At 47.4% G+C, this 258,040-nt stretch overlaps 9 protein-coding genes, 1 long non-coding RNA gene and 1 pseudogene across 16 annotated transcripts in view; 8 read left to right on the top strand and 3 right to left on the bottom strand.

The window, feature by feature from the left end:
• The first annotated feature begins 21,692 nt into the window (after positions 1 to 21,692).
• On the top strand, positions 21,693 to 22,430 carry LOC127212882 (STAM-binding protein-like; annotated as a pseudogene).
• A 7,134-nt stretch (positions 22,431 to 29,564) lies between these two features.
• Fkbp4 (FKBP prolyl isomerase 4) lies at positions 29,565 to 37,891 on the top strand. Its single transcript, XM_051207917.1, has 10 exons — positions 29,565 to 29,828; positions 31,464 to 31,608; positions 32,237 to 32,379; positions 33,060 to 33,180; positions 33,442 to 33,598; positions 34,160 to 34,250; positions 34,345 to 34,428; positions 34,648 to 34,833; positions 35,327 to 35,566; positions 37,126 to 37,891. The coding sequence occupies exons 1-10, from the start codon at positions 29,724 to 29,726 to the stop codon at positions 37,228 to 37,230; spliced, it is 1,377 nt and encodes a 458-aa protein (XP_051063874.1). The 5' UTR covers positions 29,565 to 29,723; the 3' UTR covers positions 37,231 to 37,891.
• A 4,819-nt stretch (positions 37,892 to 42,710) lies between these two features.
• Positions 42,711 to 58,419, top strand: Itfg2 (integrin alpha FG-GAP repeat containing 2). Of its 2 annotated transcripts, none has more exons than XR_007833602.1 (12): positions 42,711 to 42,955; positions 49,229 to 49,324; positions 50,706 to 50,747; positions 50,897 to 51,065; positions 52,153 to 52,292; positions 52,600 to 52,748; positions 53,119 to 53,216; positions 53,309 to 53,362; positions 53,850 to 53,941; positions 55,124 to 55,210; positions 56,311 to 56,484; positions 56,564 to 58,419. XR_007833602.1 is itself a non-coding variant. In XM_051173117.1 (12 exons), the coding sequence occupies exons 1-12, from the start codon at positions 42,860 to 42,862 to the stop codon at positions 56,665 to 56,667; spliced, it is 1,332 nt and encodes a 443-aa protein (XP_051029074.1). In that variant the 5' UTR covers positions 42,714 to 42,859; the 3' UTR covers positions 56,668 to 58,419. The 2 variants fall into 2 exon arrangements, 1 of the variants encoding a protein (XP_051029074.1); XM_051173117.1 differs by having other exon boundaries at positions 42,714 to 42,955; positions 55,124 to 55,241.
• Positions 58,420 to 59,336: 917 nt separating this feature from the next.
• On the bottom strand, positions 59,337 to 66,936 carry Nrip2 (nuclear receptor interacting protein 2). The gene is made up of 6 exons (XM_051173225.1): positions 66,727 to 66,936; positions 62,513 to 62,662; positions 60,873 to 60,955; positions 59,997 to 60,118; positions 59,747 to 59,799; positions 59,337 to 59,507 (listed from the first exon to the last, which is right to left on the bottom strand). The coding sequence occupies exons 1-6, from the start codon at positions 66,913 to 66,915 to the stop codon at positions 59,415 to 59,417; spliced, it is 690 nt and encodes a 229-aa protein (XP_051029182.1). The 5' UTR covers positions 66,916 to 66,936; the 3' UTR covers positions 59,337 to 59,414.
• A 14,929-nt stretch (positions 66,937 to 81,865) lies between these two features.
• On the bottom strand, positions 81,866 to 84,464 carry Tex52 (testis expressed 52). The gene is made up of 2 exons (XM_051173085.1): positions 84,387 to 84,464; positions 81,866 to 82,440 (listed from the first exon to the last, which is right to left on the bottom strand). The coding sequence occupies exons 1-2, from the start codon at positions 84,462 to 84,464 to the stop codon at positions 81,886 to 81,888; spliced, it is 633 nt and encodes a 210-aa protein (XP_051029042.1). The 3' UTR covers positions 81,866 to 81,885.
• A 1,460-nt stretch (positions 84,465 to 85,924) lies between these two features.
• Foxm1 (forkhead box M1) lies at positions 85,925 to 96,626 on the bottom strand. Of its 5 annotated transcripts, none has more exons than XM_051173049.1 (8): positions 96,544 to 96,626; positions 93,717 to 94,265; positions 92,436 to 92,587; positions 90,415 to 90,606; positions 88,797 to 88,925; positions 87,874 to 87,918; positions 87,299 to 87,371; positions 85,925 to 87,136 (listed from the first exon to the last, which is right to left on the bottom strand). In XM_051173049.1, the coding sequence occupies exons 2-8, from the start codon at positions 94,219 to 94,221 to the stop codon at positions 85,935 to 85,937; spliced, it is 2,298 nt and encodes a 765-aa protein (XP_051029006.1). In that variant the 5' UTR covers positions 94,222 to 94,265; positions 96,544 to 96,626; the 3' UTR covers positions 85,925 to 85,934. The 5 variants fall into 5 exon arrangements, with proteins under 5 accessions (XP_051029006.1, XP_051029007.1, XP_051029008.1 ...); XM_051173050.1 differs by having other exon boundaries at positions 87,299 to 87,368; XM_051173051.1 differs by having other exon boundaries at positions 92,442 to 92,587.
• Positions 96,627 to 97,011: 385 nt separating this feature from the next.
• Positions 97,012 to 101,340, top strand: Rhno1 (RAD9-HUS1-RAD1 interacting nuclear orphan 1). Of its 2 annotated transcripts, none has more exons than XM_051173056.1 (3): positions 97,012 to 97,158; positions 99,254 to 99,505; positions 100,440 to 101,340. In XM_051173056.1, the coding sequence occupies exons 2-3, from the start codon at positions 99,317 to 99,319 to the stop codon at positions 100,986 to 100,988; spliced, it is 738 nt and encodes a 245-aa protein (XP_051029013.1). In that variant the 5' UTR covers positions 97,012 to 97,158; positions 99,254 to 99,316; the 3' UTR covers positions 100,989 to 101,340. The 2 variants fall into 2 exon arrangements, with proteins under 2 accessions (XP_051029013.1, XP_051029012.1); XM_051173055.1 differs by lacking the exon at positions 97,012 to 97,158 and adding an exon at positions 97,523 to 97,617.
• A 1,373-nt stretch (positions 101,341 to 102,713) lies between these two features.
• Tulp3 (TUB like protein 3) lies at positions 102,714 to 135,614 on the top strand. The gene is made up of 11 exons (XM_051173134.1): positions 102,714 to 102,831; positions 121,317 to 121,368; positions 125,526 to 125,685; positions 126,170 to 126,346; positions 128,586 to 128,710; positions 129,020 to 129,217; positions 129,850 to 129,962; positions 130,984 to 131,098; positions 131,908 to 132,006; positions 132,625 to 132,796; positions 133,635 to 135,614. The coding sequence occupies exons 1-11, from the start codon at positions 102,791 to 102,793 to the stop codon at positions 133,766 to 133,768; spliced, it is 1,386 nt and encodes a 461-aa protein (XP_051029091.1). The 5' UTR covers positions 102,714 to 102,790; the 3' UTR covers positions 133,769 to 135,614.
• Positions 135,615 to 146,451: 10,837 nt separating this feature from the next.
• On the top strand, positions 146,452 to 219,889 carry Tead4 (TEA domain transcription factor 4). Its single transcript, XM_051173076.1, has 13 exons — positions 146,452 to 146,546; positions 146,786 to 147,348; positions 176,710 to 176,964; positions 192,138 to 192,202; positions 192,410 to 192,472; positions 196,524 to 196,652; positions 197,711 to 197,754; positions 198,198 to 198,253; positions 204,548 to 204,690; positions 205,304 to 205,477; positions 217,529 to 217,669; positions 219,356 to 219,508; positions 219,614 to 219,889. Exons 1-13 carry the CDS (start codon positions 146,452 to 146,454, stop codon positions 219,725 to 219,727), a joined length of 1,995 nt encoding a protein of 664 aa, XP_051029033.1. The 3' UTR covers positions 219,728 to 219,889.
• A 16,413-nt stretch (positions 219,890 to 236,302) lies between these two features.
• On the top strand, positions 236,303 to 238,421 carry LOC127212851 (sentrin-specific protease 2). The gene has a single exon (XM_051173039.1). It carries the CDS (start codon positions 236,658 to 236,660, stop codon positions 238,167 to 238,169), a length of 1,512 nt encoding a protein of 503 aa, XP_051028996.1. The 5' UTR covers positions 236,303 to 236,657; the 3' UTR covers positions 238,170 to 238,421.
• A 17,349-nt stretch (positions 238,422 to 255,770) lies between these two features.
• Positions 255,771 to 258,040, top strand: part of LOC127213056 (uncharacterized) — a 5,451-nt gene continuing 3,181 nt past the window's right edge. Inside the window, exon 1 of the long non-coding RNA XR_007833609.1 lies at positions 255,771 to 255,974. This is a non-coding gene — a long non-coding RNA (uncharacterized LOC127213056). The remainder of the gene's footprint in view (positions 255,975 to 258,040) is intronic.

The following is a 258,040-nucleotide window of genomic DNA, read 5'->3' as shown; positions in this document are numbered from 1 at the left end:
CCATGGCACAAACCCTCCTAAGAGACAGCTTGCACCAACGAGCCTCTTCTACCTACCCACATACTCAGTTGGGCAACACGGGTCAGAGATCAATGGACAAAAGGAAAAGCCTGAGAATCAAAGCAGAGGCCTTGGGCAGGCCCAGGGGCCAAGAGGAAAAAAGAGAGATGCCGAAAGAGGAAGCAGAAATGGGGAAGGGAAGCAGAGGAATTCTAAAATGTCATGAATTTTTTTTTTTTTGGTATGTCCAGCTATCTCAGAAGCTGAATGAAGGCCATCTTCAAGAATTTCTGAGGAGGGGATACACCTGGCTCTTTTATACTCCACAATCTGCATTTCTAGGGATGCCCTGGAGCACAGAACCACGGGCCAGACTCTTCTGGAGTGACCATTCTGCTTGCCATTTAAGGAAGCATGCTTAATTAGTAAACCCTAGATTCAGTTTGAGACCTCACCTCAAAGCAAGAGAATAGTGCCATCTAGTTTTAGAATGGATCCTTCCATTGCAATAAACACGATAACCCCTCACAGGCAGAGCCAAAGGCTTGTTTCCCAGACAACATGGATTCAGTCAGATCAATGATTAACACTCTCACAATGTGATGTGATCTCTGTGTGTGTGTATGTGAACATACATAAGCACATCTGTGTACATGTGTTACAGGCCATAGGTCCAGTTGAGTGTCTTTATTGCTTTCCACCTTACTTTTTGAGATAAGATCTCACTGAGCCTGGAGATCACTGATTGGGCATGACTGGCTGGCAGATGAGCTCCAGGGAGCTCCACATCCCCAGCATGAGGATTACAGATGCTGCCACATCTTGGTTTTAGGTGGGTACTGAAGATCTGAACTCAGGTACTTGTGATTGCACAACAAGTGCTTTACTGAGCCATCTTGCCAGGTCTATGAATGTTATTAGAGGAGAGGTGTTTTCATTTGATTACTTAAGCTACTCCCACACCTTGGCTGTGCCTCGGTCATCACTCACCGACACGTGATAATCAGCCCTCTGGCTTGCACTGCATTGGCAGCCAAGGTGTGGAAAGACCCAATGATTATTTTCTGAGATACATCAAGCAGAGCCTTGTTACCCTCTTTTCTTTTAATTTTCCAATTTTTAACAAATGTTCAATCAGTGAAGTTTTGTTCCTTATATATGCTCACTTTCTGCAGTAATGACTGCAAACTTAGGGCCTGCTTTATGACTTTAATACTCTGATTATTAGGGTTATACAAGAAATTTGTTTAACTGTGGTGGTGAATGTCATAAAATTATATGGTGACTTTTGTTTGCTTGTTGTTTGCTTTCATTAGTACTTGTGTGTGTGTGTGTGTGTGTGTGTGTGTGTGTGTGTAATTTTAGATTTACTTAGTTCATATGCTGCTTAGTGGCCCCTGTGCCAAGGCACTGTTTGAAAAGGGACCCTCTGTAGTAGCATTCTCAGCCCAGGCTCTCTGCTTTCAGGTGAATTTGCATTGGTGGATGCCTTCTGTTTGTCAGGGCATCTGTCCCACCTTCCCAACACAGATAAAGAGGGTTTCCATTAATGGTACTAATCTCTTTCCCAATCATAACTGCTTCTTCAACCTCCTTGTCTACAACTCTGCACTCATTCATTTCCTCACCAAGGGGACCATTTTCATCTCTTCCTAATGCAGTTGATGCTCCATTCACTATGGATCTAGGTGGTGGTGAGCATAACCATGCCACTGCCTGAATAGAGTCCTCTCTTGGAAATTGCTGTGAGACAAAGCAATCCATTACTTTTGGAAACAGCCTCACTTGCATTCTCAGGACATGGACAAAATACATCAGGTTCTCTAACAAGAGAGCCCTTGTTTCCCTCTGAAAGCTCATGAGCCACGCTTCCATTGTCTGCATCTCCCTCAACATTCTGGGTTTCCAAACTCACCGCAGAATGCACCATTAAAGCTGTGTTTGTAACAATCAAGGGCATTTCCAAATTCTTCCACATTCATTCCACAAACTTGCTCTTATAACTTAAATTAACCCATTTATATCATCTATATTCTATCATGTAGCACTACCTCTCTTCCATCTTGCACCTTCTGTTTCCTCTCAGGGTCTCCTGGCATCTCTCACATGCCTAGATTCCTCCTCCTCCCCTCCCTCCCCAGAAATCCTACCTACACCTCCTGCCTAGCTATGGCCGGTCAGCCTTTTATTACACCAGTCACAGCAATACACCATCACACAGTATACAGATATCCCACAACCATTTCTCTTGTTTAATTAGTACAGAATTGTGCTGCCCACATTTAGGCAGCCCCTATTAGTTAACTTAATCCAGAACTCCCTCGGAGACATGTCCAGTGGTTTGTCCCCTAGATAGTTCTAGATCCTGCCAAGTAGACAGCATTAACCACCACAGACACAATCACTCCCATGCATTTTTACTTTTATTTAACAACCCTGGGGATGGAACCCAGGGACTTGTATGTGCTAAGCAAGAGCTCAATCACCAAGCTTCACCTTCAACCCAGCACATGGCTTTTGAGTCCCAAGGAAATGGTAGTTTTCCCAGGGAAGGCAACCAGTATGCAGGACTGATGCAGCTGCATCTCAAGGCTTCAGCCGAGTGCAGAGACTTGGCTCTGGCCTCTGGTAAGAAGTGGGGAGCCCTTGAGGAGCAGCCTCAGGTTGGGTTAGGAATTCCCTTCCCTTACTGAGTCATGCTGTGAGTGTTGGCTCCACATAACTGTGGCTCTCTCTGCCTTTCTGTCTCATATTTCAATATCCCTCTCTTGTTGAATAGTTGGTTCCAAACAACTGAATAGATGAGTTGGTTGCAAAGTACCTAGAACTCTTATTTTCCTACACACAACCACAGCTTTCCTTCTGAAGTTTCCCATCTGTCTAAAGTGTTCTTTCCCACCCTGACTCCCTAAATATCCATCCCTAAATATCATTTGATTGCTTAGCATCTTGATGTATTTCTCCATGATTTTCACTGCTTTAAAAAAATTATTATCTGTAGAACTATTCCCCACTCCCATATTAATTGCTTTTTGTTGCTGTAGTAAAATACCATGACCAAAAGCAACTAATAGAAAAAAAAAGTTTATTTTGGCTTTTAGTTCCAGATGGAGAATGACAATAATGGTAAGGGAAACACAGCAATATGCAGCCAGAGCAGGAAGCTGAGCAATCACACACAGGAAGTGGACAGCAAACAGGAAGTGGGGTGAGGCTATAAACTCTCAAAGCCAACCCCCAGTGACATGCTTCTCACAGAAAAGTTCTTTTCCTAAAAGTTCCATAACCTTCCCAAGCAGCACACCAACTAGTGAGCAAGTATTTAAATACCTGAACCTATGGGGTACATTCCTTATCCTAACTATCACAACCTCCTAGACCATACCCTCCTTATGAATCAGTTCCCTCTCAATACCAGAATGAACCAAACCCAAAGCCTTGAGCACAATAAGTGTTCAAACCTTGTGTTCAATAAATAGATAAGGTAACCCTTGGGATCCAGAAGACCGAGGACAAGGAGCAGTGTCTCTTCTTCAAAATGGCATGGTAAAAGCAGGGACTGTGGCTAAGTGGTATAATGCTTTGCCTAGCATGTACAAAGCCCCGTGTTTGGCCCCCAAATGGTAAGAAATGATTAACAAACTTTAAATGACATGGTAATATATTTGGATAAGTTGTGTGTGTTCATATATATATATATATGTATATATGTATGTATGTATATATGTATATGCATTATGTATGTAGATGCATATATAATGAACTTTCATAAGTATATTGTTGAAGATAAAATGTCTTAAAATTTAGATTTCTAGGGGAAAAGTTGCTGTGATTGCACTTAGATGTGTGTATTTTAAGAGCTGGCCTCTTAAGAGCTGGCAGTGTTCTGGAGAGTTGGGAGAGATGGCTGGGGCAGGTGAACCGCTGGGAGTCACTCCGACGGTCATAGCCCTGCCTTGTTTCTGGTGCTTCTCTCTCTGCTTCAATCAGCCCCATGTGAAAAGTCACTGCCACAGGCTACCAATGCTATGAGTGGCCCACTCCAGATGTGATGTCTTCCCCCACCAGGTGACTGTGTCAGCTGAAAACAAACCAAATTAAAGCTCTTCTCCTCCAGCTGCTTCTCTTAGGTATCTGAGCACATCAAAGTGGAAAGTAACTAGTACAGGAGTCGTTTCTAGGCTCCTTCTTAGTTGTGGCACACGTTTTAAAAAATAATTCTACAGCAATTGATAGAACATGAGGATACTGATGAGAACTTTCCATGCCAAAGACTATGTATAGGAATAGCAAAGCCTTTCGCTTTTCTGTCCAGGGCACTAGCTTATCTATCCCCCACTGCCCTTATCTATCTGTGTGATATTTGGAGTATCGTTTTGAGTGGAAAGATTCACTTCAGTTCTGTCCTTAGGGTCCCCACCTGGATGGGGGGGGTGGCAAAAAAGGAGGGAGATATTGTGGAAGAGACAGAAACAGCTTCTGCCCAGAAGATCCGCTTGATTCTGCGTAACTGCAAGTCATTTTTTTTGTAGGGAGTAGGTAGGGGTATTTTACTCTCTATTATAAGAGCACATTTGTACATCTTGTAGAAAGAAACTAGCATAGGCATAATAGAAACAGCCAGGTATATATGTATCTCCAGCAGCTTGCTTGTTCTGAGGTAACCTTTAACCTAGATGCAACCCAGATGCCTCAGGAGAAATGTAATACTCGGTGGCCTTGGGAGTGTGCAAACCCCCACTACACAGAAAGATAGTGATGGGGGGAAGTGCAGGGCAAAGCGTTAAGAGTATGAATCTCAGTGACAAGGCTGGTCACCTGACCAGAGGGACAAGACTAAACTTCAGGATGATTCACTGCCTTTGTTCTGACTCTCTATAAATATGAAAGACAAGGCTGACCATAAGACCCAAGGGGCGAGATTAAATTTTGGGACTGCCTTTGTTCTGACTCTGCCAGCTGGAGCCAGGAGGGAGAAGGCAGGATTTAGGATGTTAGTCCTCTGGCTTTTCAGACTGATGGCTCAGTAAATAAAGCACACCCTGAAGGTTCAAGCCCTGTCTCGTCTCTGCCCACTGGCATTTGTGGTGCAATGCAGAAAAAAACATAAGCACTTTAATTAGAGTTCCTTCCATTCCATTCAGTGCCTCTGACCGGAATACCAGCTTAACCATGTCCCACCCTTCTGCCACCACACAGACACCATCTGCTGGGTCATGCTGCTCTTGTGGGTCTGTTAGGAGACTTAAAATGAACCAGATTACCATCCTCAGAGAAATAAAGCTGACAAGCCTATTGTTTCTTGGATCTGCATTCATGTTAGTGAGGCGGCCCCAGACAACGCCTGTATTTTAATTCATGTTTTAAGGATCTGTGTGACCTGACTCTTTGACTGTGAGATGGGCATAGTAACGGAATTCATACCACAGGAAGTTATAAGGATAGACCAACCACTCATGTGAAGCATTTGACCCAGGCAGCATAAACAAGACATGTGTTGTTACCATTCCTGATTTCCAGAAGTGATGAGGCTCACAGACTATGTTATCTGCTTGTCCCATTGCTGTGACAAAAGTACCTGACAGGAAGCAATTTACAGAAGGAAATGTGTGTTTTGTTTTTGTTTTGAGTCAAAATTCCAGGTCAGGAAAAGTCGGGAGCACCACAGCTGCAGAGGCCAAGCAGCTGCTCGCATTAGCATCTGCAGCCAGGAAGCAGAGAGTGATGGGTGCTGGTGCTCACATCACTTTAACCGTTTATTCACCAGGACTCCAGGCCATGGGACGGTGGGCCAGGCACAGCAGACCTTTAATCCCATCACTTGGGAGATGGGAGACAGGAGGGCAGATCTCTCTGTGAGTTTGAGGTCAGCCTGGTCTACATAGTTTCAGGCCAACCAAGGATATATAGTGAAATCTTGTCTCAAAAAAAGAAAAATCTTTCCACTTCAATTGGCCTAGTTTAGATAACCTTCCATAGGCATACCCAGAGGCTGTCCTATAATGGTTAATCTTGGTTGTCAACTTGACTGCATCTGGAATCAACTAAAAGGAATGTCTATGAGCAGGCTTCCAGCAGCCAACCCAGACATAAGGAGAACCAAGGGGAGGCTCTTGCTTTCCTCTTTTGCCTTCTCATCTCTCTGGCAAGTTCACCTACCCTGGTGTAGACTTTGCTCACCGCTGCCACCGTCACCGACATCAGGACTCAGACCCTGCCACCCTTACATCTGCTGCAACACCACACTGTCATTTGAGATTTGGGCTGCACGAAGCCTTCCCTGGAGAAGCTTCTCGTTGCAGTAGTCAGCAGTTAATGGAAACTCGTAACCAAAGTGCTGAGAACGAGAGCTGGAGGAGCGCCCCTCGCGTGGGTGGGGATAATTAATTCACTTCCGCCCAGGCTCAGGGAGCTTCCTGGAAGTCAGGGTGGAAAAGGATGAGAACAAAAGATGCTGCAGAAAGCCATCTGGGCATAATGCTGCCCTTGCACTCACAAATTCACTACAGCTATAGTTATCTGCACAAGACTGTGCCCAGGAACATTCCCTTATGGGTGAGGGAGGGGCCTACAAGGGGATAGTTAATGGTCGTTGAGGGACAGGTGTCACTTTCTTCAGAGCGCAGCCACTGGTAAGCTGCCGGAAAGCCAGTGCATAACCTCCCACCCTGCTCTAAATTTAGTGGGTAACACACAAAGAGAAGGCACCCAGAGGCATCAAGGCAGGAGGGGGCTTATTGGGAAGAGGCTGCAGTGAGAGAAGGGGACGAGACGGGGGATGGAGGTTCGCTGTAGAAATGAAAAAAATTCATCGTAGGGCTGGAGAGATGGCTCAGAGGCTTAGAATATTGGCTGCTCTTCCAGAGGACTCGGGTTCAATTCCCAGCACCCACATGGCAGCTCACAACTGTCTGTAATTCTGGTTTCAGGGGAATCTGACACCTTCATTCCAATGCAATTAAAACAAAATTAAATAAATTATTTTTAAAATAATAAATTCATTGTATAAATGAATAAAATGCATTATATAAATGTAAAATTCACTATTTAAACATGTAAGCCTAAAATTCATTATGTAAGTGTATGGAACTATCTACATAAATAAGTAAATAAAAGGGTTCGGCTTCTTCCACTCTAACATGAACTGGAACAAGGAGCTGCGTGTCTCAGCACCCATTTTCTGCAAGACTTGCTTTTAGTGTCGTGAGAGTCCCAGACAAAGCCACCTGCAGGAAGAAGGGTTTTTATCAGCTCAGTTTGAGGGTGCAATCCATCTTGGTAGGAACATCATGGGGGTAGGAGCTTGAGGTGGCTGACTGCCACACTATACACAGTACAGTCAGAGAGGGATGAATGGTAGTGTTCTTCGCTTTCTCTTTTTTACTCATCCCAGGACTTCACCCATGGAGTGATACCACACTCAGTGGGTCCTTTCACTTCAACTAAATCTAACTAATGCCTTCACAGATTTTCTGAGTAATTCTTGGAGCAGTGGTGGCACATGCCTTTAATCCCAGCCCTCAGGAAGCAGAGGCAGGTGGACATTTGTGAGTTCGAGGCCAGCCTGGTCTTCACAGAGAAACCTTGTCTTGAAAAACAAAAAATGAAACTATCATACATTGAATGGTTCACAAACAACAGAATGTGAAGTTTCACAGGTCTCAAGTCTAAAATCAAAGTAATTTGGTGTCCATTCATGAGTGCTCTGCTTTGAAAGTAATCACCAGGGACAGGCTCCAGATCTTAATCCGTTACCCTGGAACTTGTTTTTTAAAGATTGTGTTTATGGAACTGGAGAGATGGCTCAGAGGTTAAGAGCAGTGGCTGCTCTTCCAGAGGTCCTGAGTTCAATAATCAGCAACTACATTGTGGCTCACAACCATCTGTAATGAGGTCTGTTGCCCTCTTATGACCTGCAGGCATACAGCATACATGTGGGCAGAACACTGAATACATAGTAAATAAATAAATCCTTTTTAAAAATTTATGTATATGTACATTTGTGTTTTGCCTGCATGTGTGCCTATTTGAGGGTGTCAGAACCCCCTGGAGTTAACAGCTATGAGCTGCCATGTGGTTACTGAAAATTGAACCCAGGGTCCTCTGGAAGAGCAGCCAGTGCTCTTAACCACTGAGCCATCTCTCCAGCCCCAATCCCATTACCGTGAACATTAAGAATTCTACTCATAATTTGTAATAGACATTGAGGTTATCATACCACATGCATTAGTCCAGCTTCTCCAGGGAAACAGAAACAGTAGAGTGAGTGTGTGTGTGTGTGTGTGTGTGTGTGTGTGTGTGTGTGTGTGTGTGTAGAAAGATTTATTTTAGGAGACCAGCCCACGGGATTATGTAATCTAACTTCTGCAGGTGAGGCTACCAGCCTGGAGACCACAGAGGGGCTGACTTGTAGTACATGAATGCTGCTGGCATTAACTTCTCTATCAGAATCTTGGTCCTATTCAATGTCCACCTTCCTTTGCTTCACTTAAGATCTGACTATTTTAATGTTAAGGTCATCCAAAAACACCTTCCCAGAAACCACCAGGGAAAAATAACTGACAAAATATCTGGGCATCATGGCTCCGCTGAGTTGGCTGATGCACAACATCACACCAATAACAGCTTCACCCCAGCATTAACCACACCCTCCCAGCACACAGCACCAGTTTAATCTTGTAAACCCTATGAAGTAATTAAATGTTCTCACTTTTAACTATGCAGAACCTAAGCTCTGGGATGATTTAATCTGAAACTGCATATAACTTAGCATCTTGGCCCAGACATGAGGATGCGTGGCTTTAATTCCAGGACGGGAGGCAGAGGCAGGCGCACTTCTGTAAGTTTGATGACAGCCTGGTCTACAGAATGAGTTCCAGGTCACCCAGGGATACATAGTAAGACCTGTTACGATCAGTTTTCCTGACAGCCTTGTCAGCCCCAAATAAGATGCTGTATTAGATATAAAGCTGTTTGCCAGTTACTAGTGTTTCTTATTGGCTAGCTCTGTCTTAAATATTAACCCATTTCTATTAATCTAAGTGTTTCCACGTGGTCTTATCTTACTGGAGAGAGGGTCCGGACCTCTTGTCTCTCAAGTCTCTACATCTTGAATCCTCCTACATCTCCCAGAATCCTCCTTGTTTCCTAGTCTCGCCTACCTTGCCTTCCTATTTGCCAACAATGCTTTATTCACTAACCAATAAGAGAAACATATTTACAGAATGACATCTCCCTTCAAAGACCTTGTCTGGGGAAAAAAAATAAAGCTGATCACTGCCAATTATTTCATTATTTCAATGAAATAATGCAGTCAGTTCTAACCAAGTGGAGACCAATTCTCCCATCTTCCTACCTTTTTCAAGGTGCTCACAATCAAGCCAGTTATGTGGCACACTCCTGTAAACCCAGAGGCCAGGGTAATCCTGTGAGCTCTTGAATTCAAGATCATCCTGGAGAAACAGTCAAATACCAGCTTTAAAAATAAGATAGTAAGATTCCATTCTGGAAACAATAGTCCAGGAGCCAGGTGTGGTGGGACACCCTGGACTTGCTGAAGCTGAGGCAAGAAGGAAGCCATCTTCTGCTGCAGAAGACTTCTCAGAACACAAAGCAAATAATCACTGGGGAGGGGGTGGTTCTCATGACCAATTCCAATGCCTTAAATGTTTCATTACTTTTTGAAGAATGATCATTGTTCTCTTCACACTCAGCACTTCTTGTCACTTATCTCTACTTTCCACAGGCCTGTGCCTGTGAAGTCCACATAAACCCCTCGCCCCTCCATCTGAAGGCAAGCCAGTAGGCAGCGCTGCTGTTATAAGTTTCTCTAGCATTTTATTTCTGTCATCTTTAATTCACCACTGCTGTTCCATGACCTAAGACGCTGTTGCTCCTGCAGCCATTGCTTTGCACTCTAGTTATGGAGATGATGTTTGGGAGAAAGATGTAGCTTTGTAGACCAGGCTGACCTTGAACTCACAGAGATCCACCTGCTTCTGCCTCCCAAGTCCTGGGATTAAAGGTGTGCCCCGCCTTTAACAATACTTCCTGCACACACATCTTGCCTTACTTCTGCTAGGCCAGAGCTTCTATTACCTGGCCATACCTAACTGTGAAGATGCCTGGGAAACATGAGAGTCTAGGCAGACACATGGTTTTCAAATTCTTTGTTTTATTTTGTGTGTATGTGTGTACCGTGCCGATGCGGATGTTCATGGAAACCGGAAGGGAATGTCAGATCCCTGGAACTGGTATTGCAGTAAGTTATGGGGTGTAGGATGAGGGTGCTGAGAATCAAACTCAATCCTTTGTAAGAGCAGTGAGCTCTTAACCACTGAGCCATCACTCCAATCTCACATATGTGTATGCGGCTTTTAAAGGAGATAGTAGAGATTACTGAAGATGAGAAAAGTGACAGGAAGTTGGGGATGGGTCTTTGAAACAGAACTATTCATGGTGTTAGGTGAGTGATGGGAGTGTGAAGGGAGAGGGCTTCCAAACAGCACCTGCTGCTCCTCTTCCTCCAGCTCTCTTCCACAGCAGGGTCTTCAGACACCCACCCACTCCTTCTGGGAACATGCTGGGAGGGAATTCTGAGGAATAAGGTTTAGCCACACCACACTGACACACCCAAAAGCCAAGACACACTCCAGACTCCTGACCCACAGAAACACTAATGAAATTTTAATCCTTGGTTTAAAAGAAACGTCATTACTAACTGGTTTGTTTTTTGTCTTTTTTTTTTTCTGCCAAATCTGAGACTGGAGTCTGCCTCCAAAGCAGTATCAGAGATGCTTCTGATAAGGAATTCTTCAAACCATTCCAAGATTGGGCTGGCTGGGCTACAAAGGAAAGACGTGATAAATACCAGGGTGAGGGAAACACACACTTGCTAAGGAAGGTCATTCTGTCTAAGTGTAACCACAGCAAGGGAGTAGGGTTCATAGCAAGGTTTATGCAATTGAGCTCAGGGTTAGGGCTCTTTCAGGGTTTTGAGCAACAACCTAAGTTCCTTTTTCAGGGCCGCTCACGGCCCCATGTGGAGTGAAGTGACAGTCTGATGCACTGTATTCTCTTGAGTGATAGGAAGGACATATGTCAGGCCTATCCAGCATAGGTGGAAGGGCCAAAAAAAAAAAAAAAAGTGACTAAATTCCATGATTGCCTCTGCTATTCCTTTCTGCCACAGGAAACTCTTCCTGAATGTTCCAGAATTTATCCTGTCAGGCAGCTAAGCCCCAAACTCCAAGAAGTGGGATGGAAGCAAGCTGGCGTTAGGATGAAATATTTTACTGACAAATGTATGGTGCTGATTGTTCACAATCCTATGGGGGAGACAAGAATGTAAATCCCTAAGATGCAAACTGACTCCTGAGTATGACCATAGCAGTCAAACGGGCAAAAAGTGGGAGCAACTGTGGATGGAGCCACTAACTTGTGACCAAACAGTAGAGAAGCCATTGACTAGTGCCCAGAGGTCCCCAAAGCCACTTAGTGTCCAAAGGTCCCCAAGCAGCTGTATTTCCTTATTGCAATCATCTTCATTTTTCATAAGCTTTTTTTAACTGTATGACTGCTTTGTCTGCATGTTTATGTGTGCGTGTGTGTGCGCATGTGTGTGTGCATGCATACCTGTGTGCGTATGTGTTGCATATGTGCGTTGTGTGCTGCATTCATTCAGGACCCACATAGGTCAAAAGAGGGCATCAGATTCTCCCTAGAAATGGAGTTCAGACAATTGTGAACCACCTTGTAGATTCTGGGAACTAAACCCAGGTGCTCTTAATGGCTTGTCTCTCCAGCCCATTATCTTTCCTTTTTAAAGTTAAAAAAAAATGTTATTGTCACATACTGATTACACATACTCTGGCTTTATTATACACACAGAAGGACATTTCCCTGCAAGTATATAATGTACAAGATCCCCTGGCCCCTTCTACCCTCTCCTCTCCTTCTCTCTCACCTGCTCTCTTGGTTCAGCTTTTCTTCACTTTCACATTATATATGTACATTATTTTATGTATCTATAGGAAATTTAGAATCCATCAGTGAGAGCATGAGCTTTCTGTCTTGAGTCTGACTTTTATGCACTTAATATGGTTATTTTCACAGCATTCATTTACCAGGAAGCAACATAATTTCACTCTTCCTTTTGACTGAGTAATATTCCACTGTGGGGGCTGGGGAGATGGCTCAGTGGTTAAGAGCACTGGCTCCTCTTCCAGAGGACTTAGGTTCAATTCCAGCACCCACATGGTGGTTCATAACTGTAACTCCTCTTTCAGGGTATCCAACATCCTCATGTGGACATATATTCAGGCAAAAACACCAATGTACATGAAATAAAAATAAAGAAAATCTACTTTACTATTCCACTGTGTACATATGCCACATTTTTTTTAATTGTCCTCTGTCCGTGGGTATCTGGGTTGGTTCTATAATGTAACTGTTGTGAAAGATGCTACAATAAACACTTGTGCAAATATCTGTGATGTCTTGACTAAGGGTCTATTTTGTTGTCGTTGTTTGGGACACTTAAAGCTGATTTCCCTTCGGCAGTGCACACTGGTTCCCCTTTCTTCAAATCCTCATCATCATATGTGTTTTGTTTTGAGATGGCTCTATGTAGTCACTATGTAGACTCTGGCTGATTGGCCTGCCCCTGCCTCCTTAGTGCAGGGATTAGAGGTACTCTCACCACTAACGGAGTTCTTAGTCCCCTCTAAAGCAGCATGATCCAGGGTTCCATATTTCTCCTGGTAATCTGGTCTTCTAAAGCCTCGCCAGAATAACCCGTTAACTCTATTTGCAGCATTCTAGAGTTTTTTCTAGCCATAGCTCCAAAATCCTCCACATTCTTCCTGAAAACCAGTTCCAATCGCCTAAGAACCAAATGATCAGTTTACTGCATTGACGATTCCACCCTCAACACCAATTTTCCACGTCGTTACTCTTTTCATTGCTGTGACCAAACACCTAACAGAAGTACAGAAGCATTTGTTGTTGTTGTAACCTGTCTCCTTGCTGATTCGAAATTATAGCAAGTCAACAGTCAAGACCAACTATCAAAACTGGTCTCAGGTCCCATCTCATCTTTCTTTTGTCTACTTCATGATGGTGATCCTCTGCTCCTTGAATTGGTCAAGTGTTCTTCCCTGAGGTAACCTGGTGTTCATGACCTCACTTCTCACAAAGTCTGTTTTGGAGAGGCCTCCTCTGATCACTAGCACAGTACAGTAACAGTGCAGTAAAGTATAGTACAGTAACTGTATTGTACAGTAATAGCACAGTATAGTACAGTAGAATGCAGTATAGTAACAGTATAGTACAGTACAGTAACAGTATAGCACAGTACAGTAACAGTATAGTGCAGTAATAGCACAGTACAGTAACAGTATAGTGCAGTAATAGCACAGTACAGTAACAGTATAGTGCAGTAATAGCACAGCATAGTAACCGTATAGTACAGAACAGTAACAGTATAGAACAGTATAGTACAGTACAGTGATGGTATAGTATAGTAGCAGTATTGTATAGTATAGTACAGTAATACTTCCTAGGCCGTCACTTTTCTCTCTGCGGTGACTCTAAGATGCATGTGCTCACTCAGGGCATGTCCCTCCTTTCCCATCAGAGTGTAAACCACACAAGCACAGGGGTACTGGCTTTATTCTCTGCAGTGTTCCAAGAGTCAGAAAGTACCCAGCACACAGTTTGCTTTCAATAATTAAGAAACAAATTTGGTGGAGCGGGGAGATGCTCAGCAGTTAGGAGCACAGATTGCTCTTGCAGAGGACACACAGGACCCTAAAGACTACACCAGAAATTTCCTACAGCTGATACACACTCAGAAAGGTAGAAGGACACAAAATTAACACACAAATGTCAGTGGTCTTCCTACATGCAAACAATTAACACACTGCGAGAGAAACCAGGGAACCAACATGTGTCACAGTAGCCTCAAAAATAAAATATCTTAGGGTAACTCTAACCAAAGACGTGAGAGACTTGTACAGTGAAAACTTTAAGAAACTGAAGATGATACCAGAAGATGGAAAGACCTCCCACGCTTTTGGACTAGCAAAAATAATATTGTGAAAATGATTGTCCTACCAAGAGCCATCTAGACTCACTGCAGTCATCATCAAAATTCCAACAGAATTCACAGCAATTGAAAAAGATATTCTTAAATTTCACGTGGAAACACAAAACACCCAGAATAGCCAACACACTCCTGCACAATTAAAATTTTAAGAACCACCAGTGTTATCACCATCTAAGATTTCAAGTTACACCACAAAGATATAGTAATAAACACAGCATGGTACAAAGGTATAAAAGTAACATGCTGATCAATAGGGTAGAACTGAACATCCATTAATAAGCACATACTCCTATAGCCACCTACATTTTTGACAAAGAGACCAACAATACATATTGGGAAAAAGACAGCACCTTCAACTAACAGTGCTGATAAGACTAGATAGCTACCTGTTGAAAAATGGAATTAGCCTTGTGGTGGTGGTGCTGGCCAATCTCTGAGTTCAAGGCCAGCCTGGTCTACAAAGGGAGTTCCAGGACAAACAGGACAGTTATACAGAGAAACCTTGTGGTGGCACACACCTTTAATCCCAGGAGTCAGGAGACAGAGGCAGATGGATCTCTCTGACTTCAAGGCCACCCTGACCTATACCAGAGTGAAGAGTAACAGAGCTCACACCTTTGATTCCAGTCCTTGGGATCACATGCCTTAATTCTAGCACTAGGGAGGTGGAGACAGGAGGATCTGCCTGGATGGAGAAAGAAATAAAAGGCAGAGGAGACAGGAGCAGAGAGCTTTTGCCTCTGAGGATTTGTGGAGACAGGATGGCCATTTCAGCTGGGTAGAGATAAGATCTACTGGCTTGGTTGCTTTGCTTCTTCGATCTTCAGCTTGAAGCTTGAACCCCAGTATCTGTCTCTGGGTCTTTTATTTTTCATGTTACACCTTGGGAAGCCAGCTAGTGTGAATTCCCTGGTCCTCTGGCTCTTCCCATAGGACACTAGAGAAAGGGAAGATGGTGAGGTCAGCGCATACAGGGTTCTCTTGGTCCTCACTGCGGGTTGGTTCGTGATGGGACAAACAGCCTCGAGGCCACTGAGTCATCTCCGTTCCAGTCCCTTCACAGAAGACCCCTTTGGGGCCAAGACTGACACAGACCCACCCAAACGCAAACCCCTCATGCCTGTGAGTGACTAGCTCCAGATATTGCACTCTTGTGGATTTCTGAATGTCACCCACACCTTTCATAGTTTATTTATGCATTATAGACAGGATGGGAGCCATGCCAATCCTGGTAGGTCTCTGAGAACCGGTTAAATCTAAGCACTCGGTGCTGTTCAATCACAACTAGTCTGAGGGATGGGAAACTGTGATGAACCTGAAACAAAAGACATTACACCACTAAGATGAACCAGGTAGGCTGGCGTCCAAACAGCACAAACCTGACAATCTGAGTTCAGTCCCTGGATCTGGCAGTAAAAAGAGAGAAAACCATCCCAACAGTTGTCCCGATTTCTACATATCTGCCACAGCACATATCCACCTACACTCACGCACATACCCCGCACACAGTTTTGTTTTGTTTTTCTAGCAAGGTGATGCTGCACTGAAATTTAGTTTGGTCCCGTGTTGCCCAAAAGGCAGACTGTTGAGCTTTAAACTTTATTACAAAAATACAGGGTTCCGAATCAATGTCCACAATCTGTACCTGCAGGGCTTCAGTTGCAAAACCGTACTTCTACCTTAACTGACAGTACTTCAATTTAAAACAGCCTACACTGAGCTCGCCTTCTCTCCTCTCCATCCGCTATCTCCAGGTGATCCTCAAGTCTCCAGCCGTCTTTGATTCCTTTTCTCCCTCAGCACCCAGCTTCAGTCCCCAGGATAGAGGCTCCTACTTGGGAATGTCCCTCAACTCCTCCTCTTTCCAGCCCTCGAATGCTCTAGCTCATTTCTCACACTCTGCCACATCTAGCATTCCCTGATTCTGGAAATCTGGCTGGAGCAACACAGGAATAAAGAAACAACAGACACGTATACAGAAAAGAGAAACAACAGGCACATATATGCAGAAAAGAGAAACAACAGACACATATGCAGAAAAGAGAAACAACAGACACGTATGCAGAAAAGCTGGGACCAGGTGGGCACCAACTACACTACACCCCCAAAACCTGTAAACCCTCATACTTGAACCAGAGAAAGGCTTTGCCATTTCCATGTGTCTGAGGCACTGGGGTCCTTGCCATGGCTGTGTTCATGTCAATAACAAACATTCACTCGGGACTTTATCCACTCCTCACAATGTTCTGGCTCGTGTAGACTCTAGGCCTGAATCCTCCACCCTTGCTTTCCTTCAGTCACACCATATGAGCATACCACAGGAAATGCCTCCAGGAACACTACATATTACTCGCCATAGCCTAGCAACAAAGGCTGTAAGGCCCAACCTGGACCTAACTGGTAGCTGGTAGTTGAACATAAGGACTTCAAATCATCATTACTCTATAAAGTTCCTCTTTTAATTGCCACATAGAATTTACCAAAAACTATCTGATGGGGCTGGAGAGATAGCTCAGAGGTTAAGACCATTGGCTGCTCTTCCAGAGGTTCTGAGTTCAATTCCCAGCAACCACATGGTGGTTCACAACCATCTGTAATGAGATCTGGTGCCCTCTTCTGGCCTGCAGGGATACATGCAGTCAGATCACTCAGAACACTATACATAATAAATAAATAAATCTTAAAAAACAAACAAACAAAAAAAAAAGCTATTTGATGGGCTAGACATGGCTTGTAGGTTAAGTAAGCACACTTAATGTTCTTGCACAGGACCTCAGTTCCCAGAATCTACATGGCAGTTGATAATTGTCTTATTGTTCTATTACTGTGAGGAGACACCATGGCTAACACAACTTATAAAAGAAAGCATTTAATTAGGGGTCTACTTACAGTTTCAGGAAGTTAGTTCATGACCATCATAGGGAGGATGGTGGCACATGTGTGGTACACATACACAGGAGAAACACCAACATACATAACATTTTAAAGTAGTACAACAGTTTACGTTTTTGGGGAAAGAACTTTTAAAAGTATTTATATTTAACCAGAAATGAACACAGCACTTACATGCATCAGTGCTTACTGAGGAATTTGTATATAGGAAAAGCTTAAAGTACTTTTTAACAATACATAAATGCTTAACGATATGTTCAGATATGTAAGAAGACACTGTGTCGCCAATAAAAACATTTTAATTAATATTTAATAACATGAAAGAATACTGATGCTACACCATGGTTTTAAAGGGTGAAGGGGGCAGGAGGCGCAGGTCAGTTGGTAGAAATCTGGCATGGCACGCACCCCACATAACCTGGGAATGTTAGTTCATCCTCTAATGCCAGCACTTGACAGATGGAAACAGGACAATCAGAAATGTAGACATCCTTGGCTACATAGCAAGTTAAAGTCCGTCCTGGGCCATCACAAAACAAGTAAGTTGGCTCAGCAAGTAAAGGCACTGGTTTCCAAGCCTATATTGACCTGAGTTCAATCCCTGGAACCCACATGGTAAAGAAAAGAACTGTCTCCTATGAATTATTCTCTGACCTCCACATGCGTGCTATGGCATGTGAATATACATGTGAACAGACACAAAAGAATGTGGGAAGAGGGAGTCTTCCGAAGCCTACAAACAGGCTGCAGCCATGTAAGTCTGCCCACTTTACTGAATTATCATAAGACAGAGCTTTTCTTTTTCTTCCACCTCTTTTCTAAGCATCTTTTCCTAACACTGTGAGCTTACTTCCCCTACAGCCTCCCTTCCATCACGTGACTGCTTCTCTGCTACATGTCTGACCTCCAGGCTGGCTTACACAGCATGGATTTTCCCTCCTCTCCTCCTCCTCCACCCTCTTAGCAGCAGCTAAGGCTCCCAGCTTGCCTGCCCTGGGAGGGTTCTCTTTTAAATGCTAATAAAATTGTCCTCAAGTTTCCATTTGAGTCTGCACTTAAATTCTTTTATTAATGAGACTAAGAACCCTAAAGGGGACCCTGATTTTCCTGTTATTGTCTGGTGACCATTAAAGGACAGCAAAACCTCAGTAACATTTGGAGGCAATAGACCAGTTAATACTGAAATGTCTCTGTGGAAAGACAGTAACAGAAGCTCAATAAATTTATGATAATATGAGCTGGAGGGAGGGTTCAGTGGTTAAGAGCACACGTGATCTCTTACAGAGGACCTGTTTCAATTCCCAGTACCCACATGGCAGTTCACAACCCCCTGTAACTAGTCCCAAGAGAATACAATGCCTTCCTCACCACTACACAAAAAATGGCACATTTATATACAGACATGTAAAACAGCACACACATTAAATAAAAACAAATTTCAAAAACTTTTGATAATATAAAACCATAGTGCTCATTTGCAGGCCATAGGAATCCACATTTACAATTCTGCTATCTTAATTCTGAATACCTCACCAAACTTCAAATAAAGATCATAAAAACACGAGCACACCATCACCAAAGATAAACAAGTGTACAAACTCATTATCACATTGTCCTGGTTACTTTCTACTGCTGTGATAAACACCACAATCAAGACAACTTATGGAAGGAAGTCTATTTGGGCTTACAGTTCCAAAGGGCTAAAGTCCATCACGGTTGAGCCAAGGCACAGTGACAAGAGCAGGGAGCTGAAGGCTCACATCTTGAATCACAAGCACAAAGCAGAAAGCAAACTGGATGCAGCGCCAGGCCTTAAACTCTGAAAGCCTACTCTCAGTGACACACTTCCTCCTGTAAGCCCACCCTCCTACAGAGTCCCAAGCAGTGTCACCAGCTGGCGACCAGGCATCAAATGACAGAACTACAGCAGACATCTCATTAAACCTACCACACACACAAGTAACTAAGAGAGGCGAGATGAAGGCAAGCACCAGCGTTCTGAGAAAGCGGAGAGCCCTGCTCCTGGGCTGCCTGCTGCTGCTGCTAAAATTCTCTCTTAACAGTTTAGGACTCCACAGGTGTTTCATTCAAAAAGAACCCTTGACCCCCAAGCTCAGGCCACAGCACTTTGTTCTGAGTCTGGAGTGATACCCACCAGAGCTGGTTGTGCTATCACTGTTCCTTTGGATTTCAGACTTGTGATGTAATTCTTGTTTTTCATTTTGGAAAAGTACTGACTTGGTTAATTAACTTACTTATTTAAAATTAATCTCATAAGTGTATGTTAATAAAGAAACATAAAGGGCAGAGATGATGGCTTGGTGGTTAAGTGCACCCTCTGCTCTTAAAGAGGACTAGAATCCATTCCCAGCACCCTCACGTGGCTCACAACCATTTCCAACTTCAGTACCAGGGTCTGCAATGCCCTCTTCTGGCCTCTGCGGGCACTGCATACATGGGGTTCAGAGACACTCATTCAGGCAAAATCCCATAAAGTAAAAATAAGCTAGGTGGTGGTGGCACATGCCTTTAATGCCAGCACTTAGGAGGCACAGGTAGGCAGATCTCTGAGTTCCAGGACAGCCTGGTCTACAGAGTGAGTTCTAGGACAGCCAGGGCTACATAGAGAAACCCTGTCTCAAAAAACAGACAATAAAAGTAAAAAAAGTTAAAAACAAAAAAACATACACTTGAAAAAATTGAAAAGAAAAGCCCTGACCTCAGGGCTTTGTCCATGCTAGATAAACATTCTCTCACTGAGCTACATCCCTGGCCAACATGTACTATTTTAACAGACTCCTCCAATGTCGAAAGGGTTAAGCCCATATGGGCATCCTCTCAATAGGCCAAGTTGTTTTACTTGGTTGCTATTTTAGTTTCATTTTTATTAACATATATCAATATGCTAATAACAAACAGAGTTTCACTTGGGTATTTCCATTCATGTATAAAATATACTTTGACCACATTCACCCCCATGAACCCTCTCACTCCTGCTGATTCTCTTTTCAACCAGTCTCCCCGCTACTTTCCTCTTGGTGAATCAATGAGCTCAATTAGGGTCATTACAGGAACAGGACAACTTACCAGTAGCTACACCACTAGAGCAAGTGTCTCTAACTGCCCCTAAGTCCCACTAATTGTCCATAGATCCTCAGGGAAAGTTGGCGTCTTTTGAAACCCTCTCCCCTAGCAACCCTTAAACTGCCTGTAAGTCCTCAGGGACTAGCAGGGCCCCATCAGATGCTCCCTGCTCTGTGACAGTGTCTGTGGGCTAAATCTTATGCAGGTTCTGTATTGGTAATCAGAGCTGCTGGGAGTCAGAGAGGGCCACAGCCACATCATGCCTGGAAGGCAGAACTCCACATCACTGCGCCGCTTCCTCGGGCTCTTACATTCTTTCCGCCCCCTCTTCCCCAATGTCCCCTGAGCCTTGGAGGGGGTGATACAGTTGTCCCATTTAGGGCTGAGCATCCCAAAGAGTCTCAGATTCTTGACCAGTTATGTGTGAGCCTCTTCACTAACTGCTGCCCAGAGCAAAGGGAAGCTTCTCCAACAAAAGCAAATAGCAGCACTGATCTATGGACATGAACACAGACACATGAAAAGCATTTCATGAACACATGGTATTCAAACATCAGAAGTAACTCCCCCAACTATATCTATGACCTCCTCTGCCTTGAGCTTTTCATCAGGTTTATAGTATGGATGAGAACTCCCTTGTGTGGAGTAGGTCTAGAATCCAAGCAGAAAGTGGAAAGAAGCCTGTAGCATCCTTTCCAAGTTTCAGACTTCAAAGGATAAAAGACTTTGATGCTTAAAATACAGTTCACTTCAAAGGAAAGAACTCTGAAGTGGGATAAAGTGAAGAACTTTGGCACAGGATAAATTTCCTATTTCTTTAAATACCCAAGCATATTGTAGTGTTGTGCTCTGGCCCACCTCCACCTTGGATGCCCTTCCTAGCTTTGTGCACTGAGAAACACCTATCCTATTCCAAAACTCAGTTCAAGTAACTCCTTCCCCATCTCTCCTCATCATCAGTCCCCTGAAGGGCCTCCTGCCTTAGCACCTCATCCCACACTCGGCACTTTGTTCCCAGGGCTGTGTTGCTCCTTAAGACCATGAGCTACCCCATGTGGGAGCAAATAAAAGTATTTCCTGCCAGTAACTCTGATAAGGAAATACATGTAAGAAACACTGAAATGATCTCCCTAACCTGAAAAGGGAGGAAAGAGGAACTGCCATACCTGCTGTGCAGGCTTTCCCTGCCTACACTCAGCCATTCATTCAAGGGTAGCTGTAGCTCTCCTGCCATTCTCTCTACCCGATGCCATTCTCTGGCCAGGAACCTGACCTTTCTACTGCATACACACTACCTGCTTTATGACCTCATTCTCCCTCTAACCCTATCAGCATTTGTTAGAACTTTGGAGCTTCTATGTAGTTGTCCATAAACAAATATGGATTATCCCAAGTGACCAGGGACCAGTCTCTCATATTGGACACACATGCTATTTAGCTTCAGCAACACAGACAAACCATATTACTGTATGGTTTTTAATCTGTGACTGACACTACCGGTGTCAGGAGATACCTAGCTTCAAACACGATGGAGGAGTCCGAAACAACAGACTCTTCCCATGTGGCTGTATTCTGAAGGCAGAAATCTGACTCCAAGTTGTTGGTCCTGATGCCTGACCATGGAAATATCACCCTTCCACCCAAAGACACGGTAAAGAGCCTCCCCCCTCCCTTCCCCAGCTTGAGAATGCAGTGGAATTCAATACTCCACACTGTCAGTACTTGCACTCTGGAGTTCAAGCCATCTACAAGGCATCCGTTTACTCTGAAGAAAGCAACATTGAATATGCCTTTATCCTCTATAACAAGTACACCAAGTCCTTCATAGAGCAAAGTCCCAGATATCGGGATTACAAATCAGCTGTCAGTCCTGAGAAGACACAGTCAAGAAATTAAAGAACCCACTTTTCCCCAAGTAGAAGAACCAGAAGCAGTTTGGATACATACACCCAAGAATGGGAAAAATATAAAGAGAAGGGCTGAATTTTCCCAGAACATGGCCACCCAGCGAGAACTGGAGCAAGAACAAACGCCGCACCAGTTAGAACAGAAACAGTTCCATGCCTTTGAGGAGATGATCCAGAACCAGGAGCTGGAAAAAGAGTGACTAAAAATTGTGCAAGAGCTTAGCAAGATAGATCCAGACGCAGGGGGCCACTCGGGGCCTGATTTTTCAAAGCCTCGGATGAGCATTCACAACCTGGGTGCTATCCACAGGCCTCAGACTGTAACACAGCCCCAAGGCTGGCTGAGTCACCAGTGGCAAGACAGGCCTTTCAGACCTGGAGGGCTGAGCGACACAGCAATGTGCCCATCACCAGAGGATCACACCGTATGTATACCTTGAAGCTCTGCCAAGTTTCCCCAGTTCACCAACGCTAACACTGCCCGTGACATAGAAACATGTGGAGTGCTCTGTGGGAAACTGATGAGGGATGAGTTTACCATTATACATGTTATCATCCCAGACAGCTGCTGGGTCTGATTATTGCAACACAGAGAATGAAGAAGACATTTTCTTCCTCCAAGATGAACTAACTAGGTGTGCCCGTCCTTGGGTGGATTCATACTCCCCTCGAACAGTCTTTCCAGTGCAAACCTACACATTCACTGCTCTTACCAGAGAGTGTTGCCAGGGTCACCAGCTACTGTCTGCTTGCTCCCCCAGGTTCAAGGAAAGAAGCTATCCAAACTAACTGACCATAGACTACAGGAGACTTCTTTTCTGTTCTCATTCAACAAAAGCATACTGTTGTCATGTAACTGTCACAGATTAGGCTCAACCGACTAAGAGCTACAAACCCAAATCAGTTGACTATTGCTCTTGGATTTAAGCCTTCCAGAAAGATTTGGAAACTTTTTCAGAGAAGAAAGGGGCAATGGGAGTGAAAGACTGATTTTTTATTTGTTTGGAAACAAATCACTGAACGCATTTTTAAGACAAATGTAAAAGAAGAAACCTATCACACTAAGCAACTAACTCAAAAATTAGGTGGAGTAGAGAACATCTCTCTGCCCTTCTCCAATCATCTCTCACCCATCCTCCTCCACCCACCAGCTTGCACATTATCCACCTCTGGACTACGTAGCGGCATCTGTGTAGCAACCTGAAAGCCAGTTAGAAATGCTTGCGTTCTCCCTTGGCTTGTGACAGTTACTGGGGCAACTGCTGGAGACAAGTTGGGGTGAGTGGGTTGGTGGCCCAGCTTCGTCACTTCACTATCCCTGGGTTTAGGGTGTCAGAAGTTGGCTCTGTCATTGAAAAAGGACCCTGCCCCACTAAACAGCAAACTATAGATTACCCTTCGCCCCTCCCTATACCCTGTCATCACTGTTACATGTCTTGCTTTAAGAAAGCTGTCACTGTTCACTGTGATTTGTGCTTGTATGTTAAGACCCTGAACTTAACCACTAGTTCATTTCTATTTAAACTCAGCCCCTCTGGTAGGATAGTGTGTCTTTGCTGTTCTGGTTTTTTGAGCTTTTGGCAGAAATCCAGATACCAATTAGGACCTCCCCAGTTTCAACAAGTCATGTGATCTCACATTCCTCCTTCTGATGAAGAGAAGCAGATCTACTTGTCTTGAAATTTGCTCAATACCTAACAAGACAATGAACTAAGAAGCAGCTTGGGATTGGAGGCATTATCTGTGAACTGAATGAAAACAAGAAATAAAAGGAGGGCATGACTGACTGCTCCTAAGGGGTTGAGGCTTTTTAATACAGACAGAAGGGAGAAAGCAGGTAGAGATGGAGACATCTGGGAGAGTCCAGAGTGAAGATGGCCAGACGGAGCCAGGCCATGTGAGGAGACAGGAAGGAGAGCAAGACAGGAGCCACTGACCAAAAACAGTGGCCTGGGTCAAGAGACTGGCCAAGAGACACATGCTCCTTAAAGTGGCAAGTTATATAGGGGCCAGAGGAGCTAGGAGGGAGGGAAGCCCAGACCAGTAGTTAGACTGGAGAGTTCAGGGTAGTGGGCAGGGTATGGCAGCCAGGAGGACTCCCTGACAGATAGGGACTGAGGGATGCTGAAGAACTGGGCTGCCTGTGTCTGCTTTGATATGTTAATAGACATCTCAATTAGCCCTTTGTCCCAGGTTGGAGACCTAAAAGAAACCAAGTGCACAGAGGTAGTGAATATGCCTGTGCAATTGAGGTGACTAAGACAAATACAGAGAGACCGCCAATAACCCATCTTTGAATGCTTCACCTCTCACACAAGGAATTCATAAAGGGGATGTTTGTTTAGTAAATGAATGAATGAAAGGGAGTATGCAAGAGAAGCAAAAGAACCAGAACCGGCCTGCAGATGGGATGGGTGGCCTTACCCGCAGAAATCCACCCTAGAGACAGAAAACATGTTCCAGATAATAGCTACTTCTGGGCATCCAAAGCCCCAGCCATCTCTTGCTTGAGCCCGGGAAGTTGGTAATCTTATTTGAAAGCAAGACATGCACCCCACCCATAACTCTGTGACAACTGAAGAACATGTGGGACCCTCGAGGCCCCATGACAATCTGAACTGTAATGACAGTCACTGAACACCGGACACACGAAGCAGAGGAAAGAGCTCGTGGTTAGGTGGAGCCATCAGGGAGGTCTTCCTGGAAGACACTGATTTTGAGTTTCTCAACAGAAGATAGAAGAAAACAGAAAAGTCACTACCTATTGGTCTGGAGGCATCCTGGAGTCCCAGACCTGCAGCCTCCCTCAGTCAGAAACCCTGAAGCAAAGGGACATAGGCAGCTACCCAGCCCGCGATCCCGCTACAGAAGGAGGAGTGGTACAGAGGACAACTGTAAACTTACTGTTCCGGGTTCCACACAACAGTGTGTTCTGGAATCTTGTGCTACAGTTCTGCCCCCAACCTCACTTCAACTAGGCCTCCACCTTTTCAGGACATACAATAACCAGGTAAAATATTGATAAGGCTAAGTAACAAGCTTACTCACACCTTCTTCCTACAAATCAGTGAGGCGGCACCAGGTGGCAGAAGGAATGGGACATGCTAAGCACTCAAATGAGCCAGAGTCCAAGGAGAAGGCGGCCTCAGCCTCCCAGATCCCCAGTAAGCTTGGCTCATGGAACTAGGTGGGCCCACTCTCCCATAACAAAAGGCGCAGCACGTTTGCCTGAGGGGCTGGAGAGAGCTGCCTTCCTCAGGGTTCCTTGCCTCTCCATCCAGCCACGTGATACAACGTATGTGCCTCAGAGACCAGTTTCTGGACTCCCAGCATCTATCATACTCCGCCTCATAATCATCACCTTCGACTCTCAAACAGCACTGTGTTCACCTAAGCCTCACCCACTGATGTGCACAGATGCTCAGGTGCATCCTGGGGTAGCTTTCTCCTGTTGTCATCAGCACTTGTAACACGCCTGCTGCCTTCCACTGCAAACAATATGATAGAACTAAAACAACATGGGCTGAGAGCCACAACTCAGTCCACGTCCTTTGCTAACCCCTGAATGCACAAATCACCACAAACTTGTTGCTTAAATGATTTTGAGACCAACAAGACCCTATGGCAAAACAGTAAGAAGCAGGTATGGTGGTACACACCTGTAATCCCACAAGTTGGGAGGTAGAAGCAGGGGAATCAGAAGTTCAAGGTCACCCTTGGCCACAGAGCAATTCCAAGGCAAGCCTGGGGGTTTATAAGAGACCCTTTAAAAAAAAAAAAAAAACAAAGGTGTGGTTGCACAACATTGTATTTTAGCACAGATCTTTAAGACAAGTATTTGGAAGGCAGAGACACCAGGATTTCAAGTGGAGGCCACTCTGTAATACATGGTGAGCACTCATGTAATAGTAATAATGGTTACACAGTAAGTTTTGTTTGAAAATTTTGTATAAATGCATTTTGACATTTTGGCTGTGAGCCTAGCCTTGTAACAGCTCTCCAACATCTCTCCAACACATAAAATGCATTTTCTCTACCAGCAGCAAACAAAAAAAGCTTTGAAGAAGGTTAGAACAGCAGCAGCAAAACGAAAGACCTGGTGCTGAACCTAACCAAGAGGCTCGAGGTTTCCGCGCTCAGCCACTGTGCTTGCCACAACCCCAGTGGTGGAACAGCCAAGGGGTCCAGCAATAGGTACGCTTAAAACCCTGATACATATGCACAGTGAATTGCTATTCAGGCATACAGGAAGGGGGACAGAACCAAAGATTATGCTAAGCAAAATAAGCCAGACTTGAACAAACTACATTTTATGTGTGGAATCTAAATATGTATGTGTGCAAACAGGAGATGAGAGCAGAAATGGAAACCACTTGGGAAAAAGAAGAGGACAAGAAGAATGGAGGAGACAAGAGAGCAGGAGGGAATAAGAGCGGAGGAGAGTGACATCTGTATATGGAAGGCCATAATGAAACCCATTACTTTGTATGTTGACTGAAAAACCAAAAGGCGTGCAAGGCTTCCAACCTGGAAAACACACAAAGCCGTCAGTGTTACAACACCAGGGGGCAGAGTAGGCCAGTGTCTCCCACCTGGCTCCTGTTTGCATCTCACTTCATCTTCTTTGAAAGTTTTTCGTCATCTTTAGCACCTCGCATTTTTGTTTTCATGCGGGAAAATTCACTCCATGTTTACTAGCTTCCGTTACTGTTTCTTTGAAGAATCCTTTTCTTTTGTTCTTAATGGTGTCTCTCTCTTCTGTCTGTCATTCTTCAAAAATACAAGATTACAATTTCAATGGAAGACATTTAAAAAGCTTCATTCTCTATGTGAGATATCTAGAAGACAAAATCCTATAGAGAAAACAGGGTTGGGCAAGAAAAACACAGAGACCTATTGTTTAAATGGGTAGAGACTTCCTGTTTGAGAAGAAACTGGATGATCCCAGAGCTCTTGGCCTGCCATTCCCTGAGTTCTGGGTTCAGTGAGCAACTGCCCACAAAGGTGGATGGAGAGAGAACCAGGTGCCCCAACTTTAACCTCTGTGAGTTCAAGGCCAACCTGGTCTACCTAGTAAGCTCCAGGGCAACCAGGACTATGTAGAGAAACACTATCTTGAAGAAAAAAGAAAAAAAGGGGGGGGGGGGAGTGGATACACTGATGAGAGGGCTCATCCACTAAAAACTCAATCCCTGGAATCCATGTCAAGGTGGAAGGTGAGAATTAACTCCACAAAGTTGGCCTCTGACCTCCACTCATGTGCTGTGGGACCTACGTACTGAAACACACACCACACCACACCACACCTACTAGTAAATACAAAATTTTAAGGTGGAAAGGGATGCATACTCATACAATGGGGATACTACTTAAATGAGTGGGGGGGAGAAGGGGACAAAGAGGAGGAGGAGTCATGCCTCCTATGAAGACTACACATGGAGCTGAGCCTGGCTACTCTTCCAGAGGACCTGGGTTCAATTCCCAGCACTTACATGATGATAGCTTACAACCACAGCACTCCAGCCTGGGGGAGTAGGGCCCCCATTTGAACTCCACAGGCACTGCACACACACACACGGTACACAGACATCCATACACACAAAACACCCATACATGTAAAATAAAAAGGTTTAAAAAAGAAAGTGACATACACAACCAGGAAAACCTGCAGAAGCGCATGGCCCTGCCCTGGGATTCAAGACCTCACTGAAGACCTGTCCTCAGTCCCTCTCACCACAGTACTCTGTGCTGGCCTCCGTCCCCACACACATCACATGGCCACCGTGAGGACCATCTCCCTTTTCCACACAGATGCACGGCAATAATACATTCCCTATTTTGAAACCACCAAGTCTCGCTATTTACAGCAGGGCTCACAGACAGGAAATGGAGGCTAACAAAACAGGCACCCTGCCTCAATTTGCACAGCTGTAACTGGGCAACCCAACTCTGTGTTTATTGCAAACCACATGTTCTATCCACTGTATTAAGTTACCCACTCAAGCAGAGTGCAGGCAAATGTTGATGCTGCATGAACCCAAAGGCATCAGGGTCTTTGATGCTGTTCTCAAGGACAAAACACAAACTCACTACTGTAAAACTCACCTTCTCTATCACAACTTGAGGTGCCAGATAAGGCCTACCTGAGTCTCTCACCAGAGAGATAACTGCCATGTGCAAACCAGTGCTATACAAGAGCCTTCACTACCAGAGAAGCAGCTTAGATCTTGGTTAAAGTCACAGAAATGTAAATTTCTGGAAAGAACCGGTTAGGTTCCATCAGAAGGAACTACAACAAAGTGTCCAACAGTGATACTTAAACCAGTATAATAAGGTTTTTTTTTTTTTTTAAATTACACTAATTTGGGAGGGATGATAGGGTACACGTGTGGATGTCAGAAGACAACTTTGTAGGAATCTGTTGTCCCGACTCTGTGGGACAAATTCAGGTCCACAGTCATGAAGCAAACACTTTCACCCACTGGACTGAGACATCTCGAAGGCCCGGTATTATAGCCTATCCCCTATTTAAATGGCATCACCGAACAGCACCATGCCGAGCACACAGAGACAAAGAGTTCACGAAAACTCACAAAGCCAATAGCTACCTGGTAGTTCTCACGAGGCGCTCTGTATACTGCTATGCTGGGCAGACACAGGACATCTTGTTTCGTAACTAGAACTTCACGGTTTTAGCCACAGTCTCGGAACTCCACAGGTATCACTTAGGAGAAGCGGTGAGAAGATTCCTTCCTGTCCACCTTTAGTAAAAAGGGAAAGAAGATTTTTTTTTTTTTTCCGTGAGCTGAAACTATTTTGTGCTCCAGTACTAACAAGTAAGGCTGGTTACATGGTGGGAGAAAAGTGTTTTAACGCAACACATACCCCACTTACAAGTCTTTGGCTCTGGGGGTCATGTCTCACAAGATCTCCTGCTCACAGGGTTTTGGAAAGCAACTCATCCGGTGGGCATGCCGGGCTGCAGGGAGGACAAAGTTGTGTCCCCTAATTTGTGCACCCGGGTTGAAACGGTTCCTTCCTGGGCCTAGGCTTTCAACTCCCTTGGCCTCTATTCCCCACATTGCTTAGGTGCCCACGTCCGGGACCCAAAGGCGGGAGGCGGACCCTTGCCACTTCACATCTGGCTACCACAGCTACTGCGCTGTGGGCCGGGGTGAACCGGGCGGGCCGCCAGGCAGGCTCAGACTTGGGAACCCTGAGGATGGAGAAGGATCTGGAAAACTCGGCTAGACTCTGACGGTGGGGGTGGGGAGAGAGGACGTGGGGGAGGGTGCGATCATGGAAATCTGAGAAGTCGTGGAGTGGGAGAGGAGGCCTCCCCTAAGAGCCATCAACCAGAAAAACAAATCTTACCCAAAAAACCCCCTCGGCGGCCCTCAGCCCAAGAGCCCCAACCCGTTTAACCGCTTCTCTAGAAAGTTCTCCGCCCCGCCCCTTCGCAGCCCGCTCGTGCGGCTCCTCCTGACCCCGCCCCCGTGGCGAGCGGGACCAATCACGGGCCGGGCCGCGCTGCGCCCGCCCCCTCGGCGTCGCCGGACTCGGCCGCCGGCGGCGAGCGCGCGGAGAGCCTGGTGCGCGAGCGTGGAGCGCGGTTCGTGCTGGGCTGCGCCGCCTTCTGCCGCACGCCACCGGCACCGCTCACCCCTGTCGGCGGCCAGAGCGCCCGGCTCGCGCTCGTTCCACTCCCGTAGCCAACGGTGCGCCTAGCGGCCATGACCGCCGAGGAGATGAAGGCGGCCGAAAACGGGGCGCAGCCGGCGCCCCTGCCTATCGAAGGCGTGGACATCAGCCCCAAGCAGGACGAGGGCGTGCTCAAGGTGAGGGGGCCGCGGAGCCCCGGACTGCAGGCTCGGGGGCCCCCGGGGGACGCCGCGGCCGGGGGAGGGGGAATTTGCCTTCTCCTGGGCGGACTGCGGCGCGGAAGGTGGCACGGCGGCTGCACGCACCGCAGGGTGCGGCCCCCGGTCCGGGAAGGAGCCCCCACTGCAACGCCAACTTGATCCGGCTGCACTATGCGGCCGAGAGGGGCGGAGCGGAGCGCGAGAGCCGCAGCCGGGGCCCTGGGCGGGACGCACGAGGCCGGGGCGCGCCTAGGGGTTCGGGCCTCGCCTCCCGGGGACCCCTCGGCCGGAGCGCGCGCCGGCCACCTGGGCGAAGGTGCGGCAGGGCTCGCCCACTTGAAAGTTAAACATTAGCTAGGCTCTGAAATGGCTCCCTGGAACCGTTTCCTGGCCCAGAGCCCTTTGTGCCTCCCTGTGCCCCTTTGCTATTGCCCAGACCCAGCGAGGTCACGGGCTCGGCCATGCTGTGCCCCCTTTCTCGGCCCTGGGAGAGCGGGAGCGGTGCATGCCGGGACCTGTAGTTCCTCTCCCGCCCCTCCTGAGCCTGAGTTGGGGGTTCGGGGTGCTTGCTGGCCGTGGGGGAGGCGGTTTTGCCCCGGAGCCAGCGGCTCACTAATCGCCTGACTGCAAATAGCCCGAGGAGCGAGGGGGAGGGCGCCCTGACCCGGGACGGGACAATGGGCGCCGGTTCAGAGCAGGTTCTGCCAGCAGTCCAGGACGGTGAAATCCTAACCCGCATTGCATGCGCTCCCTGCATCCATTGTTTCTCCTCTAGGCGTCCCATTGCTCAGCTCTTACAGTGTGTGTAGGCCGTGCTAAGCAGAGACCTCAGTGAGCCTTGTTGGTCCAGAAATGCTCCTGGGTTTTACCCCAGCTCTAGCTGCTCTCCTGCGAACATGTGGTCCTTCTTTCTGCTCTGATTCCCAGGGGATCAATTCCTTTTATCCTCCACTCCTTGGAGGCCCCTGTGCATTCTTATCAGGGAAGTCTTCTTCCCTTGGAGCATGGTTTCTAGTCCACCTAGTGGCCCACCCCGGGGGGGGGGTCACCAATATACAAATGTTCAACAGAAGCGGCATGCCTATACATTCATGGGCGGTACTCTTAGTCTTGAAATAAAGGGCCCCTTAGCTTGCCGGTCTGGTAATTTTGTGTCTCAACTCTCATTTCCCAGGCCCTGATGCAGAGCCTTTGTGTTCATCTGTATTCTGGCCCTTCCTTTTCCCAGTTTTGAACAGATCTTCATTACTTCCATTCCATTCAAACCAGACCCTGAACTGGTGATCTGCTAATTTTCTGTCCGTGCTTTATCAGTTCTTCAAGCACCTCCAGGGACTAGGAATTGTCCTCGGTGCTTGACAATTTAGATAGTTTAGCAACTTGTCTAAAACCATAGACAAGAGTTAAACTCAGGTCGTTTTAGTTACAGTTTTCCAGAACCGGTCTGGACAGAGGAGGTTCCTTGAGTCTTAAGTTAAACCACTGACATCAGAATCATTTGAAGATTGGGCTTCTGGACCGGCTGATAAAGAGGTCCCTGGGGGGTCTTATGGGCAGTTGGGCCCTTCTGCCCACATCCCTGGGTACTCATGTTCTCTCCTTTCCTTCCAGGTCATCAAGAGAGAGGGTACAGGCACAGAGACACCCATGATTGGAGACCGGGTCTTTGTCCACTACACTGGCTGGCTGTTAGATGGCACAAAGTTTGACTCCAGTCTGGATCGCAAGGACAAATTCTCCTTTGACCTGGGAAAAGGTAGGCATGGTTAGTGGACTGGCAAGATAGGCTCTGGAGTTGATCAAAGCTGTCACAAGCAAAATTTATGTTCTGAGGCAAACAAGTCACGTGAGCCCAGGAGTTGGAGATAGCCTTAGCAATAGCATAAACTAGTCATCGGAACAGGGAAAAAAACAAAACACCAGAACCAAGGTCAAGGAGAAATGATTGAAAATATATTGCCCAGCTGTTGTGGCACACATCCTTAGTCCCAGCACCCAGGAGGTGGGGGGCAGGGCAGGTGGATCTCTGAGTTGAAGGCCAGTGTGGTCTACAGAGTGTGTTCCAAGACAGCCATGGCTACACAGAAAAACCCTGTCTTGCAAAACGAAATGACAAAAAATGATCTGTCCATTATCCATCCTGTATCTTCCACTGTTCTGGGACTGGCCGATTTCTTCCCCAGCTCATGAGTTCCGCTCCTCCCTCCCTCTAAGGGTGGACAGTCTTGCTTCTTGGACTCTGTTGCAAGGTTGAGCAATCTTTTTAATGTGTTAAGAATGACAACTCTGCCACTGTTCGTCTCTGATCCCCCTCGCTGTTTTGGGGGACACTGAGCCTAGAATTAGACCCCTGCTAAGCAGGTTGTGTTTGCCTCTACCTACAGGGGAGGTCATCAAAGCTTGGGATATTGCTGTGGCAACCATGAAATTGGGAGAAGTATGCCATATCACCTGCAAGCCTGAATATGCCTACGGTTCAGCGGGCAGCCCTCCAAAGATCCCCCCCAACGCCACACTTGTGTTTGAGGTGAGTGCTGGCCATAGAGCGCCAGGCACAGAGCCAGGCCTTATCTCACCCTGCTGCCTGGCTGCCCTCCAGCCCTTCCTGCCTCTTAAAGACAATGTAGCCAAGCCTGAGGGCCTGGCTTTAGGAGGAGGAGAGATGGAGAGGATAGCTGGCTGGTTCTGCGCCGTGATAGAAGCTTTGGTTTGGAAGAAAGGGCGCCAAAGCCTTTCTAGAAAAGAAGTGACTGAGGCTTTCTTAACTGCAAGGAGTCGGATCAGGAATTATTGGGGTTATAGAGGGTAGTGTGGAATATTAGCAACCTGGAGCACAGGAGGGAGAGACCCCTTCCTGCAGGTCAGAGGTTGAAGTATGACTTCCACTGAGGGGGAGAACTAAGGCTGTTTAGTCTGAGAGTGGAAAACCAGTCAATGAGCATGAGAGAATGTTCACAAGGCCACTGAGATGCCTACCAGAGTGAGTTTCTCGAGTCCTTGTTAAATGAAGCGGGATGTTTTATTGAGGTCAATCGGAGTCTGTGTGTCTCTACCAAAGTGTGGGCCAGAGCATCCCCCAATGGCTCGTCAGACGTACCACTGTCCAGTTCCTACTGGGACGGTGCCCCTCTGGCCGTTGGTTGTTACTCGTGGGTGGGAAAGAGCTGCACCAGTGACTTGGTCACCACCTTATGTCTCATCCCACAGGTGGAGCTGTTTGAGTTCAAAGGAGAAGATCTTACAGAAGATGAAGATGGTGGGGTCATCCGCAGAATACGGACTCGTGGGGAAGGCTATGCCAGGCCCAATGATGGTGCGATGGTGGAAGGTAAGAAAGTACAGTCTGGTGTCTGGTGTGGGAAGAAGAATCTAGAGCTGCATATGATTGCTGACTTGGAGAGGGAAGGCCATAAATCTTTTGTCATCCATAAAGTGAGGAGTTAGACCACGCTGTCTTAGCATCCCTCTAGATCTGAGACACAATGGTTATCTTGGGTATTAGCAATAATTTGGAGATGGGGGGGCTGGTGGCAACTTCCTCGGTGCTCTGCTCTCTCACACCCGGAGCACTGCCTCTCTTTGATGCCAGTGGCACTGGAAGGTTACTATAAGGACCAGCTCTTTGACCAGCGGGAGCTCCGCTTTGAAGTCGGCGAAGGGGAAAGCCTAGATCTGCCCTGTGGGCTGGAGACGGCCATTCAGCGAATGGAGAAAGGAGAGCGTTCCATTGTATACCTCAAACCTAGGTGAGACACAGGCACTTGGCAGAGCCGAGGGACTTAACTGAATGTTTACATTCAGTCTACAGGGAGCTGTGTGACAGGCATTTACAAGCACTGTGCTCACTGCTACTCTTAAGGATACCTGTCACCATCATGGACCCTTCCTCCATTGGATCTGAAAGTGTGGCTCTCCATTGTCCACACTTCCTTGCATTCAGGCCTCATCCGAATCCCTTCCCTGCCAAATCATGATTTTCATCTGCTATTAATTTATTCAATTGCTAACATTTGTTGAAACACATACTGAAATTCTTATGGCTTCAAGATGGTTCTTGCTTCCTTATCTCTTGGAGTTAGTCATCTCAACAGTGTATAGTTGAAAGAGTTAGGAGCAGCTGGTAGTGAGTGCTGTGGGACCACCTGAATGCGTAATGAAGAAGTTAGAGAAATGTTTGCCAGACAAAGAATTTGAAGCAGGTCTCAAGATGGAAAGGTATTTTTCCAGGGAACAAGCAGCCTTTGGGCCCTGAAAGCCTTGAGCAGACGAAGGGCTGTGAGGTGACCCTGGTATTTTCACCCTCACAGCTATGCTTTTGGCAATGTTGGGAAGGAAAAGTTCCAGATCCCACCACATGCTGAACTGAGGTATGAGGTCCATCTGAAGAGTTTTGAGAAGGTGAGTCTCCCTGAGGCCTTCCCTCTCCTGGAGTCTGGTCTGTGGGAGACTCTGAGGAAGCTGACCATTGTGTCTATCTTCTGGGGTATGGCAGGCCAAGGAGTCTTGGGAGATGAACTCCGAGGAGAAGCTGGAGCAGAGCAACATAGTGAAAGAGAGGGGCACTGTGTACTTCAAGGTGAGCCAAGGACGAGATGCCCAGGGAGGGCTGTCCAGATGATTCTCTCCGTGGTTATGAGTGCCCCTCGTGGTTGTCACCTGTTAATATCTTACTTAGTCCGTTGGTCTGGGATGGGAAGGAGTGGGAATCGTGTCCAGGAGTCACTTGTGGCTACCAGGTAAGGCATCCTGGGCTGCTGAACCTGCACTGGGTGTCTGAGCTTCCCTCCCGTTCTAGGAAGGCAAGTACAAGCAAGCTGTGCTGCAGTACAAGAAGATTGTGTCTTGGCTAGAATATGAGTCTAGTTTTTCTGGTGAGGAAATGCAAAAGGTCAATGCGCTTCGACTGGCCTCACACCTCAACCTGGCCATGTGTCACCTGAAACTGCAGGCCTTCTCAGCTGCCATCGAAAGCTGTAACAAGGTGAGAGAGGGCCCTTCACAGGATGTGGAAATAGCATTTATAGGCAGGGCTGCTGCCCTGCCAGCAAGTTTGAAAATTGCCTGCAGTCACTGGGTGGAGTTAGTGGGATATGTGGTTGGGAATTCTGCCTTACAGGCTGGTGGCAGGTACTTTGATGGTGGAGACAATAGATACATACAGTAAGCAAGCGCTAGATTTCGGGAAACTAAAGGGAGTCTGGTTGTATTGTCATGTTCTATATCTGGAAAGGTGGGATCCTGTTCTTCCTGAAACTGAAGACCTGCATTTCCTATCTTCCTCTTGGATTAAATTGATTTCTTCCTGAGCCATGACCCTTCCCATTTAATGCCTCTGTCCCCTGTATTTTTTTTCTCCCTAACTCAGCGCCAGTCATTTCCACTAAGCCTCATCCTGCTGAGGGGAGGGGTTCCCTTGGGACTCCCGGCCAGTGCTGCAGAGCCTGATGTCTGCTGCTCCCTCTCTGTGCTTTCAGGCCCTGGAGCTGGACAGCAACAATGAGAAGGGCCTGTTCCGCCGGGGAGAGGCGCACCTGGCCGTGAATGACTTTGACCTGGCACGAGCTGACTTCCAAAAGGTCCTGCAGCTCTATCCTAACAACAAGGCCGCCAAAGCCCAGCTGGCTGTGTGCCAGCAGCGGACCCGAAGGCAGCTCGCCCGGGAGAAGAAGCTCTATGCCAACATGTTTGAGAGGCTGGCTGAGGAGGAGCAGAAGGTGAGGGTTGGGATGTCTTAGCTGCTACTTCATTGCTGTGAAGAGACACCCATGACAAAGGCAACTCATAGAATTTTTAGAGGACCTAGAGTTCCAAACAACCAGAGTCCATGACCGTCCTGGCAGGCAACAAATGCAAGCGTGAGGTAGAGAGTTATCCTAGAATGGTATGGGCTTTAGAAACCTGAAAGCCTCCCAGCAAACACCTCCTTCGACAAGGCCACATCTTCTAAAATTCCAGTGAGTTACACAAATTGGGTACCAAGCATTCGGATGTGTGAACCTATGGGGGCTGTTCTCACTCAAGCCACCCCACAGTAATGGCTATAGTAGATGTAGAGGGTTTTCTCCGCCTCTTCAGCGCATTAAGGTGCAGGCTCTGTGCCTGAGGTTGTCTGTGGCAGTTATAGAAGCCAGATGTTACTCTGTTCCCAGGAAAGAAATTTAAGTCCTCAGTGTTGACCCCACCGGTGGGGCCAGGCAAACAGCATGGGACCTAGTTCTCACAGCTTTGTTGTTTTTTTTTTTTTTTTTTTTGAGACAGCTGGCCTGGAATTCACGAAGTAGACCAGGCTGGTCTAGAACTCATAGCTGTCTGCCTGCCTCTGCCTGTGAGTCCTGGGTTTGAAGAGTGTACCCCCACACTTGGAGCCTGGGAGGTTATGTAGTTAGTGTTCTGTCTTGACTGTTTCCTGCTGGTTCACGCTCACCTTGCCGTGTGTTCCCTGTACATTAACTAATGACTGGAAGCTTAGCTTACATTGCTACGTAAGAGTCCTTCTCATTATCTCTCCCTATGGAGTGTTCTGGGGCTCGCACGTAGCACTTCTTGCTTGTTTGTTCGTTGCTTCAGTGTCCCTAACACCATCCAGAAGACACAGATTACAAAACCTTACTAGTAGCTACATTTGAAAGGTGAAAAGTTTAATGTGTTGCTCTATATTTTATAACTTTGGGGGGGGTCAGCATATAAAGAAATGGCTTTAATATATGGAAAACTTATCTGGGTGGTGGGTGGTGCACACCTTTAATCCCAGCACTTGAGAGGCAGAAACAGGCAGATCTCTGAGTTTGAAGTCAGCCTGGTCTACAGATGGAGTTCCAGAACAGGCTCCAAAGCTACGGAGGAAAGAAACCCTGTCTCAACACCCCCCCCCCCAAAAAAAAGATGTATATGTAGGAAAGCTTTCATATACACACAGAAAACTTCAAAAATGGTATGATATCCTTGCTCAGGGACTATACTAATCCCTATAGTTGCAACTTAAGTAGACATGCCACTGACGCAGACATGGGGGGTCACATTTAGAAATGTCTTTTTGGTGGGTCTGGGATATTGGGATACACTGTTGGAGTGCTTGTTGGGCATGCTCAAGGCCCCCAGTCTAATCCCAGCACCACAAAAAAAAAGTTTGAAGCGTCCGAAATCAGTGACATTCAACAGTAGTACACAAGAGTGTACTTTGAGGGCAGTTCCAAGATTGCTGTCTGTGCCCTGCTGTTAGGAATGACCTGTTTTTTACTCAGGAATTTAGTCTTTTCCTTTTCTGGTCTTACAGGCCAAGGCAGAGGTGGCTGCAGGAGACCATCCCACTGACACTGAGATGAAGGGTGAGCCGAACAATGTGGCAGGGAACCAGTCTCAGGTGGAGGCAGAGGCATAGCCTGCCTCTCTGCGCCTGCCCACCCCTGCAGCTGCCTGCCTCCCTGCTCCCTTCCCTATTCCACCCTGTTAGTTTTGTAAAAACTGAAGAATTTTGAGTGAATTAGACCTTTATTTTTCTATCTGTTTGGATGATGGTTTGGGGGAAGGGGAGGAGAGCAGGCTGGGGGTGAAATGGGGGGTAGTTGGAGATGGTGTCAATCCTCTCTCCCCGTTACACACGAGTGTATATACCCTTCCACGCATCTGCATCAGAATGTTAATTTATTTCTCCCTCTGTTAGCTCCATGTTTTAAGTGGTACAAGTGGGTATGATAGGGATGGGGTCTGTGAAGCCAGGAAGCTGTCTCCTGGGCAGACATTTTCCTCGTATCTTCCCTCTCTGGTTGTTTTCCAAACCTGCAGTCTCCATGCAGGTGCTAGGGGCATGGGGAAAACCACTGTGTCCATTACCTCTCTTGCCTTGCTTTCCTGAGATGGTGTCCCTGATAATCCTCCGGTATTACGATGATCACCTCTAGATAGCGCCTTCCAGTATCTCCCCTCCTATTGGTTCCCCTCATCCAGGTTGTCCTTGTCCCCATCCCTCAGCCTCTTCAATGCACGCTGATGGTCCAGGCACACCTCAAGTCCTGTGCTTGAGCAATAAAGTGGAAACAAAATGTGGGTGTCAGGCAACCCTTTATGTTGAGCACTGGGGTAGGGCGTGGTGGGTCCATGTGGGCAGGGGCAAAATGAAGAGGGTCACAATCCAGTCCACAAGGAAGGAAGCAGCTTCTGCACACACCCTCAGCTCCAGTGCAGACCACAGCTCCCATCTGTGGGTCCCCATACACCCTCCCTACAGCAGCCCAGCATTAGAATGTTGGGTTTCCCCCCACTAGCAGGGAGAGGAAAATAGAAACATCCAGAAAACTAGGACTGGGCCCAGTGGTTCTGAAGCTGGGTTTGTCTGCTGCCTCTGTTCTGGCAGATGTCGTGGTTGTTTGGTTGAGGGTTCACCTGCATGTATGTCTGCACCATGTGCATGCTTGATGTCTGCAGGCCAGAACAGAGCATCTGGTCCCCTGGGACTCAAACCTGGCTCTTGTGCAAAAGCAGCAAGTGCACTTAATCTCTTGAGCCAGACCTCAGCCCCTTAAGGTACTAAAAAACCTTCAGTGTGCTCCTATGGTTAGACAGCTTTTACTGGAATTAAGGTCCTGGTGAAGTATTTGGGAAACCCACATTCTATCTTAGGAACACACTGTACCTCCTTCATACCTCTTGTAACTGGTTGCCCTTATCAGCCACCTTCAGGTCAGAGCTCATTTTGCCCATACTTTTCAGTGTGAGCTCTCTGGCAGTCTGCCTACCCATATATCTGTAGCTCTCGACACTGTAGAAGATATATATCCACGGGAAAGTTTCAGGTCTTCAGCTTGTATCTGCTAGTTCCCTTAGTGGCTGTAAGTCCAGGTATGGGCTGAGTTTTAAGTCTGGTTCCTTTAGGTATTTCTAACTTTGACTCTAGTCCACTTAGTGATTCCATGAGCACATAGTGAGATGGTCTTTAAAAACAAAATGAGTTGCATGATCTATGTGTGTACAGTACCCTTGGATGGCAAAAGTGGGTGTTAAATCCCTTGGAGCTACAGGTAGAACTGCTTGTGAGCCACCTACCTGGGTGACAGGAACTGAACCCAGGTCCTCTCCAAGAGCAGCAAGTGCTCCCAGCCTCCTCTCCAGGGCATCCAGTGCCCTCTGACTTACACTGTCACTGGAGTTTACATGGCATACTGGGCTAGAGCTCCAGCACCACATGAACCTTCCAGAGGATCAGGACTTCAAGGTTATCTTCAGCTGCCTGAGCTATGTAACACCGTCTCAAAAAAAAAAAAAGGCCAATTGGTGGTGGCACTCACCTTTAATCCCAGCACTTGGAAGGCAGAAACAGGCAGATCTCTTGTGAGTTTGAGACCAGCCTGGTCTACAAGAGCTAGTTTCAGGACAGCCTCCAAAGCCACAGAAAAACCAAAAAAAAAAAAAAAATTTAGAAAAGACAAACATGTCTGCTTGAGGTCAAGTTCTTTGAACTAGCCCAAACTAGGTCACGGGATTCAGCACAAGTCTTGAGCTTTGTTGTCCACAGTGCATGAATAAAAAGCTCCTAAATTATGTTCATGTCTGAAAACTTGAAATTCCAAGAACTTAAAATTTGACTCCACTTTGATAGAGCAAGGGAGATGGAAAAGACCTAGTTTATTGATACCATTAAACTGTCTCGTGAAACTATTTTGATGTGATTTTTATGTCTAAAAATAATCCTGCTACATCTTAAACTGCTGGGTTGCTGCTCATGTTTTCTGCACACCTGGACCCTGCTCACTCACACTACAGCATTTATGCAGGGAATGTGCCCAGAAAGCCCAGCAGCAACTGGTGTCCTGGGCTGTTAATGCGGCTTTCTAGGCAGTCCCTCACTGTGCTGCTTAAGTATTTCCAGTCTCTTCCACCTATGATTGGACACTCGTCCTTACATATCTTCTCTGTCTGCCCCTACATCATTGTTTAGAGAGCTAACCCGCTCTCTAAAATGGCATGTGCCTTGAGAGGCTCCCCATCGCATCCAGGCTGGAGATGAGAGTCCCAGCCTTGGTATCCCACAAAGTCTATAAGGCCTGATGCCATTTGCTGGGTGCACCTGTGCCATCCCCTGAGAGCACCTCAAGTAAGTTGTGTGTTCCATGTGGACTGGAAAAAAGAATGACAACACTAAGAACTAGAAAAATATTCTTAACAAGAAAATAATTGCTAGGAAAAGGGATCCAGTCTTTTAGCCATGTAATGCTCAGCCATTTGTTCCACTGTAATGAACAATGTGCTCAAAGGACGTCAGTGAGTAAATGCTTGCACAAGCATGAGGACATACTATCAGATCCCTAGCACCCAGGTGAAAACTGGGAATCAATGTATGCCTGTAACTCTGGAGCAAGGTGGTGGCACAGTTCACTAGCCAGACAGACTACCAGGTTAAGTGAGAAACTGGCTCAATAAGATGGAAGAAGCAATTGGGGAAGATGTTTCAAAATCAACCTCTGGCTTTCACATATGTCCACATGGTCAAGCACACCCACACATGCAAGTGCAGAGACATACACAATAGTTTATAATCTTCCTTTAGGGACTGTCTAACTTTATTTGGCTCTCTTGGTTGGCAAAAGACCTGGCATCCAAGATGTGAATGACATGGCATGACCTTGGTGGTGATAACTACAAACAACCAGACACTGCCAACAAGAAGTTCAATGATGGAGATGACCAGTGGAGTACTGGTCAGAAGGGGAGTCAAGAATTTGGGTCAGACCAGGGCATATAGTGGGAGGAGTAGGCTGATGCTTTTTCATCCTGTCCTAAGTATTAATATGTGTGTATTATAATTTTATTCAGAAAAAAATAATAAAGCACAACAAAACACAAATTGCTTATATTCAGACACAAACACTTCAAAGTTGGTTTTGTTTTCCCACTACTTAAAACCTAATAGGAAGTTTAGGGCTTGAATAAGGCTGACGAGTAGAGAGCAGGTGGGTGGACATAAGTTACTAAGAGTTTGTTGGCCCAGGCACACCTGTGTGACCCAGACCTTCCAATGAATCTGGTTGCCCTCACAGTTCACCCTCACAGACAGAAGCTGGTAACCATTTATCCTGGAGTGGATCTGCAGTCCCCAGTACTGATCCAGACTGTCTCCTGCTTGCTCTTTTTCCCTGTGTTTTCAGCTGTCAGATCCACTGAGACCAAATCCATCATTTTCCCAGCCCTAGGGTAGAAAGGGCTCACCCTCAGCCTTCTTTGACTACCTTAAACATAAAAAGTAGGACCATCTCTGGTCCAACATACTTGTGTGTTTGTTTCCATTGAGAAACCATGTGGAAATTAGCCTAAGCTTGCACATTTAAAACTTAAGGAAAGAGAGAGAGCACGGCGAGAGAGAGCCTCACATGTTTCAGGCTGGCCTCAGACTATGAGATTGAAGATAACCCCAACAGCCAGGCAGTGGTGGTGCATGCCTTTGATCCCGTCACTCAAGAGGCAGAGGCAGAGGCAGAGGCAGGCAAATCTGAGTTTGAGGCCAGCCTACTCTACAGAGCAAGTTCGGGGACAGGCTCCAAAGATACACAGAGAGGCCCTGTCTGGGGGGGGGGGGGGTTTAATAACCTGGAACTTCTGAACTACTGTCTCTACCTCCTGAGTGCCAGGAAGGTAGGCTGTTTGTTTGCTTGCTTGCTTGGTTTTGTTTTGTTTTTGAAACAGTCTCCTGTAACCAAAGCTGGCATAGAACTAGCTCAAGGCTGACTTTGAAATCTTGATCCTCCCACCTACTCCCACGTGTTGGAATTACAGGCAAGAGCTACCACATCTAACTTAGTATCCCTGTTGTCTTAACGAGACACCTTAAAAGAATGGCAGAACGGCAGAACCTGACTCGACAGGGAAAAGGATCCCAAAGCAGCCAGCGTGAGACCCACCTGAAAGAGGCAGCTTTGTGCTGGTTGAGGGGGTCCCACACCATGCAGCCAATCCAGAAACCCAGCAGCCCTCACTTAGCCACGAACTGCAACAGTGACCAAAAAGCTCCTTGGATCAAACATCTTGGTTTGAGTCTCACGTCTACCACTTTCGGCCAAGTTACTCAATCTTGCCGAACGAGTTTTCCTCATCTGAAGAAAATAGTTAAAGCTTACATAGTTGTGTTGATTTTATTAAATATGTGAAGTGTGCTTGGCAATAGGTGTTTTTCACTACAAAGGACACAGCATTAAATTTTTTTCACTATAATCCAAGTTGTATACGTAAATGTAAACAAGAAACAACACTTTCACAAAATAGTACTTTTTTTTTTTTTTTTAATTTTTCGAGACAGGGTTTTCCTATGCAGCTTTGAAAGCTGTCTTGGAACTAGGTCTTTGTAGACCAGACTGTTCTTAAACCCACAGAGATCCGCCTGCCTCTGCCTCCCGAGTGCTGGGAGAAAAGGCGGTGTGCACCACCACTGCCCAGCTTACTAGGGTCTTTTTGCATTCATATTTTTAAATATTTTGTGACGACTGTCTCGGTGCATGTGATCTGCGCATCACAAGGGAGGGTGTCTGGGAAGCCAGAAGAGTGAGTGTGTCTGGCTTTGGATCCCCTGGAACTGACGTTACCGATGGGTGTGAGCATCACGTCGGGTCTGTTTTGAGTTGACTCTGGGTCCTCTGCAAGAGCAGCAAGTGCTCTTAATTACTGAGCTATCTTTCTGACCTCTTAATTTTTTTATTGTGGGTTGCAATCCATTACGTTGTGTTGACAACTCCGATTGGGTAATTTCATAAAAGAACTGTTGGGAAACATACAATGTTAATTATGACAGCTATTAGTACGACCTGCTGACGGTTTGCCCTAAGAGGAAAGAGTCAGGCCCCAGGTCTCAGGTCGGCTGCAGCACGGAAGGCCCGCCTCCTCCCCCAAGGTTAGGAGAAGAAAGCCGGAACTGGAGGCTCGGTCGGTGACGCAGACTTCCGGTCTGGTGGCCTTAACGCGCGCGGCTGTCGCGAGGACTCGGGGGTCGCTTGACGCGGTGGCCCGCCTCAGCCCTCCGCAGTGCCATGAGGTCGGTTAGCTACGTGCAGCGCGTGGCGCTGGACTTCAGCGGGAGCCTCTTCCCGCACGCCATCTGCCTCGGAGACGTCGACAACGACTCGGTGAGTGCATGCGCACTGCAAATGACTGCACTTGGGCGGGGCGAGAGGTGGGGAGGGGCCTGTGGTGCGCGTGCGCACTGGAGGCAACATGGCGTACGGGTTGATTGACAGTCTCAGATCCTGAACTACACTGCGGGTGGCTTAGTTGGGCTGGAACCTCTTGAACAGTTTTTTATTTGGTTGGTTGATTTTTTGTTTTTGGGGTTTTGTAGTTTTAAATTTTACGTTTGGAATGTGTTGCCTTCATGTAGATCTGTTTATCGTGTGTGCAGTGCACGTGGTGTTACAGATAACTGTGAGCTGCCCCTTGGGTGCTGGGAATTGAACCCTGTTGTCATTGAGTCATCTCCCCACCCCATTATTATTAGTAACTTTAATAGATAGAAAGTGGTCCTCGCGCAGTTCAGTGACTTGTCACAGTAGGCACCTTGTAAAGCAGTGGTCAGGTTTCCTGCATTATTGCCTACCCTAATCAAAATACCCTTTCAAAACACTTTACCAGCCAGGAGGTGAAGGCGCAAGCCTTCGAGCCTAGAATTCGAGAGGCAGAGGCAGGAGGATCTCTGGGAGTCCCAGCCCAGCCTGGTCTAGAGAGTGAGTTCCAGGACAGGATCCAAAGCTACAGAGAAATCGTGTCTGAGGGTGGGGAAGCAGGGAGCATTCTTTGCCTTTCAACGCCCCAATTTTTTGTTTGTTTGTTTGTTTGTTTTAGGAGACAGCATTTCTCTGTAACAGCCCTAGTTGTACTGGAACTGCTTTGTAAACCAGGCCTCAAACTCAGAGATCCGCCTCCCAAGTGCTGAGCTTAAAGGTGTGCTCCACCACTGTCTGGCACCGCAATTTTTTTAACCTATAAATTTTATTTAATAGTATCTCTCTACCTATGGCTTTGACCCTCCCACCCTCTATGCAGCCATGCTTGCACACTTGCTGCTGGTACCCCACAATGAGTCTTGATCATATCGGGCTTCTACTGTGCCTACCTAGAATAGACTTAGGTGTCTGGCGACTTTGTAGTGCTACCTTTTTGTTGAATTACAAAAGCAATTTCCACCAGCTTTTTTCTTTACTAGATGGTTGTTCTTTTTCTTTTCTCATCATTTAAATAAATAAATACAGATTAAGTAGATGAAAATGTATCATTTCACATCCTGGCACATAGTTAAAGCTCTGGAACTGTTAGTGTTATCTGTATTGGCAGCCCTCCCAATCCCAATGCTATATGTTCAGGATTCACCTGACCTACATAGGAAATACTTCAAGAGGAAAAAAAAATGGGTCTGTACTAAACATGTCCAGTTTTCATTTATTGACACCATTACTTAAACAGCAGGGCATAGCAACTACAGCCCTAATGAAAGAGATACTTTTGAGGAATGCATTGTTGGGTTACTTTATAGTCCTAACATCATACTGTGTGCTAACACACACCAGAATGGCTTTTATCCTAACATATAGATCCCTCCATTGATCAAACTATGCAGCATGGGTCTGTATTCATATGGCCATCAGGATGATTTAAAGGATATGGTAGCAGCCTAAGGATATAGCTACCAAACACTTGCCTAACCACGAATAAAGCCCTAGGTTGAATTCTAGGTACCACAAAAATAAATAAAATTATAAGAATTAAGCTGGGCATGGTGGCACACGCCTTTAGTCCCAGAATTTTGGAGGAAGAAGCAGGCAGATCTTTGAGTTCAAGGCGAGCCTGCTTGACACAGCAAGTTCCAGGACTACACAAAGAAACCTTGCCTCAACAAAAAGAGGGAGGGAGAAAAAGGGAGGAAGGAAGGAAAGAAGAAAAAGGTAATTAAAATGTCTAGGAGGTTATATGCAAACACTATGATTACATGCCCTACAGACACAGAGGTTTAACTGTAATTTATGCTGTCCTTATTTTTCTTACCGACATTGTGAATGCCATTACTTACATTCCATAAGGATAGGGTGTGTGTGTGTGTGTTTTGTGTGTGCGTGCATGCACGTGCACGTGCGTGTGTGCAGGTACCCTCAAAAGCACACACCTGGAACTGAAGTTACAAATGGTTGTGAGCTGATGTGTGGATCCTGGGAACCAAAACTGGTTTAATCTTCGAGAGCAGCACTGAGCCAATCTCTTTATCTCCACACTAATTTTAAAATACTTACTTATTTGCATGTGTGAGTGACAGGGCGGATGCGCACACAAGCCATAGTGCAGGTATAGAGGTCAAAGGACAACGTGAAGGCTTTCTCTCATCTACCATATAGACACTGCACAGGGATCAAACTCGGATTTTTAATTTAAAATTGTTATTAAAGGAAAATGTAAAAAAACAAAATGTTGTATGGTGGAGGTGTTGGTCCCAGTGCTAATTTTTAAAGGGGCGGGTTGCTTGAGAGATGGCTCAGCAGCTAAGAGCACTGATTTCTCCCAGAGGATCCTGGTTCAATTCCCAGCACCCACGTGGCAGCTAACAATTATCTGTAACTCCAAGATCTGACTCCCTCACACAAACATACATACATGCAGGCAAAACACTAATGCAAAAAAAAAAAAAAAAAAAAAAAAAAAAAAGAAAGAAAAGAAAAAGGCAAAGCAAATGAGATTCATAGCTACCTGAAGAGCTTTGTGCATTATTAGGGAGAAAGGTGGAAGAAATTGAAAAAAATTAACTAGTTAGTAAATGATCATCTGTAGCACACATGACTGTACCCAGTGGTAGGGCACGTGTCCAGAATGTATGAGACTGTATTCTTTCCCTATGACGATTCCATAAAGGGAAAAGAATTGCTGCTTAGTGTGGTACACATCTGTGTTTTCCGCACTCAGGAGGCAGAAGCAGGAGGATCACTGCAAGTCTGTGGTCACCCTGATCTGCGTAGCAAATTCCAGGCCACCCCAGACTGCATAGTGAAAGGCTGTCTACATGGTTTGTGTGCTGGGCAGTGGTGGTGGATCCATCTCTGTGTGTTTAAGGCCAGCCTGGTCTACAGAGTGAGTTCCAGGACAGCGAGGGCTCCACAGAGAAACCCTGTCTCAGGGGAAAAACAAAGCAAACATGATTTGTAGTTCCCAAACATTTGGAGCTTTGGGAGTGGGAACAAAGGCTGATTTCAGCCTGATAAACCCTTAGCCTACAGTTCTTTGAGGCTGATTTATTTCCTGCTGAGATGGAGGGAGAAGCCAGGAATGAAACATGCTTTTGGACTGCGCACAGGAGCCTGGCTGGATGTGGCATAGCAAGCCTTTGGGGAGGCTAAAGCAGATCACAGAAAGATCACACCTGTCTGCTTAGCACTCCTGAACATGACAGATCTTCCCTCCGGGGTTCTTTGATGTGGCTGTGACCTGGTGGGACCAGAGCTAAGCTCTGTCAGAGCAGCAGGTCTGATGAGAGACATTCAAGTGTTAGAAAGCAGGCAGCCGCCCTGGAAATGGCTTCTCCCACATGTTGCCTCAAGCTGCCCGCCTGAGTCACATCTGCTTGCTGTTTTATGATTCTGTTTTATGATTTCCAGAGTCTGTGGCTCTGAAAAGCCGAGAGGTCCTCAGCCAGAAGGCCGCCTAGAACCTGGGGGGCTGGTGGCCATTCTAGGAACGGGAGGGCTGGTTGGTCATTTTCTCTCATTTCTACTTTTTCTTGCTTTGATAAAGCCTCACAATGTACTACCCAGGCTGGCCTGGAATTTACAATCCTCCCCACTTTTCTCAACCTCTGGGTGCAGGCATTATAGGTACTCACACCATCGTAGGCTCCTCAGCATTTTATACAAGAAAAGATGTAAGCAGGGACAGCAGATAAAGACACTTACCACCAAGTTAGGTGATATGAGTTTGGTCTGTAGGACCCACGTGGTAGGAGAGAGTCGATTGCTGCAAATTGTCCCGTACACATACCACGTGGTGCACTAGTGCGTGCATGCATGCGTATGTGTGTATGTGTGCATGGACACATACATATACAAGTAAATACCTGTAATTTTAAAAATCTTTGTCTTGGGAACACAAGGATAATTTTATTAGAAGTTAAAGGGGAAACCTCCTGGCAGGTAAGCTGTCAACCATCACCAGCTGCCTGAGATGGAGAATGGAAGAGAGAAGGGAAAGGCCATGCCATTTTATCTGGAAACAAGGTCAGACTCATGTCCCACAAGCAGCTGCATGGTGGGGAGAGGCGCTTTAGAAAAAAGGAAGGAAGCCTGAAATGCCCTTTAAAAGCTTAGTGTTAGGGCAAGCATGCTTAGAGAAGACAGAAAGGGAAGGAAAGCTGTACTTCCCTGAATAACCCAGAAATGCAAGCCAACCTTCAGCTCTACACGGGTGTGGCCCATAAGTCTGCCTTAAAATTTTTAAAAAGTGTAATCAGGGTTGGAGAGGCAGCTTAGTGGCTAAGAGTACTGGCTACTCTTCCAGAGGACCCCAGTTTGCGTCCAGGGCTCATGGGCTTACAACTATCTGTAACTCCAGTTCCAAGGACTCTGACACCCTCTTCTGACCTCTGAGGACACCAGGCATGAACATGGTGCACATTCAGACATGCAGACAATCACCCATATACATGACACAAAAATAAATCAATCTTTTAGAGAGAGAAGCCAGGTGTGGTGGGATACACCTTTAATCCCAACACTCAGGAGGCAAAGGCTGGCCCATCTCTACAGAGTGTTCCGTAACATCGAGGGCTATTACACAGAGAAACCCTGTCTCAAAAGACCAAGGAGAGTGAGAGAGAAAGGAGTAAAAATGGCATCAGAAAGGTATGTGTTAAAATCCAGCAGTTGCGCTCTGAACCCTTACACTGAATCCTCTACAGCATCTGCAAAGGTTCAGGTGGCTGTAATTGAGACCTCAGCTGTGGGAGGCTGTAAATAAGCAGACTATGACCTCATACTCCTTTTTGTTTGTTTTTCCTTTTTGTATAACCTTGCACAAAACTCCTAAACTATTAAAGAGACTCTTTAACAGCCAAATCATGTCAGTCCCAGTTTGCCTCAGACATCTTCCGTTGGGGGTGGTCTCATATAGCTGGCTCTAGCATACCCTTGTCACCACATGAGGCGCCCTTACTGTTGTTGGTGTCTTAAGAATCTACTGTTAGCGTCCTCTCTGTGGGGGAGACATTGTCTTCTTCCCAAGAGAAGATTAGGAAACTGTAGAAATGGGGTTTGGAGCCATGTGGTTATCATGATGAGCTCCCCAAATGGATCACAGTGGTGGGGGAGAGGCCCCATGAAGGGACCCTCCTTCCCCCAGAGGCAGGATGCTGACACCAGCATCACCTTCAGACCAGCCCCTCAGACAGGTCCTTTCCTCTGTGTTCCCATAAAAAATCATTAAAATTCAGGGGTCTTGTGAGAAGAGATGGGGGCCCTGGGAACTGGCTTCGTATCTTTGACCTCTGACAAAATAGGAAGTGTGAAGGAATATTTTTCCAAAGTTCACTGTTGGACCGTTTTCAAAACATGTCCCATTTGAAATGGACAAGGGAGAGTAGCCAAGGCCAGGGTTTTGGGCGGAGAGCTGTACGGAGAGCTGACTACCTGAATTACTGCTCTTGTGTAGAACCTTGCAATTGCTCGCACACGGAAGTAAGTTCTGGGAAACTGACTTTTGGTTCTTAAGGATTTGTTTGTTGTGGGTTCCCTTTGCTTCACCTGTGCCAGGGCAACTGCTCGGCTACTGAGCCACCCCTCATCCCCAGGCAACCAAGTCTCAGAAGATTTTTTTTCTCCTGAAACTCATTCTTGCTATGTAACCCAGCCTGGCCTTGAACTCGCTATCCTCTGGCTTCAGTCTCCTGAGTGCTGGGATCACAGGCCGATCTACCATACCTCTCAATACCTTTTTTTTTAAATAAAAGTCAGTATTCCAGGCTGGCCTCCTATTTGCTATGTGACTTGAGAATGACATCAAACTTCTGACACCATGCCAGTGGTGTGTGCCACGGCGCCTGTTTCTCTTGTTGTTGTTCTGAGACACTATGTGTCCCTGACTGTCCTGAAACAGTCTGTATGCCAGACTGGTTTTTAACTCACAGAGATCCTCCAGCCTCTGCCTCTGGAGGACAGAGATCAAAGGGCATGCCACCACACCCACCGACCATGCCTAGTTTTATATAGTGCTGGGGATAGGAACCTCAGGCATTTTAGACAAAGCAGGTACCAACCGAGCTACCCCTGCAGCCCATCAAAGGCTTTTAAATGATGTTCTGGTTTTTCCAGAAACAAGCTAATCTGATAAGGGGTTCAGTAGGATCCCTTCCTAACATCTTTCTCTCTCGTTTGCAGTTAAATGAACTGGTAGTGGGAGACACCAGTGGAAAACTGTCCGTGTATAAGAATGATGACAGCCGGCCCTGGCTCACCTGCTCCTGCCAGGGAATGGTCAGTATTCATCTCTGCCGCTCTTGGGAAGGAGCTGGGGTGCCTTTGTGTTAGGCTGCCAAGGAGTCCCACTGGGAATTCCCCAGCAGCTCAGCAGAGTCACAACCTCACAGTGTGTTTGACTCGGGGAGGGTAATACCAAGAACTGCTCTCTCTCCTCTGTCGTCGCCCTTTCTACTCTCCCACAAATCTTAGTTTGCTTTCTGTTGCTGCGATAAAGGTCAATGACCAAAAATAATCTGGGGAGGAAGGACCTTCTTTCAGCTTACAGTTTATACTCTCGTGAAGTCAGAAGTCAGAGCAGGAGCTATAGGCAGGGACCTGGGAGCATGAACTAGAGAACGGGCCCGCTTTCTTACACAACCCATGATCACCCGCCTGGGGCTGGGCCCTCCCACATCTAACGAATTAAGAAATAGCCTACAAGCAATCTGATGGAGCCATGTTCTCAATGAGGTTTCTCTTCCCATGTGGCTGTGGCTTGTGTCAGTTTGACAGGAAAAAGAAGACGGCTGTATTGTCCTTTGTGTTGTGTTGTGTTGTGCTTTACGGAGGCCACCTAAGATTGTCTGATGGTATGCAGTGCAATCGTGCATTGGTTACCAGCAAGGAAGTGTTCTGAGAAATGCATTGTTGGGTACTGTCATTATGAAGTGACCACCACAGCATTTGTATAAGCTAAGAGAGCCACTGTGTTCCCTTAGTCTTATGAGGTGGGGTCTTGCTTTGTAGTTCAAGCTGGCTTCAAACTTCCAGTCCTGCCTCGGCCTCTTTTTTTTTTTTTTCTGTATTTGAAGAAAGAATTTCTCTGTGTAGCCCTGCCTCTCCTGGAACTCCCTCTGAAGACTAGGCTGACCTCGAACTCACAGAGATCCACCTAGCTCTGCCTCCCGAGTGCTGGGACTAAAGACATACACCACCACTGCCCAGCTATGTGATGGAGTCTTATAGGTCAATAATAATATATGTGATGTGCTGTTGACTAAAATGTCCTCATATAATCTGTGTCTGTATAATAAAAAATGGGGATGATAATTGTAATAATCTAGAAATATCATAATCAAGCTAATTTCCTGTTTGGTGGGGCTTTTGGGGAGATGCTTATGTAGCTCTAGATGGGCTGGAATTCATGACCGTTCTGCCTCAGCCTCCTGAGTGCCGGAAGAGTACAGGTGTGCACCACACAACTAGGTTTGTTCATTTTTACCTGTCTGAATTTTCATTTACTTGGGTCTCCACATTGCTGTATGGATAAACCAAACTATAACTCAATGTGTCTATTAATAAAGACTACTCATATAGATCACATGACACAAGCTTTAGATGATTAGGGAGAAACAGTCTCTTGATGCCACCATCAGCCTCCCTTTCTCTCTTGCAGCTGACTTGCATTGGGGTTGGAGATGTGTGTAATAAAGGAAAGGTAAGGACTGGGGGCATCTTGGGCTAGGGTAGAACTCCAATCCTTCCTCCATTGTGACTCCCTGGGAAAGTCAGCCCTGGCCCTTGAGATCTGCTTATCAGCCTCATTCTCCAACCCGTACACCTCTCCTGTACCTCTCTCTCCCCCAGAACCTGGTGGTGGCAGTCAGTGCAGAGGGCTGGCTTCATTTATTTGACCTGACATCCACCAAGGCTCTGGATGCTTCTGGACACCATGAAACTCTTGGAGAGGAGCAGCGTCACGTCTTCAAGCAGCACATCCCAGCCAACACCAAGGTCATGCTGATCAGCGACATCGGTGGGTGTTTACATTTTCTTTTTTGATTTTGTTTTACTTTATTTCCATTTGTTTGATGCATGGTTACTGAGCTCTTGTTATAAACTAGGAACAGTTCTAGGTTCTAGAATTACAAAAGTGAATAAAGCAAACAAACAAAAGAAAATCATTCTCAGATCTTACTAGGAAGTGACAAAATACATTTTATAAGAAAATTAAATAGCCGGGCGGTGGTGGTACATGCCTTTTATTCCAGCACTCAGGAGGCACAGGCAGGCAGTTCAAGACCAGCCTGGTCTACAAGAGCTAGTTCTAGGACAGCTGAAGAAACCCCATCTTGAAAAACCAAAAAGAAAAAAAAAAAAAAAGAAAGAAAGAAAGGAAGGAAGGAAGAAAGAAAATTAAATAATGAGGCTGGGAATTTGGCACAGGATTAGAAAGAACACTTATCCAGCGTGTAACAAGCCTGAGTTCAATCCCAGCCAAAAATCAGGTAGTAAGTGCTGTGAACAAAATAAATCACAGGCTGAAGCTATCAAGGTAGAGGCAGCAATTTTAAAGATTTATTTGTTTAGTTATGTGTGTTGGGGTGGAGTGTGCACATGAGTGAAGATCAAATCCCCTGTAGTTGGAGTTACAGGAAATTGTGAGCCACTTGACATGGGTGTTGGGAACCTAAGGCAGTTTCCTCTGGAAGAGCAACAAGGACTCTTAACTGCTGAGCCAGACCCAAAGGAAGTTAAATGGAGTTCTCAGGGACACTTGCTAGAAAGTGGCATTTGGTAAAGAGCTGAAAGTGGTAGGAGAGTGAGCTGTAGAGACATGAGGTTGCTGATTGGCCAGAAGCTGTCTAGGTAGTAGGTGTGTGGGATGGGTCATGGTGCTGTGCCATGGATACAGGAAGCAGAGAGCAGAGACGATGGATGCTGCATAGCACTGCAGTGAGAAACTGCAGGAACACAAGGCCAGGCAGGGATGGACAGTAACCACAGGGTGTGGCAAATGGCTCAGAAGACTGGACGTGAAGGCACACACAACTGGAAAGGTAGCCACAGCCCAAGCTAACCAGTCAGGTTTGGCTCCAAATCCATTGCTTCTGTGCCTACAGATGGAGACGGCTGTTACGAGCTGGTAGTAGGATATACAGACCGTGTAGTACGGGCCTTCCGCTGGGAAGAGATGGCCGAGGCGCCTGAACACCTGACAGGGCAGCTGGTGTCCCTCAAGAAGTGGATGCTGGAGGGTCAGGTGAGAAGAGAAGCCGAGTCTGGGGTCCTAAGAGCCCAGTGAGTAGAAAGGGCTCCCAGAGAAGGAGCCAGGTCACTTCCAGGCAAGGCCCCGGTGGAGTTCTAGTCACAGGTAGAGTGCAGAGAATGGTGAGTAAGAATCCAGTGTGTGGCATGAGCCGTGGCTGGATCTGGTGGGGCACAGCAGAAGGCAGATGGTCTGTGGGGGGGATGGTGCCGGACAAGACTCTGAACCTTAGAACTCCCCCTGTCCCCATCAAACTGGAGGGTGATTCTTAGAGGCCCTGCCCCTGTGTCCCCTGGTGCAGGTAGACAGTCTCTCTATGACCCCGGGGCCTCTGGGTGTGCCTGAGCTGATTGTGTCGCAGCCAGGGTGCGCTTATGCAGTTCTACTATGTACCTGGAACAAGGACACTGGCTCCCCTCCTGCGTCTGAGGAGGCCGCAGGAGACAGTAGGTAAGGGGGCGAGGTGGTGGGTACACCAAAGTTAGGACAGGGCGACATGGTGGTAAGACAGGTCTGCAGGTGCCAGGGCTCCATCACTTGACCCCGTCAGAAAAGACTGTCTGGGGACCGGAAGTCCTGGGCTTTAACCTTACAGCATGGGAGCAGGGTGAGCCGGTCTTTGCAGAGATCCCACCTCAAATTCGGGTCTCGGGACTCCCGCCTGGCAGCCCCATCACGTCTCTTCCCTTTGCTGCATGAGTCAGAGGGGGCAGGGGGGAGGGGCTTCTGAAACCCAAGCTCCTGCAATGATGCCGGATAACAGGCCTAGAGAACTCAGCTCCCTTGTCTCCTGTTGTCCCGGTCTCCCTTTTACCCACAGGGAGACCCCAGCTGCCCGAGACATAGTGCTGCACCAGACATCTGGCCGGATCCACAACAAGAACGTTTCCACTCACCTAATTGGCAACATCAAGCAAGGTAAGGAGGGGAAGGAGCTGGAGAGCAAGGCAGTTCTGGGAGAAAGGAGACCCAGGCCCTTGCCCTTATTCCTGCCTCCGTCCCCCACACAGGCCTTAACCCTGAAACTGGTAACTCCGGCCTCTTTGCCCTGTGCACCCTAGATGGTGAGTTGTCCTGGGCTGGATGAGATGGGCATCTGCCTGAGGGGTGTGCTCAGAAGCCCAGCACACACATACTAACAAACATAGCCCACACACACACATGCCTCCCACATACATGCTCACACACCAGCACATGCATACATACACTAACATAGTCCCCCCCCCACACACACACATGCCTCTCACACACATGCTCACACACCAGCACATGCACACACACACACACACACTAACAAACATAGCCCACACACACGTATAGCCTCCTACACACACGCTCACACACCAGCACATGCGCACACACACACTAACAGAGCCCCACACATGCCACACACATGTACAGCCTCCTACACACATGCTCACACACCAGCACATGCACACACACACACACTAACAGAGCCACACACATGCACACACACACTAACAAACATAAACATAGCCCACACACATGTACAGCTCACACACACGCTCACACACACCTCTCTTCCTGCAGGGACGCTGAAGCTGATGCAGGAAGCAGACAAGCTCCTGTGGTCTGTACAGGTGGATCACCAGCTCTTTGCCCTGGAGAAGCTGGATGTCACGGTGAGTGGACTCTTGTCCTTTCCGAGAGTCATTCATTTATTTACTTTTATGTGTGTGTGTTTTGCCTGCATATATGTCTATGTGCCACATGTGTGCCTGGTGCCCACAGAGGCCAGAAAAGGGCATCAGATCCCCTAGAACTGCCGTTGCAGATGCTTGTTAGCCGCTTTGTGGGTGCTGGGAATCAAACCCAGGTACTCCAGAAGAGAAACCAGTGTTCTTATTGCTTAGTTCCAGCCCCATGAGAAGACATTTAAATGCAGTCATTCTCACATCCATCAACAGTGAGCCTTTACCTTAGACCTGAAACGAGTGTGTCCCTCAATCTACACTCAAGTGTGCCCTTAAAACACAGAATTTAGTACTTCTCTTTGAGGTTGCTAGAAAATTATTTGCATGCCTTTCAACCAAAAATAATAGGCCTAAAGAAAGCAGGCTATAGGTCTAAAAGCGGGTTGTCTTGTATTTTTGTTTTTGTGGTTTTTTTGTTTGTTTTGTTTTGTTTTTGTATCCATGAGTCTGTTTGCTATGGCTATAGTCCTCAATTGACAGATGGGCCTACATTGGTTACACTGCTGTGGTACGTGCTAGATGGCTTTGAGTGGTACAACAGACCTGTGCTTGGGACTTGCCCCTGCCTGTGACCTTAGGCAAGTGACTTTATCCCTCTAAGAAATTTCCCAATGTAAAACTGAGAATAGCTGGGCAGTGATGGTGCATTTAATGCCTTTAATCCCTGTACTCTGGAGACAGAGGCAGGCGGATCTCTGTGAATCCAAGCCAGCCTGGTCTACAAATCGAGTTCCAGGACAGGCTCTAAAGCTACACAGAGAAGCCCTGTCTTGGGGAGAAAAGAAGAAAAAAACCCGAGAATACTGTCTGTATCTTAGTGTTGCTTGCATTACCTATTGCCCTGTCGGGCACTTGGCACGTGGAAGAAATACCCCAGTTTATAGCTATGGTCCAGTCAAGCTCATGGCCCTGTATAGCTCACTGCCCCCACCCTCCCATCAGATCTTGTGTTCTTTTCGGGTACAGGATCTTGCTGTGTGCCCTGTAGCCCAGGCCGCCCCCACCTCTGCCTCGCAAACCTGAGACCACAGGTGTATGCCACTACATCTGACTAGGTGTCTTTCTAAAATGGCCCCTAACCCTTCTGGTATCATCTTTGACCGTTTTCAGGGCAATGGGCTTGAGGAGGTGGTAGCATGTGCCTGGGATGGGCAGACATACATCATCGATCACAACCGCACCGTCGTCCGCTTCCAGGTGGATGAAAACATCCGTGCCTTCTGTGCAGGTGGGACAGCGGCCTTTAAGCTCAGCTATTCAAGCTTAGTGAATGTGCTGGAAAGTGACTGACTTGTTTCCATTCCCTGTGGCTGCTGATAGGCGTCTTCATACATGAATGGGTTCCTTAGCTTTCACTGTGGGTGATGGATGATACCACACTGCCATCTTGACAGTTTGTTTTTTAATTGGGGTGGGAGGGGGTGATGAGCGTTATTTATTTTTATGCCTCTGAGTGTTTGCCTGAATGTCTGTGTACCATGTCTGTGCAGTGCCCACAGAAGCCAGAAGAGGGCATCACATCCACAGAACTGGAGTTTACATTTGCCTGTTAGTAATTGAACCTGGTTTCCTGAAAGAGGAACCAGTGCACTGAGCCATCCCTCCAGCCCCGTTAGGGCAGTTTGGAATCAGACGTAAGGCACAGTGAGGGCTCCATCTCTAATAATGGGATGACTGTGGGAAGGTGTTTCCAGCTGAGCATGCCAGGTTTAAGAAAATGCTTCCAGAGTATTCTCTGTAACCCTAAACTGGGGACTTTGGAAAGCTGCAGTACCTATTTGAGTGACAAGGATATATATGGCTACTGAAATGACATTGGGGTGACAGTATAGCTTGGTGTAGAGCCTTGGCTGGCATGCACAAAGCTGTGGGCCCAGTCTCCAGAACCCCAAAATTAGTGGAAGAAGCTGGGAACCCCAGCTACCTGAAAGGTTGGTGTGTGCTCTGGAAGAAAGAAACACGCCAAGAGAAGCCTTTCTCTCTGGTTGTTTTGTTAACCTGCCCCTTGGATTAGCAGGGCTATCTCTCTTTGCTCCAGAATATCACTAAGATAAGAAGACTTAAAATACATCTTTTGGGGTGCTAACTGTATCTTTTCCATGTCTAGAATGTGCTACATGTTTTACCATTTTATGTTTTATACTGAGTTCTTCCAGAAGAAATAGGAAAGGGGCCTTGGTTGAGTGCTATCTATGGAGGGCTAATATTGCTGCCTCTGATGTTCTCTCGTCCTTGCCTGCCCTCCTCCTGCCCCAGGGCTAAGTCTTGACCCTTGTCTTCTTGCCCCCATCTCCCAGGCCAGTACGCCTGCAAAGAGGGCCGCAATAGCCCCTGCCTGGTGTATGTCACCTTCAACCAGAAGATCTATGTGTACTGGGATGTGCAGCTGGAGCGGATGGAGTCCACTAACCTGCTGAAGCTGCTGGAGGCTGAGCCTGAGTACCACCGCCTCCTGCAGGAGCTGCGTGTGGGTGAGTGCCAGCAAAGCCAGTGGCCCTGCTCCCGGAGCCCGGCCCAGCGGCCTCTCACCAGCCTCTTCTTGGCCTGCAGATCCTGATGATCTCCCCGCAGTCCGTGCCCTGCTTCACCAGACGCTCTACCATCCGGACCAGACTCCACAGTGTACCCCCTCAAGCTCCCAGGACCCCACCTAGCCGGGTTTGGCCACTTAGCTGCTGAAGGAGCCTTCTGAATAACCCCCATCCTCCCCCCCAGAGTGATCCATGATCTTGGCAGGATGGGGGATGTCTATTACTGAGGAGCCCCACCTGATTCTCAGCATGGAGAGACAAGGCAACCCTGAGAGCCTTTGATAATGCCCCGTGGTCGCTGCCTGGATCCTAGGGTCCCAGGCTTGTCAATCATCCAGGTCCCGTGCTTCTTTCCTCTTGTTCCTATTCTCATTGCAGAAAACAGATGTGTTTGTGAGAAAAGGCGGCAAACGCTTTCCATGGTGCCAGCACCTGAAAGGACAGCAGGCTTCAGGCCTGAGGGCTAAGGGAGCAGCGGAGGTGAGCCCCACGCCACTCCTGCTGAGTGCTGACTTGAGAAGCAGCTCCAGCCAGCTGACACCAGTAATTACTGCAGGGGTGGCAGAGTACTTGCTTAAGGCCATCTTTCAGGACATCTTCTGTCTCATCTTCCTGTTTTCTTCCAGTTACTGAAGCAGCTAGGTCAGGGCTTTCTCGTTCTGTCATTCTCTCTCCTCTCTCTCTCTCTCTCTCTCTCTCTGGCTTGGTGGTGGTGGTTGGGGTTGGTTTTTGTTTATTTGTTGTTTCGTTTGTGCATGTGTGCTGCACATGCTAGCCAAGCACTCTGCTATTCAGCTGCACCTTGGCCCTGTCATGTTCTAAAAATTTGTTTGGTTTGGTTTTTTGAGACAGGGTTTCTCTGTGGTTTTGGAGGCTGTCCTGGAACTAGCTCTTGTAGACCAGGCTGGTCTTGAACTCACAGAGATCTGCCTGCCTCTGCCTCCTGAGCACTGGGATTAGAGGCGTACGCCACCACTGCCCAGTTGTTTTGTTTGATTGGTTGCTTGTTTGAGATAGGGTTTCTCTGTGTAGCCTTAGCTGTCCTAGAACTCTCTCGGTAGACCAGGCTGGCCTCAAACTCACAGAGATTCACCTGCCTCTGGCTGCCAGGTGCTGGGATTAAAGGTGTGCGCCACCGCTGTCTGGCTGTTCTAACTATAGTGCTGCTTTCGAGCTCCCCAAGTGTGTGTGTGTGTGTGTGTGTGTGTGTATGAATGACACCTGACACTTGTCTCCCATGATGGTGCACCAGTGTAATACCAGTACATGGCAGGAAGATCCTAAACCAAGGCCAGCCAAGTTTCCATAGCAAGTCTGAGAACAGCATGGGTCACGTTTGGAGATCTTACCTTAAAAACTCAAGCAACATAGGTGAGCAGCCTTTGATGGATTGTGGCTGTACATTTCCCATGCACACATGTATGGAGGCCAAAAGAGGATATGCAGCCTCCTGCCTTCTTCCCCTCCACTTTATTCCCTTGAGACAGGGTCTCTCACTGAGCCCGAGCTTGCTGCTTCGTATAACCGCTGCTCAGTGAGACCAGTGATCTGTCTGTGTCTGCACTGCAGAGTGCTGGGGTTACAAGCATCTGAGCAGCATTTTTATATGTATAACTAAGTTTATGTTCATTGGTGTTTTGCCTGCATGTATGTTAGTATGAGGGTGTCCGAAGCCTTGGAACTGGAGTTACAGACAGGTGTGAGCTGCCATGTGGTTGCTGGGAATTGAACCCTCTAACATGGTGCTAGGGCTTGAATTCGGGTTCTCATGCTTGCGTGGCAAGTGATCTTCCCCACTAAGCCATCTCCTCAGCCCTCAGGGAAGTAAAATAAAATGGAGATGTCAGAGTCCATTGCTCACAATGGAAGTAAATACTGGTTTGTTACATTGCATGTGTTTTGTGCAGCACACACAGTGTAAAATGTACTACACAAGCCTGTGGTCCAGCTTGGGAGAGGGACTCATTCACACTTTCCCTGTGGGTCTGAGGGCAGCGGTACTGTGGGCTCCTGGAGGTAAGAAGGAAGACACCAGAGAAAAACTTAGAGAAACGGTGTTTATTCAAATGCAGAAGCAGGCTAAGGGCCTGCTGTGGGCCAGGACTGCCATTACAGGAGCAGTAGGAGGCAGACAGGGGGAGGAGCATAGGTCTTAAAGCAAGGTGATGAGGGAATCGGGATTGAGACCAGGTACCGTGGCTGTTATGCTGTTCCTGGTTCCTCTTTGGTGTACCCTTGGCTTAGCATTGACTTCCCATGTGAGGGACCCAGTTTCCTAGCTTGGGTTAGATAGACCATTGTCTCTTCCCCTAACCAGGATTTGAGAGTCAGCCCAGCCACAAAGACGCTCAGACATCTGCAGCCCAGAAAGGGTAATAACTAAAAGACTAAGAGTCCCACTTACTTGTCACCCCCACCCAACTGTAAGCAGATCAAAGGGGCAGGGCCCAGGCTGGGAATCTGGCTGTGATAGAAGAGCCCTAGAGGTGGGAGATCCAGGTAGGGGTAAGGACAACAGCGGAGTGCGTGGGGTGGGACCTCAGGCAGATGGAGGCAGCATGTGACCTTGACCCCCAGGGCCAGGACCAAGTGTAGAGCCCATTTTCTGTGGCTCCTTTTGTGTGACTGACTTGGCTGTGCTCTCGGGGAGGGATAAGAGACTGGGGAACCAGACCTCGGACTCAGGGACTCTCAGTAGACCCTCCTGGGGCAGAGGGCAGCTATGGAGAAGCAGAGACGGGGTGGCAACTGCAGGGTGGTGAGAAAAGAGACTAATGCAGTGGTCTCCAGGTGCCCTGTCAGGAAAGGTCCCACTCCACACCACTCTTCCCCTAAGGCAGTGTCGCCCTGGGGACTGGCTGAGACAGTGGTCACTGGCCAGGCTCTTGGTACAGAGGCAGGAAGGGCAGCTCCGAGAAGGGGGCTTTCAGCCGAAGCACTCCACGGTCCAGGTCAATGCAGCACTGCCGGGGGACCCCGGATGTGTGGTCACCTCCCTGCCACCTCACACCTGCTCCCCTGCTCGGGTGCCCCTGCCCCTTCAGGGAGGGAACCCGTTCTCCTGGCTTTACTTTGGGGGCTAATTAAGCAACTTCCAAGTTTTGCACCTCTCCGTCTTTCTCACCAGCCTGCTCTAGGCTTGTGCCCCGAGCCTCCCACCTCTCCTAGAATTTTGGGTCAGGCTCAAGCATGGGTGCCTTACCTTGAGGGAAAGCAGAGTCTGCAGTCCCAGGCAAAATTCAGGGCTGTCCACATCTGCAAGAACCATTAGAAAATGAGACTGCATCTGTGACCACTGACGCCCACCTCCCAACATGTCCCTTTCCTTCCCAGTCCACCCCCCGAAGTGGAGAACAGTGGAGTGGCTAATGTGAGCATCTCGGGATGATGCACTGATGGGCTGAAATCCTCTCTCCGTGTCCCACGCGGAAGTGGGGGGCTGGAGGACTTACCCACCACTTGGGCTGAGCACGCCACAGTCCCCTGCCCCAGCTCCAGCTCTAGCTCTTCCACCTGACTTGGTGGCCCAGGGGCCAGGTCCCCACTTGGGGCCTTTGGGGGCCTCTTCCCTAACCTGTGGGTAGAAAACAAGAGTTATAGCCACCACAGCCCACAATTCCAGATTCCCACAATTAAAAAAACCAATACTACCTATGTTCTCTTCCCGTCCCTGACTCAGGGGAGGCTTGATCCTTTCCTGCCAGGGCAACAGTATGTGCTGAAATATAGTTTGTGTACCATCAAGTTCACTCTTGGTTGCGAGTTTTGGTGGGGGAAGGCTGTGCTTTATTTATATATTTGTGTATTTTTTAACAGTCTGGTGGAGCTTAGGCTATCTCAGAAGTCTTATGTAGCCAAAGCTGGCCTTGGGTTCCTAGTTCTTCTTTACCTCCAGATGTTAGGGTTGGAGGCTTGAGCCGCTGGACTCAGCAAAATTCACTCTGTAAAAGTATGCAGTTCAGAGCTAGGCATAGTGGCACACACCTTTTGTCCCAGCTCTTGGGAGGCAGAAGCACATGGATCTCTTGAGTTTTGAGACCTGATCTCAAAAAACAAAAAGTGTGCAACTCAATGGTATTCAGTACTATGTCAGAGTGCAACCATTTTCATAGATACTTTGACGATATTTCATCATTCCAAAAGAAACCCCATCCTGAATGCAAATGTGGTCTGTTGTCTCAACACAAACCCTCACCCAGGAGGCGGAGGCAGAAGGTTGTTGAATCTGAGGCCAGGCTGGGCTACATAGTAAGACCCTGTATCAAAAAACAAGCAAAGGAGGGAAGGAAACCACATCCCCTGTCCACTGGTTTAGGCTGCACTCTTACCCCAGGCGCCTGAGGCATCCAGTAGATATCTGATTGTGCTGCGTCCCTGTGTCCACCGCCACTCGAAGCATCTGGTCCTGGCACTAAAAATCAAGAGTGTGATGAGTCCCCAAGGAGGGGACTGGGTTTGAGCCCTGGACCCTCTGGGCTGTTCGATCCTTCCCTTTTAGAGATGGGTAAAGGGAGTGAACAAGTTTTCAAAAGTGAAACTGGCCCTCCCTAGAGAGAATCAAAGGAGTTGTATTCCACATGGCAAGTCCAGTAAGGTGAGCAAGATCTGGGCCGGAACGACAATCTTAATTGCTTAGAGGAATCCATGGGAGTTTGAGGGCCTCCTCCCCCTGGTCAAAGAGCTGCAGGTCAGGAGGAGACAGGCATAGCTCTTCTGCACACATTCAGATTTGAGTGGCCAGGAGTGCCCTGGGATACTGACAAGCATCAGAGGGAACATGTGGATGCATACACATGAGGAAATAGTTTTTTTCTTTTTTTAATTAATAAATTTGTTTTAGTGCATGTGTGCAAAGGCATCAGGTCCCCTGGAACTGGAGTTACAGTTGTGAGGTGCCATGGGTGATGGGATTTGAACCCGGATCTTGTGGAAGAGCAGCTAGTGCTCTTAACTGCTGAGCCACCTGTATTTTTCTCAAAAGAAGAGTATTTGTGTGTGTGTGTGTGTGCGTGTGTGTGCTGTCTGCATATATCCCTGCAGGCCAGAAGAGGGCGCCAGGTCTCAATACAGATGGTTGTATGCCACCCTGTGGTTGCTTGGAATTGAATTCAAGACCTCTGGAACGCCAGCTAGTGCTGAGCCATCTCTCCAGCCCCCAGAAATAGTTTCCTTGTTCCAGACATTGAGCATCTTTATAAGAATTATGGCTAACGGCTACTTTAGTGAGTCCCATCCCTCGGCAGTGTAATAGAAATAAAATATGATTCCACCCTGTAAGGTCTATAGAAGGACTGGGGACTGAGTGCCTCAGAGCTTGGAGAGAACAGAGAACTGTTCCCTGCTGGACAGAGACAAGCTTTCAAGGAGGAGGCAGCATCTGAGCTGAGCCTTAAGAAGTAAGACTTGAGCAAGGGAAGGTTGGAGATTAGGAAATAAGACCGGGCAGAGAGGCAGTGGGCATTTATTGGAATGTTCCACTAGCAAGCAAGTGTTTCAGAGATGAGTCTGGGGCTGCAGAGATGATGGCTCAGTGGTTAAGAGTGTTTGCCAGTCTTTCAGAAGACCTGAGTTCAGTCCTAGGTTGGGCAGCTCACAACGGCCTGCAACTCTAGCTCCGGGGAAGCCAACAGCCTCTCTGGTCACTGCACACACACACACACACGGCATCACAAACACATACACATAAAATTTAAACATCTAAGTTTTCACCTTGGAACATGAATCTTGTATTCGTGCATCCCTTCCCCTGTATGTGAGTAAGGAATACTCGCATTTAAATATACTTCGATGAAAGCATGGGAGCACAGTATTGCTGACGGATGACATTACACAGAGAAGGCAGGAGCAGGGCTAGAAAAGGAGAGAAATCACTTCTTCCCTGCTTTTGACGGCCGAGGCAGAAAGGAGAGCTGGTGGAGTGAGGAGCAGGCTCAGCAGGTGAGTGAAAGGGCCCTGGCAGACCTCTTACCTTGCAGTTGACGAGAAGAGCTGGAACCTGTACCCCACTGGTCCTGTTGCTGTCATGGCCGTGGATCAGTGCCTGCACCAGGGGAGACTCCCCCTGAAGCCGCCTCTGGTTTCCCTCCACCAGGCGTCTTTGGATCACGCTGTGTGGCTGCTGGCTCCAGCACAAAAGAGTGAAAGCAGATCTAAGCCCAGGATTGGCTACTTGCTTCCCCACCTTATGCCTTACAAACCAGAGGATGTTTGCTCCTGCTCCACCCCAAGCCAGAGGAGCAGTAAGAAAGTAGCTGAGGGATGGCTCAGCAGGTAGGAGCACTGGCTGCTATGCTGAAGGACCTGGGCTCCATTCTTAATACCTAATTCCAGTATGGTACAAGCCTTGCAGTGCTAGAATGGGTCTGTCAACCCATCACTTGGGAAATGGAGGGAAGAAAATCAGGGCTTCTTTGAGGCCAGCAGAGCTTGAGGGAAAGTTTTTGTTTGTTTTGTTTTGTTTTTTGTTTTTTTTTTTTTTAAAGATATAAGCAGAGTGTTCAGGGTAGAACAATGAGCCATCATTCTTGAGCTCTCATCCACAGCCAGCCTTACCCATCCAATCACAGCCTCTATTCTGCCAGCTCCCCTTCCTTTCTTTGTAGGGACATCTGATGATGCATCCAGACCCAAACAATTCTCTTGGCCCACTGGACACCTTTGTCCACTCACAGAAAAGCCTGCCTCCAAGATCTGTCTACACTGACTTAGCTAAAGCCCTGCTGCCACAGTGTGGGCCTCAAGTCAACATATATAAAATTTTAAGACACACACACACACACACACACACACACATGTAGACAGACAGAGCAGGAGGGAGGGAGGAATGGATATAGGTAGATAGATATAGATATAATTTCATGTGCATGATTGTTTCTTCTATATGAATGTCTGTGCACCGTATACATATCTGCGTCCATGACGTCCAGAAGAGGACATCAGATGCCCAGAACTGGACTTACACCGTCATGTGTGTGCTCTGGAAGAGTGCTCTTAACAGAGCCTTCTCTCCTGCCCTAAACCAACAGCTTTATTGACATTTGAAGCCTGTCCAAATGCAGAGCCTCAGATCTCCTGAATCAAGAATTTTGTTCATGTTTTGTTGATTTCTGATGCGAATTTTTTGTTTGTTTGGTTTTGGTTTTTTGAGGTGAGGTTTCTCTGTATTGCTTTGGAGCCTCTCCTGGCACTCACTCTGTAGGCCAGGCTGGCCTCGAACTCACAGAGATTCACCTGCCTCTGCCTCCCAAGATCTAGGATTAATGGTGTGTGCCATCAAGCCCAGCTCAGACTCTAATTTTGTTTCAATAAGACTCCCGCACATTCAGGTGTGAGAAATGCTTAAGTAAAATGTAGAACTACTTACTGTACAAGCCAAATGTGGCATGTACCCCCATATTTCCCATGTTCAGAAGACAGAGGTGGGAGAACAGCCATGATTGTAAGGTCACTCTAGGCCACGTTTAAAAAGGAAGGAAGGAAAGAAAGTAACTGGTGTTGAGGGTACACGGCTTTGATCTCAGGAGGCAGAGAGGTGAATCTCTGTGAGTTCAAGGACAGCCTGGGCTATAGAGTAAGACCCTATCTTGAAAATAAAATTTAAGTGTTACTCTCCTGTATAAAAAGCATCACACATACACACATATACTCACTGGTATAGTGACAGCCTGTTTTTGTTTGTTGTTTGCTTGCTTGTTTTGGTGTGTATGTTTGTTTTGAGACAGGGTCTCTCTATGTAGCTAGCCTGGACTGTCTGGGAATTTGATGTATGAACCAGGCAGATTTTGAACTCACAGAGATCTACTTTATTTTTCCTCTCAAGTGTTGGTATTAAACTCACTATGCCAGTTCTGTTTTTTCTAAACTGATCCCTAGATGACCTGGCTGCTGTGTGGCTGCATAGCTCACCGCACACTCTCCTGCTCCAATGACAGTCCTGTGCCTGGCCAGCCTGTTCCACCCCAGGCTCACCTTTCTGCTGGAAGGCACCCCTCCCAATTCTCACTAGGCCAGTCTGAATGCACAGCTGCTCACACTACCAAATAGCCGGGCCTTGCTTCTGACCCTGACTCCACCTGAAGGACTGGCCTCTGGGTGATTCTGTCCTCCCTCTTCCTCTCATAGCTCATTTGGTCAGGATTCTCACAGATGTTATTTTTGGATTCCACTCCGCCGCAGCCTGGAAAGGCCTTCAGATCTGTCTTGTTCATCTTTCTGTCCCAGGGCCTGTTTCCGAATATAGGTGCCTCCCTGGCTTGGGGACTTGGGGTGGTTCAGTCATAGGAAACTTGCCTAGTATGTACAAGAACCCATCCCCGGTACTACAAATACAGGAAAAGGAAAAAGACACAAAGGAAGATGGTTGGTTTTAGTCTAGTAGGGCACCACACTTCTATAATCACAGCACTCAGGAGGCAGAGGCAGGAGGATCGCCACAAAGATGAGGTCAGCCTGGTCCACTTGGTTCATGCCAGCCTGGGTTAGATAGTGAGACCTATTTCCAAAATAAAATAAAATCGTGTTGTCTATAAACTCAAACTGCTGTAAACCCATCTGGACTACGTAGCAAAGTTGAGCCAACAAGACTACAGAGTGAGAGTCGGAGAAAATTTAAAAGGTTTCCTGGAGAATGGCTGTAGCCTCCCAGGCTCCACACACTCCTCCACCTGACCCTGGGAGCCTGGGATTGTTTTTCCATCCTCGGCCTCATGAGACCCTGGCAGCAAGTTCTAGCTCTAGGAAAGTGCAGCCAGCTCAGGGCCCAAGCAGTTCCCATGCCTTCTCTCCACGTTGACTCTGCTCCTCTCTGTTGGGAAGCGTGTCCCAGAGCTGTGCCAAGCAAGGAGACAGGGATCCCAGACTGTTGCTTCTTCATCCCCAAAGTCATGGGGCCTACGTACTGTAGATCAGTGCCAATGGCAAGGCAAGGGAAAGATGAGCAGTCCTGACATCAAAAGGCTCGGCCAGCTACCCTCAGGTGGCATACCCCACAGGGTGACTTCTGGGCAAGACTGCTGTGGGATTACACAGAGACGCACAAGGCCAGACCCCTGGGTGCCAGGGAACCTGCTTTCCTGACCCCTGCCTACTCCTCAGCTGTCTCCTGTGTTCTTTGGGGCTGCTGGGATGGGGTTAGGAGATTCCTAGCGGGAAGATGCAGGCGAGGAGTAGAACAGGAAGGTAAATCCAGGTCAGTCAAAGCAACAGAGAGAAGTGTTTGCCCCCAGGGACAAACAGAATGGAATTCTGTATTCTCTGGACCCTCCAGAATACACGCCAACTCAAAAGCTAAATGGAATCATAGCTAGAAGATTCCCGATGTCATTTCCCTCTGTTGCTATTAGCCAGGCACTGTCCCAGTGCAAGGGATGAAGAAGCCCAAGTAACCCTGTCCTTACCAGACTGCTGCTCACAGCTTTATCCCTTCCTAAGAGATGGAGAAACACAGTCATAACTTTCCGAAGCATAGCCAGAATTAGGTTCCAAACGGGGTGGCTCCAAAACCCATGTATGTCCTTAACCATTATGTCTCTGGGGGCCAAGAGCCCCTCAGCTCCTCACGGTAACCCCAGACTCCTTTCCCTCTGGGGCCAGAATTGCTGCAGTGGTTTAGAAGGGAAGGACAGAAGGACACAGACATGGAGACTGATGGTCCAGGTCAGAGCCATGTGAACCTTGATTGCCCAGAAGGATCCTCAATACATTGATGCTGGGAAAGGGTTTTTTAAAAAGGGGGGGTTTGGGGGAGTAGGGAGTGGAGAGGCAGGTGTGAGGAGTGAGATAAATTCATAGGCAGTTTGGAAGGAATCTAAAAGCAGGGAGTCATAACCCTAAGCTGACGGAGGAATCCTCCAGGCCTTGCTGTCCTCATATGCCCATTCCACAGAATTCCCAGGACTTCTAGGCGTCTACTGAACAGCATAACTCTCCATTGTCCCCAGGGTAAGCCTTAGGGGAAAACGGTGGAAACCAAGTTATGAGCCCAGGGAACCTCAGTGCCACCAGACCAAGAAACATCCCCAATGGAGGATCTGGGGAGGGTTGGGGGCTGTAAGTTGGCTGAAACATCTCTCTCTTCTCAACAGGAGAGAGGAATCTGAAGGTTGAGGCTCTACCTACCCTCTATACCACCCTCCCCACACCCCAGAAGGATATGGAGAAGAGAGAAAGGGCCAGGGGCCTCACCAGGTCCTTGGAGGTGCCGAGCCTCTTGAGGCTGTCCAGGGGTAGCAGGTCAGCCGAGTCCTTGTGCAAGAACTGGGTAGCCTGTTTGAGCCGACGCTGCTGGCTCAGGTGGGCTCGGTCCCGAAGCGAGGCTTCCTGGCCCCTCCTGGTGTCTCCCTCGTCTCTCCTGGCCTCCTGCCCAGTGCTCATGGTCCTATAGGGTAAGCAGACACGGGTGTCTGGGAATCCCTCTCTACCTGCTCTTCTCCTCCTCTACCTCCCTTGCAGCTTCTGCCTTTCTCTGTCTCCGGACTGCAGCTCTCCTTCTGACAGGAGGGTCTCAGCGGGAAGAAAAGGAAAAATAAATAAATAATAGGCAGGAGCAGCCGCGTCAGACACCAATTTTCAGAGATTGCAGTAGAGGGAGCGAGGTTCCGGCTGGAAAAACCCAGCCCGGGAGGAGAGGGAGGGCTGGAAGGGCCTGCAGCTGGTAGGCTGCAAAGCATCCAGCTCCGGGGTCCTGTTCAGAGTGGGCGGTGGATGGTGAGTGCGTGTGTTGTAAACTGTCAGGAGGCTGTGCCAAGTCATCGGAGAGGGAGTGAGTGCCATCGTGTGGGGGTGCGTGTTTGGTATGCACTGGGAGGCAGGCAAGCGTGTCCCTGTCCCTTGTGTATTTGTGGACTTGGCTCTGTGACCCCTCCCAGTCTCTGGACGGTTAGCCACCCAGCTCTTTCTTCCTCCTGCTGCCTTCTGCTGCCAGGGTTTGAGACGATGGTCAGAGAGGGACAGTGTGAAGGTGTCCTCCCTTCTCCTCCTCCCTCTGCCATCAGAAGACCTTCCATGCTTTACTTCTCCCAGTCAGACGGTCCCAGCATCTCTCTCAAATGGCAAGAATACCAGGAATGTCCTAGTAACACAAACCTCTGAGATCTTCCTTGTTAGAGGCTAAAATCCGAGTCATACAGTGAAGAAAGCTGGGGAATGTTCTGGGCCTTATGTGCCTCCTCCCCTGGGTTAGTCTGTGTCTTTGCCAGTGTCTCACCTTGGTCACTTCCCAGCCTTGCTGTGTGATGTTATAGTTACAGAATCCAATCCAGGCCTGGTGATACAGTCCTGGAATCCCAACTACTTGGGAAAGTGAGACAGGAGGATCAGGAGTTCAAAGCCTGCCTGGACTACAGTGTGAGTTTAAGCCCAGGCTTTCAGTCTAGTGGTATCTCAATAAAAGCAAGGGCCTAGAGAGATGGTCCAGAGCTTCCGAGTGCTTACCACCCTGATTTCCGGTGTCTCACAGACATGTGTGTCTAGCACGTACATGGCATACTCACACACACACACAGGAATAAAAAATGAAGTGTCGATATTAAAGTGATGATACATTGGAGTTGGGTGGGACTCTTGCAGTATGGCTCCCAGCACCCCAGTCAGGCAGCTCAAAACACTCTGCAACTCCAGATCCAGATCTGACGCCCTCTTCTGGACTCCAAAGCACCTGTATGCACACATGCCCATTTCCACACATAAAAACAAACACACATTTACATGTAATTAAAATTTTTTCAGAGAACTCTTTTTCTCTTTTTAAGTAAGATAGTAGAAGGCTTTCCTAACAAGTACAGGCCCTGTTCAGTCCCGACTGTACAACAGCAACACAAAAACAGTTACAAAATCCGCAAATATCCGCAGGGGTATAAGACAGAGGATTGCTCAAGCCCAAGATTTCAGGGTCAGCTTGGGCAATAAGTTGACCAACAAATAATAGGAAATCATTTCTAGGGCTGGAGAGATGACTCAGCAGCCCAGAGCACTGGTTGCTTTTGTAGGGGACCCAGCTCAAATGCCAGCACCAGCACATGGCAGTTCATGATTTAATTCCAGTTCCATGCACGGGTCTAACACTCTCTTCTGGCTTCTTCAGATACCAGGAATGCACGTGTTTCACAAATATACATGCAGACAAAACATCCATACTCATAAAACAAACTAATAAAACTTTAATAATCACTTCTAAGGAGTAATTACTTTAATCTCTAATGAAGAAAAAGAAAGAAGTTTCCAGCATCCCCCTGTAAGAGTCTTGTCTCTCTGGCATGGTCTTAGCCTTTAATGTCTGTGCCACATCTCTCCAGTCAACTCTGTAACTTTTCTTTTTTCTTTTTTGAGACAGGACCTTTCTATGCAGCTCTCACTATGTAGAACAGGATGGCCTTGAACTCTCAGAGCTCCTCCTGCTGCTGACTCTCTGAGTACTGGGATTAAAGGTGTGTGCTACCATTCCATGCTTTCTTATTCTTTTCCTCCTCCTCTTCCTCCTCCTTCTCCCTCTTTTTCTTTAGATTCATTTCACATGTATGAGTGTTTGCTCGCATGTATATGTAGATGTGTGAGCCTGGTATCTCAGAGTTCAGAAGAGAACATTGAATCCCTTGGATCAGATGATTGGGAGCCATTATGTGGATGCTGGGAATGGAAGCCAGGTCCCCTGCAAGAGCAACAAATGCTCTTAACCACTGAGCCAACTCTGGCTCCCCTATAGCACCCAGAAGGGATGGGGTGGACGGAGGGTCCCTTCCCAAGACACTTGAGGGATATGTTCTGTCTCTCACTTGTTTCACCTTACGGTTCTTGTCAATATCAAAGTGGGTGTTTCTAAATTCAGAAGGTGCCGGGTTCTCCTCTGAGTGATGCTCCCTAACACGTAGGAACTCGTTTTTACTGAGTATCTGTAAGGCTCTATAGTCACTAAACTAGTCCTGAGCACACAGGGGTATGGTGGTTACTTTGATGTCAACCTGCCACAAATTAAAATTACCTGAGTAGGAAGTCTCAACAGAAGTGTCCTGACTGCCTTGATCGATGTGGGAAGATCCACCCTAATTATGAGCAGCACCTCAGGCCAGCAGCTCAGATGAAACAGGTCTAGGCGGAAGGAAGAGTCTCCCTTTCGCTTGCTGGGCCTCCCTCTTGTGTCTGGTTGGTCTGCCCTAGTGCAGCTGCTAGCGTCACTGACAGCAGAGCGAGCATTCCCAAGCTTTAGTTGTAGAATAGGGACCAGTACCGGCTCCAGGAAACCTCCCAGCTTCTGGTGCCAGATTGGGACCACTGAGGCACTAACCCCAAGCACCAAGTCATTTCTTGGTTCTCAACTCTCAGGCGTGGTTTTGCTGTTGTTGCCATTTTAAAGCTGACTCAATGCAGTCAGGTGTGTGTGTGTGTGTGTGTGTGTGTGATCATTCCTTTGGTTGTGTCCTCTAGAGGACCCTGATTAGATGCAGAAACCAGGCAACAAGCAACTAAATGTATAACGTCAGGTAGGTTGTTCTAAGTAATGAGGAAAATAAAGAGCTTAAGAAAATAGACACAGCCGGGCAGCAGTGGCGCCTGCCTTTAATCCCAGCACTCGGGAGGCAGAGGCAGGCGGATCTCTGTGAGTTTGAGGCCAGCCTGCTCTACAGAGAGTTCTAGGACAGACAGAGCTACACAGAGAAAACCTGTCTGGAAAAACCTAAACCAAAGAGGAGAGAGAGAGAATAGTCACAGAGATGGGCGCTCTAATAGACCTGAGGGACACCGCCTATCCCGTGTCACAGAGAACAGAACCCTGGCTCCCACAGGCCTTCTAAGCTCACTGTAGAGCTGTGGGCTTTGTGTTTGAGGCAATGGTAATTGCCAAGCAAAGGTAAGATTTTCTTGCCTGCCCAACCTCATGGCCCTCAGGTTGAAGATCTTCTAGAAAGTTTTGGGCCTTTGTCTAAAACAAAATTCCACTTTGGCTTGTCATTTGGTGTCAAATAATTATTACAGATTACGTATGCATATACACATCTTGGTTACTTTTCTTCCTCATCATAAAATACTTGACAGAACTTCTTATGAAGGAAGGATTCATTTTGCTCATGGTTGAGGATACGGGTCACCCTGTCCTGGAGCACATCATAACAGGAGTGGAAGACAGACGGTCAGGCTGCTCCTTCAGTCAGGAAGCGGAGAGATGAAAAATGCGGGACCCAACACCATGGAATGGTTCCACCCATATTCAGGGTGGTCCTTCTTTCCCCAATTAACCTTTCTGGAAACTCCCTCACACACTGTCTGAGTCACTGTTCGATTGCTGTGAACAGACACCATGGTCACAACAACTATTTTAAGAGAAAGCGGTTAATTGTGGGCTTGCTTGCACTTCCAGAGGTTTAGTCCATTTTCATCGCGGTGGAGAGCATGGCAGCATGCAGGCAGGCAGTGGAGTGGTAGCTGAGAGCTACCTTCTCATCCACAGAGAGAAAGACTGGGCCTGGCATGGGCTTTTGAAACCTTAAAGCCCACCCCCTGCGACATACCTCCTCCAACAAGTCCTATTCACTCATCCTTCTGATCCTTCTAATCCTTTCAAATAGTCCCACTCCCTAGTGACTACTCATTCAAATATATGAGCCTATGGGTGTCATTTCTATTAAAACCAGCACACACATGCCCAGAGTTGTGTCCCTTAGCTGACTCCATATGTATTAAGTTAACAAATAAGATCTCTGTCTCTCTCTCTCTCTCTCTCTCTCTCTCTCTCTCTCTCTCTCTCTCTCTCTGTGTGTGTGTGTGTGTGTGTGTGTGTGTGTGAGTGTGTGGTGTGTGTGTTTATATAAGACAGTGTCTAACTAACCTAGGATGACAGATGACCTCAGACCTCAGACCCACCATGTAACCAAGGATGATCTTGAACTCGTGACCCTCCTGCCTCTAACTCACTGCAGCTATATTCTAAGTCACTGCCCTCTTGTTCAAACCACAGAAGAGATTTTTTGTTTTGTTTTGTTTGGTTTGGTTTTTGAAGTCAGAGTTTCTCTGTATAGCCCTGGATGTCCTGGAACTCACTCTGTAAACCAGGCTGGCACCGAACTCACAGAGATTCCCTGGCCTCCGTCTCTCAAGTGATGGGATTAAAGGCATGTGCCACCATAGCCACCCAGCTTCAGAAGAGATGTAAAGACATTTTTTTTTTTGCCTTTAAATATCTTTACACCCTTTCTATATGTGTTTCTTAATGCTGAATGGTGTTATTCTTGACTCTGCTCATAGGATAAGTTGAGCCTGTGGGCTCAGTGAACCACACCCCACCCACCCACCCCCAGGCAAGTACTCTGCCACATAAGGAAATTCCCAGAATATTCTAGGTAGAATGGGTTATTCAGAGCTGGACAGACAGCTCCCTTGAGCCACTGGAGGGTTGAGGGCAGCTAACTCTATTTCAGGCTTTCTCCTTGGGGCCTGTCAGATCTGCCGAAGGCATGAATGATGTGGTTTGTGAAAATTCTCCTGCCTAGCAAGGGTCCCAGGAACCCACTGCCAACTTTCAGATCTTGAGAAGGAGAAGAAACTGCCCTGATTCCACACTAGAAGGAAGATCTTCCAAAGACAACTATGCCAAGCTCACATCTGGTACTAGTGACCCTGGCCTGATCCTTCCACTTTGTGGATGGCAAAGCCAGGGTACAAAAAGGATGGTGGCTTGTCTGTGAGTGCAAACAAGCTGAGCAAGGGATGTGGAAGTCTGAAGTTAAGTTTTTTTTTTTTTTTTTTTTTTTTACAGCTTGCACTCAGCAGGTAAAAGGGCTTGCCACACAAGTATGACCACCTGAGTTCAATGCCCAGAACCCAACCACTGTGGAAGGTGAGAACTGACTCCCCAAAGTTGTCTTCTGAGTCACACACACACACACACACACACACACACACACACACACACACACACACACCTCTCCCTCCAAATAAATAAATACCCTAAAGAAGAAAACACTATTATAAAACAGTCAAGAAGTTACAACGTTTAACCAAGATGGCAGCTGTGCCTTGAATCCCAGCTCTCAGGAGGCGGAAGAATCATAATTCAGAGGCCAGCGTGGACAGCATAGGGATGCCATGTCTCAAAAGCAAAAACAAAACAACAACAATGGCAACAAATGAGACCCTGAAGCCAAGTGCCTCATGCCTATTAAGCCAGAACTTTGGTGGTGGAGGCAGTAGGATCAGGAGTTCAAATCCACATAGAAAGTTTGAGCCATCCTGGGCTGCATAGTAAAGTCTTGTCAAAAAAAAATATATATATACATATATATATACATATATATACATCTATACATATATATACATATATACATATATACACATATACACATATACACATATACATATATACATATATACATATATACATACACATACTGACAGGTGACTTTACTCCTAGAACTCTTTATCGGTTTACCTATCTCTAAAATGGGATACATCACGGAATTGAGCAGATTGGTTCTATAGGTCCCTCAGCACGATGTCTGACCAGCAAAAGCTGAGGAAGTCTATGTCAGGGTACCAGAGTACGAGCACTCACTCTGACTTGCCACTCCTCCTTGCTCTCAAATCCAGCGGGAAAAGGTCAAGCTGTATATCACAAGGTAGCTTTAAACTTACAAGGTTGCCCAAGTTGACTTCAAATTCATGGCAATCCTACTGCCTCAGCCTCCTGAGCAGCCGGGTCTGTAGACCCTGTAGTGCTCTAGAGTAATTTCCCAATCGTAATCTTGTGAATTCTCTGAAAGTGTGTCAAAATTGCGTCATTCCTTCCAAATTTTCTGGACCTCCAGGCTTCAGCAAAGACTCCTCCTGCCTTACTTCTCTCCATCTTCAGTGGTCTCTCATACCCTCCCAACCTCTTTAATTTACTTTTATGCCTCCTTAAATAAGTTTTGGGCCTGCTTCCCCATTCATGGACATGACCTTTCTTTTTTGTTGCATGCAAGTTAAAAAAAAGTCACTGTTATGTAGCAACCAAGTCATGATGCCTAGCGTCAGTGTTCAGTGAACACCAGAGAACACGCTGATGACCTAAGGGAAGTCACACAGACAAATTCAGGCTGGCATATAGACCTTTGCAAGGCTCAGTCCCTGGGCCTGCAGAGGGGGTGTTGGCTCAGGACAGACATATGAGGGGTAACCTCTTTCCTGAATAGTCAAAGAAGCCAGTAAGTACTCAGTGATCTCTGTGCACCTCTTTCCTGAATAGTCAAAGTAGCTAGTAAGTACTCAGTGATCTCTGTGCAGTTCCTGTAAGGTTATCCAAGCCCAGAACAGCAGCTTCACCCAGGGAACTTGGCAGAAACAGGACTCTTAGCCCCACTGGACCTATCCATCCAGATTGTCTGGGTAGAATCCAGCAGTTTGTGCATTAATGAGTTCTCTAGGGGATTTGAACACCCAATATAGCTTAAGAACCAAGTCCTTTAGGACTCTGTCTCCAGGAGAAGCCGACAGAGATTTTTTTTCGTTTTGTTTTTGTTTTTATGTTGTGATTTATTTTTAAGACTCTTGCTGTTCCAATGGCAGGTCTGGGGTTCACTTTGTTGCCCGGTCTAGCCTGGAACTCATAATTCTGCTTCTGCCTCCTGGCTGCAGTGTGGTCCTTCTACCCTCCCCACCAGCTCCCAGGAGCTCTCCATTCCTGTAGCTTTCAGTACCTACCAGATCTGATCCTCCCTCGGGCCTGCAGCAGCTCAGAAATCTGAGCTTGCATGCAGCCTGGGGTGTGGGACAGAGGCCGGAGGCTTAGAAGGGACTGCTGGCCCTGAAGGTCCCGAGTGTCTTCACACTGTTGGCATTCAGCAGGGCAGTAGGTTTCGGGTGTGGCATGATAGGTGTGTGCAGGGAGACAGGCTCCTTCCTTCCAATCCTTCCATCCCCTGCTTCCTCTCAGATCTCCAGGCAGACCCAGTTTCTGGGGCCCTCGCCCCTAAAATCCCCTCCCCACCACCTTTCCAAAGGCTTTCAAGAACTCCATATTTATCAGTATGTGGGGGCAGAAGTTGGGGTGTCTGTGGCTAACTGCTGGCTATATGGCAAGCTGAACTAGGCATTGTCTTGTTCAAGGTCTCAGACCCTGGGGAGGAAAGGGTTCCTCCCCCCCCCAAGTGATGGGGAATGTCTTTCTGTATGCTGAATATATTTGATGAATAAACGCTGACTGCCCAGGAGCCCGGCAGGAAGTACAGGTGGGACCACCAGACCAGGAGAATTCTGGGAAAAGGAAGGAGAGAGGAGCCAACAGGCTGACACCATGTTGCTACCAGAAGATAGGACTCCGGGCACCCTCCTGAAAGACAAAACCACATGGAGATACACAGACTAATAGGTATGGGTTAATAATTAAGAGAGAGCTAGCCAATAAGAAGCCTAAGTCATCAGCCTAACGGTTTATAATTTATAGACGGCTCTCTGTGTTTATTTGGGACTAAGGGGTGTGGGGCCAGGCTGGAAAGGAAGTCTATCTACACCCACCCAGGTCTCTCCAAAGTCCACTGGGCAGGAGCTTCAGGAAGCCTGCTTCCACACCCTTGGCTGCCCAGTGCACAAGAGGATCCAGACCATGCAGTAAGCACTTGTCCAGCATCGGAGAAGCTGGCCCAGAGAGAACAACGCGAGGGCGGGGAGGAGAGGCTGATGTCCTCACTGAGGCTAGGAGTCTGTAGTTGGGGGGAGGTGAGAGGAGGGTCTGAGTCTGCCAAGGTAGGGATCTAAAGCCCTTTCCACCCTCCCATACTCTAAGGACAGAGAGAAAGAAAATCTCCAAAGCCCCAGCAGTATGCTTAGAATCCCAGGCCAGACATGGGAGCCTGAAGACCAAGCATCACCAGTTTGAGGCCAGCTAGAACCACATAGTGAGCTGCGGTTGAAAGAGGAGAGTAGGGGAGAGGGGAAGGAAGGAGCAGGGTCAGGGGAGATGGGTTGAGAGGCGGTATAGTTCTTGGTTATTCAAACACATGGTACTGCGCCAGCAAGATGGCTCAGTGATAAAGCCTCTTGCTGCCAACTCTAATGACCTGAGTTCAATCTCCCACATGGTGGGATGAGAGAACGGGCTCCACAAGTTGTCCTCTGATCTCACACACACACACACACACACACACACACACACACACACACACACACACAGTTTAAAATGAGAATGGGCTCCACAAGTTGTCCTGTGATCTCACACACACACACACACACACACACACACACACACACACACACACACACGGTTTAAAATAAAAACATGGAGCTAACAGCTGTCTCCCTCTGGTGAGGACCTTGCCTGTCTTGTGGCTGACATGCTCTGTTGGAGGCATGTGCATGAGAAGAAAATACTGACTGTACAAATGCCAGAGGGCAGTATGGGCTGGCCTTGCACCTTTGTAACAGCTTGCTTTCTAGAGACTGAACTCATTCACTTTGTGAGACCAGCATTCATTTATTCTGTGGGGAGGGGCTGTGTGCACAACCTAACAGCCCCCCTTTATGCCCCACGTCTCACAATGCCACACTGGGGACCAAGCTTCCAACACACAAACTCTTGAGAGACTCACTCAGACCAAATCTAAATCCTAGCAAGCCATATATGACCTTTTGTGTCTGGCTGCCTTCACTTAGCATAATGTTATTTATTTTGCAAAAAATGTTGGGAGGAGCTGGATGGCTGTGGGGTTCACTGGGTCTGGAGGTCTTTCCAAGACTAAACCAGGCTGCATCAAACAGATCCACCTGTGCCTGCCTCCTGGGAGCTGGGATTAAAGGCGTGCACCACCACGCTTAGCTCTTATTCACGATTTTAAACTTCCCAACCAAAGCTCCTGCTTCCTTACCCTTTTCCTAAGGCTGCTCGTTGCCATGTGGATGTCTTCCATCTCCCAACGGTTTGGAGATTTACAGCTTGCCCGCTCTGGGGTTTCCTTTCAAACTCTAATAAATTGCCCTTCCTTGAGCTTCAAAACAAACAAACAAACAAAACAAAACAAAACAAACCCCACTTTTATTGTGTTAAAGCACACTCACCAAGTTTACCATTTTCATCAGTTTAAGTATGTGAGTAGTCAGGAGCATTAACCACACTCACCATGTTATATTGCCATGACCACTGTCCCATTCCAGATTTTTTTCATCGTCCCAACAAGAATTCTGTACTCATTAAACAAATAATTCCAGCCTCCTCCCACAGGCTTTGATGCCTCTTCTATTTTTTTCTGTAGACCTGCCTAACCTTATACGTTGTGTAGTCTTTGGTGCCAGGCTTCTTTTGCTTGGCGGTAAGAGTCTTGGGGAGGATCTGCTGTGCTGTCAGTACACAGGCAGCAAAGGTCACGAGGCTAGTCACCAACCTTCTGGGCAGAAAACAGGTTATACGGTTCTTCCTTTGAAGAGACAAGCTGGTGTGTTTAACACTCCTGGTTCCCCTGGTGCTTATCTGCGAGCACAAGGACCCCAGTGCCTTTCACCTTTCACCTAGAATCTCTACTTGCTCCGCTCTTGCCCTACTGAGGAATGGCTGCCTCCCTCAGGCCCCACACTCCAGCACGATCTGCGACCAAATTCTGCAGGGAGGCATCCAAGCATTTCAACAACTGCACTACAACAGGTGTGTCTGGCGCTCATCCACATATCAAATAGTCCACAGAGGAGATGGCATTGAGGTTATTTATTATTTTTATTTTTATTTTTTTACCTAAGAGGCTTTCTGTGCCCTAACCAATCCCAGTGTTATTGTGAATTGGTTCTGAAAGTAGAGACTTCACTCTTGCTAGGCAAGTGTTCTGCCACTGAGCTATATTCCCAGCCTGCAATTCCTTACCCACATTTCTTTCCATACTTCTTCCTCACCCCAACACACAGGCACGCACGCACACACACACCACACCTCAACACTCTTTATTCTAATCTTTTTTTGTTTTTGTTTTTTTGAGACAGGGTTTCTCTGTGTAACAGTCCTGGCTGTCCTGGAACTCACTGAGATCTGACTGCTTCTGGCCTCCCTGAGGGCTGGGATTAAAGGCCCGAGCCATCACTGCCCAACTACCCTTGTCCAATCTTAAGAGTTGGAACCACAGACATTCTAGCAACCCTCTTCTCTCTGCCCAGTTCACATTTCTATGATTCTGCCAAGGAAAACACAGAACGATTCAGAGCTTTAGTAATGTCTCCAGGAGCCTGATACAGAGGTGGTATGAGGCTGGGGAATGGTCAGAAAGTTACTCCCTAGAACTAGAGTCCTCAGGCTTCTTGCTGCCTATTGGGTGGTCCACTCTGGCCTCCTCTCATCTGGAGGCTCCCTTAGTGATATCCAGGCCATCTTTTCCTCTTTCCCTCTGATGTTTTGGCAGGTTTTGCCTTGGACAGGTAGTAGAGGGGCTTGGCCACGCGGTTCACTATCAGGGCTTGGTAGTCCTTCACAAGGTCTTTGCTCAGGGGTACACTGGGCAGCTGAGCCAGTCTCAGGACCTTTTCCTGGTAGTGAGGCTGGGGGTTTGGGCAGGGCCAGCTCCTGGTGAAATCATTGGGAAGTGGGTTGGGGAGGATTTGGAGGCTCCAAGACTCCAGCCTTCCACCAGCAGATACATACTGGAACCTGTTGGAAAAGAGGTTCAGAGACAGCAGAGTCAAGGGACAGTTCCAGGCATGGTAGGGAGAGGTAGGAAGGGCAGGTGACAATTGCCATCAGCTATTTGGCAATCAAGCTATATACCAAATGGCCTGCACTTAACTGTGTGCTGTGGCATTAGGTGAGCCATACTGTTTAGCTGCACAACTTCATCCTTTGGACAACTGTATAGAATATCACCTAGTTTTTTGAGACAGGGTTTCTCTGTGCAGCTTTGTAGACCAGGCTGGCCACAAACTCACAGAGATCCTCCTGCTTCTGCCTCCTGAGTGCTGGGATTAAAGACATGCTCCACCACTACCCGGCTTCACCTAGATCTTTTTTTTAATAAGCCTTTTATCACATGTTTTATCACATATTTTGTTATTTTTTGTCTATGAGTGTCTGGCCTGCATGTTAGCATGTATACCACTTGTTAGCCTGGTGATGGTGGAAATTAGAAGAGTGTAAGATTCCCTAAGATGAGGGTTACAGTTGTGAGCTGTCATATGAGTGCAGGGAATTGAACTCTGGTCCTCTGGAAGAGCAGCCAGTGCTCTTAACTGCTGAGCCATCTCCCCAGCCCCTCACCTAGATTCTTCTCATATATGTGTGGTGCTATGGACTAAACCCAGGGCTTTACACAGGCTTGGCAAGCACTCCATCAACGAGGTTCACTCCAATCCAGTTATCCACTCTGCTTCCTTCTTTCTGCTTCTGCATCTCAGTATGTAGTCCATGTTGGTCTCCATCTTGAGATCCTCTTGCCTCCTCCTCCAGAGTGATAGGGTCACAGGTTTCTACCACCATGCCTGATTCTATGACAGGGTTTTATCTAAATCCCAGCCATTCTCCTCCTCTTCTCTTTTCTACTAATGCAGTGCACATGGGAAGATCTTTTGTGTTGGCCTGTAGTATTAAATTTAACAGGGCCACATTAACTTAAAAACAACACAACAGCACCGTTGAATGTAGCAGATTTCCTGTGTTTCAAAGGGCTTCGTGCCTGGCTCAGCAGATACTCCTGTTTGCTGCTTTTGGTTCATTTGAGGCTCTCAGCTGCAACTACACAAGCGAATGGCCCCAGACACTTTTTTGTTTTTGCTGTTTGTTATTACTATTACTATTATTAGTGCAGAGATGGAACCTTGAGCCTCTTGCATGGTAAATAAGAAGCTATATTCTGCCAGGAGTTGCTGGAGCACTCCTTTAATCCCAGCTCTCGGGAGGCAGAGGCAGGTGGATCTTTGTGAGTTCAAGGGCCAGCCTGGTCTACAGAGAAAGTTCCAGGACTGCCGGGACTACACAGAGGAATGCTGTCTTGAAAAAACAAAAAGCCTCAAGCTAGGTATGGTGGCATATACCTTTAATTCTAGCACTGTGAGTTCTAGGCCAGCCAAAACTATATAGAGAGCCCCTGTCTCAAAAAAAAAAAAAAAAAAATCTTTTAGGGAAAGGCTGGAGAGATGGTTCAGTCAAGAGAGCTTAGTGCTTTATCACCAGAGTAGAATTCAAATCTCAGCATCCATGTCAGGTGGCTCACAAAAGCCTGTAACTCCAGCTCCAAGGAATCTGATTCCCCCTTCTGGCCTCCATGAGCGTCTGTGTGTGTGTGTGTGTGTGTGTGTGTGTGTGTGTGTGTGTGTGTGTGTGACACACACCAAGCAGTTCCCTCTAATGTCTGTTTCTGCTGGGGCCACTCCAGCAGGACCTAACTGACTCTAGCCCCTCCTCAGTAACCTTCTGAAGACCTTCTAACCCTCTAGACTTAGCCCTGATTTCTCTGTTAAGCTTCTAGGGGTAGAGGGGGATACTCTAGCCCACAGTAGTCCTGCCTGCCCACAGATTTTTGAAATATCAACTTTCTGTTTTTATTATTATATATTATACATAACACATTTCATTGTACTTTTTTTCCCCTTCCAAGACAGGGTTTCTCAGTCATTGTATTCCTATTTCTGTATATATAACATATTTTAATCATGCTCAATTTCATTACCCTTACTTGTCCTCCTTTCCTAGGGACCCCCTTCCTCTTCCCAACTAGTGTGTATGACTCAGTTAGATTACTTACAGGAACACAGGCACCTTGGCTGTGACTCCGCCCTGGAAGGAAACGTCTCCACTCCAAGAACTGTGAATTTGCCCAGTAGCTCATTCACCCCTCTCTCCCTCCCCTCCTCCCAGACAAGATAACAACTAACCTTGGTTCAGTTTTCTACCAACTTCCTTTTCTGGTCCTTTTCTTTTCATTTCTGTGTGGAGGACAGAATCCAAGGCCCTGAGAATGCAAGCAAGTACTCCACTGATGAACTGTGCTCTAAGCTGGTTCAGGTTCTTTTATGCACTGACAACTCATTTCTTACTTATCCAGTAAGGTGTCTAAGACCCTTCTTTACCAATTGAGCCTGGAGAGACCAAACCACTTGTCAAGAAGATATTCTCTGGCCTTAAATCTGACCCCAGGTTTCATTTCTGCTCCCTCTGTTAATAATGAACTTTATTGGGGCTGGAAAGATGGCTAAGAGCACTGGCTGTTCTTCCAGAGGACCCAGGTTCAATTCCCAGCACCCACATGGCAGTTCACAACTGTAACTCCAGCTCTAGGGGCTCTAGAATCCTCACACAAACATGCAGGCAAAACACCAATGCACATAATATTTTTTAAAAAAATGGCCTTAACTGGTCAGATGTGGTGGCACACGTCTCTAATCCTGGAACTTCAGAGGTAAAGCCTGGAGAATCAAGTTCAAGGCCAGTCTTGGCTACAATGAGATTCCAGTTTAAAAGGTGGTGGATTTACTGGGGGCTTAATATTCTTGTGCTTCAGGCATGTAATAATTCCTCATTACCCTTGTTTTTTTTAAAAAAAAAAAAAAAGGAAGGAAAAGAAAAAGAGAGGGATGGGAAGAGAAAGAAGAAAGGAAGGAAGGAAGAAATTAAGAAAAAGGAAAGAGAAAAGAAACAGGGAAGGCCTGGAGATGTCTCAGCAGTTAAGAAGACTGGCTGCTTTCCTAGACGATGCAGGTTCAATTCCCAGCACTCGTATGGACACTCTCAACTGTCTGCAACTCCAGTTCCAGGAAACCAGCAGCCTTTTCTGGCTTCCTCAGGCACCAGGCATGCTTGTGGTGTACAGACAGACATAAAGGCAAAACACTCATACACATAATTTTTTTTTAAACGTAAAAAAGAAAAAAAAAAAATGCCAGCCAGGCACGATGGTATGCATATGGAATTCTAGCACTCAAATGAGGCAGCAGAGTTGTCAGTGAAGGCCTGTCTGGACTGAATAGTGTGATCCTGCCTCAACAGAACAAAAGAGATACAACAATGACACCCACACAAATACAGGTGGGTGCTTTGCAGGTGCAGTGTGGTTTTGGTAGTTGTCTCTTCTATCTTTGAAACCAGGGACTAAATTACTTTTCTCAGTGTCCCTAGGCCAAGCAGATACTAAATTCATAGTGCCCTCTCTCCATTTTTAGTTATATGATGAAGTGTCTTCCACTGGCTACCTGTCCCCGCCTCATCTGCACCCTCCAGCCAGCTACTTTCAGAAAGCAGCCGGGAGTGTGGCTCCTTGGCAAGACACTTGTTTACGTGTTTGCGAGATCACGGGTTCCAGCTGCACAAAAGAAAAGTCTCAGATGACCATGAGTGGGAAAGTTGGGGACACAAATTAGATACCAGAAACAGGGACAGGGAGAGGCGCGTGAACATGGGTCACTGCCTGGGAAGGGGTGTGCTTACTTCTTGAAGTTTGGTGGGGGCAGAATATTGCCATGGGTATCGAGCGGAGGGGCCCTTAGTTCACTCCTCAGCTTGAGTTTCTCCACCTCCTTCAGCTCTCTCACTGTTCTCACGATCACTTGGTTCTTCCTGTTCATGTCCACAAAGATGGGGGTGGTACTGATGAAGGTCAGGAAGCTGTATGGGCCCATCCAGGAGGGTGGAGGGATGGCAGGCTGCGCAGCCGGCAGCTGGTGGGCATTGAAGTGAGTCAACCAGCGCCAGACATTGCTGTCATAGGGTATGTCTGGCCGAGTGGGGAAGGTGGCAGGCAGCCGTCCCACATCGAGCCATGTGTGAAAGCCCCAGGTGTGCTGGGTTGCACCCTTCCAAGGGTGGAATTCCTGGTGATGAACCTTGGACTTGATTTCTGTGTATGGTGGCCGCTTCAGAGCCAGCTTGTGGTAGGCTTGCTGGGTGAAGCCTGGCAACTCCGTGACCTTTTTGGGGAGGAGGAACTCACGCTGAGTCCAAGTCTGGTGGGTGGGGAAGGATTCTCTGGCATGGACCATCTAGGGAGACACAAAAGTGAGCCTAGAATGACTGTGCCAGCAGAGGAGCAGGATGCTGAAGACATGCTCTGCTCTCCTTCCCAAGTACAAGCAGCCAGCCTCCAACCCAGGACTCATCAGGATATCATGACCTCCTTTAAGAGGCATCTCTCCATTCTCACTGTCATCAGGGTATGTGTGCATGCACACGTGTGTACATTCATGTCCAAGTACTCATGTGGGTGCATGTGCACATACATATGTGTGTGAAGTCAGGAGACCACCTTGGATATTGTTTATCTTGTTTTTTGAGATGGTATTTCTCACTGGTCTAGGAATTATTGGTCTGGCTGTACTACACTGACTGGTTGTCAGCCATCAAGCCTCGAGAATCCACTTCTCCCCACCCGAGATTTTAAGTGTGTGTTACCATTTAAAACTTTATTACCTGAAAAATATTTTTATGAGTGTTTTGCCTGCAAGTATGTATATGTACCACACATGTGCTTGTTAGTCTCTGAGGGCAAAATCCAGGGGACCCAATGGAATTAAAGATGGGTGTGAGCTACTATGTAGGTGGGAATCTAACCCAGGTCCTCTGCAAGAGAAGCAAATGCTTTAAACTACTGCATCATTTCTCGAGGCCCCTGCAAAAAAGGTTTTGTTGTGAGTTCTCGGGATTGAACTCTGGTTGTCATGCTTGTACAGCAATCACTTTACAAACTGAGCTAGCTCTCTTAACATTGTCAGCTTGACAGGATCTAGAACCATATAGGCTGTAAGCCTCTGGCATGCTCAAAAGGGGTTCTCTAGGTAGCTTAATTAAGGTGGGAAGAGGCACACTAACTCTGATGCCACCATCCAGCAGAAAGCTAGGTAAGCACTAGTGTTCATCTTCCTGACTGCCGACAAACTCCTACCCCAATAAACCCTTCTTCCCTTAACTTTGCTTGTCAGGCATTTTATTTCAATGAGACTAGTAACTGCCCCAACCCAAAACTTACTTCCTTCCCCTCCATATAATTTCCACAGATGTATCAAATCTCATTCTTTTTCCACTTACTACATTTTGGCTTTGATTTTCCACTCTGTCAACTTCTGCTCTTTAAAAATTGGCAACAAAGTCCCTGTTTCAGATGTAGAAAGATCCTGCTACAGTAAGGAATTCACATGTGGTTTCAACTGAGTGGGACCATATTCAACCTCAGTATACTTAGTTGTGTGAAACATGGCTAAGAGCTTGTTCACACTCTGACCAGGACAGAAATGTCTCTTCTAAAATGCCCCAACCACCCGAGTCATCCTGTTGTCTGTCCCAGGCAGATCCCCACAGGTTTAACAATAACCTGGCCTAGGTGTGAATTTCAACCAGGACAATATAGGGAATTTCTGCCTAAAAAATAAATGAAGTCAAACAAATCCAAACCTGGGCATAATGGCACACATCTATAATACCAGCCCTTGGAAAGCTGAGACAGGGCTTCTGCAGGCTGATAATATCAGGCTAACAAGGACTACACAGAAAACAAACACCCCGAAATCTGAAAATGAAAGATGCCCAATGCTGAAAAATCTTATTTCTTCCTGGGCAAGGGCATGGTGTCACAAGCAGAAAATTCCACACTCGATCTTTGCAATCAGTCTCAAATATCAGATGTCCTAGAACTATTGCACAAATCAAGTCACCTTTAGGCTGTGCAGAAGGAATTTCACGGTTAACTTTTGGGTCCCTTCCCAAGACAGTTTATGACATACATACAAACACTCTAATAAAATCCAATCCCAAAGCTAACAATATTTCTGGTCCCAAGCTCTTTAGATAAGGCCTCTTCAAACCGCATTGGCCAGGCTGCTGCTCCTCCTAAGCTCCACACTCAGAATATTCTAGGATGAAGGCAGTTTGTGTACCAGAGAGACTGCTGTTCAGGACCCCTGAAAGGTTGGAGCAGAGTTGAGTCCCACTCTACCTGCAGGAAAGGCTCCCTGACATGAGATACATTGCTCATGCCTGGCCTCCCAAGCGATCTTTTCCAGCTGCTGTCCATTCTTCCTCTGAGCCTCAGAGCCAGGAGGGGAGGCTTTAGGGGAAAGCCCTGTCTGGTACCATTGTTTGCTGCTAGGGTTGCTATGGTGATGTTTCCTGACTAGTGCTGCTGGGAGGAGGCTCTTGCCTACCCTGGGAGGATCTTCAGTCCCTAATGCTCTCCTGGTGAGGTAGGGAGGGCAGTGTTCTGTCAGATCTGGTTACAAAATGTGGTAACAGGAGGACCTGGAAGGCTTGCGGAGGAGGAAGCAGGCAGCCCTCAGACTGGGGAGAGAAGTGGCAGAGACGCCTGCGATGTGCCCCGCTTTCTGGCTGGATGTGGGAGTGGGAGGGAATGGAGGGCTACAAGTGCTGTAGCCTTCAGCGGGGCCTAAGTCAATTTCTGGTCCCATGGAAAGAGGTCTGGGGCTGCAGGGAAGAGGTGGGCAGTGCTGGGAACAAGAAAAGGATTTTGTGGGAGACAGGATCTCATGTAGTCTAGATTGGCGGATCTTCCTGCCTCTGCCTCAAAGGCTGAGATTATAGTTATGAACCACAACACCAGACAAAGCTGGCAATTTCCGAGTCAGAAAAGGGTGTGGGAGGGACATCTGTGAAAGGCCTCGTCCATCGTCTCCACCATCACCCCCCATTCAATTCCTCGACACCAGCAGTGCCACCCTGGGTTTTATTCAGTAGGTAGTTACAGTAGTGTCCTTGTGTTAGCTTGTGTATGGGAGCCTAGGGTGGCTCCTTGCGAAGCTCAGGTGCAAGCTAAGCCAGGCAGGTCAGGGTCGCTTCCTCCAGCTCAGGCCTCAGCCTGGGCTCTCAAGGCTAGACTCTCTGGCATGACTGGGAACAATATCAGAGAAACACCTAGAGGGACTCATGTCAGAGCCCAACCCCCTACACCCAAAGCCAACACTTCTACAGCACATTTCTTCTTGCAGGACCACTGGCTTGGAAGCATGGGGGTGTCAGGAAAGGGCAGTAAGCGGGACCCTGGAAGACCAACCTGTATGTCTAGGTGCCTACAGCAGAACCCACAAGTGTGGAAGAAACTGCACCGCAGGTCCCTCCCCCACAGGACACAAGCAAAGTGCACCCCTGTCCCCCTACCCACCCCTGGCCGTCTCTAGATAATGACCTAAGGAAATAAGCTTACTTTATAATTAGAGGACAATTTGGGGCTTACAGCATTTACAAGGGCTACCCTGCCAGGAGCAGCAGGTGACTACTGGGCCCTTCCTGGCCGCCACTGCTTTTGCCACACCCACCCTTCAGTTACCAGCAGACTCTCTGGGAGACCCTACCGCATGCATAGGTCCCAGCAGTGGCTTAGATGTGACTATGGTCTTGGCATAATTAGGTAAGGGCATAGCTCAGCCCTTGCCCGCTAGCTTCCCCCAGGACTTGGGGTACACTGAGCCTTGCACTAACCAGCCACGCAAGTGCCAGGATAGTGGACAGCTTGAGTGACAAGGCCTTGCTTCTATCTCAGCTCAGGGATGAACTGAGACCAGTTGATGCTGTCTGGGCCCAGAGGGTCCTCCTCCAGGCCAGGGAAGCTGATGTCCAGAAGGATCTTACTGAGGCTGTCATTCATTGTGTCCAGGACCAGGCCTTCTGTGAGAGAACGGTTGGCTGAAAGGCTGGGGACCTGAGGCTCGGGGGAGCCTGACTTGGGGACCTCCAGATGCGGGGGCGGAGAGCTACTAAAGGGGTCAGAGGCAAGGTCAAAGGGTTCTGAGTTGAGGAGCTCCCGGGGTGAGTCAAAAAGGGGAACACTTTTCAGAGGTGTGCTATTCAGCTCCATCAGCCCCAGGGAGTCAGGCAAGGGGCCAAAGGCGCCCTGGGGGGTTCGTACTGGGCTGAAATCTAACCCCCCAACTCTGGCTGGGGGTGTCAGCCTCCAGGCCTCAGGGGTTCTGGGAATTACAGATTTGCTAGGAGTGGAAGAGATGGGCAGTGTCTCCTTGATGGGGGTCTTGAAGGGTCCTCCCTCCTCCTGAGGGCAGCTGAGCTGGGATGCAGGCTCTGAAGACTCTGCCAGGAGTAGGGGCTCCATGGCTGGTTGCAATGTGCTGGGGTCCTCTGAGAAGAGCAGTTCAGGCTCATCTAGACAGGGAGACCGAAGGTGCTGTTTCCTCCGAGACCGGCTCACCTCCCTCTTCTCTCTTCGCTTAGTCACCAGCATTTCTGAGACGCACCGGGTTGGGGACTTGAGCCCACAATAGGACTTCTTAGGCTTTGGGGTGGGAGAGCAGGAAGAATCTTCCCAGGAATTGGATAGTTCCTCTTTCAGTGATGCACACGGAGAAGGCCACTCTTCCAAGGGAGGGCTCTCCGCTTTGATAGGCCTCTCTAAGTGTGCCAAGTCCTCCCCAGGCTGGATTTCTTCCTCCTTAATGGACTGAATAGGGAGCAAAGGCAATAGTCCTTCTTCAAGCAGGGGTTTCTCCTCCTTCACTGGTCCTGCAGCAGGAAGTGAGGTTACCCCTTCATTGGCTAGCAGTACTTTGGGTGCAATTCGGACTCGCTTGCTATGACGGGCGAGCTCTGAACTCATAAGTGAAGCTGCCAGAGGCAGTGGCACCTTCACCGAGGGCTGTAACACCAGAGATTGGTTCACTGGGAACTGGATGGGCACCAGGTACGAGCTGACCCGTGGGAGCAGGGGCTTCATCTTTCGCCCTAGGAGGAAGCAGGGGATCAGAGGTGGCAAAGCTGAGGGCCCACTCCTTCCCACTCCAGGGGCTCTGCTCAGCTACGGGCTCAGATCCTTTGAGTTGGAGACACCTGAAGACAGGCCCCAGAATAGGATTGGGCAGGTCTGAGGCCCACTCGCATACTCACGTGCGCCCAGGGGAAGTTCAGCTTTGATGGTCACATTTCTACGGAGCTCAGGATTGGGTCGTTTCTGCTGCTGCTTATGGGGAGAGAAAGAAACCGGGGCTAATAAGGTAAGGGAAGACAGCACAACCCCACCAACTTGAGCTGATGCCATTGGCCTAACAAACAACCCAGAAAGAAAACACTAGTTTGAATCATGGATGCAGGTAGGTACAATCTGTCAAGCCATGCTAGGGTAAAGTGGACAGCCACAGACATTATGAGGACAGGACAATGCGACACCTGACCCATGGTCCTCACCACCCCCAGGGAATGCAATGGCTATCAGAGAGACAAAGAAAAGGCAGGCTGAGAGAAGAGGCTTCTGCTGCCACCTGCAAGGCCCATGTCATGCGCTTGTCCCTGCAGTGCCCACATTGCTCTGCTCAGCACACCTTTGTGGTGCTGTGTTTAGGGCTAGCAGCCATGGGGCCAAACATAGTGCCCTCCCCACATCACAGCTTCTCTGCCCACTAAAGCCATGCTGAGCAGTGAAGGGAAATAAGGCCAAGCCCCGAGCCAGAGGAAAAGAATCTTACTGATTCCAAGTGCTCGGGCGATTGTGGAGACCCTGGTTCCAGTGGCTGGTGGCGGCCAGGCATCGAGGGAGAGAAATGAGATGAAGTTACCACCAGTGTGGTCAATCTACCCAGACTAGGAAGAAACCTATTAGATGGGTGCCAAGGGACACCATGAGTAATGGTCCCTTCCAGAAGAACAGTCCAGCAACAGCCTTCTTATGGGCACTGAGTCCCCCAAACAATTTTTTTTCTGAAAACATGTTATGGTTCCACTCCTGGTCTCTGGACTTAAAGAAGGGTTTCTTTGGAGCAAAACTGGAAATACAAATTACATGTCTGGAGAGATAGCTCAGTGGGTAAGACAGATTGCTGTATAAACATAAGGATCTGAGTTCAGATCCCAATACCTACATTAAGAAATAAAATAGGCCAGGGCTGGCCATGAATGTGCTTATAACCCCAGCTCTGCAAGAGGCGGGTGTGGAGACGGGCGGATTGATGGGGTTTGCTGACATCAGCTTAGCTCCAGTTTCAATGAGAGACCCCATTCCAAGTGATGAAACAGGACACCTAGTGTCCTCCTCTGGCTCTGCACATGCACTGGCACACAGATGCCCCCCCCCCCAATTACTAAGCCCATCCCAGATTCACTGATCACAACTCCAAGTAAGAGACCTGGAAGCTGTATTTCAACAAGCGTGCGCTAACTGGGGAGTCGAGAAAGACCTCTCTATTCGGGAACAGAACAGTTCTCTATGTGATCTGATTCAGGGCAAAGCAGTGTCACCTGGTATCTGTCACCGGAGCTCAGGGCATTATGCAAGTCATTAACTGGCCGACTGACTTCTAGCTCTCAGAGAACATCAGGAGGAACACCGCTCCTTTCCAGAAGGCTCTATAACTAACAACTCTGCCTCTCTAGATGCAACAGGGACACTCACCTTAAACACTTGGTCCAATGTCAAGTAGCGATTGGCACTTGGGTGAATGGTCCAGAAAGAGACCTTGCCATTGGCAGATGTCTCCCGAACGAACATGTCGTGGAGAGAGAGGTTGTGACGAATGGAGTTCTGAAAGAGAAACATAAGCCGCTTGGTTAGCTTGGGAAACATCACCCTGGGAGTGCGCTGGGAAAGGCAGGGAGTCTTCCACTATGCTCAACAGAGACTATGCTCAGGGTCCTTGCAATCTCACCTGTTGGCACCTCCCTTCCTGGCATGCCACACTGCTGAGCTAACCCCAGCCACACACCCCAGGAGATAAAACACATCTAGCCCAGGTCCAGGCTCTTAAGGTCTTATAGGCTGGAGCGTCCCTCTCTATCCCAGGGCAGGAATAGGTGAAAAGTTACACCTGCAACTTCTGCCTCATCACCTGAGCAGAAAAATGAAGACAGACTAAGCCTGGCAGCCAAGAACCCTGTTTTCCAGAAGTGTTTCATGCTCTTTGGCATCAGGAGAAACGAGAAGACTGCTGTCTACTGCACAGTCCTCTGAGAAACACTGAGGTGCAGGAGCAGAGCAGGAAAAAAATATATCTCTATGCCTGGACCCGGTGGTGCACACCCATGTTCCCAGTGCTGAGAAGACAAGGCAGGAAGATGCGGAGGTCAAAGCTCGGCTGGGTTACCCAGCAAGATCCTATCTCAGGGACTGGAAATTTTGATTTTTTTTAAATACAACTGAAGCGTTGCTACCCATGGCCAGATAGACAAAACTCGGGACAGGCTATAGAGAGGATGTGAGGTCAGAGCGGGTTCAAGCAGGGGTCAGATGTCATTCTTCCTGGCAAATCCCACTTCAAATCCAGATCCAGGCTTCTGTGCATGGTGGGTGAATACTCTACCATTGAGCTATAGCTCCAGCATGGCAAATCCCATTTCTACCCAAGCTTTTCAATGTAAGGGACTAAAAAGTGGGTAAAGGTACCTGCTGCCAACTCTGAGCCCAATCCCAGAACTCACATTGAGAAACAACTCTAACAAACTGTCCTCTAACCTTTACATGTAACCCCCACAACACACACACACACACTTTCTGATTCTGACACAGATTCCCCGGCATCTGTCTCAGAGTCCCAATGCTTGAGATGAAAACCAAGACAAAGGCTGGAGAGATGGCTCAGAGGTTAAGAGCACTCACTGGCTGCTCTTCCATAGGTCCTAAGTTCAATTCCCAGCAACCACTTGATGGCTCACAACCACCTGTAATGAGATATGGTGCCCTCTTCTGGCCTGCAGGGGTACATGCAGGCAAAGCACTGCACACACAATAAATAATAGCTGGACAGAAAAACAAGACAAAACCTGCTCAGGTGGGCAAGGTGGCACACGCCTGCAATTCATCCTCTCTCAAGGTTGAAACTGAAAGACTAAGTCTGAGGCCTGCCTAGCCCTTGCAGTGAGACTGTATCAAAACGAGAGAAAAAGGAAAGGCCCTGCCCACTTGACAGATGTTTCAGGAAATTAATGGTTTGTTGTTATTTTTCATTAAGACACAATCTGATGCAAAGAGAAACAGTTATTACAATGATCTTGACATTGGCTAAGGGACACAGTACCTTCCAGCCTGGCTTGGCAATGTGCTTAAAATAGGGGAAGTGGTCCTCGATCCAAGTGTAGATATCCTTCAAGGTCATGCGCTTTCTCTCAGTGCTGTTGATTGCAAACTGTATCATGGCCATGTAAGAGTAGGGCGGCCTCTCAGACACAGAGTCCTGCCAAGACGTGGACGCTCCTGAGGGCTCCTCAACCTGTGCGGTTCAAGAAACCGAGGGAGAGAACAGACAATGACAGAGGGGTTTGTGAAAACCATTCCCACCCCCAGCCCTTTTCAACCTTCCTAATGCTATGACCTTTTAGTACAGTTCCTCATGCTGTGGTGATCCCCAACCATAAAATTATTTTGTTGCTACTTCATAACAGTAATTTTGCTAGTTATGAATTATAATGTAAATATTTGATATGTAACCCAAAAGGGGTCATGACCCACAGGTTGAGAACCACTGCTCTAAACTATAATAAAAGCAAGCTTTTTTTCCCCCGAGACAGGGTTTTTCTGTGGGGCTACACAGAGTTCTAGAACTTACTCTGTAGACCAGGCTGCCCTTGAACTCACAGATATCTGCTAGCCTCTACCTCCAAGTGCTGGAACTAAATGTGTGTGCCACCACCGACCAGGAAAACAAACTTATTTGAGACCATATTTCATAATGGAATTAAAGTTTATAATCAATGATCAGGTGGATGTTAGTCTAGGCCCCAACCAATTAGGAACTGATTCAATTCCATCTTTTCCTGGAGATAAACTGCCTTAGAAGAAGCCTCATAGCTGGGGACATAGCTCAGATGGTACAATACTTGCCCAACATGCATGAAGGCCTGGGTTTGACCTCCAGCACCACATAAAAAAGTGGGTTGTGGTGGCACATGTCTAATCTTAGCACTAGGGGGATGGCAGCTCAAGGTCATCCTCAGCTACATAACCTTTCCTACGCCAGCATAGGCTACATAATAAGACCCTGTCTCAAAAACAAAACAAGGGGGGCTCTTCCAGCCAATTTCCACGATGGCTTGAATGAGTCCATGCTCATTTTCAGACTTGCAGGTTGAAGGACTTAGAATTCCATTTGTGGTCTTGATGAGATGTAAGCCTACCCTGCTTCAGTGTTTGGATAGAAGCAACAGTCAAAAGTGTGGGACAAATGCTTTCCAGTAACACATTTGGGCTGGAGAGATGGCTCAGTGGTTAAGAGCACTGACTACTATTCCAGAGGACTCAGGTTCAATTCCCAGCACCCACATGGCAGCTCACAACTGTCTCTAACTCCAAGATCTGACTCTCTCACACAGACAAATATTACAGTGTATCTCCTAATGAGGCCACACTCAATTCATACTGACAAAAGTCCAAATGGCTTCCTTAACTGAGACTCTTAATCATTTACTGAATATCTACTAAGGGGTATTAAACCCAGGATAGTAAACCCAGTGCTAGAGAAATACAAAGTAAGCCAGGAATATGCCATCCATGAGCCACAGAGGGGGACAGTTAAGAGATCCCAGACAGTCAAATAACTCACATGTCACAGAGCTGGGTGTGAGGGCGCACAGTTACAATCCTAGCTACTCAAAGGCTGAGGCAGGAGGACCCAAGCAAGGTCAGCTTTGCCAGCCCCTGATTCAAAGTAAAAATTAAACAGGGTTAGAAATATAGCTCAGTGGCACAGTCTTTTCTGTTGTTTTTGGAGACAGGGTTTCTCTGTGTAGCCCTGGCCGTCCTGAGCTCTGTAAACCAGGCCTGGCACTGCCGCCCATTAAAGGCATGTGTACCACTTCCCAGCTAGCATTTTGTCTTACTAGTGGCATAATTTTAGGTACTATATTCAAGAACTAGGGGTCACTTTCTAATACCTTTTCAAAAAAATGTTTTTAAAGAAAAATTACACACAAAAGCACTAAGTAGTGCCAATGTGAGAACTTGGATGTTTTTTCAAGCAGCTCTCCTTGACCCATTTCCCGTCTTAGAAATCCCCTGTACTCGCTCGTTCTGACTTCCCTAATGAGTGGCAGGACAGTTCACCTTAACCTGATTCTGCTCCAGGTGACAATTCTCCTTCTCTTCCATCTCCTGCTTAATGTTGCAGGGGCCCAGCCCATCAGAACTCATCTTCCCGAGCCACTGGATGTTGGTTAAGCTATTGTCCAGTGTGCAGCCTGTCACTTCACCGCCAGCTGTAAGGAAAACAACCCAAGACTCCATTAGCAGCCTCTTCAGGTGCCCCGAATCTCCATCAAAATCAATGGCTGGAGACAACCCCTCCAAGTCCCACTCTCTTAGGGGCAGGGAACACATGGCAAGTTACTCTGCTCTGTGACAGACGGAAGGAGAAATTCAGGAGTACTGAACTACATTTCAACGAGCCAGATGGAACCCTAGGCATCTGTCAAGGCAATTTTTGGAAAGCGACACAAGCAAGTCACTTTTCTTCCCCCCAGGCTCCAGTCTATCACTTTCAGATGAAGATTTGCTTCCTTCCAGGTGGCAGTGGTCTGAGTAAGAATGGCCCTTTTACACTCATATGCTTGGATGCGTTGTCACCAGTGAGTGGCACCATTTCAAAGGATTGGGAAGGAGGATTAGAAAGGCCCTGTGGGAGGAAATGTGACACTGGAGGTGGGCTTTGAGGTTTCAAAAACCCATGCCAGGCCCAGGTTCTCTCTGCCTGCCTGTGTCGGCCCCCAGATCAGGCAGGGTAGAGCTCTCAGCTACTGCCCCAGGGCCTGCCTGCATGCTGCCATGCCCCCACTGTGACGAACACCGACTAACCCTCTGACACTGCAAGCAAGGCCCCGATTAAATGCTTTCTGTCACAAGAGTTGCCTTGGTCACGGTGTCTCTTCAGAGCAATAGAACGGTGACTAAGACACAGTCAACCCAAAGAAAAAAACCAAACCAACCGACCAGCCAGCTAATCCACAAATCTTTTTCCAGTAGAACATGAGTGATGGGAGTCAGGCGTTGGTGGTGCACGCCTTTAGTCCCAGCACTGGGGAGGCAGGCGATCTCTGTGAGTTCTAGACCAGCCTGGTCTACAAGAGCTAGTTCCAGGACAGCCTCCAAAGCCACAGAGAAACCCTGTCTCAAAAAACGGGGAAAAAAAAGAGGGATGGGAAGGCTACATTACTGCAACCCTTTCAACAGTGTCCAGATGGTCTGCTTTCAGGATAAAGAATAGCAAGCCTTTGCCTTGATCCCTCCTACATTCCTGTCTACCACAGACATCAGCATGACTGACTGCAGGCAGGTCTTACCAGTGAGAAGGACCAGCCTCCACACCCCTTTGCCTTACAAACCACATACCACAGCTTTCCTGTCTTTGCCTTGGAAGGGCTCCAGGTGGCTTGGGAACAGGCACACCCTTCACTGCTGGCTTTGGTCCTAAGGTCTCGGTGATCACCTCTGTCCTCTTGCAATCACTGCTGGTTTGGGCCTGAGGTTGGGGACCGGGATGGTGAGATGAGGTCCCCCCAGAGCTGATGAGGATGAACTTGTTGGGTCCACTGCTGCCACTCTCTTTCCCTTTGGCGGTTAGTGCTGTGATGATGCTCTGGATGTCAGCATTGTTGGGGATGGCCACCACTTGTGTGTTGGGCATGGTGGGGTGGTTGATAATCTTGATTCCATCTGGAAACTTGCAAGAACTGGACTCTGCCACCTCCTGGGAGGCCTGTGCTTGAGTCGGCTCCTGCTGGGCAGGGGGTCTCTTTGTTTCCTCCTCTGATGTTTCACCCGGGGCATTTTGAATAGGAAGGGGCAGCCTCCGTCTTTTGAGAATCAGTGGCCGACGGGGGCTGGTTCTCATCATGAAGCTCTGCTCTCACTCTCCATTGAGAATCACAAGCATTGACCCTGCAGAGGACGAGAAGCTCAGTGTCACAGATCTGCTGAGCTGAGACAAACTGGAAGTAATCCTTTGCATGACTGGCCAAAAGCAGAAGCTGAAAAGGCCCAGGGAATGCTGCTTGGACCTGCCAAGCCCTCACACGATAAGGACAGAAGCTGGGTTTGTTGTCCACTTGTAATCCCAGAACCTACAAGGTTCAAGGCCACCCTCAGCCAGACAGTGAGTTCAAAGTCAGCATGGGCCACATGAGATGCTGTCTCAAAACAAAGCAAAGAAAACCCTACTTCTGACCAAGGAAAGCTAAAAATCACAGCCAACAAATAATCCAGGAGGGGAATGTGGGATTGAATTGGAGTCCATCTCTTGGAAACTTAAGAAAGTTTGGGCAGGCCAGAGATATAACATAGCTTAGTGACAGAATGCTTGCTTAGCTTGTGTAAGGCCCTAGGTTCAGTTCCCAATACTACAAAAAAAGCAAACAAATCAAAAAACAGATTGTTTGGCGTTGACAAGATGGCTCAGCGAGTTAAGTTGCCTACTGCTAAGCCTGACACCCGAACTCAATCCCTGGGACTGGTAAAAGGAACCAACCCCTGACTGTTGTCCTCCCATCTCCACATACATGCTGTGGCATGAGGGCACCCCCACCCCCACACCATAAGTATGTAAAAACTCTTTTTGATGTTTGTTCAACAGACTAAGTGAGAAGGCATCTGTATCAATGTGAAGATGCTGACACATCCCCCAGAAGATCACTTGCAATGACTGTAGAGAGGGATGAACAACGAGAAATGGATGGACATAGGAGTCCTGACCAAAGCCTGACTCTGCAACCCGTTCTATGACAAAGCCTTGATAAAGTTTCTATCTGCAGGTCACAGGTTCAGGGCGCACCGCCAGAGGCACCTGTGAATAGTGTGCAAGACCTCCAATGGGGGAAGCTTTCCTATGTAAGGTCCTTCTGCAAAGTTGTGCAGATCATGCAGTCATTTATTTCACATTTCCAGTACTGGTGATTGAACTCAGGGCTCCATACACAGTAGGCAAAGACTCTACCCACAGTGCCCTTTTCCTGGAGGAGACATACTCTCTTCTAGCTATGTTGGTCTCAAACAAAGCAGCTGACCTTACATTTCTAATTCTGCTGCCTCTACCTGCTAGAATGACAGGTTTTTAGTGGTGCTGGAAATTGAACTGGGGTGTTTTGTGTATGCTTGGTAAGCACTCTACAATAAAATTCCCAGTCCTCTCGAATTAAACAAACAAAAAAACCTCTTCTAGAATGGTACCAAGAGCTAGTAAACACTGAGCCATCTCTCTAGCCCATTACATTAATTTTCTAAAGAGTATTTTCCTTCAAAATCTGCAAACTAGCTGAGTGTGTGTGTGTGTGTGTGTGTGTGTGTGTGTGTGTGTGTATGTGTGTGTGTGAGATGGCGGTGATGTTTTTTGTCCCAGCACTCGGGAGGCAGAGGCAGGTGGATCTCTGTGAGTTCGAGACCAGCCTGGTCTACAAGAGCTAGTTCCAGGATAGCCTCCAAAGCCATAGAGAACCTTGTCTCAAAAAACCAGGGGAGTAAAAAAAAAAAAAAAAAAAAAAAAATCTGCAAACCATCTTTACAGTGCTACCTCCATACTTGTAAGTATTTATGGCATTTTAGCTGTTGATATGTTACTTTATACACCTTAATTTTCTGCTTCAAAGTAAGATTGTAATACAATGCCCACCTCCTGCCTAAGATGTTCTACCAATATGCTTAAGGTACCTTTTATTTTTGAGACACAGTCTCATGTAGCACAGGCTGGCTTTGAACTGTTGAGCCTTTGGCCTCCACTTTAGTCAGTGCTGAGATTACAGGCCTTGCTACGCTAAAGTGGCTTTGAAATGTTAAGGACCTAGTCTTTTCTTTAGAAGAAGCAGTTCATAGATTTTTATAGATATATGTAAAATAGCTTATCATTAAGTTAAATCCTGTCATTCTATTTTGAGGTCCCTTGAGAAATAGAGAAACCAGCTGTCTTTTTTTTTTTTTAAAGGACACCTGCCAAAAAGGATTACCCATTTTTGACATCCGCCAGCTGCTTAAGAGTCCTCAGGTCCCTACCGCCCCGTGGCTGCCTTTCCTTTACATTTCGTCTTCTCTACCTTCAAAATCTCAGTTTCCAAATTGCTGCACATTGCACCCCATCCCAACCAAGTAGCAGACACCCCACCCCCACCACCCTCACCCCCCACAGGGTATGTCTTCTCTTTGACCAGCGCCTTCCGAATACTCCCAATACCTTCCAACCGGAGGCGACTTGCAGAGTCACCCCACGGACCCGATTCTCCTCCACCCTGAGCCGGGAACCTTGCAGCAACACTCAGCGAGGATCCCGCCCTGCCAGGGAGGCAGGGCTGGCTGCGTGTGCAGACTCGGGGGGCAGGCCTGCTCCCAGGGTCCCCGGGTGCTGGGAGAACGCGGCGGGAGGGCGGAGGCCGGCGGCTCACTCCTTCTCCCCGGCGGTCCCCGACACCCCCTCGCGCCCCGCAGCCCCGGCGGTCCCGGCTCCGAGCCCTCGCCCGGCCCGGCCCGGCCGGGCCCGGGACTTGCTCCTGCAGCGCACTCACCTCACACGCCGCGGCTGCTCCACGCGGGGCCGAGCCGGGCCCGGGCGGCGGGTCCCGGCGGGGTGGCCGGGGTGGGAGGCCGGGGCCGGGTGGGGCTGAAGCCCGGGCCGGGGGGTGGGTCCCGCAGCGCCGCTTTCGGTTGTTCCGCTGTTTGAAATTGGCGCCGGCGGAGCGTTGCGGTCACGTGACGGAGCGTCGCCAATCGGCACCGGCTTGTCTCCGGGTTCCGGCCCCGAACGCTCGGCGTCCTGAGGAGCGGCGGCCGGCGGCGGCGGCCGGGAGGGCGGGTAAGGCGACGCCGGGGGGCTCGAGGGGCGGCGGGAGGGACGCGGGGACGCGCGGGCGGCGGCCGGCGGTCTGCTCCGCCGCGGCCGTGCCCAGGGAGCCGCGGTCGCCGACTTCCTTCCTCCCTTCCTCCTTCCGGGGCAGCGCACGCCGCCCGGCCGGTGAGAGACCCAGCCGCCGCCCCGGCTCCCCCACCGCCGCGGCCGGCGGTGCTGCGTGTCCCCCCACGCCGCGGTTCCGCGCCCTACGCCCCGCCCCTGCCCGCCGCCGCCGCCTCCGCCTCCGTCCAGCCTCGAGGGACACAGACAAGATGCTGACTTACGTACTCGCCCTGCTCTAGCGGGAGGCACAATGGCAGGCGGCCCCGGGCGTCCCCTCCCCTCCCCTCCCGGCCCGCCGTCCGTCTGATGGACAGGGAGCACAGAATGAGATCCGTAGAATTCTAGCCACAGAGGAACAAGGTAGAGGCCGCTGGGTGGGATTTGTCTCACACAAGGTCCCCCCAGGTGTAGAATTCTCGGCCCTCGCGTCTCCGTCTTCGGAGTAGCTGGGGCCACCGGCTGGCCCTCTCGCAGCCTTCTGAGATATTTTGAGTATTTATTTTAACGAGACAATCTTGACTCAGGACAGGGAAGGCTCTTTCTCTCTTTTTCTTTTCTTAATTTTTTTTTTTTAATGAGTCGAGATGTACTGTAAGCTCTGTTACCCATTACACAGGGGAGGGAGGGAAACTTTCGAAGCAGATAGAATAATAACCGAAGGCTGCTTTGACTGGAGGAGGCCTGGTGAGTGCAAAGGTTGAATGAAGGTCACGCAGGAGTGCGTAATGCTGTGGGACAGGAAACAGGGCCTTCAGCCTTACTGAGTTTTGCCTTTAGCAAGAGTTGCAGGCAGCTAGGCATGTGGCACATGCCTATAGTCCTGGGGTCAGACAAAAGGATCCCGAGTTAGAGGCCACTCTGGGCTACCGTAGTCTGAAAAAGATGTTCTGGTGGTGCATGCCTTTAATCCCAACACGCAGGAGGCAGAGGCAGCCGAATCTGGATTCCAGGCCAGCCAGGTATACATAGCCAGCTCCAGGTCAGCCAAAGCTACAATAGTGAGACACTATCTCAGAGTAAATAAAAAGAAGCAAAGGTTGAGCAGACGGGAGCCAACACCTGACTTAACGTTTTTTTTTTTTTTTTTTTTTTTTTTTTTGTTTGGGCCCGTCTGTAAGAGATTGTCTAGATTAGACTGAGGTGAGGTGACCCACCCTGAATTCGCATCCTCGGGAGGTGCACATTCATTCATCTGCATCCTGCCTGCTCAAGGGATGTGCTCCTCTGCCTTCAAGCCCCTGCTGACATGACTTCTCCAACACAGGACTGTATGCTGGAACTGTGAGCCAAAAACGGCCCTTCCTTCCTTCCTCCTTCCTTCCTTCCTTCCTTCCTTCCTTCCTTCCTTAACTTGCCTTCCTCAGAGTGTTTTATGGCAGCAACAGGAAAAGCACCTGGGGAGGCAGAGACTACAGTAGCGAATTTGAAGCCGGCCTATGCTGTGTTGAGGCCCTGTCTTTACAAAGTCAAAATAGTGAGTGTCAAAAATAATTATAAGAGGGCTAGTGTATAGCCAAGTGGTACTGTTGCAGCCTAAGGTGCTGAGGCTTATGGTGCTCCTCAGCCGGGAGTGACCTTCTTGCTCTCCCAGCTCTTTATTCGCAGGTTAGGTGTCTTCCCACTCAGAAAGCCTTCTGTGCAGTGAGTTGAAGCAAACTGCATTACACTGACGAGTGGTAGGACCCTAATCTCAGCTCCTTTCTTTCCTTCCCACTTTTCCCTTTTGGCAGAGCTGGGGATTGAAGACTCGGCCAGAGACTGTTGAATAAGTACTTGCCCGTCTTTAGTTCCTAGTGATCAGCATGGTGCAGTGAGTTCAGCAGGTGGCTTTTGAATGATGTTGAGATAATGTGTTTTGTGAAGTGGTATGGGAAACTGTTGTTCCCCCAACCCGAGGTCTGAGTGGTAGTTTTTGGTAGGTAGACCAGCATGTGTCGTGAAGGGCGGGGAATCACACACACACGATTTCCTCCCAGCCTCTGTGTCTTCTCTACAGGCATGGTTTGCAGCTGCACCCCAACGCAGACCAGGAAGCCTCCCTGCACCATGTGGTTACTAAATGCTCTTCCTTTACCTGTTGATGCCTCCCAAAAAGAGACGCCAGAGACAGTCCCACAAAGCCCAGCTGCTATTCCACCAACAGCCACTGGAGGGCCCCAAACACCGTTATGAACCACCCCAGCAGCCGGTTACCCACACTGTGCAGGTACCCAGCAAACCCATTGATCAGGACACCATCACTTCCTGGGTAAGTTCTTTGACCTTTACTGTGTTAGGCTTTTCAGAATACTGACTCTTAATCCTCTTGGAGCAGGGACAGGGAAACAGTTACTCTTTGTGCCTGTGGTGGGTGATCTGACCTGTCTGGTATGTTTACTTTTCTTCATTCAGACCAAAATACATGTTATATGGAAATGGAGTCTTTCCTGCCAGGTTTTTCTGAAAAGGTTCTGAGTGAGCATTTTATTACCCAGTCGCTTAGTAAAGAAACTAGAAAGATGTTAAGCTTACAAATGAGACTATTTCCTGTAACTCATGTGAAAAGTACTAGGTATTCTATGGTCAGATGGATTGAACCTTAGGGAGAAAAACCCTATAAAAATGGCATTATGAGGCACACCTGTAATCCTAGCATTTGGGAGGCCGAGGCAACGGGAGGGATCTCAGGTTGGAGGCCAGCCTGGACTACATGGTAAGACTGTCTAAAGTGAAAAGGAAAAAGTTCATAAGCACTGATTGAACAGACATGGTGTGCTAGATCCCATTTCTGAAGCCTCACTTCCTGTTTGTAGCTGCCATTCATTCTTTGCTGAAGGCCTCTTGCCAGGCCCTCTCCCAGGTGTTGGGGATAAGTCTGTTAGTCCCTGTCCTCTCGAGAGCTTTGCTTTGCTGAGGACTGAACTGAGCATGCTAAGCTTGGGTTCTGCCTCCAGGGATCTTTCCAGCCCTGCTCTCGTGAAGTTTAAAGACAGCCATAACAATGCATGGTGATGACAAATACCTCGCCTCCTCTCCCTCAGGAGCAACCTGAAAGGCAGAGGGACTTGACAGCTGGCCCAAAGCTGGTTGGTGGGTCCTTTATTATAAGTGACTTCTCACAATTCTGGACAGAAATAAAGGAGGGTTCTGTCTCTTGATCGTTTCCTTGGTAGTTGAACCAAACCTTTTTTCTTTATGCACAGGTACTACCTCAGTTTGATACAGCAGCTGGAAGCCAGTTCCCATCACACTGGAAACATCGTCCCCGAGGCCAGGCAAGACACTTAACTCGAAGATCTACCTGCAAGTTCCCATGTCTAACCTTTGAGAGTCCACCGTCTTCCAGTTCAGAGACATTATTGATATCCGGGAACAGAGAAGAGCCCTGTCAGTCAGAAAAGGACACTCCCAGAAGGCCTTTAGTGCCACTGTTCAGTCCCCAGAGCTGTGGGGAACTGTCAGTGCATGCCCTTCAAAGTTTACCTCAAGTGTTCATGCCTCCTGATATCCAGACCCCAGAGTCATCTGTGAGAGAAGATCCCATTTCCCCAGACCAGAAGGAAAACAATCTTCCAGGCTGCATCCTTGGCCCAAGAACTCCCAGCAGCCCAGAGCCTGGGCCTGTTCTGGTCAAGGACACCCCTGAGGAGAAGTATGGGATAAAGGTCACATGGAGACGCAGAAGGCACCTGTTTAACTACCTTAAAGAGAGAGGGAAGCTGGACAAGAGCCAGTTCCTTGTGAAGATCTGACTGGATGTCACGAACTTAAGACATCTCCAAAGCTGCTGAGGTCATAGTTTCCAGAGTCTCTCTGGCTTGAAAGAATGAAATGGAGTGAACCCCAGGAGGAGGAAGACTTAGCTAGAGGCCTAGACTTGGGATTTGGTTTCTAGATTTGATTTTTAAGCCACCTGGTATCAGGAAGAGTTGGGTTTAGTGTCATGGACTGTTGCTAGTTTCCTCAGATTAACTGTTTAAACCTCTAAATTATCTCATACTGTTTACAATGTTTGTAAATAAATGGCTGCTCCAAGTTTTTAGAGAACTCTACTTCTGTGAGTCATGCAGCAGTGTGGCCCATTATAAAAGGTCTGAGCTGATTTATTTTCTGCCTCAAACTTGTTTCATTCAACATTTTTTGGTTCTGATCTTGAGGCTCAGTGACAGCTTCCACTGATGGAGAAAATCAATGTGAACTCAGGGTGTTAATAGTTGACACCTACCTTTACAACTTTGGGTCTCTGCCTTGATGAATACAGTGGGGTAGGGGAGATATGGGACAGATGTGTAAGTTTGTGTTTTGAGATTCTGTTTACTACGGTGGAAGAAATGTGGCGTTATCGAATGTGGTAGGAAAATGCATTCTTACAGTAATTGTGTGTACATACAGTGGATTAATGGAAGGGCTGTCTTTGCTAACAAGTGTCTCAGTGGTCCTCTTACTCATACAAATAGCACCCTTTGACCCTTCTCTTTTAGCACCCGGCACGCTAGCCTCTTATATGGGTGAGAATTTGATACTAGGAAATATCAGATGTTCTGTTCTCCCTAGTCTATATATATGTACTTATTTAAGTTAATCTCTGGGGCCTGGAGAGGTGGTTCTTCGGTTATGATTTGGGGATGCCCAGAAGGCACAGGTTCTGTCTGACAGCCTTGGGCACCAGGGATGCAGACATACATGATCGCATAACATCCATGCACATAAATTAATAGCCTGGGACATGGTGGAGCATGCTTTTAATCCAGCACTAGGGGGCAGAGGCAGTCGGATTTCTGAGTTCTAGGCCAGCCAGACTATGTAGTGAAATCTTGTCTCTACATAAATACATCAATTTTTTTTTTTTCCAAGTGAAAATCTGGATTCAACATCAATGTAACTTCGGCCTTACAATTCAAGTCTACATCCAGTAGCTCTGGTCAGAAAGTCCTAGAGGGCCCAGAACCAGAAAGGAGCTGATGGCTGGAGGCATGAGTTACTGCAGAGAGGACAGGCTTAGCAGCTACCTTTATGGGATAAAGGTTATGTGAAGACGGTTCCCAAGTAGGGGTCCCTCAGTCGGGTTTTGGGTGAGGGGTTTAGAAGTCTGAAGGTCTTGGGCATCCCGGAACGGGTCAGACTGCGAGGCATCTGGTGGCAGAAGTTCACAAACCCCTGGACCACAATCCTGGCAGCACCCTGGCTATTCTCATTGCAACAGTGGGGTGCTGGGAGAAGTTCTGTGGTAGGCGGCAGCGAAATGGAGCAATTGGAGAAGCCACCCCCAGGGCCAACTGGGATCCAACCCAGGGTGGAGGGGTGTAGGGGGGGAGGACGGGGCTCACCTCGCGCACGCGCCTTCGCCTCCCGGTGTCTCCCGCCCCCTGGAAACCCTCCAGCATCGCGGCTGGCGCCATTAGCCAGTGAGAGGGGAGCGGCGGGCAATGGACCAATGGGCGTTGGCGACAGTGCGGGGTGTGGTTGCCAGGGGCGGGGCCCGACCTCCTCCATCCTCTCCAGCCCGGCCGCGGCGACTTGGGGTCTGGACGCTGATGCCACCGGCCGGCCGGGTATGGAGGCGGCGCGCTGTGCACCGGGACCCCGCGCGGACAGGTCAGGGGCGGGGGCGAGGGTAGCGGAGGGGCTGGTGGGGTCTCCAGGCTGGGCGGGGGACGGGTAGGATCGGGTCCCCAAGCTGGGCGGGCACCGTGCATCCCGCGCCGCCAGCACTCTCGTGCCGCTCCCTTGGAGTTTGCCGGGACCGGCTGGCCCTGCTCCCCCAGGGTCTCCGATTCCCTCACTTGCAGGGCGCTCGCCCTTCACCGTGTCTCTCTGGAGTAGTCAAAACCGAGGTGGAACGAGGCCCCTCCTGGGAGTCGAAGCGGAAGGTCGCGGGTGATGGTTAATTGGTTCCAAGGCCGTTGCTTTTGGCAGTCATTGCGGAATTCTGGAACGGAGTCCGAGGGCTGAAAATGCAAAACTGTTCTTTTCTTCTTCTTCCTTCCCCTTGAGTTCCAGAGTTCTCTTATGCAGGATGGTCTGTCTGTCTTAGTTTAGGCTGTGCCATGCCTTTTGTTTGTGCACCCCTGTTTCTCTGCCAAGACCCCTCTTTTTGCCTTGTCCACAGGGTGATCCTGGGAAAACAAATGGGGTGCCGCCTCAGCCTGTTCGTTTCTCGTCTGCTGGGCTAACGAAAAGTTAATGGGGGGCCCTGTGAAATCATTGGCTCAAAACTTTGGCATTGTCTGAGGATTGAAATCAAACATTTCAACTACATTCTTTGTTTACTGTCCCATTACCACTGCAAATAAAGACTTGGTGTGTAAGGATTTAGTTTGATGTTTAAACTAGTACTTATTTAACTGACTCGAAACCATCTTTTAAAAAGTTACTAAGACGTTGGGGTAGAACCCCCCCCCCTCTTGCCGCCCCAACGTCGATCTCAGGCCAGCTAGGCTCTCCTCAGACTTGCTAATGAGGATGACTTTGAACTTCTGATCGTCTATCTCCGCCTCCTAATGTTGAGCTGTTTTAGCCTTTCATCAGTAAACTCTGTACACATGATAGCTGCTGTCTGAAATTTGTTTACATCCTACCCCCTTTGAGAAAAAAAAAACCCATTAATAAGGTCAGGTTATTAAAATTAGTATTCAGCCTCTCTGATTAAAATGTCTCCGGTGGTGGGGCACATGTTTAGTCCTAGCACTCAGGAGGTGGAGGCAGGCCGACCTCTCTGAGTTCAAGGCCAGCATTGTCTACAAAGTTAATTCCAGGGCAGCCAGGGCTACACAGAGAAATCCTGTCTCGAGATAAAAAAAAAAAAAAAAAAAAAAAAAAAAAAGCGGGGGAGGGTTGATTTTAATTGAATGTATTTAGAGAAGTAATTTTCATGGGGATATGATTTTAGTTCTGGTCCTTTTTGTAGTTTTGGTTTTATGTTTGTTTTGTTTGGAGACTGGTTTTGTGTATCCTGGAACTCTCTATTTAAACCAGGCTGGTTTTGAACTCGTGTATGTATGTCTGCCTCTGCCTCCACCTCCCATGACTCATGATTTTAGGGAACAAGAAGGACTTGACTTTGAAATTGGGACCAGATGGCAGTTATTTTTTTTCATCTCCTAGACTTGAACCTTAAAGGTGTAATTTTAAAGCCCTGCCCCGTGACTTTTTCTTCCAAAGCAACCAACTCTTTAATTTCCAGTTGTCATCAAAGGGGACTGTGTGAGTCACTGTTTCCCTTGCCCTAGGTAGATAGTGCAGCCCTTGTCACTGTTGCTGAAGGCACTGAAAGTCTGGCTTTTTAGGTAGTTGTTAATACTTTTTTTGAGACAGAGAGACTGGAAAGGTTGGCTCTTCGGATAACCCAGTAATCCAGGCCAGCCCCAAACTCTAAACCCTTCTGCCTGAGCCTGCCAAGTCTCACCCAACCTGGATGTACTTGTGTACTGGGTGTACACTTTCTTGTTTTGTTACTTTTTCAAGATGGTCTTTGTAATTTGGGCTTATCTTGAACTCTTAACGTTCTGCTACTACCGCCTCCCTGCTGCTGGGATTGTAGGTGTGCAGCACTACTCTGTATCAAAGTTAGAAGCCAGGCTTAACTCTTTGTTTTGATTTTTTGGTTTTTGTTTTAAAGTTACTTATTACTGCCAGTCATGGTGCTCATGCCCCTTTAGCCCCTGTACTTGAGAGGCAGAGGCAGAGGCAGGCAGATCTTTGTGAGTTCAGGCCAGCCTGGCTTACATAGTGAGTTCCAGGAAATATTACCCATGAATGGTGGTAGGGGGCGCTACAGCATAAACATGGAGGCCAGAAGACAAATTTGTGAAGTCATTTCTGGGTCTGGGGATGTAACTCCAGTTACCAGATCTTTGTGACGAGCACCCTCCCTGCCGAGCCCTATTTCCACTTCCTATAATACTTTTTTAATGAAAGACTTGAATATAGATCCCCTAGTATCAATGACTTTAGTTTCTGTGATTTTTTTTCCCCCCTTTGAATTATATAGTTTGACTGTCTTACCTAACACAGCAGATTCCTTTTCAACAGAGGAGAAAGGTTATTAACAAGCGATTTTTCAAATGTTTTTCCTTGTGTCTGAAATTGACAATGGAAATTGGAGATAGACTGTAAACCACCTCAGGAACTTTGCTGATTGCTTGGGGATAGTAGCTTGGGCTGTCTCAACTTTTGCTGGTGACACTGGAGTTGGCAGTATGGCTCCGCGACAGAGTACTTGCTTGACACCCGAAGGCATTGGGTTTGATCCCAACAGTACCTATGTACAGGTATTGAAGTTGTGTCATGACCTCATGATCTCGAGTTGCCTCGGAAAGGATTGGTATGGTACGGTATAGTTTGAGGTCAGCTTTTTTTTTTTTTTTTTTGGACCGGGTTTCTCTGTGTAACAGCTCTAGCTGTCCTGAAGTAGCTCTGTAGACCAGGCTGACCGCTAACTCACAGGAATCAGCCTCCCTCTGCCTCAGGAGTGGTGGGATTAAAGGCTTGAGCCCCCCCCCCCCCCGTCCCTTTTTAAAAAACAAAACACACTTTTATTGATTCTTTGTGGATTTCACATCATGCATTCCAATCCCACTCATCTCCCCAACCCTCCCCTTCCCCTCACATCTGTCCTTGCAACCTCCCCCAAAACAAAACAAATTTAAAAGAGAAACCAAACAAAACAGAGAGAGGGAGAGGGGGGATCTTGTCGTGGAAGCTGTAGCATGGCCGGTTCAGTCATACAGTTTTACCCTTTAGTCTGTTCATCTTTACTTGCAAGTGTTCATTGCCAGGCTTGAGGCCTCTGACTTCTCTTACACCACCAATAAATATCGGGCTCTCACTGGAGCTTCTCGAGGATATCCTGTTGTTGTCCTGTGTGGTGGAGATCCTGCTGTTTTGGATCTGTAGGTTTATTGTCTTCACCTGCTCCAACAGTTCACAGCTGAGGTGGATGTGGGGGTGGGCCAACTCATAGCCCTGGTTCTGGGCCTGGGTGGTAGCTGGCTTGGTCAGCCAGCTCTCCCTCATCATCACTACCTGGCGAGCTCTCTAGCCCTGCCCTGGCTAGCTCACCCAATGTTGCCTACAGCAAGGAGCTGGGCCAGTAGGGAGACCCTATCTTAACCCATTCCACCAAGTGTGATTTCCCTTTAGAAATAAGATATGAAAGCTTGGTGTGACCTGTAACTCCAGTGCTGTGGGGTCCCAGGCTGCTGGCTGTCAGCCTATCTCCAGGTTCAGTGTGAAATCATGACTCACACATGTATGCATAGTTACACACACACACACACACACAGAGAGAGAGAGAGAGAGAGGGAGAGAGAGGGAAAGAGAGAGGGAGAGAAATGAAAGCTGGGCATGATGGGTGAAGTAGAAACACCAAGATCAGGCATTCCAGGTCATGTTTGGCTGCATAGCAAATTCAAGGCCACCTTGAGCTACATGAGACCCTAACTTAAAAGGACCCCCTCTCCCCCAACTAGACAGGTGACTCACTGGTTAAGAGCACTTATTGTTCTTACAGAACAGCTGGGTTCAGTTCCCAGCACCCACATGGTGGCTCATAACCCTCCATAACTACAGTTCTTAGGAATCCAAAGCCTCCTTCTGGCTTCCTCAGACACTTGGAGCACACAAAGACACACACGCAGGCAAAACAGTCATACACATAAAATAAAATGGAAAGAAAAAAGGAGAGAAATCTTGGCTGGATAGTATGCCTTGCCTAGTCTTGTCAATAGTGTCTAACATGTGGGGGGGGGTTGTTGTTTTGTTTTGTTTTTTTGGCTGGAAACTATGCCTTGCTGAGTCTTGTCAATAGCTCTAACATGTAGGGGTTTTTTTTTTGTGATGAAGGTCACATCCAGCCTAGACAGGAAAGTGTCCTGCAACAAATCCTTTCACCAGAGTCCTTTGCTCTGAGCAGGACAGTTCACTTCTGGCTCCTTAGACTTTCCTGTGCAAACACTACCCATTTTCCTGGCCTTGGTTCCCATTGAAAGAACTAGTTGGTGTTTGCTCCTCCTTGAATGGAGGATCTGTAGCAGTGTCCAGGCCAGCCAGGTATTGGAGATAATTCCTTTAGCTCGCCTGCGGAGACCAGCTCTGCAGGGGAGCTGGGGCCCTGGAAGCCAGTTCACCAGGAATAATTTTCTCTTCCATGTAATCTTGACTGTCTTGTTAAGCAACCTTGCTTTTTTTTTTTTTTTTTTTAAGTTTTTTGACTTTTAATTATGAGTATATACTTGTCTGTGCAGGCACTTAAGGAGGCCAGAGGAATCAGATCCCTCTGGTACCGAGGTTACAGTCCGATGTAGGTACTGGGAACTGAACTTGGGTCCTCTGCAAGAACCATACATGGTACTCTTAAATCTCTCCAGCCCTAAATGTTGCTTTTTTTTTTCTTTCCCTTTTTCTTTGTTTCTTTCTTTTTCTTTTTGTTTTGTTTGGGTTTTTGTTTTGTTTTGCTGGAGATTGGACCTAAAGCCTTGCACATCATGACTTTCAGGGTAAATTTAAACTCTGAAACCTACTTTTAACATGAGTAAAGCATCTCTGTGCGTGTGTGTGTGTGTGTGTGTGTGTGTGTGTGTGTGTGTGTGTGTGTGAGAGAGAGAGAGAGAGAGAGAGAGAGAGAGATCTCATTGTATAGATCAGGCTGGCCTCTACTCCCCCCCCCCCTTTTAAATTACTACATTAACTTATTTACTGCATGTGTTGTGGTGGGTTGAGGCTGGAGGAGCACCCATGGGGATGGGGATCTGTTCTCTCCCTTCCACCACATGGGTCCCAAGATCGGCTTTAACCACTGAGCTAATGCGCTGGCCCAGCCATCCGTCTCAACCTCCCCATTTCCTGCGATTGCACTTGTTAGCTACCACATCCTCAAGATATATCTTTTTTTTTTTTTAGATTTATTTATTGCATATGGATTAGTGCTTTTCTGTGTGAAGATACCAGATCATCTGGAACTGGAATTATAGACAGTTGTGAGCTGCCATTCCGGTATTCTTCCTCTGCAAGAGCAGCCAGCACTCCTAACTAACCTCTGAGCCATCTTTCCTGCCTCTGCAAGATATATCTTTAGAATACCAAAGGTTTTTGCTTTTTTGGTTTTTGTTTTTTCTTGTTTTTTTGAGACAGGGTTTCTCTGTGGCTTTGGAGTCTGTCCTGGAACTAGCTCTTGTAAATCAGGCTGGTCTCAAGCTCACAGACATCTGACTGCCTCTGCCTCAAGAGTGTTAAGATTAAAGGCATGCACCACCACCTGGTGAATGTGAAAGTTTTTTTTTTTTTTAATTATTTTTATTTAGTTTTTTTGGGAATGGGTTTCTCTGTGTCGTTTTGGAGCCTGTCCTGGAACTAGCTCTTGTAAACCATATTGGTATCAAACTCACAGAGATTTGCCTGCCTTGGCCTCCCAAGTGCTAGGACTAAAGACATGCGCCACCATCGCCCAGCTAGAATATAGATTTCAGTGACATGTCTTAAGATTCTTTTTCATGGACAATGTATAGAAAAATTTCACACAGGCTTCTGAAAAAATTAAATCATTGCTATTTATTAATTAGCCTTGTAGGGAAAACCTCAGTAGGTCTCAGTAAAGTTAGAACAAAGCTGATCTGATAAAGGATGGATTGGATGGATTGTTTTCCTGTTGGGACATCGTGGAAGTTTCTCATGGTAATTCACTATGTCCAGAAAGCTGGAGGCATAAGTAGGGAGGGGCATTTTGATTGAATGAAACTCTTAAGCTCTTTGGAACTTGTCACCCTCCTCCTTCTACCTGCTGAGGGGTGGGGTACAGGACTGCACCCACCCCTGGCTCCAAGTTAGACAGTGAGGGTATCGACCGCAGGGTTTCATTCGTAGTAGGCAGGCATTCTGCCAGTTGTTCCAAAGTCTCAGCCTTAAGCTGTATTTTTGTTTTGACCAGGTCTCACCATTCAGCGTAGGCTGGCCTTGAACTCAAGACCCTTCCTCCTCAGCCTCAATAGAGTACTGGCACCACAGGCTTTCCCCACCACGCCAGGGCTCAGGCTATATTTTGAAGAAGGGGAGATGTGTTGAGATAAAGTGGTCAGCAGTAGTGTTTACACACGTGTGTGCTTGGACTTATGGCTTCATCACTTTGAATATGGGACAGATGTCATTACCTTCATTTCATGCACAGGAACTTAGAAAGCTGGGCCTGGTGGTGTTTGTTCCCGTCGGTGACAGCCATTCAGCAGGCTGAGAGACCACTGCAGTGCAGGAGTTTAAACCTAGCCTGGGTAGCATAGTGAGACTGTCTGTAGTGAAACCTATATTAAAGTAGCCAGCAGTGGGAAGAAAGAAAAGGAAAGGCTATGTATTACACCAAAGATTACATGAATAAATGAGGTCGTCAAAAATGTAGTATGGGGGTTGATAAGATGACCTAGTGACAAAAGGTATACACTGCCAAGCCTGCTGGCTTGAATTTGCTCCTCTGGATCCAAGAAAGAACCAATCCTATACTTTGTCCTCTGACCTCCATGTGTGCACTGAGGCATACTCCACAAACAAGGGTAATAAATCAAGTAAACTCTTACCTATCCTGGGTTCTAACGATACTTAAGTGGGCTAGAGAGACGTCTCTGGTTAAGAACACTTGCTGCTCTTCCAGAGGGGCCTCCAACAGATTAGGTGGCTCACACTCCGATGCCCTCTCTGATCTCTGTGGATACACACACACACACACACACACACACACTATGTTTTAAATAGTCTAGGGGGGTGGAAGATAGGATTTAGGGGGTGGATATGGTTAAGTTACACTCATTTAATGCATGTACATTCATTTAATACATGTATGAAATTATAAAAGAATAAAACATAAAGGGAAAATATTTAAGAACAAATAAATGCAGGTTTATTTTTGTTTTGTTTTGTTTTTTTACTTATACGGGCATCTATTCTCTCTTTATCATGTACTGTCAAAACATATAATGCAGATATTTGAGTTTTTTTGGTTTTGAGATGGTATCACACTGTAGCCAGGCTGGCCTCAAACTCAGTGCTGGGCCTGAGCCTCCATGTCCAGCTGCTCCAGATGTTGTGAATGTCGTGTCATTTGTGCCCATAAGTGGTAACAACAGGTTACATTTAGCTTACCCTTAGAGCAAGCAGACGTTTTATCCTCAGAGAAGTATTTGGTGAGCCTTGGGCCTTGGGCATGCCAAGTACCAGCCCCACAGCTCTACCCAGGCCCAGGATATGCCCTTGCTGTTACCAGGGGAAAGACTGTCCTTTCATCTTTACCCAGAAAGACAAGGAAAATAAATAACCTGACCGACAGAGAAAGTGTAACCCAGGAGGAGAGGACCATGAAAGGAAGACCAAGTTTCAGTTCTGAGTATTGGCCTTTTGTAGATTCCTAAGGACCTGTGTGCATTCTTTACCTTCTGCATCAAGTCATACCTTGTTAGTAACGTTTCTAATGGGGGCGGGGTAGAACGGTACACACCTGCAATCCCAGCGTTCCAGAGAGGTAGAAACAGGATGATCTGGAGTTGAAGCCACTGTGGACTACTCAAAAAAAAAAAAAAAAAAAAAAGGAAAATAAATGCTAATCCCTCAGGAAAAGCTAAGGCACCTCTGGGTCATTCAACTGAATGGTTGGTTTTCCTTCTGCTCTGTGCATGGGACATGAGCCAAATACAGAGGGAATCACTAAATAAATTCCTTGCTGTGTTCTTGGAGCTATATGAATGTCCAATAGTTGCCAACTCTGCCTTCTCGCTGCCTCCTCCCCAAACAGTGTTTGCTTTCTAATTATATGTCTACCAAATGGGCCTTTTTTTTTTTTTTTTTTTAATTTAATTTTATTTTTTTGGTTTTGGAGACAGTCTCTCTGTATAGTCTTGGCTGTCTGGGAATTCACTCTGTAGACCAAACTGGCCTCAAACTCAGAAGCCTACCTGCCTCTGCCCCCCAAGTGTTGAGATCAAAAGTGTGTGCCACCACCGGCCGGCTAAATGGGCCTCTTAGGAGATGATTTTCATCCCCTGGCTTCTATTAAGTTCCCTCCAGATCGCAGCAGCCTCCCGAGGGGAATACAGCTTCCCCTGGTTGAGGGGGGACGATTTCAAAGGCGTCTTTTCTGGAATGTCTGATTTGTTCCTACTGTGTCTTCTTCCAAAAACAATATTTTGTCCTAGTCAGAATTATTCTCAGTGTCTCAACACATATAAAAATATGACTTTTCAAGGCTGACTAAATTTAGACTTTGGACAAAGTGGATTTTATTTCATTTCATTTGTAATTCCAGCTGCTTGGACTGCTAAAACAGAATGAGGCTGGTCTCAAACTTAGGATAGTCCTCCTGCCTCAGCCTCCCAAGTACAGAGTCATTTTCTAGGGAGAAAGTTTGTATAAACCCAGATCAGCTTGAGCAACAGAGGAAGATACTGTCTCATCTCTCAAAATGTGCGAGTTTCGGGACAGCTAGGACAACTACACGGAGAAACCCTGTCTTGGGGGGGGGCAGAAAAGTGCTGAATTTGCATATTAGAGAAACTACGTGATAACCAAGGTTTTTTAGCTAGTACTTTGTAGATAAAACTAAGCATACTGTTTGTTAGCCTCAGGATGTGACTGAGGATTGCCACAAAACTATCATGAGAGAGGAGAGAGAGAGAGAGAGAGAGAGAGAGAGAGTGTGTGTGTGTGTGTGTGTGTGAGAGAGAGAGAGAGAGAGAGAGAGAGAGAGAGACTTTGATGACATGATGGTGCTAACCTATAGCCCCACCCTTGGGAGTAGAGGCAGGAGAATCAGGAGTTAGAGGCCAGCCATAGCTACATAGTGAGTTCAAGGCTAGCCTGAGCTACATGACTCTCAAGAAGAAATGGAAAACAAAAAATACATTTTGATTGATAGTTGCTGAGTTCAAGAGTTCTGGCTAGCAAAATTAATTTTGTATAAAAATTAATTTTAGGTATAATGGAAAGAGCACATGAGAGGTACTAAGGTTCCTCAGTATTTAGCTCTCAGGGTTCATGTCATCAAAGACCCTGAGTTATTTAGCAGCCCCCCAAGTTTAGATTTAATAACAAGTTTAAAAACCACCCTTGCCATGCTAATGAGCTCTGAATCCTATGCTGACTGGCCAGGGCAGCACAGGTTTCTTACATGGTAGTTGCTGCCATGGCTGGATGGCTTCACTACCCTTTTAATTAACAGGAGAAAGTAGAGGAGTAAGCCAGAGAACAGAGAGGACGCTGGTGTCCTGGCAGAGGGCAGCTTGACGGCGTCTCCCAGTCACTGTCCTGATAGACTCTAGTTTGTCATTGCTAACAGACGTGTGCAGTGTGCTTGAGACTTCAAACCAAAGTTTGCTTTTATAACATACTTTTTTTTATCATCTAATAAAACCCTGCCAAATAAGCTGGGCAGGGTGGTGCACGCCTTTCATCCCAGCACTGGGGAGGCAGAGGCAGGAGGATCTCTGTGAGTTCCAGGTCAGCCTAGTCTACAGAGCTGGTTCCAGGACAGGCTCCATAGCTACTGAGAAACTCTGTCTTGAAAAACCAAACCAACAACAACCATTAAAAAACAAAAAAAACAAAAAACAAAAAACAAAAAACAAAAAAAAAAAAAAAAAAAAACCATACATCATAACCCTCTCTTGAAGTTTTTTTTTGGTTTGTAATTAGTCAAGATAATCAGAAGATTCTTCCTGACAGATATCAGAAGTTCACTTCTATACTCCCTCTCTCTCTCTCTCTCTCTCTCTCTCTCTCTCTCTCTCTTTCCCCTCGCTTTCTCTCTCCTTCTCTCTCCCTCCCTCTCTCCCTGTCCCTTTCTCTCCTTTTGAATTCTGCTTTTCTTGTGAATGTTCCAAGTGTCTCAGTCTTCTGATTGCCTAGTGGATCATCGAAGAGCTCAGCAGACCTTTGTTTTGGAAGTTGATCTGTCGCAGTGAGAACAAGAATTCCCAGAGAAATGCAGAGTGTTTCTCCTGATACCACAGCTGTGGTGTAAACACAGTATAACAGATGCAGATGTGGGCTGGGAAGGCAAGGGCACCCAGGTGCCTGTGCTGGCTGGCACCAGCCACACCTATCCCCCAACAGAGCACTGCTCAGAGTCCTTTAAAAAGTATTATTTTTATTTTATGTGTGGGAATGTTTTTGCACGAATGTATATCTGTGTACTATGTGAGTGCCTGGTATTTGCAGAGGTCACAAGAGGGCGTGGGGTCACCTGGAATCGGAATTACAGCCATTGAGTGGTTATTGGGAACTGAACCTGGGACCGCTGTAAAAGCAGCAAGTACTTTCTATGTCCCAGAGTTCGTGTCATTAATGGCAGTAATGGCATGAGTTGTTTATACAGCAACATTTCTGATATTTTTCATGTTAAAAAGCAATTATTTTATTTTACAACAAGATGTTGCTATGTAGTCTGGGCCACCTTTGAACTCTTTCAAATCCTCCTGCCTCAGCCTTCCAACTACTGGTATCATAGGTATGCAATACTGTATTCAATTTGTAAATACATTTGTGTGCGAGACTTCTAGAATATACAGAGGGAGCATGTATCAGTTAGCAAGGGGCCTAGTAGATAAGCTTGTGACACTCACATTACTAGTTCCAAGGTTCCTAGATTGAAATATTTTTTTGTTGGTGTTTTTTGTATTTTTGAGACAGGGTTTCTCTGTGTAGCTTTGGAGCCTGGCCTGGCACTCGCTCTGTAGACCAGGCTGGCCTCGAACTCACAGAGATCTGCCTGTCTCTGCCTCCTGAGTGCTGGGATTAAAGGCGTAAGCCACCGATGCCCGGCTGAAATATATTTTTTAAGATTTCTTCATTTTTATGTTATGTGTATGAGTGTTTCACCTGCATGTGTATATGTATGTACACTACATTCATGCCTGATGCCCTGAGAGATCTGAAGAGGGCATTGAATCTCCTGGAACTCGGGGATTAGGAACTACTTGGAAGCTGTGTCTGACCACCACATGTACACATGCATGCCCAGATATACATACATACAAAATATAGTAAAAATCCAAAAATAAAATCCATTTTGTGCTGTGTGTTTAGGTCCTAGCATGGACCCTGGGAGAGGACAGCCTAATCTCCTGCACTTTTGAGGGGCAGCATGGCTGCTGAGGGAGACTGGTTCTACTGTGGTTAAGATGGCACACCACGTGCTTAAATACATTGCTTTTGCCTTTTCTATTTATTTTATCCATCGATTTAGTTGCTTTTTTTTTTTCTTCAATGTGGAGCCTGCAGGAAGCAGGCATGGTTATTTATACTGACCTGTTGTGGGTTGTTTGTGTTTGTGTCTCTATGCCAACCCCCGGAAGATCCTTACAGGAGGCCCTGCCTGATTCAGTTACTGACTCTTTCTTTGTAGGCATCTTTAGGTCAGCCACAGGCTTCTGTGTCCATATATTGGAGACCTGAAAGGCCTTTTCTGTTCTCTCAGCAAGGAGTGACATTCAAGATGTCATTGATAATTGAAAGAATTAGAGAAAAGCAAGAATCCCTAAGAAACAAAGACCAGGGCTGTGTGTGCAGAAAGGAGTCTGTCCCCTGTCATCTGTACCTGTGTGACTCGGTTCCCCTATCTTCCTGTCTATGGTCCCTCTTCCTATGTCTTTTCTGGCCTCTCGGATTCATCTAGATTCTCTTTTGTCTACTGTTTGCTTAGTTTGGGGTTTTTGTTGGTTGGGGTTTTTATTTTGTTTTAGGGAGATGGTGTCTCATTTATCCCAGGCTAACCAAAATGTCGTGGCCACCACACCTAGCCTTGTGAGAAACATTTTTTTTTCTATGAAATGTATAGCCTGACAGGGGCCCTATTCCCCGAACTTCTTGCTTCCCCTCCACACCAGTTAGCCAGTTATCAGATTATGACATCAAGCTCCCACCTGAGGGATGAGAACAGCCTCTACCTGCATCAGGGAGAAAAGGCAGAGGCCATCTTGGCCAGGTGTGCTTGCTAGCCACCTGCTGGCACACACGCTTTTTACAAAAAGAAAACGTCTGGGTTAGTTTTGCTTTGTTTGTGCAACACCAGAATGACTCTTTCTAACTCCCTCATGTCTGGTCAGTTCACCCACAGTCAGGTGTACAGGTGTTGGTCATAAACATAAGTCAATGAAACTAGCTGTGTCGTTTAAGAAATTATTCTTTTTTTTTTACATGACAGGTAGTTCACATGATACCTGCCAGAATTCCTCGGCAGTGGGAAGTGGGGAACAGGAAGTCGCCACATAACAGAATATGAATCCGTTGTTGGCGATACATGAGCACTGGTGCATCACTCTGAAAAGCATATGGAAGTTGTCAGAACTTAAGAAGGAATTGTTAGAAAAAGTTAAAGAGTCACGTCTGCAAAGAATACAGGGTGTAGAATCTGACGGCCACACTGAGGCATTGTTGGGGACAGAAAGACAACAGTATGGTGGCTCTGAGGGAGCAACAGGTCGGGTCCCTTCTTGGAGATTTCAGAGCAGCCTGGCAGCAGGAAAGGGGGAGGAGAGAGTGATTGTAGTTCTTTGATATGTCTGTCTGTCCAGTCTGTCAGCACACGGTGCTCACTTGGGGAGTAAGAAACCAAACACCTGGAAGTCTGCCAGCTAGAGAGCGAGGTAGTGGTCTTAGGAGGATACCGCCTGTTTCTGTCTGACTGGGGAGAGGGGACGGCTGCTGTAGGCACCGTGTCCTGAGCACCAGCATCCTGATCTGGATTCTGAAGAGCCAGAGAGATGGATGGGTGAGTTAGAGTGCTTGCTGTGTGCTCATGGGGACCTGAGTTCAAATCCCCTGGCACCCATGTAAAAATCTGGGAATGGCCATGCACATGCCTGTATGCCCAACATTATATGGAAAGGAGACAGGGAGGGTTGCTGGGGCTTGCAGGCTGCCAGCATAGTGTAAATTCAGTGAGAGACCCTGTCTCAAGGGAACGAGACGGAGAGTGAAGGACACATAGTATCTTCTGACCTCCACATACATGTGCACAGGTTCATGTACCTGTATATTCGTGGGTGCATATACCACATGCACACACACACACACACACACACACTCACACGCCCACAAAAGAGCTGTGTCTACTTTCCTAAAGTGTTAATTTTCTTCAGACTTCCACTCATTGCCCATCTTACCCTAGAGTAGAGATACACTGCTGGTCTGTGTGGCTATCAGTTATTTGCAGGTGGCTTAGTGTTTAGATTACTCCTGAAGTATAAAGTGGCAGTCACTTTTAATACATATTTCAGTGTAGTACTTGAGGGCACAGAGCAGGACCAGAATGCCTGGCTTTCATGCTCTGCATTTGGTGCTTAATGGTTGTAGAACACATAGCCTCGCTTCCAGTGTCCCAGTGTCCTCAGGGAGCCCTCGCTAAACTGGATCCCTGAGATCCAGTATCAAAATCACAGGCAAGGGAGTCTGATTGCTCATCTCGGGTCAGGTGTCTCCCGGGTGTGTTGATTGATGGTCATGGAGACTTGGTACAGAGTAATCGAGTTCCTTCCCCTAGATAGGCCAGCAGTCTAGCTGTGGCTGGCCTTGCTTGACATAGACTGCTCCTTAGTGTGCTGGGTGTAGGCTTCTGCCTCCACACCCATCATTCACGCACTGCTTTGCCTTCTCTTTCTTTTTTCCTTCTTGAGATAGGGTCTCTATATGTCCTGGCTGTCCTAGAACTTGCTATGTACATTAGGCTGGCCCCTAACTCACAAAGACCCTCTGGATGCCATTCCTCACACAATAGATAGATAATCTTACCAGTGCTTCTTGTTGCACACCAAGTGATGTATTTCTCATAAACGTTGTCACTGTCACTTCCCCCCAGGACAAGCCATTCCTTCTCAGTTGTCTCCTCGCTGTTAATTTAATGTCTGAGATGTTCAGGATGTGTTTGTGGTGTTCAGGAACCAGTGAAGGAACTGTTTACTCCAGCCCCTCCCCAGAAAGCCACGGTCGAGTCTCACTGCCATCGCTTTGCAAGCCTTATTCCTGCAGAGTGGCTTTGCTCTCCCAGGACCCCAGGGGCGTCACTCAGCATCCTTCTCTGATGGAGCAATCACCATGATGTTCGGCTGCAGTGAGCTGCAGAGGCCTTGCAGGAAATGTTGAGAGCGTGGCCCCCAGGTGGAGCTTGTTCAGGGTTATTGAGCATTTAAAAACAGGCAAGCCCTGTCAGAGATCGAGCCACAGCAGTAATAGAAGGGAGAGAGATCTTCCAGTGCGCGAGCTGGCCGTGGTGGCATGCTCCTTTAATCCCAGCACTGGGAAACAGAAGCAGGCAGGTCAAGGGCAGAGGAATTGGTGAGTTACTCAGCCCATAGTTATGAAATAAACATTTATCAGAATGTCTTGTTTTGTAACTCTTGCTGTTTTATTAGGGATAAAAATTGACTTTGCATCTATGCCTTGCTCCAGCACATTGACCCGTATCCATTCTTGGGAGTGTCTTTGTCTTTCCTAAGAAACTGGGTCTATAATTATTACATAAAAGAAAGAAATTAGGGAGCTGGAGAGATGGCTCAGTGGTTAAGAGCACTGGCTGCTCTTCCAGAGGTCTCAGGTTCAATCCCAGCACCCACATGGCAGCTCACAAGTGTCTGTGACTCCAGTTCAAGGGGACTCGACACACATGGTTAAGCACCAATGCACATTAAAAAAAAAAAAAAAAAATGGCCCACTCCTTTACTCCCAGCACTTGGGAGGCAGGTGGATCTCTGTGAGTTTCAGGCCAACCTTGTCTTCAGAGTGAGTTCCAGGGCAGCCAGGGCTGCACAGAGAAACCCAGGCTCCAAAAACAAAACAAAAGCAAAAGCAGACAACAATTTAAAAACAAAAACAAAACAAGAACACAATGCCTCAACATCTCATTGCTGGAGATCTTAATTGGGCGTTTGGCTTGGTTGTTTAGACAGGTTTTGCTGTGTATTCTAGGCTGGCCTCCTGCGAAGCACTATGTCCGGCTTGGCAGTCTCCATCATAGTTAAGCTCTCAGCTTTCTCCGCTTTGCCATTCCCCACTCTGTGGTCACTGACCATCTTCCATGAAGCCATGTGTGTGAAGGTGTACATCCCGTACCCTCATACCCCAGTTAATCGAATCAGCAAAGTTAGGGTCTTAGGAAGTAGCAGGGCTTGGGGAATTGAGTCATAAGGGCTTCAGGAGGATGGAGTAGAAAAAGAAAGAGAAAACAAATTATTGTGTCCATGTGGTAGTGGGGGGGTGGGGAATGGAGAGGGTTCTGCCACTGAGTGCACATTTCAGTTTCTGCTAAATGAGAATTTCAGTGTACTTTTTCTTTATTTTTCTCAGGGCCGTGTGCAGGTTAGGCTAGCGCTCTGCCGCTGAGCCCTGTCCTCAGCCTGTGGTTTGATTTAGAGCTGTGGCTAGGATTTGTACATGTTACAGGCCTATAGCGTCTGTTTACTGCTCTGTTTGGGGCAGATGCTTTCCTGATACCCTGTTATTTACATCTGCTCAGCTTGCCCAGGCTTGCCAGTAGGAATTGAGTGGTGTCTGGATGCAGCCTTGAAGACAGGCCCAGTGTCCTGACTGTTAGAAACAGAAAGGAATGCTTGAGGCTTCGGTTGTGTTCAGAGTGTGCCATTGTTTACTTTTCAGCACTGGGGAGGTGTGGTGAGGAGAGGGGATGGTCTGGGCCAGAAGGCATCACAGTTTTAGTTTAGAGTTGAGGAGAGCAAAAACAGGTTTACAGCTGCAGTTGGGAAATGCTAAATTGTAGTCTTGGAGTCTTTTCTCCTGGTTAACCCCTTCCCACGTTTTGTTCATGATGGGTTCGTTTGTTTCAGTCATTTTAGACGATATCTTTGCAAAAATACACTAATTCATCACTGTTCACCCTGTGTTAATGCTGCTAGGATTTAAGAAATAGGATGGAAATAGAAACATTTCAGGAGAAATGTAGGGGCCCAGTAGGGAAAGCCAGAAATGGACTGTCGCTGGGAGGAAGGGCCAGTATTGTAAGTGCTCTGTGGTTTTCTTGTTTGTTCTGCAGTGGTGGTGTTTGAACCTATGCCCTTATGTATGAAGAGCATGCTATAGTCTTAGCTAGTTTAGTTTTGTGGGTTTTTTTTTTTTAAAGAATTATTTACTTACTGTGTATACAGTGTTCTGCCTGAATGTATACCTACAACCAGCTCTCAATACAGGTGGTTGTGAGCCACCATGCGGTTGCTGGGCTCAGAGCAGGCAGTCAGTGCTCTTAACCACTGAGCCATCTCTCCAGCCTTACTTTGTCTTTGAGAGAGTGCCATTTGTTTCTTTTTGTTTTTCGGGACACCATGTGTAGCTTTTAGATCAGGGTGGCCTCGAATTCAGAGATCTATCTGCCTCTGCCTCCCGAGTGCTGAGATTAAAGGCAGGCACCACCAGCACCTGGCTGAGACAGAGTCTTAACTGTATACTACTAATCACCTGGAACTCACTAGTCACACCAAGATAGCCTCAAGTTCAGAGATCTGTCTGCCTCTGCCTTCCCAGTGCTAATACCGACCAGCCTTCTTTTTTTTTTTTTTTTTTTTTTTTTTGAGACAGAGTTTCTCTGTGTAACAGCGTAGCTGTCCTGGAACTCAGTCTGTAGACCAGGCTGGCCTTGAACTCACAGAGATCCACTCTGTCTCTGCCACCTGAATGCTGGGATAAAGGCATGCACCATCTCTGTCCTGCCTGATCAATTTTTTTTTTTTTTCTAATAAGTCTGTCTCAGAGCTGGGAGTATGGCTCAGTGGTAGAGTACTTGCTTAGTCTACCCAAGGCCCAGGATCTAATCCCTGTTACCACCCAAAACACTGGAGGATGGGTGGAAGGATGGATGGGTGGGTGGGTGGATGGGTGGTGGGCAGATTGAAAGGGAGCCTGGAGAGATAGTTTAGTGGTAAGAGCACTTGCTGTTCTTCAGAGGACCTGAGTTCAGTCCTGCCAGCACCCACATGGCAGCTCACAACCTGTATCTCAAGCTCCAGGGATGTGATGCCATCTTCTGGCTCCCAGTGGTGTCCGTCTGTGTATTCCTTAGTATTTCTCTGCAGAACAAATGTTATTAATGCCACGCTTTGTTGATCTCGAGACACCATGAAGCCCCAGACGGTCCTCAAAGTCAGGGCCAGTCGTCCTATGGCCACATACCCCACCTCCAGTACTGGGATTGCAGGTGTAAGCTGCCATGCATGGCCCTGGTGGCAGATCTTGGGCAGTCAGACTAAGTTAGAACTGTGACCTCCAGGCCCTGTTTCCTTCTCATAGAAGTAGCTCCAAAAAAAGAAGTAAAATAATCTTGTTTTTAGGTACAATTGGACTCTAGCTGTTAAACTTTAGCATGACTTCCCAAACCTCTGCTTCTTCATCTTCAGGATGAGAAATTGGCCCTGATTCTTGAGGTTGCTTTGAGGAGTCAACATAATAAGACACACACACAGAACTCTTAGGCCCAGTTGTTTTGGGACAGGATGAGTACTTGATGCACAGTTTAAAACAAAAAGAAAGGGCTGGGGTAGAGGGGGTGGCTTGCTGGATCGATGGCTCAGAGGTTAAGAGCACAGGCTGCTCTTCCAGAGGTCCTGAGTTCAATTCCCAGCAACCATCTGTAATGAGATCTGGTGCCCTCTTCTGGCCTGCAGGGTACACGCAGGCAGAACACAGTGTATATAATAAATAGATAAATCTTTAAGGAAAAAAAAAAAAAAGGGCTGGGTGCTGCTCAATGCACAGGGTTAGCAGGCTGCAGACCCTGGGTGTCACCCTCAGCGCAAAACAAAGTGAAAGGGAGGGAAGAAAGAAGGCAGAGGGGAAGAAAAATCGCCTGCGTGGGTTTGTGTTAGCATCATTTTTCTGAGCCTTTGTCGACTGGTTTCCTCTGGGCCTCTGGACTCCGTGTGGTAGTGGGTGGGCCGGTGTGGTAGGATCTTGCCTGAGTGTAGGCAACACCTGGAAACAGGCACTTCCTCTAAGGCACAATTCATTGGTTCCAGTTAGCACACTGGAACGCATGGATGAAAAAATGAAATGGACAGGCTTTTAGAATGAGTTTGCCTTTATGTGCTTTCTTTGTTTTGTTTTTGAGGCAGTGCCTTTGAAGATGAGACACTGAGGGTTCGACAGCTGAAGCTGGACAAGCAGGTGAGCAGGGGTCTCTGGACGACTACACTGACTGGGCTGAGAGCCTTGGCTCTGGAGTCATGGCAGGGTCTCCCAGGAAGATTAGAAGGGCAGCATTGCTCGTGGCTACTCATTAAACAGTGTGTGGACTTGGTTGCCAAGCCAAAGCTCTGGGCTGTGGCAAGAACAGGGTGATTTGAAGATGGTAGCAATAAACTGGCTTTGTTAATAATCAGTAGAAATCTGCTAGCACCTTCTAGAAGAACTAGAAGAATGTTGTAGCTGGGCATGGCAGCACTAACTGGTAATCCCAGCTTTAGAGAGGCTGATCACTGCAAGTTCAAGGCCAGTCTGAGCTACACAGGGAGACCCTACCTCATGACACGAAAGTAAATAAATGAAATGATGTATTGCCTGTTTCTTTTGTCATAACAAAATACCTGATGCTGAGTACATTACTTTTTAACAAGAAACTTATTTAGCTCACAGTTTTAGAGGCTAAAGTACAAGCCCCTAGCTGCATCTGCTTGGTGTCTGGCGACGCCCATCTTAGTTAAGTTTCTATTGCTGGGATAAATACCGTGACCGTGTTCATCTTACACCTTGTAGTACATCATGAAGAAACCGCACTCCAGACTTGCCTAAAGGCACAGCTATGGAGACATTTTCTCACTTGAGGTTCCCTCTTCCCAAATAACTCTAGCTTATATCAAATTGACATAAAACCAGCCAGCACAGCATGTTATGTCACAGCGTGGCAGAGAAGCAACAGGGAATAGCTGGATGCAGAGGAGATGTCACATGACAAGGCAGGAAAATAAAGAATGTTTTGTTTTCTTTTTGGCTTCTTGGTGGTGATTGGGGCCATAGCAGGCCTTGGCTGGCCTCAAAGTACAGAGATGCCCCTGCTTCTGCCTCCTGAGTGCTGGGATTAAAAGCGTGTCCAACCACACTCAGCTTTTTGCTTCTTGAGATAGGTTCTCAACTGTGTTGCCCACTCGGGCCTCAAATTCATAATCCTCCTGCCTCCACCTCCCGAGTCCTGGGTTTATAGATGAGTGCCACCACCACTGCTGGCACTTTTTATGACAACTTGCTCTTGAAACCAGCTGACACCCTGGGCTGGGAACTGCCTTAATCCCTTCCCACCACAGGCCGGCAGTGACTTAACCCTTCTACCAGGCCACAGCTCTCTCTCACAGTGTACTTCGTGCTGTCCTGGAACTTGCCGTGTAGCCCAGGCTTTCCTTGAACTCAGTCCTCCTGCCTCAGCCTCTCTGGGGCTGGGTTATAGCTTCTGCCCTGTTCGCCATCCTTCAGCATGACTACACTGTGGGGCCATGCTTCAGGAAAGAAATCTTTGGGAGATACTGCAGGCCAAGTCCAAACTGGAACAATTCCATTAAACAGTTTTTCCTTATCTACAATTTGGTCAGAGCCAGATCTCTGAGTTTGAGATCCACAGAGTGAGTTCCAGGATAGGATAGCCAGGGCTACACTGAGAAACCCTGTGTTTCAGAAGAGAAAAAAAATGGCCTGTGTTTGCTGCTGTGTTTAATTTTTTTTGGGTTTGTTTGTTTGTTTGTTTTTCAAGACAGGGTTTCTCTGTATTGCTTTGGAGCCTGTCCTGGAACCTAGCTCTGTCGATCAGGCTGGCCTCGAACTCACAGAGATCCACCTGCCTCTGCCTCCCAAATGCTGGGACTAAAGGTGTGCGCCAACGCCCAGGTTTTTTGTGTGTATTTTATTTATTTAGTTAGTTCTGATGTGGGGAGGGGTTGGGATTATGAGACAGGGTCTCTCCTGAAGCCCAGGCTGTCCTCAGACTCCCAGCCAGCATCTTCCTGCCTCAGTCTCCCAAGTACTGGCATTGCAAGCAAGTTCCACCTTGCCCAGCTGTGTTTGTTTCCTTCACTGGACTAGTGGTGTAAGAACCGAGGACAGATTTTTTTTTTTAATAGTTTATATTGTTCCTAATGTGCATTGTTGTTTTGCCTGCATGTATGTTTGTGTGAGGGTGTCAGGTCCCCTAGAACTGAAGTTATAACAGTTCTAAGTTGCCATGTGGGTGCTAAGAATTGAACCCAGGTCCTCTGGAAGAGCAGTTAGTGCTCTTAACTACTGAGCCATCTCTCCTGGCCCTCCAAGGATGGATTTTAAGAGATACATTTATTTTTGATTGACACATAGTATTTGTACGTATTTTGAGGCACTGTGACATTTCCTACCAAGTTTATGTGTGTGCTTGCTTGCTCCTGTGTGAGGGAGAGGAAGAGAGGGAGGGAAAGAGAGAGATTATTCATTTGTTTTTAGTTTTTTGAAATAGGGTCTGTCTTTGTAGGCCTGGCTGACCTGGATCTCACTATATAGACCAGGCTGGCTTTGAACTCACTGAGACCTGTTAACCTCTGCCTCCCAAAGAGCTGGGACTACAGACATGGCCACCATGTCTGGCTCCCACTAAGTTGTTTTTTTTTTTTTTTTTTTTTTTTTTTTTTTTTTTTTACTGGTTATTCCATCAGAATTCCCTAGCCTAGGGACATACAACAGTCTTTTGTTACATGTTTGAAAGTAGGAAGGAATGAATGTGCAGTGTTACATAATGATTAGGCAACTTAGAATTATACCTGACATCCTTCCCTTTCATGTTTGCTTTTTTGTTTGATTTTCTTCTAACATGTGTCAAAAACATTTAATAATCACATGACTCTGCATGGGATCTATCGTGAAAGAGCTCTGGAGTTCCAGTTCCAGATCTGCCTCCCTCTTCTGAGCTCCGTAGGCATCAGGCATGCATATGGGGCACATACATACATACATACATACATACATACATACATACACACACACACAGGCAGAACATTTATTCATTCGCAAAGTAAATATAATTTTAAAATAGCATATGTGACTGCTTTCCTTTCTAGCTTACTAGGACGTTTCCCTCATATCCATTCATGCCTTTTTTGCCTGACTTTCTTGTTTGATCTTGCTGTTTTTGGTTTGGTTTTGGGGGTAATTAATCTCACCTTGTTACCCAATCTGGCCATGAACTCCTGGGATCAAGATGTCCTCTGCTTCACCCTCCCAAATAGCTGAGACTAAATGAGTGACATCTTGCTCAGAGTTCCCACCCACCCTCCCCCGTCATAACCAGCACTTTAAAGCCACATAAACACATACAAAACATGTAGGTGGGTTTTACCTACAAGCTGGAGTCATGGAAGCCAGACCCTCAGCTGAGAAACTGCTCCTCCCATCAGATTGGCCAGTAGGCAAGCCTGTGGGGCATTTCCCGATTGAGGATTAGTGTGAAAAGGTCCAGCCTGCTGTGGGTGGGGCCATCCATGATGGAGGTCCTGGGGTGTATAGGAGAGAAGTGAGCCTGCCTGTAAGCAGCATTCCTCCATGACCTCTGCTCCAGTTCCTGCCACTCTTTGCTGTCCTGACTTGCCTTTTTCGAAGGACTGTAAATGGAGATGAAACCCTTCCTCCCAAGTTGTTGTGGTCATGGTGTTGAGCACTGCAAAAGAAAGTAACTAAAGCTGGGCGGTGGTGGTGCACGCCTTTAGTCCCAGCACTCGGGAGGCAGAGGCAGGTGGGTCTCTGTGAGTTCAAGGCCAGCCTGTCTACAGAGTTCCAGGACAGGCTCCAAATAAATAAATAAACACTAAGACACAAGCAAGCATGCAAGCATTCTGCAGAGTTTCCAGGGCCCCTGGCTCTTTTCCTTGCGTTTACCCATAACTCTTGTTCCCTGTGCAGAGTGTACCTACCACCTGCCTCTTATTTCTTCTCACCTCTGACCCAGGCTCATTTGATTTCAAATTTTGTAATATGAACAAGAGTTGGCAAACTGATGTTGGTTGTGGCAGTGTATCCCAGTAATCCCAAGATTTGGGTGTTTTGCACAGGAGGATTGTTAGTTGAAAATCAGCCTGGAAGACTAAGGAAGAGGAGGAAAAACCTGCCTGAGTGTTTCCATTTCTTCACTCTGTGGACCAGGCTGGCCTTGAACTCAAGAGATCCACCTACCTCTGCCTCCCAGGTGTTGGGATTAAGGATGTATACCACCGCGTCCACAGTGGTTCTTTGAATTGTTTTTCAAAAAGAAAAGCAAAGCCATGTAAACTGTTCCAAGAGGGTAGGCCCTGTGCTGTAATACTGAATCTTGTCTGTAGAGGGCGCTGCTAGAGAAGAAACAGAGAAAGAAGCGCCTTGAGCCACTCATGGTACAACCAAACCCAGAAGCCAGGCTGCGAAGGTTAAAGCCGAGAAGTGGCGAGGAGCACACGCCTTTGGTGGACCCTCAGACACCTCGCATCGATGTCATCCTACACGGTGTGTATTTAGACAATTCCACATCTGACTAAAGTACAATCTTCACAGACCCAAGATGAGGCAGGAGAATGGTGATAAGGTACACAGAGATAGTACTGACACCCTCCTAAGATGCTCCGTAATCTTTACAATCACATTCTGGGTCTTGGCTGGGGGATCGTGGGAGATGCCTTCAAATTCATGTCCATCCTACAACTATTGGTCTGATGCAGAATGAACGGCACTGTCTGAAATGAATGAGTGAATTCTCAGGATGAACGAAGTCTCTGCCCTGAGCCACACTCCCACCCTCTCGGTCTCACTCACAGGTGAAATACAGCTTAAGTAGCTGAGCCTGGCAATAGAATCAGTCCCAGGCCTGGACAAACGTGCCTGTGACGTTAAGAGACCTGAGATGTCTGGGCAGCCTTTGATTCTGACCACATCCCCCAAACCACCCAGCTCAATTCTGGTTAACATGCACTCTCTGTCTTTGGGCTCCTAGGCATCGATGGTCCAGCTGCTTTCCTTAAGCCAGAAGCTCAGGATTTGGAAAGCAAGCCTCATGTTCTCTCAGTGGGCTCCCCTGCTCCAGAGGAGAACACGGAAGGAAGTGCAGATGGGGATAGCCCTGTGGAGGCTGCCTCCAAGCCAGCCCTTCAGGAGATTCTCCAAAAGCACGGTGAGGATGACACTGGGTTCAAGGCAGCGTATCTCCTTTCTCTCATTGGCTTATAATCTAAATGGTCCAGGCTTGCTTGGTGTGGCTTGGGGTTTCAGCATCTCTGACATCTAAGTGGGGTTGCTTGGCAACAGTAGTCATTTATGCTGTTCTCTGAGAAAACAAGATAATGAAATACAGAATAGTCATTATTACATATGGTTTCTGCCTCCTCCCCCCCCCCCCACCTCAGCTTTTTTCTGTCCTTTTAGACAAAGTATTGCTCTGCCACCCAAGCTGGCTTCCGACTTGAGATCCTCCAGTATTAGCATCTTGAATGCCGAGACAATAGACATTTACCACCATGCTCAGCTATGTAACATCCCTTTAAGTGAGGAAAGAGATGGCCAGTAAGGAATAACTATGCCAGGTGCTTGCTTTGCCAGCTCCCACCTGGGAGAGGCGGCTCAGCAGCCTGCTGCAGCACGGTAGAGTAGTTGGACACTAAATCTGGTTCATCCGTTAGAAAAGCCTTCTGAGAGTCAGCAAGCTGCCAAGCCCGATGACCAGAGTTCAGTCCCTGGAGCTCCATAAGGTGGAAGGAGAAGCTGACATACCACTCTCCACACACACACCTGTTAACTAAACAAATACATTTTAATTTTAAAGAAAAAACAAAGTTCAGGGCTGGAGAGATGGCTCAGAGATTAAGAGCACTGGCTGCTCTTCCAGAGGTCCTGAGTTCAATTCCCAACAACCACATGGTGGCTCACAACCATTTGTAATGAGATCTGGTTCCTTCTTCTGGCCTGCAGGCTGACATGCAAGCAAACACTGTATATACAATAAATAAATCTTTTATTAAAAATATAAGCACTAACTTATTAAAGAAACAAAAAAGGTTCTGAGAACCAAGTATATGGCTCAGTAGTCAGAGACACTCCCTGTTACTCTCAGAACCCATGTGGTGGACAGAGAGGAACAACACCCACAGAATAAACAAATCAAAATGTAATTTTTAAAAGTTTAAAAGAGACAATGGGTTCTGAATGCATAATAGTTTTGCATTGTACTCACAGATGTTCCCAGGGAGCCTTTATTCTGACTTGTGACTGAGGCCTGGGGAATGCAGCTCAGTTGGTAGAGGGTTTGCCTAGCATGCATGAAACCCTGGGTTTGGTCCTCAGCACTGAAGAAACTGTGACACATGCGTCTATGACCATATGACCCTGAACGCACCCGATCTTGTCTGATCTCGGAAGCTAAGCAGGGTCGGGCCTGGCTAGTACTTGGATGGAATAGTGACACGTGCTTGTAATCCTACCACTTGGAAGATGGAGGGTAGGGCATTCTTTCAAGGATCTTCTTGTCTATATACCAAGTTCAAGGCTATCCTGGACTACATGAGATTCTGTCTCAAAAATAAGTGCTAGAAGTGAATGAAAAGGTGGCAGATAATCGCTGGATAGCACCTGACTCAGATTGGGTGGTTTGGCGAGCTTCCCAGAGGAAGTGTGAGGGCCCGACAGCACAGGACCTGGCCCATTGAGGTGGGGTGTGGAGCAGGATGTGAGGGTGGGTAGGGTGAGCCTGGAGGACTTACAGGGGCTAGTTCTGGGTGTGCAGATGTAGGGACATGGTAGTGCCCACCTTTACTTCCAGCACTCGGAGGCAGAGGCAGGAGGATCTCTGTGAGTCCAAGGCCATCCGGGTCTACAGAGTGAGTTCCAGGACAGCAAGGGTTCCATAGTGAGAACCTTGTCTCAAAAACAAATTTAAAAAGAAGGAGGAGGAGGAGGAGAAGAAGAAGGGAGGCCATAGCAGGATGTTGGAGTTTGCCTAAAGCAAAATTGGAGGTGGTTGTGCAATAGGATATTATGTAGCTCAGGCTGGCTTCAAGCTTTTATGTAGCCAAGGATAGCCTTGACTTTCTGATCTTCTGCCTGTGTCTCGTGAGTACTGGGATTATAGACATGCACTGCCATATCTAGTTCCAGTTAGTGATTTATTAGTGTGTGTGTGTGTGTGTGTGTGTGCGTGCGTGTGCGCGTGCGCGTGCACGCGCAGGTGTGTATACATGTCATAGCACACACATGACCATCAGACAACTTTAGGGAGTCAGTTCTTTCTTTCCCCCATGTGGATCCTAGGAATTGAACTCAGGTTGTCAACCTTGGCCGCAGGTTCCTTTACCCGCTAAGCCAATATGATCTTTGGGACCACAGTTGGCAGTTGCTGACTGTGTTTCCTTTTCTGCCAGGCATCTTAGGTAGTGTGAACTATGATGAGGAGACCGACAATGAGGAAGAGGAAGGAGACAGTCTTAGCTCTCCATCAGCTCATTCAGAAAAAGAGAGTTCTGCGGCCAGCCAGAAAGCAGCCTCGGTATGTGGTCCTTTGCAGCTAGTATGATTATCCCCAAACACTGGCAGGTGTTTGCACTGGGGCTCCTGGTTTGTTTGATTCACCAGATTGCCCTTGGGGAGGAGGCTGGGGACAGGGGGAGGAGGCTGGGGTCAGGGGGAGGAGGCTGGGGGGGAGGAGGCTGGGGTCAGGGGGAGGAGGCTGGGGACAGGAGGAAGAGGCTGGGGGAGGAGGCTGGGACAGGGGGAGGATTTTGTCCACTAAGCGTCTTGTGGCAGGGAAGGAAGTTTGCGCCCAATTCTGGTTACTCACATAAAACGCCATCTTCAGGAGACAGGCGCTTCAGGTGTCATAGCCCAGCAAGGTGATGGCCAGCTTGGAGAAGTGGAGAATTTAGAGGACTTTGCATACAGTCCTGCCCCTCGGGGTGTCACAGTGAAGTGTCGAGTCACCAGGGATAAGAAAGGCATGGACCGAGGCCTCTTCCCTACCTACTACATGCACCTGGAGAAGGAGGAGAATCGCAAGGTATGGGGGCCACCCTAGGCACGTTTCTTTCTTTGCCTCTAGTGCTGGCCATGAAGCATCGTGCACCCTAGGCAGGCACTCCTCCACCAAGCCACGCCCTGGACCCTAAGATGCCACGAGGGGACAAGGCTAGGGTAGGACTTGGTTATGCCTGGGGAGTCCCACTGGTTAGAACATGTCAGCTCAAAGTTGTGTACCCAGGAGCTCTGTTCTTAGTGCCGTCACGTCAGGGCAGGGTCTGTATTCCTCACCCCTGCCCACCCTCTAGAAAAACTTCCGTCCCTAATGTAGGGAAGTGGAGAAGTGTTTCCCTGTGCTAGGATGGAGCTCAGCCCCAACCACTGAGCTGCCCCACCACTGAGCTGCCCCAGCACCACAAGAGTGTAGGAGTGTGCTTCTCCCTCCCACTTTTGCCTTCTTTTTATGGGCTCTCATGTAGCCCAGGATAGCCTCAAACTTGGACAGAGGGTGACTTGCTGAACTCCAGATCCTTCTGCCTCAGCCTTCCAAGTGCTGGGATTAAAGGTGTGCACCACCACGCCTGGCCGACGGTTAACATCTTTGCAGGTGATAGATACTGGTAGACGTTTGTGGTCTCACTGGACTTGTGTTTGATATTTTTCTTTTCTCAGATATTTCTTCTTGCTGGTAGGAAGCGAAAAAAGAGCAAAACATCCAACTACCTGGTCTCCACGGACCCGACAGACTTGTCTCGTGAAGGGGAAAGTTACATCGGCAAACTCAGGTGATGGAGCCTCAGGTCGCCGGCCTAGTGTAGTCTTTCTGTAATTCCTGTAATTTCAGAATAATGGCTGTGTTACCCCCCACCCCTATGCAGTTCTCTTGTTCTGTGCTACTGGGGATCGAACCTAAGGCCTCACGTGTTAAGCAGTTGCTTTACCACTGAACTATAGCCCAAACCTTTGCTATAGTTGTTTATTTGTAAATGATTCAAATACAGAGATGTGTTGATCTTAAAAAGGAAAAAGTTAGCTGAGCAGTGGTGGCACACGCCTTTAATCCTAGCACTTGAAGGCAGAAGCAGGAGGATCTCTGTGAGTTTGAGGCCAACCTGGTCTACAAAGTGAGCCCATGACAGCCAGAGCTGTTACACAGAGAAACCCTGTCTCAAAAACAAAACATGAAAACAAGAACAAAGTTAAAAGAGACTCTTGAGGCCTCTATCTCAAAAAACAAAAAACAAACAAACAAAAATACATACATACATACATACATACATACATACATATATACATACATAAAAAGAAAAAAGTTAAAAGAGACTCTTGAGGCCAGGCATCATGGCTCATACCTTTGCTCTCAGAATTTAGGGGACAGAAGCAGGTGGATCATGAGATCCAGGCCAACAAGGGCTACACAGAGAAACCCTGTCTCAATAATTAAATAATAATGATGATGTAATTTATTTTGTTAAATCATTTATTGATTGTTAATAAATTGCTTATTAACTCTTTTAAATAAACATTTGAAAATCTTAGGCCAGGCGTAGTGTGGCTTATGCCCGTCACCCCAGCACCTAGCAAACTGAAGTAAGAGGATTTTGTGCACAAGTTCAAGGCCAGCCTAGGATATAGAGGAAGACCCTCAGCAAACGAGGAAGGAATCTAGCCTTCCTTGTGGTCTGTGCTCTTTGGGAGATCGTGTCTGTGCCCCCCCCTTGGCTGTCAGGAGGACAGCTGTCTCCTCTGCTTGTCTCCTGGAGGGAAAAATGCAGATCGTCATGGTCGTTTTCCTCCTGGTACCAGATCCAATCTCATGGGGACCAAGTTCACAGTATACGACTATGGTGTCAACCCAGGCAAGGCCCAGGGTCTGGTGGACAAGGCCCACACCCGACAGGAGCTGGCCGCCATCTGCTATGTAAGTGCTGTCTTGCCTTACCTGCTGCTCCCCCCCTCTGCCCCACTGTGCTGCCAGCCAGGCCCTGAGCCAGCTCTGCCCCTCCTCCCTTAATGCTCCTTTTAGGAGCCGGTATCGCTTCTTCTTGTATCTGAGTTTTAATTGGATTTGGATCACCAAATTCGGCTGTGACTCACTCTCCACTGCCCTCCCTTGTCTTGGTACTCACTCTTTGGCCAGAGGCTACAATAAGAGCGAAGCCACCTCTTTGCATTTAATCTTTCCCTTCCCTCCTTTTCTCTTTTTCTTTTTTTGTAGTCGTTGTTTTGGTTTGGTTTTTTTTTTTTTTTTTTTTTTTTTCTTTTGAGACAGGGTCTTCTTGTATGCCCAGCCTTGCTGCATATTCCAGGCTGGCCTCAAACTCTCAACCTTCCTGCTTCAACCTGCTGAATTCTGGGATTAAAGGTGTGTGCCACCACAGCTGGCTTTTTTCTTTCTCTCTTTCCTTCCTTGACAAGGTCTCACTACTTTGCCTACGCTAGCCCCAAACTCCTGGGCTCAAACAGTCTTATTTCAACCTCCCAAGTACTGGGACATGTGTGTGCAGGCGTGTGCCACCACACCTGACTTCTGTGTTCAGTTCTCAGGTTCTGTGTTTAGCCCCAGCAAAGAAATGAAACAGGTTTCGGTGCTCTCAACGCTGGCAATATTTTTTGGCATTCTGGGTGCTGGCAGTATTTTCCATGCCAGAGGAGGTTTCCTGTAAGAACAGTCCTAGGTTGCTTCTTCCCTTCCCTTTTCAAATTCGGCCTTGTTTTACTGTCTTCCAGGAAACAAATGTACTGGGTTTTAAAGGTCCTAGGAAAATGTCTGTGATCATTCCGGGAATGAATATGAATCACGAACGCATCCCATTTCGGCCACGAAATGTAAGTAAAAATACATTCACAGTGAGATCAGGTCTCAGAGACAGAAGAAAGATTATATTCCATCGGCGATGCCTCTTGAATACAGTAAAACTGTACAGAACAGACCAGCTAGAAAAGACAAGAAAGAAGGGTTGCTCCTTTGGAACCAGGCCATTGTGCAGGTCTTCTGTTATCAGAAGAGCCCCTGCTCACGGTCCCCCCGGGATGGGGTGGTCCGGAGATGCTGGCTTGAGAAACACCAGATGGCATATAGGAATCTTAAAGCTGGGTCTGGAGAAATGGCTCAGCGGTTAAGAGCACTGGCTATTCTCCCAGAGGACCTGGGTTCAATTCCCAGCACACATACAGGGTGGCTCACAATCACCTGTAACTTAAAATAAAAACAACGATCAGTAATTGTTCTTAAAGTAGAAAAAAATGCTAGAAAGAATCGCGAAGCTTAACTGGGATCAACATGTAAAATAAGAAATAATAATAATAATAATTGAAAAAAAAAAAACCTTGCAAAGCTAGTGGTGATGTTTGGCTTCAGTTCTGTTGCCGTTCCAACTTTTTCCCTCTTCCACCGTCTGACTCTCAGAATTGTGACTACGTGACAATCATTTCCCATCCACACAGGAACACGAGAGCTTGCTTTCCAAGTGGCAAAACAAGACCATGGAGAACCTGATCGAACTGCACAACAAGGCCCCCGTGTGGAGCGACGACACCCAGTCCTACGTCCTCAACTTCCACGGCAGGGTCACTCAGGCATCCGTGAAGAACTTTCAGATCGTCCATGGAAACGACCGTAAGCCCGCTGGAAGGGACCCTAAGCCGGCAGCGGGAAGGGCTAGGTGGGACTGGGGAGGGTACTCTGTGCCGATGTGGAAATGGGCACTTCCGGGGAGCCATGCCAGGAGGGAGTGACTGAATTTTAATCTCTTGAAAAGACAGAGCCACAGGGCCCGAGGGGTGTGAGCATCTTCCCATGGCACAGCAAAGAGCTCTTGGGTGAGGCCATTTAGAACCCAGGTGCAGGTGACCGCAGTGAAGCCAGCCAGCTGACTGCAGCCCCGTCAGTCACCTCTGGTCCTCCTGCTTCTCTGGGCTCTCCGCCTGTGCCCCATGTTGGTCAGGAATAATGTCTCTACACTCTATCGGGAGAACAGAAGTAGAAACTTCTGGTTTTACCTTTTTGAGACAGGCTCTTCCTATGTCGGCCCAGCCAGTGGAGCTGCCATCCTCCTTAATGTTGGGATTGCAAGTGTGTGCCACCGCACCAACTACAAGCTTCCTGCTTTGTTTGTTTGTTTGCTTGCTTTTGTGCTGGGGTGGAACTTGGCACCTCCATCTCCCTCTCTTAGTGGCCCATTTTTAAAAAAATAATTTATTTTCAGTGCATTGGTGTTTTGTTTGCAGGTATATGTGTGTGAGGATGTCAGGTCCCCTGGAACTGGAGTCACAGACAGTTGTGAGCTGACGTGTGGGTGCTGGGATTTGAACCCCAGTCCTCCGGAAGAGTAACCAGTGCTCTTAACTGCTGAGCCATCACTCCAGCCTATTTTAGAGAGAACTTGTGGCTCGCCAGTCCCATCCCCAGTACAACCACATTAACCTCTAACATGGTCGTTTCTTTCTGTTTCCAGCGGACTACATAGTCATGCAGTTTGGACGAGTGGCTGATGATGTATTCACACTAGACTATAACTACCCATTGTGTGCACTTCAAGCCTTCGCCATTGGGCTGTCCAGCTTTGACAGCAAGCTGGCTTGTGAATGAGAAACAGCAAGCAGGGGACATCCTCACCACAGAGCCTTCAGGAGCAGAAAGTGGCTGCCCTTGACCGGCCCCAGCACAAGAATAGCAATCTTCTGCCCCTGCCGGGGATGAACGAGTGTGTGTGTGTGTGAATGAGCATGTGTATGTTCAGACATGCACACACTCGTTCATGCTGTCTCTGAGCTTCACAGACCTGGCCGTGGATCATAGCTCCCTGTGGGTGAGAGATGGCTTAAAGCCCAGGGAGGAGGACACCTGGGCATTCTGGTGACTTGCACAGCAGCTCCTCTGCGGCATGTGTAGTTTCCTGTGCTCAGGCGCTTCCAGCAGAATCAGGTTCTCATGATGAAATGCTTCCTTTCTTGTTTCAAAAGGGGACTATTCCCTTGGATGCCTTTAGCCTCTAAGACAGGAGCCTGCAGACTTTCTCAACCAATGGTCTCATGGCGTCTCTTGGACTGTCTCCACTTAGCCTTCTTTAGCACAAAACAGCCATAACCAGTTGATGCACAAAGAGCATAGCCAGGTCCCAATAAAACTTTATTTATACAGTGGGCACTGGCCTACTTTGGCCTGGGCTCTGGTTTGCCAGCCTGCCTCAGTGTAACCCTATACTCCAAAGCTGAAGCATCTTCTAGATCATAAATAGAAAGGGGCACGGTTTGCTTTTTAGGGGCAGCAGACTGACTACTTATATCTTTACTTTTGTTTTTCCTGAGACAGGGTTTCCATGTTTAATAGCCTTGGATGTCCTGGAACTCACTCTGTAGACCAGGCTAGCCTCGAACTCACAGGGATCCCCCTGCCTCTCCCAAGTGCTGAGATCAAAGGCGTGCCCGTCACCTCCTGTTGAGACTGACTCTTAAGAGGTGCTTGTGCCGAATCTGCTCTTGGTCGCTTTTACCTCACGGTGATGATGGCTGTAGGTGTCATCTGCCTTCAGGAAGCTCAAGTCAGTGTCCTATTGTCTGTTTCTGGATCATGTGACGCTATCTTGTTTCTGGGGTCTGGGAAAGCTCTCATGCCCTGGCCTCCTTCCCTGTCCTCAGAGCAGGGTGGTAGGCAAGGATCTCAGCAGAGTGACTGGCCAGACCTCTGAAAGCCTCGCCCTCCAGGGTCTTCGTCTAGTGTGAGAGGCAATGGGACCGCCTGCCTCACTCACTCCACAGGCCTTGCCGGGTCAGCTTTGTCCTCTGGCCTTCAAGCCTGGCCCACCAGAGAAGACACTCCCTAGCTCACTGACGCTTTTGAAAGCGTGAACACTTCATGCAAACCATGAGAAATTTCTCCAGTTCACCTGACCTTGAGAATTCCAAAACTTCGGCCCTGCATTCAGTGGTTGTCCACTGCCAAGCTGCTTCCGGGTTGGGTGAAGGGTTGCCGGCTACTGCTCCGCTCCATGGTTTTGTCCATGGGGACTCCTCCTTTCTCCCTGCTCAGCATCAAGCGGCTGTGTGGTGGCCTGAGATGTGGGAGGAGGAAACCTGGGTTCACCGCGTGTCCCGTTGTCCTGTCTGTCCTTCAGGTATCACTGGTTTCTGCCTCAGGCATGCTTCCCATTCAGTGCCTTGTTCATAAGCGTGCTCTGAAGCCTGTCACACCTCTATCACCCACTGCCCCTGACAAACCGCCTTTGCTGAGCAGAAAGTTGTTCATTGTCTCCAGTGAAATGGCGTGGGGACCATGGGCCACTGGATCTACTCCTGTCCAGCTAAGAGAGCTGTATACGCCCATTTCATAGGCTCTCTGCTTGAGTGTGCAGATGAGCAGATGATCGGTTTTACGTAAATCATATTTATACCTTTTGTATGCCATATAAATAAAGATAATTTATATAATAACGTCACCTTCTTCCCAGAACCCCACCCTTTGGGCTTTGTCCTGTTGTATTCTGTGGGAATGTTCTTTGGTTCAGTCCTTGGGTACCACAGACTGAGAAGTCTCCTTAGGAGAGAGTGTGGCGGCATCATACTCAAGATCTTAGAGCTCTCTGCATGGATGGTAGAACTGAGCAGAATTCACAAGGGGCTCTGAGGAGTCAGGTTGCAACATTCTTGGACTCCATCATCGTGAGCCTCCTGGATCTTTTGTTGACATTGTGCACTGATGCAGCTAAGCAGTAAACAGAGGTCACCTCTTATTCCAAGGTCACTCTGTGTGTATGTAGGGAGTCTTGTGCACCCAAGGCTGGCCTGAACTCTCTGTAGAGCCCAGGCTGCCTTTGAACTCACCTCCCTCCTATCTCAGCCTCCCAAGTGCTGAGACCACAGGGCTATGTCACCATGGCTACACTTCACGTTTAAGGATCACCTCCTATTGACAAATGGAAAGAAGTCACCTGCCCGCAGATGCTCCATGGGCTTTCACTCTGGGCACCAATAAAGACAGGAAAAGTCCCAGCTGAGAATTTAGTTCTCACTAACCTGGTTTTTCTTGGTGCATAGTTTTATGTGGCTAAGGTGCATGATGGCCTTGGTTGTGTTTTTTGTTTGTTTGGTTTTTTTGTTTGGAGGTCTCACTAGTTTTTGGTGTGTGGTTGTTTTGCCTGCACGTGTTGTTTGCAGATGTTTACAGAGACCATAAGAGGGCATGGAGTCCACTTTAACTGGAGTTACGTGGTTGTGAACTGTCCTGTGAGTGCTAAGAATTGAACTCTGGTCCTCTGGAAAGACAGACACCAAGTGTTCTTAGCCACTGAGCCATCATCTCCAGGCTCTGCCTCTTGAGTGCTGCTATCCAAACAGATTCTTTATAACACTTTTGTTTGATATTTAGTGATATCATCAGTTAGGTTGACACTTGTGGATTCTTTTTGTCCTATATGTAATTTTCTAGATGCACAGAGACATCCACATAGGAAACACTGGGACACTGAATACTACCTTGTTCCCAGCCTCTGTGGCTGCTTTCTGGTCTCCTTTTATCAAGGTTTTATTGCTGGTTTTGTTTTAAGCCATGATCTTGAGGGACAACATGGTATCACATGCCTGTAATTCTAGAACGTTAGTGGCTGAGGCTAGAAAGGGGAACCTTGGAGGCCAATCTGGTCTACACAGCCAGACAAACTAGCAAAAGTCCCAGTCTGCAAAGAACAGGGCTCTCTTGTGCCACAACAGACTTTGCCTTGCTGTGAGAGAAAGTAAGAGAGTTTTGTGGTGCCACCTCGTGGTTAATAGTGCACATTACAACTCAAGAGCTCCAGTGACCACACCACCGCCCTGTGTCACACAGTAACTCTTAAGAGAACACAAGTAAATGTCTGGTGTCTGGGGATTGAGTCTTGATAGTCAAACTATCTCAATGAGCTATGAGCTATGCACCTGGCTCCAAATACTTTTAAAGTAAATATCAGGACCTAAGGAGACAGCTCAGAGGGTAAGTAAGAGCGCTTGTGGCTTTTTTCCAGAGGACCTGGGTTCAATCCCTAGTACTAACTTGGTAGCAGGAACTTATAACTTCAGTTCCAGGGGATGGACACTCTCTTCTGACCTCAACTGGCACTGGGAACACACATGGTGCACAGACATATTGATGAGCCAGCCTGCCTCCATTTTAAACTTAAAAGCCATTTTTACCTTTAATCCCAGCACTCAGGAGGCAGAGGCAGGTGGATATCTATGAGTTTGAAGCCAGTCTGGTCTATAGAGCTAGCTCCAGGACAGCTAAGGCCATTACACACAGAAACCCTGTCTTAAAAAAAAAAAAAAAAAAAAAAAAAAGGCCATCTTATCATAAAGAAAAACTAGGCGCATTCCTGTTTATGATAAAACCTGTTTCTCAGGGACTGGGTTATACCCTCCTGTAACCTTAACTACAAACTGTTCTAAACTGCCTGTCCCAGGAAACCGCAACCATGTCTTTGTTTCAAAAAGTTGTTTATAACTATCTTGCAAACCTCCCTTTGTTTCAAAAGGTTGTTATGGCTACCTGTTGTTATGACTACCTGTTGTTATGACTACCTGTTGTTATGACTACCTTGGTACACCACCTTGCAATCACATCTTTGTTAGAACTAACCTGTATGCTTATGCACTGCTCTGTAACCCTTCCCATTTGCCTGCCAAATCCCCCATTTGGAAACCTCCCACCCCCACCCCCTGAGGTATAAAAACTTTGTCTTCCCCGCGTCCAATGCTGACCTCTGGAACTCTACCTTAGGGGATCAGGAATAAAAAGGCTTGCTTTCATTAATTGCTTGCCTTTATTAATTTGGTCAGGATGATGAGGATAAGCAGTCTTCCTTCTTGCATATTTGAGATTAACAATATCTGCTGGCAAAACACTCATACACTCTATTTTCCTTTTTTGGGTTTTTCAAGACAGGGTTTCTCAGTGTATCCCTGGCTGCCCTGGGACTCACTCTGTAGACCAAGCTGGCTTCAAATTCACAGAGATCCGCCTGCCTCTGCCTCCCAAGTGCTGGGATTAAAGGCGTACGCTGCTGCTGCTGCCGCCACCACCACCACCGGCCTGGCTAATTTTTTCACTTCCCCAACCCCTTACTGAGCAGTTTGTGTGTCCAGCTCTGCCAGCCATAGGTCCCTGTCATGCTGCCCTCACACGCAGTTGGCCTGAGCAGGAAAGCAGTGCAGAGTGCCCACAGACAGGCAAGGAGGGGATTGGTTTAGTTTTCTTTTTTAAATCTGCAGAACCCAGAAACTCATAAATGGAAGGATGGAGTCCTTCAACTACAACTACATTCCCAGGCCCTTGGCTCCTGATTTTAGGATCTCTACCTGGTGGTTGGAGCTATCATGCTTAGGCTGAGGAGTCAGCAGATGATAGGAATTGCAGGGAGGAACTCACCTCTCACAAGAAAGGGAAATGGGTAGAGTCCTACAACCCCCCCCCCAAGGCACACCCCCAATGACCTAAGGTTCTCCCATCAGACCCCACCTAAGCTGGCAGCTAGCCTTTTCATACCAGAGTCTTTGTGTGCTGCTCATCATCCAAACTGTAGCAGGGCCCTGGTGTCAGTAAAAGTTTCCCTGGCCTGTGGCCACTTTTAGACACATCTTTAAAGTCAGTTCTGGAGACTCCCGGCAACACTACACGCCTATGGTTTGTCTTTCCTATGATTCTCCAGTATTTCTAGAATGGTTAGCTAGCAGTTCTCTTTGAGGTGTTCGAAGGGACTGGCCAGCCCTGAAATGGCAAGCGTGGCCCTGAGAAGCTCTGCCTTCTGTGTCTTGCTAAAAACCATTAGATTTCACTCCTAAAGCTATTCACCTTATTTTGGCCACTTCCTCCTCTTGAGGCTGACTGCCATGGTTCAGCTGTTACAGTATTAAAGCCCAGCAATCAAAAGCCCCTTTGGCTGCCCTAATCAACCTATCCGATCAAAATTTAACTCCCCATCCTAACACAGGGTTTCCCCTTTTTCCTGTAGAAACCACCATTTGCCTATGGGCCACATCAGTCTCCTCTCTATCCAGAAGCAGGTCCTTTGTCCCTCCAGGACAAATGTTCCTTCTCCTCTCTCCCTTGTCTTCTGTCATCTCCTTTGTGCTGAGAACTTGGTCTTGGGTGCCTTGTGCTGATACTGGTCCCTTCAGCTTGGGAGCAGGAAGGCTAGGGAAGGAGATGGTTTGAGGAGGAAATGAGGGTGACAGGCAAAAAACAAAGGTGCTGGTGGGAGGAACCTGGAGAGATGGCTCAGAGGTTAAGAGTACTGCCTGCCTCTTCAAGAGGACCCGAGTTCAATTCCCAGCAACCACATGGTGGCTCACAACCATCTGTAATGAGATCTGGTGCTCTTTTCTGGCCTGCCTAGACACACAGGTATGCATAATAAATAAATAAATCTTAAAAAAGAAAGCCAGGAATTAGGTAATTTTAAAATTGATGACTGGCAACTGGGCACTGGGGGTGCATGCTTTTAGTCCCAGCACTTGGGAGGCAGAGGCAGGCGGATCTTTGTGAGTTGGAGAACAGCCTGGTCTACAAGAGCTAGTTCCAGGACAGCCTCCAAAGCCACAGAGAAACGCTGTCACAAAAAACCAGTTTTTGTTTTTCCTTAGGTTTTTCTTTCCCTTTTTATTCAATTTATTTACGTACTTCCTCATTGTGGATTTGTGAGGCAGGGTCTCATGGACCCCATGTTGTCCTTTGAAGTCCTCAATGTAACACAAGACAGTGAATTCCTGACCCTCCTGGCTATACAGGACTGTCCTGCACCCCTCCCCCACACCCAGGCCTTAGAGAACTGGAGTCATAGGCACTGGGCTGTGCAGTGCTAGGGATCCAACCAGGGCTCTAGGCAAGCCCTCTGCCAGCTGAGCCACATATTCCCTGTTCACTTCTTTAAAAAGTTTAATGGACACATGCAATTGTACATACTTATGGATACTGAGTCACCAGGGCCAACATACCCATCCATGTCTTTAGACGCTTATCATTTCCTGTGACCAGACTGTCAGTTTGTGTGTAAACAATGTTCTATGTGTGTACATCCACCCCCTCACTCAATAACCCTCACCCACACTTCACTCCGTTTGTTTATTTATGTGTTTAAGATAGGGAGTCTCTATATAACAGTTCTGGCTGTCCTGAAACTTGCTTTATGCACCTTGCTGGCCTTGAACTCACAGAGATCCACCTGCCTTTGCTTCCCCAGTGCTGGGATTAAAGTTGTGAGTCACCACCATCCATCCGGCTACACCTCACTCTTGATATCTCCCTCCATCCTGATTTCTCTCCTGAGGTCACAGACACTCTTAGGATGTCCCCTTTAGATGGTCAGTCCATGGCTATGCTGCCAACCAGAATAACCACTCACGTATAAGTAGTTATTGGTTTTATTTATTGGTCTTTTTGAGACAGTCATATACAGCCCAGACTGGCCTAGACAGGACCTGGATGTGTAGCGCTTGTTTATTTGAATGCAAACAAATGAAAATTCACCCCTTAGGTTGGGTGTTGCTTACCAGCCACGGACATCTTGATTTCTGGTTTCCAGATGGACCTATCTTCTTGTCTCCTGCGTGGAAGTTGAAGAGGGTGTCACTTTTCCAGTTTCTTCTGGGATTTCAGTACTTGAGGGGCGGGGAGATCTCTTTTCTCTGTGTATCTGTAGTTCTTAGCTACCAAGGGGCCGAGGGAGTCATTTATGGTCACGGAGCCTGGTACCGTGAGCCTGTACTCAGAGGGCATAGGTAGGAGGATTTCGAGTCCAAGGTCAATCTTAAACTATATGAGGGAGTCACCCTTAATTATTTGGGGAGCAGAGCCAGCCTGACATAGGGTAAACACTGTCTGGAAGGGTGCGGGAGTTGGGAGGTAGATGGTAGATAGCTCGGTGGTTACAATAGCTTGCTGGCCAATCGTGTGGGCAAGAGTAGGTCAACACCTCACACCTATGCAGTGTACTTTACAAATTCCCATCACACCGCTTTCATGAGCTCTAATGCCCTCTTGTGGCCTCTGAGGGCAAGCCCCTGCCCCACACATATGGGCACATACTCGCAAGATAGACACGCACACAGAAACACAAAGAGGGCTGGTGAGATGGCTCGGTGGATAAAGAGGCTTCCTGTCACCAGGACACTGAGCCCGACAACACGAGTTCCGTCCGTGGGACACAATTGGTGGAAGGAAGGGACTCCTAGAAGTTACCTTCTGGCCTCCATGTACCACTAAACAAATAACTGTAATCATTTTTTAAAAAGTGTATATGTATGAGTGTTTGCCAGCATTTATGCATGTCTATGCAACATGTGCCGGGAATGCCCAAGAAGGCCACAAGGGGGCGTCCGGAACTCCTGGAACTGGAGTCACACACAGTTGTAAACCGCCAAGCTGCACTGCGAACTCAACCTCCATCTTCTGCAAGAGCAGCAAGTGCTGTTAACTGTTGAACAGTCTTTCCAGGGTCTCACTCCACAGCCTGGATTGGCCTGGGGTTTATTACGTAGTCCAAGCTGACCTCCAACTCATGGCAATCCATCTGCCTCGACCTCAGAAATACTGGGATTAAAGGAGTGAATCACTATTCCTGGTGTTTAATCACTTCCTTAGAGTTCCCCTTCTGGGGCTGGAGACAAGGCTCTGTGGCTAAGAAAACTGATTGTATTACAGATGACCTGGATCCAGTTCCTGCAACAACATGGTAGCTCACAGCTGTCTGTAATGACAGTTCCAGGGGACCCAATACCCCCACACAGTCAAAACACCAATGTACATGAGAATAAGTACATTTGTGGATTTTTTTTTTTTTTGAGAATTTTACTCCCAAACATTGTCACTTTGTGAGGTATATGGGAGGTTAGCTCTTCAAAACACAGGGAAGGGATACAATGTAACCTTTAGAACCTGCTGTTCCCAAGGTAGTTTGCTGAGAGCTCATTAATTTTATTTACTTATTTTCACTGCTGGAGATTGTATCTACAGCCTTGAGCAAGCTAGGCATATCCAAGACCACTGATCTATGCACTCTGCCTAGTGTGTCCCTGATGCACAAACGTGTGCTCTCTCTCTGTGTGTGTGTGTGTGTGTGTGTGTGTGTGTGTGTGAGAGAGAGAGAGAGAGAGAGAGAGAGAGAGAGAGAGAGAGAGAGAGAGAGAGAGAGAGAGTTGACTCTAGAGGCATAGAAGCAGCCAGGTGGCTGAGCCACAAAAAGTAATCTTAGGGGCTGAAGAGATGGCTAAATAAGTCTGATGCTGTTTTTGGCTGTCAACTTGACTATATCTGTAATTAATTAAAACCCCCAAATGGGTCACACCTGTGAAGGATTTTTAATTTGAATTGGGACGATTCAGTCCACCCTCCCACCCCCATCCCCCAACTCATTCTGTATACTAGGCTGGCCTTGAACTCAGAGATCTGCCTGCCTCTGCCTCCCAAGTTCTCAGATTAAAGTTATATGCCACCTCTGCCCTGGTAGGAAGGTCCACTTTTAAAATGAATCGGTTGGGGGGTTGTTTTTGAGAAAGGGTTTCTCTGTGTATCTCTGGCTGTCCTGGAACTAGCTCTGTAGGCCAGGCTGACTTTGAACTCACATAGATCTGCCTTTCCCTGCCTCCTGAATGCTGGGATTAAAGGTGTGCATCTCCACAGTCTAGCTCTAATCTGAATCTTTGAGAGAGGAAGAAACACCTCTAATCTGGGCCACACCTTCTGGTGGAAGCCTATATAAATTGCTTTTGTCTCATTAGCAACTTCATTTCTTCTCTGGAATTAGCGCCTACTTCCTTTAATTCTGATGTATACCAAAGACCAGCTAAGATATCCAGCCTTGTGGACGGAACAACTGGATTCAACAGGCAACCATTATTGGAATAGCTGGACTACGGCCTGTAAGTCATTCTAACAAATCCTTTCTCTCTCTCTCTCTCTCTCTCTCTCTCTATATATATATATATATATATATACATACATATATACACACACACACATATATATACATATATATTAATTTATTCATATGTATAAAGTATTTACACATAATCTTTTTTTGCGGTTAAATAAGAATCAGGATAAACAAATAGGCTGAATAGATGTTTATTCAGGGAGAAATAACTTACAACCTAGACAGATGAACACCAGTTCCACCTGATGCTTTCCTCTCTGCTACCGGCCAACAAGAGAGCTTTCCGGCTCCTCCTCAGACCTCCTTCCACAGGTCACTTCCGCCCATGGCTCCACCCCCAATGGGCGTGGTCAGTGCCACAGAAGGAGACAAAGTGAATATCCCACTACATAATCTCTATATATTTATATAAAGTATATATAGTTACATGTATAAAGTATATATAAATACATATGTAATATCTCTATATAAATGTATATATATTTTTTTCAGAAACAATTCCTTAATAAACAAAACAATAACACCAATAACAAAGAGCATCAAACCTTCAGGAATCAACCTGCACACACCTCTTTGACAATCCGCAGTGGTGGCACACACCGCCAGCCTGGTGTGCAGAGTGTTTTAGGACAGCCAGGGCTATTACACAGTGAAACCCTGTCTCCAAAAAACTAAGGAAAAAAAGCGTGGGGAGGATCTGCCCTTTTCATGTAGTAAATCCTGAATGTCTGGTTTGGAGTTTAGTTCAGTGTTAGAGCATATGTGAGCCCCTGGGTTTGGTCCTTAGCACTTAAACAAACAAAACACTAAAACTACTACAGAGTTTAAACATCCCCTTGTTCCTAGCAGCTTGGACCTATTCCATCACATAGATGTGAGTGAATTTGTGCAATAAGGGATCCTTACAGATATTTTGATTATGATCCAAGTGGGTTTAAAAAAAAAAGTTTATTACAGGAACAGAAATAATACCAAACAGCATGTGGTAACACTAATTAATATGGTTTTAAAGGTTGAGTTGGGGCCTAATCAACACAAATACCCTCCCCACATCAAAACCAGCTTGGACATCACCACCTTACCTTTAGCCTCCACCCACATGTCAGACTGGAGTGGTCTGGGCCTCCAGTAAATTAGGCAAGTCATGGGCCACATGATGTAATTGGAGGGGATTTGTGTCTCCCAGCTGTACGTAAACAGCTAAAACATTCCCACCAGCAGGTCATTCTTGAGGGTCAGTGAATGAAGGTCTCAAGTATTCTGAACCCACCTGGCCAGGCTAGACGACCTCTGTAAAGCCCTGTCACGGGGCGGAAAGATTGCTCAGTGGTAATTAATACTCTTGTAGAGGACCTGGGACCTGGCTCCCAGCACCCATATCAGGCAGCTCACATCATCACGTAACTCTAGCTGCAGGATAATCTGATTTCCTCTGGCCTAGAGTGGGACCTGTGTACATGCAGGCACACCCACATACACATCAACCAAAGAAAATTCACTGGCAGCCCCAGTCCCTCAGAACGGGTGCATCTGATCAGTTTTCTTTAGCAGAAGGGTTTTCAGATGGTCCTCTTTTTCTGAGAAAGCAGAATTCCCAAAAACCTAGAATACTCTAGAAGCTTGAAAGGGTAAGAACCAGAAAGCTAGAAGACACACTTTTTCCACCTTGGATCCCCCAATGGTTTTGAAGAGAAGCAAGCAAGCAGAGCGCTCTCTGAGAGTCCTCTGCTGCCTGTGAAGGGCTATTTTGTCTGCATCCCACACGTCCTGGCCAGATTCCCCTCCCATATTATCCTACTTCCCTGTAGTTGAAATTAATTAATTATATTTTGCTTTAGAGATGGAGTGTTGCACTATAGTCCAGGTTGGCCTTGAATGCCAGGTCTTCCTGCCTTAACCTTCTCAGGCCCTTGCCACCAGGCCACCACACCACAGCTGGACAGAGCTCTTACTATAGGTGTGACATGGTCAACTGTCCATCTGTAACACTCTTTCAGCTTAAAGGACAACCTCTATTCACAGATCACAATGAATTTTAACTTTATTTCCAGATCCTGAGGCTCTCTCTTCGGTCTCAGTGTCACGGAGTGTGTTCAGGACAGGACAACAGTCTCCACATGGCATTCAAGACTCTTGTCAGAGGGTCTAATGACAGCACCAAGAAAGTCACGCCTGGGTCTAAGTGGCCTTCAGGATGGCCACGTCCTCAGTGCAGCCTGTGTGAACCTCACAGTCAGCTGTCCCTTGAGCTAGGAATTCTGGTGTGTACCACCACACCCGACTACTTGTTTGGTTTGCTCTTAATTTTTCACACCAAATCTTCCTGAAAAGTCGCTTGGCAAACTCATGTGTCCTTTAAGAATTGGAGCAAGGTCACCCCACAGACCTGGTAGCAAAAGCCTGCACTGCAATTCAAGCTATTCCCAAGTCTGAGGCAGGAGAATTGACCAGTTCAAAGCATGCCAGGGCTACAGAGTTCAAGGCATGCCTGAGTAACTCAATAGACCAGTTTCAAAAACCAAAGCAAATTAAGGCTGGGGCCACAGCATCATTGTAGAGCTTTGCCTAGCATACACAGTGCCCGGAGTAAACATCACACCGGGAAAAGTCACCCTTATGCCTTGAAATCTCATTGTTTCTGTTCTTAAATTCATGTTGGACGATGATGCATTATTGAATTACTGTTTTGCTTCGATGGTCAGCTTCTTGAGGGCAGGGGCCTGCCTGTTTTGATGCCAGAGTGAACAAATGCTCAAGAAAGGATTGTTGAATTAAGTGGCAGGGCAGTTTGTACTTCATGCTCAGAGTCTTGTGTTGATCTTCTCATGTGAATGGATTATGACTAAGCTTTGATGTGACTCATTATTTAATAAGCATACTAGAATTTATATATCCAAATGAGGGCTGCCTCCTTCAAAGTCTTCACTTTGTAAGGCTGGATGCTACTTAGTCCCGTGATGCCGGCATTTCCGCAGACTCTTTGGATCACCTCTCTTTGGCACAACCGTGGCATTTATAATACTTTTCAGCATTTCTCATGCTGCTGTACCCTCATTTAGTCTGTATATCTCCAACTTATGTTAGTGTTGGGAAAATATAAGATAAATCCTGCCATTTACTGCCTTCGGGGGTTTCTGTTTGGCCAAGGAGCTCGGACTGGGAGGACCACAGCAATAAAAACTAAGGGATAATGCTCCAGAGACTGTTCGATTTTTGGAAATAGTCTTTTCTTTGGTTTTAAGTTTCCCAAAGCGACCGGGTCGGTGCTGGAGCTATATAGTTAACTGTGATTGCTTTAAGCCAAATTGTTATAAAGATTACTCAGCCCGAGCCACGTGTTTCTCCTAAGTTAGAAGTCCAGTCTTCTAATTTCATGATGACGCTGTCCTGTGTCCTGGGTCCCCAGCCAAGTTCCAACTCTCTGCGAACCCAGGCCGGGACCCTATGCCCTTATTATTCTCACAGCATCCGGTGAACCTATTAACAGGATAAAGAGTCACGGAGTAACAACCGAGCACATGACGGTTCTCCCCTTTCTTCCCTGCTTTCTGAGTGACAGTTCTGCAGATCCCAAGGGACGTCGAGAGAACTGAAAGGGCCAATACTGGGGAGGGCTGGAGAGGGAAAGCGGTGGCGGATCTGGGAGCAGAGCCGGGAGTTCCTGCTTCCTGCTCCCGGAGCGAGAGTCCTGGGTAGCAGCCTCGGGGAAGGGAACAGCCCTTCCTGCTCGCGACCGCGTCCTCCCAGGAGCGCAGCGAGGCGCGCCCCACCCCGGCGGAGGGGACGGTTTTCAGCTGGAAGTGGGGGGGGGGACAGCTAGGACTCAACGCCACCCGGGGGTGTGGGGAGCTGGATGAGAGCGGGACATCGGTAGCCCGGAGCCCAGGCGGGTGGGTGCGAGCTGCGGGAGGCGCCGAGAGATCGGCGGGGTCCCCGGGTGTCTCGGCCCTGCCCGGTCCCGTGGCTGCCCGCGGTCCCTCGGGCTCCGCCCCGCCGCTCAGCCCGGCCCCTCTCCGACCGGGTCTCCTCCCCGAGGTGCGGGTGGCAGCGCCACTCCCTCCGCTCCCTCCCCAGCCGCGCGCGTCTCATTCCAGCGCCCATTCCGCGCATTCCTGCCGGGCTCCTCTGCAAACTCCGGCCCCGGGGGTGGGGACCGCCGCAGCTCCGCGCTCCGGCCCCGCAGCCGTCGCCGCGGCTGGAAGACTTGGTGCCCCGTGTGGACCTGCTGCATCCGGCGGAGCGCTCCTACCCCGCCTCCCGCACTCTGGGACCGGTAAGACTGCCGAGTGCGGAGGATCTCGGCGTCCCGCGTGGTCCCGGGCAGCACTAGAGGACCACTGGGGCACGCGCGGGAGGTGGAGCCCAGGGGCTGGGCATAGCAGGGTCGCCTGACTGAAGTATCAGAGATAGGCGTTTTAAGAGCCCCAGCCAGGCCCTTTTCTACTTTTCAGTCAGGAGAAGCTAGCCCCGGAGGGAGGTGTGTTGCTTGGACCTTGTGCAGAGGTCCCCAGGATTTGAGACGCAGTTGCTCCCCACGCAGAGGAGTGATGGGCAAGAGCTCTCCAAACTCCAAGGCACTGTCCTCTAGCAGGCAGCCCAGGGGCGCCCCGCGGTGCACACACACGTCAGGGGGCTCCAGGCACACCCACACTCCGATTCTGTGAGTTCAAGCGAGATCTTTCTATGACAGCATCCTTAAGTTTTGGGTGTTACCTGAGGGAGGGAGGTCTGTGCACTGTGACTCGCCTTGCTTTCAGTAGATGCGTTTGTGCTGAACGTGACAGTGTGTACATGGTACTACAGAACACCTCGAAGAGGGTGCTGTGTGAAGCCCTGAGTGTCGGGAGTGGGTGTGTGATGCCTCCCTCAACTCCCAAGACTGTCTTCGCTCTGGGGATGTTGGTTCTGGCTCGGACTTCTTCCTGCAGAACCGGAGCAGGAGACAGTGTTTCCAAGTCTTTTGTGTGCAGGGAGAATTTGACAGTAGTAGTTGGAGGTGTACCCCCACCCCCACTCCCACCCCATCCCTGCTGGGTTGGGCAGCCCTAGCAGGAAGCTGCCTACACCTGCGCCCCTTCCAGGCAGCTGTCTTTCTGAGGGAGAGCTGATCCTGTGCTGGGGGAATAGAGAGCTGTTTCGAGGCTGAGATCTTTGCCCTTAGGGAGTAGGGTGGTTTTTAAAGAATGTTTGTGGGGGTGGACCCCCTAAAAGGGAGAGACCTTGTTAGATTGTTCTCTTTTGGAGCAGAAGTCTAGTCTAGCCTGGCCTGGTACTACTTACTACCCTTCCATAAGTTGGCTTTCATCCTTGTGCCTCAAAAACAAAAAAATAAGACAAAAACAAAACAAAACAACAACAACAAAAAACAACTTTTTTTTTTCTTTTTTGAGACTCACTTTTTTGAGACTAGACTCAAGAGACGGTCTGGCTTTGAACTCATAGCGGTTCATCTACCTCAGCCTTCCAAGTACTGGGATTACAGGCCTGAGTCACCAGGCTTAGTTGACCATGTTGGATGTTGGGATGTTGATAGTGTTTCTAAGTTGGCCTCAAGGAGAAAAAAAAGTCAGTGTTTGCCGGTCTAAGCGACCTCTCAGGGTTCACCTCTCCTGGGAGCACCACAGAGGGGGGGAAATCTCTCATTCCTTAACAGACTGTTAGACCTGACTCTTCCTGAATAGTTGGGGCCTTGCTCTGTGACCCAGGCTGGGTTCAAACTGGGTGATCCTCTGCCTCAGCTTCCAGACTGTTGGGATTACTCCCCCATTCTTCACAACTTTATAGCTACCTTGTTCCTGTGGGGGAAATGTGAGTGGCTCAATGCAGAGAATGCCTTAGTGACAGTCTGGAAGGTGAGGGCTGCCTCAGGCTAGACATGTCACAGACAGGCTTGGCATCCGAGTTCTCCCTCATTAACACGACCGAGATGACAGCTAAGGTTTCTTGGAAGGAAGGAAGAGAAAGCTGTCCGGGGTGGGGGTCTTGTGTTTATCCTTCCTTTTATCCTGCTAATGTAGATTAGATAATCCGCTGGGAAATGCCTCACATCCCTAACCACCGGGGCCACATGTGCTGCTGGTTTACAAAAACAGCTCTCTGGGATAGAAAAAGCACAGCATGGGGCCAGACAGACTGGGGCAGGAATCTTGAGACTCACTACCTTTAACTAAGCTTTGGGGCTTAGTTTCCTGAGGAGTAACATGTGTGTGTGTGTGTGTGTGTGTGTGTGTGTGTGTTGGGGGGTGTTAAGGGGCTGGGAGGGGAGTAACTAATACCTTGTAGAAAGCTTGCACTGAAAACTCAGTGTTTGCAAAGCTCCTGATAGCACATCCCAGGGCCCTTGGAAATGGTGTAGCTTGTTTTCCCAAGCTTGCCTTGGTAGGAGCTCCCTTCCCCTTTCCTTGCCGAGGGTTGAATTCAGGGTCTTAGACCACGTGAAACTGGAGTTTTTGGAATGACTGTTTCTCTGAATCACCCTTGGGAAATCTCACCCAGTTCATCATGTTTTCTTTGCAATGTGCACTAAGTATTTGCTGAGGGTCCTGTGGCATGGGGAGGCCTTTCCTTTGCCATTCTCCAGCACCCACGGTCTCATTTCCATTTTGCCCTGCCCTTGGGGTGAATTTGCTAGGCACTGTTGGACCCTCTGTCAATGTCCAGCCCCCTCTGTGGGGAAACCGAGACCCCGAGAGGGACCATAAAACGTTTGGGATTGCATATGCTCTAAGTGGCAGAGTTAGGAGTAAAACCCAAGCTCTTCACTTTGAATGCTGTCTTCTGCATTGTGGAACCCAATATCTGGACCCCAGACTTTCATTCATCCGTCATGGATACGGTAGCAGTCTGACTTGGGTGGTGGCTACCATCTTGTGATGCAGGTAGAAGGTTGCAGGTGGGCATTTTCTCTTGTATGTATGTATGCATCTGTCTGTCAGTCTGTCTATCTCTCTATCTACCCCATCCACTCTGTCATTTTGCTTTTTGGTTCCGGGAATGAGCCCAGTCTTCGGGCTTGCTAAATCCACTGCTCCACCACTGAGCTTTGGCCCTCAGCTCTTGTCTTTTCCATCTCCCAGGATGCAAATGTCAGGGCCTCCTTTGGCCTCTATTCTGCAATCTTGTGCTGGTGACAGTCACAGAGCCATACCTATTGCCAAAGTTGTGTCCTCTCCTTCTCAGGGAAGGTAGAGACACTGGTCTTTGACTTTGGGCCCTACTCTTCCTGTAGCTGAGGCTAGGCTGCTGGCAGTTGGGAATCAGGGCTCCTTTGCCCCCTTGACCCTTTCTTGGCAGAAGTGGGAACAACAGCTCTGTTTAAAGCTCTGAAATTGGAGCTGAACAGCTGCTCCCCAGCACCCTGAGGGCGGGGGTGTCACCAGGCTCAGGGGCCCAGGTGGAGGCTGGGGGTAGGGCAGGCTGGCTCACTCACTGGGAGTGTGGGATCTCCATCTCCAGTGTTGCCTTGACCTCTTGTGAAACGGTAGTTTTCTCTGCCATTTTTTTTTTTTTTTTTAAAGGCTGTGTGTTTGGGGAGAGTCTAGCCACACCTGTGTGGTTGTTCCTGGGGCCCTCGGCTGGTGGGACAGGATCTGTGGGAAATTTCCCACCAGAACTTCAGGCCAAGATCTGTGCCCATCTGGTTGCGTGTAACACAGGCCAGCTTCCAGAAAGGTAGGAGGATGGGCCTGCTGCTCCCTGGTTTGGGCCAACTTCTCTACCAGGCCAGGGTGGGCAGGCAGGCCCCCATGGGTGGGGACCCAGCTTCCTTTGACCCAAACTCAATGGGAACAATAGACTTCAGAGAAGTCACCAGGGGCAGGAAATGGAAGCTGTGCTAAGGCCAGGGTGACCCTCCTGGGGGATGGGACTGCATATCCGGTTGAGTGTTAGGGCCAGTGCAGAGGGCACTGGGGAGGGGCTGATGACACATAGGGTGGACCCTGGGGTGGGGCTCTCTGCCTGAGGGGGCTGTTGACTCAGGGTGAAACCTGAGCAGAAGGACCCATTATTTGGTTGAGCATTCTGTTCTGTCTTACTAGCAAAGATCTTGTGTCTGGCAGCCTCCTGCCAGGTCCCTGCCAGGCTCACCGGGCCAGAGCCTTCCCCTGGAGCCCCCAGGATGGCTCCTTGAGTTGCCTTGGCCAGGATGAAAGACTAGTGTTGTTTCTTCCTGGCTGCCCTCCAACCTGGTTGCCCTCTTACTTGGCACTGGGCCCCAAGTAATAGATGATGAGAGGTGACGGGCAGAGCTCTGGGTAGGGAGTCATCAGCCTTGGGCCACTTGGACATCTGTGAGGAGAGTTCTTCAGCCATGGTCAGCACAAGACAGGCAGGGGGTGGAATGTTCTCGGAGCCTGGATATTATCTTCTATCATCTGTGGAAGGGTGGGACAGACTCTGTTCGTGCTAAGGTGCCCCTTGCTTTGGGAGAATCGAGGGTCAGTCCATGGAGTTTCTTTGTGTGAGTTCAGGTTGCCAGATTCTCACAGGTCATCTTCGGGGTTCAAGAAAAGCTTTAGGAGTGGCTGAGGACCCAACCAAGAGGGAGTGGGTTAAAGGGAACATGCTGGCCTGATTTATTTATTTCTCCAAGGGACAAGATGAAGGTTCTGGAAATGGCAGAGTGCTGCGTTTCTTGTTCATCCCTTGCCCAGTTCTAGATCAAGTTTTATTCTATTTATTGGTTAGTTGGTTTGTTTGCTTGCCATACTGAGACTGGATTCCGGGACATCATGCATGCTAGCAAGTGCCCTGACCCCAGCCCTCTGTGTCAGAGTTTTCATAAAGCCTCTATGGAGAAATGGAGTTTGAGGTAACTAGTCCCTAGCCTGGATTCACTCCGAGTAATCTTTGGGTGGAGAAGTATCCTTTTTTTCTTTTTTGTTTGTGGTAATGGGACCTGGGGGTGTAATGGGGTGGGGTGGGGTGGGGGGGCTTGTGCATGCCAGGCAAGCTATTGCTGCTCGACACTGTGACTCTTTCAGCTTTGTGGTTTTCTCGGGAACCTGGGAAGTGATTGGTTAGTGTCGGGCGTGTCTGGTTGAAGGACTATCCTGGGTACTGTGTGCAGAACTCACCCTGCATCTCCCACAAGGCAAAGGAACTTTCTAACGGTAGAGCCCACAGTTCTCTCTAGCTTTATTCTCTGTCGGCTCTGTGGGTGTTGAGGATCATGAGCAAGCCCTGGATGGCAGAACCAGATCTGTGTTGTCTCACTGGCTAGGATGTTCTAGGAGGTGGAGGTTAAGGAGAAAGAAGACATAACATTTTTATTTGCCTAGAAAGCAGTTTTCCCCCAGTGCTAAGGACTGAACTCTGGGACTTGCATAGGCTAGGCGAGCAAGCACTTTTCCACGGGGCCACATCCCCAGCCCTTTCAGATTTTGTTGTGTTGTTTTCTGAGGCATGATGAGGGCCTTGAACTGATTACTCCTGCAGGCCTCCAACTCCCTGTGCTTGTTGCAGACCTGAGCGGCCACACCTGGTTAGGTAGCACTGCAGGTAGAACCCAGGGCTTTGTGGGTGCCAGGCAAGCATTCTGCCAAGTAAGCTACATTTCCAGGTCTTTTTTTTTTTTTTTTTTTTTCATATAGAGGCTGAGGTAGCTCAGGCTAGCCTCAGCCTTAGCATGTAGCTCCTGGTGAACTTAAATGCCCTGTCTCCCTGCCTCTGCCTCCCAAGTACCAGAACTTCTGCTGAGCATCACTGGGTCGCACACTGTAGCCCATGTTGGTCTCGAACTTACAGTTCTCCTACCTCAGCCTCCTGTTACTGAGATTAGATGGGGTGAGCCACCGCAACTGGGTTTAATGTTTTAAAATTATTTTTCTTGTTAAAATTAATATCAATTCAGCTGGGCGGAGGTGGCACACACCTTTAGCCCTAGCACTCAGGAGGCTGAGGCAGGTGGATCTCTGTGAGTTCGAGACCAGCCTGGTCTACAACAGCTAGTTCCAGGACAGGCTCCAAAGCTACAGAGAAACCCTGTCTAGAAAAACAAACAAACAAAACAAAACAAAAAAAAAAAGCATTAATATAGATTCATAGTAGAAAACCTGGAAAATGAGAAGGAAATTGAGAGGAAAAAAAATAATGAAAATGGTCCGTAATCCCACAGTTTAGGACGAGGCAGTGGAATTATGAGGTCTTAACTCAGTTCTGTGACACTTGGGTCACACCAAGAACTATATCTGGTGTTTAAAGGTCGAGAACACCGACATTGCGAACAGGGTCCTGGATCTCATTTGCTGCATCACTGAAGGAAAAAAAGCACGAAGTTAAGTTTATCTTGTGTGTGTGTGTGTGTGTGTGTGTGTGTTTGTCTGTGTGTGTCTGTGTCTGTCTGTCTGTCTGTCTGTCTGTCTGTCTGTGTATGTGGGGGGAAGTTTTTGTGGCTTTATTTAAGTACATTTATAAATTGTCTATTTGTTCTCTTGGCTGCGTGGGTCGGTGCTGGCTGGCATTGGTGACTGATGGCCAGGCTCCTTCCCTTTCCTTGATGGTTTTGTGGCTCTTGGAGAACACACTGTGAATGGTGGCACACCTTTCTCAGCACAGGAGGGTTTGTGGTTCATAGGGAGCATTTTCTCTCCCCAGCTTTGTGGGACGGGAACTTCCTGAAGCCGCTGAGCGGCATGTGTTTGCCAGTGCTGGGCGTCAGGCATCAGGATCTGGCACTTGAATCTTCTCTGCATCATGTGTGTTGTTTATACCTCTGGGTTTCCACCAGTTACACTTAATGTCCTGGCTAGTGCCAGATGGATATCTTGGTTCCTTTCTGCGTGTATGATCTCGGGCTTCTTTGGAGGTCAAAGGGCAGTGGTGATGCTGAGCTGTGGAGCAGGCAGCAAGAACGACAGGGCTTTGATGCCTCCTAAATTTTAAAAAATTGTATGTGTGGTTTGCCTGCATGTGTGCCTTGTGAACCTTGTGTGTGTAGTAACCTCAAAGGCCAGAAGCGGGGGTGGGACGCACTGGGACTAGAACTAAACAGATGGGTGTGAGCCACCCCATGTGGGTGCTGGGGATCAAACCCTGGTCTCTGCGTCTCTGTAAGAGCCGTCAGTGTTCTTAACTGCTGAGCTGTCACCCCAGGCCCTGGTTCTCTTTCTGAGTTGGTCTCACTAAGGCAGGCCTCAGACTCATCATTGGACTCACAAGTTCCAGGTGGCCTGGAACGTTGTTTTAGATTTCCATATTTGCTTTTGGAGTGCTGGATGGAATCCCAGGCCTTTGCTGCCACACCTGCCCAGGGTTTGAATGTCTTAGTTGAGGGTAATGGGAGATCAGAGGCTGTGGTCCTTGGTGCTGTCTCTCCTTGCTCCTGAAGGCAAGCAGCCCCTCTTTGTGGCCACAGCAGAGTGGTCCCCCAACCCTTGGAGCCCCATCTTGGAATCTGTAGATGTTGCTGGGAAGTTGTGGAGGAGGTCTCTACACTCTTCCCTGCCTGAGGAATTGGATGGATAACCTGGGTACCTCTGTTTAGCCCTTCTGTGGTACTGGGCCTTGGGTTTTCATGTGTTAGCTTGAGAGGTTTCACCTGTGATGTCAGGGGAATTTTCCCACCAGATATCGCTACTAGAGCGAGGTAGAGGTTAGGGTGGTGGGAGAGGGGAGCGTCTAGGTTGGTCAAGAAAGAGAACAGGAGGGTGTGGCAGTTGCTATCTGGTCCCCCCATCTTTGTGTTAGAGTCAGACCACACCTTGGTCCTGCCTTGAAGCTAAAGTGTGGGGAAGGTGTCCCCAGAATGGAGAACTAGTCCAGATGCCAGAGGGGTGATGGGAGATGTCATTCTATCTGTTTCTCGTATTGGTTATTGAATAGAGCACTGTTGGCCAATAAGGAAGCAAGATAGGCGGGACTAGGAGACAAGGAGGTTTCCGGAAGAGGTAGGAGGAGAGTCAACATGTAAGACCAAGAGAGCAGAGGTCCCGTCCCTCTCTCCGGTAAGATAAGACCATGTGGAAATACTTAGATTAATAGAAATGGGTTAATATTTAAGACAGAGCTAGCCAATAAGAAACACTAGTAACAGGCCAACAGCATTATTTGTAATACAGCGTCTCTGCGTGTTATTTGGGGCTGGCGTGGCTCTGGGACCAGGCCGGTGGGAAAACTGCTTGTAACAAAATGGCACCCAATGTAGGGCTCCATATGTCGGGGCTGCAATCGGAGCCAGCTGAGCAGCCCCAAGTCAGAGGGGAGCTAACCAACAGGAATAAAATCTAAGTAAGAAGACTGGAACCGCTCAGTGGTAGAAAATATGGTTAGTGTGTTCAATACTCTGGTCCCATCTTGAGGCTGAGGCAGGAGGATTCTAAGTGTGGGGCAGCTTAATATAGTACGACTCTGTATCAAAAAAAAAAAAAAAAAAAAAAAAATGCAGGGCCTGGTAGTGAGTCAGTGGTAGAATGCTTGCCTAGTGTGAAAAGCTCTGGTTTTGGCCAGGAAAGATGGCTTCACAGGTAAAGGTGCTTGTTGCCAAGCCTGAGTTCAGTCCCCGGATCCCGCATGGTAGAAGGAGGGAACCAACTCCTCAAAATTGTTCTTGTCCTCCACACTCCTGCAAGTGGCATGTGTGCAGCCCCACCCCCAGCAGACAAAATAAAATGTAATTTTTTTGTGTGTGTGTGGTGGTGCACACCTTTAGTTCCAGTGCAGAGGAAGGTAGATCTCTATGAAGCTAACATGTCTCTATATGGAGTTCCAGGCCTCCCAGAACTTTATATGGGGAGACCTTGTCTCAAAGTCAGCGAACAACTAAACATGGGGCTGCAGGGATGGCATGGCTGATAAAATAGTGTTTGCTGCTCTTGCAAAGGACCCAGATTCAGTCCCCGGCCCTCAGGTCAGTTGGGCAGCCCACACTCTCCTAACTCCAGCATCCTTTGTTGATTTCTGCAGGCACCGAGCATATCCGTAAGTGCAAACACATATATGCAGGCAAAATAGTCACACACGCAACATTAAAAAATATTTTAAAGTAGTAGGTCAGAAATAAAAAGCTCTATGCCACAGTATCCCCTAACATTTCATAATATGTTTCCACTTACCATAATATTAGATTTTAACGTGTAATGGATAGGGAAAGGTCAGTCAGTGGTAGAGAATTTTCCTTACTTATATATGTAAGGCCCTGAGTTCAGTCCCTAGTACTTGGAGAGAGAGTAAACGATCTAGTGGGTGTTATTCAGAGTATTCAAAACTTACACTTAATGGGGCATCACATTCAGATTAGCCACACCTCATCTTAGCCGCTGCCTGGGGCTAGTGGTACTATTTGGATAGCATAGCTTTCCAGAAAGTTTGCTTGAGTCTGAGCTCCTGTCCTGTCCACCCAGTCTGTCTGTCTGTCTGTCGTCTGTCTCTCCTTTTTTGAGACAGGATCTCTTTATAGAGCCCTGGTTCTCCTACAATTAGATATGTAGACCAGACTGGCCTCAAACTCAGAGATCCACCTGCCTCTGCCTCCCAAGTGGTGAGATTAGAGTCATGCACCATGACTGCCTGGCCAGAAAGGTTTTTCTAGGGCAGGTTATTTACCTGTATTGTGTAAATCAGAATGAAGGTAAAAATGTTCATAGAAACCCATATTTAGTGGCACAAAGCTGTAATTCCGGCACTCTAGATGGAGGCAGGAGAATCTTAGAAGTCAAAGCTGCTATAGCTACATGAGATCCTGTCTCAGCCAAAGAAAGAAAGAAAGAAGCCAGTAGCAATTTCACAGTGTTGATGTGAAGATTAAATGAGTTAATATTTAAACTGCTTTGGTCCTTGCCCAGCTCCTCCTAAGCACCGTGTAAGTGTTTGTCGAATGAATGACTTATAGAGGGTCCTTAAAAACTAGGCATGTTGGACTTTTTAAGGAGGGGCTGATGATACGTTTGGAAAAGTCCGGTTGTGCCGTGGCCTGGGAAGCCCTGGCAGGCTGGGCCTGTGCCCTTGTGGCTCTGCTTTGTGAAACTGACTTCAGATGAGGGACACCATCGCAGATGAGAAATGGCAGCTCTGAGGCGATGGGATGGGACCCTCCCCCCAGGTGGGTCTTAAGGGTCTGGCTGCCAGGCCTGGGAACTCTGCCTGTGTGCAGGAAACAAGCAGGGGTCCTAGAACTTCATAAACTTGTGGCCTCGTGTGTGACAGCAGTTGTGATGCTACTGGCACAAGAAGACACTGTATAGGTACTGAGGGTTAATCAGGACCAGGAGAAACAACCTATAACAGAGACAGTTGAACACCAGCAGGTTCCTGGTCCCAAGGATGCCTCTGGATGCTAGTCTGTCCCCGTGCTGCAAGAAAGAGAGCGCTCCTGGGGGGCCCCTTCCCCAGATCTAGTTCCCCCAGGTCATGTCCACCCCTGTCCCCACCCCCAACGGGCATGGTCAGTGCCACAGGTGAGGACAAAGTGAATATCTCATTACATATAGGTAGCTTCCTGCATCCCTAGAAAACACTGCAGGCTTCCCCTTTTCTGACTGCAGCCCTTAGCCAGCCCACAGCATCCACAAAACACCTACTGTGCGCTCATTTGGGGGCAAATGTGGATGGAAGGCCTGGAGGCTGCACTGAACAGTTAATGACAATCTTCACGATGAAGAAAGTATTTAGAGGCACAAATGAGTCATTCTGATGAATGCCGAGGAAGGCCTCTTGGAGGACATGAAGGAGAAGCTTTGAGAGTAGGTAGGGCTGTGATGGTGTGTTCAGGAGAGGACACAGGAGGAAGAGACGTCTGTGTAGGCAGAAATGTCATTGTACGAGGGCTGTTATGTGGTTATAAGAGAGGTGGATTTGAGCGGCACACATCAGGCAGGGTGTGTGTGTGTGTTGTTGGGGACTGTCCTCTGCAACACTAGGCGGGCAGGGTACCACTGAACTCTGTCAAGGGCTTATGTTAGCATCAACAAAATGCTCTTCATGGTGTACAGTTTTCGGCTTGTGACAAATGCATGGACTTGTATGTGCACATCACAGCTAAGGTACAGAAGAGCCTCATCTTCCCCATATTTCTTCATTTACATCATCTCCCCTCCCCCCCGTGCTCACTTCTTAGCAGCACCAACCTGTTCTCTAGTCATGTGATTTTTGTCATTTCAAGAAAGTCCTGAGGCCAGGCGGTGGTGGTGCACACCTTTAATCCCACCACTCTGGGAGGCAGAGACAGGTGGATCTCTGTGAGTTCAAGGCCAGCCTGGTCTACAGAGTGAGTTCCAGGGCAGCCAAAGCTACACAGAAAAACCCTGTCTAGGAAAATCATGCAAACCAAATCATACAGTTGTGTAACTTTTTGGGCCTGGCTTCTTTAACTGGCCATAATACCTTTGATAGACATGCAAGCTGCTACGCTTGCTTACCTTCAGTTTGCCCCTCTGCAGTACTGAGCAGTGTCCCATTACTGTAATTGGACGTGCCACAGTGTGTTTTGTCATCTTGTGTTTTTCAGCTAGTTGTGAATAAAGCTGCTCTTAGCATGCATTTTCTGTGTGAACACAGGCTTTTCATTTTTATTGCATTAATATTTAGGAATGGGATGGCTGGGTCTTTTGTGTTGAATGTCTTGAGATGCTCCTTCCTTTCTTCCTTCTTTCCTTCCTTCCATCCTTCCTTCCTTCCTTCCTTCCTTCCTTCCTTCCTTCCTTCCTTCCTTCCTTCCTTTCTTTCTCCCAAGGCAAGGTTTCTCTGTGTAGCCCTGGCTGTCCTGGAACTTGTTCTGTAGACCAGGCTGGCCTTGAACTCAGAGATCCGCCTGCCTCTGCCTCCCAGTGCTAGGATTAAAGGCATGCACCACCAATGCTTGGCTGGGCTTCAGGCTGCTCTTGAACTAATAGCAGTTCTCCTGCTTCAGCTTCCAAGTGCTGGGATTACATGCGTGAGCCACCATTTCAAGAAAAAGATCCCCAAAGGAAGGTGATTGGTGTGAGGGCCTCTGGAAATGACATGAGCGTGACTTCTCTTTGAGGACAAAGCTGGGGCCCAGACTGAGGAATGGGGAACCCAAAGAGTGGTCTATGGAGTAGAACAGTGTCCCTTCCCGTGCCCCCCCCCCTGCTCCTGGATTAGCACCTACTGTAGAGCCCACCTCAGAGAAAAGAGTCTCAGGTGGGCATCCTCTCTGGCTGGCCAGTGGTACCTGGTCTGGTTCTCCTTCATGCATGGTGGGTCAGGCTAAGCTGTCTCCACCCAGAAAAGAACAATGGCTATTGATTGCCCCAGCCTGTACCTCAGCCATTTACATGGCCTTGTTTCTAAACCGAATGACCGTGTGTTCTGGAATGGGAGGTGGGATGATTGGCAGGCCTTCAGAGGTGCTGGGTGTGTGGTTGAGCCAGAGGGACTCAGTGGGGGTGAGTTTTCTGGGTCAGGGTGGATCCTCAGCTTTGGTGACCTCAGTCTAGAGTGTCACCCACATTTCTGTCTCTGTGGCTCTGAAACATTTCTATGGAAAATGACCTAGGCCAGGTGGGTGCTGCCTCCCTCCTCTTCCCAGAGCTGGGCCTATACGAACTCTTGCCTTCCTGTGCTCTGGGAGCATGGCTCTGTCCACACGGTAGAGCATTCATTCATTCCTTCTCAGTGAGGGGTAGAACTCCAGTTGGTTTGGGTTAGCCTCAGGCCCTGGATGGACAAGGGTATCCCAGTGTCCCTGGGAGAGTCCTTGAGGGCCAGCCCAGCCCTAAGGGGGAAATAAGCCTTAGGTGTGCTCTATCTGCCCCAGGACCCCCACCTAATGGGATTACCACCTAGCCCCAGGGCCTGTCTGGCAAAGACCCCAGTAGAGAGCTCTGTTGTCTTGAGCTGCACTTTCCTGAGACAGGCCTGTTTCAGGTAAAATTGGCTGCTCTGCTTCCAGCCTTGGCCCGTTAAAGACTTATCACTTTTGCTTGTGTTAGTGTGGAAAGTATGGAAGACTGAAGAAAGGTCCCTAGGAAAGGATACAAGTTATATATTCCTTATTAGCATTTTCTAAAAATTATGTGTGTGTGTGTGTGTGTGTGTGTGTGTGTGTGTGTGTGTGTAGGGAGAGAGAATGTGGAGGGAAATGAGAGAACAATTTTTATGAGTCTGCTCCCTCTTTCCACCGTGTGAGCCCTGGACATCAAACTCACACTGACAGCAGGTGCCTTTACCCTGTGAGCCATCTAGACTTTTTTCCTCTTCACTATGTAGCTGTATTTAACCAGGAACTTACTGACCGGGCTGGCCTCAAGCTCACGGAGATCACCTTGCCTCTGTATCCTGAGTGCTGGGATTAAAAGTGTGCCACTACACTCAGTAAGCAGACTTAAATAGCAGTTTTGGGGGCTGGAGAGAGATGACTCTGATTAACATTGTACATTGCTTTTGCAGAGGACCTGAGTTCATTTCCCAGGTAGTTCACAATCCCTTCTTAACTCTAGCTTCAGGGACCCTGACACCCTCTGAGAGCACCTGCACTTGTGTTCACACACACACACACACACACACACACACACACACACACACCCGCGCACGCGCGCGCGCGCGGTATCTTAGGTGTGTATCGGTTTGGAGTTTACAGACTAGGAGGAAGTATAATAGAGTTCTTTGATTTGTACATCTCCCCTCAGTTTCTTTGACTAGTAATATCTCAAGTTAGTGTGGTGCCTGTGTTATAACTGAGTGTTATAGTTGGTGTTAGTCTGTCAGCTTGTGGTTCACAGACGGACTCACACTGAGCTCTGATACCTGCTTAGTGATGTTTACTGTCCTTGGCCATCATGCAGGATGGCTCCGCTGCCCTAAAAAAATCCTTTTCATCTTTTCTTCCAACCCCAGGTAACCTCTGACCTCTCCATTAGCCCAGGGAGTTTTTTTTTTCTTTCTTTCTTTCTCTTTCTTCCTTGCTCTTTTTGTGTAGTGGGTCCCGCTCTGTGATGTCCCACTTTATTCCCTTGACAGGGTTTTTCTGAACCTGTTGGCCAGCAAGCCCAGATCTGCCAATCTTCACCCCCTCTAGCAGTGGGAGGTGCAGGTGTGGCCATACATGGGCGTTGGGACCCAAACACAAGTCCTTGCGTTGGACAGCAGTTGTCACCCACAGAGCGGTGTCTCCAGACCCTGAGTCTTTTCTAGAATGATAGTTGAGATCACAGAGACTTGGCCTTTCAGATTCTTCCTTCACTTGTCGTTACAGATAACTTTCCATGGCCTGATAACAAATGCCCTTTTCGTCACTGAATAGTTTTTCATTGTGTTGACACGGCGCCACGGTCTGCTTCTGGAGGTTCCAAGTAGTCTACAGCAAACCTAAACTTGAGCCTAATTCTTTTCCCTTCCATAACCTGTTCCCAGGATGTAAAACCAAGTTTCGCCACGGCTTCTTTACCTGTTGTGGGGCCCCAGACAGGGTGGAGGGGTGTGGAAGCCAGTTGCTGTGACCCACTTCCTGGAGGTGTTAGAGACAGGTCTGCAGACACCCACGGCTCAGCTGTTTGGAAAGGCTAGCCTGGGCCAGGCTCCCCGACTTCCAAAGAGCAAAGAATGGGACGCTGATCTGAGTGTCCTCTCTTAGCCAGCCTCACTCAGGCTGAGCTGGGGGCCCGATTGTCTCTTAGGACTCTTATCTCCCTCCATTTCTCTGGGTCTGGGAGCCTCCCTTCCCACCTCCCTGACTTCCTTCCCCCGGTGCCTCCCCACCCGCTTACTTTATCTCCCTTTCGTTCCTCCCGATTCACACACCGCCTCCCCCACCTTGGCCCCTCCCTGCACAGTGGCTGTAACCTGGAAGTCAACAGCCCTCCTCATGCTGGGCCTCCAGGTTCTGAGGTATTCGAATTTGTTTATCAACTTGTTTGTTTTAGAGATCTGGGCCTCCACCTGGAGCCTTGCCTCTGAGTAGCTGGGCCCACAAGCAGGCTAGCACACATGTGTCAATCACATCTTCATCTTTGACGTCCTGCTTGTACGGATTCAGGCATTATGCTGGCCTGCCCCCGTCACCTGGCAGAATACACTCAGGCAGGACCCTGGTCAGTCCAGGGTTCCATGGTTGCATAGTCTGCACATGGTGCAATGGACCCCCATATAAAAGACAGACCCCGCCCACTCACGTTCTTCCCCCACCCCCCTTCTCTTGGGGCAGACAGGACTTTTCCTGCCTCCTGGTTTATTCCTTCTGTCTGTGTCTCTTTACCTCTTTTCTCTTTCCTTTCCCCTCCCTCCCCTTCTAATAAAACGCCTCACTTAATCTCTGTCTGCCTGGCATGTTTGTCTCCGCCCGTCATGGAATCCCGACAAAGTTCCCCATGCGCATTATCATAACACTGGTTATATTTTGGATGAACATGAACTTCAGAGAGATCCTGTAAGGATTGAATCTCTGCCCTGTCAGGATCTTGTTCCAAAGTGTCTTCCCTCTAAGCTTAGGGTGCTCACTGCTGCCTCCTGCCGTTCCAGCCTATCAAGAGCAAGGCGTGGTCATTGTCCTGGGTGGCAGTGATCAGGGTCTGCACTTGGTGCCCGGAAAGAATGCACACAGCCAGGCAAACACTCTACCACTGAGCCACAGCCTAGGCTGGGCAAGTCTGTTTATTTTTGTTTCTTTTTGAGACATAGTCCCATGTGGTAGCCCAGACGGGCCCGGAACGCATCAGTATGTAGCCCAGATTGGTTTTAAGCTTGGGGTGCTCTTCCTGCCTTAGCACCCAGAGTGCTGAGATTACAAGCATAAATCACCACATCTGGGTACAATTTTTGGTGTTAAGGTTCAAAATCAGTGTCTGGCACACACTAGGCAAGTACACATTCAAGGAGCCACATCTCTGGCAAGAGATAGTTTTAAACCCTGGAAGTTTCTTTATACTAAATTCTAATTGAAGCCAGTATGAGGGCCAATATTCCAGTGGTAACTCTAGACACAGGGACACCTAGGTTTGTTTTGATTATATCTTCTCATTGGTGGTGGAGACATGGGCTTCATAAAAGGCAGGTAGTGATCCTCTGAGCCCCAGCCCAGCCCACGTCTTCACACACACACACACACACACACACACACACACACACACTCTCTCTCTCTCTCTCTCTCTCTCTCTCTCTCCTCTCTCCCTCTCTCCCTCCCTCCCTCTCCCCCTCTTCCTCCCCTTCTCTCTCCCTCCCCCTCTCCCTCTTCCTCTCTCCCTCCCCCTCTCCCTCCCCCTCTCTCCCTCCCCTCCCCCCCCTCTTCCCTGCAGCCTGGCCTTTTGAGAGTCACACAGGTCAGTTTTTTCTGGCTGAGTCCACATTGCTGGACTGTTTTGTTTCTCTACTCTGTCCTCCTCTATTCTCCAGGAACTCATCTACCCACGGCTGGCAGGAAACTTTCTTGTTTGATCAATCTTCATTTCCAAGTACAACAGGCTGCTTTTCTTTGTCATCAGAACTTTGGACCAGGTCCCTTGAAGTGACTTTTTGGTCACACCTTTTTTCTTCTTGCCTTTTTTCTTTTTCTTCAGGATCTCACTATGTAGCCATGGGTGACTTTGAATTTGCTATGTAGACCAGGCTAACCTTGAACTCATAGGTATCCAGCCTCTGCCTTCTGTGTGTGTTACCTTGTCTGGCTTTTTAATGGCTTTTAAATGTCCAGGAGTAGAGACAGGGTGGCTTATGTCTATGATGCTAACCCTGGAGTGTGAAGGCTGAGGCAAAGGCACCATAGGTTTGAGGCCAGCATGGACTACGTATAGCAAGACTGACTCAAACAAACAGTCCTTACGGTAAGACATAACCGGCCAGGCCTGGCGGGGCACGTTTGTAATCCCAGCTACTCCAGAGACTGAGGCAGGAGGATCACTAACTAGTTCAGTGTCTGCCTGGGCTTAGTGAATTAGAGACATAAGTGAAGAAAGGATTCTGTAGACGTGTGAGGCTAAGGGTTCAATGCCCAGTACTTCAGTTTGTCAATCAAATATACTCAGAGGGTAAAATTACCTACCCTCAAAGCTAAGCTTTGTTTCTTCCTTTACCCCCCTCCCCCCTAATCTCTCTCTTTCCTCTTTTGGATACCGTGTTATCCAAGATGGACACTAGAGCGTGCAACCTGGCTCAAGCTAGCCAAGAACTCTTAGGAATTTTGCTGCCTCAGCCCCTTTTCCAGAGGTGGTTTGAGAGAGGCTCTTGCTGTATAGACAAAGGTGCTTTAGCCCTGGAGTGCTGGGGCTAAAGGTGTGTGTTACCATGCCCAGGCTTTCTCTTAAGTGCTGGGGTCACAGGTATGCAATACCATGTGACCCCCCTTGGGGGTAGGTCTGGCCAGATTTCACAGGCTGGCCTTTAGCTTGCAGTCCCCCTCCTGTGGGAGTCCCCTAAACATTGGGATTGCCAGCGTGTGCTTCCTTGTCTAGATTTTCATCATAAATACTTAAACTATTTTTAGTGTATGTTTTTGCCTGCATGTATGTCTGTATACCACGTGTGTGTGCAGTGCCTCCTGAAGGCCGGAAGAGGATATCAGATTCCCTGGAACTGGATGGTTGTGAGCCTCCATGTGGGTGCTGGGAACCAAGCCTGGATCCTTTGCAACAGCAACAACTGCTCTTGACCACTGAGCCACCCTTCTTCAGCCCCTCATCATCACTCTGTGTAAAGTCCGCAGCTTCAAGTCCTTTCATGTTCAGTTTGTACAACTTCACTGTCACACATTTCCTTAACTTTTCATCCTTCCCAACAGAATCTCTGTACCCAAAAAAAAAATCCACTATTTTCCCTCTACCCAGCTTGGTAACTACTTCTCTAATTTCTGTTCTGGATTTGACTAAGTACTTCTTGTAAGTGGCCAACAAACAAACAAAAACTGGCTTATCCCACTTAGTAAAATCTGTCCAAGGTTCGTTCATATTGGGGCACTTATAAATGTTACTGCCTTTTCCTGGCTGAATACTATTCCATACTGTGGCTATACCACATTTTGTGTATTCATCTATTGATGGGCACCTATCGCCACCTTTGGACTATTCTGGAATCTTCTCACAGGAAGCTCGCCTAGCACACTGGCTGTGGTACTCTCAGGGCCTTGAGCCCAACATTACCTTTCCCAGGACAGCAGTTTGCCTATGCTAATGTTATTCTCGCTAGGTACAGCCAAGCCTTCTGTTCTGTTTTTTTTTTTTTTTTTTCCTTTGAGGCAAGGTCTCACAACTTGGTCCAGGCTAGCCATAAACTTGATGTCTTTCTGGGCTTCATGAGAACTGGGATTACAGCCTCCTACTGCCACACCCAGCTGGTCCACTGGTGTTTTTCATGGTAATTATGTCCTATAAAGTCACTGAATTAACAAACACCGAGTCATTACTCACAGGAGAAACACTGGGTTGCATTCATGCAAGCCTCTGGTCACAAGATTTTTGTCAGCCAATTAATTTATAGGCTTGTTTTGTGGGTGCTTGTGTCCCAAGACACCTTGCCTAATCTACGTTGTTGATTCATTAACTCTGGGCCCACAGTAGCACCAGGACTCACGCCTTCAGGAAGCACATCTAGCACACGGGTTTTCTCCCTCAGGCATGTTCCAGCCTCCCGTGCTGAGGAACAGACAGTTCTTTGCTTGAGGCTGTTCAATTTGCTGTTAGTAAGAATCACTTATGTAGTTATCAGGCGGAGGGTTGATTGGTGAGATGCTGTGAGTAGTAGCTCGGCCATGAAAAGTAAAGAACAGAAACGGAAGTAAAATAAACTTATAGAAGATAGAATGTTATCACATATATATGTGCACACACGCACACACACACAATTGTTTATTCATTCGAGTTTTTTTTCACTGAATTAGGTAGAGACCAGACCTCACTATATCTGTGGCCAACTTGAAACTTGGCTATGTAAACTAGGCTGGACTTCACAGCGTGCTTTTTTCCTATATGAGTAATGGCTTACAAGTCATTTGCTTGTTTCTTGTCAGTTATCAAATAATAATAGTTTGATTTTTTTTTATTCAGTTCTGCTAGTTCATTGAAATATTCAGCTAAATAAGTGTGTATGTGTGTGTTCTGTGGGAGTCAGAGGACAACTTGGCATGAGTTGGTTCTTTCCCTCTTACCCTGTAGACCCCAGGGATTGAACTCAGGTCCTTATGCTTGGTTGCAAGTCCTTTTACCCGCTGAACCATCCTGCTGGCCAAGGGTCCACTTTAAATGGTGAAGTCAGTGGGGCATGGTGGCTCATGCCTATAATGCTGGCATTAAAGAGGCCGAGGCAGGCATAGTGCACATTCAAGGCCAGAGAACAAGATGATTTAAGATACATGGGAAGACATGCATTGGTTATAGAAATACTATACTGTACTAGACACACGAGCTTTGGAAAATTTGGCATTCTCTTTCTAGAATCATCCCCTAGAGGGTACCAGAATCTGCAGGTGCTCTGGTCCCCCACTGATGTTTGAGATCACAAATATTCTTTCTCTACCTTGTACATGTCTGACAGAAGGACATTGCAGGCAGGACCATGTCCACACGCCTGGCATGTAGTACATGCTCACACCACTTACTTTTTTATGTAGTTTTTTTTTTTTTTTTTTGAGACTGGGTTTCCTATAATGTACACTGGCTTTGAGCTCACCAGGTAGCCCAGGGTGACCTTGAACTCCTGATCCTTTTAACTCTTCTCTGTGCCCCTTACACAATTCTAAATAAGAGGGAGATTTCCCTGGCTCTCCCTGGTTGGGACCCACTCTTCCTCCTGGGAGTCACCGAACCGGATCCAGGCTGTGCTCACTTTGAAGATGTCCCAGTTCCAGTTCTGTGGCCATTTGACAGTCACTCCCCTCTAAGGGTCTCAGTTTCCTCGCCTAGTTCTGGACAACTCCAGGTCAGCTCTGCAGGTCTGTTTGTCTCGCACAGTGCTTGGGGACCAGCATCTCCCCACTGGGTTTCTCCAGAGGCTGAGGAGGCAGCAGAGCCCTTGCTGATACCAACTGAAAACCACAGCTGTCATCTTAAAGAGAATAAGACAGAGTTTATTCTGGAGCCATTATAAGTGACCACGGCCAGGGAACATCAGATGTAAGTTAGCTCAAATTCCATGTTCCAGCGTGGAAGCGGTTTCATGGGGGTTTTATAGTTTTACAGAACAAAGGAAACCACAAGTAAAGATGAGTTTGAAATAGTGGGTACATCATAGAGGTGGGTACAGTGGAATGGGGGCAGCGTGGGGTGGGGTGGGGTGGGGAGCTATTCTACAGGTTTAAGACACTATGTGGTGAGACTCTTAGCTCTTGAATTATTAGAAACTGGTGTTTTGCTGAGTTAGTGTCTTCTGAAAGGGTTCTATTTATTATCACAATAAATTAGTTCAGATTCAGGGAGGGCAAAGGCACGGCTGTTCCAAAAGGCTAAAATGAGATCAAAATAATTAGTCTATGAATCTACAAAATTCTAATCTCTTAACTAATGAAATTCCAAGAGTTCCCCTGGTCTCTGCAGGCACAGAAACTCCTTATAGGAGGTTTTTGTTTTTGTTTTTAGAGAAATCCATTTTATTTACTTGTTGCCTGGTTTCTGGTTTTTCGAGACCGGGTTTCTCTGTGTAGCTTTGGAGCCTGTCCTGGAACTTGTTCTGTAGACCAGGCTGGCCTTGAACTCACAGAGATCCACCTGCCTCTGCCTCCTGAGTGCTGGGGTTGAAGGTGTGTGCCACCACCACCCAGTCCAGGCACAGCTTCTTCTTTTTGTGAAAATTCAGTCACAACGAGAAAGACCGGGAGAGCTCAGTATGTGCAGAGACTTAACTCCCTCAGCCACCACCCTTTTCCCATGTCTGATTTATGTCCCTCCCGCTGTGGACAGACCTTGTCTGCTCACACGATAGAAGCTTGGTGACTTGCTGTGGGGGAGAGCATTGAGAGCCTGCAGACTGAGCCAGTCACTCCCTGGCCGTGGGACTTGGGCAAAGCAATGCACCACAAAGTGTCTCAGTCTTCCCAACTTTGAAATGGGCTGGTAGCTCTGTGGGTATTTGAGGGGAGGAAGACACAGCCAAGAGTCTAGTCCAGAGCTCAGCACAGAGTGGGTCTAGGAAGCTGTTCCCTGTAGTGTCAGTATTGAGATCATTCGCTCTCAGGACAGAATGTGTCCCTCAGTGTCCTAGGCACCTTATGCAGACCCCTAGTTCATCAGGCTTCTCTGCCATGTATGCCGGGAGCAGTCACGGCGGGAGCCTGGGGAGGTAGTCACTTTCTAACCCGGCCCTGCTCTCCTCCCTGGCCCTACTCCTGAGGGATTGCTGAGCCCGAGGACAAAAGGTGGCAGGCAGCACCTGTCAAAGCCAAGGGAGATGACCAGGTGGTGTGTTAGTGTGGTACAAGCTGGAGTCAGGGCCCAGGACCTGAGCCTGTGTGTCCCCGCAGTGACACCTGCTGATTGATGGCTGGCAGGAGTTAAATTAGGAGGGGCCTGCCCTGAGCAGGGAAGCATCTGGAATGAAGTTGGGATTCAGTAAGGGGGAGGGGAGGAGAGCTGGGCTGTGGAGAAGGGTCCTGGGATTTTCTCTCCCCTCTCCTTTCCTCCCTCCCTCCCTCCTGAAAGCAGTGTCAGGTAGGCATGTGGTCAGCCTGTGTTTTGGGGTGGTGGTGGGTCAGATCGTATAGCGTAGTCTAGCCTGCTCTTGAACCTGTGAACCTCCTGCTTCAGTGTCCCGAGTGCTGGGGTTACCAACCCGCACCACTCATCACTATGTTGATTAATTTGTTCCCCCCCTTTTTTTTTTTTTCCCCCAAGACAGTTTCTCTGTGTGTAGCTTTGGCTTTCCTGGAACTCTCTTTGTAGACCAGGCTGGCCTCAAACTCACAGAGATCTGCCTGCCTCTGTCACCCTAGTGTTGGGATTAAAGGCGTGTACCACTAAAGCCCAGCCATTTATTTATGTATTTGTTTACTTTTGGGACAAGGTCTCTCTGTATCTGTGGGTGGCCTGGAATGCACTATGTAGCCTCAGGCTGGCTTTGAACTCGTGATCTTCCTGCCTCTGCCTCTGGAGTACTGGAATTACAGGTGTGAGTCACTGTCCATTGCCTAATTTTCTTTCTTTTTGGAGATGAGGTCAGAGTAGGGAAGGCTCATAGCCCCTCCTCCACCCTCCTCCTAGAATGTTTCCAGGGCCATCTTATACTTTAGTTTTTGTCATAGCTGTGGGTGAGTACACTGTGGCGTGGGCTCAGCCTCTCTAGAGCCCAGTATGGTAGGAATAGCCAGGAGCTATTGTACTAGGTGGGGCCAGGCCTGTCCCAAACAGTGTCTCTTTGGCCACAGCTGGATTCGATCAGGGCAGAGTATCTGGGGTTCAGATTTGTTATTTCTTGTCTGGGTCATCAAACCATACTGGGAATTCTGCCAGCCTGGAGAATTCCTGTGCTGAAAAGGATTCCCAACTTGTCCCCGCCATGAGTTACTGCAGCCACTTTGTCACCTCATGTGTCCTTAGGTTAGGGTGGATGTCCTGGAAGGAAACCTCAGGTTTTCTTTTCCCTCCTAGCTTCAGTCACTGCAATGCAGAGGGTGTTCTAGTCACCGGCAATGAGGGTCGCCTTGGTGCGACTGGACCTTTGACCTGCACCTCCAAAGCTCTTAGAGTCAGTGGCTGGAGAGGAACCCCGAGGGAACCATTTCTGTCTTTATGCCTCGAGTGGCCCAACTCTTTGCTCATGTCTGTGTAACCCCAGGCGTGTCTTGTAAACATTATGAGTTTCAATTTCTATCATGTCCTGTTTGGATTGGGGACTGTGGGAGTTGGTTATAGGTTACATATTGACGTCCCATGAGTTATCTGGACAAACAGCTCCCAGTATACAAAGGTCGACATGTGATTTTTCTGCCTTACTATGTGGAGATGATGCGCACTTGGGAGACGTTGTTCTTTGAAATTTGAGTTTTGCTGTTTTCCTGGCTAATGATAAATAGTATGTTTTTGTCACGTGGGGCAGCAGCCGTGAGCCGCAGTGTCCAGCCAGCCACATGGTCATAGGGTTGCCAGCATTGCTTCGATGCAGGTATTGAATATATTTCATGGGATATACAGAGCCATAGTGTAAAATCTGTAGGCAGAGTGCAGAGGTGTGAGGCTTTAATTTAGCCAGCTCTTGGGCATCAGAGGCAGGAAGATCACTATGAGTTTGAGGCCAACCTGATCTACATAGAGAGTTTTAGGCTAGCCAGGGCTACACAGTGAAACCCTAATGTTAGTGCTCTAACTTCAAAACAAAACATATCCCACTGAGGGGCTGGAGAGATGGCTCAGCAGTTAAGAGCACTGGCTGCTCTTGAAGAAGACCTGGGTTCAGTTCCTGACACCCACATGGCAGCTCAGAACCACCTGTTTATTCTGGTTCTGGGGATTCACCATCCTTTTCTGACCTTTGCAGAGACCAGGCATACACGTTGTATACATGCCATACATCCAGGTATAACACTCAGACATAAAATAAAATCTGAGAAGAAAAGTGTTTAATGTCAGTAATGACCAGGGAGGGTCCGGCTCACCCCACTCAGAAAAGTTACCCTCCAAAAGTCAGATGACTGTAGTTACGTGCTGGTGAGGTTGTGGGAAACGGGAACAGCTCTTCAGTGTTTGTAGAAGCTGAGCTTGTCGCAGCTACTATGGAAGTCAGTATGAAGGTTACTGAAATGCTCTCAAACTCACAATCCTCCTGCCTCAGCGTCCAGAATCTCAGATACAGGCATGCATCGCCATTCCCTTCTACATTAGGGTATTATTAACTGGCTAGTAGTAAGTTTACCAGAATGTATCCCATTGTATGTGGAAGGACATCTCTGTTGTGAAATAATAGTGTTATTTGTCCTGGCCTAAAACAAAGGGAGCCTTTGGCAGAGTCAACTCATTAAGGGTAATGCTGACTGCCTATGCTCCTACCTGCACCGAGCCAGCAGCAGGGCGGACACTAAATGTCTGGGTGATAATCCTGTTCTCCATTTAGGGGAACAGGCGAGCTCAAGTGAGATCACAGCCCAGGCCCGGCCTGTCACAGCAACATTGTGTATTGTGTGTTTTGGTGTCTGGGGGAGTGAGGTTGTGTGGGGAAACTGGCCACACACGGACAGGTCTCAGGATCCAAGGCCTTGGCTGGCAAATGTTCTACCGCACAGCTACAACCCAGCTCCTTCCTAGCAGTTTGGTCTGGTCGCTTTCTCAGTCAAACTGTGCTCCTCCCCCACACCTGCCCCCGCAACGGTGGCTTCTCCATGAATTATTTGCGGATCTTCACCCTCTCCTGTTTCTAGAAGAGCTCAGGGTTCTGAGCCTTAGGAAGATCCTGATACAATCCCAGTTGCTGAATCTTCTGAAATGTCCTCCAGGCCAGCACCTGTGGGCCTTGGGGTAGAGTGCTGTCTTCTTTGGGCCTGGTTGTCCCAAGCAGGACATCTGGTGGCTTTTGGGTGGGGCAGAGAGAGCTAGGAGCCTCCAGGCCCGGGGCCTGAGAGCCAGTCAGGATTATTTTTATTTCTCTGGCCATAGCACATGGTCTGGGCAGCCGCGCCATCTGTTCTCCACTCTGCCTCTCCCCTGGCAGTCCCTGGAGGGTCACTTGGGGGAGGAGTGGGAGGAACATCTCTGGGCTGAGGCTGACTTACACCATTCTTCTGGCCACAGGGCAGGCTTGTGTGGGCAGTTTGCCTAGTAAGGGTAGGAGTGGCCAGCCAGTCACAACTAGGGACCAGGGGCACCACAGCCACACAGGGCCGTAATGAATCCCATGTCCTAGGGCCTTGCGTGACCTGCTGCCCCACTTTCTCTGGGACAGTCCCAATCTTGGGAACATGGAGTGCAGGTCCTCAGAAAACCTCTCCCATGGGGCAGTCTGGCACAGATGGTCTCTACTTTGCCCAGGCCTGTTCTTCGGCACTGTCCTGGGCACAACTTTGGAGTGTAGGAAAAGGCAATGTTGACCTCCTCTGGCACAGGGTAGGGGTGGGGGGCATCACATAAGGTGATGCGGGGCTATCCTTCTTCATCTTTCCCTCGATCCAGCACATAAGGCGATACGGGGCTATCCTTCTTCATCTTTCCCTCGATCCAGCACATAAGGCGATACGGGGCTATCCTCCTTCATCTTTCCCTCGATCCAGCACATAAGGCGATACGGGGCTATCCTTCTTCATCTTTCCCTTGGTCCAGCTCATAAGGTGATGCGGGGCTATCCTCCTTCATCTTTCCCTTGGTCCAGCTCATAAGGCGATACGGGGCTATCCTCCTTCATCTTCCCTTGGTCCAGCTCATAAGGCGATACGGGGCTATCCTCCTTCATCTTTCCCTTGGTCCAGTTCATAAGGTGATGCGGGGCTATCCTTCTTCATCTTTCCCTCGGTTCAGCACATAAGGCGATACGGGGCTATCCTTCTTCATCTTTCCCTCGGTCCAGCTCATAAGGTGATGCGGGGCTATCCTTCTTCATCTTTCCCTTGGTCCAGCTCATAAGGTGATGCGGGGCTATCCTTCTTCATCTTTCCCTCGGTTCAGCTCAGAGTGTATGGCTGTGCTTATGTCAGGCCCATGGATAAAATGAAGTCCTGACACCAAAACTAATGGGGCTTTGTGCATTAGGAGGTTGACCAATCACTGCCAGATATTAATCTTCACCATTAGGGCTTAAGCTATGTGTACCTGCAGGCCTGTTTAAGGGGTTCAGATTTTGCACTCCCAAGTTTGGAGCTTAAGAGCAATGGCTATTAAACACCCTGCACTGAGTACTGGGAGGCAAACCCTATTGCAGACTGACTACCCCCACTCCCTCACAAAGGGTGTGGGTGGGGCATGAAGCCCAGAGCTTTGTGCTTAAGGCTAGAACTCTCACCTGAGTTAACTCTCTAACCCCGGCACCCTCTTATTGACCACCGTGTGGAGAAATATGGCATCCAGGTGTAGTGTGTGGGCCTCAGACACTGCCAGCACAGAAAGAAAGAACTCAGGTCCCGGGGGTTTTAGGGTGAGGTCCTGAGCAGTGATGTAACGTACACAAACTCATATGTTTGCAGGAGAAGTGAAGCCATCGCCCATTTCTTTCCTCACACAGCATACCACCATTTACGACATGAAGCCAGAAGGGAAAAGCAGAGCCAACCACCGTGTTAGAGTGCCTGAGAACCATCTCACACATTAAACCTCCTTTGGTCTCACTGTATAACAGTGGCTATCCTAGAACTCCCAGTGTAGATCAGACTGGCCTCAAACTCAGAACCATCTTTCCCTGAACCTGCTCCTGCCCCCAGCCCCAACTGCCTGGCTTTGCTTAGCATTCGAAGTGCTCAAAGTGAGCTTCCTTGATCTTACTGTTAACTTAAAATGTACTGTTACTGTTGTTCCGGCAAGAGTCTTATTTGTGTAAGTTTTCCAAAGATGTCTTTGCTCAGATTGAAGAAATTAGTTCCCTTTTATCTCTATCACTTTTGATAATTTATTTATTTATTAGATAGGTATTGTTGTCGAAAGGTCTTAGGTTTTTCCCCCTTGTATAACCCTGGCTATCCTTGTATAGCCCTTGCTTTGTAGATCAGGCTGGTCTTAAACTCAGAGATCTGCCAGCCTCTGCCTCCTGAGTGCAGGGATTAAAGGCCTGTGCCACCAACACCTCGATGAAAGTCTTAGGTTTTATCAAATGCATACTCTAAATGTATGTTTCAGAAATGTGATCTCTGTTAACTTAGCTATCTGTATCTTTTTCTTTAGCGCTGGTTGGCCCTTAGGGCCTCACGTGCTAGTGGGTGCTTTCACTGAACCGTGTTTCTGCGTCAGTTAGCTGTGAACTCACGATTCTCCGAGACACTTGGCCCAATGTCTGGGCATTGTCTTTTCCTCATGTTAGTTCCCCTTCTGTATTTTTCATACACTTCCATCATTCCTGTCTTAGGCCTCTGTCGCTGTGATAACGACCATGAGTAAAAGCAAGGCGGGGAAGAAAGGGTTTGTTTCCGCTCACATTTTAGTTCATCACTGAAGGAAGTCGGGGCAGTAACTCAAGTCCGAAACCGGGAGGGAGGAACTGGAACAGGATCCACGAGAAGGGCTGCTTATCCTCTGGCTCCCCATGGCTTGCTCAGTCTGCTTTCTTACACACCCAGGACTACCTGCCCAGGGATGCCAGCACCCACAGTGGGGTGGGCCTTTCCATATCAGCCATTAATGAAGAAAATACCCCCCCGGACTTGCCTACAGGCCAGTCTGATGGACTCATTTTCTCAGCCGAGGTTGCGTTTTCCCAGATGACCCTGGCTTGTGTCAAGTCAACAAGAAACTGCTAACCAGAACACTTGCTCTTTCTTTTCTTTTTAAACATGTGTTTTATTTTTAGTTATGTAGTTGTGTGCATCTATGTAGGTGAGTGTAGGTGTCCACATAGGTCGAGGCGTTGGGTCTCCTGGGGCTGGAGTTACAGGCAATTGTGAGCATCTGGTGTGAGGCCGCTCGGGTTCTCTGCAAGAGCATCGTGTGCTTTTATGTGTGTCTGTGCACCATGAGTGAGTACCTCGTGCTTCTCGAGGCCAGAAGAAGCATCAGATTCCCTGAAGCTGGATGACACTGTTACTAGATGCCACATGGGTGCTGAGACTCAGTACCCTTAACCTGAGCCATCTCTGCTTTTAAAGATTTATTTTTTAATTTACCACTTGTGTGTGTTTCTCTCCCCCGACCCCGTGTGTGTGTGTGTGTGTGTGTGTGTGTGTGTGTGTGTGTGTGTGTTATATGTAAGTGCAGGCTGATAGGTGCCATGGGACCCACATGGAGATCAGAGAGGAGCTTTCTGCCTGTCCCTGCCTCCCAAGTCATTGCATGAGTGCTGGAACCATCATAGGTGTTTACTGCAGCAGCCAGCTTTTTAGAGGACTAAACTTAGGTCATCTGTCTTACACAGTGCTTTTACCTACTTGACCATTTCCTTAGCTTAACTCACTGTCTCTTGGTCCCGACTGTGTCCTTACACCAGGCAAACTGGCTAGTGGGTTTCGGGAATTCTCCTGTGTCTTCCTCTCACCTCCAGTGGGAGCGTTGTGGTTATGGACACGGGCTTCTTCCTTTGACTAGAGATCCAAATCTGGGCCTCACAGCGAGTACTTTACCCATTGAACCACATCCAACCCATCGGAGTTTGCGTTCCGGATGATGGCTGTTTGCTTTACCAGATTGGAGATACATTTTCTTGAGTCCTTTAGTATTTCTGGTGAAACCCACTACTAGTTTAATAGTTTTTTCTGGGCTGGGGGTAGATACAGCCATCTTCTTAGCATGCAAGAGGCCCTAGGTTCCAACCCCACTAGTTTGTGGTCACTATTCTGCTCATTTTCATCTGGGATGCTTTTTAAGGCTTGTTTTGGGGATTATGTTTATTTTATTTGAATTTATCCTGCTTAAGATTTATTATGGGCTAGGCATGGTGGCATACACATCTTTAATCCCAGCACTCAGGAGGCAGAAGCAGGTGGATTTCTGTAAGTTTGAGGCCAGGCTGGTTTACAGAATGGGTTCCAGGACAGCCAAAGCTGCACAGAGAAACCCTGTCTTGAGGGGGTGGGGGGATTCATTTGGTTCCAGAATTAGAGGATTCAGATCCTTCATCAACTGAGGGACTCTTCCTTTTAACTGTGGCTTTGCTTCATTTCCTGGAATTATTTCTTGTGCTCCTAGCGTTTGAACCCTTGCTAGGCAGGGGCTCTGTCACTGAGCTAGGGATGCCCACCATCTTCACCTCTCACCAGTGTACAGGCCCCAGACTGGAGGTATGTTCACACGAAGGCACAACAGCGCAAGAGTCTATATCTGTTAGACAACAGCTCTCCCCTCCCCCCGCCCCTGGCAACCTTCATGACACTTTATCTTTAAGAATGCGCATCGCCTTCTATGTGGGCACCCATACTGTCTTTTTTTCCATGACTGGTATTGTTTAACATAATACCAGCGCTCATCCCTGTCATAGCCTGTCATGGCCTGTGACAGGGTTACCTTCCTTTTTAGTGCTAATAGTAGTCCATCGTATACCCATACCTCATTCTCTACTCACGGAGGGATGAATGCAGGACGCCCTCCCTTTTTTTGGCTGTTGTAATAGCGCTGCTGTGAACATTTGTATACAGCTGTCTTTTGGAGCTCCTATTTTCAATTCTTTTGGGTATATACCAAGAAGCAGGATTGGTGGATCACATTATTATTGTTGTGGCTGTCGTCGTTGTTATTATTTATTGTTAGTGCTGAAGCTAGAACTACTCAAGCATGCTCAACAAACCCTCTATCACTGGCCTCCCTCCCCTGGCCTTCATTTTAAGTTTTTGAGGATTTTGCATACTGTTTCCATGGCATTTGGACTGTTTCACCTCCTGTATAATATTTAAGATCTTTTTTGCCCAGAGTTTGTTTGGTGTCAGATTAAATCTGTCCCTGTGTTGTGTCTTTGTCTCCTACTTCCCAGCCTTAGAGGTCTAATTAGAGGGGTCTTTTGTGCTCATTGGACAGTTTGGACACTAGGCTGTTGAGGGAAAGCAACCTGTTGAAGCCTCCCTGACTCCTGAACCCCCACAGCCCCCCCCCCCCCAGACTTTTCACTTTGTTCCCTGAGTAACCGGTCTGGTACTGGAACACTCTCTGGGTGTCCCATGTCCTGCAGCCTTCTCGGTCCCCTCTTAACCTCTGCCATGTTTTGGCTCTAACAGGTCCAACGGGCGCTCCTCCAAGCCGAGCCTTGGAGGGCAAGGCCGGCACCATTACCTCCAAAGAGTGGAGCTCTCCCGACTCCCCCGAGGGGAGCAGCATCTCTGGGGGCAGCCAGGCACTGGACAAGCCCATCGACAATGATGCAGAGGGCGTGTGGAGCCCGGATATTGAGCAAAGCTTCCAGGAGGCAATGGCCATTTACCCACCCTGCGGCCGCCGCAAAATCATCCTGTCGGAGGAAGGCAAGATGTATGGTAAGGAGCCTGTTGGAGCCGGGCAGAAGTTCAGCAGGATGGACACAGTAACCTCGGGTTCCCTCCAGATGACCTCTTGTGATTTCTACTAGGTGCACAGTGCTTTCTTTTACCCTGAGTCTGTCCAAACACCTGAGTAAGAGAAGCATGGGAATGGGTGAGGAGAGCAGAAATCTGCTGAGGGGACTGTGTTAGCAGAGAAACAATTTTCCAGCCAGGTGGTGGTGGTGGTGCATGCCTGTGAGCCCAGCGGGAGGCAGAGGCAGGTAGAGCTCTGTGAGTTTGAGGCCAGCCTGATCTACAAGAGCTAGGGCTACACAGGAGGGAAAAAAAAATTTTTTTCCTTTGTTTGAATGTTTGTTGTTTGAGGTAGGGTTTCCCTTTGTATCCCTGGTTGTCCTGGAACTCATTCTGTATATCAGGCTGGTCTAGAACTCAGAGATTCTCTACCTCTGCCACCCAAGCTCTGGGGAACTAAAGGCATGTGCCGCCACTGCCTGTCAGTAGAAAGTTTAATGAAGATCACAGTGGATGGAATAACTATCTCCACAGGGCAGAGTAAACATCCACTCTCTCTGCCTCCCTCTCTCAACCTCCCCCCCCCCCCCCATCATCATAATCAAATGCTTGCTCTCCATGCTGTCAACCTTGGCTATAAAGAGTGACAAGAACAGGGGACTTCACCTGCGAGTGTAGCTCAGTAGTAGAGTGTTTGCCTCATATTAGGAAACATCTGGAGTTTAATCCCCAGTACCACAAAAAGAAAGGAAAAAAAAAAAAAAAAAAAAAGGAAGGAAAAGGAGCACGAAGGAGTCCATTTGGAATAGGACTCCTCCTGCTCCCTCCTCCCTCATTCGTGTGCCCAGCACGTGCCAAGCATTGTGGGTGCCAGGCATGGGTACAGCAGGTGTGATCCGTGTGTGTGTGGAGCGCGGAAGTGAACATACCTACAGCTAGCTGTTCTCCAAGGCAGGCTGTGAGGGCTGTGCCTTCCTGCAGGGAGGACCCATCCCCTTCAGCCACATGGGGAGACCAGCAGTCTATATGAAGCCTGTTGACCTGTGGAGGAGAGGACTCTGGGAAAATAAAAGCAGACCCAAGCTGAAGGAACAGCTGCTGCAAGGCCTGGCTCAGGGCTAGGTCAGGCTTCTACTTCCACCGGAAACGCCCTCAGGGCTCCCTCCGTGCTCCAGCTTGTTAAAGGCTGGACACCCAAAGGTCTGAGAAGGCCCGTGTACCTGGTGAAGTTAGGACAGCAGAGGCCTCCGCCAGCTTCCCGCCCAGCTGCCACCCCTCCCCACATGGGTTTCCATTCATGAGCGTCCCTTCCCCTCTCCCCGAAGCACAGGTGCTTTTTCAGCTGTTAGAGGGCTCTGTGTGGGGACTGAACATATTAATTCCCTAGGGTGATTGACAGGTTCTCACAAGCCAGGTGGCTGAAAGCAACAGAAATGAGCTGAGAGGCTGGGCAAGGCAACCCATCATGTGTTCAGGGTCCCCCAAACCGGAGAAAGAGTCAGAGACAGCCCCTGCCCCCACTGTTAGGAGCCCTGCAACTTACAAAACTGTAGTTCACATGCAGAGGGCCCAGGTCAGTCCCGTGCAGGCTCCCTGGCTGCTGGTTCAGTCTCTGTGAGCCCCTCTGAGCCCAGGTTAGTTGATTCTGTGGGTTTTCTTGTGTCCTTGACCCCTCTGGCTTCTACAGTCCTCTCTCCCCTTCTTCTGCAGAACTCTGCTGGGGAATGTTTGGCTTTGGGTCTCTGCATCTGTAAACCGTCTTAAATAGATGAACTGGCCTGCAACTGTAGGCAAGCACCACATCCCCAAACCTGTTCTCTGCCATCTACATGCACACCAAGCCATGTATGTGCCCACCCTCCACCTCCCCACCCCGGGGCTGCAAATGTCTGTCACCCCTCCAGCATGTTCATGTATGTATACACATGGGAGCTCTCGTGTGCTCTCTCTCTCTCACACACACACAGAGACACACACAGAGACACACACACAGACACACACACACACACAGAGACACACACACACACAGACACACACAGACACACACACACACACAGACACACACAGACACACACACACAGACACACACAGAGACACACACACAGACACACACACACACAGACACACACACACAGAGACACACACACACAGAGACACACACACACAGACACACACACACAGACACACACACACAGACACACACACACACAGAGACACACACACACAGACACACACACACACAGACACACACACACACACAGACACACACACACACAGACACACACACACACAGACACACACACACACACACAGACACACACAGACACACACAGACACACACACAGACACACACAGACACACACACACAGACACACACACACACAGAGACACACACACACAGAGACACACACAGACACACACACACACACACACACACACACACACACGGACAAAAACACACCAAAGTTAATGTGATTGGCTCTGTGGTCCCGGGTCTTTGGCTGCCTGCTTTAGGTTTAGTGACATTCTGTAAATCACACCGCTGTTGTAGCTGTCACATCCTTCACCTGCAGAAACTGTCATCCCCAGTGGAACTCTGTACCCCTTAAACTCCCTCCCCTCCCTCTTCCTCTCTATCTGTCTGTCCGGTTCATCTCTTTCTGATAAGGTCTCATATGTCATCCTGGTTGGCTTGGAACTCATGGTGTGGGCAAGGTTGGCCTTGACTCACAGGAATCTATTTACCTGCCTTTCCCTCCCTAGTGATAGATAGGATTTGTGTGTGTGCCACCACACCCAGGCAGCTACCGCCTCTTTCTCAGTGGATCTAACCATTTTAGGTCCCTCATCTGAATGGATAATTATCTTCTTTTCTTCTCCTCCTCCTGCCTTCCCCCTCCCTCCTCCTTTCCCTCCTCCCTCCTTCCCTCCCTCCCTTCCTTCCTTCTCCTTTTCTTCTACTCACCCAGGGTCATGATCATGTTGTAATGTGTCAGAATTTCTGTCCATTGCATGTAGGTACCATACATCCATTACTTAAGCAGATGCTTGGATTTCTCTAGTGATTGTGGGTGGTTATTTCTTTCCCTGCTTTACATGTAAAGATGTGGGTGTTAAGAAAGTCTCTCAGGTAGTGAGCAGAGCAGGGGCTAGCAGCTTTTACCCCTCGCCCTCACTCTGAACTCCTGACTGTCCCTCCTGGCCCTGCTTCTGCCTGGCCTTGGGTCAGGTGGGTCATCCTCTGGACAAGGGGACAGGAGCATCCTGCTCTATCTGATGACTCACCTGGCCTGCGTGAAGGGAGGTCTCGCTGGGAGCCAGACACTGGTCTCTTCTTACCGGCTTGGGGGCGGCTAGCACTGCTGGGAGGTATACATAGCTCTGAGCTCATAGCAGCGTGTGGGGCAGGCCCCCAGGGAGGCTGACTCAGACCTCCTCTGCTCTGGCTGTGTTCCTCTGCTCCTCTCATCTTCCCTGGGGGGAGCTGTGGTACCCTATCCTCACCCCTCTTCAGCTGCCAGCAGGCCCAAGAGCCCTGTCTTTACACTTCCTGCATTCAGAGATCATTTCCCAAGTGGACCAGCCACTGGGCCCATAGTCAGCCGGCAGCAGATCCTAGAGTTGGGTCCGCGGCCTTAGTGTTTTGAGGACAGGGATTAGGCCTGTTATCAGCTCAGGCCACAGTACACCAGAGCAGAAGCCGCTGACCAGGGCCAGGCAGACATGCAGATGACACACAGAGCCACAACACAGATTAACACCTGTTATTTCTGAGTCCAGGCACCCATACTTGTTGCCCCCCCCACCCCAACTTGAACACCTCTCATCTCTCCTGGACCAGCTCCCATGCCTGGGGTGGCAGCCTCCTGCTTACAGCTCCCTTCACTTTTGCCCTGTCACTGTGTGGCCCTTACTCTGTTGATGCCCATGCTATTTGTTCCGACCTCCTTTGGTTAGCCTGGCCACAGGTCCCTGGGAACAGGGAGGGAAGAAATAGCGACTTCTTCGCTCTTACCGCCACCTGCCTTTTCCCTTCTGTCCTTACTAGCTCATCTCTGTCCTCCTCCGTGAGGCTGGCTCCTTAATCCTGTGCCTCTGTTCTTTCTGGTCCTAGCCTTCACCTGCCTGGAGGTGGCTCTTGTGTGACTGAGTCTTTTTGTCCCTGCTTTCATTGCCTGTTTCTTCTGGTTTCTCTGCTGTGTCCCTGGCCTGCCATTGTGTTAGTCTTAATGAAGCATCATCCGTCTGGAACCTAGCTTGAGTGGGGGGTGGGGAATTTCTGTCCTCCATGACTCCATGCTAATGAGATAGTAAGTGACCCAGACGGGCATGTAGGGTGTAGCCAAGAAACCAGAGAGGGCTGGGTTACGTTGGGCATTTCTGGAAGGAAGTGGAGCCTGATCTGAGGGTGGGAGTGCTAAATGCGCTCTAGGCAAGGGAACTAGAGTGTCACACCAGTTCACAGGTAGGCTTTGACACGGAGAGACCCAAGTAGAGCATCTAAACAACACGCTATCAGGAAAAGACCTCTCATTTAGAGACGAGTAACACACCTGTTAAAAGGGGGAATCTGGCTAGACCTCAGCAGCCTAAGGCTGGAAGTCTTGTCAAGTCTTTACTGAGGGTTGGAAGCCTGAGCCTCTGACTCTGTCTTAACGCCATGACATTGTTCTTGGTGCCGTAGTTTGGTTTCCATTGCTCTGGTAAAACAACTTAGGGAAGGGTTTATTTGACTGCAGGTAACCGGCTATCGTAAAGGGAAGCCACGATAGGAACTCAAGGCAGGGACCCGGAGTCAGGAACTGAAGCACATATCCTGGAAGGATGCTGCTTGCTGGCTCGCTCCTCATGGTTTGCTCAGCCTGCTTTTTCCATACAGCAGAGGACCACCAGCCCATGAGTGGGAGCATTGCCCTCAGCACAGGCCAGTCTGATGGAGGCGGTATTTTTTTCTTTCAGTCACAGCTCCTTTTCCCCAGATGACACTAACTGTGTCAAGTTGCTTGTGTTTCCAGCATCCTCTTAGGCCACAACCTCTCTCTGGCTTCTTCAGGCCCGTGGAAAGCTACTTATACCACCCTGATGGCAGGTGTGATCTGGAGTAAGACTTAACCTTGCTGAACATTTGTGTTTCTCCTCTGGACAATGTGTTGGTAATACAGCCAGCCCTGAGGGGAGTCTTCTGCTTTCCTTTATTTCTTGGCAGGACTATGGATATTAAGCTGTTTGTGCGGGCAATGGTCAGGGCTGTTAAATATGTTCATGGTTTTTCTTTTCTTTTTTATCTTTAACAATCATAACTTTGGGGGCTGGCTCAGTGGGCAAGGGTGCTTGCTGAGCAAGCATGAGGACCCGAGTTCAAATTCTAAGGAGTCACAAGTGCCTGCTGGGTGGAGATGGGAGGGTTGCTGGAGCTTGCCATCCTACCTCCATATGCATTGAGAGACCCTCAAGGAGGTGAGTTGGGATGAGACAGTGCAGGACATGGGGCATTCTTGTCTTCTGTATGAGGATGTTCGTACCCACATGTACATAACACAACATTATTATTTTAAATTACATTTCACTGATTTATTTTGTGTGCCTGTGTGTGTATATGTGTAGGTGCCCATGTGCCATGGCATGTGTGTGGAGGTCAGAGGACAGCTGTCAGTAGTCTGTTCTCTCTTTCTACCATGGGGTCCCAGGGGTCAAACTCAGATCATCAGACTGGAAGCAGACACGACACCTTTATCCACTGAGCTATTTGTCTCACCAGGGTTTTGTTTTTTTTTTTTATGGTGCTGAGGATGGAACCCAAAGTCTTGTGTACACTTGCAGTCACTCTAGCATTGAGTCCCAACCCCAGCTTGATACACCTATATCATTGTGCAGCCACTCCTATCCATTTCTAGAACTTTTTCATCACCCACAAACAATAATTGCTTGGGCCCTAGCAGCCATGATAACAGCATCTTTTTTTCCTTCTTTCCTTCCTTCCTTCCTTCCTTCCTTCCTTCCTTCCTTCCTTCCTTCCTTCCTTCGCTCCCTCCTTTTTTGGTCTTTCAAGACAGGGTTTCTCTGTGTAGCCCTGGCTGTCCCAGAACCCGCTCTGTAGACCATGCTGCCCTTGAACTCACAGAGATCCGCCTGCCCTTGCCTCCTGAGCGCTGAGATCAAAGGCGTGTGCCACTGCCATCTGGCTTTTTATCTTATCTTACTTTTTATCCCTGTTGATTGGCCTCAGAAGCATAGAGTCAAAGTTTATGTCAGTGTTTGCGAAGGGCTTTGTCTTTATGAAACACACAACTTACACTGAGCTACAGCCTTAATCCAAGTCTGACTTGCTAGCCCATCATCAGCCAAAGAACTTCTATGTTGTTTGTGTCCTTTGGCTGTTATGACATTGATGACAATGCTAGTGATCATTATGTCAGTGTTTGAGCCCTTCTCTGCAGTTCCTTTGGGAATCCAGGAGAGGAAGGAATTGTTGGCTTCTGTGGTGATTTTATGTTTAACTTTTAAAAACAGCGTTTAGCTGGGTGTGGTGGTGCATGCCTTTAGTCTTAATACTCAAGAGGAAGGGGCAGGAGGATCTCTCTGAGTTTGAGGCTTGCCTGGTAGACATGGAGTTCAAGGACAGCCAAGGCTATGCACTTAATGAGGCCTTGCCTCAAAACAAAAAAGCAAACAAATGAGAGAATAAACAAACAAATAGATAACAATGTTTACTATTATTTTCTTGTTGCTGGAATAAAATACTCTGATAGAAGCACTTAAAGGCTAAAAGTTCAAAGTTACATTCTACCATGGAGGTAAAGTCATGACAGCAGAAGCTTGAGGCAGCTGGTGGCACATCTACAACTAAGAAGTAGAGATGGTGAACTTTATAAGCAATTAAGTGTTTACTCTATGTATATGGATATTTTTATGTGCATTATGTGTATGCCTATTCGAATGAAAGCCCCTCCTGGGACTGGAGTTCCAGGTAGTCCTGAGCAAACCCTGAGCAAACACGTGAATGCTGGGAGTCAAGAAACTTCATCCTTTGGAAGAGCAGCAAGTGCTCGTAACTTCTGAGGCATCTCTCCAGGCTTATATGTGTGTATGTGTGCAGAGGGGGTAGGCGTAGGCAGAATTTTCTGTCCCACCAGCTAGCTCCCAAATAACTACACAGAGACTTATTACTGATTATAAATGCTTGGCCAATAGCTTAGGCTTGTTACTAACTAGCTTTTACAATTTAAACTAACCCATATTTCTTATCGATATTTTACCATGTGACTCTGTACCTTTCCTCATTACAGCATGGTTATCTTGCTTCTCCGCCCTTCTTTACCCCAGTGCTGGCTTCCTGTCTGCAAGTCCTGCCTAGCTGCTGGGCATTTAGCTCTTTCAGCTCCCACAGGTTGCTGGTTCTCCTTCCTCAACCATGTGAGTCCCAGCAAAAGCTCAGGGTGCCAGTCTTGGCACACCACCCTTCCCACTGACTCACTACCTCCAAGGCTGATGAACCCTTGTGCTTAGTTTCCCTTCTCCTTTCCATGCATCCAACTTGAATGATGCTGCCCCTTTAGGGGACTCTTTTCAATTCAATATAATCAAGGTAATTCCTCACGGCCAAGTCCTGAGCCTAACTTAATCTAAGTAACCCCTCACAGCTGTGCTTAGTGGCGCCTCTCCTAGAGATACGAGATCAAGTTGACAGTCAGTAGTCACCCATTTCCCACAGTGAGTGGCCTACTTTGTATCCATCCCCACCCCAGGGAGGCAGAAGGTTCCAGTTTTTCCACATGCTTGCCAACCTTGTTATTTTCCCGTTTCTGATCATAGCCATGCGAGTAGGTGTGAGGTGGTATCTTATAACAGTGATACTCAGTGATGCTGAATACCTTTTCACGTGGACAGTCTCTCAGGCAGCTGTGATGATGAGCACCCCCCCCCCCCAGTTAGGAGAGTGCAGACAAAATGTAGACCTGAGAGCAATAGTCCTTTCTCTCAAGGAGCTCCATGTTTAGTGGGGACTGTGGTACGGAGCTCAACCAAGGGACCTGAAGCTCAAACCATCAGCTGGGGAGTGGAGGAGGGAATGGACATACCTCCATGTTCAGGGCAAGCTGTTGGGGGTGCCAGCCAACAACGATGTAGAAGTGACTGTTCCAGGCAGGATTGTGCTGGTGGGACAGCAAATCTAGAGGGATCGTGTCTAGGACAGGCAGGCTGGTGGGGTTTGTGGAAAGCAGAGAGGTCACGATGAGACCGTGGTGATTCCTCAACAGAGGTCCCCACCCGCAGCCTGTGATCAGGCCGAGTCATTCCTTCCTTCTTGGGCAGCCCTTCCCCTGGTGGGCCATGGATCTGGGCTGTGTATGCTAGCTGTTGGACACTTGTTTTCTGACAGATGGGCCTACCATCTGTCGGGGATGTCCTTCCCAGCCCCTCCTCGGTCCTCTCTGGGGTGGGCCAAGACCACCTGCCACATTGCAATGTTCAGCTGCTCAGAGTCTCCTCCAAAGGCCAGGGTGGCCTCCTGCTTCTCTGGTTTGTGAACTCAACTGCTGAGGGGCTGAAGCCTACAGGTATACAGGACGTGTGTGTCTTTCTCTCGCTCTGAACTGTCTGAACTATTTATCCTGTCCCTTCTCCTTCCTCTCACACCCCCTTCCTCCCATGTTTCTCCTTTGGTGGGAGATTGGAGGAGGGTTTATCTGTGTAGCTTTGGAGGCTGTTCTGGAACTCACTCGTAGATCAGGTTGGCCTCGAACTCACAGAGCTCCGCCTGCCTCTGCCTCCCTAGCGCTGGGACTAAAGATGTACACCACCACTGCCTGATGGTGAGAGATGTTTTTGAGACATCCCACTATAGAGCTCAGGCTAGCCTTGAACTCATCCTGTCGCAGGGGCGGGCTTCCATCTGAATTTCCTCCTGTCTCAGTGCTGAGATTATGGGATGGGCGTGTCCCACCTCTCCTGGTGGTCCTGCAGGGTTCTTCTTGTCAAGGCTCCTTTTTAGTAGCTTGACATACTTTGGGAGTTCTCCCTCCAGGACCACACTCCTGCCTCCCACCCCACTACCCCACCCATTCTTCATCCTGCCTAGCCATCTTTTCGCCCCCTAAATAAATAACTCTTTAAAATGAAACAAAGGAGAAATTAAAGAAAGGAAGAAAGGAAGGAAGGAAGGAAGAAAGGAAGAAAGAAAGAAAAGGAGGGTCTGAGGCCAGTCTGCATAAATTTGAATCTCAGCCACTTGTGATCTTGATAACTTACTAAACTTCCCCGCCCGCCCGTAGCATGGAAGTGACATTACCAGCTGCATGGAGCTCTGTGATGATTTAGCACAGAGGCTTGAATACAGCTGTGACTTCCATATCTGTATGTGTGTAAACACCTCTGCTGATATGGCGGGGTATCTGGTCACTACTGATAACACTGCAGGAGTCAAAGGGAAGAAACAGCTAATGGTTGCTCTGAGCATATTGGTGTGAATTGGATAACAACCACCCTGGGGGCGGTGTGTGGCTGCAGTGACCTTTCGTGTGACAGGAAGGAAACTGTACTTGTTCCTCTTGGCTCCAGACACCCTCAGAGGCTCCTCTTCTACGCTGGGGCGCGGAGACAAGAGAATGCAAAGTTGTGGGCAGCATGCTGACCAGAGGACTGGACACTGTGTGACCAACCTGTAGCCATAGAATTAAAAATGGCAGCTCCTAGGAGAGAAGGGAGAATTTGGACTGGTAGAGGCCAGGGAATGTGGAGGGAGATGCTGGTCCGAGGGTCAAAGATCCCACTGGGCAAGAGGGAACTTAACAGGCTGATTACACAGCAAGGGGTGTTCCTCAGAATTACTGAGAGCTATTTTCTTTTCTTAGGTTACTGAATTCCTGACTGGCCTGGAAATTTATTATGTAGTCTAGTCTGATCTTTAAACTTTTTTTTTTTTTTTTTTTTTTTGAGGAAACAGGGATGGTAACACACTTGTCATCCACCACTTGGGAGGTTGAGGCAGCATCGGCTTTTTGCATTGAGTGCTCCCCTGGGCTTGGAAGAGGGTTTCAGCTGACTTGTGTGGTGGCCTGTCCTGTGAGAGATATTTCCCAGCATCCCCTTGGGCCTGGCTCAGTGCCACAGGCAAGTGGCCTGGGCAGTCATCACTCACATCTGTTAATGGATGATCTGGAACTCACTATGTAGATAGGTTGTCCTTGAACTCAGAGATCCATCTGCCTCTGCCTCCTGAGTACTGAGATTAAAGGTGACTAACCACCACTCCTGGTTCTAAGATCGAATCTGTGTGTGCATCATGAGTTTATGTGAACCACATTCCTGTAGGCCCACATTCTATAGAGTGCACACTAGGGCATAGGCTTCCCAAGAAACTAGAGTTACAGGATGTGGGTGCTGGGAACTGAACCTGGGGCTTTTGCAAGAACAGAAGATGGTCTTAGGCCATTGAGCCTTCTCTTCAGCCCTCACCCTTTTAAAACACAGGGTCTTGCTCTATACTTCAGGTAAGCTTGAGACAGAGCCCTCCCTTGTGCGCTACCACACCCAGCCTCTAAACTTTTAAAGTTTGTTATTATTGTTTGAATTTTTTTTTCCCTTTGGTTTTACAAGACAGTATTTCTTAGTATAGATTTGGAGCCTCTCCTGGAACTCATTCTGTAGAGCAGGCTGACCTCGAACTCACAGGGATCCGCCTGTCCCTGTCAGGGATTAATCTGCTGGGACGAAAGGCATGTACCACCATACAGCTAAATTTTTGATAAGTAGGCTTATTTACGAAAATGAAGATTGGGAGGAGCTCCAAAGGAAGACACTTTTAATTGAATAACGTGTGTGTGTGTCTGTGTGTGTGTGTGTGTCTGTCTGTCTGTCTGTCCGTCTGCCTGATACAGGTTCCTTGTATACACTAGGTAAGAGCTGCTGATGTCTCCAGCTCTCTTTATCCCTTTTGTTTGTTTGTTTGTTTGTTTGAGACAGTGTTTCTCTGTGGCTTTGGAGGCTGTCCTGGAACTAGCTCTTATAGATCAGGCTGGTCTTGAACTCTTCATCCCTTTTTTTTTTTTTCTCTCAAGAAACTATCTCTGATGTTTCTGAAGCTGGTGTCCAGCCCTGGCAGGAACAATCCTCCTGCCTCTCAGCCTCCCACGTAGCTGAGACTCCAACCCTGCCACCACACCTGGCAGAACTTGGACTCTTTTCATCCGAGGGAGATGGGAAACCAGGGCAGCACTTTTTGGATTTTAGTAGACATGTCAGCTGCTGGGCCGAGAATAGCCTGACGCAGGAAGCCAGGTGATTAACAAATAATCCAGGCCAGAGCACGATAGCCTGGACCACAGAGCTGAGGAGGGGAGAAGAGGCCCAATTCTGGGAATATTTTGAAAGTGGAACTGTGCTAGCCTCAGTCATTCCTTCATCTGTGCCTTGCTTTCATACATCGCGTGCCAAACACTGGAGATGTTAACGTGTTTGTTTTATGAAACACGGTCTTATTATACAGCCCAGGACGACCTGTAGTTCCTGACCCTCCTGTGTCAGCTTCATAAGTGCTGGGTCGCAGGCATGTGCCCCCCATTCCCAGCTTTGGAAGTGCAGACTGGAGGGAGAACAGCCAAGGTGTATTTTCCTCTGGTGTTGAGAATCTAACGATGACTGATGAGCTGCCAAGGCATGAGGGAGAGGAACAGCCCAAGACCTGTTTCCCAGATGGTCCCTGAGGTTCCGAACGTCCCCCGCTGTGCTGGCTAGTTTTATGCCACTTAACACCAGCTAAGTTAGTCATCAGTGAGGAGGGAATCTCAATTGAGAAAATGTCTCCTTAAGATGGACCACAGGCAAGCCTGGAGACATCTTCATTAGTATTTGATGTGAGGCCCAGCCCACTGTGGCCAGACTGGTGGGACTGGTGTTCCCGGGCCCTGTAAGAATACAGGCTGAGGAGCAAGCCAGTCAGCAGCATCCTCCATGGCTTCTGCATCAGCTCCTGCCTCCAGGATCCCTGTCCTGACTTCCTTTGCTGATATAAACTGTGATATGGAAGTGTAAGCCAAATAAACCCTTTCCCCTCCACGTTGCTTTGGTCGTGGAGTTTTATCGCAGCACAGTTACGCCACCTAAGACACCTGCCTTCCCTGTCGCTCCAGCTATCCCACCGCCAATGCTGAGGCTTGCCACCACGTCTCCGGGCTTGGATTGGCCTGTGACTCTCAGAAACCTCTTCTCTGTCACCCCTAACTTAACCCTGGCCTTTGTCTTTAAACGCTGATCACTTCTTTAGGCTAAGAATGTAGTCTCTTTCCTGCAGCAGAGGCTGAGCTACAACAGAGTTGTCCTTCTGTCCCTCATCCTGCCTCAAGGGGGGAAAAAAAAAAAAGATTGGGTTTTCTCTGTAGCCCAGGTTGGATTCAAACTTAAGACAATCTTCCCACGTTGGGCTCCTAAGTCCTAGGATGATAGCTATGGCTGCCATGCCTGGCAGAGTCCTCATTCAGCTCGTATGAAGCTCAGCATCCTAAGGCAGTAAAAATTTCCATGTGGTCAAATATAGAAGAAAGACTTTAAACTAGATTAAACTACATTAGAAGAAGGCTGGGTGGAGGTCCATGGAGGGAAGCGACTTGTCAAAGCCCCAAACTCTAACCAGTCATGGATGACTTAGGCTCGTGTTCCATGGCTGCAACACAATCACCTTTAGTTAGACACAGAGTAGAACAGCTGGACATTCGTGAGAGTGTCAGAAGCACTGATGGACCGCTAAAGGAAGGCTTGGAGAAGAGACATCTTTCAGACTCACGTTTCTTAGGTGCAGCCTGGCTCACAGAGCGCCCTGGACCTGACTCTCCATCCCTTCCCTCCTTCCTTAGACACAGACAAGCCAGGGCTCCCAGGCCAGCGCATCTTCCTGGCAGTTGAGGGCTCTTAATTTGGACTTGGCCATGGGGAAAGGTCAGCTTGGGGCCAGCCTGGCTCTGGTCAGGCTCTCCAGTTACAGCCCAGGTGGCAGGCAGCCGGCTCGCCTCACCTGCCCCTGCAGCAGCAGCTTCCTCATGTGGCCACTCCACCCTCAGCTGACAGGGCAGGCCTCTGCTATGCCCTCTGGCCTAGATGTAGAGCAAAGAGGTGACAGCTTCCTTTACCTCAGCCTTCCCTCCCCACCCCTCCTCCCCCATGTCGCCCTCCCTCCTTCCCTCCCTCCCTCCCCATCCCTCATGCCGCCCTCCCTCCCCACCCCTCCTCCCCCATGCCATCCTCCCTTCCTCCCCATCCCTCCTCCCCCATGCCGCCCTCCCTCCCCATCCGTCTTCTCCCATACTGCCCTCCTTCCCTCCCTCCCTCCCCACCCCTCCTCCCCCCATGCCGCCCCTCCCTCCCCCACCCCCTCCTCCCCCATGCCGCCCTCCCTCCCTCCCCCCCACCCCTCCTCCCCCATGCCGCCCTCCCTCCCTCCCTCTTTCCTTCTTTTTTTGAGACAGGGTTTCTTTGTGTAGCCTTGGGTGTCCTGCAACTCACTCTGTAGATCAGGCTGTCCTCGAACTCAGAGATTTACCTGCATCTGTCTCTCAAGTGTTGAGATTAAAGACTCACCACCACTACCACCATCACCTAGATAGCTATCTGATATTTGATGGGAGATGCCATTCTGTAAATATGTTTCTCTTATTGGTTAATGAGTAAAGCACTGTTGGCCAATAGTAAAGCAAGATAGGTGGGATTAGGAGACTAGGAGGAGAGAGGAAGGAGTAGGGAGGAGTTTCAAGATGGTGGACTGAGAGAGAAGAATGCTGGGGTCTCCGGTAAGATGAGACCACGTGGAAACACTTAGATTAATAGAAATGGGTTAATATTGAAGACAGAGCTAGCCAAAAAGCAATGATAGTAACAGGCCAACAGAATTATGTCTAATAAAGTGTCTCAGTGTGTTTGGGGCTGGTGTGGCTGTGGGACCAGGCTGGCTGGAAAACTTGCTTTTAACAGATACTCTTTATTCTTTCCTACCCAGCGACCAAGGTCCCACTGACCCACCTGTTCCCCAAGCCTGAACTTACCCCTCATCCATCCTCAAACTCATCTGTTTGCAACATATGATTGCTCTATTGTGTGGCTATGTGCCTCCTAACCTAGGTACTGAGTTCTGTTTATGGACAGAAGTAGGAGAATCAAGGATGGTCGTTTCCCTGGCCAGCCAGGGCTAGATAGCAAACAAATGGACACATAAAGCAAAATAACAACTACAAAACCAGGCTGAGGATGTAGCTTACTTAGGTGGTAGAGTGCTCGCCTAGCATACACAATGCTCTAGGCTTGGTTTCCAGCGCTGTATAATAGGCATGGTGGCTGTTATTCCAGCAGTTAGGGTACAGAAGCAAGAGGATCAGGAGTTCAGAGTCATTCTCAGATACACAATGAGTTCAAAGTCAGCCTAGGCTGCATGAGATCCTGCCTCAATACTAATAAATAAGAGTAATAATAACTCAATAAATCTTCTTTGATCTCATTTATAGTAATAGGGGATGTGGCTGGCTCTTATAGCTGTTGAGAGTCCTGGAAACAGTGTAGCCTTCAGGTGGCGGCTTTTTAAATGTTAGATGAAGCCTGCTACCTGGTCTGAGGCAGCGCCTTGGACTAAAGAAGTTGCCTGGGTTTTGGTTTTGGTGAGGTAGGATTGGGAATAAAGGCCTCTGCCTGCTGTACAGATCTTCAACACTGAGCTCTGTCTCCTGGGAGCTCTCTCTCTATGAAGATGGTAACTGTTAGAATTTCACTTCCCATCCTCCCTGTGTCTCACCCCCCCATTGCCCACCAACCATCTTTAAGATCCTCCTCATTCTCAGAAGCAGCAGGAAAACTATGGTAGTCTCCTAGGCAGGGGACAGGCACTCCCCACACAGAAAGCCTGGGAGGGGCCAAGGTGTTTCAACAGCCACTGTGGGATGAGGAGCTTGGGCTGAGTGGCAGTGGCCCATGTGTCCCAATTCAGCTATTGTCAAGTTATCAGTCTGTCCAGTAAGGGTGTAGTCTCCACTCACTACTGGGATAACCCTGTGCTCCAAAGAGGGCAGGAGGGAAGGGAACTACAGAGCCCTTAATCCAAGTTCCACCATGGTGGGCAGAATGAGGGGCTCACCCTCAGGTACGTATGCCTCACTGAAAGGTTGTGGGTGTTTCTGTAGGTCGGAACGAGCTGATTGCACGCTACATCAAGCTCCGCACAGGGAAGACCCGGACCAGGAAGCAGGTGAGGCCAGAAGGTCGCCCCAGCCACCACACTTGCTCCCCAGGGGTAGGAGTGGCACCCTGGTCCTTCCCTTTACTAGAGTCAAACTCCCTCTCCAGGGTACTAGGGGGAGAAGTACATCATTGATGTTACCCTTGTGACCTGGGGCAGGCAGGAGTGAGCTTCCCTATCTGGGAGGTAGGAACAGGAGCTCTCTTTCTACAACAGGTCTCCAGCCACATCCAGGTGCTTGCCCGTCGAAAAGCCCGGGAGATCCAGGCCAAACTCAAGGTAAGGAAGACAGTGTCAGCAGAGAGAAAACCCTGGGACTTGGGGTGCAGTGGGGCTTCCCAGAAGTTGGGGCTCTTTTTCCAGTTGAGAAAGTCAACTCTGTGGGCTCTGGGCTGAGCCTATGGCCTCTCTGTAGATCTGTGTACATGGATGGTGGTCTCCTGCTGGGCTCTACCTGGGATTTAGTGTTGAAGGGCCCAGACTCAGTGTTTCTGTTCCCTCTGTGTTTCCATCCCTTCCCCAGAGGCCCCTCAGTGTAAGGTCAGTTGCTGGCAGGTCCCCTCAGATAGACAGTCCTCCAGGACTCTGGACTCGAGGCCTTGGGGGAACATTAGGAGGGGAGTGAGCTCTGCAAGAGGTTGCTAGTTCTTAACCACAAGGCCACTTGTGAGAAAGGCCCAACCTTTGGACCCGTGGGTCAGACCAGTAGACACATCTTTGTTGAAGCAATGATACTCTCATTTTATTTTTCTCAAACAAAATCTCACCTCAGTATGACTTCCAGTGGGTCATTCTGGTTGTGGTCAGTTTGGCAAAGAGTAGGCCAGGGCTCCCCCTACCCTACCCACACCCCAACTCCTGAGCAGCCTCTCCTGCTTAAGGAAGAATCCCGTAGTGCCTCGGAGCCCAGTTAAAAGCTACTGGACTGGATGACCTCACATTATCTTGTCCATCAATGCTTTCCTTTTGTGGTGATTTCCAGACGGGATTTTTGGACACAGGGTTTCTCTGTGTAGTCATGGCTGTCCTGGAATTCACTCTGTAGACCAGGCTGGCCTTGAACTCACAGAAATGGGCCTACCTCTGACTCTTGAGTGCTGGGATTAAAGTTGTGTGCCACCACTGCCCAGCTTGTCCATCACCTCTCAGCTGATGTGGGCCCAGAGGTAGAACCTCTGGCCTCTCTGCCTCCTGAGACGCCACACCCAGTGTCCTCACATTTCCATTCTTCCTGTCCTCGTCCCAGCTGCCCTCCACACCCCATAGCTGTGGCTCAGCCTCTCCATCCTTTGTCCCCAGGACAGCTGGCCTGCCTGCAGCTGTGGATCCCTCCCTGATACGCCCTCAACCCTAAAGACCCGCTTGTTTTCCATGTTCCCTCTGTGGTCTGCGTCTGACTCACTGAGATCCCAGGTGACAGCAGAGGACAGAATAGCTGTGTTATGTTTAGAGTGTCTAGGGAACTGTTCAATTCCTTGGGACATCTCTACTATCTGTATGTGTGTGCTTCATGGAATCACGTCTGTTTGTAACTTAAGACTTGAGGACAACAGTCAGTGGGCCTCTAGTCAGACATCAAGAGGCGCCACAAACCTCTTAAAACACCCAAATTGTCAAGTATCTGCATCTTTCCAGAAACTGCCCTGCCGTCTGGCCATTGATGTCATCCTTACAAAGTCCTTTCCCCTTCCTCCTGCCTCACGTATTGAGGATGTGGTTTCCTGACTCTGTCATTTGTTTAGATTGAGGATACAGGAAGGGACACATGCTGCTGGCATGGAGCGGATGGAGCTCTCAGGTCTCGGGATGCAGTTGTTAATCTCAGCAGTCTTGAGGATATGGCTTGCCAAGTCACCTCAGGGAGAGAGCCCTGCCTGGGAGGGCTGGCCTGGAATGCCCTTTCCTCCTGGAAGTACGTGACTTCAGTGGCCAGAGTCAGCCTTGGAGAACAAGGCCCAAGTTCAGCCATAGAAGGACAGTGGGTAAGGGTGCCGGTGACAAATCTCACCAACTCACTGCTCTGAGTGGGGAACGAGCCCAGAGTGTCCTCCGTAGTGAGTGCTGGCTGCTGCCACCTCCTGATACAGTTCTACTGCCCCCTTGGCTGGCATAGCCCTCTCTGTACCAGCCTGGAATGTCTTACTCATTTTTTTCTGTGATGATAGAAAAATTCCTCAGACTGGAAAATTATTATTATTATTTTTTTAATGGAAGAAGGAGTTTATTTTAGCTTATGGTTCCAGAGGGATAAGTGTCCATCATGGCAGCAAGTATGAAAGCAGGAATGGGGAGGTTAGGGACCCCATCTTCAGATATGAATGAAGCAGAGAGAGAGAGAGAGGAAGAGAGAGAAAGAGAGAGAGAGCAGGAAGTTGGACTAGAAGATAAACCCCCAACACCTGTCCCCACTGATGCCCATCCTCCAGCAAAGCTCCGCCTCCCAAAGGTTTCATAACTTCCCCAAACATCATCACCAACTGAAATACATGGGCCTATGGGAGACATTTCCCGTTAAACTACCATACATAGTGTGTGCGTATAACAAAAGGCTTAGCTGTCTGGTCCGATGAATCTTAACGTATAATTATATCCTTGTAGCTACCATTTGATCAAAAATAGAATGTATTCAGCTCTCCAAAAATGTTCCTTGTGTCCTCCCAGACTGGGTAATTCTAAAGCAAAAAACTAGTCATGATTGTATGTGCCTATAGTCTTATCAGGAGGCCGGGACAGAAAGTTTTCAAGACCATGTGTTTGAGAACAGGCTGGACAGTATAGACGGACTGTCTTTAAAACAAGAGAAACTGGCCATGATGGTGCATGTGTATAATCTCAGTTACTTGGGAGGATCCAGGTTCAAGACCAGCCTGGGCATTCCAGTGAGACCCTGCCTCAAATTTTTAAACAAAAAGGGACTGGTGGTATAGTTCAGGGGTAGAGCGCTTCAGTAGCATGTGTAAGGCCCTGAGTTCAAACCTCAGCATCATGAAAACCATGGGTAGGGGCTGTGGATAGAGCTACTACAGTGAGTGCTTAGCATGTGCAAGGTCCTGGACTCGGACTCCACACAAAAAGAAAACTAAAAGCGAGGAAGGTTTTGACAAACAGATGGTGATGGGACTGGAGAGATGGATCAGTGGTTAAGAGCGTCTGTTGCCTGGTAGAGAACCGGGGTTTAGTTTCTAATACCTACACAGTAAGTAGCTCATAACCATCTGTAACTCCAGTTCCAGGGGATCTGACACCCTCTTCTGGCTTCTATAGGCACCAGGCATGTGCATACTGAATTGTATATACATCATACATGCAGGAAAAATACTCACACACATAAAACAAATAACATAGAAAAAATGTTTCTGTAGCCCGCAATCTGAGAACATGGCGGTAGTATCTATCCAGTATCTATGAGGGCTTTCTTCCTGCATTAAAACTCGGAGACGGGTACCACTACATGGAGAGCAAGCTAGCACAAGTCATTCTTCCTCTTCTTGTAGACTGCCAATGCCATTGTGGGACCTCACCCTCGTGACTTTGCTCAATCATCTTCCAAAGGTCCCATCTCCAAATACAGTCACCTATGAATTTAGGGGAGCATGTCTGAGCCACAGCATGGACCACTCTCTTAAGGCTAAATTCTCTGAGCCCATTCTTCACCTTCTAAGAGGAGCCTCCTGATCCTCTGTTCTCCTAGGGGTCAAAGTGCATTAGCATTTTCAAGATCCTTTGTGTGCTGTCTCAGGCCATACCTGTTTCCAGACTTCTCCTGAGTGGCTTCTGGGTAGCCCGGGGACTACACTGCACCCTACCTCGGAGTTGCTATGTGGGCTGAGGGAGATTGTCCTGGAGACTGTTAAACTCCAGAGGTTATCTGCCAGTCTTGACTCTCGTACTCAAGGCAGACTTGGTTCTACCATCTTCTCATTCACTGTGAAGTATCGGTTCACTGAGTCTCTCCCTTCTATACGGATTGTAGCTGGGGCTGTGGGTTCAGTGGTAGAGCTCATGCTTATCATGCTTGACGCTTGGGGTTCCACCCCCAGCACTAGAAAGACACAGGGAGGAGATGGGGGAGGGGGTGGTTGGTCAGCCAGGCAGCCAGTCTGGCGTAGTCTCTAGTCAGTTTTAAGCTTCCACAACAGATGAGGAAACTGATCAAAGAAGCCAAGCCCCCTGCTCAGTCACCAGCACCTTAGTATGTCACAAACTTACATCTGGTCCCCAGCTCTGGCTACTGGCACTGGACAGCTTTTCTGACCCTAAGGCCAGATCATGCCTCCCCTGAGCCTGGCTGGTGGCCCTGCTAAGGTCCTCCCTTCCCATGTCTCCCCAGGACCAGGCAGCTAAGAACAAGGCCCTGCAGAGCATGGCTGCCATGTCATCCGCCCAGATCGTCTCTGCCACAGCCTTCCACAGTAAAATGGCTCTTGGCCGGGGCCCTGGTTACCCAGCAATCTCAGGGGTAAGTGGGGCAGCCCAGAGCAAGAGGCCAACATGGCTTTCCTCATATCGTCTCTTCTGTAGAGCTGAGCACAGTGGCCAGGCATGATCCCTCTCTTCTGAGCCCTCCCAGAGCCCATTCTAAACCGTGGCATTGCTGGTACTGCAATCACTGTTTGAAAATCTTAACAACACAGCAGGCCTCTAAAGAGATGCAGGGGAGCTGGCCAGATGAGAACTGGCTTAATTTATAGACAAGGAAGCAGTAGTCCACAGATTGGAGCCAAATCCTGAGCTTTGACTAGCACCACCGCATCCTCAAACAGTCCCCGTTCATTCACCCTTGACCCTACTCCTCCTGCTCAGCATCCCTGCAAAGCCCACCTTCCGTGTGGACAGATGATGTCTAGGGACAAACCTGTGCTCAGATTTTGATTTATTTTGTCAGCCTAACCACCAGTCTGTTAGCCACATCCACGTTGCCACACTGTTAGAATGTTCCAGAAATGGTTCCCCCCTTCCCGTGCTTGTGATATAGCCTCTTTAAGATGCCCCCACTTACACTAGCCTCACATGTGAGGAAGGGACATGTGTTAAATTCCACAGGCCTTTCTGCCATCATATTTCATAGGGAGTCTTAGAAAGTACTAGTTGGGATGTTAAATAGATAGGACATAAAATGATTGTGTACACACTTGTATCATGCTTGGTGTTCGAGGTGGGAACCATGTACCCTATGCAAGCTAAGCACATGCTCTACCACTGAGCCCCGGGTAGATTTCTGGAATTTAGGAAGAGCCCTGAGTCTCGATGGGAGGGAGAAAGTGCAGGACAGCAGGCCTGGCTTTCTCTGTGGCGCACAGGGAAACGCACCTTGGTGTGGCTGCTGCCTATTAGCGTCAGCCAGCTAAACAGAGGCATTGGTTTTTCTTCCTCCCACTGCTAGAGCTGCCTTTCTTCCTCCTTTCACACCCCGAGGCCTGCATGGTCTCTCCCTTACAGACTCTTTCCATAATCCCCCTGGGCTCTGGCCCTGTGCACAATACTGCCAAGCTGAGTCTATACCTTTTACCTCCACAGTTTTGGCAAGGAGCTTTGCCAGGCCAACCTGGAACATCCCATGAGTGAGTATGGTTTGATTTCCTACCCCTAACCCCCTGAGATGAATTCACACCCCGGATTTTAGGAAATGGAGCCCGGCTTCAGGAGGGGGAGCAGGGGGAGACGAACTGTATTGTGAGATGGGCCTTTCCGGGATGGCCTTGACCTTAGGAATAAGGCTTTGCTCTCAGACATCACTTGCTTAGTCTGCATTGTCCACACTTGCTCATCTGGACTGGGTACGGGAGGGGCTCTGAAGCTTGACACCCAAAGAGACATCTGCTTGGTCTGGGAGAGCACGGGAGGTGGATTGCCCCAACAGACATATTGCTTCCATGATTCAAACACAAAACCTGAGGGAATTGGCAGGGGAGAGTGCTGGAAACCAATGCCTGCTAAGGCCGCCAATGGCCAGGCCAGCAGGGCTACCCTGAAGCTGACGCCTTCTCTCTTCTTTTTCCTATAGTGTGAAACCTTTCTCTCAAAACACCTATACTGTCCAGCCTCCGCTGCCTCTGCCAGGTAGGTAGATAGTGCACGATCTCCTTGTGTGTCACACTCTATGGCTCTGCCTCTGGACCCAGGCTCCCCAGCACCTGGAATCCTATTAGATGTCATGATGTCATGTGTCAAGACCGTACCTCCCATTTTTCTCTTGAAGCATTCTGCAGCCATTCTCACAGGTGCCATGGCATTCGGGGGGGGGGGGGGACATCAAATGCTGTACTTCTTGCCAGTTGTGCTCAGGTCTGGCTGGGACATAGATTGGAAGGAAGTGCCCATGTCCGCAGGCTAACCCTGTAGGTACATGTGCTGGCTCTTCAGGCTTCCCCCGTGGAGTGCTGCTTACTGCCTCTCAATTGGTAGCTGAGGGGCACTGGTTTGCAAGCCTAACTAACCCCTCCCTGGCATAGGAGACTCCGATGCCTGGAAAGTGAGATGGTTGGTCAGTGTGGCAGGAGAGGCATGCTGCTTTGGGCCCTTCCTCAGGCCTCAGTGGGCCAGCTCTGACCTCCTCTCTAGAGGCTCCACCTCAAACCCCGTGATTGATTGTACTAAGCTTTTGCTTTCCATTTGAGATAATCTTTCACTCCTTGAAAAGAAAAAACAAACAAAACAAAACAAAAAAAAAAAAAACCAAAAAACCAAAACAAAACAAAACAAATCAAGAAACAAACAGATTCACAGCTAGATGTATGTTGTTTCTTTGAATAAATCTTGAAACAGGACCACTGGGTACAGTTCTGATCATTTATATTAAGATCTAAACAGCACCCAGGGGAACTTGAACACTGAAGGGCATCTTCTCTCTGTGCATTCAGGAGTAGCTGCATCAAGGTTTGGTACATGGAATGATTCTGGGAGGACAAATGATTGTTAAGACAACACTGAAATGACCGTTGGCTTGGACTAAGTGAAAAGTGTCATTTGATTTCCTTTATCAGTAGAGAGGCCTTTCCCCTTACTGCTTCATTAGTGACATTTTTCTTGCTGGTGTCAGTACCTGGGAGTGAACTCTAATGATAACACATGTTCTCTCCTTTCCTGGGGAACCAGTTCTGTTGTAGATAGTCTTCATGATTTGGAAAAGCATTGCATTGCTTCTGTAAGACTTTTTCTGGTAAAATGCCCAGAGGTGGGAAAGCTTTGTATCTACCCGGCTGATGCTAGACTCCAAGCAGCCTTGCTGTTGCTGCAGCTGGGGACAGAGAGCTGAATATGCACCTGCCAATTGAGGTCCTGGGATATGTCTCCATTGAAACCTCTTTGTATGTTACAGAAATATGCACTAGCTTGGACTCAGGAAGCTGTTTCATTTGAATGTCTGCATCTTTAGGATGAGTGGAGTCAGTATTGCTCAGGGTTAAAAAGCCTTCCGTGTGGGCTGATAGATATGATAGTCCATGAGGGTTGAGACAGAGTCCATGCTTCTCCCCCCTTGGCCAGGGTTCTTTCCCTAGCCAATGCATGAGTTGGCAAAACCCCCATTTGCCTCATTTCCCAGCTTATCATAGGGGAATCATTCATTTGGAAGTAAGACATATGTGAGACATTCTTTCTAGGGTCACATCTAACTCAACCCTCTCCCACAAATGAAACTATTTATTCTATAAATATCCTACAGCGACTTTCGGTTAGAAATTACACAAGCAACAAAAATATATTTTGGGAATTCATTTTCTAGTTCTGAGTTGGAGGAAGTAGGAGGCCAAAGAATGCTTGGAGGTACATACTGCTAAGTTAGACACAGCCATCTGATGGGATGAGGAGTGTCGTTCGATCTTGTGTAATGCTCTAGACAGGTATCTCAGGAAAGTAACATTGGTCTTTGAAAGCTGATCTAATATTATTTGGGTTGCAGTAACTTTCTCTTAATTATATATTCACATATTACATAGTCTTGATGAAAATATTCTTTCTAGAATAGTTTTCAGGTTCATAGTTTGGGTGTACTTGGATCTTAGACTTTAGTTTCTCTGCAGGAACTCAAATTGGCCAGCAACCTGAAGATATACCAGTTGTGAGGCGATACTTTTTTTTTTTTTTTTCTTTTTTAAATTCAGACAGTAGAACATATCCAAGATAGGTTTGGACAGATGTCATTCTCACAAATATCTGGTAGGGAAAGTACAAAGAGCTGTCTCAATATAGGGGAAGGCAGTGCGGGCAAGTTGTGCAGGGGAGCTCTGGGAGACCGGTGACAGGCCCATTCACATCAGGTCTCTTCTTAACTGCCTTCTGACCTACATTTCTCTGTTGCTGGGCTGTCATTGGGTGGCCAGGCTTCAGGATGAACTGGCACTGCATCTCTTGGGCAGCTCTTTCATGAAGAAAGACTTATAGGAGTTGGGAGGGGTTGCAGAATCCCTTGATTCCCCCCCCCCCACCTCCCACCAAGACAGGATCTCTGTGTAGCCTTGGCTATACTGGAACTCACTCTGTAGACCAGGCTGGCCTCAAACTCATAGAGATCCTCCTGCCTCTGCCTCCTGAGTTCTGGGATTAAAGGTGTGTGCCACCACTGCTCAGCTGAGTCCTTTGATTCTTGTGGCAGTAATTTGGTGTCTTGAAATGATTTGTTTAGATTCCATAGGATAGTTGTTCCCAGTGGGATGCTGCCGTAATTTTCAGAACAGATCCGTAACTGGCTGTCTTCTTTAGAAGTAGTCATCCTTCAGATGGTGGAGTAGTCCAGCCCCAGACTCAAGTTCGGCTTCCCTGGCATTGATAAGGGCATGATGTTAACTTCATTTCCTGTGTCTGAATTCATTCCTGTTATAGTTTTGTAATTAACCCACTTCTGAGATGGTTGGTGAATATTTTGAGGTGAATGCCCTTTCGATTGTTCTTCTCTGTCTGGACAGGTTAAGACTGTAGATACCACAAACTAAAATTATTAGGGGTTTCCTGGGGGGGGGGCAGCAGAACTGTGGGTGAGAAACAAGGAAGGCTAAGAAAGCCATTTGTCCTATTATTCTGGAGAACTAAAAGTGGCTTAAAGTTTACATTGCCACCCTATGCCCCCAAGCCAAGGATGTCATGGCATTGGTGTAGCCTTCTCCCACTTTATCCATGTAGTTTGCTGCCTACCTGTCAGCCAATTATATATTTTTTTCTTAAAGGTATTGTGGCATTTGACACAGCAAAGGGATCACTGATTGGGAAAGATGCCATCCCTGCCTCTGCAGGCCACTGTTGAGTTTTACATAACTATCCTACTAGAACACAGAAAATAGCCAACTCTGGGAGAATTTTCTTTGTTTTTTTCCCTACTGGTCTGTTTTTGCAGGACTTTTCTACATTAGAGGGCATTCCTCCTGTTTCCAGTAAAGGTTTTCATTTTCTTCCTCAGTTGCTAGTGACCACAATCAGACCAGTATACCTGTCCCTGATAACTTTGGAGCTGACCCTATCAAGGCCATCTTGAGGGACATACAAGGATGGGGAAAGGTGATTCCTTAATCCATGTCTTCACTGGGGGCTGAGGAACCTGATTAGGGATCCAGTGGTAACTGGAAATGGCAGGGAGGCTCAGGGATTACTCCTACACAGGTTAAGATGTAGATACCACAAACCAGAGTTCTTGAGAGTTACCTGAGCTGAGGAGAGCATGTGGGGTAAGAAGCAGGAAGGCTAGAAAGCCCTGTGTGGTTCCCCTGGGCAATGACTGTTGAAGCAACCAGCACATGTATAGAGAAAGGATGCACACTGGCCTGAGACTAGGGTAGTGGGAGGTATGAGATACCCCATCAGTGTGCCCATTCTCTGGGCACCGGTACCTCTCAGGATCCAAAATACTGCTTCCATGAAGAATACCTTGCAATAAATCTGAGCCAGGTTGAGGCTACGTGGCTGAGCCCACAGACTGGTAGTTAGAAGCATAATGTTTCAGAAAATATTTGGACAACATTGATATCCTTGTTTTGTGTGTGTGTGTGTGTGTTTTGTCTTTTGATATCCTTGATATCAAAGGAGGCCTTGCAGTGCATTGCATACGCCCATGGACACACTCAGGGAGCTCTGACCTCCTCTCTAGAGGCTCCCTCAGCCCCTTCCATGCTGCAGTCCAGGCTAGGCTTTCAACCTTCCTTGGAGAATGACCAGCTGTGACATTCCGGTTGCGGCCTCTCAGGCTTTCCTGCCACACCTGGTGTCTGATCACCGCTTCTTTTACCCACATAGGGAACGTCACTGAGTCCGACCCAGTCCTCATGTCCTGTCCTCTTCCCTCTGTACGTGCTGATGCGATCTGTACTCAGACCCTCCTAGTTCTTGCCTGGATTACTGCAGTGGCTTCTTAGTTGGCTGCCTGAGATTCTCAAAGCGTCCCTCTCATCATGCCATTTCCAGGCTTGAAATGCTCCCTGGCGCTGTGGTGCCTTCATGACTAGATCTGAGCCCAGCAGTAGATCTGCAGGACTCCTGAGACTCAACGACTGTGCTCACTGCTCTGCCTCTGAGCTGTGGCTAGACTGCTCCTCCTGGGCCAGGGATCCTCCTACCTGCCCCACCCAGGTTAGATGGCCATCGTTTGCCCAGCCAGGGCTCTGCAAACCTCTGTCTATCAGGGATTTTCTTCCTGTTTGTGTGTGTCTGTGCCGCCAAAGCTGGTATCTGCGTGTTCTTGTAGGCATCCAGTGCTGTGAACACAGCAGTTCCTGGGTACACTGGGGCTGCAGGAAGGAAGGGAAGAAAGGAAGGGAAGAAAGATTCGCTGGCTGCACTAAGCGCGGGCTGGTGTGTTCAGCATAGTTGGCCACTCTCCTGGACTGTTCTTTCTTGGTCTCCTCTTTGTTTTTGGTTTTGTTTGTTTGTTTGTTTTTAAACCCTGTGCCTGAGTTCGCTGTTTCTGGAAGGAAAACCTGATTCATGAAGACTTTGCCCCAAATATGTCCTTTTCTGCCCTACCCTTTCACAATGAAGAAGGAATGAAAAACTGCTAAGCTCAGTGGCAGAGAGTTTGTCTAGAATACTATCAGCATAAAAACCACAGCTCTCATCTTAAAGGGAATAAGAGCTAGTTTATTCCGGCATCATTATGAGTGACTGTGGCCTGGGAACTCAGATTTGGTTACCCCAAATTTCATGTTCCACTGTGGGAACTATTTCACAGGGTTTTCATAGTTTTACTGAACAAAGAAAGTCATAAATGAAGGCAACTTTAAAATACACTGGTGGGTATGCGAGAGAGGTGGGTATGGTGAGATGGAGGAGCTATTCTATTGGTTTAAGGTGCTATGTGATGTCACTCTTAGCTCTTGGGTTTGCGGAGGCTTCTAAGAGGTTTCTATTTATTACCACGAGGTGTTAGTTCAGATACAGAGTGAGTCAAGGCACGGCTGTCCCAGAAGGCTAACAACACTAACCCAAGATAAAGTAATCAGCCTTTGACCCTATACATTTCCGGTCTCCACAGTACTGGAATTCCAATCGGTACAGCAGTCTCGGCGGACACAGAAACTCCTTCCAGGAGTTTTTGTTCATAGCCAGGCACAGCTTCTTTTCAAGAATTTTAGTTCACATTCCTTGCTCCAGGCAAGGTTCCATCCCCAGTATTATTACCAGGGTGGAAAAGAAGATTGCAGAACTGACAGTTTCCCAGACCCACTTAATTCAACCACTGGCTTTCCTTGATTTAGTTAGGAATGGGATCCATCCATCCTGTTTGCAGCATTGCAGGCTGGCTGCAAAGCCCGTTTCCAGCCACCAGTTCAGACATGTTCTTCCATGAAGTTGTGGCTTTCCAGATTCCCTCAGCTGGTTCCCAGCCTCCACCCCATCCCCACATTCGCTTTTGATGCTTCCCAGCTTGGGGTACCCTTTCCTTGCCTTCACTCAGGATTTGCCACTTGAATTTCATAACTTCCTTAAGCCTCGCTCACCTTGATCAGCCTTAGGAGCACCAAGAAGCCTCCTGTGGTGCCGAGCGCACACCTCTATCAGTGCTGGCCCAGGCCTGCCTTCATTGGAGCCCTGTGTTGTAGGTGGTGTTCTATGGGTCTGCTGCAACCGTGGGCCCTCCCAGAAACTTCCTGCTCCCAGGGCCGTGGAGTCATTATGCTAGTTGTTTCAACTGGCTCTAACTGCCTGGAGCAGAAATGGCCCTAGGGTTAGAGTCCTGCTGTGCCTGCCTGGCAGTTTTCCAGGCAGCTGGATCCATCTGCCTGGTGCAAGGGCCTGCGCAGGAGCCTGGGACCGCTGCCTGGCTCTTTCATAGGCTCTGTCTGGCCACTGGGCAAGCTTTTCACGGGTTTTATCCAGTCCTCACTGAGGATATCAGCAGGGAGGACAGTGTGTCTCTCTCCCTTCCTGTAGGCTTTGAGTCTCCTGCAGGACCCACCCCCTCACCCTCTGCACCACCGCCAGCTTCCCCATGGCAAGGGCGCAGTGTGGCCAGCTCCAAGCTCTGGATGTTGGAGTTCTCCGCTTTCCTGGAGCGGCAGCAAGATCCCGACACAGTATGTTTCCCGTGTCCGGCTGTCATCTTAATCTCAGAGGCTCTGCTAGTACTCTAGGGCCCCAGTCTAGGAGGCCCAGAGTAGGTCCCCAATCCCATAGGGCCCTGTCCTCCATCGAAGCGAGTCCTGAAGCTTCTGTCCCCATGCTACATGCCCCTGCCACCGGAGGCCCTGTCCCCAGTTCCACCCCTGGGAGTCCTGCCTCCATAGTAGAGCCAGCAGGCCCAGAGGTGTCCGTCTCTTCCCCCCCCCCCCCCGCTTTCTTACCCCCCCCCCCCGTGCGCCTTTACTCTGTTCTTTCCCTTACTCTCTGTAGGGTTCCCACCTCAACCCTCCTTGGCTTCCTTTCTCCCTGCCAAGGTCCCTCAGGCTTCTCCATTGTCTCCTATTTCTTTTCTTACTCTGGTGTCCTTCTCTCTCCTTGGCTCTGGTGGTGGGAACTCGGGAAGCTGAGGGTTCAGCAAGTTGCCCCTGACCCATCTTATCTCCCTTTTCCCAGGGAGGAACTTGAGAGGTAAAGAGATTTGCCCCAGGCCACAAGTGAGGCAGGCGGTCGGTCTCTCTACTCTAGCCTTTGACATCCATCTCAGACTGATTGTTTTCCTGTCTACAGTACAGCAAGCACCTGTTTGTGCACATAAGCCAGTCCAGCCCAAGCTACAGTGACCCCTACCTCGAGACCGTGGACATCCGTCAGATCTATGACAAATTCCCAGAGAAGAAGGGTGGCCTCAAGGAGCTGTTTGAACGGGGGCCCTCGAATGCCTTCTTCCTTGTGAAGTTCTGGGTAAGCTCTGCGCCTCTCCTTCCTTCACTCACTGTATTGAGACAGTGCAGGAAGCTGGAAAGAGAGGGTACCGTGCTGTGGAGGAGGAAGATGCCACCGCGGGTAGGAGCCAAGCGACAGAATGTGGCAATGAGACCTTAGAGCCGTAGATGATGGAAGAGTTAGAAACGAGGAGTGTAGCTAGGGATGTCACCTGTTGCTGGAGTCTCTTTCCTGCTGTATCCTGCCTATCTTCAGCCCCAAATAAGCACACACAGACATATATTAATTCATAAACTGTTGACAGACGAGTAGGGCTTCTTATTGGCTCTGTATTATTATTATTACTATTGTTGTTGTTATATTGTTTTGTTTTTTTCGAGACAGGGTTTCTCTGTATCGCTTTGGAGCCTGTTCTGGAACTTGCTCTTTAGACCATGCTGGCTTCGAACTCACAGACATCTGCTAGCCTCTGCCTCCCAAGTGCTGGGATTAAAGGTGTGCGCCACCAACACCCAGTGGCTCTGTCTTAATTAATTAACCCATTTCTATTAATGTATGTATTTCCACATGGTCTTGGCTTACTGGAGAATGCCTGGACCTATTATTCCTTTGGTGGGCTACATGGCGCCTCTTCGAGGCGCCTCTCTGCCTCTCTCCCCAACATTCTCCTCATCTTCTAGCCGCCACCCCCCATCTTCCTGCCTCTACTGGCTGTTGGCCAAACTGTTTTATTCATCAACCAGTAAGAGAAACATGTATACAGAAGGACATCCCCCATCAGTCACCTGCTGTTGCCCAGGCCATCCAAAAGGAAATACCCATGTCTGTCTCCAACAGTCCTGTCCACAGGCTTGACCTCTGCTGCCATCCTCATCCCTCAGTGAATGCTGGGTGTCTAGAGCCAATCCATAAGGCGCTCTCCTCTGAGATACAGAACTGCCCTCACAGCTTCCTTCCAGGGCTTAGAACACTCAGAAGGGACATAGGAGAGGCCAGGCCAATGGCCAGTAAGGGCAGGAAGTCCTTCAGGTACCTCACTGAACCTTCACACATGGAACTTTTCCCGTATCTGCTTCGTCTGGCTTGTGCTAACCCCAGAGGCCCACCTTTCCTTTATTTACTTTGCAGTGCTGGGGTGCTCTCTATAGTTTAATTTTGTAGCAGTGGGGTTGCAGCTCAAGGACCTCAGCCTTGTAGCAAGTATTCTACCATTGATTTGCACCCCAGCCCTACAAGACCCCTCTTTTCTACCCCAGATCGTCTCAGCCTCATTTGCTCCCCAGCCTTTTGCTAATCTGGAAGTTTCTTGTTCTGAAAAGAACATGTTGACAGTAAACATTTATACAGTATTCCAGCTGGTTTTTGGGCCCTGCCTAGGAATGCCCAGCCCAGCCCAGCTCTGTCTACCACCAAGCCAGCTCCTGGCTCTCTGCAGAAGATCCAAGTGATGCTTTAGGGACCTTGAACCTTACCTTGATTTTGTCCTATGATTGCATAGCTAGCTGTTCTCCAAACAGGATGGCACCTGGACCTGGATTCTGGGTAGGCAGAATCTGCTAGGCAAAGAGGAAAAAGACCATTTCTTCCCAGGCAATCAGGAGCAGATAAAGCAGGAGGGAGCCGGGAAGTCTGGAGAAAGGTGTCTGAGATAGGACAATAGAAAGCATAGCAGTAGCCAGGTGATGTTAGTGCCACGCCTTTAAACCCAGCACTCAGGAGGCAGGAGCAGAGGAACTCTGTGAGTTTGAGGCCAGCTTGATCTACAAAGTGGGTTCCAGGACACCCAGAGGAGAAACCCTGTCTCGAAAAACCCCAAAAAAGGAAAAAGAAGAAAAAAAAAAAAAAAAGCACGGCAGTTAAATTGAGTTGGATCCTAGATCATCTTTTACTTAAATTCTAGGGCACAATTGGTATAGGGAATGTCTTTTGGGAATGTGTTAGTGGTTAGCACAGGAACTTGTAAGCATATACACTACCACTGTGCTACATAGCATTCCATTTATCTTAATAACTGGGTTCACAGTTATGTTATTAATTCCTTTCTTTTATGTCTAATATCTACGTATGAGTGATTATATACTATATATTTTTTTCTGGGTCTGGATTACTTCACTCAGGATGGTTTTAATTCTAAGAGTCTTTTAAAATTTTTTTGAGTGATTCCTTTTTATTTTATTTTTAATGTGCTTGCCTACATGTATGTCTGTGTGTAGGTGTCAGATCCCCTGGAACTGGAGTTACAGACAGGTGTGAGCTGCCAAGTGGGTGCTGGAAATTGAACCTGGGTCCTCTGGAAGAGCAGCCAATACTCTTACACTGAGCCATCTTTCCAGCCTCCAAGAGTCTTTAATAATGAAAAACATTGGATTCTTGTGTTAATGCCTTCCTAAGTTCCAGAGTGGTAAATTGTAATTTTCTTTTATTTATTTTTTAAGATTATTTATTTTTTCATGTATTCTGTGTATATGAGTGCTCTATCTGCATAAACACCAGCATGACAGAGGAGGGCATTGGATCCCATTATAGATGATGTGAGCCATCATGTGATTATTGGGAATTGAACTCAGGTCCTCTGGAAGAGCAGCAGTGAGTGCTCTTAACTGCTGAGTCATCTCTCCAGCCCTCAGGCTTTTAGGTTTTATATCCTGGGTTTGTAAACATTCAGGTTGCTCTGTCTTGATGTCACAACTAAGGCATTATAGAAAAATCTGCCACATTGCGTCATTTCCCATCATCTCAGTTCAGTCTACTTACATGGAGTGAGTCATAGGCTTTACCCAAAGCCACGAGTATTTTGTTTGACAGTGTAGGTTGATCACCAAAGAGCTGAAGACTATATTATGACATTTCCTTTATCATGTACCCTTTCTTCTTCCTAGATGTAAGTGGATTTTTATATGTAAATTGAATAGTTTTTAGATGATGTAATTCTTAATACTTTTTTACAGATTGCTCCATAAGAACCAGCATATAAAACTGGGAAGAATTTTTTTTTTCCCCGAGTGCTCCCAGCTATTACTTTATTAGTCCCTCCTTCCGTTTGGAGATCTTTTTCCTGGGTGCATCCATTCCCTGTTCCTGAGTGAACTGTTAGTCACATAGTGGTCAGACTGAGCCTCTCCTGTATAATGTCAGTAAACAGTCTCTGGGATCTCATCGTTCTCATATTGGCAAACCCAACTCATTTGACTGGAATACATCTATAGAAAGATCCAAGAAAAACCCACAAGATCTAAGTCTTAGGGTTTCAATTACCATTATAATGACTACTATAGATGACCAAAAGCCATCTGGGGAAGAGTTTTTCATCTTACAGCTTACAGTCCTTCATCTTAGGAGCTGATGCAGAGGCCATGGAGGAGGTTTGCTCAGTCTGCCTTCTTACAGCATATAGGGTCACCAGCCCAGAGATGGCATCACCTACAGCGGGCTGGGCTCTCCCATATCAACCAGCCAAATGCACTGCAGACTTGCCTACAGCCCAATCTTACAGAGGAATTTTCTCTATTGAGGTCCCTCTAGCTTGTATCAAGTTGACACAAAACTGGCCAGCATGTCCTGTTTGAAGTTTGAAGTGTGTGTGTATGTGTTTATACATAATAGAAAATCTAGAACAAAAACTATTTTCTCTATTTTTTGCTTGGTGCTAGGTATTGAATGCATGGGTTTTGCACATTAGAGGACTAATTTATGGCTGAGTTATGTGGCCTGTGCGCGCGCGCGCACACACACACACACACACACACACACACACACACACACAGGTAGACAGGGTATCTGGGATTGCAAGTGTTCACTACCACACCTGAAGTACATCAGCAGTTTGTAAATACATTGCTCTACTGTGTGTCTGATGTCATTCTGCTTCACTATATATACAGAGAATTATATGACCTGTTTTGTTATTATCTGGTTTTCATACCTCCTTGATTTATGTTTTCTTCCATTTCTCATTGATGATCTTTGGGTTCTATATTGTCTTGCTTCCCATCTTTGGCTCTGTACTTGGGTAGCCACCTTTAATCATAAGGTTAGAGTCATTTTATTCTGTTATTTCTTTGACTATCTCGTTCACTTTTATTTTCCTGAATCTCCATTGCTACCCTACTCCCTGGCTTATTCTTTTTGCTTTTTGCTTTTTTGGGGGTGGGGGAGGACAGGGAAGTTGAAACTGAACCCTACTGTATGGGCTAGCCTGGGACTCATTGTATAGCCTGAGCTATACAAGTCCTCAAACTTGTAGTGATCCTTCTGTCTCAGCCTCTCAGGAGCCAGGATTACTGGTGTGAGTCATCAATGTATTTGTGTGTTGTGTGCCTCTTCTTGGCTTGGAGAGCACTGATTAGGCGGAAGATCCCCAGGGATCTGCCTCTCTCTCTTCCTAGAGCTGGGATGGCAAGTATGGCACTGAGCCTGGCTTTTGTGTGGGTTCTAGAGTCTCTCATTCTTGCAAGGCAAGCCCCTCAACTGTCATTTTTATATTTTGCAGTTTATTAGCTTGGTCTCTTTTTCTAGAGACTTCCTTATTCTGTCTTCTAGTTTCTGGATAAGTTCAGTATTATATCTGAGGGTAAAATATCTAAAACCCAAAGCATCGGTGCACAAATCAAGTTTTTCATTCATAGAGAGGAAGCCTGGGGGTAGACCCAGCAGGGATGTAATATCTGACTTCTATGTAATATCCCTGTAGCCTGAGTCCTCTCTTCTTGTTGCCCTCAATGTATGGCTTCTGTCCTCAAGGTCATGGCTGGTGGAATCTCAGCCATTATCTCCACATTGCAAGCATTAGGAAAGAATTCCACCTAGCTCCCTGTGGGGTCCTCTCTAAAGTCCTATGCTGGGTGTAATTATTTGTGTGGCTGCACTTTGCTCTGATGAACCAGAGAAATGTGAACTCAGTGGTTTCATGGTGGGCTTCAGTTGTGGTATACAGGCAGCCTCTAATTTCTGGTGGGTTTAGGGGGATCCTGAGTCCCCTCCAGAGTGAGGTGAATAGTGGCTCTCTCTCAGCACTGGCCCAGCTGCCCTTGGGATGGAAACTTAGTTGGTAGTGGCGAGATGCGCTTATCAGTACACTACCTAGGAGGACAAGATGTATTTAGGACCCTTCTCACCAGCTCCTACCTTCTTTTAACTGGTAGTTTCCTTTTATTATTATTATTATTTTTGAAGTTTTGGGTATAGAGAGCTCAGGGCCCTGCATATGCCAGGCAGTCGCTGTACAAAACATGCCAGGTAAGCCCTTTATGTCTGAGACACATTTCGGGTAAGGCTCATCTTAGGATCTTCATTTCACAAATTGGGGAAACTCATGTTGCAGACAAAGGCTTGGGTCTGAGACATGCATTTTGGGTGGGCCTTCATCATTCCTGTCTTAGTATATTCAGGGAAGACTGAACGGTCCCAGGAGCACTGGCCTTACCAGGTCACATGGATTCTCATTTGTTAATCTTGCAGCACCTTCAAAGGTGGATCTAGTTGACAACCTTGTCTAGAGAGGAGAAACTGAGGCATGGTCAGAATAAACAATTTTACAAGACTTAACCCAGTTTGTTGTACCAGAACCAGACTGTACCCTCAACAGTGTGGCCCCAGAGGCAGGCAGTCTGACCTCCCAAACAGAATGCCCCCAGACACAGATGCTCATGCAGATCCTGGGGGAAGGTTCTGGGTTGTTTGAAAGGCTCAGAGGAGGGTGGGGAGCTCTGATGGTATACTCTGAGAGGAGAGCGACTGGGCTCTTTGATTTTCTAGACCTTGACCTTTCTCCCAGGAATATTGGCAAAGTCTTCCAGGTGGAAGCAAACTCAAGTCTCCTTCCTTTACTCCTTTGCCTTCCCATAGGGGACACTGGCAGGGAACTGATAGGAGAGGGAAGTTGTGGGAAGAGCCGGGACACCAGAAGCTTGCGGGGCTGGCCCCACAGACATGCTTGGTCACGGCTGTGTAAACAGCCCACGTGGTCATTGCCTTTTAGTGTCGCAGACTCTGGGGAGCTCCGCCGCCATGGGTCTTGGGGCAGTATGGATTTTAGCAGATCATGTGGATATAAGAGAGCGCTCACGCTCACGGTGTGACAAGGCAGCCAACTTTGGGGGCCCAGCTGTCCCTGTGGGGTGCAGACACTCCCCCTGAGAGCTGGACCTTGAGTGAGTCTTGGCTTCTGTGCACCTCTGTTTATCCGGCTTGAAGGTTAGTAGTTCTTGTGGACTCCAACCTGGGAACTCACCTTAGGGCGGCTGAGCTGAAATCAGAAGATGCTAGTAATCTTAGCAGCCATCTCCTGATTTGTCCTCATGTGGGAGGGGCTCAAAGGCAGAGAAAGGGAGTGAGGAACGTTTGCTCATGGCGAGAGCCTGTGTTAGTCATGGGCAGTCCCCTGCCGCAGTGGCCTGCTCCCTCCTCCTCCCACCGTGGGCTTGGCCACACACACGGGAAGGAAATGTGTCCGGGCCAGAAGCTGTCGCCTGCCTCACAGCCAGCCTTTCCCTTGCTGCTGTTTGCTCAGTCTGCCTCCCAGGTGCTGTGGGAGCTGATGAGAACCTGCCTAGAGCAGAGGCCACTTTAGTTTTCCCCTGTGCACGCGGCCCACCCCCCACCCCGAGAGTCACTGCTCACGCTGAGGGGCTGTGGTGGTTGTCCTGCAGCATGCCTAGGCTTATCCCATTGCAGATGGCCTCAAGGTGCAGAGGAGGGCGGGGTGGAGCCTTAAGGCCCAGTTCTGAGAGGTTGCCCCATTCCCCCCAGAACCTTTTGAAAACTAGCAGAGGCAGCTTGTCCTGGGCAGGGAAGGGACACCAGTCTGCACACTGGGCGGAGCTGGGTAGCGGGACAATTCCTGAGGTCTTTCTGGCATCCCGCCCACTGCTGTCTTCTGGGCCTGACGTTCCTCCCAGACACATACCAGCACATGACAGTCGAGGCTGTGTGCTCATTTGTCAGTCACTCGATCCCTCACACCTGTTCCAGGCTCAGTCCAAAGGCTGCCCACCCTCATGAACAGATATGAATAGGATGCATGGAGGAGGTGGGGGAGAAGGCTGGTCACCGAGAGGGACAGCTGTCCTGGATCACAGCTGCAGGGTAAGGTGGTGGTAGAGCTGGATGGCCCCTGGAGACCGAGGACTAGCTGAGGTACCGTGGGATGGGTCCTCTGGCATTGGCTACCATCTCTATGCATCACAGGCGCATGGCAGATTCTAGGATGATGTTGGACCTCCATCCATCTCACTAACCCTCTTCTGTTCTCAGTTACAAATTCTTCCATAGTACACAAATACTCCTTAGCCCCTTCCTATCCCACAGTCCCCAGAAATGCTGGGCTGTGGCTGGATAAATGTCTTTGGTTTGGTTTTGTTTTTCGAGACAGGTTTTCTCTCTGTAGCCTGGAACTCACAGATCCACACAGATCTACCTCCTGTGTGCTGGGATTAAAGGCACGGGCCATTACCACCTGGCTATGAATGAGTGTTTTAAGGGGTCCTAGGGTGGGAAGTAATAACTGAAGAGCTGGAGTGTATTTGAGGTGGGGAGGGCTAGGGTTGGGGTCCATTCCTCAGGGATGGGTAACTCTGATGTCCTCTGGGACCTGACCCCTTTATCATGGGTGCTACCCAGAACAGAGACAGGGAACAGCTACAAGCATCCCTTACTGAAAGGTCAGGTGTGCCAGGCACCCAGTGAGGTTTGTCAAGGACAGGTTCTTGCACCCCATGGATCTTCCCCTGGGCAAGTCACTCAAGCTTGGGGTGCAGAGACAGGAAGGCTGCCTTTGTGTGTGGCCTGAGATGCTCTTTGGTATCGGGTCTCCCCAGAATGGTGCACAGAGAGGGATGTCTTACCAGTGCTACATCTGTTGACATTTCTTCTTTAAAATTTTATTTTTTTTTATTTCATGTGCATTGGTGTTTTATCTGCATGTATGTCTGTGTGAAGGTGTCAGTCTCCTGGAACTGTTTACAGACAAGTTGTGAGCCGCCATGTGGGTGCTGGGAATTGAAACTGGGTCCTCGGGCAGTCGATGTTCTTAACCCCGGAGCCATCTCTCCAGCTCTGGACATTTCTTACTTAATAATTAATTTGGCTTATGTAAGGAAAAAAACAAAAAAAGAACAGAGTCCTTGTTTTCGTGATTGTATTGCTTATGGTAAAATTAAGTAATAAAAGTGAATTGATGTCAAAGATATCACAAAGTCCAGCCAGATGGCTCAGTTTGTAAAGGCCCTTGTCATTAAGCCTGGTGACCTGAGTTCAGCTCCTGGAATGCACATATCGGAAGGAGAAAACTGACTCAAGTTGTCCTCTGGCTCCTACATGTACACCATCATGCCTATATAAGTACACACACAAATAAATAGATGAATAAATAAAATTTTAAGAAATGTCATTAAAAGATGCACAGTTGGGTAGATGCCTGTAATCCTAGTACTTAGAAGGCTAAAGGTCAGCCTGGGCTGCATAACAAGATCTTGACTCAAACAAAGACACCGTGGAAGGATCTGTGTGGTTAATGAGTATAACACTGGTCAGAGCCCTATGGCCATAGTGTTTGTTACTGTCACCATATAATGCCCTGGCTCATCCCTCAGTGTCTCTACCTTTCCAGGCAGTTGGGTCTCCCATGGTGTTTTGTTTTGTCTTCTTGCCCTACTGTTGTCGTCACAGTGTACTCTAAGTCCACAAACTGTCTCAGCCTTTTCAGGCCAATCTGACGAGCTTGGGCTTTAGGATGGTCATGTGACTTAGAGAAGTGGGAGAAAGCCTGGGTTCGGGTCCTTGTTCATTTCATTTGTCACAGGAAGACCTTGGGCCATGGCCGCTCCATATCACAGGTGCTCCACACCCCCAGCTGCCCTCCTTAACATGGTCATGATGGAGGCAGGGTCCAGGGAGGCTGAAAGCCATCCTCAGTTGGGAAAGGAGAGTGTTTCGGAAATGGGACGTTGGTTTCAGAGGCTAAACGTTGGCTCGGATGCTGTTGTAATTCTTTCTTTGTCTTTCCTTCCTCCTAAAGAGTGGCTCCGTTTAAGTCATGCACAGTGCACTGAGACACCTTTAAAAACGTTCTATTCTGTAATTGCTTTCCTCACTCAGCATGCTGTGTTCATCCATAATGGTAAAGGCTAGTCGTTCTCAGTCGTGTGTGTGTGTGTGTGTGTGTGTGTGTGTGTGTGTGTGTGTGTGTGTCTGTCTGTCTGTCTGTCTGTCTGTCTGTCCAGTTGCCTGCATAATATGTCTGCGGTGCCACATTAATTACAGGGTAATTAATGCTCCCCTTGTCAGTTTACACAAAGATTTTGCTGTCTAAAGGAAGGTGCCAAAGGAGAGAAAAACCAGTGCTTGAGTGTCACCTAGTGGTCATGAGTAAGACTGCTTGCCACTTGTGCTCAAATCCTACCCCGACCTTTCTGGGTTCTGCAGAAGAGGCTTAGGCCCTACATCATGACTGGCAGCTCCCACTGCATTCACAGCCTGTGCTCTGGTTCACATGGCTGCTACCTCTGTGTTTTTGTGGTTGATGAAAAACCCTGCCAGAAGGGTCAGTCTTTTCTGCCCAGGTGCAGTGGCTTAAGCCTTTAATCCCAGCATTTGGGAGAAAGAAGCAGGCTGGTCTACAGTATGAGACAGCCAGACTTATATAAGGAGACCTTGTCTCAAAAACAAAAACAAAAACAAACAAACAAACAAACAAAAAAAACCAAACACAACAAAACAAAGAATCAGCCTTCTATATGTCATCTGTAGGGAAATGGATGGAGTTAGAGATCATTATGTCAAGCAAAATCAGGCCAACCCAGCCAGGCAAATGCATGTTTCCACACATACACACATATGGTATATAAAGTTTTAAAGGATTTTAAAATTAAAGTAAAAGAAATATGTTAGGACCAGTGAGATGACTCAGAGAGTATGTGCACCTGCTTCCAAGCCTGATGATCTGAGTTCAATCTCCAGGATCTGCATGGTGGAAGGAGGGAACCAATACTCAAAAGTTGTGCTTGGGCTGTGCATGCTTCCTCTGGCATCGGTGTACTCATACACACAAGATAAATAAGAAAAAACAAAACCACCTCAAAGCAAAAGAACACCCCAAAATCAAAGAGCTGAAGGGGTCTCCTTCTGGAAATGTTTGCCAAGTTCTGCCACAAAGGCACTTGTGGGACACTATTGCCATGGTCTATGAGGATCCGGCTACCTCCATCAGAACTTGCCGTCATCCACTGTTTGCTGGCTTTGCAAGTATACAAAATTCGTGAGTTGCAGGGTCATGGGGCTTGCATCAAGGTTCTAGAACAATGTGTTGAAGGGTTGGATTCTCTGGTAGGCATCTCAGTGTAAACTGCGCATGAAGTGAGCCTAAGCTGAAGTAGGGCCCCCAGGTCATTGAAGATACTGGGAATGTGGGATGTCTCTGAAGAAAGCTGCAGGTGCCCAGTTGAGCCATAGCTGCAAATGGCAGAACCATAGGGGCTGGAATGCCCAGGCTCTTGGAGCTCAGATGTCACCATAAGCCCTGGATGTTGCATGAAGTGCTATAGAACTTCATACTTTATTGAGCTGTAGTCTTTTCTTTTCTAAGCTTTTTAATGTATATCTCTGTGTGTATGTGACTACACATTTACCATTACCCATGGAGGCCAGAAGAGAACATAGAGTGTGAGCCGCCGGGCATGAGTGCCGGGCGCTGAGCTCAGGTTCTCTGTCAAGAGTGGCAAGTGTTCTTAACCATTGAGTCCTCCTCTTCCCAGTGCCTGGGCCTCTCCTGTGCTCTCCTTTTGACACGGGAATGTTTACTCGGGTAGGATGAATGGGGAGCAGGCAGTTTTCTTTCTGATTGCCTCAGAAGAGACTTTGCACCAGACACTTCTTGCTACATGGTTTCTTTTTGTACTATAAGATGGACGTGAACTGCGCTGGGCCAGGGATGTGCTTTGGATCTGCAATGTCACCACAGTCTTGCATTTGGAATGCTTGGTCCCCAGCTTGTGGTGGTTTCTTTTTAAAGGCTCTAGAGCTTTTAACAGTTGTGGCCTTGCTGCTGGAGATGTGACACTAGTGGCAAGTCCTTGAAGGTACCCTCTCCTGGTTAGGGCTTTTGTAATCTACTTCCTGTCCCATGTCATGTGAACAGCCACTATCCCATCAGGATGGGATCATTCTACCATGCCTTCCCTGCTGTGAGGGACTGAGATGGCCAAGATAAGCCTCCCTTAGGTTGTTTATATGTATTTTAGTCACAGTTATCCTAAGGTAATTAATACAATATCCAACTGAGAAGTGATTGCCTGGCTCCCATGTGGACTTATTTCTCATTGTTTGGGAAACAAAGCAGAATTACATTGAGCCTGGATGTGGGGGTGGCAGAGGCTTTCTTATGCTGGCTGTGTTTTCTTTTTTCTTTTTCTTCTTTCTTTTTTGTCCTTCCAGGCCAACAACTGGCTCTCCCACTGAGCTGTAGCCACATCCTGTCCCCATTATTTTAAAGTCCTGTCTTGTCCAAGATGAAGGGACTGATATGGGCACAAGAAACCCCAAGACCAATTTCTCTGCACAAAGGGGATTTATTTGTCCTAGAGGGGCAGAGGGCAGGGAATAAGAGACAAAGACAGGAGAAAGAGGACAAGGGAGAAGGGGAAGGGATATTTGTCCTGGAGGGACAAAGGACCTGCTTCTGGATAGAGAGGAGACTGATGTGGCCCATAGGCAAGTGGTGGTTTATAAAGGAAAGAGGGAAATGTTAGGATGAAGTGTTTAATTTTGTTCAGATAGGTTGATTAGGGCAGCCAAAGGGGGCTTTTGATTGCTGGGCTTTAATACTTCAACAGCTGGACCTTGGTAGTCAGTCTCAGGAGGAGGCAGTGGCCAAATAAGGGAAAGGACTTTGATGGCTAGCTTTAGGAATGTGATCTAATGGTTTTTAGCAAGGCAGAGGGAATGGGAGAGAAGGGCAAGGCCTGCCAGAGCCATGTTTGTCATGCGCAAGCTGGCTGGAGTCCCTTCACAAGAACCTGCGCTGTGACCCCTAAGGACACCCCTGAAAACAACTGTATCTTTCCATTTCTCTGGTAGGCAGACCTCAATACCAACATCGATGACGAGGGCAGCACCTTCTATGGGGTCTCCAGCCAGTACGAGAGCCTGGAGAACATGATCATTACCTGTTCTACCAAGGTCTGCTCCTTTGGCAAGCAAGTGGTGGAGAAAGTTGAGGTAGGAGGCCATCCAGTGTGGGTGTATGGTAAAGGGGGTGGTCTGTGTGTGCCCTTTTTCCCTGGAGCTCTCCTGGGGGCAGGGTTGCTGAGGGTGGGTCCCATGTGTGGCCTTCAAGAAGTTCGTGTTGTAGGTTGGGTGTGAGGCATCTAATAAATTGCTGATGTAGTTGTCTTTTCCACACTTCTGGTCCCTGGCTGAACTTTTTGGTCAGGATTCTTTCACGCCTTCCTTGCAAGCATCCCACATCTTCTAGAGCAGGACCAAAGCACAGGCTAGCCCAAGGATTTGTTTCTCCCTAATACATCTGTGTCTTTGACAGCTGGTCCCGGGGATAGGCGTGGCCTTTCTCAGTCACACAGGTCCCTAGAGGCAGAGGCAATGAGAATGGATGTTCAGGGTCTGTTCGCCTCTCACTTTTAATCCATGAATGCTAGAAGTTTGTGAAGTCCCTGTTTCTGCAGGTGTTTGGGTTTTTGTGAGAGCCTGGTGCATGCTAGGCAAGTACTCTACCATTGAGCTATACAGCCCTTTGTCCACACCTCCCCACCTTTGAGGCAGTCTTTCGAGCCCCCTTCCCAGGCACCCCAGCATCACACAGCTTTTTGGTTTTGGAGTGCTTTGGAGACCATATACTTGGGCAGAATTCTCTGCCTCACTCACCTGTCAAAGGCAGGCAGGCTGGTAATGAGCTCAAGCTAAGGACCTGGGTTTGATCCCTGTACACCTCCCCTGACCCCTACTTCCTCTTGGGGTTGTGTTAATATCCCCCACACTTACCTCTAAGGAAGTATCAGGCTGCCTCCCCACCCACTGGTCCCAATAGCTGTGACATTCTGATTTTATTGTGTAATGAGAATGACTAAGTGGCCTTAAAGCCTCCATCCCAGTGTCCATGTGGCCCTAAAGACTGTCACAGTGCTTAACACTGCATGCTGTCAGGATGGTCACCTCTTGGCCCATGTGGGCCCGAATTGATGGTGTCCTCTCTACCTGAGGCTGATAGAAACTCATGTCAAATAGCTAGGTGCAGGGCAGGACCTGGGAATCCACCTTTGCCTCTGGGGTCCCAACCCGAGCTGTTGCATTGCCAGGAAGCTTTTGATACAGGTTAGCTGCACTGAGCCCCACTCATGTAACATCTCTCAGGCTTGGCAGTGTAATGCGTGTGTGGCCTTTTGCTCTGTTTGGCGCCACAGATGGACTCCAGGGCTCACAGTTGCTGGCCTGCCCCAGCAAAGGCAGTTTTTATAAAGCTCCTGCAGACATTACTTCCATTAATCAAGGTCTTGCGATGCTCATGCCTATGCAGCCATCATCCTCAGTGCTCCTGTGTCTATAGCATCTGCCCCCAAGCTTCATGCATATGGCAGTTTCACGGCACAGGTGCCGGTCCCCTCCGTCACCTCAGCCTCACGTCGGGCAGCACCTGCCGCATCTCACTGCCACTGCGCAGGTCTTTACCTTTCCTTCTCCAGGAAGTATTTGCCTGCCACGTCAGTGACAAAGATGAGAGGCCTGGCTTAATGTCCAGAAACCTGGGCGTATAGCTCTGCTGCTGGACCACCCTCTGCCTCTGTGTCCCATTGGCTGTGATTGGAATTTTGTACATCCTTGCTGAATTGGGCTTGGGCAAGGGGTGAAGGGATTCTAAGCCTCTGTTGTCCCGTCCCTGGGGTTCTACAGACAGAGTATGCTCGCTATGAGAACGGCCACTATCTGTACCGGATCCACCGGTCCCCGCTCTGTGAATACATGATCAACTTTATCCACAAGCTGAAGCACTTACCGGAGAAGTATATGATGAACAGTGTGCTGGAGAACTTCACCATCCTGCAGGTATGACATGGGGCAGATGCCCAGGGTGCCGTGCGTAGGGGGTGGGGGCAGCACCCATGGCTTCCCTGTCCAGGGCTTTGACCCTGGCCTTTGTCTTACCTGCAGGTGGTCACCAATCGAGACACACAGGAGACCTTGCTGTGTATTGCTTATGTCTTCGAAGTGTCAGCCAGCGAACACGGGGCTCAGCACCACATCTACCGGCTTGTGAAAGAATGAGAGGCTTGGAGAACGATGGTGGGGGGACAGATCCAGGAAATGGGGACCTGGGGTGGGAGGACTTTCAGGGACAGTCCCCAGAAGTGCCAACAGAGCTGAGCGGAGAAGCACACTGCCTGATCTTGCAGTGCCCGTCCCCTAATAAACCCAAGGTGCCAAGTATTTTCAGAGGAGCTGGTCTGGCTGTGTGAGCCCGGAAGGGCAGGGGAGAAGGGGCACCACGAGGCACCAGGAAGCAAGCTGGAAGCAAGCCCAGAGATGCTCTCAGATGGTCCAGGAGCCAGAACCCCAGTGGACTCAGCCAGGCATTTGTCTCGTTTGTCTCCAGACACCAAAGCTCAAGACCCAGTGGTCTCTTCTCAGCTGCTGGGACCCTGCACTCTGCTGCTGGTCACACTAGTGGCCTGAGGACAGGTGACATGTGGGTCACACACCCAGAGATGCTGTGTATGGCCTGGTGTCCACTGTCAGCCTTGCCATCGCTGCCTGAGGATAGCTACCGCAGAAGGCCCCACCCCTGCAAACAGGGCTGGATTTAGGTGTGTCTGCAACAAAGTCATTGGCTGGAGACTGAATAGGAGTTTTATTAGGTGGCCCTATAATGGCCCTTCAGGGGGCTGTGGCTCCAGACTGAGGCAAGGCTTGGAGGTAGGGAGTCCCACAGCAGGGCCAGCATTTCCAGCAGCTTGACCCTTGTCAGGCTCCTCAGCTTCTCTTTCATTTCCCTTCCCTCTCTGCTCAGCACTGGTGAGGAGAGGATGTCTATGAAGGACCTAGGTCATGTGGGGTGGTGGTGACAAACATCTCTAATCCCAGCACTTGGGAGGCAGAGGCAGGCAGATCTCTGTGGGGTCAAGGAGAGCCAGGGCTACGCAGAGAAACCTTGTCTCAAAAACAAAACAAAACAAAACCAAGACACTGGGTACCATGCCAGTTAAACGATCTCTCCCTCAGCCCTAGCCCCTTGCTTCCCTCCCTCTGGAGAGACTGGATCTGGCTGTCTGTGCTGCTCTCTCAAGGCTTCCCCAGTTGGAGCCAGTTGCTAGTAAGCTGGAGCCTCAGGAAGAAAGATCCAGCCTGGGCATGTTTGTGTGTGTGTGTGCCCAGAACTCAGGGATGTATCTGTGGGATGCAGAAAGGGACCAGGCAGCTTTGAAGGGTTGCCACAGAGGTGAGGGACAAGGGCTCTGGAATCAGTCTAGCCTGACGTTAATGTGCAGCCTGTGGTGTGTTAATGTTATGGTGCCTCAGTTTCCCCATTCATAAAATGGGAATGACATTCACCTACCTCGTGTATAAACAGTGCCTCACATAACGCTGAGCATATCCACATGCTCAATAAGTTTGCATCGGTACTAACCGTGGGAGCTTCAGCACTGCGGTGGGGTGATCCTACAGCAACTGCCCTTCAGATAGGAGGGGTCCAGGGGTCTCAGGGAAGAGGCAGCCCTTGAGGGAACAAGGTCTGAGAGGAGGTTGGCTAATATTTAGTGGTGTTATTTCTGTGGACTTTGGTGCTGGAGCACACCCCAGGGCTTGGCACAGGCTTAGGGACCCGGCCAGAAGTATGCAAATAAGCATATGGGAGGGGTCTGGCTGCATCTCAGATGAGGAAGACAGACAAGCCACCCAGGCTTCTTGGTGTAGTCCCTAAATTCTCTCTCCTCAGCCCAAAGCCGTTTAGCCCACACCTCCCCACCATGTTAGTTAGGATGGTGGCTGGACTCAGGTCTGCTTCCTACTGCACTGTGTAGAGGTCCTGCTGTCAAAGGGTGTCAAGGGTCCCAGAAAGACTATTGCGCCCCTGGCCCTGTGATGAGGATTCACCCCCTCCACATGCAGGCCTGTGTTTGAAAGCCCCCACCCCCGCCCCCAGATCGGAGCCCTGGCCCTCTCCCTCTGTGTATGATGCCTGAGAGCGGCATTGTTGGAAAGCCCCAGCGTCAGCTACGTCAGGCTTTTACGTGGGCAGCCTCTTGAGACATGAAGGACACCATCTTTCCCGATGGGAAGCAGGTCAGTCCAGATGCTGGGTCCCAGTGTGGATCCTAAGTTTTTCCTGTGTGAACTGACCTCAGTGACCTAAGGGAGAGTCACCATAGAAGATAGCAGTCTTGGTGGCCTCTCCCCTCAAGTCAATTTGGTACCCCCGTTCCTGTCCCCGCCCCCCCCCCCCAGTCCCGGTGATGGTACTGTGCTGGCGCCCGTGTTTTCTTTTTTAGATGAGCTCACCCTCTCTGGTCTAGGCTAATATTTCCAGTGATCCTCCTGCCTCAGCTGGGACTATGGGCGCTTAACCTCTGTATCCAGCAGCCGTGTTTTAAAGACTAAGAGAGTGAGACCCTGAGAGCTTAAGGAAGTTGCTTGGGTCGTTGGTGTATTTTTTCACTTGCCTTGTGAGTAGTTTTGTTTCTGAGATGTGTCAGGCTCTGGGCGTGTGTCCATGAGCAAAACAGCCAGGGTGGCTCCTTGGGACTAAGGAAGGGTGACTGGAGGCAAGTTGAGGGGTCTTGGAGGCAGTGGGAAATGCTGTGGAAGGGAAGGGCACCAAGGTTAGCTTCATAGGAGAGGCTGTCGAGACCCAGAATCTGCACTGATGCTTGAACCACAGACAGGTGGGTCCGGAGGAACATTCCAAGGGAGAATGGAGACAGAGAAGGGATGGGTGTGCCCCAGGGGTATGTTGAATGACAGAAGTAAGTTGAACATACCCCCACCCAGCCAGCATGCCAGGTAGGAAGGCAGGTGGTTCAGTCTTTTGTGTCCCTGTGTGGATGCAGACTTTGGAGTTCTCTCGGGGTGGTAGCAAGGCCTGGAGCTGTTAAACAAGGGACTACATTCCTTTGATACTAATTTTAGACAACAGCCCCAGAGCCATTGGATGCTCTAAAGGAGCGAGTGGGATTGTTGCATTTACCCAGCCTGCTCCCCGGGCATCTGTGGGTGGGAACTATTTGTTTTCTGGGTCTGTTCCATGGGGCAGCCCTGTGAGAGGCAAGAGAGAGTGGGTCCGAGAGGGCCGCCCATGCCACGCCCTGCGGATGAAAACCCTCCTGCTGTTACCTGGTTAACAGGAAATGTCAGGAATGGCCGTAGCGACAGGAGAAAGGTTCTCACTAACAGATCGGATTGTACCAACAAGGGATGGAGAGAATGTGTCCTGTGACCAGAAAAACAAGCAAAAGCACAAACAAAACAAAACCAAAAAACCAAACCCAATAATTAAAAATAAAGAAAACATAAGCTGCCCCCCCCTACACACACACACAAGGAACTAGTGTATTTGTGTGTACGAGTTGTGTCCTGTCCTCCAGGCGAAGGGGCCGGAGGTGTGGTCTTGCCTCTCTGGTCTGTGGTGCACAGTTCTTTCCCAGGCTGGGGGTTGAATGCAGAAGGCCTGAGGGAAGGCTGTGACAGGGAGGGAGCTTCCCTGAGACCAGGGCCACCCAGGCACAGATGCCTCGAGACAACAGAAGAGTGTGAGCTCTCCTCAGGGGTTCTGTCCAGTGGCCACCTACATGTGACCCCTGCTGAAAACCTATTTTCTTTCCTAGAGCCATGGTAGCAGGGGCAGTGGCACCTTGGATAACTTGTAGATCAGAAAGAAAATTACCTTTTCCTCAAGGACTTGACCATACCATATATAGGATGTAGTTAACTACTATGCCCAGCCAGGTGCCGGGGGGCACACCTTTATCTTCCCTCCCCCAACACACTCAGGAGGGGAATAAGGCCAGCAGGAGTTATACCGTGAAACCCGATCTCTGAAATAAAAATTCTTTAAAAAGTGTCCAGACCTCGGTTTTTGTATATATTTGTGAGTAAGAAAGGGCACAGATGGGCATGGCCCTTCCTAGCGAACCAGAGCCCAGGTGGTAGAAATGGTGTTTTTTTACACTCACAGATGTCTGATATTCAACTTAAAGGGTTTTGTATTTTTTTCTATGTAACCCCCCCCCCTTCATCTCTTCAGTAAAGTCTGCTACAAACATAGGTCTGCGTGCATGTGATTTCTTCATGCAGGACTGGAGGTCGAAACCTGTTCTCAGAGCACTCAGACTAGTGGGCAGGCACACACTGGGACTGGCCCGTGCTGAGCCAAACCAGTGGGAGCAGGTCCTGAACTCAGCTGAGGCGTAAGAATGCCCAGGAATGGGGCGTGGTAAGAGCCTGCCCACCATCCCACAACACTGCCGAGCACCGAATCCCCACCAACCACTGCACTGTGCTAAACTGGACTAGTCTGGGGTTCAGAGAGGGCTGCTGCGGAAGCTCCACTTGTGCCTGCTGCACCCTCTCCCTTTGCTCCTTGTCCTGAGCAGGGGGCCAGGAGGCCTTGCCTGGGTGCCAGCACCTGCCTTTCAGGGGGCACCGTCCTCCCTGGACCAGGCTCAGGAAGGACACCAGACTCTCAGTGGAGTCAGGAGTTGAGTCGTTACTGAGGGGAGAGTCGGGGCTGAGAAGGGAAGCTGTGGCCAGCCCTGTGCTGAGACGCGGTGTATTGACAGACAGGAGGAGCAGGAGTGTGGTTTGCTCTCGTAGTAAAGGAAATGTTTTGGGGTCAGGGCAGGCCAGCTGCTACTCACAGGGGGATGAGGATGGAGACATGACCACTTATGACAGAGACCCCCCCCCCATTTCAAATGACAGGACTAGACCCCTCTGTTTTCATCTAGGTCACTCAGAATAAAACTGTTATCTCCTGGCTTCCATTGCAGTCCAGTGTGGTTATGTGACTTGTTTGGCCAGTGGAAGTAAGCAGAAATCAAGAGTCTAGGAGTGATCTGAAAGGGAGGGGGCATGCTCTTGTTTTGGGGGTGTTGTTGGGAATGTGATATAGTGAGTAGATTGTGTGTAGCTACATTGGTCTCTGGAGACCTTAGACTGATAACTACTTAAGATATATCAAAACAAAAACAAACAAAAGCTACATTGTTCTAATAGATTTCATGTGAGGAATGATTTTTTTTATGCTTGTCACTTCCCATTAAGCATAGCTTTTGGAACTAGCAGTTAAACTTAATTCTAACACGTATCAGTATTCAGTCTGGTAGCAAATTTGGAGGTGACATAGTTAAGGCATAAGGCGATAATGATGCTACCTGCCTACACTTTTTGAGACAAAGCCTGCCATCCTGCCTCAGCCTTCCAAATGCTTCCGTCACGGGTGGGCATCCGCCACCCTGCTCAGATCTTCCCTGAGCTTTTCAGTTCTCAGAGCACTTCTGAAACCTTTTGTTGTTTGTTTTGCACAGCTGTACTGTGCTTCTGCGTCTCGGGAAATCAGTAACTAACCTCAGCTGGTTGAATGAGGACTGTCCCTACAGGCCTGTGTGTGAACACTTGGTCCCCAGCTGATGGAGCTGTTCTGGAAGGCTCCAGAACCTTGCAGGCAGCTGTATCCTAAAGTCAGGGCCTGAAAGTCCCGGGCCAGCACACTTCCATCCCAAGCTATGTCCTGATCTGCCTGCAGGTGACCAAGCTATGTCACCAGCTCCACGGCTTCTGGTGTGAACACTTCTTGTTACCGTATCTCCCACAACAGACTACATCCCCTCAGACCGTACCTTGCCTGTCCTCGGTGTCTTATCACAGTGACCGGAAAAGTTACATGCCTGGTAAGTACACTACAGGTCTTCCTACCTCTGCTTGGTTTGGTGCTGCAGCCAGCTCTCATGAATTCAGGTGGGCTGATGATGGGTGGTTGGGGCTCTCCTGAAGTCGGGAGGGTGGGAAGCCCAGGAAGGATGCAATGCAGAGGTGGGAATAGTTCCGGAGTAAAGCACTTGCCTAGCTTTTGTGTCCCTGGCTTGTATCCAGAGAAACAAAACAAAAAATTAAGCAAGATGAAGAAAGCCTTTTTTTTGGGGGGGGGGCAGGTACAGCAATCATCTTGTGACTAAAGTAAGTCTTCTATTGTAGGGAAGCCGAGGAGAATGAGGGAGTGGATGACCAGCTCCATTGGAGAGAAATGTGTTTGCCAGCTGGCGGGCTTGCAAGTCCATCCTAGAAGTAATCAGGAATCATCAGACGCTCAGCCTGAGTCAGCTGAGTGTCTTGTGACCATGCAATTTTTGTTTTTTGTTTTTTTAAGGATTCTTTTTTTTTTTTTCCCCTCAGTCCTCCCAACCCAAGGCCATATTAGAAATTTGTCACTGTATTCCATTCTGTCTTTCCCCTTCAGTAACATTGTTTTGAGACAGGATCACACATGGTTCAGGTTTGTTTCAAACTCACTATTTAGTTGAAGATGACCTTTTACTCTAGACCTTTTCAAAGATTGGGATTATAGGTATGTGTCCCCCATTTATCTTCAGTGATGTCTTGCTGACTTGTATTCCTTTCCTGAAACCCTGACATCAACGTTGATACTGACATCCTGACATTGATGCTGAGTTTGTGTATGGCAGCTCTTAGGCGAGGGTGCGCATAGACCAAGTGTCCCGGCTTCGATCTGCTCACCCATGACCCCCACTGCCCTTGCAGCCAGCCATGTGCCTCCTACTCACACAAACTGTCTTCCCAGGCTCTGCTCTGAGAATCAAGGAGCCCCAGAAAATCCCATTGAGTCTAGCCCTCCATGGACCCTGTAACCTTGATTCACCCACCCCAACCTGTGTTGTAGGCACATTAAAGCAAGCCTCAAATGCCTGCTCTGGGTTGGCCCCGGCCCCTCCCAGCTGTGATCCTTCTCTTCATCTCTCTGGTCTGGGATTCCTGGCTGTGCTCCCGGATTTGATATTTGCTTCTGCACTCTCTGTGTTTGGCAACTCACCACATTCCCCTGTGGCTTGGGGGCTCTGGATTTTGTTGGTCAGCCTTCTGCTGTGTCCCCTCCTCTGGTTTTATAAACCAATTTGGCCTTTCATGAGGAACGTTCCCTCTGGTTTGGACTCTGCAGAATCCTATGGCTGAGCCAGGATTGGAAGTGGCCTTGCAGTGGCCCATACACTACTTCTGCCCTTGGCCCTTGTTGCCCCTTGAGGGAGACATACATACAAGTGCATCCCATAGTTCTTTCTGATTATACCAAAGTGTCTGGCTTGCTCCAGCTGCTAAGGATGTGGCTGAGAAAAAACTGTAAAGCCCCTGCCCTCAAAGAACATTCAGTGGAAGTCACACAATAGGGAAAATGGCAGGTCTATCCTACAGACTCAGCTAACAAATGGCTGCCATCATATACATCCCCTGACTAGTTTTGTGGTCTGTCCTCTATTAGATGACAGGGACACACAAAATCAGCATAAGTGAGCCAGGAATGACAACAGTCCTAAGATCTCTTTAGATGAAAGCCCAATTGTAACATGAATAATAAAAACCCAGAGACAGGTGTTGGGGTTTGCTACCAGAAGGTTTCTGCCAGCCGGGTCCCAGAGCTGCACCAGCCCCAAATAACACGCAGAGACTCTGTATTAGATATAAAGTTGTTGGCCTGTTACTATCATTTCTTATTGGCTAGCTCTGTCTTAAATATTAACCCATTTCTATTAACCTAAGTATTTCCAGGTGGTGTTATCTTACTGGAGAGAGGGGATGGCATTCTGCTTTCTCGGTCCTACATGTTGAATCTCCTCCCTACTTTTCCCTCTCTCTTTATAGTCTCCTAGTCCCACCTATCTTGCTTTCCTATTGGCCAACAGTGCTTTATTCATTAACCAATAAGAGAAACATATTTACAGAATGACATCTCCCATTATCTCCTCTTTTCTGTCTAATAAAAGACGGGTTTTAACTTTAACATAGTAAAATGTATAACAGTTATCAAATAAGGACCACAGTTAACAATGTTTAATCCATTAACATTTAGCTAGATTTAAAGAAAATATTCCACATCTATCCTGTCTTAGTGAGTCTAAAGTCCTATATGTACCTTATCTTTAATCCTAACTAAGGAAAACTATAACCATAACTATCTGTCTTCAACTTCTTCAAAGACCACAGAAGGATAATATATAAACCCTAAAAATGACAGAGGCAACTCACCTGGTCAGTCACCCAAAGTTCTTCTGTAACGTTCCATCTTTAGCCCATGGGTCATAGTGTGATGGGGATGTCATTCTGTAAATATGTTTCTCATACTGGTTAATGAATAAAGCACTGTTGGCCAATAGGAAAGCAAGATAGGTGGGACTAGGAGACAAGGAGGAAAGAGGAAGTAGGAGGGAGGAGTCAACATGGAGAGAAGGGAGAGAACAGAACCGCCGGCCCCTGCTCTCCGGTAAGACCATGTGGAAATACATAGAAATGGGTTAATACTTAAGACAGAGCTAGCCGATAAGAAACTAGTACCTGGACAACAGCATTGTATCAAATACAGAGTCTCGGTGTGTTAATTGGGGCTGGCGCAGCGGCAGGACAAGACCAGTGGCTGAGGAAAAACCTTACTCCTTACAATAGTGTGTCTGGCAGACTCCTCAGCAAAGTAGGAAACTAAACTGTCCACCTGTATTGGCCATTTGTCAGTCACTTTTCTTGTGTCCTGCAGACTGTCTGGAAGACTCTTCTATGAAGCAGGAAACCTGTATCACTGTCCATCTTGTATCAGCAGTCACTTTTCTGTGGGTCCTGCATGTCTAGTTTATACAGCATAAAGTCAAACAGTCCAGACAAGAGCAGTATCTTGTCCAAATGTCTAGTTTGCCATATTGGGAGTAAACTCCATAATGAGTTTCTTCGATGTCCATCTTCCTTTCTGATGGAGGTGGGGTTGCCAGGAATAGTTATGTGTCATTGTCAAGAAAAACCCTAAACCATTTTAAATGCCATTTTCTGTAGGTCTTTGAAAGGTTTGAAGAATGCCTATTCATCTCAAATACATCTTAAATATATCTTGAAAACCTAACTAACTTAACTCTAAGTTTTGACTATCATAGGTAGCTATCTATAATATGTACTAAATTATACATTACATTTTTAAATGAGCTATATAAACACAATACCTAAACAAGAGAAATATAGATATCACAAAACTGACCTTAAATTTGTATCAATAAATGAAAATCCATTTTAAAACAAAGTATTTATATCTATACCATAATCCCCCTTTTACCTTGAAAGAGATTGGTTGTGGTCATTAACCATTTAAACCAGCCTGTTTAAATGAAAACAAACATTTATAAACACTATTTGGGAATTTGGGCATCGTTTTTTTTTTTTTAAACTGCTTCCTGCTGGTAGGGGGCGCTGTCATAGGGATTCTAAGAAGACACAGAAATCCTGGCTGTAGTGGTCTGTAAGGCTGCCTTGTCCCAGCTGTTTTGAATGTTGGATCACCTGGGACACTGTTTCAGGGGGTCCTGCTTGATCAAACCATGTTATTCTGGAAGGAATTTATAGCTTTTTGTTTTCTGTGGAATCAAAAATAGAAATCCTTTTCCCCAGTAACCTGTCCTTAGACTTAAAATTTGAAGCCAAAGCATTTTTAAAATATATAAATTGGATTCATCCAGTAGTATTTGTTTTAACAGTTGTTGCTGTTTCCTCAGAAGTCAAACAATTTAAAGACAATATAATAGCATACAGTATTTAGAATCTTTTTGTGGTTTTCATCTTTATGTAGCTTTTTTATTATTTTATTTCTTCTATTTCTATTTCTTCTATTTTATTTCTTCTATTTCTATTTTATTTTTTTGAGACAGGGTTTCTCTGTGTAACTTTTATCTGTCCTGGAATTAACTTTGTATACCAGGTTTACTTTGAAACCACAGAGATCTGCTTGCCTCTGTCTCCTGAGAGCTGGAATTAAAGGCATGTGCCACCAATGTCCCAGCTCTCTTTTTATTTATTATTTATTTTTAAACCAGTTGCTCATACACACCATTGAATTGTTAGCAGGGCTTCTTAAAAGCCTTGCGATTGCCCCACCCCCGTGCTGAGTCCAGGAAAACCTCGTTTAAAGGAGCCGTGCAAATCTCTGCTTGTCTCTAGCAAAACATAGCCCAACCGAGAAAAATGCTGCTACCAAGAAGCCTTGCTTATTATTTTTTTCTTTTGTTTCTAAAACCCTTTTTAAGCTTTTGTTAAGTTTTAAGTGGAAGTTCTCAGGTCCACATTGTGACTCCATTTTGTTACGAACGGTTTTCCCCCCAGCCTGGTCCCACAGCCGTGCCAGCCCCAAATAACACACAGAGACTATGTATTAGATTCTGACACAAGATATTGTGGTTTAATAAGGATTAGGAGAAACAAATAGGCCAAATAGATGTTTATTTAGGGAAAAATAACTTACAACATAGACAGATGAACACCAGCAGGTTCCTGGTCCCAAGGATGACTCCGGATGCTCTGCTGTCCCTTTGCTGCAAGCAAGAGAGAGCTCCAGGCCCCTTCCCCATACTTAATTCCCACAGGTCTCATCTATCCCTGTCCCCAATGGGCGTGGTCAGTGCCACAGGTGCAGACAAAATGAATATCTCATTACAGGGGTTCAAGCTTCAAGCTGAAGATCAGAAAAGCAAAGCAGCCGGCCACTAGCTCTTACTTCTACCTCAGGATGAAAGGGCTGCCATGTCCTCAATGTGCCTGGAGAATTAATCTTCACATGAGGCCTTTTTGCTTTTTCCCTTTCTACCTCCCTAGTGCTGGGATTAAAGGCATGTGACCCCAAACTGAGATCATCTTTGTATGAGCTGTTTCTCTTTAGGACTGGATCAACTTCATGTAGTTCCGTGTGGCCTTGAACTAACAGATCCATCTGCTTGTCTCTTGAGTCCTAAGATTACAGGTGAGGGCTACCACCACCTGGCTCTATGACTAGTTAGCATGTCTGCTTGGATTAAAGGTGCATATCACCATTGCCTGGCTTTATGACTTGTGGCTAGCTTTGTTTTCTGTACCCTTAGGCAAGCTTTAATAAATCATGAATAATATATCACCACATTCCCCCCTTTTTGTCTAATACAAAAATAAGAAGGCTATAACTAACATAAGAAAAACTTTATGGTTACAGGAAAGGACTGGGCTGGACTTGGTATAGGGGCCTTTGAGAGACCCATCAGGGAGTTTGCCCATGGCAAAGTATTGCCTTGATAATATCTTTTTTTACCTACATTCTTTAGTTCAATGCCTGCCTTTGCCACACCTTCTGCATAATCCAGAAGTGAGGAGTAATTTTTTTTTTGGATTATGTTTATAAAAAGCATTGTTTCTAGGAATGCCCTATTTACAACCCCTTTTCAGGTGGTCTTGTCTGCCACAATTAAAGCAGCTGACATTTTGATTTTTCTTTAAACCTCTTGAAATTACCTCTCCTATCCATGCATCATCATGGTCATGAACTTTAATATTCATTGTATCTTGGATCCAGTCCTCCAGAGGTGCTGACCTTGCCTTTAAAGGCCTAATTATCCTATTTCATTGAGAATTAGCATTTTCAAAAACCACAGTTTCTCAATGATTATTTTTCTGGCTTCTGTGTCTGGTATCATTCTATTTACTACTCAAGTCAATCTTTGTTTTTAAAAAAAAAAAAAATCCATGAAGGCTTCCTTTTGGCCCTGTATAACTTTTGTAAATGATTCAATTTTTTTTCCTACTTCTCTAATTTTGTTCCAATCATTTAAAGCTGTTAAATGGAATAAACCCAAGAGGTGGTCATCATATAGACACTGCCTTTCTAAAGTAGCATAATCTCCTTCTCCAAGAATTTGGTCTTGGGAGACATCTATACCTCTTGTTTTAGCCCATTGTTCTATAGTCTTACCCTCTACTTTGAAGCAGGAAATCCATTGTAATTGTGGTTCAGGCTGTAAAATAGCTTTAATCAAGTCTATCCAGTCTATAGTCTATTATAAACTGACCTCATGTTTAACATCTGCTTCCCAAATGGTGAATGCATCCCATATGAGACTACCACTTTCTTGAATTTCCCAAAATCTATCATTGTCACAGACTTCCAAGTAGCTTTTACAATACCTCTATCATTTGACTTCCTGTAAGGTTACTGGATATATTAAGGTTTGTTTTCTAAAGATCTTAGACTGTTCATTTTTTTAACTTTATAAGTCAATGCTGAACTTGGTTCTCCATTCAAATTCCTCAGCCTGGGTTTGAATGTCTCTATGATTTGCTTTAATAAGGTTTTCTAAGACCTGCATCTTAGCATTAAGCTGATTATTCTCTCATGTACTTGTTCCATTTTTAAACCATCCATTTTCAATAGTATAAAGCTGGGTATAAGAGTAGTTTAAGTAGTGGTAACATTTAACCCATGTAAAAATGTCATAGAGTTTAAATCATGACTTGGATCTTCAATGATTCAAGTACTACGGTCTCAATAAGGGTTTGGTCAATTTTAAGATAGATTCCTTTAGATGTAGTACCCATAATTCTTTGTTCACCACTTTCCATCAATTCACAGTAGGGTAGCTGGCCACAGTAGTAAGTCCACAGTGGCCGTTCCTGTCTTTGGCTATGTGGAAGAAGCCTCCCACACCCCAGGCAGTGATGATGAAGTGCTGATTGTACAGACAGCAATTCCAGGCCTTGTCATCTGGTGGGAAAGAGCCTGTATGTACCCAGGTGGTCACTGGTGAAGGACAGGCACTGCTGGCACTTTTTGGTGAAGGATGGCCACTTCTGGGTGAGACTTGTGTCTGTATGACCTGGGACTCTTTAGAACTATAAGGTCTTGCTACCTTCCCTAGTCCTTACAACTTTACACCTGTAGGTGACTCCTAGGCATGCTGACATTTGAGAAGTCACTGGGTTGACTTCTGGTGATGAGTCTCTGGTGATTTCTTCTTGTAGATGGTATACAAGGGCCTTCTGTCCCTGGGAAAGCTCTATAGGTCAACAGCAGATTCATTGCTGAAAAATTGCTTTTCTATTTACAGAAAGAAATACCAGGTGCTGGAGAGCTGCCTCAATGGCCAACAGCACTTGCTGCCTGTGGTGATATTTTGTTTATGATTTAACTAATAAAGCTTACCTGAAGATCAGAGTGCAAAGCTGGCCACACTAGTCAGCCATAGAGGCCAGGCAATGGTGGCACACACCTTTAATCCCAGCACTCAGGAGACAGATGCAGAAGAATATCTTGTAATTCAAGGTCAGCCTAAGCTACATGGAATTGATCCAGTCTAAAAGAGAAACAGAGCCCACACAAAGGTGATCCCAGCACTTTGAGTGACATGCCTTTAGTCCCAGCACTAGAGAGGAATATAAAGTGGGAGGAGACAGGAGCTGAGGGAATTCTGAGGTTTAGTGGAGTCTAAGGCAGTCTGAGGAGCAGTGCAGTCTGGAGATGCAATCTGAGGACAGGATTGTCCTTTCGGTCTGGGCATTGGTATAGAAGCGAACTCTCTAGGGGCTGGCCATTTTGCTTTTCTGATCTTTAGCTTTAACCCCAATATCTGTCTCTGAGTTTTCATTACAGTTCCCAGCACCTACATGTTGGCTCACAACCATCTGTAACTCCAGCTTCAGGACCTCAAGACACCCTCTTGTAACACCCATGGGTACTGCATGCATGTGGTGTGCAGGCATGCATGCAGGGACACACACATACACATAAGATAAAAATAGTAAAGAAAATCTTTTAAAAAATATGAATAAAAGTGGATGCAAGGAATTTAATTCCAAGGAGCTATTATTCCAAGATTATATGTGAATATAATTTTTTTGTTTGTTGGTTGGTTCATTTATTCAAAACAGAATCTTGCAATATAGCCTACTTGGACTAATTCTGCCTGGACTCCAGTGTCCTAAGCACATAGCACCTTACTTTGCTACATGTAATCTTTTCAACTGTTCAAGTTTTTTAAAAATAATGTATGTATAGGTATTCTGCTTTCATGCATGACTATGCACCACATACATGCAGTGTCCACAGAGGCCAGAAGGCATCAGATACCCTGGGATTGGAGTTACAGATCACTGTGAGCCACCATGTGGGTCCTGGGAGTCAGACCTCATTATCTGGAAGAGCAGCCAGTGCTCTTACCCACTGAGCCATCTCTCTGCCTTGCTTTCATGTTTTAAAAATAATTCTTACTCCATTGCGCATGCTGGTCTCATTCTTTTGAGTGCTGGAATTATAAAAAGGACTCAGCAGGCCGGACCCAGCCATATTGCTTTGTAACCTACAATTATCAATGGAGTTTTTAATGTCTGAAGAGAAGTTTCATGCATGGAAAAGAAGCCTTCAAGATCTTTGTCTACTGACTTATTTTGAACGATTAAAGGACTAGTTTTGTTGGGTTCAGCTTGCACATGTGTTACTTTGCGTATCAAGCTAGTGTTTTTATGTTAAGTCTCCTTCACTTTTTCTTTCGTTAATGTTTAGTCACCTCACCGGTCCTCTCAGTATTTAATGTCATGTACAAGCTTAATTAAATTAGCTTAGACTACTAAAAACAATTAAGCAGATGGGCATGGTGGGTCAGGCCTGCAATTGCAGCACTTGGAAAGCTGATGAGTTCTGAGCCAGCCTGGGCTACAGTGTGAAATTCTATGTCAAAAACCTGATAATTGTTTTCATTTTATATAGTTTTAATATGTTAGAGTTAAAAGTTTTCCTTTTTATTTCAATACAAAGGGGGAAATGGTGTGGGCTATTTGTACATAGTATGAAGATGTATTGCTGTGATTTGTGTAATAAAGACCTGAATGGCCCATAGCTAGGCATGAGGATAGGCATGGTTTCTGGAAGTGATAGGGCAAAGGAAGCAGAAGTCAGACATATGGGACAGGGGAAAGGTAACTGAGCCACGTGATAGAACATCGATTAATAGAAACAGGCTAATTAAGTTATAAGAGCTAGTTAGAAAGAAGCCTAAGCTAAGGCCAAGTTTTCATAATTAATAAAAGTCTCTGTGTTCAGGGCTGGTGGTCCCAATGAGAAAGCTTACTAAACCCAATTGCACCAGGACATGGCTCATCCTGGGCCAAATGACAGGGTACATTCAAGGTAGGAGCAACTTTCTCATGGCTTACACAATCTAAAAACACTTAAAAAAAAAAAAGACTAGCACAGTAAATTTATTCTCTAAACATAATGTTCACCATCACAAAGGCAGCTCGGTCATTAGGTTATTCAGGAATGTAAAGATCAATGTGGGATATGAACTTTTTTCTCTGTTTGTGAACAAATCCCTCTGAAGAGTAATCAGAAAGAAGAGAAGGAAGCCTGGTAAGAATAAATGACATCTTGGGAAACAACAATCATAAGAAATTCAAACTTTTCACAGAAAAAAAGTCCCTGTTTTCCATGTAGTAAAGCACTGGTATAAATATACTTACGCAGTTTGTTAAGTGGTTTATTTTTAGTGGTAAACAAACAATATGTCCCGACTCCTTTGCTCACACTTTTGGGAAAAAAAAACCTCTCTGTACTTTTGAAAGTAGACGGAAGAGACGCTGAAGGGGTCAGAAATAAGTAGTTAAAGTGCTTGCTGTGTAATCATAGCAACTGGCATTCCGACCCTTGCACTCACTGGAAATCCACACAGCTGTAAGCTGTAACTCCAGTGCCAATTTAATTCTTCCTACTGTTTTCAAGAATCGGTTTAGGGCTTGTTGTGTTATTGCTAGAACTGTCACCAAGGTAGTAATGAATCTTCTTCTCAATGAATCCTGTTGACAATGCTGAGATTTTATTGACTCTCTTATGGCAACTTATTGATGGTTGGTGAGCATGCAATGGTTTCCTCTGAGATTGAAACATTCCACCCTGAAGGGAAGCTCCTTAAACTGAAGGCAGACAACTCAAAAGAGCTCAAAAAGTCCCTGAAACTGACCAGATTTACTAGGCCCCTCCCACTAGAGTAAGCAATAAAAGCTGAGTCCCTCTTAGATGGAAGGAAGCTGAGCAGCAAGGAAGACTCAGCAGAGCAACCTCGGACCAGCTACCTGGAAGAAGCAGAAACCAGCCAGCTGCTTGGAATAGGTTTAAACCAACTGAGTCGCTTGGAAAGGACACTCTCCAGCACGCTGAGCTGCCCAAAGGCTGTGCAGAGTCTCCAGGCTCCCAGCTTTTATGAGCTATCACCCATGCTGAGGGTAGGCTATGACGATGCACCTGTCTTTGAGTCATTTCTGCTCCTGTAAGTAACCCTTCACTCACATTACTGTAAGTAATCCCAATAAACCTATTGGTTCACCAAGTTGGACTTTGGTGGTTCCCTATTTGGGGAGAGTAGATAGTGTGTGTTTCAATCCTCACACAACACTACCTACTCAATTTTATGACTGTAAAATTCTATTTATTCTTTGTAATTAGTAAGCATGTTGTTAAGGAGCCATTTTGAAGGGTAATTATATTTTGTTTTGTATTTGACCATGATGGACAACTTTCTAAAAAACAAATATACTAACCAGGATGAGCTAGGTTGTGCTGAGGCATCTAGGTAACCCTGTGCTCTGGACAAGGGAACTGAGACGAGTGTGATTAATTCACAACCCTCCAACCGTCTTCCAACTCCTGGACCCACTTGGGGTTAAGCAGGGCCGCCACCCTCCAAAGAACGTTGACTTACGTTCTTTCAGGTCACATCACAACCAGCTATGGAACCTTGAAGGCTGTGGCTAGGGCAACCTCCGACTCAGGCATCATTTGTGAGGCTTGCCTCGGATGTGTTAGCTGCGCGGTTAAGGCCTGGTGTCTTAACGGTGGCTAGGGCAATCTGTCCGATTGCGAAGTTCTGGGTCTTTAGCTGGTTACTGTGCTCTGGCAGGATCCTTTTAAGGAAGTAGTCCTAGAACTCCACGGGGTTTCCCACAGTGGACCCTGGTGAACTGCCAACATTTGATTATTCACCAATCAGTTCCTGACGTTGCTAGCTCAATTGACTTCGTACTCTGACTTACCCTGACGCCCAGAGTCAATTCTGTTTATAAAGAAAAGCTATTCTGAGCTCTTCATCCTGTGGCCTGATAGGTTTCCGATCTTGAACCAACTTGTGGAAGCAAAGGCAATCCAGGCACTGATTCCATGTGGAAATCTAAACAGTGTGGGATGGAGATGAAGCCTGAGGCTTCCGGACAAGGTCGAAAAAGGAAAAACCAGGATGAAGTTGGGAAGGAGATGATCCCTGGAGCTTTGGGACAAGGTAAAAAACCGAAATACCAGGATGAAGGTGGTACCGATTTGGAGTTTGAAGAGCCCAGCAAGGCTCGAAAGAGGATATCTCAGGAACAGCGAGATCTAGAGCTTCTGAGTGAACAACCAAGCAAGGATCAGATACAGAAACGTGGAGAAGAGAGTCCAAGACAACTAAAACCCCTGGAGTGGGCCAAAGGTCCACAGGAGCAGGCTGTAACTGGGAGGAAGTCTGCTGATGGTGGCAAGGGCCGAAAGCGGCCCTATTGCGTCATGGAAGAATATGACCAACACCACCAAAGGGAGAAATACCAAAAGTTACTGCAGGACCTTCAACACAGTGATCATGTGAACTCTGACCCACACAGGGCTCACCCAACCCTTATGGATATCTTGAAGATCAAAGGTTGTGTGGAAGGGCACAGTCGTGGATCCAGAACAACTCAGTGTGATCTAAAACAATCTACTGTTGTTGCTGCAACAGAATGTCTCTCACCAGACAAAAGAGAAAAGCTGTGCTCTGAGAAATCTTCTGATACACAGAAGAAAGATGGAGTAAACCTTGAAGGAAGAAGGGGTCACCACTTCAAGCCTGACTTACTAAGAGCACAGACTCAAGTTTTCCTGCATAGTGGCAGCAGTAGGTCACTCCCCAACAAGATGCCAGTATCTATAGCAAAGAAAGAGCTTGTTACAGACCAAGAAAAAGGCAGAGGTATGGATGAAGTCCTTGATGTTACAGAGGACATGGAAAAGGAAATCAAGAATGCACTAGGTCCAGGACCCCAAGAGGAAATCTTAAGTAGTGCATTTAAATTGCAAATTACTAGAGGAGATATCCAGACACTAGAGAATGGTCAATGGCTCAATGATGAAATTATCAATTTTTATATGAATCTTCTGGTTGAGAGAAATGAAAACCAAGGCTACCCAACTCTTCATGTGTTTAGCACTTTTTTTTACCCCAAACTAAAACATGGTGGTTACAGTTCTGTTAAAAGATGGACTCGAGGAATGAATCTTTTTGAAAAAGAAATTGTTCTAGTGCCTATTCACCGGAAGGTACATTGGAGCCTGATAGTAATTGACCTAAGAAAACAGAGTATTGTATACCTCGATTCAATGGGACAGACAGGGCAGAATATTTGTGAGACCATCTTCCAATATTTACAAAATGAGAGCAAAACTCGAAGGAACATAGAACTGGACCCTTTGGAGTGGAAACAATGCAGTGTGACATCAGAAGAGATTCCTCAACAGCTAAATGGGAGTGACTGTGGAATGTTCACTTGTAAATACGCAGATTACATTTCTAGAGACCAACCTGTAACCTTTTCTCAGCAACACATGCCCATCTTTAGGAAGAGGATGGTGTGGGAAATCCTGCATAGTCACTTACTGTAACAACATCCACCTGGTTGCTATGGCACACCTGCACTTTTCCATCGATGTTTCTATATACCTCAAGCAAGATGGCTGAAAATATTTAAAACAGATACTGAGCTGTCTGGCATGGATAAAGCTCATTCTCTTCAATGTAGTCCTAACTTGGGGAGTCCTGCTCAATGCCATCTATAAGATGCATGTAGCTACTGCAAGCTTAGAAACTGCTGTTCAACCCACAGAAGAACACATCTTCAAAAAATATTGTTTTAATGCTGGGTTTAGTTTATGAATTTAGTTATGAATCTTCTTGCCCCACCCCATAAATGTTTATGTTTTCATTAATTTGTATGTAAACCTGGGCAGTTGTCATTTTCCAATAGTATGTAGTTACCAATTCTATTCCTTGTTTGAACTGTTTATTCCCGAAAGGTATGCCTATCACAGTGTCATTCTCTGCAGAAGATTAGGAGGGACATCAGCAGGAAGAGGAAGGAAGTGTTGATTAACATCTCTAATGCTGGACTTGTAACTGTTAAATTGAAGCTGGTGTGTGTGTGTGTGTGTGTGTGTGTGTGTGTGTGTGTGTGTGTATGTGTAATGTATTTCTTAAAACTTGAAAATAGTACAAGAAAGGAAAGTGAATGACACGGACTGATGCTTTTATGACCCATCATATTCTACTGGACTTGCATAGGATGTAAAACTGTGGCCAAGCTACTGACTGCTTGTCCAGGACTGTTAAGGAAAGCATCGTGGTTATTTAAAGACACATTCTTTCCCTGAATTAAGGAGACCTTTGTTTTGGAAGTTGAATCTAAACCACAGCTTTGCTAGTACTATATTGAAGTATTTGAAAAGTTTTATTCAATTTAAAGTTATGTTTTATTTTGTTTTTACTTAGTCCATTTCATATTTAGGGCTGATATTGCTAATTATACAATAATCCATTTTATATGTAATAAACTTGTATTTACCTTTTCTGTTCATTATCTTACAGTTGTGTTTATGCAATTTTTATTTAATAAAGTTTAAAGTTGTTCAGAACATATTTTTAAGATCTTGTGTTACAATTTTCTTCATATATTAAGGATGTCTACCTTTCTGAATCTATTTAGAGAAATATCTGATTTCTATCCTAAGTCTATTGATATGCTGTATTACATTTAACAATTTTCATATGTTTAAACAACTCAACCTTGCATCTCTGGGAGGAAAGAAACTGGATTGTGGTATATGATCTTTATAATGGGTTCTATTTTGTTAATAAGTATTTCAATGAGTTTTTGCATGTATGTTCATCAAGGAAAACGAGCTACCATTTTCCTTCCCAGTCTTTTGAAATTTAATACACCACATATCAGTGAAAAAAATTATTCATTTCTTATTATGAAAATGCATCATGATTAAAAATTACATTCTTTTTTTTCCATACAGGATTTCTCTGTGGCTTTGGAAGCTGTCCTGGATCTAGCTCTTGTAGAGCAGGCTGGCCTCAAACTCACAGAGATCCACCTTGCCTCTGCCTCCCAAGTGCTGGGACTAAAGGTGTGCACCATCAACGCCTGGCCGAGGATCTGCTCTCTTATCTTGGGTTATAGAGGGAACTTGGTTGAGCAAAGTCCAGCTTGAGCCCTGTAGAGTTTCAGCAATGAGTAAACTTAATATACACAGGGGCATTTGTCATTGAAGCCACTCTTCATATTGTAAATGGAAACTCAGTTCCATCACTCACTTCTCTACCAAAAACTAAGAGACTGGCATTGGTAAAAAGGAAATGGTGTCCAAATTTATGGAAAGAATATTTCTCAGTTCTCTCTAGATCTATATATCTACATATCTCCCCTTTTCTATACAATAAGTAGCTTGATGATGTATAGAAAAGACAGCACAACATTTGGGAAATGGCTCATTTGGCAAAGTACTTACCATATAAGCTTGAGGCTCTGCATTTACACCAAGGGTTCAATTAAGATAAACTATGATGGGTGACTAGGAGACATCAAAGCCCTGAACCTTGGTAACATCCAGTACCAGCAGAGACTATTTTCAAGTGTTTAATGTGCATGTTTTTCAAGGAAGCATTCCACAAGCTAGAGAGATGGCAGAAAAACTAAAGCTCAGGGGTAGAAAGGAAAGCATACCCACCTACCATGTGTAAAGCCATGTGTTCAATCCTCAGCACCTTGTCAAAAAAGAAGAAAAAGAGTTTGAAAGGGTAACATATACCTATTTGAAGGAATTTTTTTTCAATGCCCAAAAAGTAATTAATAAAAACTACAAACTAAAATGATTAAGTTTAACACAAGAAAAAAAAATCCAACAGACATGTCAATAAACAGACCATCTAATAATATATAAGCATGTAATAAAGGGAAGGAAGGCTACTAATAAAAAGAGAACTGAATGCCAGGCAGTGATGGCTTATACCTTTAATTCCAGCACTTGGGAGGCAGAGGTAAGTGCACCTCTGTGACTTCAATATGGCTGATCATGGAAAAATACTTAGAAACCAGCCAGTTACTAAGAAAATATCAGCATAAATGTGTGTCTACACATAACAAAGCATACATTGCAGAGAGATCTGAGCCAAGTTTAAAACTAAATGAGAAAATTAAAAAGAGAAAGGCACATTTCATGATACTCAGAGAAGAGCTTCTGATGCAGAAAAATATATCAGAAATTACAAAGAGAGAGAGCGAGAGAGTGATAAATGTGCTATTTAGGAATTTAAAGTTGATGTGTATCAAAGACAAGCACCAAAGAGCAAACAATGTCAAAATGTATAGCAATTGTGATAGAAAAATCTCTGTCATTGGGTAATGAGGATATAGAGCCCATATACATCAATGAAATGCTACGACCTTTCCTTTTCCCAAGGAAATTAATAAAAATGCACAATTCACAAGTAATATGCAAATGCTCAATAAGCATGGCAAAATAGAAACACCCAGAATAATACTTTTCAACTATATAGAGGTAAAGTAATACTTCTCAACCTATTATATACAGATAAAGTTCTCAAACCAAAAAAATCTGTAGATCTATTTTATTTTCTGTGTATAAGTGTTTTGGCTGCGTTTATGTTGGTGTACCACATGTATGACGACTACCTTCAGAAGTCAGAAGACGGTGATGGATCCCCTGGAAGTGGAATTATGGTTAGCAGTTGTCTGGCCCCCAGGTTCTGGGAACCAAACCTGCATCCTGTTTCAAGAGCCGCAGGTGGTCTTTGCTGCTGAGCCAGCTCTCTCCAACTATCCTCACCCCTCCAGCAAACACATTTTAGAGAATACTCTTGGAAATGTTCAGCTAAGGGTGGAGAAATAGCCCAGTAGTGGCATGCCTGACTAATACGCACGGAGCCCTGGGTTTGAGCCTCAGCCAGGCAGGTTGGACATTGTTACAATCCCATCACTGGGGAGGCAGGGGCAGGGAGATTGCAAAATTCAAGATCATCCCCAGCCACACAGTCAGTCTGAGGCCAACCTGGGATTCATGTGTCTGCTTTTCTCTGAGTTTTCAGCAGCAGCAACAATACTGCTGAGACCACAGATATGACATCAGTGGTGCCAGGAAACATGAAGGAAAACATGAGGGATATTTTGTAGAAAGCACAAATGGTACAATTGTGTTCTGACATCATAAAATAATTTACACTAAGGGGGTTATTTCTCATAGCTTGTATTGCTAAATGCCATTAACAGTCTATGAGAGACCTCTTTTAATATCCTGGGTATACCCCATGCCAAATGACAGAGGAAGAACATCTGGATTGGTGGACTGAAGCACACTTGTTCATAACACATCCTTGTGAGCCAAAGAGCTGTCAGTGTATTACGATAATCAAGAAACATCTGGAAACTTGCTGACATCTCTAATTTCAGAATAAGTCCCAGAGAGCCCCCTCAATGAAATTGAAGATTGCAATGTTATTAATAGCAAGGTCTGTGCAAAACCACACTGAGGTCTGACAGCTAAAGAAACCCAGAGATGGGTACCATTGATGGGTCACAAAGCTGTAGCTTAAAAATGCTCATGGATGTGGCACTCACTCCCTGGGGAATGGGTAGCAAATGGCCAGATTCAGTGGCAATGCCAATGGCTCTGTTCCTTCACACCACATCTCTTCACATCCCCTTGGTGTGCCATGAGACATAGCTTGCCTACAGTAAAGGTAATGGAGTCTTGGTACGAACAGAGAGGGCCTGCCACTGTAACCGCAATGTTACATGACTTACACGGTTCAGGAGGCTTGGCAAGAGCCTCACACTGAAGACCCTCTGCAATGGAATCAGCCCCACATCCTTCGAAAGTATCCCATCATGGATTTCATAGGAGCCAACTAGTGATCTGGGTCTGAAACATCAGCAGGGGCTAAAGTGCTTGCCCTGCAAGCGTGGGGGCATGAGTTGGATCCTTAGCATTTATGTGAGAAGCCAGATGTGAAAGCAACACTTGTGATCCCAGGACTGGGAGGCAGAGACAGGAGGACCTTGGGGACTTGATAGTCAGCCATCCTAGCCAGTCAGTGAGCTCCAGGTTCAGTGAGAGACCTTGCCTCAAAAAATAAGTTGGAGTCATTAATCCCAACACTCAGAAGGCAGAAGCAGGCAGATCTCTATAAGTCCCAGGTCAAATTGATTTATATAGGCCAGCTAGAACAACACAGAGAGGTCCTGTCCCCAGTCTCAGGGACAAAGACAAAAAAAAGCCGGAGGTGGGTTTTGGCAGTAGAGTCTTAGGACAGCAGAGGAACAGAGGAAGGTTAGTGGTTCTGTTGATGTAATGACAAGTCAGGAACCTTACCAAGTATTAAGAGGCATACTGCTTAAACACTATAAAATATAAGAGGAAGAGCGTTAAAAAGAGGCCTGACACTGACCTCTGACCTTCCTTTACAGGTGCATGCATGGGTACGTGCACCTGCACACACGTGGACATAAATACGTAAGCACAAAGACATAGACTCTAGTACTTTGTACACTGTGAAGTATGCCAAAGCAACACAAAGGGGAATTCAGTGTACACTCTCCACTCCTGTCTGTGATCAAGACACAGCAGGAAATCCTAGGTTGTACAAATTGAATGCAAGTATGCCATGTAAAGTGTAAAACAAAGTAAGACAGGGCCTGGAGAGATGACTCAGATGGTTGCAGAGGACTGATGTTCAGTTCCTAGCACCCACATGGCAATTCAATACTGTTTTTAACTAGTTCCAGAAGATCCACCGCCACCCCTGCATGCCTATAGTATACAAACATACTCAGACCCATGCACACGAAATAAAATGAAATAAATATTTCATAAAAACAGATGAAAGTTCAAAAGGGGAGAAATTATGTCTTCTAGAAGAGCTGGTTTTAAAGCAGGATGTGGTGGTCTCTGCCTGTAATCCATCATTCAGAAGATGCAGACAGGAGAAGATGTCCAAGATCATCATCTGCTACACACTGAGTGTATGTGAGGTCCTGCCTCAAAAGAAAGCAAGCAAACAAAACAAAGCAGGGCTGGAGAGATGGCCTACCAGTTAAGAGCACTGGCTGCTCTTCCAGAGGGTCCAGGTTCTATTCCCAGCACCCACATGGCAGCTCACAGCTGTCTTAACTCCAGTCCCTGAGAATCTGATGCCCACTTCTGGACTCCTTGTGCATAAACACACACAGGGAAAATACTCATAAACATTAAAAATACAAATGCAGAAAGCCTTAAGAAATGAAAAGGGCTGGAAAGATGCCTAAGCAATGCTTGCTCTTAACTGCATATTTTTGTGCCATTTTGCAGTATATAATTAAAATGTTCTACTGTAGATATCTATTATTTTGCAATGAGGAACAAATCTTATAAAAATGACTCCACAAATGGCTATGTATTATCTATCTACCTTGTGGTTGGAGAAATGACTTGGCTAAAATGCAATGTCTCCCTGAAGAAGACACAAATATGCTTTGAAATAAAGGAAAGTGAATACAATCTTCTTCTTGCGTATACAGACCAATTCTCTTGCAGCATTCCATTGAGGACGCACCATGCACACTGTATAGACTCCTTGGGAATAAACCGAGGCCTGCAGCTGACACTGCTTACACAAACATGCCTTAAATGCTATGTTTACTATAGCTCGCACACTAGGAATCCGGAGGATTCTGCCAAAACCATTGAGCGACAAGTTTCCTTGAGATTTGTCCTGATTTAAAAATCTGCCTGTTTTGAAAATTCTTCTCCCACTCAACAGCAAAGTCATTACTGGGTTCACAGTTCACCTGTGCTGATACTCAAGCAGCAGGAACCTGAACTGATACACACGGAGCACTGGGAATGCTTTTTTTAAAGGTCCTGCAAAGACAACAGAATCTGCACACTCAGCTCAGGCTCAGTGAGAATTTATGTCACTGTGTGACATTTGGAACGGCACTGCTGTAGGATCTTTGAAATCAAAATGTCAAGCAGGCGTGATGAGATGGATACCTCGGCACTGGGAAAGACAAGGGACGAATGGCAAGATGACCTGAGGCTGATGTAGTTGACATATTTTACAGTTCGACCACTCAGACCTGCAAGGTGGACTGAGATGACTGCTTAACCTTTTCTGCGTTATTCAGATTGCACGTGCATATCCTTTGCCTTGTACAATTTGCAATTCCCATCATGCACTTGACACTATGGTACATCAGTAACCCCGAAACCTATCAGTGCAGAAAAGAACTAAACTCTATTTTGGAAAATCCCAACCCATTCCTGGTTTTTCTCACCTTTCCTTCACTTCAACTCAAATAATGCACCCCCAACAGCCACCACTGATTAAAGTTTTCCTAGAACATGATCTACCCAAAATTCCAAGATGTAACTCATCTGAGAAACTTGAACCACCTCTGGAGTGGCTACTTTTTTTCCTATAACTTCCTCCCAATTTCTTACTTTGTCTCATCTCTGAATTCTTTTTGTTTGATGGAAACGGGGCATACTGGGAAGAGGTTTCTATCTGGTCTCTGTCTGTGAGGTCTTCCCAGCCTACCCCACACATAAGAAAGACTATCATTTATGCCAATTCCTTGAAAGTATAGGAGCCAAAATGAACCAGTGAAAAGGGCAAATTACAAAGGCTGCGCATAGCCTGTTTGGTTCTGAAATGTGTATTTTTAGTAATGGATTAGTGGCGAACAGAGGGCTGCCTTTATATCAAAGCTGTGTGGGGTCATAAGTGATTTTCCATAGGCAAATGAAGCAAAACGGAATTAAAACCTTGGGCAAGGAAGGGAAATCGCTCAGCTCGGTTGCTTCCACAACTTTTATCCCTACCTAAGGAAATAGAAAAAATGCTTACCTACTTCCAGGGACACTTTTCTTCAGAGAGTACCCCTATATGTTCAGGGATTCCCACTGAGTTTGCATCTCAGACGTTCAGAGTACACCATCTTCTCTGTCTTAGTGTGGCAAGCAGGCCCTGTTTGTAACCAATTATTCTTGTGTTACTGTCAGGTGAGGCTGCCAGCAGGACATATTCCTGGGGCTGCCCAAGCAATCTCCAGAGCACCACTTAGTTTTTGTTAGGATGCTGGTTATATATCCAGAGTAAGTGGGCTCCTGCTAGCTCTAGAAAACAAACAAACAAACAAAAAACAATAACAACACTAGAAGCTTTTCAAACCAACCTTTTTTCTGCTTGTTTTGGGACATAGCCTACCTACCTATGTATCCCTGTCTGGCTTGAAACTTGCTATGTAAGATTAGTTTTGAACTTGCTGGGGTCCTCCTGCCTCTGCTTCTGGAGTGCTAACATTACAGGATTACACCATCATGCTGCTTTAGAAAAAACTTGCTGTTAAACTAATTTGGTAGTTGAGAGCCACCTTTTTTCTCCCAGTAAACAAGAAACAAAATTAAAATTAAAACAATAAATATACCTTCCATAAAGAAAGGCAAGTAGCCAGGTGGCTACTTTGATCCCAGCATTCAGGAAGCAGAGGCAGGAGTTCTAGGACAGCCAGGGCTACACATAGAAACCTTGTTCTGGAGAGAGAGAGGGTCTCACTCTGCTCTGGCTGGCCTGGGACTTGCTATGTAACCTACAATTCACAGGGATCTATCTGGTTGATTCTCCTCCTGAATACTGGCACTAAAGGCACATGCCATCAAGCCCATCATAAAACATTCTGAGTTTTATTTGGGTGATAATCCAAATAGTTTATGTCAAATTGAAATACATTCCTAAAATAATTCAAAATACAAGACATTACTAAGTGGCTTAAAAATAAAATCTTAATGTTAGTTGCTAAAATGCTATGGAAATTAACAAAAATATTTATTTATTATATGTACAGTATTCTGCCAGTGTGTATGCCTGCAGAACAGAAGAGGGCACCAGATCTTGATGGGAGATGTCATTCCGTAAAAATGTTTCTCATACTGGTTAATGAATAAAGCACTGTTGGCCAATAGGAAAGCAAGATAGGCGGGACTAGGAAAGGAGGAGGAAAGAGGAAGTAGTAAGGAGGAGTCAAGATGGAAGATGGAGAGAGTAGAACACCGGTGGCCTCTCTCTCCGGTAAGATAAGACCACGTGGAAGTACTTAGATTAACAGAAATGGGTTAATACTTAAGACAGAGCTAGCCGATATGAAACTAGTACCTGGCCAACAGAATTATATCAAATACAGAGTCTCGGTGTGTTAACTGGGGCTGGCGCGGCGGCAGGACAAGACCAGCGGCGGGCGGAAAAACCTTACTCCTTACAAGATCTCATTATGGATGGTTGTGAGCCACCATGTGGTTATTGGGAATTGAACTCAGGACCTCTGGAAGAGTAGTCAGTGCTCTTAACTGCTGAGCTATCTCTCCAGCCCTGGAAATTTTTAATGCAAATGACTACCAGTGTTTAGATTCAAAATGCCATTGAAGGGAGCAATGCTTTAGTCATAATTTCCTTTCTTTTGTTCTTTCTTTCACTCTCTTTCCACAGGGTCTCTTAATATAGTCCTGGCTGTCCTAGAATTTGCTATGTAGACTAGGCTGGCCCTAAACTCACAGAGATCTCCTTGCTTTTTGTCTCTCAAGATCCTGGGTTAAAGGTGTGTACTACCATGCCCAGCTATGAAATATTTTTAATGGACCAGTCAGGCCTAAAACATCAATATTGGACACTATGATAAAAGGAGCATTGTTCTAGTTAGAATTAACTGTCAACTTGGCCCAGCCTAGAATGACCTAAAAAAAAAAAAAAAAAAAGTCTTAAGTGAATAATGGGCTTTATAGAGTTGTTCTGTAGACCTGTATGTGAGGCTGTCTTCATCATCTTCATTGATTAAGGAGAGAGCTCAGCCCACTGTGGTGGCACCATTCCCTGGGCAGGTGTTCCCTGGATATATAGGAAGCCAGCTGAGCAGAAACTGGAACATCTTTCCTCCATGGTTCATGCCTCCAGGTTTCTGCCTTGTGGGCCTGCCCTGACTGCCCTCAATGATGGACCGTGACCTAGACATATAAACCAAATAAGCCCCCCCCCCAGCTGACTTTTGTCAGAGTGCTTTATCACAGAAACCCAAAGGAAAGTAGAACAAGTGTGTATAAGATGAATGAGGCAAAAGGGAAATAGGCTACTGAGTTTCTTTCCAAGGTCTTTTTTTTTTTTTTTTTTAAACAGAATAGAACCGATTTACCTTTTCTTTGAAATGAGTCTTCCACTTAAATTATTTTATATAAAATATATTTAAACACATTTAATAAACAGTACCAAAGTTCAAAAACAAGTTTGCAAATACATCTGTTTCCCTTCAGTGCTGGGACTGAATCCAGGACCTCACATATGCAGAGCAAGCAACTCTACCAACCCACAAAACAACAACCCACCAGTAAGAACAAAAAACCCTTTTAGTCACAAAAATGAAAAGATAAAAATAAAACGTTTATTCTAGTGGAATATAAAGCATGCATTTCAAAACAGTACACGTTTATGACCAGCTGCTTCTAACTGGTAATTTTCTTTCTCTTTTTTAATAACACAACTCTTTATTGATTCTTTGGGAATTTTACATTATACACCCCAATACCACTCTCCTCCCTGCCCCTCCATATCTGCCCCTCACCACTGCAGCTTCCATCTACCAAAAAAGGAACCCCCAAAATTAATTAAAAACAAAACAAAGCAAACAAACAAAAAAACCACTCTGATCCTTCTCATCAACGTCCTAGTGGTATTGGGAGCTAAGGTGTGTCGTGCATTATAACCCTCTGTCCAATCAACCCCGCCCACAAATGTGAGTCACTGGGTGGGTCAAGGCCTCTGGCCCACCATTGTTGCTGGGCCCTCACCCAGACTCCTCTTGGATACCCTGCTCTTGCCCCAGTCACCGAGCTGTCGTTTCCAAGACCCTGTTCCTTTCTTTGAGCAGCAGCTCATAGGAGGGATTGATGTGAGCGCAGACAAACCCAAGGCCCAGGATATGGGCCTGGGTGGTTTAGCTAGTATTTTCAAAGCTAAAAAATTTACTCAACAAATTTAACCATATGACCTGAGCACTGTTAACCTCACATGGCCAGGGCACAGACTGCCCCTTACTTCAAGTTCCTGATTGAATTCCAAAAGCCCACTCTAATAACTTAGACTGCTAACACCAGTATTTGAAACTTTTGGAGATTTTACAACTCATCTATGTTGCTCTTTGGTTTTCATTCCTATACCTATACTTGTCTTTAAATACCCCGGTAAGAATTAAAATCAACCCTGCAAAACCTTCAGTCAAGTGTGAATAAATGGCAGTCACAATCATTACAGTCAACAGGTATATTTATTAGCAGCTATCCAGAAATCCTCAAAGTACAATGTATTGAGGTGTAATTAACACAACATAAAATTAACTTCCCCAGGAAAGGGGTCCTTCATTCTACAGCCTGAGCTGACCTTGAACTTGGCGCCCCAGCTTAGCTTTCTCAGTGTCAGGGTTACAGGCTCGTGCCTGCATGTCCAGTTCATTTTCTTTTAAAAACGCATTTTGAGATTGAGGGTGTTGGTGTCTCAGGGTCCTAGAGCCACTGGACAGTGGTGATATCCAGACCCAGCTGCTGTCCAGGACCATGTCGGGGTTCATGGTTCTACTATAGCTGGGGTCTGTGCTGAAGTCAGGGTCCTGCATTGCCACCAAAGAGGCCCAAGGTTAGGGCCGCAACCTGAGTGGTTGCAAGTCCCTCCACCCAGAGCCAGGATGCCTACTGGGCCCAAGCTGCTGCTGAGGGCCATGCCTAGGTCTGTGGTCCAGCTACAGCTAGGGTCTGTGTAGATGTCTGTGGCCTGTGTCATCTCAGGAGACCTTAGAAACTATGCAAGATGAAATCAGAGGGCCATGCTGAGCTGGCCTTGCCCCTCCCTTGTGGACACTACAGCAAGAGATCTGGCCCCTGTATGCTGGAGAGACGACCCCCACCCTTCACCACAGGTCGCAGTGAACCGACCCTGAGGGCTTGCATGTAGGGGAGCTGACTGCACCCCCTCAGCAGAGGCTACCATCCAAGCCACAGCAGGGCCTTGGGTTGACCCACCACAGTAGCAGCATCTATCCCATCTGGGGCCTGCGGGAGCTGGGGAAGGGACTGGTTCTAAGACTTGTGGCAGCCTCAGGATAGCCCAGATGAGTTCCGGTAAAGACCCATTGATGTTGGTGTACCAGAAACCAGAGACCTTGAACCAGATCAGTGCTTCATTGCAATAAACATTTGCCAGTCAGACTGATGGGACAAAGAGGTGTACCATATGGCACACTGAAGCCCCCGTTGCCACCAGGATGAATGGAGAAGTGTTGGAGAGGCAGGAAAGAAGGAGAAGCAAACAGATTGTTGGTTTTTTCTTTTTCTTGCTTGCTTAATATGATTTCTTTCTTGTGTGTGTGTGTGTGGGGGGGAGGGCTTGGCAGAGACAAGGGAAGATTATGGGGACACCGGAAGGTGAGTAGAATTGAGGTGCATGATCTGAATAAAGAGTCAATAAAGAGGTTAAAAAATAAAATAAAGGTATTTTGAAGGTCAGGAATGGTGGCTCATACCTTTAGTTCCAGGATTCAAGAGGCAGAGTCAGGTGGATCCCTGTGAATTCAAGGCCAGCCTGGTCTAGATAACAAGTTCCAGGACAGCTAGAGTTACATGGAGACCTTGTCTAAAAATAACTAATTAATTTAAAAACTAGCTAAGTAATTTACTTGCTGAATCTTGAATGTAACTAATATTTAAGTATGTTATCATTAGTGTCACAGGCAGAAACTGCTTTTGAGGTAAAATATTGATCAGCTATTTGGGCTCTCGAGGCAATGAAAATTCAGGGTCTCTACCTTCATTTGTGTCTGTCTCCCTTACTCTCTAGACCTGTCATCACATCGATTAGCTATGCTAATTACTAAAGAAGCGTCTGCTTAAAAACCAAGACTGGCTAACCTATCTCCAACAGTTCAGAGAGAAGAGAAACTGAGGCAACTTATAGCTTTCATGATGTACTATTCTGGATGCCCAAAGGATGCCTGAATGTCTGCAGACGTTGTTTTAAATCTGTGGTTATCTTGGATTCCAGGAACAGCAGTACCTCAAAGAGAGTTTGTCCCCTCAGCAGTGGGAACTTTTATATGCCATGTAGAAGCAGAGCTCAGATATGGTCAACCAGACCACAGATAAGGACCAAGCAGGTCACACACTGACCAAGACTGCTTAGTGACACTCCCTCAACACCGCCTCTTATCAGCCTGAAGTTCATATCAGTGCCTGAAGATGGTGTCTTGGGACCCCTTTATCTATACCTCCCCAAACAGCCACATTCCTTTACCCTTCCCTGCCTGTCACCACTACATGTCTCTGTAATTGGTGTGGTGTGGCAGACAGCTGAGCCTAGTTGATTGGGATTCTCAGAGTTCTTGCCCTTAAACTCCAGTAACATCACAATAGTGGTTTTCATTGAATTCCTCTAGCAACTAATAATGCTGAGCATGTCTTTTTCTTGCTTATGCTCATCATATCTGAAGTAGCCTTTCTCTGTATGTGAAGAAATCCATTGTTGAGTTCTGCCTCCTCACTGAGACTGAAAACTCAAATGCCCACTCTCTTGTAGCGAGATCAGTCTTCTGTAGGCGTGTCTCCCAGACTGCCAATCAGACAGATGAATGTGGTTGTCTCTAGAAGAAGCTGTTAATGTTCCAGCGGCAGTAAGGTCAAATTTTGGCTCACAATTGGCATCAAAACATCATTAGGAGTATTTGTCCCAGTGTTTGATGCAACAGCAGTTCCTTCCTTTCTTTCTTTCTTCCTTTCCTTCCTTCCTTCCTTCTTTCCTTCCTTCCTTCCTCCCTTCCTTCTTTCCTTATTTTTTTAAGACAGGATTTCTCTGTGCAGCCCTGGCTGTCCTGGAACTTGCTCTGTAGACCAGCCTGTCCTCCAACTCAGAGATCCACCAGCCTCTGCCATCCGAGTCCCAGGATTAAAAGCATGTGCCACCACACCTTTAAGAAACAGCACTTCCTTCTTTCCTTCCTTCCTTCCTTCCTTCCTTCCTTATTTATTTATTTATTATGTACAGTGTTCTGCCTGTATGTATGCCTGCAGGCCGGAAGAGGGCACCAGATCTCATTGCAGATGGTTGTGAGCCCCCATGTGGTTGCTAGGAATTTGAACTCAGCCAGTGCTCTTAAACGATGAGCCATCTCTCCAGCCCCCCAAAACAGCAGTTTCTTAATGAAAATAATATGAAGCCATGCAGAACCAGCCTCAAGCCAAACTATACAGTACTAGCCATAATTATTATTATCATTACTGTTATTATTATCAGGGTCTCCATCTGTCTCCCAAGAGCTAGCATTAAAGGCTTGTATCATCATTCCTAGCAGCAATTCTTTATGGCGCTCAACATCTACTCAATACGATCCTTCTGTGTTTTATCATTATTTTAAAAGAGGGGATAGGTTTATTCTGTCTAGCTCAAGACTGAAATTCTAGAATGTATGTTAAGTACTTTAGAAAAATAATTATGGGAAAATGATAAATGCAGAGGACCAGAGATAAAATCTCAGATACCAGTGTCAGACAGCTCACTCCACCCACTCTAGCACCAGAGGGATCCCAATATTTCTGGTGCTGGAGTGAGTGAACAGCTAGCTAACCAATTCAAATTTAATGATAATATTATGAAATCTGTCAATAATACTGTCTTTCTCTCTGAACACCATTCTAACTTCAAAATGCTGAACTGACAACCTATAAGTCATGCTTCAACACTGGTCAATATTTTCTCAGCAATTACACAAGTGACCTTGGCAATTCAAACACAATAACTGATAGGTAATGTCTGTTGCCAATGATAGCTCGAGCTTTCAGAAAATTTATTTTGAAAACTTTTTGTTAGCTACATGATGAGTCTGACATCTTACCAAGCAATACTTATAGGTAGCAGTGTTGATGAATGGGATTTAAAATGTGTGTTGAATGAAATATGGCAGTATAGGGAAGGCCGGCGTAACTATCATATCTATAACTCTAGTTCCAGGGGACCCAGTGCTCTCTTCTGATCTTCTGGGAACTACAGGCACAAGGTGCATAAATATGCATGAAGGTAAAACACCTATACACATAAAAATGATACATATACAGAGTTTTTAAAAGACCATTACAAAATTGAGAGTGTTAAAATTATGCATAAGTTCTAAATTGTAAAAGCTATTCGTGTGCAAAATGAACCGATGCACTTTGCAAGGCCTGAAAGCTCGTTGGAAGGGTTTTCTAATTGACTTTAAGAAACTATCACTCTCAAAGGAAAATGTTCTAAAGCTGAATTTTCCCCCTTGATAAGGTTTTTTTAAAGTTTCATTTTATTATTTTAAATTATTTGTATGTGTGTAAGTCTGTGTGGGAATATATGCATACAAGTGCTGGTGGCCACAGACACCAAAGATATTGAGGTCCCTCAGGAGCTGGAGTGAGTAGTTATGAGCTACCTGACATGGGTACTGGAAATTATCTCTGGTCCTCTGCAAGAGCAGCAAGACTTTTCATTGCTGAGCCATCTCTCCAGTTTGGTTTTTTGTTTTTGTTTTTTAAGACAGGGTTTTTCTGTGTAGCTCTGACTGTCCTGGAACTCACTGTGTAGATCAGGCTTGCCTGGAATGCCTAGATCTGCTTTCCTGGGCCTTCTGAGTGCTGGGGTTAAGGACGTATGCCACCAACCCCTGGTCTCTGTTTATTTGTATTTTGTGACAGGGTTCTTATGTATATCAGGCTGGCCTCAAAATGGCATTGATAAGTGTTCTAAAACTATCTTTAAACTAGCTTGTTATGAAATAGTATTAGTTAGTTAGATTATAGTTTCTTGTTTTAATGACTTATTTATTTTTATGTGCATTAGTGTTTTGCCTGCATGTATGTCTGTGTGAGGTTGTCAGAAACCCTGGAACTTAAGTTACAGACAGCTGTGAGCTGCCATGTGGGTGTTGGGAATCCTGAACCTTTGAAAGAACAGCCATTATTCCTCCAATCCCAGATTATAATTTCTTATACTAATGCAATTTAAAATCCCTAAAAGTCTATTGTCACACAGACTTGGAGTTAGGACAAGAAGTAGTGATTGCGTCAGATAAGTGAGAGGGACTGACGATATTTTTTTTTCCTGTTTAAATTAAAAACAGCTTTAAAACTTAGTCTTATTTATTTTGTGTGCCCTTTTATGTTTGTGTACATGTGTGTACTCGTGTGATGTTCTCAGGTGAAGGTAGAGGATAGCTTGTAGGAGTCAGTCCTTTACTTCCACTATGTGGATTCCAAGATCGAATTTGGAAGAGGCTTGGATGCAGGCGTCTTTACCCGACTATCTGGCCAGACCCAATTTTCCCTTTTTTTACTTTCTTAGGCATATTGCCTACCAAGAAAAAGAACCAAACCGCTGTAAGATCTGGTGCCACAGATTCTCCGGATGTCTTGAGGGCATTATCCACAGCCCAGTGCTCTTTTGAAATACGAACCTTCCATCATCTATCACACTTTAAAACTAAGGCAAAAAAAGATAATTTTCAACATTTCCCGTTAGAGCTCTTGCCTCCCCACAAGCTTCAGGGCTCCCATGTTTCTCCACTTCCTCACTACCTCGCTGCGACATCGCATCACGCCTGTCATTCCCTCCCACCCTAGGGTCTGCACCTTCCACCGCCCACGGAGGACCTCAATAGTGATCCCTGAGCTTCCGCGAGATTCTGGAGCTCCGCCGGCTGGCAACAGGGTGCGCTGGGACCAACCGGGAGGAGTCTCGAAGCATCTGCAACCCGCCCTCCCCATCACCCGCACGAACAATAGGTAGATAAGACAAACACTAGGGCCCGGACCAACCGTACAGGCAGCGAGCGCCGAGTCCTGCAGCGAGAAGCCCCGCCCCAAGCTGACCCCGCCACATCTGGGCTCCTCCTCCCGCACGTTTAAGTTCCTCCCTCAGGCTATTGCCCCACACCTGGCTCCGCCCCCCGCGCGCCAAGCCCCGCCCTCAGCCCGCCGCTCTAACCCGGGCTCCGCCTTCTGCGCCCCTGAGCTCCGCCCTCAGCCCGCCGCTCTAACCCGGGCTCCGCCTTCTGCGCCCCTGAGCTCCGCCCTCAGCCCGCCGCTCTAACCCGGGCTCCGCCTTCTGCGCCCCTGAGCTCCGCCCTCAGCCCGCCGCTCTAACCCGGGCTCCGCCTTCTGCGCCCCTGAGCTCCGCCCTCAGCCCGCCGCTCTAACCCGGGCTCCGCTTGCCGCGCGCCCAGGCTCCTCCCCTCGCGCTCACCGGTCACACCACGGCACGCGCCCGGTGCGGTACTTCTCAGGCAGGTTAGCTCACAGGTTAGAGGCGGGAAACCGGGTAACGGTGATAACCCGGCACAGAGGCGGAGTCGCATTTCGGAGCGTCCACACGTAACGCGGCTCCTCACGCACGCAGCCGGGAGTCCATGGCAGGGGACGCCTTGCAGAGGTCGTGGGTGCCAGCCGGCCGGCGGCGAGTCGCCCTCAGCCCCGGGAAGGGACCCCGAGGCGCCCGGAGCGGAACCCCTTTCCCAGACTTTACAGTCGCCCCTCCCCCTCCGGGGACCGTTACCCGTCGCCGCCTGACGGATCGGCTCTGTGACTGTCGCCAGAGTGGCCCTGGGCATCGTTTGTCTAGGGCACGATGGCTTGTGGCCTTGGAAGGTAGTGCTCTGGGCCACTGGGTTGTCGTGGGCCACATGGTAGGTGCATCACTCTTCTGTAGCGACTGTGCCAGGGCCATGGGCACGGGAGGGAACTAATGTCCACAGGCAGTGCCTGCAGCGTGCCACAAGCACCAAGCACCAAGGCGAAGCCACCAAGCTGCAACTGCCTTGTATGAGGCAACCAAGGTTTTGTGCTAAAACCGCAGTAGGCTTTCTTTTGTTGGGGCCATGCGGCAGGCATTCCGTTCAAGGATGTAGATAAAAGTAGCTCCCAAATGCTAAGGGTGATGTGAGTTATATTTAGTCTCCAAGGGTTCATTGAAATAAATTAAAATGCCTTTGAGGTGACAAGAGTTAGGCAAGACTTACCGTTTTACTCACATTTGCCTCCCACCGTAATAACTTTACGCTCCCATATAATCCTGTTAACACCTCACTGTCTGCATTCTTTTCCATTCATCCACCAATTTCATTTCATCCTGCCCAGGTTCTCTGCTCACTTCCTTCCCAGCGTTGCGGTCGGATCATTATAGCTCCAGGATCTGCTGTAGACTGCCCTCTCTCCAGTACTCAGTATGTGACTACTAATCATTAGAGGGTGTGCTGCTGGATGTTGCCAGGCAAGCATACTAAAAGATATCATTTCTTGGGTATCCAGGTAACTTATCCACGAAAACTCATTCTCTAATTATTTTTCAAGACATTCCCACCTGAGCCTTAAAGTCTAATGGAACTGTAACTTATAAATATGTCTTAAAGGCCATTTCTGCTCTGAAAAAAAAAAAGCTCTATTGCATATGGAAATCAATAGTAATTAAAATATTTTTAGTAATTTTATGCAAAAAGGTTCATGGTGTGAAAGTTTTAATTTTTGCATCATAATAGAAGTTTTGGAGCATTTCAGATTTTCAGGAATAGGTACATTTAACCTTGTTGGTTTTATAATTTTTGTTTTGAGGTCTGGAAGGAGGTGTCTCAATGTATTGCCAAACTCAAAGGCACAAGTCTGCCTCAAGGATCTCATATGCTGGAATTAGAGGATTGTGGAGTCATGCCATCTACCTTTATTTTGATAAGACCTTGTATTTAGAGTTTGTCACTGACATGGGATAAGAATTTGGGGGTGTTGGAATAATATAAATAATATATGTGTGAGGACATGAATTTGGAAGTCTGGAGGGTCGAAGTGTTATGGATTGAATGAATGACGTTCCTTTCAAACTCATGTTACCCAGGTATGGTGGCTTATATCTGTAATCCCAGCACTTGGAGGTAGAGGTAGGTAGGAAAAGCATAAATTCAAGGCCATTTTTGGTCACACACACACACACACACACACACACACACACACACTTATATATATATATATATATATATATATATATATATATATATATATAGTGTCCAGGCTGGGCTACATGAAATCTTGTCTCAAGAAAACAAACAAATGGGCTGGAGAAATGGCTCAGTGGTTAAAAGCATTGACTACACTTTCTGAGGACTGGGGCCTAATTCCTAGCACTTACATGGTGGCTCACAACTTTCTTGTAACTTCAGTTTTAGGGGACCCAACATCCTCACACAGACATACATATAGGCAAAACACCAACATACATGAAATAAAAATTAAAAAATATTTAAACAAACAAATAATAATAATTTAAAATCCCCCAAAATTTATTCCCCAATGAGGTCAGATCCAATTTGTATACTTTGATATGGTTGCCCTCACAGACTAATAAAGACATTGTCAAGAATGTAAAGAGGCCCAGGTACAGTGGTATATGCCTATAATGCCAGAACTCAGGAGGCCAAGGCAAGAAGACCTCAAATTGGGAAATAGCCTGGGTTACATAATGAGCCTATCTGAAAAGACAAATGGGAAGATAATACAGGGGGCTGGAGAGATGGTTCAGTGGTTAAGAGGTCTTGCTGTGCTGGCCATGGTGGTGCACCCATTAACCCAGCCACTCAGGAGATACAGGTAGGCAGATCGCTGTGAGTTCAAGGCCAGTCTGGTCAACAGAATAAATTCCAGGACAGCCAGGGCTGCACAGAGAAAACCTATCTCACCTCCCCCCCAAAAAACAAACTGTCTCACCCCCCCACCAAAACAAAACAAAAAACCCCTGAAAACTCTTGATGCTCTTGGAGAAGACTCAGGTTTGGTTCCAAGCACCAATATGGTGGTTTCCAACCATAACTATAATTCCAGGGAATCTGATGTCCTCTTCTGCCCTCCATGGGCACCAAGCACACCTGTTGTTCACCTACATACATGCATACATATAGGTGAAACACTCAAGTACATCAAATATAAAAAAGGTTTTTTTAAAGAAGACAATACAGATTGGGAAAACAATTTGCAAACTGTGTCGAAACTCACGGTCTACCTTGAATATATAAATAACTCAAACTCAACAAAAAAGACAGCACCATTTAAAATGAAAAAAGTTGCCGGGCAAAGTTGCTAAAGTGTGTCATTCCAGCTACTAGGGAGGTTGAGGCAGGAAGGTCATGAGTTCAAGCCTACCTGAGCAACTTAGTGAGACCCTGACTCATAAAGGAAAGTGAGAACTGAGGATATATCTCAGTAGTACAGCACTTGAAGGGGTGGGGGAAGGATGAAGGAAAAGAGCTAAAGAGATATTTCTTTAATGATACACAAATAGTAATAAGAACATGGAAAATTGATGTAATAGTCATTAAGAAAATGCAAATCAA

Source organism: Phodopus roborovskii, unplaced genomic scaffold (genome assembly GCF_943737965.1).
Source record: "Phodopus roborovskii unplaced genomic scaffold, PHOROB, whole genome shotgun sequence".
Lineage (NCBI taxonomy): Eukaryota > Metazoa > Chordata > Mammalia > Rodentia > Cricetidae > Phodopus > Phodopus roborovskii.
The sequence above is the reverse complement of the archived record's forward strand: the minus strand, read 5'-3'. Positions and strand labels throughout refer to the sequence as shown.

Excerpts from the sequence above, each read along its gene's own strand:
- Fkbp4 (XM_051207917.1), top strand. The coding sequence starts at position 29,724 with ATGACCGCCGAGGAGATGAAGGCGGCCGAAAACGGGGCGCAGCCGGCG. Across the intron at positions 31,609-32,236 it reads CTCCTTTGACCTGGGAAAAG|GGGAGGTCATCAAAGCTTGG; the intron begins GTAGGCATGGTT and ends CTCTACCTACAG. Across the intron at positions 34,429-34,647 it reads GGGGCACTGTGTACTTCAAG|GAAGGCAAGTACAAGCAAGC; the intron begins GTGAGCCAAGGA and ends CTCCCGTTCTAG.
- Itfg2 (XM_051173117.1), top strand. The coding sequence starts at position 42,860 with ATGAGGTCGGTTAGCTACGTGCAGCGCGTGGCGCTGGACTTCAGCGGG. Across the intron at positions 49,325-50,705 it reads CCTGCTCCTGCCAGGGAATG|CTGACTTGCATTGGGGTTGG; the intron begins GTCAGTATTCAT and ends TCTCTCTTGCAG. Across the intron at positions 52,749-53,118 it reads GAGGCCGCAGGAGACAGTAG|GGAGACCCCAGCTGCCCGAG; the intron begins GTAAGGGGGCGA and ends TTTTACCCACAG.
- Nrip2 (XM_051173225.1), bottom strand. The coding sequence starts at position 66,915 with ATGAGCACTGGGCAGGAGGCCAGGAGAGACGAGGGAGACACCAGGAGG. Across the intron at positions 60,956-62,512 it reads CTCTTCTCGTCAACTGCAAG|TGCCAGGACCAGATGCTTCG; the intron begins GTAAGAGGTCTG and ends CTTGATTTTTAG. Across the intron at positions 59,508-59,746 it reads AGACTCTGCTTTCCCTCAAG|TGCTGCATTGACCTGGACCG; the intron begins GTAAGGCACCCA and ends GTCCCCCGGCAG.
- Tex52 (XM_051173085.1), bottom strand. The coding sequence starts at position 84,464 with ATGGACAGCAGCTGGAAAAGATCGCTTGGGAGGCCAGGCATGAGCAAT. Across the intron at positions 82,441-84,386 it reads TCAGGGAGCCTTTCCTGCAG|ATGGTCCATGCCAGAGAATC; the intron begins GTAGAGTGGGAC and ends GTGTCTCCCTAG.
- Foxm1 (XM_051173049.1), bottom strand. The coding sequence starts at position 94,221 with ATGATGAGAACCAGCCCCCGTCGGCCACTGATTCTCAAAAGACGGAGG. Across the intron at positions 88,926-90,414 it reads TTGCCAAGCCAGGCTGGAAG|AACTCCATTCGTCACAACCT; the intron begins GTACTGTGTCCC and ends TTTCTCTTTCAG. Across the intron at positions 87,137-87,298 it reads TGAACTTCCCCTGGGCGCAC|GGCGAAAGATGAAGCCCCTG; the intron begins GTGAGTATGCGA and ends GCTTCCTCCTAG.
- Rhno1 (XM_051173056.1), top strand. The coding sequence starts at position 99,317 with ATGCTCTTCCTTTACCTGTTGATGCCTCCCAAAAAGAGACGCCAGAGA. Across the intron at positions 99,506-100,439 it reads AGGACACCATCACTTCCTGG|GTACTACCTCAGTTTGATAC; the intron begins GTAAGTTCTTTG and ends CTTTATGCACAG.
- Tulp3 (XM_051173134.1), top strand. The coding sequence starts at position 102,791 with ATGGAGGCGGCGCGCTGTGCACCGGGACCCCGCGCGGACAG. Across the intron at positions 125,686-126,169 it reads CATCGATGTCATCCTACACG|GCATCGATGGTCCAGCTGCT; the intron begins GTGTGTATTTAG and ends TTGGGCTCCTAG. Across the intron at positions 129,218-129,849 it reads AGAAGGAGGAGAATCGCAAG|ATATTTCTTCTTGCTGGTAG; the intron begins GTATGGGGGCCA and ends TTCTTTTCTCAG.
- Tead4 (XM_051173076.1), top strand. The coding sequence starts at position 146,452 with ATGACGCTGTCCTGTGTCCTGGGTCCCCAGCCAAGTTCCAACTCTCTG. Across the intron at positions 176,965-192,137 it reads GGAGGAAGGCAAGATGTATG|GTCGGAACGAGCTGATTGCA; the intron begins GTAAGGAGCCTG and ends GTGTTTCTGTAG. Across the intron at positions 219,509-219,613 it reads AGAACTTCACCATCCTGCAG|GTGGTCACCAATCGAGACAC; the intron begins GTATGACATGGG and ends TCTTACCTGCAG.
- LOC127212851 (XM_051173039.1), top strand. The coding sequence starts at position 236,658 with ATGTGGAAATCTAAACAGTGTGGGATGGAGATGAAGCCTGAGGCTTCC.